Genomic DNA, 202,719 nt, shown 5'->3' with positions numbered 1-202,719 from the left:
TCAACAGAGATAAGAAAAAGCTAATGCTTGTGGTAGTGACAAGTACTAAGTACTGTAGTAAATAAAGTAGTAAAGAAGTACTAGTTTTGTAGTATCAGTAATAATGGTGGTTGTAATGGCATTAGTGCTCCTGTATGTAGAATCTTTTTTACTTAAACAGCGATGTTTGATTAACATGGTAAAGGTGGGGTTATATAACACGTTAGGGTCTGTAAAACCTGTATCAGCGTCAGCCTTCAGTACCTGCATGTAAACACCACAGTCATCTCAGTAAAATAGAAATAGCCATTATAAAACCTTTATTTAGGAGTCAAACAGGATATCAAAATGGTTCAGTGGATGATGTCAAACACAGAGAAGTGGTGACTCGTTTGTCTCCAAAATTAGCAATCCATCATTTGAAAGAGTGATTTGCAAAATTTGTAGGTCTGTGGTTAACTCGAGTTGTGTTTTGACTCTGTTGGAATTTGAAAGAAGCCTGTCACATGACTGCAGGGTCACAGGTTTGACCTCCACAGCAGCTGCAGTTTGTCCATCAACAACGGCCCCGTGTCCTGTCAGCGGGCTCAGAAATGAAAACCAAAGGTTTGGTTGCTCCCACTGATCATCCAGATTCTGAAATTTTCAACATTCTTCTTGAAAAACAAACCCTTAATAACTTTTGTAAATCCTCAAAATTAAGGCATTTAAGGGGACTAAATGAAATAGTAAAGCTTCCTCCCCATTTTGATAAATTTGACGTGGCAAAGAAAAATTCCCCCATGCACAGCAGCACTTCACGGGGTGCGTGTGATGTGAAGCAGCTGCATCCTTGAGGCCACAGGAAACGCTGAAATCTGCTGATCGACCCCCAAAACATTAGACAGTATGAGATGTGCTGCAGACATGCTGTTACTGTTACTTACTGTTACTTTTAATCTTACTTTTCATTGTGCCCGTTTGTCTATGTACACCTGTAGCCCTTTTCTGTCTGTGTTTTTCTGCTAATTCTTCGGTTTCAAAGTCAACATCTGTCTTTGCACAGGGAGCTCAGACCCGGCCTGATAGATTGTCCTTAAATCCGGCTTTTATGTATCTTTTTGGGGCTTTCCTTCTCGGTGGTGCCCTTCTTTGTCTCCATGCTCCTCCTTTCTTCTTCTGCGATCAAATCTGCTGACCCGGTCAAGGAAGCTGCAGCATGCAAAAGTTCTACGGTGGAAATTATGGTCATATAAACAACAAATTTCTCATCCACCTCTTTGCATACTTCAGGAAAGTAAAACTTCTCCGGCCACAGAATAGAACTTTAAGAGCATTAGAGACACTCCCAAATAGAAATGAGTGAAAACTCCATCTAAATATACCATTGTTGGATCTTTTGGTCACCCTTTTACTTCTTCTTTTGGTACAAAGCAATCTAAAAGTTTGTCTCACAAAGCAAGATCACTAATTATGTGTCCACACCAAACGCAAAGCTAGCGTTTCACATGGCAATATTGCATACAAACTCAACGCAAATAAAATTATATAGCCAAAATTCGCGCTGGTTGGTGCGAATGACACAAAGACACAAAATTGGCTCTATTTGCGTATTCCTGCAATAGAGCTATCTACCCAACTACCTATCAGCATTAAGATCCAGTTGAGATACTCCTGATGCTACTGAGAATCAGATACGGGGGAAAAACGTCTTGTTGTTGACTGTGGGAAACTGGACCTCCATGACTCAATGTCGGTACTCTCCAGAGACAGAAGAAATAAGGAGAGGGCTAAGAGATTAGTGCGGGAGGCCACAGGACTACATGGTAAATTCTGAAAATATGTAATTGTTGTTTTGTTAATTGTGTACGCTTTTTTGTTCAGTAGTTTTCTTTAGCAAAATGCTTTAAGTTGGCCTTTTATTGTGGCAGGTAAATAATAGGAGGAGAGAAGCAGTATTATGCTGCTGTGATGGTATGAAAAATAAAGGGTGTTGTCATCTTGGTTCACACTGGTCCAGAGCACAGGGCCTCCATGTTTACCGTGTTTACATCACTTGACTCCAGCTATTGGTTGTACTTTTACAACCAAGGGAGCCATTAGCTGCCTGCCTCGGTTAGTTAGCGCAACTGTTGGCACTGCTGTTGCAAAACACTCCAAAAAAACACTTCAGTGGTTGTATTTGTGCTGAAAATTTGCTTCACGTTCAGTGGGAATACACCATAAGTCATCATAAATTTTGATATATAAATTTAGAAAAGCTTTTTTTTTTTTCAACTTTAGTACTCCTGCTTGGTGGGACAGGTCAGTGTTTAGTCAACTCGGTTGAAAAAAGAAAAAAAAAAAGATGACAGTGTGCTTTAAATTAAGTCATATGGTCACTGTGCTCGCTGGTGAGTTCCCGATGAGGTCCCAGGAAGAATGGATTCTTAATTTGACAGTTTTATCTAGATGCTCCTACTGCAGCAAAGACAGTGACAGGTATTCGACCAAGTAAACTAAAAACTCGAGTTGTGCTTGGTTTTAATTCCCATATTCATAAACATCCTTTGAAACAGACACTTTCATTGCAAAAGATTACAATTCCGATCACATTCTCCAATATTTTTTCTGTCCAACTGGAGTCTTTAAAAGTTTGGGGATTTTAAGGTGCACTTGGTTTCACTCCTCTCAAAACTTCTCAACAGCTGCATACATACATACACACTTCAACCTCCAGATAAGTAAACCAGACATTTCTGATGTGTCTCTTCCTTTAGCAATGTTCTGATCCAGCACAGATCTTCAGTAAACCAGGATTTTAGACCCAACAGATCCGCACTTGATTTATTCTTATTCATGATAAACAGTGAAGAGGCGTCAAAAAGTCTTAAAAAACGTTCCATCCAGCTACAGCACCTTGACATGACGTGCTCATGCATCTTCACTCTGTCAGAGCAGCTCACTGTGCAGGTCTTTGAGGCTGTGAATGGGTGGCGGGGTTCGTGGAGGCTGAAAGGTCACAGGGACGGGGTTAGGGGTCAGGAGAAGGGGACTTCCCATCTCTGTGTGTACGCACTCAGTTCGCAGGGGCTAATGACGAGCATTCGAGAGGAGTCCATCCCGTCTAGAGCCATCTCCGAGTCCAGACAGAACCGAGAGACGAGGTGTTCCAGGTGAGTCCCCGACTTCTGCCACCGCTGGAGGCAAAAACAAAGAATGTGTTTAAAAATGAACAAATAATACTGTCAGCAAATTTAAAAAGGTTCAGAAAAAACCCCAAAGTAATTAAAATTGACAATTTGCAATGAAAATAAAAATCTAATGATCATATATCGTTGTTTGACAACCTGCAATGTTTTCTAAAGGTAAATATCTAGAACTGGTAATATTACTAATTCCATGGTAAATATATATATATATATATATATATATATATATATATATATATATATATATATATATATATATATATATATATATATATACAAGCATCATAGGTGGTCATGGTGTTTTATTTAGGTTTTTTTTTCTGTTTTACAAATACTATGAAGTAACATCGTTTGGTAGAGGCCTATTTAAAGAAACACAGGGTCTTAAAACATTTAAAAAAAATGTTATTATTGATATATATAGACATTTTCAAAAGTTTTAGTTCACTGCTCAGTTTGGGAAAACATCAAACCACCAACTGACCGTTAGTTTGATTTCTATGCTTGCTATTAATTATATTTTAATAGAAGGAGGCAATACTGCAGCATGCAAAGCAGTAATTAGCTGAAAAAATCAGCTGAGACCAACTCAGAAAAGATCTTCAGTTGTGCTCTGCAGGGCAGGTACAGTATTGTGCGACCAAGGTGCAAAATGAAAAAAAAAAAAAAAAACAACAACCATAAATCTGCCACAATTTGCAATGAGATTTGATGTCACACTCAGTTAGTCATAATGGTCATTTCAGAGGGCTTTTTTTCTGTGTTTTTGTTTGACTCAGAGACAAACGTTTGACATTCTGTAAAAAAACAGGTTTTAGTTTTTTTTGGAAAGCTATATGAACGATATACATTGTTTTATTTAAGTCCTCTTTTCCTCTAAGCTCTGCAATGAAGCGCAAAATTGAAACAACCTTTAGAGCCACAATGGCCAAATTAACTGTAAATACACTAGACTGAAAAAACAACCCGCATTTGGGTAACTGTGGTAGTGTCTAATATATAACACTCAAAGAGAATAGAGTGGGTATATTGCAGCATTAACATTTGCAACCACCACAGCTAAAAAAAAAAAAAAAATCAAACCCTCACAGAAATTACAAGAAAAAAGACACTGCAGGGTGCAGAAACACCACAGTAATCAGGGTAATCATGAAGGTTAATTACAGAGAACTTTGTCTAAATTGAATATGATTATAGATGAATAAAAACAGGCTTATTAAGGAAATGCCTTTTGATTTTTCTCAAAACCTCAAAATCAAACTGATAAACGTTAAAGGTTTAATCCATTGCACATTTACCTACCATTTACCTAACATTTCCAATAACCTACATGTCACTGCAGGTGTATAAAGTCTGCGATTGTTGACAAAAGATGAGATTTGAGACAGTGAAATGTTATTATGTAAGGGAAATTATTTTATAATGGGCTAATGAATTTCCAACAGCAGGTATATATGAATGCCATAGAGAGTTTAATTGTCAACATTCAACTTGGAAATTATGCTGAAAACATTGGAAATATGGACTGCAGAAGCATCAGGTTTGATACCAGCCAAGCACATTTTAAGATAGCTTTTATAATAAATCTTATTAAAAAACCTTTTAAAAAAAAACAATTTTAGTCTATGACGAGTAGTATTTCATTCATTCATTCATTCATTCATTCATTCATTCATATATGGTTTATTTGCTCATGTTAGTGTATAATTTCCAAAACAATAACAAAAACCCGTTACACCTTTTCTTATAACAATTCTACACATTCCCTGAACAAACAGCAGCAGGAAGAAGACAGTCTTGTAATACCTTCCTCTTCCTTACTAATAACAAAAACTGCTGTAAATAGAGGAACAAATAGCCATCCTTTCTATATTTACCAATCAAATCATATTTTTAAAAAGCTGATTTAAGTCCAAATTACAGTTTGTTTGGGTCAAAATTTATATTAATTTATTTTTTCATGACATTCATTGTCATTGACAAACACATCGGAAGCAATATTGAGTTTAATGTCTATAGCCAGTTACTGGGTCACCCGATCAGCTTGTTTTGAATTGTATGTCATACTTCTTGATAAAGTTGGTAACTTTTATGAAAATAACTTTGTGTCATATTTTCTGAAACTGTCACTATATTCTAAAAGAAGTAAACAAGACAAAAACCTCCTCCTCTTCCACCTGCTTCTACTGGCATTTGCTCAAATCAACCCTGGTACACCAACAACAATCAATCAGACCAGGGAAGTCACTAACGCAGCTCTCAATCATGTAAATCATGACTTGTAAACTGCGGTCAAACTGTCAAAATAGGCAGCGCTGATCAAAAATGAATCAAGATTCGGTCACTGCATTGCTTATTTCCCTCCTTAAATGTTTTCAGAAACAGTCATGGATCAACTTTCTCATTTTACAGCTAAACAGTGCACTAAAATAAGTTTCTGAAAACATCTGGGACAAAAAAAGTGCAACACAGTAACAGAATCTTGATTCAAATGTAATCAAGGCTGCCTAGTTTTACAGTTTGACCACAGGTCACGACTGTGACTGACGTGATTGACAGCTGCATTAGAGACTCCTGATTGGTTGTTTTTGTTTACGTGTCATAAGGCACTGGGAAGTACTAAAAGACAAAAGAGAGGGCAGAAGAATGCGATTTTTTTTCACAGATTATCTGTCTCATGTAGTGCTGTGTCACAATCGAGTCAGTTTCAGCAAATATGACAAAAGTTTTTTAAAATTTTTTTATAAACATTACCAACTGCAGCTTTATGAGGTCACATGGGAACTGGTGCTTGAACTAACTGTGATTTCTATCAGTCACCACTAGATGGAGGCCTCATCTGACTTTTTGCTTTGATCCAGAGGTTCTCTGACCAACCACAGTTGAGAGTGTGTGTTTGTGTGTGTGTGTGTGTGTGTGTGTGTGTGTGTGTGAGAGAGAGAGAGAAAGTGTGTGTGTCATTGTGTTTGTGTGTGTGTGCATTATTCATAGCTGGATTCTTTAGCTGGGAAACAAAGCGGCAGATATGATCAGACATGAAAAGAGGCTTTCATCCAGCTGTGGGTGTGAAACCCAGTCATCAGAGACACACGGAGAGAGAGAACGAGAGAGAGAGCTGAGATTGACAGACAAAGAGAGACAGAGAAAGCGAGGGAAAAAAGAGATGAGAGGAAAAGAGAGAATCTGGGTGTGAGCATGTAATATCTATAAGTGTATCTGTGTGTGTGTGTGTGTAATCTGAGCGTGCACATGGATTTATGTGTGTTTATACCCGTGCATAAGTGTGTGTATTGGCAAAGATCTGCCATGTGTTTGTTTGCTGGGCCTGTGAAGCGTTTTGCTGTCATGTATCTTGATCTTGTAAGACCTTGTAACAACATGCACACACACACACATACACACATAAGCTGGCTTTGTTCTGTAGAGTCGCATTGTGGATCCATTGCGGCGTTGTCAAGATGACACGCTCATCACAGTGTAGCGATGGGCCGAGGAGCTTTTTAATTGAAAAGAAAAAAAGACGAAGGGGATAATTAAAAGTAAATCAATTAGTATTCACCTCATTACTGAGTGCTGCAGCAATGCTGACGTCGGCCTGCGAGAATAACACTTTGCATCTGTCCCTCTCTACACATCACCATCCCTCTCTTATATACTGTACATACATAAAGCTTCTCAGTCTGTTTGTTCCTTTTCAGGGTGACAGGGGAGGAGACTGGATCCCAGAATGCACTGCGATCGGGTCATCGTAGGGTGAACACAGATAGACCTGAAATCCCCTCCTTTGAGGCTTTTGCGGGTATTAAAATTTCATGACTACTTGGCTTCCCTACTTCAGGGGAATTCCACGAGTTAGGGATTTGATGCATTGTTGTTTTGCATAAAATAATTTGATTACACTCCATTTAGTGCAGAAAAAAACAGTGAAAGTTACACAATCAGTCAGTTGTAAAATACACAGGGATGCACAATATATATCGAGGCTGATAATGTAAAATTGATATTATTATTAGGGATGTCCTGATCAGATGGGAAGGATCAGTATCGGACCAGAGCAGTTCATGTTGTATTTATCAGGATTGGTTATTTTGAGCACGAGCCCTGCTCAATCCTTTGTTAACGTCCGTTGTCACTCAGGTGTCTTAAACAGAGCACAATTTGCAGCAGATATTCAATTTTTTTGTAATGTTGCTACTCCAATAAGTAGGAACTGATTATTTTTTTCATTTTCAAATTAAGCTGCTACACCATTTTATGTAGAATTGAAATATTTGTTTTTTATTTTTAGTAAACTAGTTTTACTATAATGCTGTAATAAGCAGAACTGTGACCAATTTTTCTTTGTTGTGACTGGGAGTGTTGAAGTTCAGCTACAACATGACTTTGAAGTGGAACTGTGCTTATAAGACTCGCTTTTAGTGTTCTCTACTTTTATTGCAATGCTACATTAAATGGATTTGAGGGCAATTTCTGAAGACACATTTCACTTTGTTAACTTTGTTATTTTGCTGAAAAAACAAATGTTGCACTAAATGGAGCTGTTGTGAGAGCCATATCAAAAATAATTAGTTTGTTTACTTTGTTTTCATATACAGTGGATTGATCTGAATCACTTCAAAGTACTTGAACAGTGCGCTGGGCAGCTGTACAGTTCAGGTAAATAAAAGTATCAGATCGGGACTTAGCATTGGCAGATACCCCATGTCAAATAATTCGGATAGAGGTAGGGGGCAAAAAAAACTTGATCGGGACATCCCTAATTATTATGTATTATTCTGATGATGAAATCATAGCTGATAAATACTGTTGATAATACAAAGCCAGACCGCATTCATTGACAAAAGAAGGGCAGCATCTTTACACTTTTAAAGGTTATTTGGGAAACGCCTAAAAATACGGAAATATGAAGAAGAACAAGTGCAGCACGCTGACTTGAGAGCCAAATACGTTGTTGTCAGTGTGGACAGCTTTAACAGTTTCAGAGGAAGACAACAATGCTGATCCCCAACTGCCCAACTCCCCACCAGATCAGAAAACTTCCTGCTGCTATTAAACAGGTTAGGTACAGTGCTGAAGGGCCGTCTCCAGAGTGTTACTAGCAAACACAGCAGCAGCGGCTTATGTCCAACATCAAGCCTTTTAACAGCCCCAGAAAACTCACACCAAAAAGGCCAGACTCTGTCGTTAAACTGATGAATAACTGTTAGGTAACGCTAGCCGTGTGATGCTACAGTTAGCCCTGTCACTGTGTGTGTGTGCAGTTGATCTATCGCCCACTGTCCCTGGTGCAGCATTTATACATCTACAGCAGGAACATCGGTCTTCTAGTGTCTGTGTGGAGTAGCAGGGGACTTTTCTCTCTGTTTCAATACTGGTGTAAAACACATTGACATGTCTCTTTAACGGATTACGTTGAAGCGTTTAATTTAAATTCTTGGGCAAAATGCTCTATAAAAACCAAAGTATGTTTGGGAAGTATTTATATATATATATATATATATATATATATATATATATATATATATATATATATATATATACATATATATATATATATATATATATATATATATATATATATATATATATATATATATATTTTACTAGAAAACATAAATGTACATTTGAAGAGTCAGAGTCAGTTTTTGTTTTTGTTGTGTTAACAGTGGGGATGTAATTTAAATTAGGTTAGGTCAGGGCTATGGAATACTAAATCATCCAAATTTTCTCATTAAATCTTAACCTTCTTATCCTCATATGTGCTCAAGCTAAAGGCTATAAATACTTTTTTAAAATTAAGAAATGGGAAATAATTGGTCACCATATCTGTATCGGACACGAGAAGCAGGTAATCATCAGTTTCGGCTGAAAAAAACGTTTTTTTCCCCAAAATTACATCCTGATGAATTATTGTCATTATATTATGTTATTATATATTGTTACTATAAAATACCCTGATCCTCAATAACTGGAATACACTTCTCACAGGCCTTGAACTCTGTGGCAAACCTCATGAGGACATGATAGAGAGGCCAGCATGTCTGAATGTTTGCTACCAAGATGCTCTGTGATACTATGGCTGTTGACATTCTTGTACATCTGTCTCTGGCTCCCGCTTTTGCGATCATATCTGCATGTAACGAAGGTTGAGACGCACCACAAGGAATGATTGGACAGGGTTCAGCCAGTCTGACGTGTCTTTTGGCTTTGTCATGCCAGGAATTTAAGGCACCATGACAGCCTTACATAGTGACCATCTCAAAAGACGTGACTGTCATGCATGTCATCCTGGGCTCAGAAAATTGTGTTTGCTCGGCTTGGTGGTAATTTAACACAAAACTGGTGAGTTAGAGGGTCTATAGCACTGCATCATTTTGTTGGAGAAATTCTTCCTGTACTGTAGGTATCCCCAAGAGGTGGAGACAGGCGCCAACAGCCACAACAACGTGATAGAGATAGCTGTTCCTGATCCAGCTGAAGCTCTGTAATTACAGACTGCAGGCACTGAGACAAAGGTAACAGAGCAAAAAACAAGATACTCAGGACTTGAAGCCCTCACTTTATTTGACAGAAAACGTTATGACAGTAACTGTGTGGAACAGGAAGTTACGCCCATGCTACTTTTAAATTTGAATAACTGGCTGGAATCTCTATTTATGCAACACATCCTCATACAATTGTTTATATATCATAAGAATTAGTGCTATGATAGTTTTCAAATAATTGCAATAAACTGTAATTTCCCTTTGATTTACCAAAACTTGGCTAAATCCTGCACAACACCATTTAACCAGGCGCCTCCTTTTCTATATTATCATCTAGTGGAGCAGAGGACACTGGCAAGAAGAGAGGAGAAGTCTGACTTTAATAACGAATGGCAATTAATAACGAATGGTGTGTCGGAGGGAATGTGAGGTGATCCCGGTTCAGCTAACCGCCTTAACATTTCACTGTGCGGAGGCAACTGCGGTGCAGTGTTGCAGAGTTCAGGAATAGTGACCCTTCTGATTGTTTTGTCGAGGTCTGAAAACATGGACATTTAAATCAGTCTACAGCCAGAAACCACTGATTACCAGAACCATCCAGAAACATAGACAATTACAAAGCATCAACCAAAGATGTAAAAACACCAGCTCATTCTCATTCCAAAGTCATCAAATACCGCCGCTGTGACAGTGTTTTCGGCATATGATCAAACACCAAAAGCCACCTTTCGCGTCTGCATGATCTACCACTGGACAACATTAGCTAAGAAAGGGGCTAGACAGAACCGGTCACAGCATAATTAGATGCCACCAGAAGACAACTGCTGTAGCAGCCTGATACGCAGACAGGCGTTGTCACTTGAGAACATGGTCGAATGGAAGCTGTTGTGTCTGCATTATACACCACAATCGGCATCAAGAAACACTGCCAGTAACCCTGTCACATAAGGAGCGCGAAGGATGTGTCCAACAAACCCGGGACTTTCATGCGGGAGTCATGTGTTCGCCTCCCGTATGAATGTGATGTTTATTTTCTACACCTTGCCATGTGCCTCCTTTCCCTAATCCTACCCATCCATGGCAGCATGTGCGTTTGTTGATGTCCCAGAGTTGGACACCATGTGCAGCGTCATCCCACCATTTGCGTGTTTTGACATCACAGTAGTGGCATCCTGGAACATAAGAGCCCTTACCAGTCAGGTTAGGTTTAACAAAAGATTCATAGATGGGTGTTGTCGGAAGTTACATTGTTACTTAAAATAGCTCAGGGTTGACTTTGGTTTCACATGACACACAAACTGCAGTCATACTGAAAGTTTTCACCATGACTTTACTTCTTTCTATTTATACCCCCCCCCCCTCTCTCTCTTTCTCTCTCTTTCTGTTGTGGCTTGTGTAGTTCTACTGTCTCCACCACTGTCAGTTTTTTTGTCTTTCTCCATGTCTCTTGTCCCATCAGCCTCCCCATCTCTCTCTATCCTTAATTTAACCTCACTCTGAATATTCCCCTGTCTTTCTCTCTCTCTCAGCAGTGTGTGTCAGTGTCTCTACCAGTAAGCTCTGGGCTGTGTTTCTCCAGTGGATCTTCACTCTAATTAGCTATCATCGCTCTACTTCCTGCTTTCTGACACACGCACGCACACACACACACACACACACACACACACACACACACACACACACACACACACACCACTGGGACATTTGACAGCACTCTGTGCAAGTGTGCATGTTTGTGTGTGTGTTGGTACAAAGGTTTACTCATTTCAGTTACATGACAGCGATGTGCTTCAGTGGCTTAGCTCAAGTACAAACACAACACACACACACAAAACATACACAGGCTCTGGTATGCGAGAGGGTGTGCTATGTTTTACCAGCCTTGTATCCGATATATGTAACAGGCCCAAATTCCTCCAGCTATATATGATCTGCCTGAGTTGTACATACAGTATGTATGTGTGTTTGTGTTGTGAACACCTCTCTTATTTAATGGTCACCTCAGCTCTTTTCTTCACTTCCTTCCTTTGTTTTCTCCCCCTCTAGCTTTTTCTTTGTTTTAGGGCTGTCAGCGTTAACACGTCAATCGCGATGCGATTAAGGTTGGAACGTTTTTTTTATTTATTTATTCATTTTTTAAAAATTGCGTTCATCACTGACCAACATTCCTGTCTTCAAAAGACTTTTCCAGGCTGGGTTTTAAAGCGACAGTGATGATACTGGTTTCATATTAAACTAAAAGAAAATGTTATAATAGCTTGTCAGGAAGGGGGCTAAATAAAACTCCAAAGTTAGGCTAAATTTTGGTGATGGAACAGCATGGCTATTTCACTGGGATCACTTGACCTCTGACCTGATATCTGAATGAAATTGGGTTCTGTGGATACCCATGAGTCTCTTTTTTACAGATGTGCCCACTTTATGCCAGTTCCATGCAGGTTTTTTGCTGTCATTGGATTCTTAATCAAGACAACCTGTTAATAATTGCTTTACCTCATCAATGTGGACTTCATAAATACTTTGTAATGCAAAATAATGAAATTAAAAACATGCCATTTATTGTAGTTAACTACTGAAATTGTGTGATTAATTGCAATTTAAAAAATTTGACACATTTGACAGCCCCAGTTTTTTCTCCCTTCCTTTCCCTCTGTCTTTTAGTATTTCTTCCTCTCTTGCTGTCCAGCCTCCCTACATTTTTCTTTTTTGTTGCCTACCTTTGATCCTTCCTTCCTTCCTGTCATTATGCTTCCTTCCTTCCTGCCTACCTGCCTTCTCTCCTCCCTTTGCTTTCTTCTTTTTCTCCTCCTGCCCTTTCTGTCTGTCAGACACCTGCTCAGAAAGAACGAAATATACCACTGTTCTAATTTTCAGCTCTGACATCAGTGGACACATTTTTATTTTTATTCGCTCCCTCGACTGGCATGTCTACCGCACTTCGACTTCTTGTCTTGTGTGCTGATAGCACATCTTCTTTTGTGGTGCTGCTGCTGTCACAGGGGAACCAATTCTCGCGGTATAAAAATATCCAGACCTGTTGAGGCCACAGACTCACTATTGTGAAGCCAGAGCAGGAAGAACTGGTTAGAAAAACATACAAAAGACTCCTGAATTCAGAGTCCTGGGTCAAAATTCACTGTGTTTGATGTATTATGCTTCTGACTTTGCTTTGAGGTTCTGTTGACGCGCTGCTGTGTGTTCACTGTTCTCTATGTGTGTAAACTGATGTCTTATATGACGCACTGCTGACCAGTTTGTTGGACTGGACTCCTCCAGTTTTGCTTTTCAAATATTGCCACTTCCTTTCTTTTCTCCTCTTCCTTTATCCTTCTCTATAGTTCCAGATTTCTATCTCTTTCTCAGCTCCTGTGTTCACCACGTCATTCTTCCCGTCCTCCTTTTAGTTGCCTTGTCTTTTTGTTTGCAACCTTTCTCCTTCTCCTTTCTGCTCGCCTTTCTTTTCTCTCTTTACTTCCTTATCTTTGTTCATGTTTCTTCCTTCCTCTTCCTTCAATTTTCTCTTTTCATGTCTTTCTTTCGGCCCACATTCTTACCCGTCACCAATGCATCATAGATCAGAAAATTCATAAAAACTGCAGTGACAAACACAGTGACACACACACACACCTGATGATATCCAGTAGATTTGTTTCACATTGCAAGACTACAGATTCTCTCACACACACACACACACACGCACACACGCACACACACACACGCACACACGCACACATGCACAACCACACACACAACCTTCAGCACATTTTTCCATGCAGACTGAACAGTTGGTGAGGTGTAATGAGCTAATCTTCAGCTACCTCGCTCTCTCCCTTGACTCCCCTAGCTCCCTCCTTCTCCGTCCTCTCTCCCGTCTCTTTTTCTCCCCTACTTTCTCTCAACCCTCCCTCCCTTTCTCTTCTTCTCCTCCTTTGTCTGTCTTGCTTCACCTTTCCACCTGCACTTCTCCTCCTCCTCCTCTCTCCCTCTCCTCGCTCTCTCTCTCAGGTGATTTATTGGTTGTCAGGTTGTTCTCTGCTGCAAGGGCTTCTGGGACGCCGTCAAGGTGCCCAGTGGTCAGGCAATGACAAGTGTGTGTGTGTGTGTGTGTGTGTGTGTCTGTGTGTTCAGAGTATTTCAAGAAGCCTGTCCAAAAAAGTGTCAAGCATCTGCCCCTGCAGCATGAATGTGTGTGTGTAACGATCATCTTTGGACAAATTTAGCTTTAGATTAATTAACATTTAGATTAATTTATCAGCCTTATGATATATGGTAGTGGCTTGCCTGCAGCTACACACCACATTAAATGTACTTTTATTTGTGTGTGTCTGTGTGTGTGTGTGTGTGTGTGTGTGTGTGTGTGTGTGTGTGTGTGTGTGTGTGTGTGTGGGGCTACACAGACCTGCTTGCCATCAGCCATGTTGCAGGGCATCAGCAGGACCTGGGAGGCAGGGAAGGTGGTGGACAGAGACAGACAGTGCTGCTGCTGTCGGATCTGTTGCCCATGAGTGTACACCCACTCCTGGAGACAGACAGAGACAGAGAGAGTTATGATTTTTTTTTTTATCATTTTAGTGTTTCAAGTGTTGTTTATCAGCCAGGTTTCTCAAAATTGACATTTACAACTGCTCTGCTGGCTTTGTTTCTGATAAGCAGTCATGAGGATAAAGTCTGAGAGAGGGGAGCAAAGTGACATTTAGTTAAAAGGCAATTTAACTCTATTGGTACTTGTGCATTTCCATTGTGTGTTCCTACATTTAGACTACAGGTTTGCTGCTATAACAGCCTCCACACTGGTTTCAGTCTCTCCACCAGATGTTGAATTTGCTGCAGGTACTTTCTCCCCTTCAGACACAAGACCATTAGTGGGGGGTCAAAAACGGATGTGTGTGTCTGGCTCACAGTTGGAGTTTAAGGTCATACCAAAAGGTATTAGATCGGGTTGAGGCCAGAGCTCTGTGCAGGTCTTTCACATTTCTTTATGGTTTGGACTTTGTGGAGTGGGCACTGTCATATTGAAACAAAATAGAAAAAGTCCTTCCCAAACTGTTGTCACAAAGTTTGAAGGACACTATTACTAAAATGTCAATGTATGCTGAAGCACTGAGATTTTTAAGGGGCCTAACAGCGAAAAAACAACCCCAAATGAAAGGTAAACAAAAGTATGTACTTCTGTTATCATAGTGTATGATTAATACAGATTAAGCTACACTGGCTCCTTAAACTTGAGTACAATTTTGATTGAGGTACTTGTAATTGAGTTTTTTTTATAATGTGGTGCTGTAATTTTTTAATCAACTGAATGGACTGATTACTTTTTTTTTACACTGGATAGCAAGGCTCTATATTGTACTTCAAACTAAACCACTTTATTCGCCAACATTTTTTTGAGTTTTCCAATAAAAGCCCAAGATCAACGGCAAATCCCTATTGGCTCAGTGCTCACAAATCGGTGCTCGAGTGCCATGTGTGGACTGTTCAAAGCTGCGAGCCGAGAGGTTCTCCGATGCATTGCAGACGCTCCCCAAATATCTAGCGCACTGAATATTTGGACCTGTCTCGAACCTTGTTGGTGAACGACAGCCAATGAGAGTGCAAGACACAGGTTGTGGAAAGCAATGTTTTCTACGGCGTGTGTGTGAGAGAAAGGGAAAGGGAAAGAGAGTGACAGACAGAGGAGGAGAAGGTGGAAGGTGGACTATTGTGAGCAATGTTTCTGTAAGTTTTTAGCCTGATAATTTCTTTATTTTCTACTGAGTACCCCCAGACCCTGGGGTGCAGTATGTGCTGCGCATCACATTACACACTCATTGGGGATTCGTCATGGTGATTGGATCTTGTAGTGTGTGGCCCCTTTTCTCTAGTCAGTCATGTAGTTTGACAACCACAAAGACTTCAAGAAACAAGATTGCAGGACATCTAGTTGTTTAGTGTGAACAATACAGTGATCTGACGACTTTGATAGTTGCGTAGTGTGAACTTAGAGACCCACTAGAGACATACTTGGGACTAACAAAGGACAGACAGCATAGAGTATACTAATAAAGAGGTTAAGAGAGTGGAAAGAGCAATATTTAGAAGAGTAATGGGGAAAACAGATTTTCATTGCTGGGCTGTTGAAAATATAGTTTGCTATAATATATTAGTATATAATGCCTGTGATAGTGAAAAAATAAAACACAATATTCAAACACACACAGACAGAATTTGTGGTAGCAGTTGTATACTGATGTGTATTCATAACCACTCTGACAGTCTGACATCTCGCTCTTTCTCTCTCTCACACGTACACACAGACACTTTTGCACATTGTTACAGGCAACAAATACTAAAGAGGTCAAGGTTTAAAGTTACAGTGGCCTGATGTATTAATAATCATGTAGGAGAAAACGTGTTAGGAAAGAAAATAAGAGCTGAGAGGAGAAGCACACACACACACACACACACACACACAGAACGTATAACTAGGTCAGGGTTATTATAGTAGCAAACAGGATGGTAAATTGTCCAATGTTTGTGTGTGTGTGTGTGCGTTAAGGGCTTTCAACACCCTTGGGGGACAGACAGTGTAAAGGTCACATCAAAGTGAACCACATCTTGACACATCTAGAGCACAAAGTTGCACACACTTGCACCTCATATTTAAGTGATGTTTAAAAAATATCCAGTTAACGACTTTAATTATTGCCATTTTGTGGTTACAAGACATTAATGGACAGTATTATTACATTATTAATGATTAATAATGATAATGATAACTAATGATTAAATTAATTATTGTCTGTTTTATTTTGTCAGACTGAGAGCCAAACATATCTAATATGCAATACTATGAAACACATAATAGCAGAAATGTGTGCATGAGTGGTGCATGACTCATACTCATGTATTTAAGTGTAAATTTCAGGTCCAACTACGCATTTTTTACTCCATTACAATTTACTTGACAGCTTTAGTTACATATAACTTTAGAGATTTAGTAATGAGTTAGCAAAAAATGTGATGCTTTGTTATAGATTTATCGCCAACAACATATAAATTAGCTCCAATTTGATAAAGTACATTAATGAAGTACTGCTCAGACACAAAAGCGGCATCGATCTAATGGCAACAAAGGTGATCTGTTGCGTCACCTCACATAGTTGCATTGAAACGCAAAGCAAAGACCACAGCCAACGGCCCACTGGCATGTATGCTGTGTGTTAGAGGAAGTAACTCTCCATAGCAGCAGATAGTCTGTATTCTTCTTTCAAAAAGGGAAACCAGGAGACCGACATTACGGATTCAAGACACTAGTTAGCCAATTAGCACATTAACAACACAACTCAATGCTGAAAGATCAATGGATATTTACTATGTGTGAGCGAACAATAACAATCATTAAACCTTTCTGCTAAATGGCTAAAAACATTATCTGACCTATTTTCACTTTTTTGAAACATTTTGGTAATAATCATTGGGTAATGATACTTAAATGACATTGTGAAAGCAGGATTTGTAGTTTGTACTATATTTATATTATTACAGTATTGCTATTTTTACTTCACTTGAGTAAAGGATCTGAGTTTCTTCTTCAGCACTGAGTATCATTGGCAAATTGTTTGACTTGTTCACTTGAACAACTTCATCACAATAACAACCAGTGGATTATTTGTTGAGTTTATCAACTGTTTTCATCATGTGGAAATTATTAACAATTACTATATTTCTAATGATTTACCCTGGATTTTAGAGTGACATATCAATACATCTTTAAAAGTTATGGCCATAATCACACTACTATAAGGCTGCTCACTGGCCTGTACGAGGTAATGGAGGGTGAGGGTTGGCTGGAGTAGAGACAGTGACAGTGGGAGGTCTTTTCAAAGCAGCTCTATGATTTATGGAGTTTTGTCTCGAATTACTCAACGCCAAAGGGTTTATTTCACCGTATGATTGATTTATTGAACTGCAGCAAAGAGAATGACATTAGAGGTTAATTGGTGCTGTAGCTCAATATATCTTCTCCGCTGGAGCCTCCCGGGGAGTCACCTCACTACTGAAACTGTCATGTGAACACATTTTGTGAAACATAACCAGTTTGTTATGTTCAAACATAATGCGGACATCTTTGTATGGTTCCTATTTCAATTTTAAATTTACTGTTTTTTTTTAATTATTATTATCATTTATTGTAGGAGTAGAATGCAACAGAACTACACCATAATAACACCTTTCTTGTGGTATTATCTTAATATATTCACATCTCATATAGTCATAATCAATATAACATTCCTAAACTATATCATATTTTCAAAATTGTAATGTATTATATGTAATTATATACATGTTCAACAAAATGTATAATTAATTGTTTGTCATTATCATTATATTAACTCTTTTATATAAAGATCTATAACTATTTTGCATATCTTAAATGCATGATAAAGACTTAATTGCACTTTTTTTGCACACTTGTTGAGGGTTTTGCACTGAGCATGCCTTACTAACTCATTTTATTTTCTTTTTGTATATTTTTTCAGATTATGTGTATCCTGCTCCGACTTCCTATCTCCTCTCTTGTGCTGCTTTACTATTTAATATCCCAGGGGGTAAAAAAGATCTTACGTTATCTTATTCAAATACATCGAGCTTCAGTATTGTATTTCTAAACTAAGCAATACGTTAAAATGCAGCACAGTGATAATTAGCAGACCAAATGTTAAGTGAAAACATGATGTTAACAAGCCTGTTTTAGGCAGTTTTTTGAGCAGATCACTTAGTGTAATCAGAGTTGTTGGTTTGCAGATAACCATGCTCAGTGGTTGAAGCATGTCAGAGCTGAAACAGAGCCTATGTGCTCAGCAGAAATGCTCCCCGGATGAATGGAGGTTAAACACAAAGTGCACTTTGGCTGAAAATAATGTTGACACCTGCGGCCCTGTCTACAGAGATGTGAATAAGCATTATTTTTCTGACAAAGTTGACTGAGCTGCCTCGTATTCATGCTCACACTCACTTCCAGCAGTAGAAACGATACAGCACCATGCTTTTACACTCATTACATTTGGGCCAAATTGTGTTCAGAATGATGTTTTTGTGGCTCAGTGGGTCGCGTTTCACACCTGTCACTCTCCTCCTCCCTCACCTCTGTTATACACAGCTGTCACCTTTAAATTTTGCGAAACTTTTAGAAACTTGTAATGGAACAGTAGAATACATTTGACTCCTAGATGACTGGCATTACAAACTGTGGTATTTTTTCTGCTGGTGTGGATTTAGAAATTCAGTCTCTCTGCTTCTCTGCTATTGGTTTCTGTTAGTATGTCAAATGCTGCTGTAAAGAAATCCTGTCTTTGTTTCAGAAGGACTGAAACTATAATCTTAATGCATACAATGAATGGTTCATATTACTTTCACATTTCTGCTATTGGCTGCTAGAAATGTCTCAATAGGATCAATACGGTCTCTATAAAGCTGTAAAGTTTATTTAGCTGTTTTTACTCAAAAAGGCTATTGTTTTCATGGTTTGTATGCTTTGCTTCTACTATGATAACAATTTACTCATCAACTTTATTGTTAAAAAACTAGGATGCTTCAACCAAGCGGAAGCCTCTGAGGCTAAAAAACGAAAAATTTTTCATGCTATGAGGGATTCTATCCACCTTTTTGGGTGCAATAACTTTAGCTTTCACTTTCAAATAATAATAATAACTTGACATATTGATTTGTGTGCTGTGCATAATGACTCAATATGTCCTATTTTTACTTTTACCTTCAGCTCAGGTTAGCTTTAAAACTCATACACTCCATTCTTTGCTAGACATGGGAGGTTGAACTAGAGGCTTAGTAACTGGGATATATTTACTCTTAATGTCTGCAAATCACTGGCAGTTCATCAGATCTGATTTTCAAAAATCCAAACCATAAACTGATACAGTTCAAATTTCTGCAGAGGTTGTTTCCTGCTCCCAAAAAACTTCACCTAACTGCAAGCTCTGCCCTAATGGCGACATGAGGTCTTTTCTGCATATGCACTGAAAATGCCCAGGGGTAGTATATTTCTGGAAAATGGTATCTACAACCTGATCTGACCTACTTAATACTGAAGTGCCATATTTTCCAAAGCTGCTCCTATTGAATGATAGAGACTCTAGCATGCCTCTGATGGCACTTTGTTGGCAGCCTGCTCATTCTCTCTCCTGGAATCATTGGCTACAATATTTATTGGATCTAACATATATGGAGATGTCAGCAGCAAGGATACATAATGCCAAACAATCTGCCATCTGCATCTGGGCCCTCCTTACTAACAAAGTAAAAGATCTTCTGAGGACTCCCACAAGGTCACAGATCCCATATGATTATTATTACTTTTTAAAATATATTCATTTCTTCCATAGATTCTTCATTTTCCTGTAGATAAATTGTTATGTATTTGTGTGTGTATGCTGTTTGTTACCTATGTTAAATAATAAAAAAGTTGTTAAAATAAAAGATAATATGGCTTAAGACCCTCCCTTTGATGAGGAGGCTTAGTGCTATTGACATGTGAGTTGGCAGTTTAACATATCTGCAAATATACAGTAACTTTTAAGATAATAAACAATTAATACTTGAAAAATACATCAGGCTATTCCCTAAATTAATACATTGGCTATGCTTACATGCACAAATATCACATGTATTCTGAATATGACAAATATTCTGAATTTGATGCTGATTATGTAAACTACATATTCTGAATTAGGCCCTTTTCCCGATTTAGCATTTTCAAATAAAGACATGGGATATTCTGATATTATTCTGGCTTTAATATTATTTGGGCATGTATACCGCACATTTGGAATATGCATCTTAATTATTTTCTTTCATGTATGACTGGGAATGATTAAAAGAAGCTAACATTAACTGTAAGAAGGAGATGTGATTTGAACATCCTCTTCCTGTGTAAAAGTCAGACACTATGTACGTCCCACCAACACTGGCAAAATGGTTTGGCTTCAGAGATAGGATGGTCGATATTTGCATGACCGGAAGAAATAAACATAGATAATTTTACATTATGTATCTGACAGCACATGTTACTGCTCTGTTAGACTCTGTGTTTCGTTTTGTCACCAGTATTCAGCAATTAACTTGATGATTATCAGAACCTGATAGTAATGATCACCAAAACCGTAAAACACAAAGGATGTAAAAAAAAGAAAAAAACCTTGAATGTGGATTTTGTCTTAGAATTAGATTGGCTACGGATATTTGCAAACACAAGGGGAAAAATACCTCACTTTTTAAGGGAAAAACTGATAGAGGAGAAAAATTAATTTAATTCTTTAAGTTAAAAAAACATTCCCACCTGGGAGCTACTCAGTTCAAACTAGACTTCTAAAAATGAACAAACAGGGATTAAGAGCCTTCCTTCAGGGCTTCTCTACAGAAGCTGATAAAGGAGAGTTTCTCACTCATACACACAAACATCTCAGTGGTTTTCCCTGTCAGTTCAGGGATCTGAACCAGCAACCTTCCAGTGAGAGGCCAGCCTCTCCAGCCTTCAGGCATTTCAGCTGCTGACATATTCGCTCTCCGCAAGGCAGCTTGTTAGAGCGGATCACAGCCTCCACACTCGCTCTAAACACAGAATAATGAGAATCCTACGGGTATTAATTATGGCTTAGAGAAGGCAGAACGTGCGCGTGCGCACACGCACACGCACACGCACACACACACACACACAAAGTGTGCATGCACACGCACACACAAAAACAAATACACACACTCACACACACACATCTATATAACAGTGGTTATATAGCAACAACTACGGCTCCACAACGACCAAAAGTGGACCACTTTTTCTGGTCCTTTTGACAAAACAAAAGTGAAATATAAAATTTTCTTGAAAGGAATTTTTTTAGGATACAAGCAAAAACACATTTACATTTTTTTGTTTGTTTAAAAAACTTAATGGTCGAGAGAAGGGTTGCATTCCCTCATGATGTTTACCTGTTAAAGAGGGGACTGCCAGCCTGCATTGGAACACAAACTTCATATTTAATACCTTAGGTATATAAATAGGTATAACAACTTTCTCGATGTCTCTCAGAATGGATAGCTTAATTATATTATATATTTTCATATGTGTCACAAATCTTAACAAAATCTTCACAGCCACTTCAGAGTTTGAATAAACGTTTTACTATAAATCTTCAGTTACTTGGCTTCAAGCACTTTTATACTACACATACTAAGAAGTGTAATATCAATCAAATTTTTAAAATATACGTACCTCCCCAGTGACTTTTTAGTTTCTTTTAGGGGTAATAACATTTTTGTTGTTACTGTATGTGAATATCATGAACTCAGTGGAGTGCTGGAGTATGAATTGTAACTAGGATTACTTTTTTATCCTGGGGATCTTTTGTTTGATTTGAATATATGACCTCTCTGTGGAAAGAGAAAACATTTTCACAAATCTCAGGGTGTGCTCTGAATCATGCTCGGACAAGAGTTAGTTATGCTTGTTTGAGCATCTCCAGAGCATTTATTTCAAAGTCATCCATGAATCGATAGTTTGAGAAAACATCCGGAGTCAATCTTTCTTTAACAAAGACAAGTCATAATTCTGATTTGATCTTCTGTCTCTTTGCATCCATACTACAGTATGAATATTACTCCATGCTGTTAAAGAAGGAACCGGTATGACTTCTCACACACACACACAAACACACACACACACACGCACACACACACACACACACACACACACACTCTCTGCTGAAGCCTCATTATGTTTAAATTTGACCACTCTCTCTTAGAGGAATCTTGTTTACATCTACTAATGAAAGCGAAAGAGAGAAAGAGGGGGAGAGGTGAGCTGAGGTGAGCAACATTGCCTCATCCATCTTAACAGATAACTTATTTTTTAACATCAACCCCGCACAACACATTTCCTACTTCTCAATACAGCCAGAGTCGGGTAGAAGCCACTATGTGTAGAAACCTTAATGTGATTCTAATTGTGTACATTTAGTTGGAAAAAAGACAACTCCCTTCATCCTCCCAGGGGTGGGTAGAGTACTGAAAATCTATACTCCAAAGTACAATTAACCCCACGAAAATGACTCAAGTTAAAGTTTAAATGTCCATTTAGGAAATATTCTCATGTAAAACTCAAAATGTTCCTGGCAAATAAATTACCCCAGTTCAGGTTACCATCCATATTGTTGCACTTGTTGGTAAAACTGTATTTTGGGGTTTTTCTTTTACATTAAGCAGAGCAGGTAGGGTTAACAAATACATAAAGATAGCCTATACAATTGAGATATGAACAATCTACCTGTCTCTCTCCACCTCTTCCTATGTACCCCTCTTTTCCTTGTAAGATCAAATATGTTAGTAGCTAACTACATTTCACTTACAGTATTTGCAGCTTATTTCAATGCACTTGTGTGGGTTAGAAGAGGAGTTTTCTCAGGAGGAGAAATCTCAGTGTTTTCCATCGGCACAGCAAGCATCATTTAAGTAGCCAGATGTGGTCAGCAATTGTCACTTCCATCATAATTGCATCAAGCTCAAAAGACAGGTGGTACTTTTTGTTTTGTTTAGGCACCTGGAAATATGGAATCTGCAGTAGAGGTGATCCTTGCATGCTCTCCTCCACTACACTCAATCTTCTCTTTTAGTGCAAACTACATGAAACAAAGTTATAAATAGCAAATGTTGCAAAGTATATTTTTAGCTCAAATTTAGATTAGATTTATATACATATCGTAGGTGTACACTTAGATGTACATATCTCACACATTTTCTGGTTTCACTACAAGATTTGTATATGTTTGTATATCTGAAGTAATGCCAGACAACAATTTTGCAAAATGTGCAATTTCTTTTAACATTATTTCCCTTTTACAAATTCTTACAATTCCAGATGAGAAACAAGGCTAATTGAAGGATTTCTTTCAATGCTTTCATGGGTATTGGAAAAAAAGAACACAGCCGCAGACACCATTTAACACCAATATTTACAGAAATATCACTACAATATGTTTTATGCTATGATCACATGGAAATGGCAGTTGCTTTACATAACACATTCAGTGTAACTAGATTTCTAGATAGCTCCTGTGTTGTGGGGAATAAAAAAAGGAGCATCTATAATTTCACATCAGCTGATTTGATGGTTTGTAAACTGACTTGTTAACTGTATTTTGTAACCTCTCCTCGTGTTTTTACACATCATTGTCTTTCTAACTCATGGTTGACCCACCTGGTTGGGAGCAGGGACCCCCTCTTTTCCTATGCAGGGAGCCAGTGTGAGGACGGGCAGCTCCTGGCCCTCTAGCTTGCGAGACTCCAGGCAGTTCTGCCGCTGTCTGATCACCCCAGACTGAGAGTCAGAGTCATCTGGGACCCTGATGGAGGAAACGCAATGTTTAATTTATGCACTTAAGGGGTTGATTGTATTGAAGAGACATATTACAAATCCTAAATAGAACCAAAACTGCATAACTAGAAACCACTTGAGGTAAGTGAGAAAATATTTATTTTATTCTTAGTGGACTGACCCTTTAATCCCCAAAACCACATTTTTGTAAAGTGGAAGCAACAGGATTTAGAGGATATATCATCTTAATTTTGAGATACACGAACAGCCTCACTGAGATGAGACAGAAGACCCCAATCATCTCCACCATGGTCTCATTAACTACATCAAGATATCACAGTTAATTTGACAGTGATTTATCAGCATTTTTTCCAAAACGACGTGCTGCACCTTTAAAAATCCGCTGAAGGCCACGATTCTCTAAACTCATTACTTTGGAAAGTTTCTTTCCAATCTTCCTCTCTGATAAACTTCCTCAGTCTTTCTTGTTAAATTCTCGGCCACGCTATAAACTCGGGCTTAAGCCCTGTAGCATTAATTCAATCTGCTATCTCTCTCTCTGTTTTAATAACCCGTTAAAGGTTATTCTGCGTTTTAAGGGTCAGGTCTGTCCTCCCCTGAGAGCAAGCCTGTTAATTCCATTCTGAGGGATTAACACCAGCCTCCAGTGGATAAATGGGTATTTAAGTGTGTGTGAGTGTGTGTGTGTGTGTGTGTGTGTGTGTGTGTGTGTGTGTGTGTATTAAAATGTGTTTGAAAGAGAGAGAAAGTGTTTAAATGAGAGTGCTTATGTGTCTTAAAAGTTATTTGCAGTGGCATGTTTGTGTGAGTGTAGACAGTGTATGTGTGCACTGTGTGTATAAGGAAGAATCATTGCATTAAAGGCGTGCAATGTTATAAAGTGTTACTGTGTGTTTACATATGAGTGAGTGTGCTGTGTGCTGTGTACTGTGTGTGTGTGTGTGTGTGTGTGTGTGGACAGGGCAGTCAGTCTGAGGAACCAGGGCCCCTGGGAACTCAGCCAATCAGGATGGTGGGAGAGATTTAAGACACACTATGAGGTTTTCAAAAAGACATAAAGATGGACTGCATGCGCGCATGTGTGTGTGTGCTTAAAGGCTGGTGACTCACTGCAGGCATGAATTTCAACGACTAAAACCAGACGTGCATTCAGCATCACATTTGCAGACAACAGAAAACATTTGCACAGGTGTGTGCAGTTTTTGAAAAACATGATAAATTTACAACCATTTCCACCATAATACCCATCCTGTGGTCTTTTTGCCTCAAAATTTGACTACATTTTGCCAGAACAAAAAATCAAAAATGCTCTGACTGCATAATAATTACGCTCCCCTCTGCACCGCTATACCACAGAATCCTGCTTTAGGTCAGATACCTGTTGGGTGACCAGCAACAAATATGATTCAGAGCTGGCATTTTGTCTTAATTTTTTGGTTCTGGAAGAAAAAAGAACATTCAGGTCGGATCATGGGTGTTGGATGGTAAATAAGTTAAAATAAAATGAGAGTAATAATAACTTAATTGAATGTTTTCATCCTCTGACAGCTGACTTTATGTGTTGGCTCTGTTCTCTGTGCCAGCAGGGATATTACAGCTGCTTCAATCAGGTGCATTACTAACAAGCCTGTTAACTGTGGAGATGTGCTGCATATTATTATAAAATGTAGCCTAATCCCTTACTTTCCTTTGTTTTAAAGAATATTATCTTTTTCACATGTAAGGAATATGCCAAAATGATTACTTTAAATGTGCTGTCTAACGAGGATTTTCCGTTTTGGGTCGGGCTGTATATCTTGAGTCAGCGGGTCGGGTTGTGGAACTAATTGGTCATATGTGCTGGTGGCTGGGGCAGATGTGGTATTGCACATTACAGTTCCAGTTCAGCATGAAGTCTTGAAAATCCGATTCATATAGAACTCTCGCCTATTATCTTTTATTTAAGCTACTTTTCATTTGGGGTCCCTGGGAATGTTGGGGCTTAACTTGACAAAGCTCTTGCAGAGCCATAAGACATATCATATATACACCTGATTTTACAGGCTGATTAGTACTCCCCATGGTGAATAAACTGACCCGATGTATAAAGACAAAGGCATTTCCGTTTAAAAGTTAAAAAGACACAAAAACAAACCAAAAAAAGTAATAAAAGTGATCTCATCTTTAAAATGCCTCAGACAATAATAAAGCCAGTTTTGGTGTCAGTCTTGAAATGTATCTTCTCTCTCAGTTGTGTGCTCAGCAGAAGCTTTCTCTGGACAGATAGTTCAAAGACACACACACACACACACACACACACACACACACACACACACACACACACACACACACACACACACACACACACACACACACACACACACACACACACACACTTACTTGAGCTCTGGGTAGACATTGTCCAAGTACCACTTAAAGGATTTGCACTTGAGCTTCTTGCGGAGTTCCACTCTGCCTCGGATGCTGGTGACACACACAGATATACGCACAAGCACACAAAAGCAGACAGTCAGATAAAGAGAAAAGCAGCCAGATAAACAGTCAATCAGATAAGCAGAAGCCTTTTCACTAATGCTCAGACAAGAAGCATTCAAAGACAGAACAAAATTGTCACAGATATGGGAACATTAACGTACGGCCAGGACAAATAATGGAGTGTGTGATGTGAAAAGGCAGGTAAAAGTTTACAGCTGTGTTTAAATGTCAGTGTTTACCTGTGTCTGACAGATAAACACTGACATTTAAGCACAGCTGTGGGCTTTAATGTCTGGTCCTGCTGTGTTTGCATTAGTCTTGTATTAAATCACATTGTGGGGATTTGCCTCCCACTTGGGGACAAAACATTGGTCTGAGGTAAACCATTTATTTTAGGCTTAAGACTTTCTGTTTAGAAAGTAACACACCAGGCCGAACAGCAGTGTTTCAGTTAAACTTAAACCTCTGGATGTCAGCAAAAACATGATTTTCAGAGGGTGTTCAGTTACTCCTTAATGTCCAGGGATTGAATTATGGTTCCCTTTTCACTCCTGTTAGTATCTCTGGTCGTATTAGTCCATTGTGAGCAGTGTTGCAAATCAATATACAGGGCTACTTTATGACCCTATTTGAGTCACAGGATTTTTGCATTATTGTGATGGAGTACAGCTGCAGAAGCTGTTAAGAGCACTTAACTCCTTTTAAGAGTTTATATTTCTGTCACCTTCTGCAAGTAGCAACGATCTGTATAGCTGTGCCAGTCTATCCTTGTTTCCACTGAAATTGGCCATTTGTCTAAGTTTTTTTCTTCCATTATTTGGTAGTTTACAGCTGAGATTAAAAAAAAAAAAAAAACACTGAGAAAGAACGAAACGGGTGACATGCAAATAAAGAGAACCCATCTCAAGACATAATGTTGCAGTTAAATGGTATGCAACTTAATCTTATCTGTGTTTCTGGCAAAAGATCAATGCCATCAGTATTAGCAACAAAGCTCAGGGTTGACTGGAGATGCACGCCCAGTTCAGAGATCTGGAACCAGGCTCACCAGTACAAATATCAGGTGTGTTTCAGTTGTGTGTTTCTGTGTTCTTACTCTCCGTAGGATTTCCCGCGTGCTGCTGGGCGAGCAGAGTAGTAAAAGAGACGGAAGTCGTCCATCCACACCTCAGCTGTGCGACGTGTGTTCCTGTAAAAACACACACACACACACACACACACACACACACACACACACACACACAGCTTAGTCCATGATAGCTCGCAACGTAATTGCTTGCTGCAGTAAATTTGCTTTATGTAGATGGATAGATACTTTTATTTGTCTCCGTGGGGAAATTGGTTTGCAGTACATTACAAAGGTATTTTAGCGCACAATCACAAAGTCACCATAAACATATACATACCAATATCCTGAAAGTCACACCAGTAGACTTGCTTAGACATAACAGACATACTCATTCATATACTAAATAAAATATTATGAGGCAGGGAACAGACCAGACCAGCTGGACAACTTTTGAGACCAGGAACTAGTGGCCTCAATGCATATGGGAAAAGGTGCTAGAGAATTACCAATTTAAAAACTACATTATATCATGAAAGTCAATGATGGCAGCAGAGGCTGAGATGAACATTCTCCTTTTCTCTTGCAATCAAACTCTCAGTGACTGAACGCACCAACAACAGCAGTTTTGAAAAAAACAATCTCCGCTTGCAACTTCCAAATAACAATTATGTGACCTTGATCTAAAATGAAAGCAACTATTATTTATTTACTTGAATGGATTACTGAACTCCAAAATGTTTCAAGCCTGAGTAATTTTATTCTCAACAGAATAAAACATAATATGTGGTAAATGGATTAAAAAAAACTTAAAACTATTGGTACAGGCATTGAACAAGCTTCAGATTTTGCTTTGCTAAATTAAAATGTAAAATTTTACAGGTGTGGACATGAGACAAATTCAATTTGGGACAGAGGAGTGATTCATTAATCACACCAAAGGTCTCCACATAGTATGAAAACACATAAAACAGCTTTATCACTAATATAAAACCATAATTTCTGTTTCCTGTACATGTTTAGGGTTGATATTTGAGGCTTGGCAGTTAAATTACGGTATCATTGGGCAAAAATCCCCTTAATAACATTTCAGCATAATAATAAGCATAAAATTTGAAGTGGTCTGAGAGAAAAGTAGACTTATGCACTTCCTGTTGGCTCTTTTTTCAGGATTTTGAAAATCTAGCCTGTGATGGGAGACTTTTACATCCCGGAGAAAACCTGTTTCAATGGCAGAGAATCCTACAATAACAGATAATTTATTCTAATTATTCAATGCTATTTGACCATTGGCAACAACTGCCTACACTGCCAAGCAACCCAAAATAGGAATACTAACTTATCAAAGAGAAAATCTAAAAGAGAATCGGACAATTCACAAAATCAAACAATTGTCACTATCAGACGAGCATTTCAGTGATGGAGGAAAAATGTTCAAACCCTGCCTACAGGCTTACAGCTGTGGCTTCCAGTTTATGTAGTTAGTAAGTGCCTCAAAACACAGCATGTCCTGCACCTGGCTAGCTAATTCTTGTCCCATTTGTGGTCTGATAAACACAGAGAGAGGAGGGCTTGGAGGGGATTAGTAAATGCTGTGAATGTAATTCAGCAATTGAATAAGATTAAATAATTTAATGTATGTGAAACACCGAGTGCATGCATATTGCCGCGTTCCATTGTATGCAGAACTCTGGAAAAAACGACCGCAGACTCGGAAAACTGTGATGGAACGGCCATTCAAGTCGGTATTCAAATTGGGAAACTTAGGCAAGATCCATGTAGATCAAGTCAGTTGATGTCATAGCAATATGGCAGCGCACATGGTGAATGGTAAGCAGAATTACTTGTTCATCACTTTTTTTGTACTTTTTTGTAGTGCTGTAACAACTTTGTAGTAACATTTCCATTCTGTTGATTTGTGTTTGATAGAAATTTTTGCAAGCATGTAGTGGCCTCCTAGCCTACTCCTCCTGTCTCTGTTAGCTAGCTACATCAATGAATCTGCATCTAGCCTACTATGAGATCTAAAAATCAGCCAAAAGTTTTCTATGAGAGGTGGGGTGTCTGCGAATAGTGTCAACAGTCTACATGCTTCTGATGTTCAGAGGCTAGCCAAACAAACATGACTTTCCTGCAGGCAACCACGTTTTCTTGAACAGATGCACTGGAACGCATTTAGGTCGGAATTCAGAAAAAAAAACCCGACACAGAATTATAGACTTGCAGTGGAGTGCAGCATATACCCGCGGTCGTCTGGTGGGAGGGGCTTAGGAAAAGGAGGGGAGAGCTGCAGCAGGAAGGTGTATTTTCAAATTCTGATTTTTTTTTTTTTGTTGCCGTTTTATTTTGCATTTCAAAGAAAAGTGCATATCCAAGCTTCAAATGTTTAAATGAGAAACAAGTGATATATGCAACACTCCCTGAATGTGAGTCAAATCCGACCCCCCCTTCCATTGACTGCATGGACTCAGCTGATACTTTATCCACAGCGAAATAAAGGATAGGCTGCAGGAAGGAGGAGGGAAAGAAGCAAGTAAAAACAGACATCAGCAGTCGTCACCTGCTGCCTTTAAACATACAGCTCTGTTGAAGGGACATTAGCCCCCCTCAAGATGTGGTCTGGCCGATCCGTCCACATTCATTTACAACTCTTACCCTTCACTTGTGTTTTTCCTATCTCAAATACAAAAGCCAGATTCAGATTGCATGTTTATACCTGGTGTAAATCCTTCCAACTGCTGTATCTCTCATTTAGCTCAGTTCAGTTCAGTTCAACTCAGCGCGCTTTATTCACCCACACCAACAGCGGAGCACACTTTCTTTATCTCTCGCTCTTATTCAATCCTTTCTCCCTCATTCTCTTTTTCTCTCTCTGTAGTAATTAGCTATTAGCTGAGTTTCTCTGAGCTGTGAACTATCTCATTGAAATGACAGAAACCCTCCATTACAGGCATTACACACACTGGCTGTGGCGGTTTAATGAAAGGGGAAGAGAGAGAGGATATGAGATGCTTGTGGGCGTATAAACATAAATACGTGTCACACGCAGGCTTACAATTAAAAAATCACTCATCGCACACACATATATGCACACGCACGCACAAGAACAGATCAGCAGGCCTCGGTGAGGGAGGAAACGGCATAATCTTTGTAATCGAATTATTAAGCAGCTCTTTTTATTTAGCATATTCATAACCCAGACTGCCAGCACCGAGCCTCCAGCTAATTAACCGGCAGAGCACCACGCGAGCAGACAACTGCAGCTTTGTTTGGGAGATCGGCGTGTTGATCACAAACATCAGGCCATCGTGATACGAATAAAAGTCATCATCATCCACACTGAACAGATGTTGCCTCGGTAACAGCCAACAGGGAGCGCAATGACGGCCCGACTGAAAAAAGAAAAGTGTTAGTGTGGATTGGCTGGTTGGCACAAAACAATAAGTTTACATGAGGCGTTTGGCGGAAGCTTTGCTCCAAAGTGCCGTTCAGCAGCGGGGGTCCATCGTTTTGGGAGCTGAACCCCTCTGTCCTGGCAGCGTTAGTGTCTTGCTCCGCTTATTAAGCTACAAAGGGAATGAAACTTCCAACCACTGGCAGTGTTAATGCCTTGCTCACATGCTGATGTTCATGAGTTACTGAAGTGTTAAAGGAATAATCCGCCAGATGAATCATTGGCTTGTGGCGTTCAGTGGATCCCAGAAGTTATTTTGTGATTAAGTGCTGTAATTTCTGTGAACTCACTCTCTCAGTTTATCATTTACAGTGTTTCCCAAAATGCCTTTTAAATACATGCCTGATATTGGCTTTTCTGTGGATATTCACTAACGAAGGAAACAATCTATAAAACGCGTTTTAAATATTAAAGAATAAGTCTTTTTCTCGTGTAACCTCAGAAAGAAACAAGCATTGTTTTCCATACTATTCCTTTTTTTTCCCCCATACTATAAAACACTTTGATGAATACACCATGCAGGGATGTTGAAAATGCACTTGATTTTTGTAATCCGAATGGAAGCAGCATCCTTATTGTAGCCATGATTAATCTATTTATACGAGATCAATTCACATGCAGTCATGAGCACATTAGTCCTGTTAATGGATTATTGGACTGCCTGTAAACATCTTTCTGTTTGAACTGTTTGAAAGGGGCAGAGAACAGAATACAGCTTATGCTAATAGGATAATATTGTACTCGCAGCTCAAAGGCTCCCAGGCAGCTGTAAATCCACTTTAACAATGATGTGAACAGCTTTCGGTGGCTGTGACACACAGCTCAGAGTGCAAACGCTGCACATCTGTTTCCTGTGGGTTTTATTGGTCAAACAGTGAGTCAGTTGGCTGGAAAGTTAGTGGGATTATTGGTTAGGTCAGTAGGGTAGTGAGTAGGTGCACAACAGATGATATTAGGAATTGACAGACAAGTTCTACAAGTAATTTGTTAGTTTTAAACCAAAGTTAGACAATAAGGAGTTCTTTTAGGAATGGATCAGCTCATAGGTCAGTGATAGCTGTATGAGGACCTGGAAAGTCTTGAAATAAAAAAAATGGACACAAAAAGACTGATCTTTTCCACTATACATATGTAGAACATTTAGTCTTGACGGTAAGAAAAGCAGCACATGTTGAATGCAGATACAGAGAATAACACATTGTAAGAGTTACGTTGCCAATCAATCCTAGGGATCCTGCAAGAACACAACTTTTTGCAAAACCTAACCAAAACAGAAACTGACTTTAATCAGAAACACTAAAATGTATGCTCAGCTACAGACTTTCACCATTTTAACATTTGTTCTCAAGTTTTTTGCCATTTTTTTTATTATCTCTAATATCTATCTTTTTAATATCACTAATATCTCTTTTAATCACATTTTGTTGACGGTCCTGACAACAGTCGTACAAAATCAAGCACTTTGATGACTAAAACAAATCTAAATGCCATCAAGAAATAAAGACGTGTAATGCATTCACTTAACAAAAAACTGATGAGATTACTACTTTGTTAATTTAAAAAAAAACACAACCTTTTTTTTCCATGACAACTTTTCTCTAAATTCTGAGATATTAATCTTGCTAATTCAGAAAAACAGTGCATACTTGCTTTTTTTTCTCAAGTGAAGGCATTATGCTTCCACAGGAAGTGGCTAGATCAGAGGGTAAATAATCCTTGAGTCCTTAAATGGGAACTGCGCTCATTTTCAAAATTCATACATGTTATTCCTTAGATCCAAGACAGTCCAAAAACATGAACATAAAGAACACCCTCTCAAATTCAAAAGAGAGCATGCTAAAACAAATTTGTGGCGTCATCAAGTATAAAGTCTGGAGCAGACAGACACTAAATTTGGAATATGTACTAATGATGCTGACAGCAGCAAGAGGAATGTTCTGAGTATCTGGGAACATTTTCTGTTTTAGAAGTGAGAACATTCTGTGGATTATCAGGTGACTGAGCAGCTCAAAACTTTCGAGAGAGAATGAACTCTCCTTGGCAACGGGGGAAAATGGAATTCCTAAATTAGGTGGCATTCCCTTTTAATCACTACACATCCTATAAAATCATTTGCCAATTATACTCCTACACTAAACTATACTGTACTCAAAATGTTGCTGCCGTATTGACCTTTTTCTTCGTGCCTTAAATTGCCACAAATCAAGCAGCCCTCTAATATCTCCAACATATTAGATGAATTTAATCTGTGCAGCAAAAAAAAACAAAACAACAGAGAACAAAAAACAAACTGAAAATGGAAATTCTGACATCAATATGAGTCAAAGTTGTAAAGAGACTTACTTGATGTACGTGTTGGCATTACCCTCAGGGAATACATACGGGTGTTTCTTCCTAAAGACATGACCCACTCTGCTGCAGGGCAAGATTTCCAGACTGCCACCACACTGCCACACCCGGAATGAGATCTCTGCAATCAAGTATAAACCCAACTTTAAATGTATATATTGTCTGCTTGTTTTTATATATTACACATTTTCAACCAGCTTCATTCTTCTGAATATAAAAGACATTTTTCCTGCAACATGTTTTGGTTTCTTTTCTCAGGCCAACACAATACTCATCACTGATACCACAGCAAGAACAGATGTAACCCTCGTTATGTAACATTACCTGTGTTTTAATGCAGCTCCTCTTAAGTCTGAATTTGTGGTCTGTCTTACTGTTATTGTGCAGCACTTTGTGAGATTCTATTCTTACTACAGACACTTAATTAAGGTGGTAACTGGGTATCTTTACATGCTCTCTCTCTGTGTAACCAGGCTTGCTTGTTTGAATATCTTTTTCGTTCAGCGTCTCCCTGCTATCACGCCTAAGTGGGCCAAACTTCTCTGAATATTTGATGATGTGCTTACGAAGTCTGATTTGTTTGTCTGATTCTGATTTGTCTGTGTGTGTGTGTGTGTGTGTGTGTGAGAATGTATATGTGTTTCTGCTTCATGTGCAAGTGTGTGCATAAGTCAACATGCATGTGTGTTCATCTGACCTGCTTACATTGTGTTCATTTTCTGTGCATTGTATGCGTGTGTGTGTTGTTGGCATTTGTGTAATGTAATTGACAGAGCTGATGTCGGTCTGTGAGCTCTGAGGAGAGAAAGAGCAAAGTAAGAGTTTCCCCAAAAGAACGAGATGCTGAGAACTTTACAAAGTTGAACAGAGAGGGAGAGAGAAAGAACGGAGAGAGGAAGTGAAAATGAGAGCATGGACTGGGTTTGATGAGGAAGAGCAGAGATGGAAGTAAAGATGAAACACCAGAGAGTACAAAGGAGAACAAGAGAAGTCAGCGAGATACTGAGATACTGACACAGAGCCTGTGAGACTGACAGAAACATGACACAGAGCAAATTAATGTGTGTGAGTGTGTGTGTGTGTGTGTGTGTGTGTGTGTGTGTGTGTGTGTGTGTGTGGGCGTGTGTGCGTGAGCGTCAGAGAGAGAGAGAGAGAGGAAAAACAGGCTAACAGTCTTTCATTGATCTGAGAAAAGCAGCAGTACAGCAATCAGCAAACTGACTCCAACACTCTATTACTGCATGCGTGCGCACACACGCACACGCGCACGTGCGCTCACACACACACACACACGCAGTTCAGATGACTGCAGGCAGGCAGCAGCAGGAGAGCCAGATGTTGCTCTAGATGGATGTCAGACTGTTAAAACTTTTTTTTCTGCTGAATGAAAAGTTCACTTTCATTCAGCTGATATTAACAGACCTTCAAATTCCTATCAGCTATCTTATCTTTGTGGGGCACCTGTGTCTTAGGATGTAGAGAGGGTCATCCACTAATTGGAAGATTGCCGCTTTGAGCGGTCAGAAGACTAGGAGGCCCTATACAGATGCAGGTATATTTACCAATTAACCTACAAGCTTGATCATTCCTTCCTCTTAGCTTTCTAATGAGCCATTCAATGATAGCTGATCTAAAAGCCAGTCATCCATTTATTATCCGTGACCTGTTAAGGGCCAGACTATCACAGGGCTGACACATAGAGACAGACAACCTTTTTCACTCACATTCTCGCTCACATTCACTCCTAAGGCCAATTTCACCAATGAACCTAACCTGCATGTCTTTGGACTTGTTTTGACATCCTGTGTCTCATGTTGTGTTATGTTTAAGCCTAAACTAAGGCAAACATACTTAGCTTTAAAGAATAACTTAAAGATTTGAGTTATAGTTAATACTAAAAAGTCAACAGAACATGTTGCATAATCATGCCTGTAGAGTAGTAGATGTAAGAAGTCGGCAAATTAAATAATCTATATTTGCTGATTTAAAAAAAAACAAAAACAAAGTGGGTGACATCACATTTCTGACAACATCATTATTATTATTATATTAGCTGTTAATGAACAAAACGTTAAGAGGACAAACAAATGAGCATTTCTTATGGGTACTGCTGCCTCATTAAGGCTATGTGCAAGTATGAGCATGCTATTACATTATAATCATAATCAAATCCTTGAAAACATTTAAAGGAGCTGTAAACAACATGTGGAGCATATCAATGAGCCTGGAGTCAGATTGTCTGCGAATAGTTCTCAATATGGAGGTGGCTGAGCTGGCAGCTTGCACCTAACAGTACTAACTCCATAAACAGCATGAAACAACAGCAACAGTGCTGACAGAGCTAACAGTGCTAACCATGGGGGAAACCAGAGTGAGGCCACTCCAATCAATAACGACACTGTGTGGTTATCAGTGGTGACTGTCGTGTGAGTGCAGTAATTAGCTGGCAAGAGGGACACACACACACACACACACACACACACACACACACACACACACACACACACACGATGCACTAAGGCCTCATTTCCACCAAGTAGTTCAGTTCATTACACAAAAACAGTAAACCTGTCCAGTTGTTTTATCCACTGACAATATTGATACTATGATATTAAATTACAGATACCATGAAAAAAGTTTGTATTCCACTGTAAACCATTAATAACATTGTGAGAAGGAGGTAGTGGTGAACTCGAGCACTGTCTTTATCATATGAAACTCCAGAAAAAGGAAAAGGGTCAGCACAAATTGTTAGCTATCTTTTGAGGCTTTTTAACATAATTTACGTGCATTTGTTTCTGCTCCTCGCCGGAAATGTGTTTTTTCCTCCTATTAATATTACTATTCAAATTTATTTGGTAAAGATTTTTCAGTTGGTACATCCTGTAGTAAACTATTAGAACTAGTATAAATGATTAAAAATATGTTTTTGGATGAATTTTGTAGTGAGATTTTTATTTTTAGTATTTCTCCAGTAATATAAAGTAGTGTATTTTGTCTTTTACTTTTACCAGCTATCTCTGGCAGAATGATGATGAAAACAGACTGTCAGACTATCAGAGTTGCAGAAGCCAAAAAGGGATCAATTACAGCTCTTTGTATATTCAAACCTTTTGGATTCTGGCTTGGAAAACAGTTTGCATCACTATGGTTGCATTACAAATAATCGTAATTCTGATGTAATCACCCCACATCTGCAAAGTGAGACTTTGTTCTTTTATTTGTAAAAGAACCAATAGGAAAAAAAGAGAAAAAAGAAAAGGGAGAGGCTAGATCCGTTGATATTTTTTGTAAATAAAACTATAGTGCTGAAACAAGACGGACTAAAACTTGTTTCAATCGCAACATCTCAACCACTACATTTCCCTTCTTTCCTCTGTGATGATATGTCACAGTGGTCAGCAGTAACAGACACTACCGACGACTCACCAAAGTTCTCCCCACCCCAGATGTCCATAGCGGTGTCGTATTTGCCAAGGTGATTGAACCAGGATCTGTCAATTACAAAGAGGCCGCCGGCAATGATGGGAGTCCTGTCAGAGAGAAACAACAAGATAGAGTGTGTGTGGTTTCTCGTTGGATAAGACAGTAACAACGTATCAGTATGTCATTTTATTCATGACGTTTGTGCTTGAATTTCCCCAGAAACTGATCGAAAAGCAAAAAGACTAATTCAGTACTTTTGTTGCTCTCTGTGTTTTCCAGAATAGACAAGAGCAACTGGTTTGCTGCCACACACACACACACACACACACACACACAATCACAAACACACATCCAAAACTGAGGGTGAATCATGATGTGGACAATGTGACGAGTGTATAGCCGAGGGCCAGCATGTGTCATCAAATACCCTCTGTTTATCAACAATTATCCTGCCGTCACCACCTGCAAATAGCACTCTGTGTGTGTGTGTGTGTGTGTGTGTGTGTGTGTGTGTGTGAGATTGTGTTTTTGTATGTGGGTGGAAGCACATAAAACCTTTTTCAAGCTCAATTTGTCCTTGTGTGTTTAAAGGAAAAGGCTATGTGTGTACGTAAAATGTGCTTTGTGCGACTGAGGGAATTAAATAGCATAAAATAACTTGGCAAATAAATGAAATGAGACAAGACTGATGCATATTTGTGTGTATATGTGTGTGTGTGTGTGTGTGTGTGTGTGTGTGTGTATGTGCTCTTAGTACTGCCATCTTTGTTAGGACTGACGAAGGCCAGAAAACAAGTTTCAAGGCTTATCAGACACAAAAAGAAAGCACAGAGGGTATGAAACCATGAGACAGGATTTTACAACTCTGAATATTTGTATTTTATAGTACAGCTTGGCAATAGGGCCAAAAATATTTCCACTGTAAGATTCTCATATCAGCTGATATCGGCAATTATCAAAACAATTAATAAATTCCAGATGATTATTTCTTTCAATTTTAAAATCTGACCTTTGTTCTTGAGTGAAAGTTGAAAAAAACCTTATGGTTATTTTTTAATTAAACAATTCTTTACTGTCAGATAGTGGGAAAAACATTTAAGAAACTGCAGAATATTTGAGATAGATTCCAAATAAAATAATAAACACTGATAAAGGGTAATAATAAGGTTATAAATAAAACAAAATATGGGCAAATAAATCTCAATTTTCATTAGCAGCATGTCAAACTCTTTGTACAAACATTTTTAATTGTTTTAGCTGGCATAAGAAAAGGAATAAAAAAACAGAAGAATAATCTTGACTGTGGTCAGTATTTTCAGTACAAGCTTAAAATGCAGAGTAGGCAAGGTCTGTTGATTCTCAGTCAAAAAAATAACAAAACACAGGCTTTGATGATGTGGATGAGAAGGTTTGTGACCCAGCCGTGATGTTAGAAATAGTCAAGTGATGCACCAAGCACCATCTGGACCAACTTTCTGTTTTTTCTGGGCTGTTTAATTTGACCCAAGTTTAGGAGCAGCAATTAAAATGATTGACAGCTGTGTTAGAAGTTCTTTGCTTCTGATTGGTTGTTTTTGTTCATGAGCCATAAGGCCATGAGAAGTGCTACAGTAGGCGGAGGAGTATAATATTTTTCACAGATCTTTAGTGTCATGTAACTCTGGTGTAAATATAGTGACAGTTTCTGCAGACATGACAAACAGTGTTTTTTTTAAATAAAGGATACCAACTACAGCTTTAAGCACAATTTGTAAAAATATATTTAGGAAATAACGACATTAATAGATGCTACATGTCCTCACAAATGTGTGCGTGTTCCCAGATGAACATGGTGACTCAGTGCAGCCCCCGCAGGTTCACACTGCACAGACAGAAGCAGCACACTGACATCCAGGTCGAGACAGATCATCATACAAAACAAGCTACAACATCTCTCTCTCACACACTCACACACTCACACACACACACACACACACACACACACACACACACACACACACACGCACGCACACCACCACCACCACCACCACCCGTCCATCTGTAAGTGTTTAACACTCCATTGCCACAAAAAAAAACATGCACGAAGTCAGACAGTCACAAGTTGGCACAGCAGTAAATCTGGGCTCCTGCCACCAATCTGACTTATGAAGAAGGAACAGAGCCAAAGTTTATTATTTATAACTGTGTGTGTGTGTGTGTGTGTGTGTGTGTGTGTGTGTGTGTGTGTGTGTGTGTGTTGAGGCTGAGGCTCCTCTGCCTTCCCTTGCTTCTTCCTTGCCCAGCAGGGGGCGCTGCAGCAGTAACAGGGTGATATAGTATTTGTTTGTTAGTAATTGTTGCAAAAAGCATCTGCGTCATTTGTCATTGTAGCAGCGGTCGGTCGCCACAGCCCTGCAATTAACCACCTCAGCCACTGGAAATGAGATGTTGTTGATTTATTCATTATCTTTCCGTGTTCGTTTCTGTTTTCATGCTCTGTTGTAATAGCCTGTGATTGTGGGTTACTTCTACCACTTTTACATTATATTAAATTATTGTTTTTATACACCGCAATGTCTGGCGTACAGCAAATAAAATTTATGCATCAGATTTTTTTAATTTCAAAAACTTGATGCATTGGAAATATAATTTATAGCACAAACACTTGTTCTGAAGCATTGTGACAGTAACTGTCACATTTATGACGGTTTGACTTGCTGTGTATTTGCTGCTGCTCAGTTTCATTGTTGAGTGCAGCTCTTTGCTACATTTCAGACATTTAATGCTGATAAAGTCTGCTTCAAGTTTTCTGAAAGAATATTGTAGGATTTTTCGATATCAGCTAAAGAGAAATTTTATATTATATTTTAAATTTTAAAACCCTGTTATTTCGATATTTTGAGTTATATTTTTTCTTCCCTATGGAGACTTCTGAAAATGGCTTCTCTGTACAGAACAGATCGAAATCACACACACACACACACACACACACACACACACGATGTGCACACAGAAACACTCAGACCACATATAGCAGCAATTAAAACTCTCCACTCAAGCTTGAAAACTGGAAGTGAAGATCGGGGTTAAACGCCCACGTCAAACTTTGTGCAGCAACTTTTTCGACTGAACTTTCTGAACATGAGCATAACTTTCTCACTTTTTTGGTGAATAATTGGAGAAGGACAAACTCAACATGTTAGAGACTTGCTTGAGCTTTCAGGTTTTAAAAGAAAGCAACAGCAGTGGTCGTTAAATTTCTGTGTCAGCTTTTTTCAGCATTGAATTTTATCTCCTTTCTTTCTTAATTCCTCACTCCTTTACTTTCTCCTTTCTCTTCTCTTTCAGTTTTTCTACTTGGATTTACACACTCTCTGTTATTCACTTATATACATTATACTGTTTGTGTGTGTGTCAGGGTATTACTTGATTGGCTGGGTCGGGTCTGTCCGACTGGCTCTCTGTTCAGGTGACAGTTGCTCCCACTTGAAATGGAGACTCCAATCAAAACCTGAGACAGAAAAAGTACATTCATTATAGTCATCAGCGAGATAAGTCCAAGGGCCGGAATTTTTCTAGAAGACACTGTGTGGGCCGGACTTTCAAAATATAGAAATATGTAGCAATGGCTTTGTCCATATTCTTGCATGAAGATATGACCCAAGCGTTTTAGCTTCACTTATCCAATTTGCACCTCTCAACCAGAAAAAATGGGTTGATCAGCTGTAACCTGACCTGAACTACAAACCACAAATTGTATGCATTGTAGTAGCACAGTTGTTAGGACTGAAGACGAAGACACAGACAGACACAGACTGAATGCCAAAGCTAAGTGTGTGTGTGTGTGTGTGTGTGTGTGTGTGTGTGTGTGTGTGTGTGTGTGTGTGAGAGAGAGAGAGAAAGAATGGCAGAAAGAGGGGAAGAGAATATGGAAGTTGAACTACTGCGTGCAATGTTTCTGTAAGTTATTAATAACTTGCTCATAACCAGTGTTAGGAAGTAAACAGTTACATGTAACTAGTTACAGTAATTAAATTACAAAATAAATGTAATTGTAATCAGTTACTGAGAAAAAATTATGTATTTAAATTACAGTTACTAATGAAAATCTTGATGATTACAAAGGGTTTAAATATGAAAAAGAAATATTTTATTATGTTGCTTTACATCTTTTTGCCGTGCAGTAATGCCTTCTTTTGGCAGATTTTTGGACAATGCAGGTCAGCAAAGCCATCAAGAAATGTTTGAGCACAACATCTATGCACTCAGGTTTTTAGGTCTTTTCAGATTTATTGTCCTGTTTAAAATGTTTTTGGGAAAGTAATCAAATGTTATAAGTTGAATTACTTTGATGAAGTAATTAAAACAGTTATGGAACTTATTACGTTTTTAACAGGGTAACTAGTAATCTGTAACCTATTCAATTTTAAAAGTGCCCTTCCCAACACTGCTCATAACGATACTTTGAAACTCTTTGATATTTTGAATTTTTTCTAGTTAGCTTACTGGACCAGCAGCATCCCTACCACTAACAATAACTAACTTATGGATTTGCAATGTCTTTAGTTCTTGCGGGTAAAACATATTTGGGGATGGTAAATCATTCCTAATAAGAATTTTTCCATCTAGATAAAACACTAGATATCCCAAATACTGTTATGGATGTTTTTTCCTCTTCACATTGTCTGAATTTTTGAATATTTTGCGGGCCGGATAGAAAGCTATTGCAGCCCAGATGTGGCCCGTTGTTCACCAGCTGACAATTGCTGCATTGTACTGTGGATCATACTGTCCTGTATCAAGGCTTTAATTAAGATAAATGCTCTAAAAGCAGGGAAGCAGTAGTGAAATACCACAACAGACTGGAATTAAGTAAGAATTACAGGTGGGCAGATAATATATAATCTTGGTTTAATATGGTTTGGTTTAATATTCATATTACAGTAATAACAGTAACAACAGTAATAAATGAAAACACACATCCAGCCATATGGCCCTTTGCTGATATTGTGGGAAATACTCAAAATATGTTCAGAAACAAACATAGTGAGAAATTTATATGTTGGGATCAGTCAGTTAAATATACAAATTTCTTTGTGACATTTCTGTGTTCGATTTCTGTCTTTTGAATTATCATTTACTTCCTTTGTCAATAATCCATTTGTTTTAATGTGTGTGGACTTACAAGCAAGCAAACATGTGTGTGTTGGCCTGTGTATGTGTTTGCTGATTAGGCAGTCCAGCGAGCCAAGGAGTTGCTGCCACAGCACTCCCATCCCCCATCTGTGAGTGTGTTCGTGTGTGTGACTGTGTGTCTCGACATGTGCGTGCGTGTGCGTGTGTGCGTGTGTGTGAATGTGTGTCTGGATCAATGAAAGTCCATCTTATAACCATCTTTTTTATGTTATGAGCGACAGCTTCATCTATAATTAAAATGTCCTTTGTGAGCCCAACTATCACCATCGATTTCGACAACCCCTTTGTGTGTGTATGTGTGTGTGTGTGTATGAGATAGAGAAAGAAAGAGAAAGAGACTGAGCCATGGACAGGGCTATTATCAGCATTGATTGGCGGATTGCTGTTACCAGGAGGAGAAGATTGGAATAAGACAGGCTAATGGAAAGAGAGAGGGACGATGAGGCTCTCAGGAGAGATTGGCTTCAGAAAAAGTGAGGGATGACAGACGGGTGGAGAACACTGTTGTGTGTTGTTCTGATGCATTATCAGACCATTTGGTTTCAGCTCATCTGTAACTGCAGGATCTTGTCGAGCTTAAAAGGAAAAGGCCCTCCTCTGATTGTCTGTTCTGCATCATCAGTCAGTGATGCTCTGTGCATTAGAGGACTAGTTACTGATTCATCCACAACTGCATCCACCACTTTCACTGCTATTAGTGATTATTTGGTTTAAAGCTTTCAAGCCTGTATTTTAGCAACGCACAAATAATTATCCTTGAACTGGCGTTTTTAAATGGTAGACACTCTGGAATATAAGACTTCTTAAAAATTAGACACCACCTCTGATATGATAGACAAGCATAAACTGGCTGGACATCTAAATGCACTCGCTAAGAGATTTTACAGTTTGTGTTCATTGCTTGTTTAGGCAATGACATGGATGACAGTTGGGGCACTTCAACAAATCGATGGACATGTTTTCCTTTTTTTTCGGTGTGTTGTAAGCATTAAAATAAATTTATGAACTACATTATGTCAGACTTTTTCAGAGATAAAATGGATAGAATGGGATCATCTTATTTAAATTGTTATTCCTGATGTTTTTACAGCCTGGACAACCATATCAGAAATGTTTCTTTGATAAAAAATCAAAGCTATCAGACTCTGTGCATTAAAAAGGTGCAAAGTCACATATGATTTACAACAAGAGATATTCTAATATGAGGCATTTAATCGCTTAACTTATAACTCTTCATGTGCGGGAGCTAAAACTTCAGCATTGTAGAAACGTTAAGACAATCAGCAATATGTTTTGTGCATATAGTTTTGCACTTTCAATGATGTGGCTCAGATAGTTGCTTTATATTCTGTTTTTATTCTTGATGTGCATTGCCTTTGTAAAGCCCTCTGCGACTTATGTCTGTGAAAAGTGCGATATAAATAAATTTTACTTGCTTTTACTTAGTAACAAACTGACGGGGAAAAAAACATAATTTCTCATAATAAGTTTAAATAATTGGAACTAATAACATCCATAACACAAACTAATCATACTATTAAATTATACACAAATCCCTTGACTTGTTTCATTTTTTTATGGCAGGAAATCATTTTGAAAAATTAGCAGTGGCCTGAATGGAAAATCAGGGATTTGGGGGTGCTATAGGCTGTTGTTAAAAAAATTTAAAATGTATATATAGCAACATAAAGTACAGTGTGGATGTTTTCATCTATCTCTGCATCAAGCATTAATCAAATATTAAATATATATATTTAACTAAATGACTTCTCAAGGTCCCTCTGAGATTCAACTTGAGGATCTTTGCTAGAAGCAAACAAGTGTTTTTGTTTTAGGTTCACTGCAGAGAGAACACATCATGAAGGGCTCCTTCAGAAATCAGAAACCTTCAGGGGGTTCTTTCTGTCATCAAAACACACCCTGAAGATGCCTTGGAGTCATTTTTATTTCTGAGTGTAGACAGAGGAAAGCCTTTCCATACCTCCACGGAGATCAGCGGAGGCCGCCACGTAGGCAAAAGTGTCCATGTTAATGATGTCGATGACTGGGCTGACCACACAGGTTGGGTCCTGGACACAAGCACACAGAAATCACAAATGATTCGTGAGTTAGAGCCATAACGCAAATTAAAATAAAAAGAAAGAGTATCAAAGGAATAAGTCAAAAGGGGAAAAAGAGGTCACAAACTTTGAAAAACAAAAATAACAGAGAATGGCGGAGAAAAGAGAGAAAAAGACGAAGCGACTGAGAAGGTGAATGTGTTCCTGTGTGCAGGCCATCAAATTTCATTGCGATTAATTCATTTTACAGTCCAATGTGTGTGTCTGTGTGTGTATGTGAAACAGACTGTATATTCCAAGGTCGTGATATTACACCACATTAAAAGGAATTTCAGTCATTCAGCACCAATCATGCACACAGCACATTTAGTGAGGTGAAAGTGACCTCTACCTCTGTTCACTTCTATTCAGCTCTGTTTTATTCACTTTACTGGCATAACTGTCAGACTGTTGAGCTATATGAAAATAAGAAACACTGAAAATTCTTCTAAATGAAAAGAGACTTCATCAGGATGGAGCAAAAATGAATAACTCTGTGAATATAGTGCCAATGAATGTAAGCACACAAGAACATCAGCAAATTGGCTATACATTTTATCGGTGATAGGGATATGACAGAGCTGATATCTCAAGGATACTGATATCCTGACAGCCTATTGGTCTGATGGGAAACAACTGCAGTGTCCTTTAGATGTTCCATAGATTTTTAACTTGATTTTATTGAAAAATCAAGAAATGTTTAGAAGTACATGATCATCAGTTGATTGATTGATTTGTTTTTATTGTTGTATTATGCATTAATAATATGCCCAGCCCAAACAGGCTTACAAGACACCATTATTTAGAAAAGAGACAAAATTTAAGCATTAAATCAAACAACCATTCCATTCTGTCATCGTCAGTGCCCCAAACATTTTTTTGAGTTTGAACAAACATTTAATTAAATATCAATATTCTTAACCCATCATAATAAGGACAATACAGAAGAGGACGTGACACACTCACAACTTTCCAACAAAACCTCAATAACATGAGGTTTAGTGTCATAATTGTGCTTGATTTGTATATTCATAATTTTGGTTTTAACAACATGTCTTTTAACCATTTCTTAGCATCTAGCAAGTATTTTTCTTCTAAGTTTGCACTGCATGGTGAATAATTGTATTAAAATCACACCCATATCACCCTAAACAGCCAATATAGGAGCAAACCTATGAAAGACTAAAAATCATAATTATTTTGGCAGTTTCTACATTTAACCATAACTACACACAATACCCGACTGGGACTGGCAAGCTTTAAAGTTATAGGAACAGTCCAAAGTCTTCACCCTAAAGGCCTACTTTACCTCTAGATGTTAATGTTCCTACCAATGGGTTTAACATGCATTTAACTTACAAATACAGCCTATATACAGCCTAAATACAGCCTACACTGCGATTATTGCTAAAGTCATCACATCATGTCCCTGTGAAATGCAGATTGAGAATGCTGTGACACTGAGGCTTGCTTTTGGTATTCACCTAAAATTGTTTTCCACTTTGCAGATGATACACTTTTCTCAAGGAACTGACTCATGTGCCAGCATCTGCCTCACATAACAAGACCTTACAGTGGTGTGAATAATTGTTATGACACAACAGCACTTGGAAATACAATTTATGTTATTTTTCCCATTTCTGTTTATGTAAGAGTTAAACAAATAATATTTAGTGTAAATAATATATAATGTCTTAATTACTTTAAGTAAAATTTTAAACTTTGGGAACTTCAGGCTATAACTGTTTGTCTCAGCTTCCCGTTGTTATGAAAAGCGGTATAAGGTATGGTATATCTCCTTTCAATCTTGGAAAAAAGCAACTAGAAAATGCCTTGTTCAGACTGCCAAACCAAATTCCTTTTTTTGACATATCTAGATTGTATCCCGATTGATTTGAGAAAGTCTGGACAGCAAAAAAAAAAAAAAAAAAGTAAATTGCAATTTTTGGAAACTGACCAGACCAGATTGACCAACCATGTTGGCAGGGTGAAAAAGAGAGAGGCTGGTACTTTTTAGTGTGCACATTTAAGTAGCTTACCAAAGTAATGCTTAATAAGTTCACAGATTTACGATGGCTTACACACAGAATCTATACCAGTGAAAAAATATTAAATTGACAGCTATCACTGCCCATATCGCTCATAACACTTCTTAGTGTTTAACCATCCATAAGGCCATACAAGTCTTATGGATTTAGCTTAGTCATTGCCTCCTTAACCCTTAAACTGAGTCCCAAACCCTTGTAAAAGAAAGAACTGGAAAAATGTCTGCACTTGATTTCCCTCATATTTCTTTCTTTATGGCACCATTTGCTCTTTACAAGGATAAAAGTACAACACACACACACACACACACACACACACACACAGACACACACAGACACACACACACACACACACAGGGCCATGGCAGACTTCAGGTCCCTGTTAAATCATCGACTGTCCCTCTATTAGTTTGGTCAAACGGCTGGATGCATCTTTAGCCAGTGATATTACAGAGCAGGTGGAGCGGTTCTGGACCATTAGCTGCAGGGTCAGTGCAAGGGGACGCAGGCTGCATCCCTCTACGGCTCCAGCCACATTACAAAGCACTGCGTCTGCTTTAATAGCTGTTACGGTAATGACACTGTGCAGCACTCAGGGTGAAGCATTCGCAACATTACTGTTGTAATTGGATGAGTGTTATTCTCAAATCACTTGGGAGCAGTTTCTTAATTTCAGCCATTTCTTCTTTTTTTTCTGCTTGATTTGAAATGAGAACATTTGATAACCGAGCTGAGAGTAAAACTGACCCCCAAACATCCTGCATCATCATCCTTCATGCACGTCTCCTGCATTTGTTCTTTACTAAACATTATGCCCAATGACCACAGCAGATCATATAATGATAATTCAGGCGGGATGAACTTTCAGCTTTTATGTCCAAAATGAGACACAAGAATGCAGAAGTCAATCCAAACTTCACTTAACTAGTGTTAGACCACTTTAAGTTTGTCTTTAACATATATTAAGGTATTTGCAATTTGATATTGAAGAGCAGTTGAGCGAGAGAGACTGCTATCTGTTTTCTTTTGTTAGTCTGTAACTTGTTGTTGGCCAGGACTCTTGACAAAAATGTATTTAATGTCAGTGGGGCGTTCTATGAGGCTGGTTAAAATGTGATCAGCTGAAAGAAACACGTCAAGCATTCAAAAATGAAACTGATAATCTGCAAGTCTATCATCTCAATGTTGGCTTCTATGTTTTGCTTTCAGGACTGCAGCTAATATCAAAAAACTCAACCCATCATTTTTAAACATAAATAACTCCACACTGCACTATTGTGTAGGTTTCTCTTTGTGTGTGTTTTACCTAATCTTGACGAGGCAGTGCAAGTGTGCACTGTAGTTTCGATTCATAGACGCTCTTTGAGTACGCCTCCCTCTGTGCTGCTGAAATAACTCTCTTCATTTTGTAAATGAAGTTTGAGTTTCTGTGAGTGGCTTTAATTCCTCTGTTAATTAAACCTTCGCTGCTCAGGTATAGTATCAAATAAATGCTAAAACATAACCGTATCTGTTACTTACTCACTTACTTAAACTATCGAGGGAAACACCTAAAATCACTCACTATTATCAGTCAAGCACTGATTGAGACTATTTCTGCATTATGTAATTGAGTCAAATTATCTTTCAGTAAAACATCAAAATTAGTAACCAAGCAATGCCACTACACAAACTGTGGTTACCACCATCTCTTGAACATGACGTAAACTAACATTACTGCTCCATGGCTGCAGGCTTCAAAATTCAGTTCATCCCTATGTCTAACTTAAAGTGTGTGCCAAATTCTAGGAAACTCCCTCAAGGCCTTGTGACATTGCATTTACCTAAATGAGATGGAAGTGAGGTTACACTGACCTTGACCTTTGACCATCAAAATCACATCAGTTCATTGCTGAGTCCAAGTGAACATTTGTGTAAAATTTGACAAAATTCCCTTAAAGTGCTCTTGAGATATTGCGTTCACAGGAATGAGACAGGCGAGGTCACAGTGACCTTGACCTTTCACCTATGATCACCAAAATCTGTACATTAATCCTTGAGTCCAAGTGAATGTTTGTCTTAAATTTGAAGAAATTCCCTCAAGGTGTTAATGAGATATCGTATTCACGGGAATAGGACGGGCAGACAAACAGAAAACATAATGTCTTCGTCCACAGCTATCGCCAGCAAAAAGGCATAAAAATATGAAAATATACTTTTTTGACAAATGACCTTTACAATTCCACATATGCTACACTAAAAAAAACAACCAAATAACTACAGTTTTTCTTGATTGCTGAAACACGCTTAATAAAACTGGGATCCACATTTAACAAAGATCTTGTTGAAAGACCCGAAACTCTCTTGGATTAACTGTTAATGAAAAGGCAAAAGGAACACATCTATTCACATCTGATAGAAATTACTCACATAATTATGAATCTTTGATGTACCTGTGTGAAACTCCTTTGCACAACTCTTCAATCAGCAATCAGTCCTCATTCATGTATAAAAGATGCCACCTCTGTGTTGCTGTTTGCAAGCATTAAACAAAGAGGTCAAAGGCACATAGAAGGGTTTGTTATTTCTGGTAAAAATCATTTTTGGAAAGAACAATTCATGCTGTGATATGCTTGCTTGCCTTTTGTTGACACATAATTTACAATTTTTCATATTCAAAACAGTTCACACACAGGCCTAAACTGAAAGTCCCCCGCCAAAATGATCCATTTTGTCTGCAAAATATTCCAACACTCACAAATGATTAAAAACATGCAATAAAAGCAAATACTTCCATCAAAAAATCTTTTGATCAATTATTTCACAATAGGCAATAAAACACAAAATTAAGCTTACAGAATGATGACAAACAAACAAACAAACAAATCAGAGCAAGAATGGTATTCTTTTCTCCAAAGATGATTTTACTAAAATTAACAAACCATACTGCACTCTGCACCTTTCTCACTTTTTGAGATAACCTGCTGAAGTATTGTAGAAAAAAGGAAGAGACATTTTCTAAGAAAGTTTGTATTACAAACATTCTTTATTTGTATGTGCCTTTGATGTCTTTGTTCAATGCTTGAAAATGACAACACAGAGGCGACATCTTTTATATATGCATTAGGTCTGATTGCTGATTGAAGAGCTGTGCAAAGGAGTTTCACACAGGTGCATCAGAGATTCATACATATGCAAGTAATTTCTATCGTCTGTGAGTAGATTCTTTCCATTTAATCAAATAGAGTTTGGGGTCTTTCTATGAGATTGGTGTTTGCAAGAAACAACTTCTGCTGTGCTATGAGGGTGATGATGAAATTTAAGTGGATCCTAGTTTTATTATGTGTGTGATCACGATAACTGTAACTATGTAAAGTATCAATGAATGGCAGAGGCATATGGTATAAATTACAGTTAGACAGGTTTATATCGACAGCTGTACTCCATGTAGTCCATTGTGTTATAATCGATGAAAAGAATATATTCATTTGACCGCAAGTTTTGCTGTTTGATGGAAATATTTGCTTTTGTTGCATATTTTTTATATTTTGTGAGTGTTAGAACATTTTGCATACAAAATGTGCCATTTTGGCCAGAGACTTTCCAGTTTAGGCCTGTCTGTGAAGTGTTGTGAAAATGTAACTTCTGAATGGACAAATTTGTTCAAGCAAATGAAAACTTATTATGGATTAATTCAGCCAGGTTAAATTACCACTCCACTGGATCAATCAGCAGAAGAGAATATCTCTCTCGTTTGACCATAAAATAAACACAAAATTTTGCATGAATGATTAAACAATGACTAGCTACAAAAAATTGACAACATTGTGCTCAATTAGTCTTAGATATTTAAATGCTATTAAAGCATCTTAGGAAATGTAAAAAATGTTGTCTTCTTCCCTAAAATCTTGTTTGGTGGCAGACATATATAATATAGGCAGTGCAGTAATACTCGAATGAAAATATAAACTCCTTATGTGAGAACACAATGAAAGCAAGTGGAGCAGACGACCACCAGGAAGTTGGATGGGACTTAAACTCTCTATATCAACAAGACAGACCATTATTTTAAGGGGAATATAACTTTATGGCATGGCGCTCTGCCTGTGTGTGTGTGTGTGTGTGTGTTTACCTGGATCAATACCTCATACATTTAAATCTAAATATATGACTATAAAGTGAGTGGGCAGACAGTGATGGATGACTCTCCTGCACAGACAGACACACACACACACACACACACACACACACACACACACACACACACTTAAAGTGTGTGTATGAATATGGATGATGTCAGTGCAGCAGCAGAATCCGATCAGACTCTGTGGCTTACTTATCGATCGCTATTTTATGGATGGAGATCAAAGGTCATTAATATCAGCAAAAACAACTGTTGACTTGATGTATTGGAGGAGAAGGAGACAGGTGAGAGAATGAGGAGATGGGGAGAAATAAGAGGACAGATGGTGTGAGGGGGGAGAGGAGTCAGATAGGTGATAAAGGAGGAAATGGTGGAAGGAGAAGGAAAATGAAGGAAATGAGAGAGGATATATGGGAAAAGTGTGAAGGAAACAAAGGACACATGAGGGAAGGAGGAGAAAGATGAGATTAAGGAGAGAGGATGGAAGATTAGAGGAGACAAGTGGAGATAAAAAAAGACAATAAAAAGAGAAAAGAGAAAAAAGGCCCAGAGATGAGTAAAAGGAGGAGAGGAGGTGATGTGAGGACAGGGAACCAGAGAGGAGGAAATACAGGAAAAAAAAGAGAAGAAGTAAAAGATGAGAGAAAGATGATGAGAAGACAGGGGAGTTAAAAGGAAAAACACATCAAATGAGAGACAAAGAGTAAAGGAGACAAGAAAAAGGAGTTGGTGACGTAAGGAAAAGAGGACTAGAGAGGAGGAGATGGAGGCAAAAGGAGAGAGCAAGTGTAGGAAGGAAGATGACAGGAGACAAAGGGAGATAAGGAAAGAGGAGAAAAGAGGGGTAATGAAGTTGATGAGATGTTGTGTGGAAAGAGGACTACAGAGGAGGAGATAAAGGCAAAAGGAGGAGACAAAAAAGAGGGATAAGTGGTGGAACAGAGGAAAAAGGAAAGATGAGCAGCAATTAATAAAAACAAACCGAGATGAAAGGAGATGCGGGAAGAGTAGGTAGAAATAGAAAGGAGTGAAAGCATTGTGAGAGAGGTGCAAAGAGCACTAAAGGTTAGAGGAGGAGGATGGGAAAATGGAAAGAGCAAAGAGGAGAAGTGTCTAAATGAGAAGAGTCAAAAAAGGTGACAGATGGAAAGAAAAGGAGGCAGAAAGAGACAGTAGAAGAGAAGAAAAACTGATGTAAGGGAAGAGAAAATGGGAGGAGAGGTTTAGAGAAAGATAAAATGGATAAAGAAAGGAAGAGATGGAAGAAGGGGGAGTAAGAAGAAAGGCAATAATGTGACAGGAAATGATGTCAAGAAAGGAAAGAGAAGAGTCAAATAAGGCAAGTCAGTAAAAGTGAAGGAGATCAAAGAAGAAAAGAGAAGGGGGTGTGAGAAGAGGAAAGAAATGGAGAGACGGCAAAGGTGTGTAAGAGAAGAGGAAAAGGAGATGAGGTGTCTAGAAAACTAAACAAAAGGTTAGAGGAGAGACATGATGAGAACGATGACATGAGGTGGCGGGAAGCCCAAATAAGAGAGGAGAGAGAATTAGATGAGAGGAGAGATACAGAGAGGTAAGGGAGAGAAGAAGAGGAAAGAAGGAGGTGAAGAGAGAAACATGAGAAAAGAGGAGAGGAAACAGTTGAAGGACAAAAAGAAGGCAAGAGGAGAAGAGAGGGGAGGAAAGGACAGAGAAGGAGGCAAGGTGAGAAAAGGGAGGATGAGTTGACAAGTGGTAAAAAGTGAGGAGAAGAGAAGATGAGGAGGAGAAAGAGGAGACACAAACAGCGGCGAGCTGAGGGGAGGAGCAGGGTGAAGGAGAGAGTGCAGCACTTATTTCTTAATGAGAGGCAATCAGACCGACAGCTATTTTCTCCCATGGTGCTATTTCACCTCGAACACTGGAGTCATCTCACACACACACACACACACACACACACACACACACACACACACACACACACACACACACACAAAAAATTTCTGTAGTGTAGTGAAGTGCTCCATATTTTTGAAGTGGCCTAGCTGAAGTTATTGACACTCATGATCCTATTCACACACAGTACACACACACACACACACACTTCCTCAAGGTTAGGCACGAAAGTGAGCAGAATACGGATTTAACAGTTTGCAGACATCAGCGTGTGGTTGCAGTCTACCTGTTTGATCCTCTGCAGCAGCGGAGGCAGCCAGTCCTTGTTGACCTCACAGTGGCTGTCCAGGAAGGTGAGGACCCCGGCCCTCGCAGCATCGGCCCCTCGAACTCTGGATCTGATCAGACCTGTCACATAAAAAGAAATACAAGTATGGTGTTTAGGAGTGCTTCATAAGCCCCATTCATAAATAATGATCCCCTTTGTAATATTCAACTTCTCATTTTGGGAAGGAGCTCCATTTATTATCATATGTGTTGATGTTAACAATAAGTTTCAGTTCAGTAACCACCTGCTGATGTATTCAACTTCAACTTCATGTCATAAGAGACTCAATAGAAATGTCATATGAAAGAGTCACACTGTATATTATCATGAACTAATCAAGCAATAACCTAAATGTATAATTTGTTTGGGTGTACAGAAAAAAACATGGGGCATGTTTTGGCAGCAGCATCCTCCTTTGATAAGTGCATTATAATGAGGTAGTGTCATCCAGTACAGTCCGCTGCTTTGTGAAAAAAAAACAGCTTTGATTTTTTTTAAACTTTGTATTACACAGTGTTTTTCCTGTGAGGTTTGAAAAGGTTTCTACAAGCATCATTTTTTTTTATTTTGAGTTAAATATAGACTTTAAAGTTTTACTACTGTTTTAGCTTACTCCCACAGGATGATCAATGGTGTACTGAATACTGCCAAGAAACTGTACAGGGATTATGTTTTGTTGTTTGTAACGAACAAAAATGATAAATAAAGGTTTTCAAGTTTATCAGAACACCAACAGAAAGTAGGTAGTGACGCTATTGTGACAAGTTATCACATCAGTGAAGAAATTAGTTGTAATTTGCATTATTAGTTTTTGCTTTTCCGAATTGATTTTTTTGTAAGTAACAAATAGGAAAACTGAGAAAGAAGAACTATGCATGGGTGTCATTTTAGGACCTAAGATTATATTATAATTGCAATACTACATCTACATCTTCTACTACTACTACTACTAATAATAATAATAATTATAAAAATAGTAAAACGTTGTTCTGAATAGAAATAAGAATTGTAATAAATGTAATGGTGTTGTGAAATTATGATTTGTGTTTAAATTTCTATGCAGCCAGTGAAGGAAGAAGAATCACAGATAATTTATTTAAGTAAAATTAGCAATAAAACTGTGTTAAAATACTCCCTGAGAAGTTAATGTCCTGCATTCAAAACTGCACATAAGTACATTGGTTCTATCAGCTAAATTTACTTAAAGCATAAATGTAAAAGACCCCTGTTTTATATTATATCACTTGATAATAATTACTGCATTGCATTTTTATGTACACAGCATTTCCATGTGGTAAGGTGACTGAATTTGAAATGTTAAATAAATACGATTGAGTGAAAAGCACGATATTTCCCTTTAAGATAGTGGAATACAAGAAGAAATGAAAATAAAATCAATATGCTTAAGTAGAGCACCTCAGAATTGTACTTGGGAACAGTACTTGAGTAAATGTATTTAGTTACTCTAAACCACTGCATGGAGCAGGTTTTGTGGCAGCTAACTAGAGTTTCAGATTTGAAGCCCACTTCTGACAAGTGGTCTTGATTCTTGTTAACTGTCTCAGTGACTCATCATCTCTGATACACGGTATGAATGCATAAATTCATACATACTTTAACAGCAAACCATGCAGTCTCCACACAGTAGACATGCACTGTGATTACAGCTGATATCCAACATCCAGCCTCAGAGCGGTCAGAGCTGCTCTCCGCTGAATTGAAATGCTCCTCTTTGCCTGCTGAAATTGATTCTTTTCAGGGCGGCAGATCGGATAAGACAGTATATATTCAACTTTCACGCTCTCGAGCTGTGACTATCAGTTACACACACATCCACCATCCTCCTCCCACACTTGCAGACATACACAGAATACTTTTAGACATTGGAAGGGCATGGAACCCTTAACCTTGCTATTGTTAGTGCCTTGCTCTTCCTATTGACACCCCCTATCTCTCTCTCTCTCACTCACTCTCACTCTCGCTAGCTCTCTCTCTCAGTCAGTCAGCAAAAGGGAAAATCGATGCAGGGCTCTTAGAGGCCCTGTCAGACATGGACACAACCTTTTAACAGGCCCATCACACTCTGCATGTGTGTGTGTTAGAGGAAAGGTTTCTGCGTGTGTGTGAGAGAGAGGAAGAGAAAGGGAGTGAAGGTGAGTGTCAGGAAGAGAGCGTGTGTTGTAGGAGGACAGAGATAGACAGTGTGTGTGTGTGTTTGTGTGTGTGTTTAAATGAGCCTGTTAGGGAGGTCTCCCTGATGGGGGCCAGTGTTCTCCTCTATTTGGACTAAATGGTCTAATCAATACTCCCTGACATGGAGATGTACTCTCTGTGTGTGTGTGCTCCTTTGAATAAGTGTGTACACATGTGCACAAGGCTTGGCGTGCAATACTGCTTGTTCGTGTGTAACCGTGACTGTGCGCTGGGTCTGTCGTGAGTGTGTGTGTCGGTGACATTGTACGAGGGGCCGTGAAGTTTCACGCTGCGCTGTTAGGCCGAGGCTCAGCCAATTAAAAATCCCATTTCATCCTCAATAAGGCTTTATTTTCTGGATGGATGGACACACACACACATACACACACAAACACGCACACACACAGGACTCACATGCAAGCATGCACATACATACATAAGCACACACACACACTGGACATTATTTCAGATACACACACACACACACCGTATACAGTGCAGGACAGGCTGACTTTGTACAGGGGAGTGTGTTAATACACACTAATAACTCTTAACTGTATCTACCCATCACACCTGTCTGTGTGTTACTGTTTTATTGTGTGTTTGTAAAGTGAAAATTTGAGTTTTAGACCTACCCTACATGAGGTGGGTGTGTATTTTGGATTATTCATTGAGGAAAATAATACAAAATTTCACTACCAGTGCTGGAAAGGTGTTCAGCAATTAATCAAATACTTAGTTTGAATCACAGTAATCCCATTAAGTCTTGGGTTTTAGATTAAAGGAACGGTCCACCAAAAATCTTTTAATACTCACTGACTGAAGCACTGAAAGGTTTTGGTCCTTCATGGGGAACGGCGGTTATAATGGATTCTTGCGTTCACACTACAAGCAACACAGCAACAGGCTCAAGACATTTTCAGTGAAAGTCAGGGACTTGAAGCTACAAGCCGACGTCCGATACTTGAGGCAGCTTCAGCTATTTTCAGCGCTCCAATGACGCATTGAAGCATCTAACAATCACGTTTTTATTTCTAGCTGTGGTTCTGTGTTATTTAGAGAAGTTAAATGACACTATGCTAGCCTTCTGCGCATTGTGGTGCACATGGGGATACAATGGGGTGGCAAAATGTGATGTTAAAATGGAGCTCAGACACTGATGATGTTCAGTCAAGGTGCTTTGTGGCAAAGTCCATAAGCTACTCGTTAACACTCACTTGTCAATGTAGCCGGTTGTGCTGTTGTGTTGTTGCTGGTAGTAAATAAGAATGACCCAGACACACAACGACAAACCGTCAATCCTTTATGGTTAGTATGCTCCAACAAATCTTAACACAAAGACATACTCATACGTCATATATCTGGGTTTCTCAACAGCTTCCTCATAGCTTTAAAGATCTGCCAAAATGGCGCTTTTAGCTATTTATTGGCAAAGCAACGATTGTTTGGAACATACTGAATATGTGGATGAACAGCGAACAAACGACTGCTCTTGGGAGGTAAAGCGAGGGCAGCTTATATCTTCTTTTGAAAAAAGAAAAACAAAAAACATATCCATCCCAGAGCTTAAGGACTCCACTAAATGCATTTACAGGGACAAATAGCAACATGACAGGGTCTGGTGGGGGACAAAAGAGAAAGTCCTAAAGTTTCCAGAGTTGTCATACAAACACAAATACGCTCATGCCACACAAACACACATACACAGTGCATTTGTAAGACATCATTTGTACAGATGGTACATTGGCTTTTTGTGGCAAATAAGTATGGACTATAAAAAATCTCTAGTCAGGTTTGTCTGAAACATAGATGAAGTGGATGTAGCTAGGCAGTACCCGAGTTATGCTGGTAAAATCAGATTTGGCAGTGCAATACGAATATTTGACAAGCCATTTTGTTTTCCATCCAAAGTCTGAACGGGCGGCAAGGGAGGTTACGTGTGACAGCGGCATTCATGTCATGTGGATAACAAGCTAACGGATGGATCGCAAATGCGCAACATTATTTGTTTTGCTGATACTAGACATCAACAAAAGACTGTCAGAGACTGTGTCGTATTAACCTGCTGTGATCTGTAAATTCACCACCTTATGGTGCAGTCTCTCTCTCCCTCTGTGCTGCTGCCTGCAAAGAGTAGCGTCAAAGTCAAGAGTACTTACTCCTCAGCAAAATCTGGGGACCAAAGTGTCCCCAGAAGTACACTGCACAGAAAAAAAGACTGCTTGACTTGAAGCAGTCTCAATCAACTGGGGGTCTCTGACTGATGATTCAAGTCTCTGACTTTCAAAGGGCAGCCCTTAGCGGAATTACCCACTGGTTTTTGGACTCCTGATATAAAGCCTGACCATCTTAATTTTTTGGAGCCAGATATGACCGTGTTAAGTGAGAGGATGGAGCTGTGGAGGAGCGAAGGGTGGAACTAACTGAAAACCTGAGGCTGCCATTGTAGAAGTGACTAGGCAAGCACAAGGTAGCAGCGCCGTAAAGCATAAGCTGCCTTATCCTCTATGTTACTCTGAATGGGACCATAATTTACAAAATGAACATTATGATCTATTAAACAAGACTTACAAGACTTGAGACCATAAACTCATTACGTAGATGTTTACCGAGGTAATAAATCAAGTGAGAAGTAAGATCATTCTCTCGTAGACTTCTGTACAATTGGACTACTTTTGGCAACCAGTGGAGCCCCCCCCCCCTCTGCTAGCTATTAGAAAGAATGCAGGTTTATGGCACTTCTGCATTAACTTCACTTTTCTAAAACTAGATCATACTTAGGCTAATGTTAGGGAAAGCATTTTGCCTCAGACGGTCCTCACAAGTACAATAAGTAAGTAGTTATTGTGTGCTTGTGTGTGTGTCAGAGAAGACATATAGTATCAGCCTGGTGGGTTTTTATGGGCATTAAAAAGACAATCAAGTCACAAGGCCTGAAGCAATAAACTATTAACTAGCTGAACTGATGAACCCTGCCTGTGTGTGTGTGCGTGTGTGTTTGCCAGTGTGTGATCAGCATGACTGTGCTATAATGAAATCCTTCAGTGACAGCATGTAGGACAAGTGTTCCTGTTGTTAAAGAGAGAGAGAGGCAGGCGGCGAGGTGAGTGAGAGACGAAGGGAACAACTATAAAATACAAGAAACAGAAAAAAGGGGAAAATAAAAGAGAGAAAAAAGTGTGAGACGTGGAGGGGAAGAGAGAAAAGTACTTGCAAAAACAAGAGAAATAATGGTGAAGTGAGACTCTTATTTTGAGGTGTTTCTGTGCAGTAATCTGAGTTCAGATGGCACTGCTCTCACCAAGCCAACAACAAGCATGTTAAAAGTGGTTTCTGAGTGTCCTCCACTTTAGTTTGCCCCAGTGAGAACAGTGCTATTTGAACTCAGGTGTCACCAAAATAACAGCAATGAAAAGTCTGAAAATGTCTTTGCCTGTCATTTTGCAGAAGCACAGTGTGGAGGTTAGTCAGAGTCAGATGGTAATCTGAACCATCCAGAAAAGATGACGCTTAAATGTAACGATTACTGTGAAGGTTTAAGTGTAGGTTTGTTCACTCATACTTTGGACCCTGTTCACAATGGCAACTTTGAACTCTGAAAACCAAAGGTATTAGCTGAAATTACTTTAAAGGTCTGTGTTTCTATAGGATATGAATTACTGCTGGTGTGGTACTTATGTTCACTTGATTGAATGAGTTAGGCTCCGGTAATTACAGAGCTGTCAGAAAGTTTGGAACAGGGTGATGGTTATGTTTCAGGTATAGCATTCAGAGAGAAAGCTTTTAAAGAGGCATATATTGTATCAGACAGTTTTTCATGTTCTTTATATCCATGGCAAACATGATCGGAAAAAGAGTCATGCAGTCAGAAGTTGAGACTACAACCAGGTGCTGCTTCGGGCAGAGGTGAAACAGATTTGTTTTTATCTTAACACTAAATCTGCAGAGGGACTTTATGGGTCTTGTTTTTTTTTTGTTTTCTTCTTGATAGTGTCTTCATGGTCTGCATGCTCTTGTCTGCATTTTGCTTATCACTGCATCATTTAATATTATTATTATTTAGTTCTCCATCAGCTTCAGTCGTTGCTTGTCATCCTATTTATATACAGTGCTGTGAAAAAGTATTTGTCCCCTTACCGAATTCTTACTTTTTTTGCATCTTTGTCACTCAGCCATTTCAGATCAAGCAAACTTAAAGATAAGTTTATAAGATAACTCACAAATAAACACAAAATGCAGTTTTAAGTGCCGATTTTATTTATTAAGGGAAAAAAAGCCATCTGAACCTACATGGCCCATGTGAAAAAGTAATTGCCCCTTACACCTAATAACTGGTTGAACCACCCTTAGCAGCAACAACTGCAGTCAAGCATTTGCAATAACTGGCAATGAGTCTTTCACATCGCTGTGGAGGAATTTTGGCCCACTCTTCTTTGCAGAATTGTTTTAAATCAGCCACATTGGAGGGTTTCCGAGCATGAACCGCCTTTTTAAGGTCATGCCACAGCATCTCAATAGGGTTCAGGTTTGGACTTTGACTAGGCCACTCCTAAACCCTCATTTTGTTTTTTTAAGCCATTCAGAAGTGGACCTGCTGGTTTGCTTTGGATCATTGTCCTGCTGCAGAACCCAAGTGCGCTTCAGCTTGAGGTCACGAACTGATGGCCGGACATTCTCCTTCAGGGTTTGTTGGTAGAGAGCAGAGTTCATGGTTCCTTCAATCACAGCAAGTAGTCCAGGTCCTGAAGCAGCAAAGCAGCCCCAAACCATGACACAACCACCACCATGTTTCACTGTTGGCGTGATATTCTTTTTATCAAATGCTGTGTTCATTTTATGCAAGATGTAACGGGATGCACTCCTTCCAAAAAGTTCAACTTTTGTTTCATCAGTTCACAGAATATTTTCCCAAAAGCTTTGGGGATCATCACAATGTTTTTTGGCAAAAGTGAGACAAGACTTTATGTTCTTTTTTGTCAGCAGTGGCTTTCGCCTTGGAACTCTGCCATGCATGCCATTTTTGCCTCGTCTCTTTCTATGGTTGAGTCATGAACACTGACCTTGACTGAGGCAAGTGAGGCCTGCAGTTGTTTAGATGTTGTTCTGGGTTCCTTTGTGACCTCTTGGATCAGTCGCCACTGTGCTCTTGGGGTACTGTTTGTAGGCCAGCCACTCGTGGGAAGGTTCACCACTGTACCATGCTTTCTCCATTTGTGGATAATGGCTCTCACCGTGGTTCGCTGGAGTCCCAAAGATTTAGAAATGGCTTTGTAACCTTTTCCAGACTGAGACATGTCAATTTTTTTCTTCTGATTGGATCGCGGCATGATGTCTAGGGTTCAATATAGCCTACTTCACCCTGTCAGACAGGTTCTATTTAACTGATCTCTTGATTTGAAAGGTCTGGCAGCAATCAGGCCTGGGTGTGGCTATGAAATTAAACTCAGTTTTCCACAATAATATGATTAATCACAATTACCTCATTATTTGACAAGGAGGGGAATTACTTTTTCACACAGGATCATGTAGGTTTGGATAGTATTTTTCTCTTAACAAATAAAATCTTCACAGAAAAACTGCATTTTATGTTTACTTCGGTTATCTTTGTTTAATATTTAAATTTGTTTGATGATCTGAAACAGTTGAGTGTGACACATGCAAAAAAGCAAGAAATCAGGGAGGGGGCAAATACTTTTTCACAGCACTGTAGTTTTAAGGGAAATACCCAACAAGTTTTAGGTTTAATGATTCCAATGGATGATGTGGGGCAAAGAACCTCCAACAATGAAAAAAAAAAAAAAAAATGCCGTAAGTAATCAGATTAAAAATACCACTCATTTATTTATATAAACAACTGATTTCGACCTTGTGTTGCTGTTTTAAATATCATATAATATAAATCCAGAGTTGTTTATACCTACAGTTAAATACTGGGTACATGCAGCCAATTCTCATTCCAAAGTTGTTCGATAAACCTGCTTACAGATAAGATCCCGATGCCAACAGCTACGTTTCACATTTGTGTGATAGGCCACTGGACAGCCGGTTGATAACCTGGCTGGACAGAACCGGTTGCATCTGCATGATACACGGCAGTAAGGCGTCAGGTTGAACAGCACAGTTGAACAGAATGCGATGCAGGTTTTTTTGCACTACACCATGTGCCTCTTTCCTCTAATCCTAACTATTCATGCCAACATGTGCGTTTGATGATGTCCCAGCATTGGCTGCCATGTGCTTTTATTGCCTAAACATAACCACGCCCTGGCTGAATTATGCTACAATTGTGGTCTCTGGGCTACTGCCTGCTCTCCTCCTGGCAAAGTAAGGCCAAAATACACCGCTGATATGCTCGTGTCAAAACAGCCACCTCTGTTGATGAACTGAAGGGCATCTCTCTCATCTTCCAAACCAGCCTTCAATCAGCTGAAGCACCAAATTATTTAATGCTAATCTAACAGCTTGCCATGGACTGAAACCCACACAATGTGATTTCTCCATGCAGCAAAAAAACAAAAAAAAAACTGTCTACATTTATATGCCCCTGACAGCTTCTGGACCCCAGTGCACTGCGCAAGTTTCACTTTACACCATTGCACAAAATATGTCCATCAAAAAAACAGAAACATTGCGTGGTAAAATTTTAATGGACATCTTAAGTCCTCCACCTGACTGTTTCAAATAATAGTGAAACTTTCTGTGAGTCCTGAGCGTCAAACACCACTTTAAGCTCTCAGAAACATTCGCAGTGAAGTAACAGGAACCTTTTCTGGCTCCTAACCATGCATTTAGTTCCCAAAATGTTTGTGACCCCATCACATTGTCAGGCTGTCATGTTAATTCTCGTATTGCATTCATTTGTATTCTATATTTAAGAGCATGCAGGCTGCTCCAAATGGATTACATAGAAAAATGATGAGCATAGCCATGATGTACGACTGTGTTAAAAACTAAAAATGAGGAGCAACATCCATATTTAGTGTGATTGAGGCATTCACTCCCTCACTGGTTGTCATTTATGCATTTTGCTGCTTTTACGCAGCTTTTCTAGCATTTTAAAGTAAGAAGTCAAATCTTAGGTTGTGGTCTTTTGCTTTTGAATCCACGGTATATTTGGATTTCAGCTGATGGAAGACATTTTCTCTTCAGTAACATTTCTTTTATGATAGTCGGCGTCTCTCTGCCTCTATTTCAGTAGCAGCTCCTGTCACTTCAATTCACTTCAGGTCATTTCGGTTCTGCAGCTCCATATGTAGCCAAAGATGAATGAATCAATTTCACATCACTCACTGTCTGTCTGTCTGTCTGAGTGTGTGCATACACATGGAAATGTTTAATGAAGGGATGCAAAGGCCAATTCATTCATTGTGTACACACACACATGCATACACACAGTACACAGCTGATATGCAGAGACACACACAAATACCAAAGCAGTGCTGATAATTAAATAGGCAAATACAAACTTATTAAAAATGCTATTATGAATTATCACACACACATATGTAAACAAAATACACATGCACACACACACACCTCCTACCTTCTCTCTTGTTGTTGCGAAAACATTTGACTTTGGGCAGTTTGGTGAGAAGCTGACAGTCACTTTCTGAAACAAACACACACACAATAAATTCAAATAAACGGATTAATGATAATAATATAATAGAATTGAAAAGAATATTGTGTGCTGTGTAATATATTCTGATAATTTCTTGACTCTGGGGGGAAATTAGCAGCTTGTTGAAAAGCTCAGCAGCAGCAGGATGGCAATTCAAAGCTTTCAGTTTGACAACCCAGACATTTGTTTAGTTGCTGTTCAGGCGACTGTGTGCTCCCCGCTGAATTTTAAAGTTGAATTAATATATTATCTTAAATATAACTGTCTGCTGTAATACATGTTTAAAATAATGCTCTGGTGGAAAAGTGTCATAATGAAAAGAAGAAAAAGAAATAGGGGAAAAAATACAACAGCTGGGTTATGAGTCAAAAGTGGACTGAATATTTAATACATGTTTTTGAAACAACAATGGCTTTTGAAAATATTGCCCTAGCACAGGGCAATATTTTGTATTAAATTAGATTTAATACAATTCTATTATCTCTGAGAAAGGGCTACCTTCAACAATAGTGAGGTAAAAATGAGAAAAGTAGAGAATTCCTAAAACTGCAACAACTGAGAAGTCAAAATAAACACACGTTTATTTCCAAGAGTAGGGCTGTAGATAACAGTTATTTTCATTATTGATTATTCTGCCGATTGCTTTCTGAATTACACAATTAAAGCTGTAGTTGTTGACTTTAATTAAAAAAACAAAAAAATTGTCATAGTTGCTGAAACTGTCACTATATTCACAAAGCACTAAATGAGACAGATAATCTGTAAAAAAAAAAAAAGAAGCTTATATTCTTCTACCCACTCTGTTACCTACACTGTTTTGCAACATTTCTAATGGCCTTACCACACGTGAACAAAAACAACCAATCAGAGCCGAGGACCGTCTACTGCAGCTGCAACAGTCATGTCAATCACTGCTCGTGAACTGCCAACTAGGCAGCGCTAATGAATCAAGATTCTGTTACTGCTTTGTCACTCACTTCAAATGTTTTCAGCAACCTATTTTAGTTCCCTGTTTGGCTGTAAAATGAGAAGGTTTGCTTTTTCCAACATGGCGGTATAAAACATTCTCATTTTACAATTAAACAGTACACTAAAAGATCCTTCTGAAAACATTTGAGGTGAGAAATAGGCAATGCAGTAACAGAATCTTCGTTCATATTTGATCATTTCTGCCTAGTTTGACAATTTGACCGCACTTCACGAGCAGGGATTGATATCACTGACAGCTGCATTAGAGACTCCTCCGCTCTGATTGGTTGTTTTTGGTAAACTGCATTAGACTGCAGCAGATGCCATTAGAGGCAGTTTGAAGAGGATGGAAATGATTTTTTTCCCACAAACTATCTGTCTCATGTACTTCTTTCAAAATGTGGTGACAGTTTCAGCAAATATAATGAAAAGTCATTTTCATTATATTTCAGTTACTAACCGCAGCTTCAATTGTTACAGTGAAAATAACCCATCATGATGTTGTGTTTGTGGCATTTTTAAGTCGAATGTTTTGTCCATAAAACAGCCCAAAATCCAAATATACTTAGTTTACCATATTTTTTTATGATCTACAACAGAAAAAAAGCAGCAAATCATTAAAGAGTTTAAGGATTAAGCAATTAATTTTCTAATTGACCAATTTCTTAATTTCATATTTATCTGGTTCTGTCCTGAAACAATCAGTAGTATTATCTATTATATACTAGAAAACAACATTGTTACATCCTCATGTTGTCATTGGGCTTATCTTATATGGTGATGTGATCAATTTATTAAGTTTTCCTAAGCTGTATTATATGCCTTAATATATTAACAGGTGCAATCATAGTGCTGTATTAAATTACTAATTAATTCTGAATTATGACTTTTACTAAGTGCCTTATTCAATTCTATTCATTTTTAGTTAGCACTGAGACCACAGGAAGAGAATTAGTGAGGAAGTAGTTACAACTCTTTACTGCTGTTGCTCTCTCTTCTATTGTTATATGAAAAGAACAAATACCAAAGAAAAAAAACCCTCAGTCAAAAAGTGTCAAAGTTTAGTGGCCCTGAATGACTGAAAACCTCCATCAGAGCCCTTTGACCCAGAGGAGACGCCTGGTCGCTCTCCTCTCCACTGACCATCTCCTTTCAAGTGGGAACGTGTGAGATCTTTGTGAAAAACAGCAAGAAAGTAGTTTGACCCAAAAAGAAATATTTTCACCCATTATGAGGCTTGATTCTAAAAAATAGTATTTTTTTTTAACTTGGGTTCAAAACTACTTTTTTTTGGCCCTGCTCAAGCTCAACAACACAGAAGATGCACAGTATTTATTAAACATTAGCACACGTTAGGGAAGCAACAACTAAATGCTAAAACAGGAAGAGAAGACTGGAGCTTGAAAAGATACATTTCTGATTACTGGCAGCAGTTTAGTTACCAGAATACCTTGCACAACAGCTTCTGGCAATATCATGAGATCACGCAAGAATCGGGGGATCACAAGATCACTCAAAAACCATCTTGTCGGGCTTCAAGTGATGTGTCCATGTCCGAATCAAGTATTAGATGTGACTACAAAAAAAGTGTGCGTGCTAGCCTGAAAAACTAAGCGGTTCCATCGACAAAAAGTGACTCACTGTGATGACTAGAACAGCAACTCTCAGCCAGACGTAGGCCACATGTACACCAGGAGTGCTTCTGCAGTTACTGGATGTAATCTGGATGATTGTTGAGGAGCTCAGCTACTAAACAGAGACCTGAATCTTGACTATTAGGCTAATATCAACTTCCATATAATTAATAGTGTTAAAAACCTATTAAAAGATCAGTTTGAACACATTTAGGCCATGACAGGCTTTGTCAATAAAGTGGTACCTGAACTCATCTGACCAGACTGTGAGGATATATCAAATAACTGAAGGTTAGGAACGAGGGACGTCAACAGTTAACTGTCAATCAGTTAACCAGAGACAATATTCTGAACCAGTTATGCGTGTGCGTCTGCAGGTTAATTTTGCTTCTCTTCAGTTTACTGTGTCTACCTGCTAGTCTGACAGGAGATGCTAGCAGTACTGGTCATTCGGTGATTACCATTTGTAACACCGTCCTGACGCAACAGTGTTGCTGTGGAAACTCTGGATATCATCCCACATTACCCAGAGAGTAAGCAGCTCACTTTTGAGCTGTAAAACCATTTTATCCATTGTTTAGCTCTATTAGCACTGTTTGCAAATAAAACGACTTACTCCTTGGGGAAGCTGGGGCTAGATCTGGGCACAATGTTTGCACAGCACTGTGTTTTTGGGACCAGGACGACATTACCAGCCGTATCACCAATGCTGCTAGCTACCTAATGTTGGCTCCCACCAAACCCCAGTGGTGTGCAGTATGGGACCAGTGGGGACCGTAGGTTGGTTGGTTGGCATGTCTCCACAAAGCCAATGGAAAATAAAAAAGTGACATTTACATCACAAAATATTAAAATCACCAATGCTAAATAGATTGCACTTCGAAATGCAGTGCTAAAGCTCACTTAAACAACGGAGCACCAGACAAAAAGGGCAGAATTAACTGAAACTAACATCCCCATTAGCAACCACTTGTAAGGAAAATGTACATACATTTTTGCAATATTCATAATCATGATCAAGAGTTTTTCTGGTTGAGACAAAAACATTCTACAGCAGCAGGATATTAGAGGGGGAAAAAAATTCATACTAGGTCAAATATCCCAAAATAAATCACTGTAAGAAATTAGGATTGTAGCCAAAGGCAGGATATAAATGTTATCAAATGACACACTGCTGCGTGGGAGGAAATGAAGTTCTTGAACAGTTTTTGTTGCTCAGACTTTGCACTCAGTTGTAGGGTACCATGTTTAAAGTGTACATACAGTATCATTAACACTGTTTGTCATGCTGTCGCTCATTTGCACATATTCTATCTTTGGTTGTTTACTTGCATATATATCAGTCTCCACTGCTGATTGCATCTCTCCGCTGCTCCCCTCATCTGTTTTGATCATTTCTTCATAGTCTAAATCTGGGACTATTTTGCCTTCATCACTTGGATTTTCACTTCTGTACATGTGCGTACGACACCATCTGTCCTGATTGGCTGTCAGGTCGACTCAGCAGGTGTCTTTGATAATAGGCTATTGGAAAGGCTACGGAGAATAGTCAGCGGGTAGTACTGAGCCACCAGTATCACAGCACATGTTCTGCACAGTTGAGTTTTCTTTACCGAAATAATTGGCACTGAAGTTTTTGTTGCTTTCTCTGTAGTTTCCTTTTAAAACATTTAAACTGTAACTTTAAGTTACTTTGAAGAGGATGAATACACCAGCAATACTAGATCACCCTCGAACATGGATGAATAAACTTTGTGTCACTGAACTCAGATAAAGTTCCAGAGACAAATCAAATCTTGTTATCTGGGATTTGGTTCCACTTCTCCTGAAACTGCTGTTTCACTGTACTTGTACACACTGTCACTGACCTTTCTGATGCATGTTTTTCTTATCAGCGCTGCACTCCCTGGCCATAAAAAGCAAAGTGCAGACATATTGTTTTTGATCGTATCAAGGTCAGCTCAGCAGATATGGAGAAGAACTTATTTTCTAGCAAGAGTAGAAAGAAAATTGGAAATGACAGCAGATCAGGACAATTCCTGTAATTGCCCCTCTTGTAAAAATGTTTGAGGCTTTGAACTGTTGATATAGAAAAAAAACTTTAATCGACTGTCCCTGTTTATCAGTGATAGAAAGTAACTCAGTACATTTACTCAAGAACTGTTTTCAAATTCAGCTTCGAGGCACATGCACATTACTTCAGCTCTAGTTTTTCCACTCGTGATGTTTTAGTCTTGGTACCTTTGTGACTTTGCCTGTCTTGTCTGTGGTACTCAGCCGCAAAGCCCATTGGTTCCTACTGAAGACACAAATCTTCATATATCCACAAGTATATATGCTTATATAGTTTCGGGTTCAGTAACTTTCTAACACAGATGGACAATGTTGCAGTTCTTAGCAAATGTTACTCACAGTTGTTTGGGACGATTTTCAGCGATGGAATAATCCACATTTGTTTCTCTAGTGATTACTTGGGGCAGTATGAGGGTGAATATGGGACTGAATTAAGGTTAACTAGAGTGTGTGTGTTCTGCTTGTTAGATGCATACAGTCTTTTTTAATATAAACTTACATTGGTGAAACACTTTGTATTTATGTTTCCTTGTGCAGAACAAGCACATGGTTAGGTTAAGAAAGGGCAGAACCACCCCATAAGGACTTTCCAGCTCCTTATAAGGTATTACAGCATTACAAGCATAATTTCAAACTGATGCCATCTGGCGGCCTGTCACACTGCCGCGAAAGGTGCCATCCAGCTGCGTTTTAAACTGATGATGCCCATTAGCAGATAATATGGCCACCATGGCTTTTGGCGTTGGCTTCTGACACAAAAATCACTGACCAAGCTGTGGTATTTGATGAGTTCAGAATAAGTGTGGGCTTTAGTGTAATAAGAACTACATTTAATGACAGAAACCACCTTTAAAAAAAGATTTATCTGATGTGTACTTGTTTTTTTTTGTTTATATTTTATTGTGTAGCTCATGTCCCATCCCTTAACATGGAGGGGGCAGGGTTTAAGATCTATAATGCAGCCAGCCCCCAGGGGAGATCTAGATGTTTTGGCCTTAGTTTTGGAGTGTTGTTATGTACACATTATATACAGCCCATGGTTTTTATCTTTTAATAAGATTTGCAATGCAATAACAGAAACGAACAATATCTAATCTAAAAGTAATCTTAAGTTTTCAATCTTAACTTTTCTCTTTGGTCTGTTTGGATCATTTCACCTTGACTTTGTATCTCTCTGGAGACGAACAAGACACAGCTTTGGGCGAGACACTGTTCATACACAGCTCGTCTGTCTCTTTGACCCAGAACGGAGGTCTCTTTTCATCTTCATTGTACTGTAACTGTGGACCCAGCTGCTGTGGACACATTCCTCCCTCTGACCTGTTATGAAGGTCTCATCTCTGTTATCTCTGACCTGGAAGAGACCTGGAATGTGTGTGTTTGTATATGTGTGTGAGTGTGTAATGTGTGTGTCCAGCTGCAGCTCACCGTCGTCGCTGAAGTCATCCACCAGAATGATCTCGTGGATGAGATGAACTGGAGTTCTGTTCAAAACACTAGAGAGACAAAAGAAAAAAATTGTCTCACATATGCATGAACACGTGCATACAGTCGTAAAAAAGGCATGTGCAATACACTGAAAGCTGACAAGTAAATGCCAGCCTACACACACACACACACAAACACACACACAGGTACTCGTGAACTCATTATGTACGCAGTGCACGCCATATGAAACAACATATTGAAAATGTCAGCCCAAATTCCTGTTATGAAAATGTATGACGTGTCGCCTCTAAGAAACTATTTCATTAAAGAGGAAGATTGAAACATAAAAAATTCATAACTTTTACTGGAGGAAAATAAGAAAACGTGTTTTGTCCTGGGTGTTCTGCTCTATTTTATTTCATTATTTCTGCTATTCAATAACCTCTGTGTTCATCATCCCCTCGGGATAAGGCTGAAGAGGAGAGACAGAGGAGGGAGGAAAGGAGAAAGGAGCGAAGGAAGATAGAGGAAAAAGGAGGTAAATAGGAAGGAAAGGGACAAGAAAAAGGATGATGGAGTAGAAAAAATGAAAAGAAAGGAAAGACGGGGGCAAGGGGAAGTAAGGAAAGGAGAGATAAAAACTAATGAAAAGGGATTAGAAGGAAGGAGGGAAGAAGGATAAATGGATGCAGAGAAATTAAAGGGGGGGTGCAGGAAGTAAGAGAGGTGGGGAGAGAACAAGAAAAGGAAGGCAGAAGCAAAAAAGGAAAGAAGAAAGTAGGATGCCAAAGATAGCTGGATGCCATTAAAAAGAGAGGAAAGGATGGACGAGAAAAACAGGGATCAAAGAAGAGATTATGTTAAAAAAGAAAGGAAGGAAAGAAGGAAGGAAAGAGAGAAACAGAAAGAAAAAGAAAAATGAAAGTGTAAGAAGCAGACAAAGACAGGAAAAACAGGCAAACACGAAGGATGGAGGAAAGTTGAAGGGAAGAAAGAAAAGGAGGGAGAGAAGGGGAAGAAACTACCATATGTTATACTGTAGCATTATTTATTGATGTGTGTACTATTTTTTGCATATTTATGAATTCTGTAAGGTGTGCCATGTTTTGTTTTGTTTTAGTGCCTTCTAAACATGGCCAGGGACTGTTCTTTTTTCTGCTTTCTGTTGATAAATTCAGTGTCACTGTAAAATAAACTAATACAACTAAATTAAAAAGAACATGAACAAAGATGCAAAGCATCAATGTACAAAGTTTCAATATGCAGCAAAGATGGATGAAAACAAAGGAGCTAAGGAGAAAAGGAAGGGGGGGTACACACCTTTGGTTAATAGAGACAGATCAAGGGAAGGAAAGGTACATGCAGAACAATGGATGGAATTTGGTTTAGGTGAAAACGAAGGAGGGAGCAACAGAGGGATGCAAGGAGTTGAAGCTGAAAATGCAGGAGGAGGAGATGTGGAGCAAAACTATGAGTCTCTGAGGCACTGGACCCCATCAGGAGGAGTGATGGATGCAGGGAGGGGAGGAGAGGAAGGTGGAGTGAGATGAAAGAGTGAGGAATAATGAAGGAGGAGCGAGAGAGAGGAAGAGAGAAAGAGAGAGAGATGGCAGGCAAGTAAGGGAGACAAATAACCCTCTCTCTCTCTCTCTCTCTCTCTCTCTCTCTCTCTCTCTCTCTCTCTCTCTCTCTCTCTCTCTCTGTGTGTGTGTGTGTGTGTGTGTGTGTGTGTGTGTGTGTTGCTGATCAGGAAAGGTGGATGAATTGGACTGATGGATGGAGGGAAGCAGGAGAGGAGGAGGAATGGTGTAGGGCAAGCAAATAAGAAAGAAGGGTGGAATTAAGATAGAGGAAGGGATAAAGATGAAGAGATGAGGTGATCAAGTAGAAAGATAACAGTGTATTATTCTTATTTGATCACATTAAATCCTCCACCCAGTCTATCTATCCATCTGTCTATGTATCTATCTATCTATCTGCCAGTCTGTCCGTCTGTCGATCTGCAGTATGGTAGACAGACATGGACAGATGGACACAATCTCTTTATTCTTTTTCTTTCTCTCAACCTCCTCTTCCACCTTTCATCACCTTCCTACTTCTCTCTGTCTGTCTCTCTGTCTCTCTCTCTCTCACACACACACGCACATACAGGAGCTCCCATTCTCTGGTTCACAGGCCACTAGCTATGAGGCTTAACCTCCCCTCAGGCGTGCTGAGGGAGAAGCTATCTACAGCTCACAGAAAATATTATCACCGCTGACAATACCGCAGTCAGCTGCCACAGAATAGCAGCTCTGTATCTGCGCCGCTCATTTCCAACAGCCGTATATCAATTTAAGGGGGATTTTTTGAAAAATTTTCATTACCTACAGCTGCCATTTGGAGAGTGCTTTCATCCAGAGCGCCTTAAGAGCATGCATTTTTAGAGCTGCGTGTGTGTGTGCAGGCCCCAGTGGGTATTGAACCCCACTCTCTGGCAGCCGTAGCGCTGATGCTAAATGGGTGCTGCTGTGTGACTGCCAGGGTGAGGGGTTCAATTCCCTCGGGAGCCATCCATGCTCAGCACTTACCTCAGAGTAGGGGAATTTGGAAAGAAGTGGTTAAAGGTGATACCAAAATAGTTCCTCGAAGACCAGAGCAGTAACAACAGAGGTTATGTCACAACCTGGTTTTGGCCATGTTGCCCTCAGCTCTTTGGTCGCAGAGAGGAAATGTGGCTGCATCATCAAATGGACAACTGCACCACCTCTACAGAATTTAACAGTCATGGAGAATTACTTTTTGTTCAATGATATGTTTGATCAATTTTGTGTCTTATCAGTTGGCTAGTGCTTGCAAACTGTCCATTGTGCCCCAGCTTCTTGCCAAGTGCTTGCTGGGACAGGATCCAGCCCCTACACAAGCCCAAACAGGGTAAGCATTTCAGAGAAAGGACAGATGGATGGAAAGTCGATTAGCTCGCTAACTATAACATAAGGCTTGCTAAATGTGAAACACGTGCAGACTGAAGTAGCCAATTTTATAATTTGCAGACACTCAGACGAGTTCAAACTGTAGGCCAATGTAAAAGTCAGGAACATTTTCTGTGTGACTTTTTAAGAGTGACTGTAACTTCATTAGAAAGTAAGCCAGAAGTGTCAGCAGTAAGAGAGTTGTATACTGTGGGATGTGAGCTTACATGAAAAGACGATCGATTCTACTATTTTCTTTATCTGTTTTTTTCTTGGTGGCCCATGTGTAACGAAGTTAAATATGCACTTTATTCTCAATATATATTTTTAATCCATATTTGACAATTTGTAATTATTTTTATTTGAACATTTTATTGGGTGTTTGTGAATTTTATCTCAATTAGTTGTTTTTATTTGTTGTTATTGTAATTTTCCTGTAGAAACTGGCCCTTTTTGCCCTTCATGGCTCTTGTACCTCCTGAGCTTCCGTAGCTCCTCCTCTCTGCCCTCACAATGCTGCTTCGCATTGATGAGGGTAAGTTGTGTGAGAAAATGCTCCGACATTATTTTGCTATTTACATGTGAAAATGAGCTATATAATCCGTAACCCTTGGTGTGTGGTGTTAACAGTTGTTAATATAATGATATACAGCTGATTTGTACTGTTCAGAACAGTTTTATTAGCAGTTTGCACGATGTTTTCGTGTAACCGTTATTGCCGTTATAGTAACCGTTGCAACACTGTGTACCGCCAGAAGTCACATCCTAATGTAGAGCAGGAGATTTTCCACCTTATTCATTGTTAAAAATGTGTTGTTTAGGAGCTGAGGTGCAGACAGACCAACAGAGGGCAAATTGTGTGTTTTGTGTCTTCTGCAGGTATGTTTTTGTTTGATTTATGTTGTAATTTCCGTTGTTTCTGTTTAGTCCCCCCCTTCATCTGTGCATTTTTACCTTGTCCACGAGGTGTCACTGTTTGTTTCATGAATATACTCTTAAATGTTTTTGGGTGATTTGTTAAAATAATTAATTAGAAAATTCATGGTTTTCAGTCATATTTGGCCTGGCTTCGCAAATAATTTAATAAGCAATTTGTTTGTTACAATGATGACATATTTATATGTAATTTTATTGCATATGTATATATCGTTAATAGACCAGACAATGCTGCTTCGCATTGATGAGGACCAAATTAAATTCTGGAAACCAGTCCCCGTGTCAGCCTCCATATGTGCCTTAGCCACGTCTGTTACACATGCTTGTATTGTTTCATGTGAAGATGTTACAACTTTTAAAATAAATTTAACCACAGTGGCTGCTTGGCTCTAGGGATGGCAATGTTGCTCAATTAGTTGCACCATTTTGGTCCAAACTGAACAACTCAACAACTTCTGCATGGGTTGCCATGAAATTTCATACAGATATCCATAGTTCCTAAATGATGAAGCCTAATGACTTTGGCGGTCTCTTCACTTTTCCTGCAAAGCCACAAGGTCAAAATAAAAAATGGAGCCAATGCAAAAGTGCCAAAAGCTGCAGTTCCTTGAATGGCCACTTGAAATTTAATCCAAGCACAACCCAATGATAAAATGGCCGGCTTTACAGCAGAAATACAAGTTTACAGCCTGTAAAAAAATGTTCTTATAGGGAAATTTCAATGTTCATGAGAACTGTAAGTGGAATTAATTTTTGTATAACTCACTTATTTATATTTTATTAAGACTTAAAGTTATGCATCATTAAGGGTTTGGCCACTCTGCATGACAGGTGGGTGCCATCTGTTGACAAGTCGCCACCATGGCAACATTGGTCAGGTTGTGTAACCATGTCATATCCAAAGATTTCAAAGAGTATAGGCATGATGTCACTTGCTGTAATAACTGTCACTAGTTCAGTGGTTTTCATTTCATGAAAGTCCATTGTAACGTTTTGGTCACTTAAAAAAATCTTGTTCAGCATTTTGTTCTACCAAAAGACTCACTATGGATTTGGATATTCATTTTTTTTTTTAAGTATGTTTCGTTTTTCACTAGAAAAAATTAGCACAAATCAGCATTAGTATTATCACAGTTAGTTAGAAGTACATGCAACTCACTGACCAAGATAGCAGCAAGCATTATGGTCACCTCCACCCTCTCGTCCAAATTTGGTCAACTCTGGGTCCAAAAAAGGCAATACGCAAACCACTGGGTGACGTCACAGTGGCTTCACCAATTATTACGGTCTAAGGAAATATCTCAAGACATATACTTGATGGATCGACATAATATTTGGTGCAGAATTCATGTTTCCTTTAGGATAAAATGTTAGATTTTGAGGATCCGTTGACTGTTCATTGAGCATCGTAAAAATCTAATTTGTCAAGTACTTTGCTATATAACCAAATCCCTGAAAATGAATTCCATTTACAAATTTGTAAAAAGAAATGATGAAAAATAAAAGGAAAGATTATGGCTTGTTAGAAATTGTAAGTGTGGGAGTTTGATTTAGCCCCTCTCATTCTTGGGATGTTGATCTTAAATCTTAACTAGACAATGATTTAGAAACGTAATGATCCCACTTTCGACAGTGTCACTGGGATGTTGTGAAGATATGCTTGCTAGAAAACGCATCTAGATGTAGCTATTAGTTTGTATTGTATGTTAACAGCTTATTTGCTTTAGTACCTCGCTAACTACTGTAGCAAATAACAGTTAACAGTTAACAGTTCTCAGGCTGACTGACCTGATTTATCTCAAAACAACAACTCAGATAAGTAGCTCCAGTTGTTAAACCATTTTTTTCACTTTTGATTGGGTATCAACAATGCTCCGTGGGTCCTCCACTAAGGCAGTAGGTCTGCTGAGCATGTGACACAACTACAAAGTCTCTATTACAGGTTTCAGATTGTCTTGCCACTCTGCTGCCCTGGATTTATGGATTTATTTACACCTGAGAAGTGATGCTTTCAAGTGTTGTGAGCAAGATATCTTCTGCTCTGTTGATTTCTGTAAAAACACATCGAGACTCTCCTTCATGCATATTTGTTATTTTGTTCGACTTCGATTGTAAATCAGCTGCAGAATTGTTTTCCACTAACGCCGTTCTCTACAGGTGAGGAGTCAAATTAGTTTCCACTGTTCATGCAATATTTGCTTGAGGCACAATTTTCTTTCTTTTTTTCCTCTCTAAAGCTTTCTCCCTTTCCATATTTCTCTATTTTGCACCTCAGCTCGGTTCTCTCCCTCTTTTTTCCTCTCTTGCTCTCTCTCTCTGCCTGATTGGTTAGCTGACAGCCAGTTCTTCCATCCTCCACCTTGCTAGAGTAATTCATCACTCTTTTCTCATCACCTCTGCATCCACCACTCTTTCCATTTCTCCGCATCCCACCATCTTTCGGCACCCAAATTAAATATCAAGACCTCTGACAGTAATGGAAGAATTTTACTGCAAAAATTAAATGTCCACTTTTTGGAAAAAAACCCCTATTTATTCCTAAATGGTACTAAAGACAAGATTATTATTAAAAGTCAGGACATTTTAAAAATGTGTAGCAATGAACATTATGCCTTACAAAACAGATTTTCACTGCTTGTTAAATCTTTCTTGGTCTGACAGAAAGTCTCTCCCAGCAAATCTGCAGAAACCGTTCTAGGAAAGAAATCCTGATTCAGCCACTCAATACGTTCTCTTCTGTCTAACCACCAGTGATGCATTATGCTATAGATCTGCAGCCAGTAAATACTGTCTCATCACTACTGATCTACAGTCCTGTACATCTACATTTATCAGCCCCAGTCTGGCGTCAAACGGTTAGTTTGTCCATGTTAAATACAGTCTTGTCACTGCTAATTAACAATGATCTGTATCTATATTCACTAATTGCTCTCTGATGATGTTTATTTAGAGGATGCTGTATGTGGGAGCTCATTGGTGATAATCTGATGCCTCAAACATGCACTGATGGTATCTAGATGGGTTACGAAATCTCATCACTGATGATCTGTGATGCTACACATTAGCATCCTGTAAACACTGTCAAGTTTTGTCATATGCCAAATATATATATGTATTTGGTGAATGCTAAGGGGACTATATATGTTTTTATGCCTCTGCAATAGCCGAGGATAGAGGCATTACGTTCTTTGGGTTGACTGTCCATCTGTCTGTCCGTCTCTTCATCCCATCCGTGTGAATGTGATAGCTCAAGAATGCCTTGAAGGAATTTTGTCAAATTTGGCAAAACATCCACTTGGACTCAATAATGAACTTATTAGATCTTGGTGGTCAAAGGTTGAGGTTGCTGCGAGCTTGTGTCCGCCCTATTCTCATAAACACAATATCAAGAAAGTCTTAACTTTTTTTTTTCAGTTTTAGCAAAAATGTCCACTTAGATTCAATGATGAACTGATTAAGATTTTGGAGGTCATACATCAATCAAGGTCACAGTGACGTAGTCTGTCTCCCTCTTATGAGAGCGATATCTCAAGAACACCGCAAGGATTTTTTTTTGTCAAATTTGGAACAAGTAGTTACTTGGATTAACAACGCACTGATTAGCTTTGGTAGTCATAGGTCAAGGTCACAATTACCTTGCATCCATCTCATTCTTGTGAATTCAGTTTCTCAAAAAGGCCCTCAGGGAGTTTCTTCAAATTTGGCACAAAGGTCCACTTGGACTTAAGAATTATCTGATTAGAATTTGGTCATTGAAAGTCAAAGGTCAAGGTCACTGTGACCTCACGAAACATACTTTGGCTATAACTCAAGATTTTATACGTTAATTAAGACAGGATTTCACATAAAAGGTGACATCATAATACTCTACAAAAGACTTGTGGCCATTACTCAAAGTCATAATTCAAGAACAGAAGGGGAGACATTTGTTCAGATTTTTAATTGGTGACACAAATCTTGACACTAATCTTGAGTGTAGAGGCCAAAATCTGTAAAGACTTGGTGTAAATAAATGTTTCAGTTATACAATATGTTTGCTCCAATTGTGTGCAAGAAATGATTAAAGATAGAGATAGAAGTGAAAAGGGGGAAGGGTACAATAGAGAAGCACTAAATCCCCAAGAAATCAGTAAAACTTGCCGGAGAAAGCAAAAGCTGTAAATCTACCTAACGACCTCCCCCTAATAAATCCTGAGTGATCAGTTGAAGAGGAAGCGATCCGGATTCTTTACTGTGCGGTTTTAGGACCACTGAATCAGAAAGTGCTGAGCTGGTGCTGATCGAGAGCTCTCCCTCTTTCTCTTTTTTTCCCCCATGATGCTCTTGTGGCTCCTCCATAATTATGGAACCTCTGCAGCTGAGGAAGATGTGTTACACACACACACACACACACACACACACACACACAAATATGCAGCGCCAAAACAAACTAAACCCATTAAAACCAAACCAAACATGTCGTCAAAAGCTCCAGATCTCTTTTCTCTCCCTCTTCGCCTGCTTATCTCTCGCCCAGCGGAGACGGAGAAGATGAGATCAATTTTCGGATCCAAGCTTGATTAAATATCGACAAGGCCCGGTTCCCCCTCAGAAAGCAGCTCTTTGATCACGAGATGAAAAGCTTTCAAAGTGCCCATCATTGTCTTAGAAATCAAACTTATTAGTTTCGCCCTGCATATCGCCAAGCCCCTAAGGGCACAAAAACTCTAAAATTATACTCTTTTATAATGTAATTGTAGGCAATACGCTTTCAGTGTTTTCAGAGTCCCCGGAGCAAAGCATGATTGCAGATAGTAAAAAGAAAACTTATCTGGCTATTATCTGGCTATTCATTTTTTTTTCTCTGCTTGAAAACTGACGGTTAAAATCAGATTTCAATTTTTTTTGCTGTCTTTGACTAAATATGTTTCGAAGCCTCTTAGAAGAAGTTTCATAACACTGAACATCTTTTGTAAACTTTTCAGCTATGATCCAATAACGATTGGAGAATAAGCAGATTGATATTTTTCAGAAGAATTCACCCATAAAGATTGATGATGGAGGCTTTTTCTCAGCTCAGTACTTCACATTATTATAGTTTCTAACATTCAAATTTGGGAGTGACCAACATCCACTGATCTTGAAGGGCATAGCAGTAACATCTATGAGAACAGTAACATTTGTACTATATAATAACTTTCTCAAGCTTGCACCAACCCTTATTTTCTTCCTTAATTCCTTTATATCCTTTTTTATTTCTAACTTTATTTTTTTGTAGCATTTTTGTGCTTGTGGAAAACTACAGCATACAATGTCTGTGAGTGTGAGCTACAGGAACTACACTGGAATATATTACACTGCCTCACAGGACCTTAAGGTTTATCTATGAATATTACTACTTAACATTAAATCTCACTACACACAACACTATATACACTATAAAAGCAAAAACATTGATATAAGGTCATTTTCACATCAAAGTTTTAAGCCCATGCAGAACTTTAGAGCAACTGTTTTTGCTGCCTGCACCTAATTTCACTTTCCAGAATTTGAGCCACCAAAACGAAAAGTGTTCTTCATTGACCTTTTGCAGTGTTTTCTAGCGGGTTTTGAGATACACAGATAGCAGGTGTTTTAAACAACACTCCACAGCATTTCTCAGTGGCATTGAGCCACCAAATGGGGTTGTTTTTTCTGACCCCATCCCTGCTTTTCAAGTAGCTTTTGTGCCAACAAACACAGATGTTAAAGACAAGACTTAATCTTTAACTAACCATAACCAGTGTTTTTTGTGTTTAAAGCTAACCACACATTGACTATAATACTGTTAAAAAAACATTTAATGTCAAACTATCAACAATAAGATGATGTACAAATGTAATGTATCTGTGGTTTACAAAAAAACACAATGCAAACATGTTTCCCTAGCTGTTGGGTCATCTTACTTCAAAAGCAATGTGCTGTGGTTTCTGGGATCATCAGCTGTCAGAGAAATGGGTTTTCAGTCCAATAGTACATTTATTTGGACTAAAGGGGCTTTAGAATTTTGGGCCATTGGAAAAATGGCCAGTCCCCATTTTTAAATACCCCAAAACAGTTTTAAAATCTTCTTGCTCACAAATACAGCGCCAAGAGACAATAATGTAACTGTGACAAACGATAAAGGTGCAGTGTTCACTGTAATGGATTACATATCTTAAATCATTTCACGTCTCTACAAGTTTTACTGAAATAAACTGAAACAATAGGTGCAAAATCAATCTAAAAATTGATGGTTTGCTTTGGCTCAGCAGTAATGTAAATTACACACAATCTGTAGTTAATGGGCCAAAACCGGCAAAACCACATGATGGTCCATTAAATATCCGTAAGGGAGGCACTAACACTCCTAAGTCCAGTCGACCTCTCTGTGGAGTCAGCAAGGAAAAAGGGACTTTGAGAGGTACAAAATAAGAAGAATCACTGTCTAAAATACATGCAGATTCTTAGAAGGCACCTTTTTTAAAAACTTTGTTTCCATATCAACCAAACACCTCTCTACAAAGAAAAAGTTGCATGTTCAGCTTTTTGTCCATTTAAACTTTAAAACAAACCAGTTGCTCCACACTTATTGTATCTTAACTCATTACATAACCATTTTCTGTTGGCTGATGCCTTTGTGTGATTCACTGACTCATGAAAAAAACTGTAAATGTCAAGTGATCTTTTGTAGTACTATTAACTTTTTTTTCCAGCAACTTCACCAAAGTACTTCAGTCTGCCTGTGAAGACACCAGGAAAAGCACGGCTCTAAAAGTGGACACTGTCTGTAAACCTGCTGCTCCTTCCGTCTAAAGTACACCAGAAAATGGCAACTTGAAAAGTATAAAATGTCAAGATAACAGAGACTATCTAGCCATTATTAGTATTTGTACAATGAATGACATTTTGCTCCATTTCTTTGAAAGCAGGTCTTTCAACCCACCTTTGAGTGTTGTCAATCACTGCAGCTAAAAACAATTAGCCTTTAGGCGTTGCTGAGTGACGTTTTTTATGAACTAGTCTGCTAGTTTCAGATGGGTTCCTGCGCATCTTCCATTTTGAAACATTTTTTTCTAGGCTCAAATTACTAGACTTCTTGGTAGATTTTTTTAGATCATATTTTACACAAATAGCCAGCCGTTCAGTCCACACACTGACCCAGAAAGTTGGACAATGTTTCACTGCCAAATATCTCTGCCTCAAGAGGAAGTAAACCTGTGGATGTTCATATTATCATAATAATGCTATTTAAGTAAAACTAGTTTAAAATGTTAAGACACTGCCGCATTTCCTTTCAAACTAATTTGGTTGTGGATGTCCAGATTTGGTCGGTTATGAGGCACTTGGGGGCAGAGCTGTTTTGCAGACTCTGACGTACAGGCATAGAGGCAGCTCTGCACACCACACTTCTTGCCTCGCTTTCAGCGACATCAAGCTCGCTCTGACCGGCACTCCCACACACACTGGTAATTATTTTGGCTGCACCCGCCTGCTCCAGACGCCATGAAAAGCAGTCTGTACGATCAATATACTTCTAGAATTTCCAAATTTTATATTTTCAAAAGCAGAGCAAAAGTGTGGATATGCAAGTATGTTCTATATGTTCTATGTTCTAAGGCAAACCTTACCTTTAGTCCTGCTGCTTAATTTTCCCAGAACTGCAACACAAAAATCCACCGCAGCCAAAAATCCTGTCCTTCACAATATTGTCATAATAAATGACATGCATGAAAAACTGTTGGCAAATCGCATAAATTAGCAAGCAAGGCCAACTATTACTCTTTACATTAATTTTTAATTTTAGCAAGATTTAATAAAGGTTTATCAGGGCCAGGGTTACATGCACATGAATATTCCTTGATTATTGCAAATATGATAATATTCTGAATTTCATGAGAGTCATAAAAACAGCATATTCCATTTATATATTCTAAATGAGGCTTTTTCCAACGTAAGCATTTTCTGAATAAGACGTGAGATTTGCCAGTATTTGTAGTATTATTTGGACACGTATGTAACCAGTTTAGAATGAGTATCTCAGCTGGGGTTCATACTGCAGTTTGCGACACAGCCTCTCGTCGGCTCTGTGCGTTGTCATGGATACTCTGTACAAAAACACACTTGCCATCAGTTTGCAGGGCTCTGGTAAAAATGCATAAAGCAAATCCCACATTTATGGTTGGAAAACACACCTAATTTAAAATATTATAAAAGCCATGGATATCAACAGGATTTTATATATGAGAAAATATAACACCAAGCTTTTCAAGAAGGGGGTTAAAGGAATGAAAGAAGGAGTCTGAGCTTGCATGGTCTAACAAGTCCTCATGCGTTAGGAAACCAACAAAAAACAACTTCGATGCAAAGAAGCAAAATGACAAGCGGCTCTCACTGTTTTACTTTTCCATATTTTTACATAATAAATGACATGTTAGAGCACGTTAGTCGAAGTACGCACAGCTGCATGTAAATGGGATTGTTAGTGGAATATTTATATTCATTAGCCATGTAAACCGCTTATTAGGAATATTGTCTTTTTCGTCATGTAAACATACTCGCCGCTAACAACTATGTAATTCCACTGTTTGTTACAAACAATGTGCGATTTTAACATTTAGAGCATCAAGTCCTCAGAACTGCATATGGAAATATCTTGTTTTCATTTACTATTTTGATATATCTATCTGCACTTGAGGGCGTATAAAAACATAAAACATAAAATTTCTAAATCATAATGGATTATCACTGCCATAAATATCTTTTAAACAAAAGATTTGTTCATCTCGAAATGTTCCCATGTCAAATACAAGCTGCTTGCAGCAGCAAAGACGCTTCAGAAGATACCGTGCATTCTGGTGAGCGAAAATGTTCCAAATTCACAAACTAAAAATAAAAGGCAGCGAAACTACTTCCAGCTCCAAGTCACCACCGGCAAACACACACACACACACACACAAACACACACACACACACACAGACTTACATACGGAGTGCCAGAGCCAAAGGGAGCAGAGGGGCCCAGGGAGACAGATTGTCTTTTAATTGGTTGAAAACTGCAGAGCTTTGAGAAGGGCTGAAGGGGAGAATACACACACACACTCATAGAAAACACACATGCACACTTGCACAAGAAACACACAATGTCCTCTGTGATAGTAAGGAGACGTAGCCGGTCCCTGCTGACTGACTGGTATAATGAGCTGAACCATGGCCAAAACCTGGAGGTGTATGCGTGTGTGTGTGTGTATCTGTTTGTATTGTATATGTGAGCGGCAACCTGCTGATATCATCAAACTAAAACACAGAATGAAGGTTCAGAGATTGAGGGTCAGCAAAGAAAATGTGTGTGTGTGTGTGTGTGTGTGTGTGTGTATGTGTGTGTAAAGGTTTGTTTTGCTGTAGCATCACTGTATCTCTACTGTAACTTCTGGCAGCTCAGTGTTCTTTAATCATCAGCCAACATTTACACTGGCAGGTTTCTGAAAACTGAATTTCATGAAAGTAATTTCAAAGTGAAGATGCTGATATCTAATTTTCGACCAGAATTTAATGTCATTTTGCAGTTTGCAATGCCAACTGCATCAGTTCCTTAAATACAAGTTGTACATGCAAATACAAACACAGATACATATACAATATATACATACATGTATATATTGTATATGTATATTAACACAATTACACTTTACACCTCTTCAGGTGTTAGAAAATAATCAAACCCCACCTCTTTAAATATACAATCGCGATGGAACTTTTTTTTTATGATTTCCAAAATAAAACTTGAATGTATTCCCAAATTCAAGTTTTCCAGCTGAATGAGCAAAGAAAATTTCACATTGGAAGATGCTGCAGGGACAGCTGCCTTGTCCAGAGCTTCTTCTCAAATTTGCTTTTTTGGTTCCTTTTTTGTTGTATTTGTTCCCTATATTTTAACTTCTGCATTATTCATGTCTTGGAGTCTCCATTTTTGCTTACATTATTTTCTTTTTTTATACGTATTTAATAAGAATTGTTGGGGAGAGCCTGACATCTGACATTTTCATTGCCAAGTTCTGCTTCTCTGTAATTGTTTTGTCTTTGACAATAGGTAACTTGAACCTGGTGTGTGTGTGTGTGTGTGTGTGTGTGTGTGTGTGTGTGTGTGTGTGTGTGTGTGTGTGTGTGTGTGTGTGTGTGTGTGTGTGTTACCTCCTGATGGTGCGCAGAAGGGTGGATCTGGCCTCATTGTGGAAGGTGATGATGATAGATGTTGGAGAAAGATCAGAGTCATAATGAAGAGTGGTGCACCTACAGAGAGAGAGAAAGAGAATGATTGAACATGATATTTGATCCATCGAAAGGCATGTCCCATATTTAGGCAAAACTACTGCTATAAGCGCATCTCAATGCCATCCTTTAAAAAAGAAATAAAATAAAATAGCATGTGAATGTAACAGTTAAGTTCACAACTTAAGTTGATGTTCTCTTTTAAAGAATCTGTTTTTTTTTCTAATTGAATATAATGAAAGTTCTGGAATTAGGAATCTAAGATATAGAATGAAAATAAACAGTTTTGGCATGTGTGTCCAAAATGTTAAATGAGCTGTGGTGATCAGACAAGACCTGTTGAAGATGAATTACTGATAACCAGCCAGAGCTCATTAAAATACACCACACAACAATGTAAGAGTGTGTGTGGTGTGTGCTGCCTTCGCTGGGTCAGCAGCCTGTTCTTCTGAAAGAGCAGAGGCACACACACACACACACACAGTATAATGAGAAGACTGGCCTTTACCTATCAGATTGATGGATTGGTGACATTTTCAAACAGAAACAGTCTGCTCGCTCTCTTCTAGCCTTCATTTTTAAAAACCTCACCTTTCACAAGTGTGTGTGTGTGTGTGTGCGTGTGTGTAAATTGTCCATGTAAAAGTTAACGCAACACACTGCACCATTGCCCAGTTTGACGCGTGGCTCTCTGCTGCCTAAATCCACACTTATACGGTGTGTTTCATTATTTTTGTATTGAAGGTGTTGAGGGTGAAATATTCAATTGAAAACAAAAAAAAAGTTTGATTGGTTTTTGCATTTTTTTTTACACTTAGAAACATTTGGGTATCATGGTGGGGTGAAACGCCTGGAATGAAAAGTAGGATTTGCCCTTTCATTTATTTCTAAGTAATTAGTGCCATACCTAAATTAAAACTGGCCGAATGAACTGGCTGAAAGACTGAACTTTCTGTAAAAAAAATAATGAAAGCTCTCTGATTGCCCTCTCATCCCTTAAAGGCGCAAAATGGTTTAGTCCACCCCTGCACTATGATAAGTCTCTAACACTGCTGGAACTAAGTGGGGGACAGCTTAAGCTGCTGGAGCACCACCATACTTTGTCACTGTTTCTGTAGGAAAGGGACAGAAATGGGTTCTGGAGAGGAGAGGAGAGGAGAAGAAAAGTTTCAAAAGCTATGTGGGAGAGACACAGATCAAGAGAGGAAGAGTGTGCATCGCAGGGCCCAGACTTTGGTTCTATGGCCCTGACTGTACAGACAGAAAAGATTAAAAATATCAGTTGCCTGTTTACAGATCATGAGAAAACATGGCATATGAGGCATTATTCAGAAGGTACATGATCTAACAATAGCAATATCTGCCCTTCAAAAACATTAATAAATTATAAAACAACTGTGATCTTATGACATACAAACTGAGAGACATACATATTACAATTTAGAAGTTTAAACTTGATTTGCTGTCTGGCACAAAAAAAGTTATAATTACTTACAGAAAAAGTTGTAACATAAGTAATTCTATTTCTGCAGAGACAGAACTGTATTGTTAATATTTCCCATTTAATCATTTAAACTTGGTTTTGGCTTTAAACTCATAGGGTATCATTTTTTGGGATCATAACATCAAACTCTAAGTGTTGTAACTAACCGTAAACATTTTCTACATTCATTAAACACAAAAAGTGACAGCAATACAACACAACTACAAAGCCACATTTATTATAACTGCCACACATATCTCTCACACATAACCCTAGCCCTTGCCAACAAAAAAAAATGTTAGGAAGATTTTCTCTGCGGCTGCCTCACTTTGTAGTTTAAAAAGATAAGATATATATTTTTTACAGAAAGATTTTAGCTTGTGTAGCTCAGAGGAAAGAAATCTGTCAAAGGGCATCAACAAAATGTTTGAACTGGCCAAACTTTGTAGAGATTCTAGCTTTTTATCTGTTTATCTGTCCAACCAAAATTCACACATGCAACTCTTTCCCCTTTTTTTTGTTGTTCGGTTATGTCTAAAGAATTCTGCATTATATTCCCCAACAAATACTGCTTAATATGGACTCTCGCAGACTTGTGTGTGAATTATTGGTTCCAAATATCCAACATATTGTGGCTCAGTTCCTACAAAAAACCCAGCATGTGCCGTCGAAGTGTCCTTGAGCCAAACATTGAACCACCTCCTGTGATTTGCTGTGGGGTTAGAACACAAGCTCAGCTCCTAATTTGTTGTATTAACAGGTCGGCACGCAGGATCAGTCAGTGCACTCGAGCACCCGGCTGTGAAATAATACAATCAGCACCTCATTAACTCGCAATTTGATTTTTTTTTTTTTTAGTTTAGAGGCATGATGATTAAGTGGGGAAACAATATCGGCAAAGCAGATTACAGAATGTGGAGAAAAAAACCATCAGAAATAAGTGTATGATTCATGCTCTTACAGCTGTAAAATGTTCATGTAGCGATGCAAGGAGAGGGTTCAGCGTCCTGCTCGAGGGCACGTTGGCCAGTTTAAATCGATGTTTGTTAGCCTCTCTTTCTTACTTTCTATACTGTCCTCCTCCATACCTATCTTTCTTCTCTATGCTTTCCTCTCCTCTTTTATTGCATCCTACTACCACTGTCGTCTTTTTTCCTCTTCGTGTTAATTTTCATTTGTTCTGTTTTGCTTTACTCCAAACATTTCCTTCTTCTTGCTTTTTCTTCCCTTCTGTTTTTCCTCTCTCTTTATATTTTCTTCTATCTTAATGCTTTCATCCAAAACTCATTCTAGTCCTCCCTCGTCTCTCTCTTCCGCCGTTTTCTTGTCTTTTTGTTTTTCTTTGCTCGCCTCCCTTCTTTAGTTTTCATTATTGTCATTCATCCTCTCTTTTCAATGTGTATCCATCTATCTATCATTACTGACGTCCTTTATCTACTGCGTACCTTTCTTGTCCTTTACTATTTCCAACCATCCTTCTGTTTTTCTTGTTATTGTTTCCTTCTTTTTATCAGTCTTTTATTTTTTCAGTTCCTGCACTTGTGGCTTTTTCAGTTCTTTCTTTTCCTGTTTACTTTGTTTTTCCACTTTCTTAACTGCATTATCAGCTGCATTTTCTATCATCAAATCATTAGATTTATGAATGAAATTAAACATGATTTAAGGACTGAAAGACATATAACAGAAAAGAATAAAAGTTGAACCAACTGCACTTTTTGTGAGTTGCAGACACATACATACTTTGGGAACAAGAGATTTTTGAATTGGAGGCCAGAACACGCTGCAAGCAGGCTGTTGTCACTTTGCATTCAGATTTCTTTCTGTCTTTCTTTGCTCCCCCTCCCTTCTTCCGTTCCTCTTTGCTCTGCCATTGTTTCCATCAATCTCCTAGTGAGAATAGGAATATGCACTGTATATATTTGTCATATCATATCCCATCATGCCCCTCTCTGCCTCCTCCATCCCTCTATCGCCTCGTCTCCATCTCCGGTTTTTCTGCAGTTGATTTATTCAGCAGCTCTACCAGAGAGGAACGATGAGAAGATAAAGACGAGCCACTACTGCGTGTGTGTATGTGTGTGCGAATGAGAAAGAAAAAGAGGGAGAGAGAGAGAGAGAGAGGGAGAGACAGAGAGAGAGAGAGACACAATGACAGACAGGCAGAGAGAGAGACAGACAGAGATGTACAGATAAAAGTTGTGCTGACAGATGACTGATGTTGAAGCTGATATGAACAAGCTTCCATACTCCCAGAGCGCATGTATGTGTGTGTGCGTGTGCGTGTGTGTGTGTGTGTGCACTAACTTCCTGACGCATCAAAGCTCAAGAGAGCACACACACACACACATACACACGCACTGGGATGAAAACAGGAGGAAATGCAGGAGAAAAAAAGTGATGAGGAAGAGAAGAGGGACAGGAGGAAATGGAGAAGGGGGTAAATAATGTGTAAGGAAAGAGAGGAAAGTAGGATGAAAGGAGGTATAAAGAATGAATAAAGGAGAGAATAGGAGGTGAGAAGAAGAATAGCGAGAAGATAAAATCGAGGTGAGAGGGTATGAGCAAATATGAGAAAGGGGAAGAGAGGAGAGATTAGGAGAGGACGTATGGAGGGAAAAGATGAGGAAAACAGAGAGGGAAGGATGAAGAGTGAGGAGAGAGCCTCGATGAGACAAGGGAGAGGACAGGGGAAGAGAGAATAGGAGGAGAGAAGAGACATAATAAGGACATAAAAAACAGAGAAGATGGAAGAGGACAGGAGACAAGAACGGGAGAGAAAATAAAGGAGAGGAGAGAGGACAGGAAAAGAGGAGGAGAATGTAAGATCAGAGAGAGGCGAGCGATGGGGATGAAGAAGAGAAGCAATGTGCGAAAGCAAATGAAAACAAGGTAAAAGGAGAGGAGGACATACACTATGGATGGAAGAAGAGAAGTGAAAAACAGCTGAAAAACGAGTAAAAGAAAAAAAATAGTGGAGAAATTGTTGGAATAGTGGAGAAACTGTTAATGAAGAGAGGGGTGACAGCACTGTCACAAGAATAAAATGTTGGCATTGTAAGTTTTTGCAAACCATAGATACTTTGCATTTAACATTTCATTTCATTTCAGTATCATAGTTGAGATTATGTATATTAGCTAATGTAGGGGACAACTGTTCAGGACTAACAAAGCCTGGTATTTTTTACACGAGAGTTCAGGACATTTTCAAACGGTCTGTGGTGACAAAAGCATTATGAAACTGAAAATTGAAATAAACATCGCAGCATATCCGCTCCATATGAAGTATACAAATGGTACATATCTGTGGTTTTTAGAAACATACAGTGCCAACAATTATTCTGGCAATTGGGCTGAGGGTGAGAAGAGAAAATGACACTAGAGGAAACAAAAGGAGAAAAAGTTTCCAAATAAATGAAAAAGAGAGTAGCTAAGAAGGGACAGAAATTTTAAGAATGACTTAAAAAGTACCAAAAATCATAGAGAAATCTATGAAGTCCACTGAAGATAAAAACAAGAAGCAAACACAAAAAGACCACCAGAGGGGAAACTGTTATGTCTAATTCTTGGTGGAAAAGCTTGTGCTGAGCCACAGAGATGAGTTGCGGGGCTTAGAGAGACACAGCAGATACCAGCCTTTTATATACTGCTGTACTGGCGTCTCTCTTTCATTAAGTATAGAGGTACTGAGGTTTATAATGGAGCTCTGTCAATCTCAGTTACACAAACTTCAATAGCAAGTTTTGTGCTGTTGTTGTGACATGATGCTTGCAATCTGCTCCATTTTTTACGCTGTATATGCCTGGCATGCGCAAAATGCAAAGGTATTGTAGAACTCCGGGGGGTCTCCACAGGTCAGAAGAGTTTCAAATATGACTTGAAATAGCTTGTTACGGTCACACTGCACATTTAATGTTTGCAGGGAAGCTCAGACATCCCTCACAGGTCATATTTTTGTAAAAGTAGAAACAAATGTCATGTTTAGAGTCCCAGCTTGTAGCAAAAGCAACGTGTCGATCCAAGCGGTGACTCCTGTCTGACCCTGATGTGTCCAGGTTACGTCCTCACGTCAGTGTGCGTTACCATGGTTACCAAAAGCATTTAAAGAAGCAGTCCACAGAGAGGCAGTAAAACATAGACTAAATCTTTCACTACCCAATGCAATCACAAATCTAGAGCTTCATTGTCTTCCAAACAAAGCTAACCATTTTAAAGCTGCATGTCCCCACACTGTCCACAGGTTGATCACAGGCAAGAGATGAAAACAAAATAGGAGGTGTAAACGTGGAGGAGACAAGGAAAGCAAAGACAAAGAAGAAAAAAGGGAGAAAGGGGAAAAGAAAACAAAATGAAGAAAAGTTTAAAAAGAGTACAGAAGGTAAAAGAAAGGATGACCATAAAGAATACTAGGAGAGGAGAAAAAAGGAAAATAAGAGTGGAGCGATGAGCAGAGTGTTTACTGTATTTCTGTCCAGATGGTGCGAAAATCATTCATATTTGATGAGCGGCACCATTTGAGGAGGGGATGTTGTTTGTCTGTGCGTGCGTCTGTGCGTCTGTGTGTGTGTGTGTGATTGTGTGTGAATTATGGTTCATCAAAGTTCATTTGGAGGTGAGATAAAAAAATGAAAGGAGGTCAACACACACACACACTAAGACACACACACACACACATAGTCCCTCTCTGCGGGCGGTGCAGCAGACCTGTCAAAGTGTGTGTTCGTGCTAAAAAATACTAATGGCCACTGATGTAGCCCTGAGATACTGCCAGACTTTTTCACATACACACACACACACGCATGCACGCACGCACGCACGCACACACACGCACACACACCTCCCTACCTGCAGCCTCTGATTAACACCTCTAAAGCTCTCCTGCCTCTCCGTCCTTCACTTGTTCTGCCTCTCAGCTTTTTTCTGTTCTCTTTTTTCAAAGTTTCTTTCATTTTTTCTGCACCCTGTCTAGCCCTCTTTGTTTCTCAGTCTCCTGTGTTTTTGTCTCACTTGCGGCTGAAAAGAAGGAAACACAAAAACACAAAGACTTGGAGTTAATGTAAGAAAGTAGTGAGTTAGAACAGCGGATTGGGGGTAAATTCTGCCACAAAAGAGCTAAATGCTTCACCGCTATATTAAACCTCTGCAAAGTCGACCCTGACTGACACTGAGCCAAGTCCTCCAACCTGAACAACAGCAAATGTTTGCCATTGCTTTTCAAAATGACCCATAAGAGCAATTCCTGATCTGGAATGTAGGTTGCATCAGTGGCAGTTCTAGACCAGTTTTACTGGGGGGGCCAGGCTGGGGCCAAGGGTTTTGTCAAAGGGACACATTAAACCCGGGCAAAAGACACAAAGACAAGCGTTCAAGCATTCAAAATCTTTAGTTTATAAAATAATATTGTACAACAGTATTCCAGTTGCAGTTAAGCTTTGTTTGAATATGTTAGTTACAATTTTCTACAATATTGCAAACCAAATAAAACATTCTTGTTGGCTTCAGCAACAAAGCAGTGTTTAAGCCTTCAACATTTTTAGTTCAGTATAAAGTACAATAACATCAAAAATACCATTATTGGTATTTGTTTCAGAAACAATACGGAAAATGAAAATGAAATAAATCAATAAGAGCTTCAGCTAAAGCCTTTATAAGGCTAGTCTAGAGGGTCTCTGCATCCCAGTCTATTTACCTTTATAGGATTTCACATTACAGCAACTGTATTCTGCGGTTTTGGTGATTTCTGGCAAACCGATCAATTCTTTATTCTTGCTTCTGCCTCTCGTCAAGTGATCAGTGTAGTAGCCTATTTTTCGAGTCATCTGTGCATCATCCAGCCAGGGATCCGACTGGAAGCAAATGCCACATGCATTTGTTCCGCATTTCGCGTCAGAGCTAATCGCAATTTTTATTATTTATATTTTTGCTCGGAGTGGGGGGGCCACAGGGGGGTCCAGGTTCAGTGTTACAGGGGCACTGGCCCCTGTTGGCCCCTCCCCAGAACTGCCATTGGATTGCATCACTTTTTATTGCTTTCTAAAACTGCCTGTACTAACCAATCAGAGGAAGAGTAGGGTGAGTCATATCTTTGTTTTATGTCATCTTGGGGGTCACAAAGACTTGACATCATTTTGGAGCACAGTTCTATCTCTTCAATCAATTGATTCCTCTGTGAAGTTTAAGCTGTTTTTCTGTGACCTGCAATAATTTTGGCAGCTGCAAAAAAATTATTGATATTTTACATTATAACTGAGGAAAAGAGTCCAATCTTAAATGTGATAATGCTGGTCTGAGTTGCAGGCTTTTAGCAAAGCTGTAGACTCAAGATTAAACTGAATTTGATCCACAACAATTAACAAAAAATTGATTTCACTTGATTGCCTGAAAATGTGATTTGGCAGGAAAGGCCATGTGGAGTCTGAAGCAGCGAGACTTAACTTACTAATGACTTAGAAAACGGCTCAGGCCATTAGCACATGGTTAACAGGACATTGATTTCTTCTCTTTGTAGTCAATATTCTTAATTTCCTCAGTTCCTGTGTCATCCTTTGTATATTTGCAAACTATGCAGAAGCAGTGAACTCCACATGCAAAAACAGAAAAGTGCTTACAGTGTGCAAATACAGCACTCTCTGAGGAGATAATATAAGACGACTAGGAAGAGTATGAAATATATTTTTTCAATGAGAAAATCTTAAGAATAAACATGTGGAATGGTAAGTGAAATATCATTTTGTTTTTACTTGGGCAGCCTGATATGAAACAATGTCAGTTTAATCTGAGCAAAGTCACAGAACGCCTGCTGGAGTAAGATATTTTGGTAAGCTTTTCACCTCTGCCCTTTCTTTCTTTCTCTTCCTACTATCTCTGTCTCGCTCCTATTCAGGTGTTCACAGAGGAGAAGATGGCCTAGTTTTGGCTGGTTAGGCAACAGCCATTTACATATTTACACACACACACACACACACACGTAGCTGGTGAATGAGGGAGCAAGGGATTTCTCTCCTCTTGATTGAGAGAAAGAAAAGAAAAGAGAAAAGAGACAGCGAGGGACAGTTGATAATACCTCATTTCTTCTTTTACTGGAAAATTCCATTAGGAAAATTTCCGAGCCAATGACTCCAATGAATGAATAGCTCAAATGAATAGTTCAGTGGATTCAACTATTTTAATTGAAGCAGGTTAAATCCCCAAAAGGAGAGTGGGAGAGGGAGTGTACGTACTCTGCAAAAGGAAAACTGACTTAGCTGTGGCCTCATATTCACTGTTTTCTGCTGCCAAAGTTGAGATTTGAGTTTATTCAGTTTCTAACAATAACGTCATTCACAATGTTGTTTACTCCCAAACGCACACACAGACCCATATAAACACATCAAGGTTGGATGAAACTTTAATTCATATTGTATTACATCTCAGTAGACTAAGAACTCCAGGATCAACACAATAAACTACTTACTAAACAACTCTTTGGTACAAGATGAATTGACTCGATCTTTCTCTTACTAATAGACAGTTGAATTATGAGCAAGAAAATGCAATTATTCAGTTAATCAATTAATTCAATGCACCAATTAGTCTTACTATGACAGTCTTGGTTGATCTGGTACAAGGGGTTATCTTAGGGTCTAGAGAGTGAAACTAAACCCGGCTTTCTTTTTCATTTTGCACTCATACATGCGCTCACACACACACTCACACTCAAGCCCTTTTTCATTCACTGGTCACCTCTGATGCTCACACATGCAGTGATTTGGACACTGCTGTGATGCTACTGGATATTAATACTGCTGCTATCTGCCAACATTCATATACCCTGTGGTTACCTTGTGACTAAAAAGTCACTACTTCAACTCCTCCTACCCTAACTCCTTCACAGCTCCACCCTCTCATCCAAGTATTGTCATTTTTGTCACTAGAAGCGAAGATAATTAAAATGCCAAACCTGACACTTCAAAATGGGAGTACGCAATGTCTTGGGTGTGGTGTAACCATTAGAGTATGATGGCTAATGTCAGCAAACAAATATTGCTGTGTTTCTGCCATTACTTTGTCTCTTCACTATTTGTGCTGCTGTTGCAGTACACTTTAGCGTGTACCCTGATCATGTTATTGTCACTTGATCCCCTTTGCCCCCTAAAGATAGTAAGGAAGGGTAGAGCAGAAGAGGCTAAGTTCGAGTCAAAATATCATCAAAATGACATTTCTGCAAACTGTATTTTGAGAGTCAAGAACAACCTGAGCCACAGATTAGTCATTTTAACCCAGCCATGACATTGGGACAATGAGGCTACTACAAACAATGAATGCAAGGAAGCTATTTTATTCAAAATCAAAATACAGCACTTTTTTTGTAAACCGATGGAATCTTCCTTGTTGACAGTCGCACGTCAGTATTTAGAGACAGATGGTGAAGTTGTCACAGTCATCAAAAGAGTCACGGCTTTAAAAGGGAGATCTGATTTTGGATGCTTCATTATCATCACTCAATAACTGTCCTAGTGCATTATCATAAGATAAATATTCCTTCTGATCTGAGCTAAATTGGGCCAAGTAAACAGATTTAACTGCAGACTCTGATCTGATCCATTTAAAGGGATTTCACTAACAGACACTGTGAAAGTGCCATCATTTAATGCTATTGTTTAAATAATAGTGTACAACTTAAAATGAATGAATGTGCAGTAACGACTAACGTGTAATCAAGTTCAGTAATAAAGAAGTTCAGTATTTCTTTTACTGTCATTATGATCTTTTTTTAACTTTTGTTTCGTTTTGAAAGAGCGCCATAAAGCAACTAAATTTAGCGGAAGAGGAGGAGGAGGAGGCGAGATTGTCACACATACTGCAAATCCTGGCGAAAAATACAGAGGGAGAGCATCTTCCAAACTAACTCAAACACCCACTGTCAGATTAAAAAGAGAATCCTGTCACCCAGGAGGGCTTGTTTAGGCCTCTCCGACAGGCAAACCTGAGAAACATGACGATCCCCACGGCGAGAACGCTAAAAGCGGCTTATAAAGTAGATGCATGATGGTTTCAGAGCGAAGCAAAACTTAAGGACTAGTTGTTATTAGTGAAGTTAAGAAATGGGAAGATGGTGTCAGAGATGAACAAAGGCAGAGATTTTCACGTACGACAGAAGATAGGATGCTTTTTTAATTTTAACAACTCCCGGGGCTCCTCTGGTTCCTTGTTAGTGCTGCTGCGATCCCCCAGCGGAGCGAGAGAGGCTCGTGTTTTCCAGAGTTTTCTGACTGTTTAAAAAACATGAGGCGGGAACTGCTGGGAGAGATGCTTCACCCCTGTGCTGCTTATATATTCATGCTTTACAGTTCCACAACTCCAACTGCTTCTGACTCTGTGTGTGTGTGTGTGTGTGCAGCATGTGTGTTTATGCATAGGTATTTATACTTGTGCACATACATTTTGCATGAATTTGAGTTTGCGTATTGTCATGTACACATATTCAAAGTGTTTTTGTGGGTGTAGAATGTGTATGTGTAGGTGTGTAATTAATATAATTGATGCATACAGTGCTGAAAGACCAGAGGATGTTTTAATTAACCAAACAGGGAAGCACATGAAATTACCTATTGTATCATGTAATAATGCATGTAAAACCTCCACCAACTCTTACACAACAGGTGTTTTCAGCCATTTAATTGGTCAAAGATACAAAGACATTGACCGGTCTCTCTACGATCTCTTGTTTTTCTTTTCCACCTCTTGTGGGATCTAGTTAGCTGCCTTTCTTTTCTTTCATTTCATATTGTTATATAAGTAAACCTCTTTGAAGAAACTTTGCAGTCAGACAGCACACATGAGTGGGTATCTGTGCCGTTAAAGGAATCCCACGAGGAAGTTCTTCACTGGGATTTTAGCAATTGGTCCAAAGCCGAGCCGAGCTGCTTTATCAAAGGAAAACCTGTGATAATAATATGAAGATATGCAGTTTATTTGTGTACTAGATGATTTTACTGTGTACAGTGTTATATCTTTACTACATTATGTTTGTACTTGCTTCTTTGATGCTTCAATTACCCCATGTGGAGTACATAAAGTGCATCTTAAAAAGTCTATCTTGCTACTACAACAATGGTACTACTACAGCAAATGCAACTACAGTTTCAGTAATCAGTTTCACTTTCAGTCTACTGCTTTCTCCTCTACAACTGATAATCCTGTTACCTATTAAAAGTACTGTAATCACTTTGCTACTACTACTACTACTACTATTTTTACTAATTCCATAATCACCACATGTACAACGACTGCCTCTAGGAACAGTTCTACTACTAATTGATTGATTGATTTGTGTATTTAAGTTTCATGTACTTAGTTGTGCCCAGCCCACAATGGCTTATAAGACACTGACGATAACGATGCAAGAATACAAAGATGGTCACATAGCCTATTCTAATACATCCACAAATTTATACAAGTGGCATTTCAAAACATACAAATCAATAAGCATTTGAAAATATACAAATCAATAATAGACAATTGTACTATTATAGTGGATACAGTGTTTTCTGTCGTAATATCCATGCATTTTCACTGAATCTGACGAAGGTATAAATCTCCTCCACACAGAACCATCTCAACATATCACACTCAGCCAACCAAAATAAGTCAGGGCTCTTCGCCTGAACTTTTCCAAACAAATGCTTTCTCAGGTCACTATACATAGGGCAGTAGAACAAAAAATGAAATTCATCCTTGACAGCTTCAAGATCACACAAAACACACAAATGCTGCCCTTCAGGAATACCTTTATACCGACTTCTATTGCCAGAGGCAAGGTACCAGATCTTAACTGAGCACACAGGGACCCCCGTCCCCTTCTTAAGTTTTATGTTAAATAAGGTTTTGTGTAGTAATCTTCTTTAATTTCAACATCATTTCTGAGTTTTGGCTGATTCCCAATCTCTCCCTGCCAACGTTTCCTATGAAGGTGTAGTCTTTTTTGTTTGACTGCATTTATTTTACACTTTGATTATTAATGAAAATATAATGTAACTGTATAAAAGAAAGTATTGCAGGAATGTCTATTCATGGAGGGTAATTGTGTGCTCGATCCCACTTTCATCTGGCAACTGAGCAAAAAGGTTCCAAAGCCAAAACATTTCACATCTTCGCTTTGGCAGACAGAATTCCCATCCCTGCTAAAGCTACTTTCATTACTTCCACATCCAGTAGTATTTCTTTTTGGGGTTTTTTTGGAAACGTATGACAGACACAGCTACTGCTACTGCCTTCAGCACTCTTACCACTGCTGCTACAACAACCACTACTTACTTGTGAACACTACTGCTATTACTATGACTGTGACTACCACTTCTGCTACTACCACTCATACTATCAACGGTTCATTACAACTGCTGCTACTTTTATCACTACTCATAAAGCTTTTGTACACTCACCAGCCTACCGCCACTATCACTACAACTACTCAATTAGAAAAAACAGTGCCACTGGGGATGTAAGACAATGTCTATACACTCGAGTATTGAGATATGTTTTGAGAAACTGTATCGATTGTTTTTAACTTTTTACAATTTACATTTTCTTAATTTGTTTACCTAAAGACTTATGCAAGTACTTTTAAAACGATTTTTAACTGATATAGTCAAATGTTAATTCCTTTGAAAAGTAGTGCTGTGATGTTGGATGTAACAGAGGTGTGATAAATGCAAATGCACATCCCACTACACTGATTGAATAAAACAGTAAACTTTTTTTGTGTTCTTTGAACTAAGACATTTTTATTCAGGTAGTAGCCTATCGTATAACCAGATTCTTGCCAATACACAGCCCTAACTACCACTACAACTACAACCACCACTTTCAAAAACACAAAAACACAAAAGGTCCTATCCAGAGCTAATATTTGGTTTGTCCATTCTGGGCTGTAGAATCCATTCTAAGATAAGAAAAATACACTTTTTACTTATTTTCGGTTAATTATAAACTAATGCACACATAGTTATGATTATTATATTTCATTCCTGCCAATAGATGCCCCTAAATCCTACACATGGGACCTTAATAACTGATACTACACTACTAACACTACCACTGCTGCTAATGCTCCTTCTGCTGCCTCAATTGATCCCAGCTCAACTAGTACAACCAACACTACAACTATTACCTCTACTAAATATACAAAACAATGCATACAATATGGTATTGCTACAACTGCTACAGCGTATACGTCCACAGTAGTACTACAATCTAGCAATATTACTGCAGAGAGGTTGCTCAAGTATTACGAGTTCTGGTGACAAAGTCTTTCTTTATTCATGACAGGAACAAATGTAATTGGAAATTTTCACAGTACATGATCCTGTTTGTTAATGATAGAGCATGATTGATTGTTTGCTTTTGTTTTTTGTGTGCATTTGAGAGAGAGCGAGCAGCAAAGAGAAACAGAGCGAGAACAAGGCTCAAAGAGAGATAGGAAGTGACTGAACGAGTCAGTGCACAATACTAATACCAACGGTACTATCACTAATAACAACAATAATACCATAATGTCCTCGTTCACACACCCACTCTGTCCTTCTCTCTGTCTTTCTTGCTCCTAATTCTTCCTCCCTTCCTTCTCTCTGTAGCTGCACCTCCCCTGTCCTTATACCCTTGTCTCTGTCTATCTCCTTTCATCCTGTCATGTCAGAGCAAAGAGAAAGCAGGATCCAAACTCAGGGCTTTGAACAATAAAGCAGATGAGAGATCTGTCACTAAGAACGGCAGAGAGAGAGAGAAAGAAAGGGAGGGAGTCTGTTCTTTCTCTCTCTGTGTCATACCATTGTCTCTATTTCTATCTCTATCAGCTGGACTTCAGAGAGAGAGAGACGATTTTGAGAGTTGGACAAAGAAAAAGAGAGTGGGGATGAAGGCAAAGGGGGATGAGAAAACGACAGGATGAAAAAGAGGAAGAGGAGGAAACTGATAAATAAACACTGTGAAGTGGAGTGACTCAGTAGAAGTGATAGAACAGCAGAAAGAAAGAGAGAGAAGAGACAGGCAATGAAACAAAAGGGGAAACGACTGAGCTCTCCTTATGATATCATTTTGTAATCACAGCTTAGATACCTCCACAGGACAGGGATAATTGCAGGATGTTTGGCTTGTTTGTCATTTCAGTGCTTTATTTGAAAAAATCCACTATTTGCTGAATAGTAACCAGTACTGAAATCTTTATTTGCTGTCCTCAAATGTCTGAAAATCTTTAGTGTCGTCATTCTGGGAGTGGTAGTCAATTCAGTGATTATACAAGTACATGCATAACCCTTTAAAACACTTATCATGTGTTGCTTTCAGAAACAAGGGGAAAAGACAATGAGCAATTTGGTGAGAAATTTTCTACAAACTGCAATAAATACATAGTACATTTAAGGAATTATAAAAATAAAATAAAGCTAGGGAAAGTTGTAAAGGGATAGAAGAAAAACAAAGCAGGGAAACACTGTGTTTATGATCATTATAATTTTCAAGCACATTTTCCGGGTCATTTCCCTTTTTTTGTTTTGTTTTGTTTTTTACATTTATATATATATTTACTAATTTTCATGCAATTTTCTGTACTTTTTTTCAGAATTTCTTGCAATTTTTTGGACAGTTTCTTCATTGCGTTCTTCCCATGTTTTGAAAGAAATTTAGCCGATTTGCTTAGGTTTCAAACAGTAAAGCATATAAACTATGTGTCAGCATGTATTTTACACTGAAAAAGACTGAGATCCATGAAGCTTATACTTTACAGTCAGATATTACCATACTCAGTGGATCTCATTAAACAACATTAAAAATGGTTAGTTTCTTGTTTTACCAATGTATTCCTGAGTTGTTAAAACAATATGGTTCAGACTCCGGTCACAAGACATCTCCGCAGTCTACTTTCTTGCAAAAAGCAAATGTGAAAGGTGACAGTTTTTCAGGTAATATCAGCTTGCCAGGTGGAGCTTGACGTGAAGCACCAGCCTGCCATTTTTGTAGCCTGTGCACTCTTTTGTGCAGAGGAGTGAGGAAAAAAGTTCCAGAAACTGAATTTGGAGAAGACAGCTTGAGAGGTTCAGACATTACAGGTTGTGTTTTCAGCAGCGAGGGCTGGAAGAAAAGTTTAAAGCCCCACCTGTTCTATGTCTGTTGGTTATTGTTTATACCGCATATGGTAATGCACACATGCGGATACAGCAGGAGACTCAGATTTGTCTTGTTAGTGCTGAGTTGAGCACATTTATGAGCAAACATGCATTAGCATTCAGTCAAACTGTGATAAACTCAGTCCCTACTTTCAGTGTCAGGAGTCAGAGGTGCTACTTCATATTTACAGCACGTAATGAAAGTAAAGTTTCTTATTTTGCAAAAAAATGCGGCAAACCATAACGACAGAAAGTTACATATTCAGTGCGACGAGTCAGATTCATCTGTATGGTAAACTTGAACTTTTCTTGTCCTGCATAGACAGCTTCTGACACCTGTCTCCCTGACTTTTTGCTGCTGTTGCTGCGTCAACATGAGCTCCAGATACAATTCTGACAGGATGACTCACTGAACCTCAGCAGCCTAGAGACAAGGCTTCAGTATTAGGAATTGGTCCTGAAATGTAATCAATTTCGAACACAGACAATTAATATAAACTGTGGTTTCATTCATTTTGGATCTGTGGATGCCTCGGCATACAAGTAAATAGGTAAATGCCTATCAAAGACCCATATATGAGAAAGGATTTTCCCTGCAGCATGTTAGGAAAACGCAGCAGACTGAGAAAAGAGTCATTACTGTTTCCATATTTTTTTCTCTGTCTTCATCGCATCATTTTTTTTAAAAAGCTGAATAATATTCTTGTGTTTTTCTGCCCATATTCTGCTCTAAATGTGTATCTTACACTGTGCTGGACAGTAAAAGTTTAACACCTGACATTCAACAGCTACAGCTCCCATGAGTCTTTAACATTGTGCCAACAGCACTGGGATAATTGGACTAGCAGGACATGTAGTTGTTAAATACTTATGATGTGTTTTTTCTTACCATATTGGCCCAAAAATGTGTAAAAGTATGTTTTCCCAAATGTTCCTCAACTCCCAACTCATCAAATACAGCAGTTTGGTCTGTGTCAGTGACCCTTATGCTTCAAACTGACACTCTATAGGTACCCCTATAGTGTCAATTTTGGACGCGTCACTTTCCGTCTCAATTTTTGCTTATTTAATGTTATGTGTCTTTCAAAATAAACCACAACTACTTTAGGTTTAGGCAGCAAAACTACTTGGTTAGGTTTAGAAAACAAGAATTTGTGTTAAAATAACTACATGTGTTACAGTAACTTAAGGAGCGTGTCACTTGATGATTATGTCATGTAATGTACACCAGTAACTACAATTTGTGGTTTAAAAAACTTTATCTGACTTTTCGTTTATGCGGAAAATGAAATCCATCCATTTCCGGTGTGAGTACCCCTACCTCCCACTCTACTTGAACTTTCTCAGTCCTTCTGCTACATAATTGCTGTGGATTGCACTACATCTGAGTTAACTGGAAGTCTTGTGCAGCGCATACAGCTGCAGTAATGCGCCTTGTGCGTCAAAAACAGAGGCCAAGGGCCACTGGCCAGGCTGCAGTATTTGATGCTCTAGTAGTAAGAACAGGCTGGTTTCTGTGTTTGCCTTTCCTGATGTGCAGCGGTGGCTAAGGAAATACAGCAGATAGTCACAAGGTTGGCAGTTCAATCCCTAGCTCCTCCTGTACGCAAGTCAAATTTTCTTTGAGCAAGACAGTGAACCCCAAGTTGCTCCTAACGGACAGGCTAGGGCCGTGCATGACATCTGGCCAATATTGGTGTAAAACTACGTGTGTGAATGGATGAACGAGAGGCAAACTGTAAAGCACTTTGTACGGTAAAGTAGAAAGGCACTATATAAATGAAGTACATTTAAAATTTCCCATGTCTTAACTGCATACACAGACAATGGGCCACATCATCTGACCCAAGAACTACCACCATATAACAAGGAACCAAAAAAGACAATCTGAAGCAGAACATCATTCAAACACCATGTAAGAGACAGAAATAAGAGAGCATGTGACTGCTCATGACTGGTCTTCAAAACATACCTGGATACGCTAGACAAGTTAAGTTCAAATTAGACTTCAGTATAAATATTTCTTGTTTCACTTTGTCAAGAGAAAAGGCTTCAAGGATGAGGACTACCCTATTCTAGGAAAAACAAAATCTAAGGGAAACTTTCCAGAAATGACCAGTCTGACCTGTGTTTTATCCTTTAACATATATGGTTGGAAAAGATGGTGTGTGCATCTTAAAATCGGAAAGAATCAGACAGAAGTCTCACAAACTGTATTAAATACTCCCACTAATTTTATTTATGCTGGAGCTGCAAGTTTTGACCTAACAGAGATCTTTGTCATATCTGTTTTGAAAATGCCTGAAAAGATCTCTGTTAGTTCGAAACTACAGGGAGCTTTTAATACAGTGTGCAAATCTCCTGTCTGATTCTTGCCTTAGTTTGATTTTTTAATCCAGCAACTGTAAAAGTTTTTTGAATGTTTGTAGCCTCCAACCTGCTTGTTCCATCTTAAAACTGGACAAATACATTTATTTTTGTATAAATACAAGATGTTCAAGTTTTACTATTCAGCATAGCAGCAGACAATATCCGTTTATCATAGAGCATGAAGAGAAACCCTCAGCAATGTGTTTTAAAATTTCAGAGAGAAACGTAAACCCACTGAGTCAAGGAAAGCTAGTGAAATAAAGGCTTTCACTTTAATTTTTATGACTTCATACATATAGATGGAGTAATAAAAACCATTACATATTTCAAATTTTTGCCCCATATGTTTGCAGATGTCTTCGCCGCCAGCAGCCTGACAATCTTCTCCTCTCAACTCCACTCACATTACAGTATACGGAAGAGAGACTCTGTCAGCATCCATATATTCTATTACTCTGTGTGTGTGTGTGTGTGTGTGTGTGTGTGTGTGTGTGTGTGTGTGCGTGCGTGCATGTGTGTGTGTGTGTGTCAGTCCTAACATAGCTGCAACTCTTAAGTCAGTTTGCTTCACATAGGCAGGAAACCATCACTCACTTTGCAGCCCCAGGATGCATACACACACACCAATACCCATACCCACACTTACATACATACAGTAGTAGATGAATGTTTGGAGGCAGGCAATGGGAGAGTTTTCCACATGGAGGATTCTGTACAATGGATCTGTGGTCACTCTCCATCACACAAACACACAAAATGCATGAGGAGGCACACACAGAATATATTGATGCAAAAAAGTACACACACACACACACATGGCAATGACAGTATGTGTGTGTTCTGCTGGGTGATGAATGAAGCAATATTTCAGTCTAAACCAGCACTCCCTCACAGATGGTGGTATAGAAAAATGCTTATACATTACACACACATGCTGGCATATACACACTCATTGCTTCTCTTTCTCTCTTTCTCTCTCTCTCTCTCTCTCACTCACACACACACACACACATACACAAACACAAACACACACACACAATGCTGTGAAAACCCCATCTGTCACAGTGCGACAGGGTCTGGAGCAGAGAACAAGAATCACCTGTCTTACTACTATACACACATACTCACTTGTGAATATGCACATTAATGTAAATCTATATACAAACATAAATACACAGAAAACATGGTCACACACACAGGCAAACAGACAGACACACTCATTAAACTCTGCAGAGAGTGTTGTGTTGTTTCATTGTGTTAGACAAAAGCCCAGAGGGCAAGAATCTCAGTGCCAAGCAAGTATTAGCAGTACCTCACACACACACACACACACAGACACACACACACACACACACACACACACACACACACACACACACACACACACAGACACAGACTGACACACTCACATATACAGCAAGTGTATTCTCCCACACACATGCAAAGACAGACACACAGTGTCGGGGCTTAACAGTCTGTGTGATGCCAGGTTGCCTGCAGGTCTAGTAGCAAGGGCCTCTGCTGTCCTAGTTGTTTCCCATCCAAACCTCTTGCTCTTGCTCTTGCTCTTTCTCTCTCTCTCTCTCTCTCTCTCACTCACACACACACACACACACACACACACAGATAATAGAGGGGTGAGATGTGCAGAAGCAGAGGCACAGGCAGCTATTTTAAAATACCAGCATGTTTCATTAATAATTTTGGTAAATGAATCTCAGTAAAATTGATATTTGATAACACACCCAGCAGCTGCAGAACCAAGGAACTAACATTGACCCTCCTGAGATGTCCCTAAGCAAGATGCCAAAATTCCAAAGGAAGCCTTAACTTGAACTCTTAACATCTGACCTCCCTTTGGAAGAATACAGAAAACAGACTTTCCTTACATGTAGAAGAAAGCTGAGGACCTCATCATAAACAAGCTTAGATCAGCGCAAGGCAGAAAGTCTATGTCACTATTTAAGCCAGTCATCAGCCATCAGTTTATTCAGAAGACTTCACAGCCTTTTTAACATGCAGGTGACGAATCAAACCAAACTAAATGCATATCAGCAGTAGGTGAATGCTTTGTCCAACAGTTACATCTGTCAAAACAGTGCCATGGGTTAAGAAGCAGTCAGAGGATTAGACATATTGTAAAGATAAACCAGTATTATACTATTTGGATGAGAAAACAAAATCATTAAGTGAAATTATTACTTAAACTGTGTTAGAAATTGCTTTTAGACCAACTATGACTGACGACTTGCCATATTCTCCCCATTACAAAAAGCAATTATTAATAACAATTCGGGGTACAATCACTTTTGGTTTCATTTACAGAGATTTGGATAAAGAATTCCCAACTTTTTTCTTTTTTTTTTGTATGTGCATTGTATCAGCCTTCTTTGGTTTAATATAATCAACAGTTGATGGGGATAGGATATGGACTGATGAGAAAAGATGAAGCATAGACAGCAAATTGAAGGTTATTAGCAGGTGGGACAAAGTCATTGCTTAAGTAAGTCTAAACTCTTTGCACTCAAGTCCTAAGTCAAGACAGGCGAGTCCCGAATCAAGTCCAAAACTTTGAGTTTCAAGTCCTAATGTGCTCTTCAACAAATGTAATGCCAATGATAAATTTACAAATTCTATATGTTAAAATAAGTAATACAAGCTAAGCTTTACCCCATTAACTAAGCTCAAATTAGCCTCAACTTAACTGTCCTTTGTGCAACTTAAATGTCAAAAGACGTTCATAGTTTTTTGCATCTTTGTAGTTTTAGATCCTCATATTTACCACACTGCAATTCAGTTTTTGTACACGAACAGTACAAAATGATGTTTTTTTGTTTTTTTTTTCCAACTGGTGCTCAGTTACTTAAATTCTCTATGGTTCAAATTGGTTCAAACAAAGAGGATCTGTGGAATTAAATATCAGGTTGCTAGGAATAATGTTATTGTTAGTTGATTCAGGAAGTGAAGGAAATTAATTGATTACTGGCAGACTTTTAAAATACTATACTTTTTAGTCTTCTCGCTTGGGGGAAGGTACTACATATTTTCAAGTAAAAAAGGTCCAAGTCCAAGTGACGTCACAAGTCATTGGCTTTAAAGTTATTTTGAATTTTGTCAAGTTGAGTCTAACATCATTAAATTTGTGACTCAAGTCTGGCACAAGTCCAAGTCATGTGTCTCTACTCACCTGGTTTACATTACTGCAAAATGTCCATCAAATGTTATGATTATATTCTGATTTCTTTTGTCAAATTATATTGTTTTCCTGCAGCCCTTGATTGCATTGGATGGGTGTTTCTGACTCTGATCTTTGCTGGCATTACAAACAGGATAAAGGTATTTTTATCATATGGTATGGACATGCACTAAGGTAAAAACCTTCTGGGAAAATTTTACACAGTCAGTAAGGAAACCTATGCTATACTCCTACAATACAATTCACTGTGATCCAGCAATGTGTCTTTTGAATTATACTGTGAAAGGACATTGGTAAAACAAAACCAATACATTTTAACAACTGGGTGCATGACAGCTAAAAGACGCAATGTGAGATAAGTATTCCCCTTACAAATGTGGCCCTGCAGGAAACACTGGATTAATTAATATGGCTTGGCTGGTTTATTTAAGACCTGTCTAATTGTCTGACTGGTGGCCCCTCTTAATATGTTTAACTTTGTTGGAACAAGGTGTACCTTAGCAATTACTTCAGTTCTCACAACCAATCAGAAATTCCACAAAAACAAGAACCAGAGCTGTGATAAACTTTAACGAGTTAAAATCACAAACTTTTAAATTCTAATGCACCCATAAATGCTGGCAAAGTCAACCATAAAGACCGCTGGTAAAGAAAATATAATCAGCGCTGTTCTGTGTGCTTTTACAAACAGGTTAGGTGTTTTTTCATTCTCGTTTCATTGCAGCAATTTTTCTTCTTTTGAAATTCATTTCAATAGCACATTTTTTGCCATTATTTATGCATTTGTTGTTGAACCATTTTCCTCCTAGATGAGCTTTTATGTCATTTGGATCTGTGTTTCATTTTGATCTTTTGCAGCAAGATGCTTCTATAAAACCCTTGGGAATGCTTTTTGTCATATCTGCAATGTTTGTACATGATATCCTTTTCATCTGTCTCCTTTCCAGCAGGGATGCACATCATTAGCCATATTTTATAGCAATAATGGCCATGACTGGTATAAAAAACTTGTCCAAGAAATTGTTTACGTGCTTTCGTTTGGTTCCCTTCCTGTATTTACTGGCCTGTTTGTGCAGTAAGACATGCAAGGTGGAAAATTTAAACCAACCATCCAGCTACTGTAAAATTTGGTCCAACTGCTTTGGCAGGCAACCAACCAGGCTGTTCTCTGCTTGATTCAGCACTTTGTCTGCTGAAATACTGAAAGTTGTGGGTGGAATTCAGAAACTATTAACTTGACTGGTGGAAAAAACAAGTCAAGGCTAAGAAAGTTGAGCAAAAGTAAACACAAAGAAACATTCTGTGGTGGGAATGAGCTCAAGCTGCCAGGTATACAAAAAAAAATGACTTTTTTTCTCTACCAATTACTATTGTTGGAGACTTATCAGAAAATCTGAATGTGACCGGTTTACTGTCCTGGCAACACAAAAAATAATATGAATGCAGCACTCTTGTTGAGTCTCAGATGTGTATTTACTGTTTATGCAATGTCAGAATAAAATACACTGTTGTTACATCCCCACACCCCTTACATTAGATTGGTCCACGAGGTTTAGCAGGAAATAAGTGAAATCCAGACAGAGAGAGTGGAGTATAAAATGACAATACAAATTTCATGGATAAAAGAGCTAAAAAAAAACCCAAAAAGGTGGAGAAGAAAAAGTTAGAGTCAAAAAGAAAGCGTACTCAAGCAGCACGCTGATACCAGGGGAATAACGTTACAGGTCAAAGAACAAAAAGAGGAGGTCACTGCTGAGGATGTGCAGCATGACAACTTCTCAGCAGGTGACACTGTTACAGCTTAGCTAGCTCATATAGTGACACTTAGGCTAAGTGATTGGTAGCATTGGGGCTGGTCAAGAAGAAAACTGCCACGTCCAAATTTTGTTCCCAGTCCGGCCTTGGTTGGGTGCCATGACAATTGTTAGGTAATGTAACTATGGCAAGACCCCATATTCATACAGTACAGGTATAGCTGCAGCTGTTGGCTATGGAAGTTAACTGTGAAATTTTGGTCGCCTAATTAAGTCTCATTCAGCTTTGGGTGTAATAAAGGACTCTCTGAGGAGACAGTTTTTCCAATGAATGCATTTTGTTTTAATGGTTTAAGCCCGTTTTTCACTAGGAAAACATAGCAAAAGGTTAATCATTATGACAGATAAGCATAGCTGTAAATGCAGTGTGCTAGCCATGTAGCAGCAAGTGTTAGGGTTAGCTTCAAACACTCATCCAAATATGGTCACTTCTGGCTCAAACCCAAAATAGTGACAAACAAAATGCCAAACTCACTGTGGCTACATCGATTATTTTCTTCAGTCTATGCTAGCCACTCTTTTTTTTTTTATTTCAGTCCAAACTGACAGGTGTTTTCAGAAAAGAAAATCAAAAATGACAACTCATAGGGTAGTTTGTAATCTCTGTTTTAAGTTTTTGAAATTTTTTGAGTCAGTTTAACCTCAAGGTTGTGAAATAATTTCGGTGATGAACTAGTTCACATTATCCAATTTATAGAAATGCCAACCAATCATCCTTCTCCTCCTCCTCTCTTGTCAATACTAAAGTGACTGGGGCCTGTTTAAAACCTCATCTAACAGGTTTTTATATAAGTTTTCCTATCAAGTGCCGTGCCATAATAACTACTTTTTATTCAGTTTTGGCTTGATTTGGTAAGTGAACTTGAGTCTTTAATTAGCATCACGTTGCTTGACATTCACACAGTTTTGCACATTGAACCCCAGGAGCACAAGCAGTCTATTAATGATGCTGGTTGAGTGCCTTGCTCAAGGTTACTGCAGGAAAGGACGTGTTCATTTTTTTCCTTCCCAGTGTGTCACATCCAATAAAACGGGAGATGCCCTGACAATAACTTGTGCAAAATAAAACGACAGGGCTGGTGAGTTATTTTTTAGGAGGAGCGAGGGAGGGCACAGCTCACAAGGGGGTCTGAGGTACCTGAGTGCCACCGCTGGTGTTTGAAGTCAAACTAATTTCACCTCCTGGGACGCTCAAGTTAATCTGACCCAGTTTGGTTGAAACATGCCAGTGAGCGATGATACCTTCTAAAAACCAATTAAAATGCATGGATTCAAAACCAATTTTCACTTCAAATGCTCATGAGTGTCACATTGTGATAATGATTTAGAAATAATATTTAGCTTTAATTTGTCCAGGGAACATCCACTGAGCCACAACCTTTATCAGAAAACACTAATTCATTTCTCAGTAAGACATTCTTTACTCCTGAGAGTTGCTACTGTTGACATGAATACATGAAGCCAAGCTGCAGAAGCTGCAAGAAAAAAACACTCTGAAGCATTTCAAAGTACCAGAAAAAGCTAGTCAGTGAACCTTGAGTTACAGGGACAATACATATTTTTCTTGTTACCTAAAGTGCTATATATCAATCTAGATTTTTTTTGGTGTGAGTTGCTGAGTGTTGGTGATATCTGTCATGGAGATGTCTGCCATCTCTCCAATATAATGGAGCTAGATGGCACTTGGCTTGTGGTGCTCAAAGTGCCAAAAAGAGAGAGAGAGAGAGAGAGAGAGAGAAACCACTAAAAAACAACAATGTCTCTTTGTAGAAATTATGACCCAGATGCTCAAGGTTATCCACAGACCTTGTTGTTAGCAGTTTCCTGGAGGAACTATTTTCTTTCTACTGTACTACCCCCTCACCTTGCAGACGGAAGTGTGCATCTACTCATAGACAAGAGGCTCGTGTTCATGACAGACTAAGATGTAAACATTAATGCCAAGGAGAGCTAGCGGTAGATGCATGCTTCCTTCTGTTTTATCTTTATCCAAACTACACCCACAAATAGTATTGTTGCACAGAAGCCTGCATCTACTGCTAGCTCACCAAGCACCACTAAGCTAGCTAACATAACAGCTCAGCCGAGGAGGATGGCATTAATGTTTACATCCCGCACTGTCACAAGCACAAGCAATACCATTACAGGTAAGAGTCAGAGTATCTGATTTTAGGCTGAACTATCATTTGAAGATTTTTTGCTCAAGCTACTGTTTTTCAAGAAAGAACTATTGTGCAAAATTGAGGGCATCTTACTATTTTTTATCCATTTGCAGAAAACTTTGAGATTCAAATCATTGACTAACATTGTCCCTATTTCCAACTATTCATTAAAGTGATGCTTGGTCTGCAAAAATGTTCAACAACAGGACTATAAAGAACAAAAAAATCAAACCTTAATGTTAACATTTGCTACTTCAGTTACAAATGTTATCCCTGATTTAAACACTATTTCAGGAAAATTTAAGAGTATTTTGAAACAACATTATTTTGGAGAGGCGAATCCCATATTATCACCGCAATTAGACACACGTACACACACACACACACACACACACACACACACACTACAGTCTAAAACTGTGCTTTCTAATATTTCTTGGATCTCCCATCTGTGATTCAGGTCTCGTCTAGTGATGCCTTGCGGCTGAATGTTGCAGGAAGTGATGCTGAAAAAGAGTTGTGTTTCTCCCTCTGGCCTTCTTCTCCTCTCATCTGTCTCACACACACACACACACACACGCACGCACACACACACACACACACAGACACGGACACACACACACACCCTTTTATGCCATACTTATGAGAACAGTATTGACTGCAACTGAGTACACCCAGTTGGCAGGCGAGTCCTGACAATGTGATACACATAAGCACACACATTTACAAGAAAAAAAACAGAAAATATAAATCCAAAACTAAACTGGAATTTCCATAAGGACAAACAATTTCACATAATCAACAAAGAAATGTAGGGATAGGAAGTGTAACACACACACACACATACACACACAGGCTCACGGATGGCTGCAGGCTGAGAGTTTTGTACTTCGATGAGACTCGCAGTGTGACCAGGCCACAGAGCTAAAAGTGGAACACCGCTGACGCTGATCTATGGCTAAACTCTGCGGTGCGTCCAGGAAGACCTTGTAATGACATTAATGATGAAGTGGTTTTGTTTTGTTTAGCTTTAGTGCAATCTCTGTTATTTTCTGCATCTTAAATTCTTATTAAAAGTGAATTCTTCTCATAATTTTAATTTGGCAGATGTTTTGTTTTTTGTAAACCAACTTTGTATTTTTTTTTTTTTTATTCCCGAAAACATGCAGGTGAATTTTAGGATTCAGTCTTTTGCTCATAGACATTTCAGCATGTGGAGAGGAGGAGCCACAAACCCACTCCACTACCTAAACTACACCTTTTTCTATATCGCCAACCTCACATAACCAACAATGACAAAAACTAAAATATCTTGTATGATACTCTTTTTACCACATTCAGTGCTTTATTTGAGCTGGACTTAGATTCCCCTGTGTGTTTGAAGAATGTATTTCATGTCTGATTGTTTTATTTCTGTGCTGTCTCAGGTGTCCTTCTGAAAAACATTTCTATATCAAGGCTTTCATGGTTAAATAAGGGTTAAATTAACAAAAAAAAATCATTTAAGATGTTAAAATAAATAGATAAGATATTCAAATAAATTTTTTAAAAATAATTTAAGATATTCAAATAAATAAATAAAACTCAGCAATTATTTGTCCAGCTGCTCATTTTCCAGCTCATGTTTTGTGGTTTCAAACATGTGATGTTAAGCATCCTAACATGCTCACAATTAGCGCTAGCGTGGCTCAGCTGTACCGTGAGTTTAATGCTAACATAGCATGTTAGCATGCAAACCGTAAGCATATTTACATGGTAGGCTGGGTTTAGGCTGAAAGCACAGCTGAGCCTACAGCTGAGTCGCACAAAAATAGTTCAAAGCTAAGCTTATGTTGTGGTTCTGCATTCTGAAAAATATAAAATGTCATTGATTTAAATTTGGCTTAATTCTTTTAAGATGAAATGTTGATAAAAAAGAAAATAGATATGAATAAACGTTGTGGCACCTCTGGTCAGTCTGTACTGTGCAGCAGGAACCCAATCTGTGAGGAACTGCCTCTTTTGATCGCAAAAAAAATGAACACCACTTTCAAACACTTTGGGTTGATCACCGCAGGCCTTTCAAAGCATTCCCACAACAACTGTCCCAATTTGAAGTGAGTACTTTGAACTCGGAGTTCATACTGGTGATAATGGTTTCAGTGGGCGCACTTGTTATTCTCAATATGTGTGTTTTTGTGTTTGTAACTATTCTGAATGTCTGTGTTTGGTACCTGTGTGCACCTGCGAATGCACATGTGTGCTATTTGTATTGTAAATATTCATGTGTTGTACTGAATTTCATACTATTGTGGCCGTGACGCTTCTTCACACAGCCAGCCACACACACATACACACACACACACATACACACGCACAGAGCTCCTCAGTTCTCTTGCAGCCAGCAGGCAGATGACCTTCTCTTCAAAGTGCTGATGTCCTGTTTCCTCCAAACCCCTCAACACTTAGCCAGCAGAGCTCTGCAGAGAAGCCTCCGTCGCTCCTGCTGTTGCTATGAGACAAATGGAAATCTGTCGGGTGAGCAATGCTCCTTTTCCCTTTCTGAAGGTCCAGCAATATTAAATAGTAGTGTGTTGTAAAATAAAGAATCTTCATCCAGAAGGAAAATCTTAAACAGCAGATAAAAAATCATTTAATTTAAATTCAGCTAATATTTGTTGACATTTATATTTTCAATTAATTACAACTACTGATATCAGGACTATATTTACCAACCCTATTTTAAGGTTTTGATAATTCAAATTCGTATTTTTTTTTAAACTTAATTATGGCAATATGTATAATGTCCTGTCGAGCTTTGAGAGCTCATGCCAGGACCACTGGTTGAAAATGTTTTCGTAAACAAAACGGTGCTACATGATTCTGGGAAACTTCTGTCATTACTAAAATGTGCCAGTGTCAGTGTTCAGTTGGGGAATACTTGACACGCCTGCTTAAATTATAGATGCAGTGAGTAGGATTTAGTGAAATCTAGTGTTAAGGTAGCAGAGTTAAAACTTCTCCTGTGTGTTGGAGAGCTGCAATGAGCAAAGCAAAAATGCGAAACCATGAAAAACGAAAAATGGCCCCGTCTAGAATCAGTGTTTGATTTATCTGTTCAGGGCTACTGTACAAACAACATGGCGAATTCTGCGAAAGAGGACTCACTCTGTATGCAGATATAAACGTCTCATTCTAAGTCACCAAAAACACAACAATTTTAATATTCAGATGTTAATAAACTAATGAAAACATAGCTATGAATATTATATTCCATTTCTGCCAATGGACGCCCCTAATCCTACTTTACCATGATACGTATCAGGCAGAGAAGAGTCAGCAAAACAGATATCATTTTAGTGGTTGAGAGCAGGACGGTAAAATTAGGTGAGGTTGACTGAGAATAGTGACAAATATTTAACCCATCGATCAAGAGTTCTAATTCAAGCTATCGTGCACACAAACAGCTAGAGGGTTGAGGGTCTTGCTCAAGGATATTTGAGCTGGGTAAAGGACTGTTGAACCCATCACCTTCAAGGTTCAGGACAATTTCAGCCAGCACATGGCCATCTGGCTGCCGTTTCATAGAGCAGCGTGAAGCTATTAGAACCTCCACCTCAGTGTCATCCAAAGATCGTCTAATCAAATCTGATGGCGGGGTAAAGTGAGTGACAGTGTGTGAGTGTGTGTTAATGTGTGTGTGTGTGTGTGTGTGTGTGTGTGTGTGTGTGTGTGTGTGTGTGTGTGTGTGTGTGTGTGTGTGTGTGTGGTCCTCCAAATTTAGTGGCAGCTATCTGAGGTAAACAGCTGGTGATTGGAGGGGGTACGTCCTATTTTGGAGAGCTTCCCAGACACTCATTCACTCACAAACACACGCGCACACACACACACACACACGTGCACACACACACACACACACACACACACACACTCAGAGAGTGACAGTGAGAACAGAAAAAAAACTGTCCTCACTCTAATATACTACATGCCTCATCACTTCCCTAAACACACACATACACACTAAATCACACTCTAAACTGTGGACACACACTTCAGCACAAGCACGTGAATAAACAAAGACAGACACAATAACAGGCCACCAGAGTCCACTTTGGCCGCACGCACGCGCGCACACACACAACACACACACACACACACACACAGCCATTACAAAAGATTGTCATGTTCCCAAAAACAATATTTATCCATCAAGGCTTTCACTGAGCCTCACAATAACTATCATATGATACAAAACATGTCAAAACACAAGATAACACTGCAGTTATTTCCAGGCTGATACCAAAGGTAAAAGTTAGAAGCTGCACAAAGACAAAATCTCTCCAGAGTAACGTTCACTTTAAGATTTAAAGTCATACTTACACCAAAATGATGTTAAAGAGTTAAAAACAAAGACACAGACACTTAAAGTAAGTGTTGTGCTGCTGAGTCATTGTATAAATTGAGTGTTGAAACTTTAAAAACACTTTTTATGCAGCCCAATAGACCAGCAGTTCCCAACCTGGGGCTGCATATGATTTATTGAATCCAAAAACGTACATTTCTAATATGCAAATGTCTCACCATGTTGTTAATCTTGGTGATAAATGCCCTTTTCCTGTGAAATAATAAATGCTTGCAGCCTCTTGCTTCCTGCTTTTATTATTTGGATTAAAAAAAAGCAAACGGCAGCATTTGGTTTCTGAACAATGTTTTGTGCAGTCGATCAGTTCAGTCATACAGTTGGTCCACCAACTGTATGACAAAATTAGTCATATACAAACTCAGTGGGCTCATTTCCAAAACAGAAAATAAAACATGCTTATAACCTCATAGATTTCTATTCTGATACTGTTGCTATGCACAAAAACACTGCCATGCCATTACATGAAATCATCAGTCTAATTTGCCCAATTTTCTTCAGATGCTGTGGAAAAACAAACAAGACCAGGCAGAAGGATCTCGTTCATGGGGTCAAACGGGCCGACAAGCCTGATGGCTGTGTGATGGCTAGTCAAACCTGTCTTACAATTTTGACTAAGACAGGCTACAAATTTTGGGGGTAACTTGTTTTGTTCAGAGAATTCTTGGTGTCAACCAATTTGAAATAGTGTCATGCTATATTGACATACACAATATCCCTACTCCCGATAAACTCATTGCCTAAATTATGGGTGTAACTTGCAGTAATATATTTCAATGAACTTGCATCTGACATAATTAGTGGTATGCTACATGTTCTCAGAGATTTTTGAAAATAAATCATAACACAACATGCCAAATGTTAAACAGAATAGTGCAGCAACAACCTTAGGTCAGCGACAAGTAGCATTATTCAAGGCTGAACCAGCAGTCAAGCTAAACTCAACATGTGGTTAGACATACTATACAGTATGTATAATAATAACTTGACACTGGATGACAAGATGGCATCTATTCATTCCAATGGAGTTGCTCGTCTGGCGCAAATGCCAAAAGAGTTTCTAGTTTTAGGCATAAAATAAAGGGCAACATTTTATTACTAGGGTATAAAAAAATTATTAAGTAATGCATAACTGTACATGACACATGCATTAGTTCAGGATGTATTATGAATTAATATTTACAATTAAGGGAGCTGCATATATATGATTCAGAGGTTGTCTGCACACGGCTGTAAACATGGAGGTGGCTGGGATGGCGGCTAGCAGCACTAACAGTGCTAACAATAACAACAGTGCTGACAGAAATAACATTGTTAACCTGGGGGAACCAGAGTATAGGCTTCCACTACAAAGCTGTCCCAACCTACAGTGGAAGAATGGCGCTGTCGGTAACTGGGCTAAGCGCAGTATGAGCAAGTGGCTCGCCAGTAGATACACGCACAGGGACTCACATGCACCAACTTGCAGGCACAGCCAAACCGTCTACCACAACAACAAACAGAGAAGGATTACAACACACACACAGAGGGGTGTGACTTCATCCTCTGCTCAGGACGCCCTTACTCCACTGTATCTTCACATAGCACATAGTTGTTTGCTACTATATTCATGCTCTGAAGGCTGTTAACAGCTTAATAAATATTCAGATGCTTGGTTAATGCTAAATGGATCATCAATAAACGAATGTTAACTCATAGTTACTTCATACATTAATTTATATGCCACCAAATGAGCTGGAATCCAGTTTCACAGACAGAAAAAAAGCAGACCCATGCACTTGATCAGACTCTGAATGCAAAACAGTTCTTGTTCTCAAAGAAACACAAAGCTGTTTTAATCAGCAGCAGCATGTAAATGATTGCATCTGACTGTCATCTACATCTGATCTGACTGACTGAGTCCAACATTCCCTTTTCAAATTACATAAACTAACAGTGATTTGATCTTATTATGATTCTGAGCTAAAGAAATGTATGTAATACCCTGCTTTAGTTCCTATATTAAATAGTTATGCATATCTTAAGCCTGTGCTCTGCACTCTCATTATAAAGTCATACCAATAAGGTAAGTAAAGTTGTCTTTGTGTGAAAAAAATGCAGTGGGGAGTTTTATTTATCTACCATAATATGTATAATTAAAATTAAAATGAAAAAGGGTTGGCAGTGGTAACCAACAATTTTAAATCAAAGCCATGATTATACAGTTTCTGTATTTTAATGACGTAAAGCTTAGTAATCGTGTTTGAATATAATTCAAACCTGATGTCTTTTAGTTTAGAGAGGTCTAGAGTATGATTTAAAATTTAGTTTTTATAGGTATTCTTCTTATGATCTACTCAACATCTTCCTCTATCAGAGTGTTGGTTCATTTTGTAATAAGATGAAAAAAAGAAAAGAAATCCTGATTAAAAAGCTAAACATTAGACACCAGAGTATGGTTTGCATTTTGTATCATTTATTTTGTATCATCATTCATAGGTGTGTTCATCTTTTCAAGTGTTTCTAATAAAAAAATGTGATCAGATTAGCTTGCTGTGACTCGTGCGCTCTCTATCTCACACTGTTGCTGCTAAAACATCATGGTTGGAGCCAGGAGGGGAGGACCACATCTACCTCTTACATCTTTTGGCAGAAAGCATTTTGAAAACTGATGCGGACTTCTTTTTTTATAGAGGGATTCCATTCCTTGGGTTTCAAACCCTTGCATCCTCTCTTGCATCCTTGCTCCTTTGTACTCCTCCTGTATGCCTTAATGGTACTGAGACAAAACTTTGTCATGGAACATTTGCCTATATTGTGAAATTTCTTTTGAGATGGTCATGTGAATAGGGAGTCATTGTCAGATTACATTTAGACCACTACATATCAGAAATTACATTCTTTTACAAGCTGCATGATGGTCGATCTTGTTCCCAGGGCTTCAGGATACGCTACTTGGGCATCCTTTAGTGTCTATGTGAGGTGCTTCAGGCGTTTCACCAACTCAAATATAACCCTATCTGTGTCATTATTAGTGGCTCAGAGCTATGGACATAGTTTGAAGAGGTTATAAGTCTGATCAGGGTGGCAGGGAGATGGTTCCAGCAAACACTAGACTTTGACCCAGGTGACCAGTATCTAGTACAAGAACGGTTTCAGTGTTTGTGCCACTCAAAGCCCAGTCTTTTTTGGCAACACATCGCTGCCTTTCAAGCCATGTTTGCGCCACTCAGGCCAGATCTCTCTTTAGCGTCACACCGCTGCCTTTCCAGGTAAGTTTGTGCCTCTTAAAGCTGTATTATTCTTGGTCATATCCACAATATTTTCCTAACCACAACCAAGTACTTTTGTTAACTAAACCTACACACTGACCCCTTCTAACTACTGCTTTAGTGCCACTCAAAGCCAAATGTTTGTTTGGGGGTTTTTGGGGTTTTTTTTTTTTTTTTAGCAATACACTGCTTCCTTTGCATTTGTGCCACTCAAAGCTGGGTCTTTTTTTAGTGTCACACAGCTGCTCTTGCCAGTTTTTTGCCACCCAAAGCCTGCTCTTTTTTTTTCTTTTTTTTTTTTTTTATAATTTTGGGGTTTTCATCTTTAATTAATAGGACAGTTTTAAACATGAAAGTAGGAGAGAGAGGGAATGACATGCAACAAAGAGCCGACAAGGACACAGTCTTTTTACATAGGGCACCCCAGAGCTAGATATTTTTTAAATGACACACTGCTGACTTTCCAGCCATCTTTGTGCCACCTAAAGCTGGGTCTTTTTAAAGCATCACACAGCTGCCTTTTTCTATTTGCATTTTTGCTGCTCAAAGCTGGGTCTTTTTTTCCTTTCTAGCCATGCAAAGCCAGCTGTTTTATAACATCCATGATCTTCTCCTTACCATGAAGTTTTGTTGCTTAAACCTAACTGCCGACACCTTTCCACTACCGACCACTTTTGTGTGAAGATACAACACAAAAAGCTGCAACTGCGTCACCTCAGTAATGGGCTTCTGCCCAACTGGCAAGATATGATGAGTAGGGATGACATTTTGTTGTGCATGACATGCTGAAGGGTCCAGAGATAGATTTCTGGGATCAGGAATGTCAGCAAACATGACAACCCAAAATGTGATGAAACACGTAATGTCCTATTTGTTTTCCACAGCCCTCATGTTAATTAGGAAAATATGAGCAGCCAGTAAGTCAGTGCACCAGTCAGCGAATCAGTTCATTAATCAGGCAGTCTGTAGAATCGCTGTCACAGACGGCCTGGTTGGGAAGAAATGGTTGTTCTGTTGTTAAGGAGCATGCTCGTTAGGCATAAAACACACACTTACTCACTCACAACCACACACAAACAGAGAACACACATGCACACACTCACAAAAAGAAGCTGCAGTCCCCGTGGACCCATTAGTGCATCCCCCTGTCATCTATCTGGGCTTAAGTTCTCTATTGTTTGTGACAGACCAGACAGAGACACACACAGACAGACAGACACACACGCGCACACACACACACACACACACACACACTTACATATGCTGAGATACAACTTTGCAACCGCCCCCTTGACACACACATGCACACACACACACACCCGCACAGAGAGAGAGAGAGGGAGAGAAAACACTGCGGCACCTGTCAGTGCCCCCAGGGAGTTATATTGGTGTTTAGAAGCAGCCGTTACAGAGGCATATAGGCTAATTAAAACACACTCCTTCCTTGACAGGCTCCACACACATACCAACACACACTAAAATCAGGAGAAGGTGTCTGTGAGAGAGAAGGGGAGCTAGAGAGTGTGAAACAACAACAAAAAAAGACTGACACTGCTTGTATAGTGGTGTGTGTGTTTCCGTGTATGTGTGTGAGAGAGAGGTAAACCAAGAGAGACAGCAGTAGGTAGCTGAGGGCCACGCCAGGTGGTGGATGTGCCTGTTTGCTTATATCACAACATGTTGATGTGTGTGTGTGTGTGTGTGTGTGTGTTTGTGTGTTAGTGTGTGTGCACGGCAGATGGTGCGTGACGACTGTATTGCTCCAAGCAGCACAGCTGTCCGAGGCAATACAGCTTGGACACACACCTCTTCATCAAGTTAAATAACAGCTACACACACGCACACACACACACACACACGCACGCACGCACACACACACACACACACTAACACACAAAACAAACACACTACAGCCTTTCAATAAACTTATATTTAGAGGTTTCAGCTCCAAAAATGGAAAAATTAGATACATTTTACACGCAAGTGTAATGGAAGTGTAAATACAAGTTGTCGGTACCAGGAGTTTTGGAACAAGCACACAGATAAACATCAGAAATGTGGCTGACAGTTACAGAGACACAACAGCCGACAGTGACTGAATTCATCTGATGAAGTGAGAGGCACACAGTGCTGCTGCTAACACTATTAAGTAGGATTGTTTACTTGCAGTGTGACTCTCTGTGAATCGCTTAACAGGCGTAGAGAGAGGAAAATGCTCCAGACATGCTCAATAACACACATTAAACATCTCACATCGACACATGAAAAATAAAAACATCACCAGATATTAAACAATCCAACAGCCCTGCTGCCACACAGAGGAGGAGGAGGGAGCGAGGAAGAGCCAGCTGGAAGAACAACAGTGATTATGATAATAATAAGAGGGTGTATTAGTTCATTCGGTGCTGCCCACCTGCTCTCCTTTGACCACAGCTGGTGAGGAAGTATGATTTATTCTATTTTTAATTGTAACATTACACCGGAGCTGTGTGGGAGGGCTGCGGCCTAACCTGCATTGTCCTGCCATAAACTGCTGCTAAATCCACCTATAATTCAGGATCCCGAGGATAATGTCAAAGTGTCATCATGGCACTTTGAAACTAAAACTGTCTTTAACCATCTGCAGCTGGCCTCATCAACAAGGTCCAAGGCCTCCACTGACACTGACTTCCAGCCCGCCCCCCAACCACACCACACCTTACATTCATGTCAAGTTTTACCATCTTCAGCTCATTTAGCTCCCACCTGACCCAGGTAGTGTACAGAGCAGAACAGCCATGGTTTATTGTCAGCTATGTGGAAACCAGAAGCTGGAAAGGGGGTGCTATGTTTTTTGGCATGAGCTGCTTCCAGACACCATTCACAAGTATTTAAACCTTTAAACCCTGAGTATTAAAAGTTTACAAAATCATATACATGCAGATGACAAAAAGACTATGTGCTGGACAAAAGACAGTACAAGAGAAGGAAAAACACAGTCCACACACTAGATTATGCTCCCATGAATATTTCATAAAATTATAATTGGTTGATTTCTTCCAAATACAATGGAAAAAAGGCAATGAGCAACTTGGTAAGAAATGTTTTGTTTTGTTTTTTTTTTTTTTTTAAAAAAACTATACTTAAAACCCCATTTTCAGATAATTTCCTTGTTGTTGTTTTTTTTTTTACTTTTTTTTTCCCCCCTGATTTTCAAATGATCTTCTTGTACTTTTTGTATTTTCTCCCTAAGTTGCTCATTGCCTTTTTCCAATGTTTTTAGAAGCCAATGTGCTCAGGTTTTAGAGGGTTAAGATGCTCACCAGCTGTCTGTCTCATACCAGAACCTGATTAACAGTTAACTGTTGACATCGCTAGTTAAAGCTGACTGTTGTATGCAAACTTGTGCATAACAGTGGCATGACCTTTGAACGGACCACAACTTAACTGCCATTGGTGCACTCTGGTGCTTAAACAAGCACCACTGAATAGAGACTAAACAAAAGCATTTGATGTCTTCAGCAACAGTTAGTATGCTAATAAGAATTCCAGATGTAGTTTTATAGGCACCCTGTCATGAACTTGAGTTTTAGTTGTTTGTAGTTCATACAGAGAAGAAGTACGCTTTGTAGTTGTAATATTTTTGTTTTCTTACTTTTGCCTATATTATACAGAGTAAATGAAAAGTGGATGGATGTGTCACTCAAGTCAACAAATGCACAAATAATAATTAAAAGGAAGAAAAAATGCATGCTAATCACAAGCTACAACAACATATAAATACTGGCATCCAAAAAATATAAAAAATAGTTGCACACATTAATAAAAAAAAAAAACATCTATGAAGAATTAAGCAGACAGATGAGAAACTGCCCTATTTAAAAAAGAAAACAAAACATGTTTATTCCAAAAAGAAAAGCTTCTCCTTCATTATTATAGCTGTTTCATGTCCACCTTTTAAGCTTGGTGTATTCCTTTTGAGTTAGAAAACATGCAGCTTCAGCAGAGGGATTCTCCAATATATTCACTCTTTAACTGAGTCTTTTGCTCAGAGTTTAAACAAGACAGCAGAGCATTTATTTCAACATGAAGCAAACAGACTTAAACTGATGCAATTAACAGGGAGCAGAAAAGAACAAGTGGAGACAGCAAATGTTGCTGAACCGGGGTTGAGATATTGTTCTAATGCACCTCCTATCGTGAAAATTTAATTTTCATTTGAACACGAATAGAGTCAAAACTAATCTAATTTAATCTGCACTCTTCTCTCATTTCCCTCGCTGTCTCTTCTCGTTGCCACCGCTGTCTCCTGAGCTCCTCTCCATCGTTTCACATCCTCCTCTCCTCTCCTTTTATCTTCTTTCAACTCTTCACCTCTCTCCTCTGCTTTCATCTCCATCCCCTTTCCCCTATTCCTTTGCTCTCCTTCTTTCCATTTTCTCCCCTTTCCCATCCTTTCCTCTCCTATTTTTACCTCAACGAGGCCTTTATTAATGAAGCAGAGATTTATAAATAGAGAGAGAGAAAGTGAGGCAGAGATATAGATAAAACCAAAGCGAGTGAGAGCGATGAGAGAGAGGTGGAGATTGGGACAGGGAGGGTGAGAGAGGCTGGAAATAAGTGAGGCAGATAGAGAGAAAGAGGGAGAGGTGGCCGTTGGGTTTTTATAATTGGCTGTCTGTGACTCAGAGAGGGTGACTACAGTATCCCTCTGCCTCCACACACACACACACACACACACACACACACACACACACACACACACACACACACACACACACACACACACACACACACACACACACACACACACACACACACACACACTCTCTCAAAGAGATCACATTTCCTCCTCTCGCCTCCCCTAACATGACATGAAACCAGCTTCAGAAGCCTCGGGGCTCTGAACATTTAAATTATCTCCTATCTCCTCGACTCACTGTGGGCTAAAGATCACAGATTCAGCTTCACAGCAGCAGCACACGCTGTCATTTCCTTCAGATTCGCCTAATTAGCGTCGCTAACGACTTCTCCGTACAATGTCCCCATTCTAACCTGCGTATTAATCCGTACGGCAATATTGTGAGTAGCTTATTGATGGAGGGATATCACCACTGTTGGCTGTACATAGTGTTTTAATCTGTGTGTTTTTACTGTCAGCTTTTGAAAAGTACTGCAAGAAGTGTGGTATTGTATTAGAGTAATGATACAGTGCAGGTGTTTAGTGAAAACTGACATGGTAAATAGAGTGCACTTGTAAAGCACTTTTCTAGTCACTTTTGAACACTCAAACCGCATTCACAGTGCAAGTCACATTCACCCATTCACACACACATTCATACACTGATGGCCGAGGCTACTGTACAAGGTGTCACCTGTTTCTCAGTTCTTTGACCATTCACACACACCAAAGGAACAGCCATCAGGGGCAATTTGGGGTTCAGTACCTTGCCCAAGGATACAACACATTGACTGGAGGAGCTGCGAATCAAACCGCCAACCCTCTAATTACAGTACAACCCTCTCTACCTCTGAACTTTATTAACGAGAGTTAAATAGAATTCAACGGTCAGTGGTAGGATTTATTTAGGTACATTTACTCCAGTGCTGTACTCAATTCAAAGGTACTTTTCACTTGAGTGAGTACCTCACTTGAGTACTTCGTGTTTTTACTCAACCACATCAATTTATATCCTCCAGTAATTCATTATTCAAGTTTTGAAATGGCTGTTTTGCTTGATGAGCAATTATACTTTTGGGACTTTTAGGATATTTTCATGCTTATACTTTGGTTATATTAAAAAAAACAAAAGAAAACAAATGTAGCAAACTAAAAGTAGGTATTATTATTTTATATTATTTGACACGGACGATGCAATTTAACAACACAGAGTATAATACTGATCTATTGCACATAGAGTTTATAGCTATTGATCATTTTCAATGATAAAGGGTTTACTGTGCATATACACGTACATAGCAAAAGAAGTGCACAAAATTTAATATTAAATTAAATTAGTGCAGTTACAGGTCAGATAATTTAAAGGGGATGGCAGCTGTAGGAGTGCAGGTCGAAAATGTTTATCTCAGTCAGTAGTCTGTCCTGTTCTGATGGGGAATGGTTGTAAAGGGTAATAGCAGCTGGCAGGAAGGACCTCCGAGCGATCCTTGTCACATTTGAGCTGGATCAGTCTCTTACTGAGTGTGCCGCTGTTTGACTGGGCAGTCGTAAAGAGGATGTTAGATGTTGTCACCCTCTTTTCCACCACCACCTCTAACAGCTCTGGGGTAGTTCTCAGAACAGAGCTGGCCTTTCTGATGAGTTTGTTCAATCTTTTTTGGTCACCAGCTCTGACACAACTGCCCCAGCACATTGCAGCCCAAAATACTGCACTTGCAACAAAGACTGGTCAAAGATTGTCAACATATTTCTGCAACCATTAAAAAAACTGAGTTTCCTCAGGAAGGCTGCTCTGTCCTTTCCTCTATACAGCCTTAAGGACTTTGTGCACTTAGTCCTTTTTTTCATCTGACAATATTGCATGCTTAAAAATAAATACAAATCACACCCTGTCAATAACATTTGCACATTTTCTCAGAAACTTACAACTGTCATTCAACATTTTGGGACAGGTTCAATTTTTGCATCTGTCTATGAAAAGCCATATCCATTTCAACTGGCATAAATCTGATTTGGGTACAGCCCTACCCTCATGAAATGCAATGTCAGGGCAACTGATGCATAGTCATTGGGATTGTGGAGAGATACTCTTTTATTTTTATTTTTAGCACTGGCACCCTCTCCTGGGTCAGGCTAAGGTTAAAAAGGTGCTTGAAAATCCCACACAGCTGGAAAGCACAGACTCTGATGACCCGAGGGCTGCTGCCTTCTGGGCCTGCAGCCTTGTGCTCCCATTCACAAAGTAAAGGTTATATGTAATGTACATATGTTTTTCCTGGTAAGATAAAAAAAAAAAATGCATTATTTTTGGTATCACATTATTATTAAGAAATGTCATCAATTTTAAAAAGTAGAATTGAATTAAAATGTAAAATTTGCTTCCTATGATATTCCTATACATTGATGACACAAAAGGCCTTCTTTTTGTGGCAATGTAATGACCAGTACAAGCAGCCAAAGCGCAAAGAATATTGGATGATTTTCAAAGTGTTATGTAATGTAATCATCTGGATAAAAAACACAGGGAGTCTGGCTTAAATTTGAAATATGGGGGAAAATGCAACCTTTTACTTAGCCTTTCATCATACTTTTTGAGTTATTTAAATGTGTCAGTCAGAGGTACAACCTATGATGTACAAGTCAGGTCTATAGCACCTAAAAGAGAGTGATACTGAGTAAGAGGGAGCAGAAGACAAACTCGTGCTGCACTTTAATGAAACATCCTACATACATCAGACTCGGTCTGCTAGGTAGCTGCTTCTTAATATTCCCATGGTTTTCACAGATGTAAGTAAAACTGGCTTTTCTTGTAATGGACCCTGGGTGATGGTAGGAAACATCTACAAGGCCTAATTAAACAAGACACACTACCTTCTGTTCAGGACTTTAGAAACCACATTAAAGTCACTTTCACAGGAAGTTTGTGTCCTCGTTTCTGATTCTACCAGACAAAACTCTCCTCCTTTTTTATGTTCAGTTGGGATTGCTATTGTTACTGCGGTCCTCATTTTGTCTGGATCTCGCGGGACTTTTTTGTGAAATAAAGGTGAAATAAAAGTGATCAATAAAACAGAGAGAGGGAAAGCAAACAGTAACAACTTAAAGCTCCCCAGGCAGTGAAAGGGAGGATGTATATTATGACTGAAAGTTGGGTGGAGCTGCTCTGTGGTCAGACAGAAATGTAGAGATACGGTATAGACATTTAGCCCAGCTGTCTCTGTGGGTGGAGCGCATACCGTGGTTGATGTGAGCTATAATAAAACTGACCAACACAGCATGCCTGCTTCATGACAATCCAAACTGCACCTCTCACATCTGTTGAAATTATCTATTTTGATTGAGATTGAAGGGGACATATCATGCTTATTTTCAGGTTCATAGTAGTTTTTTCTTTTCGTTTCTAGGCTTTTCTTAGTTTGACATGTTTACAAAAGCACTTTATTTTCCCCATACAGTCTGTGCTAGAATGTCTGTTCACTGTGACGGCCTCACTAATCTGTGCCTCTCTCCTCAGCTTCTTCCTTTGCTGCAGCCCCAGAGTAGTTGGGCCGTCTAAATGGCTGGCCACACCTATAGGCGGGGCCTACCTCTATAAAAGGGCTGCTGGAGTCACTCTGCTCTCTCTCTCTGGTGGTTGAGCAGCTGACGCCTCATAGCCGACATGGTTTAGTTTAGTTTGGTTTGTTCTTTGTTTGTTGTGCACACACACACATACCTCATTCCACCTCACACACTGATCTACTGATATGCACCTTATTTTCCTTTTAATTATGTTTAGTTAAATAAACATCTCCTTATTCCCTGGCAAACTTTGTGTGGACTCTCTCTTTGTTGCAAACCAGTGAGCCAGGTTTGTATCATCACCCTCTGACTGAAACACTTAATTTAAGCACCTGTTGCTTCAAAAGCCTCTCCTGAAAAAGCCCAGTCTGCTCTGTTGGGTCAATATCAGCAATGTTTTTCACATCTTGGCCTCGATGGCCTCTTGGCCCAATAGAAGCCCCAAACACAACACATGTTTCAGCAGGAATGTGATCCAAAAAGGAGGAGAAATTAACAACAAGGGCAAAATTGCTCCATGTAGCAGTGTACTTTCAACCCTGTAATGACTGTATACAGGCATTTTATCTGGTTGAAAATTACCAGTAGAGGTTCTAAACACAACTGGACATGCTCCAGCAAGAATAGGATCTGAAATCATGAAGAAATTACAATCATCATCAACCGTCATCTGCGATCAAGATTCATGTTGCCTTACCATGTTGCTTAATGTGGCAGTGTAGGCTACAGTGTAGGCTGCAGCGTGCCTAAAGCAGATAACCATAAAAAGAATTCTGTCACGAGCAGACATCAGCTTGTCTCAAAAGAAGAAAAAATGTTTGAAACAGAGTATAGAGTGCCCTAGGGATGACATTTTTCTGTAGGGAGAAGTCGAAGTTAGTGTCGACCTGGTTTATTGTTCAAAAAGCCCATGGGATTTTTCCATTGCATTTTGGATTGTTGCAAAAATAAGCTCTGTGGTGAAAAAGCATTTATGATACTTAGATCATGATCTGATACCTCAGCAAGATAATCTTCACAAATGAACATCGCCTCATAGGATTTAAAAGCATAAAAGAAAGATTGCCTGGCATTCTGGCATAAATCCCAGAAGTTAAAGGTTAATGTTTGTAATGGTCTACACTACAATTGCATGACTTCAAACGCACCACCACAACAAGACCTTAAAGCTGTGATTGGCGTGGTTCAGCATGATGACATTCTGTATTCTCTTTTAGCCACTTAGCCAATGCCTTTTTTTAAGACACATGCAAGCCTTAAAGTTCACAAGCGGGATATTTATGGTCTTATTTTATGTGGTAGAACAAAACATAAAAGTCTCTGAAGCTGGTGTTAACCACAGACCTTATTTTAGGCTTCTAACCGAAAAACGCATTCAAAAAACCCATCGACTTCGAGACAGAGGAACCAGGAGTGCTGAAATGCTAGCTCATTTCGAGGTTTTAGGAGTCATTCCTGCGGCACTCAAAATGGTCTGAAGCCTGAGGTTTTTGCTCACAACGATTACTTTTACTTGCATTTACCTTATTATTATTATTCAAACCATTTAACATTTAACATAAGCATTTGACATTATCAAATTATGACCGAATAAAATGGAAAAGCATAAGTCCCCATAAAAATTTGATTGAAACCTTAGAAGAAAGAAAATAGTTTCAGCTTTCATCCTTATGTAGCAATTTCCGGAAGAACTCGAACCAGTGGTGCACATCAAAAAGCACAGGTAATGGCCCACAGTGCCACTTTCATAATTCAAGTCTTTTCTGTCCACATTAGACTTACTAGAGTAACTTGGTGGACCCCATGTGACGAAGGGGTGTGTTGCATTCACAGCGAAAAAAAGTCTGTATTTCACCCAAATGCACTGTCCAAATTCCAATGGTTATCAGTAGATCAGTTGAAACATAATGACTCACCACGCTGTGAAGCCAGATGAATCTCTGAACTGGCTTCCGAAATACTATCAGAGGCCTCATTAATAATTTACACTGCAGCTTTCATAATTCTCAACCCAGAGGAGGAAGAAAAAGAAGAAACTATACAGATACTAAGATACACACGGGACTTACATTATGAGAAGACTGCTATGTTTGGGGAAATAATTTGTGGTGGAATTTTTAATTCACAGATTAAGGCCATGGCAGATTTGCATTACATTAAAAACAAAACCTCTGCAGTTATTAGATATCACTGAAGGACTCCAAGACTAGTCCCATATAAATAAGGCTTTCTTTAGGGGAAGATAATACATTTTCTTCCCTTGTTGCTGTTATTATAGAGAAGTGGGTCGTGAATAAATCAGTGTATGATCTCCAGGTGAAGAGGCAGAACCACCCTGAGCAGTTTTGCTGTAGTCTGAAAACTATCAGGTAATCCTTGACACTAAAACTGCATGTCAAGCTTTTTTTACTGAGAGAGCCATGACTGCACAACTCCCCTACATCAAGTCACAATTGCAAACTGTGAAATGGCATTTCATTGGGTGCACAGCTTTTCTTTTTCAGAGTCACGCCTTTCAACATGCTCCGTCACAAAATCTGAGCCTTTTTCCTTTTTCCTTTTTATTTCATTCTACTGCAGCTTGGTAAATTCAGTTATTTGGTGAAAATGTTGACAAGGAGATGCTATAAATGGATTGCAGCAGAGCCAGCAGGCATCAGCCAGCTCTGTCCTGTATGACTGTTTTTTGGTGAATCGATTTCAAGATACAGTAACTGCATCTCATGGTTCAACAGGTGAACAAAGCTGTCCCGGAAATCAAAGACTGAGGAAAAGCTCAGAGCCAGAATACATCACACTCTGTTTTCACAGTGTTCACTTGTAATGTGTTTGGAGTGTGTTTCGATTTATGTTATGTTGTATAGTTTAGAGATGTTTTATTTGGTTGTGCTATTGCGTTTCTGTGCAGGGCTGTGTCCACATGTCTTTCAACAAGAGAGGTGTTAGTATGTTAATGAACTGGAGCTAAATGCTAAAATAATATATCAAGGGACATACCTAAAAATAGAGGTGTTGATCCAATAATAACTGGCTGTAGGGAAATACAAACTTTAATTTGGTGTTTGTTTATTTTTTTTATTGGAAATCACCTGTTCTCTTGGGGATACAAAAATGACAGATTTCATTGGTCAAATCTCTGTGAGGAATGGCCATTGCATTACTTTGCATTGCACTACTTTGCGTTGTGTTGCTTTGTGTTACATTACTTTGCGTTACATGACTTTGTATTCAGAATTGCGTTAATACTAATATTACAAAGTGCTTCACATTTAGATAAAATATACACATGAAAATTCAAGTACAAGCACATGTAAATACAAACAGGACTGGTTTTAGAAAAAGGCCAACCTACAGAAATTAGTTTTCAGGAGTTGCTTAAACCAAGGCTCATATTCAGCACTTCTGATTACAAAGGGTAGGCTGTTCCAGAGTTAGGGAGCTACGACTGCAAAAAGCTCTGTCACTTCTGTATTTAAAATAGAAATTGGCAATACATAGGAGGCCTCGATCTGATGATAGGTGGCCAACCAGTAGAATAGGGGCTCAACATCTCTGCTATATGTTGCATTACTTTGCATTGCATTACTTTACATTGAGTTACTTTGCTTTGCATTATATGCGGTGCATACATAGTATTTGCACTGAAGGTGTACAGAAGGGAAGTGAACAAAACAATCAAACAAATACTAACTTAAGGTAACCATGGCAGAGCTTTACACACTGCAAACCTTCTTTGTATGGCTATCATGAACCCAACAAAAAGCTATCTATGAACTCTATCCTGAAACATAAAATACACAGTTCCTGCATGCAACACCACAGTTTTCAATCTCCACCATGTCCTTGCTCTGCATCTGCCTGCAGCTGGACCAAAAAGCTGGCTGGCAGCGATCTCAGTAATTGATCCCCACACCAGAATACATGACAGTGATTTGTCCTTTTCACATGTACATCATATTCATCCCTGGCATCTGGCATAATGTGCTCACTCACACACACATACACATAAACATACACACTGAGCCAAGAAATAATATCTTCCTGTCCTGAGGAAGAGATATTGATTGTAGCGCGCTGAGCACATTGTTTCGATTTACACATTTAGAGTTTGACGGCAGCCGTGTCGGCCATTTGGCTGTCGTTAGCAGCGAAATGCTCATAACTTACAGCATAAATGGCTCAACAGGAAATATAAACCACTAAACACTTGAGAGAGAGGAAAGGCGAGGGAGAGACAGTGAGAAAGGGGAGATGATTGTTTGCTTGAGTGCACATTTATGCAATTAAAACATGTTTACTATCACTGAGCAACACTGTTATGAGTAGGAATAGTTTTCTAGTTTTGTTTTTTTCTCACTCTGTCTCACATTCATGGCTGTTTAGAAGCAGGAATAATACAAGAGGGTCATCTGTGCGTGTGTGGGCTGTTTGTTTTCGCTGTTGTCAGCTGTGCAGCCGTTGCAGGTGAGTGTATGTGGGAGCTGACGAATTGTTTTTATTTACAGTTTTATTCTGTTTGGTTGTGAGATGTCTTAATAAAAACCATCAAAAGTCCCTCTCACTAACTGCCTTCTTGTGCCTAAGAGTTGAGCCTCGAAAAAAATTAAGTAATGAATTCTTGGGACGATTGCCTTAATGACATCCATCAAGCCTGAATTCATTATAAGGTGCTTTTTAAATGGTTTTAACACACACACACACACACTCATAAGTCACACACACAGAACAGAAGAAGGCAGTTAATAGTAAAGTAATGAAGAGTTACAGCATAAACTCTTTATAAGCCTCTCATCGCTCATAAATCACTTAGAAACCAATTTCATACCAAAGCAGGGAAAAAGAGAGAGGAGGAGGAGGTCTGCATTGAAGAAAAGACTTTGCAAGAAAAAGGGAAAAAGAGATGAGAGAAAGAAGTACCGAGTGATGCAGAGGGTAGGAGGAACGGGAATGAGGACTTAGTTTGAGAAGGAGTACGTTTAGAGAGGAAAAGAGGAAGAGAGAGGGTTAAGTTAAAAAAGGGAGGGGGGGGGGGGGTTGGGATAAGAAGACAGATCAGAAAGAGGGATAATAAGGAGGGAAGGTTGGATGAAAGGGAAGGAGTGAGTCAGGGATTATGAGAGTACTAGAGCAACAGAGGAAAGCATGGAGAGGAAAAGAAGTGAGTACGAGTTTGGGGAAGGATGGGAGCGGTGGAGGGAGGCTGATGGACCGAAGGAGAAAACAAGGGAGTCGAAGAGAAGATGTGCAAGGAGGTGAGGGCATCTCTGTGATTGAGAATTAAAGTAGAGGTACCCTTGAGGAAAGCATTCAACCCTCAGCTGCTTATGTCCAAACAGAAGACAGCTAGTAAAGATTATAGAAAACATGATCTCCACTTTTCTTCTGGTTTTTTTCAGAATATTTGTTCAATTTCAATGTATTATATTTTCTTTTTCTTATGTTTTTAAATATAATTTTAACACATTTCTTCACTTTTATGTGACTTAGCCATAATCTGTAAAGAATAATCAACACCTCTGTGGCTTGTGGACTCCCATGTAAGGCCTAATGTTTGACATTTTGGCGTCGCCATCTTGGTTTATTTGGAGTAAGAAGTGACCATATTTGGGTGAGAGGTGGATCTAAGTGAGAAATCAAGGCAACAGTAGCACTCAAAGTAGCCCTTAAATTGTGTCTAATTTTAAGCCTTTACAAAATGTGAACCAGTGAGTTTTACAGTATATAAATTCACCCCTTTTTCAGTTGTCATGAATGAGGAAATTATTCAGGCATTTTAATATAGGGGTCTACGGGGATGGACTCTGCTCTGGAGCCGGCCTCAAGTGGCCATTAAATGAACCGACTTTTTTTTTTCGCATTTTGACTGCCATCAGATGCCTTTTAAGCACTATTTTTTTTCTATTTTCCATGATGGCAGCTATACAGAAAGTCTATCTTTCAAAGTTTTCTGGATATTAAAAAGATTATAGTTGTCTTTACCTGGAGGTTGTGGCAGTAAACCTAGAAGAAAACAACCACATATGCCTCATGTTGAGAATTAATCATCTGATATTTTAAAAGAAAACTACATGCAGTATCCACAGCTTGTATGACACCAATGTGAGCACCTGTGCTGACAGCTTCAGGGAAATAAAGTGGATCCACAGCTTAAATTTTTTATCTTAATTTCAAAAAATTAATCTCACAGGGTCTTCAGTTTAGTATAATACAGAGCAATTATTTTATCCACTGCTACCTCTATGATATTAAGGAGAGAGTACAGTCATTTGAATGGGTACGTAAAATGACCAGTGCCCTGTGTCAGAAATTATGTCTTAATTTTTACCAGGTTCAGGGAACTAGCTCAGTCTGAGTTAGACTTTATTCAGTTAAACAAGTGTTTTCTAGACACTCAGGTGGATGCAGAGGTGGGAGTGTGGTGCTGTGGGAGCACGGTGTTGCAGAAACCGAGAGCACTGCTGAACAAATTCATGTTTAATTCATGGATAGATTTAGTCTCTGCAGTTGGAAAATCCATCACAGGTGGGAGGATGTGCAGCTAAGTGTGAGTTTGATGCTTGTTTGATTTCTGTTGTGCAGCTACTAGGGGTTGAAGGGGCTTTGTGCTGCCTCAACAGTGCAGTTACAAAACTACAGCAGCAACAAAACACAGTGCAGCTCCAATAAACATATGTAGTCTTGAATGTGCATGCTGTAATTTTACTAGTATGCTGGTCTCTTTTGTACACAAGACGAACTGCATGTGTGTTGGTCCAGGGAGAGGGGTCCCTACTCAGTTGCTCCTCTTTCCCCTTTTAAGGGTTTTTTTGGTGGCGAGTTTTTCCTGGTCTGAATCAAGGGTCAAAGGAAAGATGGCGTCAATGGCATTATAAATAAAACTGACCTCACTTCACTGAATAGCGTCATTTTACACAAACCAACACATAGCTTTCAGCTCCAGGTAGTAGATAAAATCTTATAAGGTTGTTTTCTTCACTCCCCAGGAAGAGTATTACATGGAAGTTCTTTGTTATAATTGTGGAGGTTGTTTGTGATTATTCCTGTGCAAATCTGCCATGCCTGTAATTTGTCAGGTATTCCATCATATGATATCAATATTTGACCAAACACAGAGGTCATGTGATAATAGTAGTCCCTTGCAAATCTGCATCTCAGTGATTGGGGTCATATTTAATTTTTGTTTTCTGCACGCCTCTTTGCCTGCCAAGTATGACTGAGGCTGCATTGGCAATTATAAATGAAAAGTTTGACAGCATTTTGACAGTGATTTCTAAATCACATGTGGTCCCCAGGTAATACTAGTCCCATGTGAATAACGGTTTAGAACGCTAGATTGGTCGAAGTTGATTTGTATACATTTCTAAACACTAAGGCATCACTGGCATATTGTCACATTGCTACATATTGACTCTGAACAAACAGTTAAGGTAATTTAAAAGTCTTATCAGAATATCAGAAATATCAGCAACAAAATGTGTAAAACAAAAGGGGATGCAACATTGTCGTAACGGTACATGCGTGACCTCAGGAGAAATTTAACCATGGAGGAAATCTTTAAAAAATGCTGCACTTTGACTTGATATGTGTATTATGTATTGTTACATTGAGTAATATGTTTTCTTTTTTTATCACATGCAAATAATTACCCCATTCATAACACTGCCAGTATTCACGAACTTTCTACTTCAGCATTACTTTCCTGATATTAACACATAGAGTAGCAACTTCAAAAAAGACTTTCCCGGTTGATTCAGGGTTAAAAACATAACAAAGACAGAGCGAGATATAGCTGAGCAGGCCAGAAGAAAATTTTACTCACACTTATACACACACACAGACAGAAAGTCACAGACTGGAAACGGCTTGGAATAGACCTTGTATTAATCTGCAGGCAGAGCCAATGGAGAAGCTCCTGGGAGGCTATTAGCTTTAGGACTATTCAGCGCTCCATTTGGATTAGGCTGCACTGGGACAGGGATTAAACGAACTCTGCTGCCACATTACAATAGATCCAGCAACCCTTGCTGTACCACTGTGTCACCTTTGCTGCTGCTGTCTTTTGAAAACAGAACAAAGAGCTTCAGATGCATAAGATATATCCTGCAATTTTTAATGTCATAATTCTGTTTTCCAGTGTCATGGATTTGTTTTTCAGTCGTGTTTGTGTTGAACGGTCCACCCCTGTTTGTTATCTATCATGTTTGATCCCTACTTTTTAATGTTTATACCATGTGTCTATCACCTGTTTAAGTCTTGAATAAAACTTGGTTTAATCTGATTTAAAACAAAAATGGAAGCCTTGGCAGCTCATGGTCATTTAACTAGTTATTCACATATGGACCAAGGAGAAATATGTGTTTGAGGTTGTACTTCGAGGTTGCATTTTACTTTCTCATTGTCACTTTGACAGACAGAGTCATAATCCATCTTTACCTGTAATTTCAATTTTGCGTTGTTTTAACTTAACAGCACACGGCTAACATAATTTAAAGGTTAGGTATGGCGTAAACAACAAAGTCGAGACTTTTCAGTGTTTGTTGGAACCATAGACTTTTTTGTTAAAGGCTCTGTGTTGAATGTTAACTCATGCCACTGTGTCAGCTCGTGCTATCTGGGCAGATATTGAAATCACATCATCTACTACTTTTTTCACCTTGTTTGTCAAAGCCATCAGAATCATTGGGCTTTTAAAAGAAACTTGTGACATTTAGTTTCTGAGTTATTTTGCAATGATATGTAGCAATATAGCCTACATATGTGATGGCCATTGCCAAAAAGAATTCAAACATGCTGGACTTTCTACCGGGATGTTGTGAGTTGTCTAAGATACAGCGTCAGTTGTCTTCAACTATTACAAATTACAATGAAATGATTAATTATCATGCACAACACTCATTGTCATTCACAATCCAAACTGACACTGTACTTTGCTCAGGCTATAATGGGGCTGATATTGTGCAGTGTGAAACTGGCATGAAGCAAAGAGGTAACCCATGGTAACCTCCTGGGCTAAAGCCAGCTAGACAATGAGGTATGTATGTGAGATCAAAGACAAAAGTAGACATGGCTAATTAAAACGTTCATGCTGTCAAGTGGACAGGGGTATGAGTTACTGTAGATCACGCTGATTCTGCTCTAATCTTCAGATTTTTCCTTCATTGTCAATGATAGAAAATTAATGTGACCTGTAGTTATAGTATTTGTGCTGTTTGCAAGACAAAAGAAACATCTGACTTTCCAACCGAACTAACAGTACGTGTTGAGTCCACTGGTAGCGTTTTGTCAATTCAAGTATATTGTGTTATTTTTGTAAAATGGCATTTAAAATCTTCTAAATTTACATAATTATTGAAGAGCGTTTTGAGTAAGTTTAAAATCATATACAGTATGTTGTTCTAACGAAACTTATAAACAGCTGGTGCAAGTGCTTTTTTTTCATCCATGCTCAAAGGCACCTCAGATGGGACAGATGCTTGAAGAGAAGGTAAAAGCAGTCACTTTGTCAGTTAATATTCAGGACAATAAAAAAATAACAACACCAGCTGCTTGATGATAGCCTACCTTTTACAATGATAACACGCAACAATGCCTGTAAGAAAACTAATACCTGAGGCAGTAAAACCATTCTGTTGGAGTCCTAACCCTGCTGAGGACGTCCCTAACTGTGATTAGAGGTCCAGCAATGCGGCTGGTCTGCAGCACCAGAGTGCCCATAATCACAGTTAAGGACATCCCGAGGAGTATTATGGTTTTTTATTCAGCGGTCACCCATGCATGTGTGCTGACTGAACTATTTTCTTTAAAGAAGTGCGCATACATTATAGTGGGGGCATTCGGAGCAGCTCACACTTGAGAAGGTTATTTATTCACGCAATACAGTAGAGCTTCAGATGGGCATTTACATTTAGAGTATTTCAAGGTCCAGATGAGTTTATTTGTCTTGCCTGAAAGTGTTGCAGCATATGACCTTAAACAAGAGTGTGCTATTTTACATCTCAAGGACGGAAGGCAGAGATAAAAAATGTTTTTGATAGAAACATAAAGAAAAAAAAGGAACTTCTGTTTTCCACTTGTGTCATTAACACTTTAAAGACGACACCGAACAGATGTCTAAAGGAAAGATTCAGCGAGAACTGCGTCATCAATGCGCTGCACAGCTGTGAACAGAAGGTAACTGCAGTGTGAAACTGAAGTGGGTTTGTAACCAAAAAACCCTCATTGACAGTAAGAAAATGAGAATGGGTCCTTCATGCTGCCTTTGAGTTAAGCATTTAAACTGACAATGATCCAAGTCATCACAGGTCAAACAATGCAATCGTAAAGACCACCAAAACTCCAACAAACAAGCACTAAATCCTGAACATAACCAACTGCATGGGGCATACGAGGCCTAGGACAGGGGGGCTCTGCAGCTGATAATTCAAATCACCCAAGGACATTATTGGTACCCAATTAAGCAGCATTAATGAGGCGATATGCCTGTGCAGTGATCAAAGGAGCCCGTTCACACTGTTGCCGAGTCACCAGACAACACTGAAGCTTCTTTCCTTAAGCCGCGAGTCTCCTTAACTCATCCTTCACATTTAACAATAATAATTTAAACAGCTTTCTGTATTTAACACCTTTAAAAGAGAAACAGGATACTCAGAAAGCAATACAGCAAGAGAGAACCAAAACAAAACATAAGCGAAACAAAGCTATGGTAGAGATTAAGATAAAGATAAAACAAGAGGACAAAAAATGCAGAATGCAAGACATAAATGTCAATAAATACAAATAAGGATTTTTAATTCCATGTGTGGAGTCTGTGCAGACCGAGAATCTGGTGTATATGGGAAAAATGAGTCATTTCGTGGCAGATTTTGGTTTGTGGACGGGCAGGCAGCCCCTGGAGCAGGCAGCACTGAAACTGTTGATCTGTATACACTCCTCACATTACAGTGACACAGACCTGGTTGAAAACCGTCAAAGTATCCCGTTAAATATAAAGTTAAGTACAACTAACTCCTGCCTTGAAATTAAGGATTAGAGAATAGATTGGTAACCAAAAACCTTATAAGGCAGGCTACGCTACAAGCAGTAAAGAAGCCGTGGATATTTTCCCCAGTTTGTTCAGGTTCCTTTAAGCAAGACATGAAGCGCTCAGGAGGCCTAGAAGCAGCTTACTGTGGTAGGCTGCAAATCCCATAAATTGTAAAAAAGAAATCCTCCACGAGTATACCTCAACTACAGATATTTTCCAAGTGCTGGAACACATTTTTAGCAGGTCTTTCCACAGACCATACTGTGAGAGATATTTTTTCAGTTATTTGGCACAACATGCATTTAATTAACATAGTTTTGTAAATTCTTCAATTCATTCCTCACTCATGTTCATCTGCCAGCAAAACGAAATACTTCTACAGCCAAATTTGCAACTGCAATTTCTGAAATTTGATGAAAGCACAAACGCATTTCAGCCTCAAAAGAGGCACATAACATTATCAAACCCTGGAGCAGTGATTATGTGAATAATACTGGGAGTAAAAGTGTCAATGCAAAGCAAGTCATCTCTAAAATTCTGAGGCATTTCATGCTCTTTTGCAAAGGTTTCAAAATGAGAACAAATGTAATGAATTCAGTGTGACACATCAGAATATATTGTTCTGTTTATATGTGCCATGACATCTTTGGTTTATTGCATTATTTCGTGTTATTTTGTGTATTTGGAGTTTTGTGTCCCATGAAAAACTGAATATTTCAAAAGATTTTACAATGTGACAGTAATAGTGGGACAACAGATATTTTGTACAGATGCTTGGGTTTTTAGCAGAAGTACATGCTCCTCTGTGGATTGCAATGATTTTCAAAACTACTGGGGCAAGTACAGCCTTTTCATCACCAGAAACTTTTTAAAAAATTAATAGTGCTCAGGCTGAAAACAAGTTTTTCCTAAAGACTGGAAGGAGGCTAAAAAGAGACTTAAAGGGATAGTTCAGAAATTTTGTATTACGGGGATGTCAGTCGGCATGCCTTTAGTTTGGGAAAGCAGACTGGAGTTTCACATGGAAGCAGGGCAACGTAATGCTGTGGAGGGGTCAGCTGCAAAACATATTTTAGCCTCCTAAAACAAAGTCCCACATGAAAAATTAAATATCAGTTAAAGTATATGCCATATTGAGAGCAGTTTCACTGCTTTATTTTTTCAGACGGACCAAAGTAAACAAAAAACAAGTAATTTTTGCTTGCTGAATACAGAAACCTCTGATCTACCGCTACTTCGATCACTTAGTTTGTGTAATTGTGTGACATTGGTAAATCAGAACCCTTTTTAAACACCAAAGTCACATAATACAATAAACAAAATAACTATTATAGACAGAAGTAGACCAAGAGCTTCTGTGTTTAGCGATGTTAAATCACAGTTTTTCTAAAGAGACTCTCGCTGTGAGGAGAGCAATATAACAGCTTCAAATTCATAGCAGGATACAACTGTGAAAATATTGCATACACTTAAACTGATATCGATTTTTTTAGGTGGATCATTTTTTGGGTGGCTAAAAAACATTTTGTTGTGGACTCAATCCACAGCAGTACCTTGCTTAGCTTCCGTGTTGCACTACCAGCCTCCTTCTCCAAACTGGGGTTATGCCGACTGACACCCACTGTATTTATTACACTACCTATGAATGAGTACCATATACAACCTCACTTCAAAAAATCAAACCTATCCCTTTAATCCTGCTACAGTAATATGTATATAATTTAGAGTATTGTCCGACAAATATTCTACTTTTTATCGTGTCTCTCTCTCTCTTCTCAATCCCACTCGCTTTATTACAGTAGTGGACTTGATTAGAGGGAATTAGCGCTCTGCAGCCCTCAGCTAGCAGAGGTTGAAGCTTCTGTCACTTGAGGGCAGATCGATGTTCAGTTAGCTACTGTCAATGCAGCATGTTAACTCTGCACTGCCACACAAAAGCACACAACCCTGCACTACTGTGTAGTTTAAAGGTCAAAGGCCATGATCAGGGATTAACTGTCATATTAAATATAATATATTCATTACTAATGATGAATTACGAGCTGCTGAGGTCTTTTGTCGAGGAAGGAAATGAAATGTTAATCATTGGATCCTCTAGCGCAGTGAAAGGTCATGAGGAGTATTTATTGTATTGACGTTATTTCATATGACCGCAAATGATGCTCAAAGGACTTTACTTTTAATCAGACTCAGTTCATAATTAATGTCTTGTTTTTTTACTGTAATGTAGCACCAAGTGTTAATGGCAAATGCATCTGGAAAAAAAACACTCACCACACCAGTACTGTCTGAGAAAGCTTTACAATGGTCTGATTTACAATTACAATTACTCCAAAGAGTTATGAATAATTTGGCCGAGAAATTAATGTTTAAAACACAGAGCACCTGCTGAATCCTGAGTGCAGCTGCCAGTCAGTCTGTCTGTGTCCTGCACGGAGCTACAGTCGTCTACTGGCTGTCTAGACCCACCAGGCTGACGGCTATTTTAAGATGCATCACGCTTTCTGTTGTGTGTTGGTTCTATATTGGGGGGAGTGACAGTATGTCTTGTGGTAAGACGAGAAGCTGTTTTCTCTGCCAGCAGAACGTGACCCAGTCGGTCTCTTCATTTAACAACGTGTCCTCTCTGTCTCTCTCACCCTATTCAATTTTAATACACTTTGGCTGGCATGAGGTAATTTGTAGCTAGACACAGCTAATAAGTCTGTCCCAGTGTGATTTAATTTGGTTAATCTGCTATCTGGAGTTAATGTTATTCACCTCAAAACAACAACTGACTTTACTTGATGTCAATATATGGTGTAAGTTATTTTATGTGAGTAATTTAGGAATCAATAGAGGTTGATTTTGAAACAGTTTGTACAATTATTAATAGTAAATTTACACAAACAATTAGCAACCTTAGCTCCAATAGTTGAAAGGATTCATTTCCTTTTCTAAAGGTCTAGAAGAGCCAAACTGTAAGCAAGGTTAAGAGAAAAAAATGAGAGTAAAGAGAAAAAAAAAGTATTTTTGTTTTGGGGATGGACTGTCCCTTGAAAAAAGAAAGAAAAAAAATATTTATATTAGCTACATTATCTGAACAAAATTGCAACTTGTTGCTTGTCCTTTACATAATAGTACAGGTGAGGCTAATGGAAATATCATTAGTTTAAAAAGTTTAAGGAAAGTATTTCCAGTGCATTCTCTGGGGACCTTGAACGTGGGTACAGCATTTAATTTGCAATCCATCCAATAGGTGTTGAAGTATTTCAAGAAAATATAAAAATGCCAAACTGATATTGGTTCATGAGAAAAAGTCAGGGGACCACCAAAGTCTTTGGCATAAATCCTCTGAGGAACATGAATGTCTGTACAAAATTTCATGTGAATACACCCAACCATAAAACAAGCAGGATTATTTTGTTGTGCAGATGTTCATTTAAGATTATGTCTAGCTGAATTCATGTGCTTATAAGGGATACGTCTGCATTTATTCCCTTAAAAGTTTGATGACTCAGAAATCTGGGACTCCCAATGATACATATGCTTTTAATAACCCCTTACTGATTTTTTTTTGTAGGCTCCTGCTTATATTTAGAATAAAGCCAACTTGGCATTACAACAGCAGCAGCAGTGTAACATCCTGGTGATGGGAGGAGCTGAGGAGAGATGCTGGATGCTGGTGTTCTCTCTCCTCCTCCTCCTCCTCCTCCTCCTCCCCTCTCTCCTGTCCCTCGCTCTATTAACCCGAGCTATTTGCATGGACTGTTCCATTAGACGGCTGGACAGCAGAGCAGATGAGACCAGAGAGAGAGGGAGAGAGAGAGAGAAGAAGAGGACAGACAGCAGCAGAGAGCATTGCAGGATAATGATACAACACCCAGGGATCCTGACAGAACAATTTCCTCTCTCTCTTTGTCTCTTTTTTATCTCTCTCTCTCCCCGCACACACACACACACACACACACACACACCGTTGTCTGATGAGGCTGTCATGTTGGGAGATCGGCTGATCCATCTCTCCTCCTCTATCTTTCTTTTTCTTTCTGTCTGTCTTTCTCTCTGTCTCTCCTCCCTCCATTAAACTTTTATTAGTCCCTCTCTCTCTTTTCGCATCTCTCCCAGGCACTCAGTTCCCTTTCAGTCTAATTCAGAAAATTACAATCCATGAATTTATAGAAGAATGTAATGTGGAGGGAATGGTATTATCACCTCCGGTCAGTGATCCCGGCTGAATAGCTTTTATTTCTTTTTTCGTTTAATCCCCCCCTGAATTATGAACATCCATCCACCATCTCCAGAAACTAATGGGTATTATTTGAAGATGTGTCCAGACTGCATGCTGATAAGCAATAATCAAGCCTAATCTTTTCATTAGTCTGGGGTCAAAGGTCAGGTCACCATCAGAGGTCACAGTGATCTATAATTTTACTGCATCAAACTTATTTAGAAAAAAATCTATATTTTAAACCACTCTCCGGACTTCAATGTTATTCAGTATTTTGGGTGTTACTTAAGCACATCAATAATTTGTATTTAAAAAAATGTTAAAAATAAAAATTAAACATAAAAAACAAAGATTTAGACACAAATAGTATAATTCTCTTACCATTTATACTTAATTGAGTGTGTGCACTGTTGCACAATATCATTTTTGCAGCTGCAACCTAATTTTCCCACAGAGAGCGCTGAGGTTGAATCAAATCAACATTAATCTGATCTAATTAAATGTAATCTAAATAAGGTTGCAGTTCTATACCAACACTGAATTTCTCTGGGTCTTGTAATCCAGACGGACTTCACTAATTGTGTTAATCACCATGTCGAACCAAATGGGATTAAATGATGCTGCAGTTCTGTGTGGATGGGATTAGTGTTACATAAAGACATTTCCAAACTGTGCACTTAGCACATCAGTCTTTTAAACTAGAAATATAAATGTCATTTATGAGTTACTTAAACTCAACTATATATGCCTGAGCTCAAGGGTTAGGGTGAGAGGGTCATGATCTCCAAATTAGTAATTTAGTGTACTAATATTTTAGATTACTTTAATCAGATTTAAAATAAATAAATAAATAAATAAAAATGGCTATGGCATTAATTGCAGGAACATGAGAACTACAATTATCAAAAATAATTTTCTTGATGCTAAATTTAATTTTTTTAATTTATTCAGTGTAATTGGTGCATGGGACATAATTTTCGTTGGTCCTGAGGTAAAAACTGAGGAAAGTAGCTTCTCTGTAATGTACCTGTAACCCCTGTATTTTGCTTTGCTGAGGCTGATGCATCTGTGTGAAGCTTCTCTTTAAGCAACAAGTGTCCCATCATCAAAGTAGTGTATACTGGTTGGACGTTGCTGTGGTTAAACCCTGCATCATGATCTCAGAGGTTCTGAATAGATCAAACACGAGGCAGACTGACAGACAGACAGACAGACGGGCATGTGCCAAGGACAGTTTGAGCCAAATCTCCTCTCCGCCTGCCAAAAAGCCCTGACCTGCGTGCGTGTGACTGAAACTGAACAGCGTCTGAGTGGGTGCCAGTCGTCATCTGAAAGCCCCTCAGAGCTGATTAGAGTAAAACTGCTCGGGCCTCAAATTTCAGCCTGTGCTCCAAGTGGCTCGATTCATTCCAGACCAAGCCCAATACAAAACATTTTATCGCAACCTAAACCAAATACAAATCCAGTGACGCAAACTGATCACCACTGGTATGTGGGCTTTGAAAAATAACACCTTATGGCCTCTAGAACTGATAGGAAATCTCTGTGCCCCTATTGTCACCTCTCAGTGTGGTCTAACTTGTAATCTGTTTTGGTAAATACAAGCTGAAATGCATATATATTTCTTGGCTATTATTTAAAATAACCTCTTATGGAAATAAAGTAGATATCCTATTGTCGAAACAGGAGCACTTTGATATATGGCTTCAACTGTATGTGTGTATCTGTCCTCTTGTTTTTGTGACCTCTGACCCCTGAACTACTCTCTTTTAGTGTCTTAATATGATGCAGATCTGGGATGAAGCTTTCTCTGCTGTTACACTTTGTTGATTTGAAAAACTGCACTGGCTAAACACCTTCACTTAAAAAAAGTAACAAAACCACTGGGAGCCTGGGTGAGTTTGTTTCGACATCCTTGTGTGGGTGTTAACTTGTGCTTGACAAAGTCTTCACACCCGAGCGTGCCACTTAAAAGCCAGTCAGCTAAATGTAATGTAATGCGAGGCGATGTTTCACTCGGCTAGAACATCTATATATTTCACCACGCTCGATTTGAGCTGATGAACGGTCGACATCCGACGTTAGTCGCCACTATGATCCATCTGCATTCTGTGTATTTCTCAGCTGTCATTATAGATCACTTCAAACAAGGAAAACACTTTCTGAACTTTCTCCCTCTGTGTGTGTGTGTGTGTGTGTGTGTGTGTGTGTGTGTGTGTGTGTAAGACTGCATGTGTGTGTGTAAGGGAGGTATTCGAGCACAATAATGTATGCACGTATTTGTTTGTGCCTTACATACTTTATATATGTGGTGCAAATGTCCATGAAATATAGGTTTGTGTATGTCTATATGTGTGGATGTGTGTGCAACAGCATGAATGCATGTGTGTGTGTGTGTGTGTGTGTGTGTGTGTCTGTGTGTTTGTGTGCCTGTGTGAAGAGCCAGCCTGAAGTGGCGGCTTTGGGCCCTGAACCAAAAGGGACCCGCATATGATTTAAAAATGTGATTTTTGTTTGTGTTCCTCTTTCCATATGTTTGTCATAATTGAGCTGACACCTGGCTGTTGGGAGGCAAAAACTGCTTTTAAATCCCTAAAAAGTTGTAAAAAGTTGGGAACTGTCAACACAGGTTTATCATTCAAACCCAGACTCACACCTGTCTCACATAATATCCTGAGATTATAAAACATATATTTAAGGGGCACTACATCAACGTTGTGGATTGGAAAGTGATAAAACTAAGTTTAAGAGAGTGACATACTGTATAACACATTTGTAGAAATGCTACATTTTAGGAACATAACAAAGATACAGTTGTAACAAATGCATTTTGAAAAGATCTTAAAGAATAAATAACACATTTTGAGACTGCTAAACCAAACATGGGTATGAATGATGCACAAGTCAACCCTGACCTAAGGGTCAGGCCACAGGTTTTGGGGGCCTGATCATTGAGTGATAAAGCAGCATTCTGAATAAGCTGTTAATAATTGACAGATACATTGTGCAATAGTCCACCCTCCACGTTCTCTTCCCCTCTCTCATTCTCTCTGTCTGCCTCTCTCTCAAACACAAGCAAGCAGCTTTATCATCAGCGTTGCTGCGCTCAGGGTTTCTGTTATCCAGTTTTTGAACAAGATAATCTTTTGAAGTCTGACATTTAAATCTCTCCAGTCATAATGTCCAGTAAAATATTTCCCTCTGAGAATAAGCAGCCCTAACACTGTCGTAACAGCATGCAAGCGTCTCTCTCTGTCCACACTGAATCCTGAAGTCCCATGAATAGGCTTATATGTGTACACTGTGGGTATGTGTCTGCATGGTTGTCTGTCTGTCAGTAAAGTGTGTGTGTATGTGTCTTACACAGTAATAGGAGGAGAATGGCTTTATGAAAGGACTTGCTGGTTTCAGCAGCCCTGGTTTCAATCGGCTGCTTTATTTATTGCTACATGGCGATGGCTAAGCTGACCTTGACAATCTGCAGGTAAAGACTACAGGCATGAAAATCCTATCATGTGTCTACGTTTAGAGTCAAAGTTTGGATCCAAAGATTGCTGGTTTGCACACTGAGACTAGTAACCTGACAAAACAATACAAACAATGATCCCCTTTCTCACTGACTATGCAAAAGCGGCATTAAATAAAACCACATGGTGAAAGTATGCCTAAAAACAAAAGAAGACAAATAAACCAAGAAGAACTAGCTGAACATCTAGATTGTTCTGTCATGGCCATGAATCAACTCAGCTCCAATACAGTTACAATGTGAGAGAAGCTTTATCGGGGAACCCGTGGTTCATTTTCTTTTTTTCTGACAGACGATGACATGTGACTCATTTAGAGCATTTCTACAACTTGGATCGCCACAAAACTCTCTTGGTTGTATCATGATTCCAGAAGATTAACTCCTAAATTAGAAAATATCTTTGACAAAATCAAGAGTACAAGTCAGGAAAAAAACACCTCTGGCTACAGTATCCCTTCCATTTCGCAACTGCCTGAACATCTTTATGGACAACACTCCAATTATTTATTGAATCTATTCATGCACAGATGTGCGGGGCAGAAGCTAGGCCATCTCTGCCCATATCACTAAACAGGTTTGTGCTCATTGACAGCTGTTTGCCTTTGTTCCACAGCTCTGTAGGTCATCCGATAATAACGGAGATAAAATCACGATAAGCATTTTCATTTCCTTTGAGATGAAAGGCTTCAGCAGTCTGTGATGTTGTCTTGGTTGTTGACTTCATCTCTGTGAGGATCTGATTAGTTTGTCGTTACGTGCACCTGGGCATCCGCTCTGTCACCTGCGTTCATTGCCTCCTTTGTTCCTCCTACTTCCTCGCTCATGTGTTCATTTGTTAATTATCCATCTGATCTGGTTAATCAGTTCATTAACTGTTTACTAACACATTAATTAGTTTATACGTCTGTTTTAGGTTCTCATGCATCTGTTTAATCTGTCGATCAATGTTTGCATTTTTTTCTGAGCTTTATCAGCTGAAAGTTATTAGCGAACTCTGCATGCTGCATAGAGAACAGAAGCCCAGCAGGTCCAAACTGCAGTAAACTCCACACTCAACTCAACTTATGTGTGTGTGTGAGAAAAACGAGAGAGAGAGAGAGAGAGAGAGAGAGAGAGAGAGAGAGAGAGAGAGAGACAGAGAGTAGGTGGGTGTTTACTGCAGTGTTTTACTTGTAATTATCAACAACTCAGCAGGGGAGTCTGGTGTGCTTTTGTTTGCAATTGTGCACAGGTTTTGGATTGTGTGTGTGTGTGTGTGTGTGTGTGTGTGTGTGTGTGTGTGTGTGTGTGTGTCTGTGTGTGTCTGTATGTGTGCATGAACAGGATGTTGGAGTGCTTCAGCATGAAGTAACATCCAGCTGTTTGCAGGATCATCAACAGTAACCCTGCCCTGCACATGTTCAGACAAGCACAACATGTCTCTCTTTCAACTAAAGACACTTTATGGACAAAGTGAGATAATACATGCAGTAACTATCATTATAACAATAATAATAATAATAATAATAATAACAATAACAAAAATGTCAAACAGTGACATGACAAAAAAGAAAGAACAACCTGTTCACTTGCTCTTCATAGTGATATAGAAGTTTTTCTCTTAATATATCCAACATTATATAACTTTGAGTTTATTTATATGTATGGTATTTATAACGAACATCAAATTTGGGGGCACAATATCAAATGTTAGAATTTGAAGCTGATGTATTATTAAAAGCTTGTAATATACAAAATGCATCTTTTGTACTTGAGAAAATTGTATTCAAGAAATTAACATGAGCTGCTTTTGCAGAATGACTTGTGTTGTTTTGCTGTTTGAATAAGGCAACGTGGACATACCCCATGATAGCACTTTATAACCTCGTCTTGTGCTTGAACTGACGCACTGAACAAGCTCTTAGCTGTTTGTTCCGAAGGGATGCACGTAAAGTTGAAGCACTTAACTGCAGCTTTGGACAAAAAGCTTTTGTTTATTGAATTAGGGATGCACCAATCTGAACTGCATCAAGACATTATTAAAATGATCAGGTAGGTGTATGTCAGATAATCTATGTAGTGTCGTTATAAAACTCAGTATTTCTGCTATCAGTTAAATTCATTCAGTCATGATGAAAATGATCTCCATGCAGTGTGGTAGATTTATTATTTAATACCACTGGACTGGGAATCAGTACGAGCACATAACCTGAGTTTAGGTAGCAGAATCGCAAATAAAGTTGAATCTGTGTATCCCTAAAAATTAATGTAATGTAATAAATTCTATAAAAGAAAATTCCTTGACTCATAAATTAAATACAACTAAAAATGCTGTAACACATTAACATAATAAAAACTGGATTTGCAATATTGACTCATTTGGATCAGTGTTGCTCTGACTGTCTGTCTCTCTCTCTCTCACTCTCTTTTTTCTATCCGTCTTACTTTCACATTTTTAAAAATGCTAGTGCGCGCGCGCGCGCGCGCACACACACACACACACACACACACACACACACACACACACACACACACACACACCTGCAGGGATCAGGCAGTATTGACTGTTCCCTGGCTCCAGCTCAATTTAAATATGGCCTAAAGGATTGAAGATGGAGGATGAAGAGAAACAGAAGGAAATGAGGAGGAAGTAGAAGAGCAAGAGAGAAAGAACACACCAGGAAAGTAAAGAGCGAGAATGGAGGACGGAGGAGGGGAAGGGTGACTGTAACTGTCTGGGCATGAAGGGGATCAGCGCTGCTCAATACAAGACTAACACACACACACACACATACACACACACACACACACACACACAGAGCAGATGTGGAAGTAACAGCAATCGTTCTTGTGAGGAGTGGCGGTGACAGGGTGGTTGACAGGCACTTACACCAGCCAATCAATGAAGACGGATCAATATGTGACTGGGCCAACTGAAGGCTGCCACAGCCTCTGTAAGACACACACACACACACACACACACACACACACACACACACACACACACACACACACACACACACACCCATACACACACACATCCATATATACTGCCATTACACAGCCCCATTTGAAGCCATGTCACGGTAAACGGTACATAAATTTCTCATTAAAGTGTGAAATAAGTGCAGTGTGATAATAATTATCATATTTCACAGCATGTAATTGAATTCATTTATTTTTAATACTGATGTGTTACACCGTTTACTATGTGGGCGAAAAGGAAGCCATGTTGGGAAACATCATACACATTTATTGACTGTGACATGCACAGATCCTGCACACTGACAAAGGCCTCAGTCCTCATAAGGATATATTTTTCATTGCATACCTTCATCACGACTGCAGAATCTTTTTTAAATGTTTTACAAACAAATTTAATTTTTTTTCTCAATTCCAATATGTGTCGAAATACTTACAGTATAAGTAATTGTATGCCATGACCCTCACAGTCACCTAATTTAACAGCAATGGATGAGTTTTTAACTTGAAATCCCCAAACAAAAATTAGTCTGGAACCTCAAGTTTAATGTCAGCTGCAGCCATCTTGATTGTTTCCAAATATGCCTCGATGGCAGGCCTCTTTATAAGATTTATGCTCAACTTCATGTCCTTGATGTGAGGGTGCGCAAGCAAAAAATGACATCACCATGCATTTTGTGTAAAGCACAAAGGCTCGACCAGTTGTTAGTCATCGGATCAAACCCAAAACTTATTATATAAACAGCTGTGATTGGCCCAACATAAGCCTTTTCGGGTGGAAATCTGTCAGAGTTCAAATCTGAAGTCTGAGGGGGACCAACGAGGAAGACAGTACTTTCCACAACAATTAATATCTAAACACCAAATGAGGAAATATGTGAGAGGTACAGTGTTCATTCACCATTCCAGAGACTCCTTTGCCTGGGTCCAGACCTTTGAATCTGCCCACGTCACTGAGTTCGAGTTGACTGATTCTGGTCTGGCATCTTGACATGAAACAGTAGTTTCTCAGTTAAAATAAAAACAACCAATGAGCACCACACGGGGACTAACAAATCAGCACCATGTATTGACGTAAACACTGCCCATGCAGCTGAAATTTAGCGGTGGGTGTGACGTATCCATCGGCTCTGATAACTCAAAGTGGACTAAAAATTACCTTAGATTCAGGCGGATACGTTGGACTCTAGTGACTGGTTAGGCAAAGTTGTATCTCCCTCCCCCATAAAAATCAGATGGAGTGGAGGCAATGTCAGACTGAAGATGGAAATGCTGTTTAACAAAGTTGACAATTCTGTATGATATCAGGCAAGAGCAGTGACGCACCTAAATTCTCCACTTGTCTGTGTATTGTGACACTTTATGTTTGCATTTCTTTTCAATAATCAGAAATCTGTACTTTGAAACTGTCACTTTGGTGCAATAGTTGGCACTTTGATAGGTTTTATGACATACTCAGTATATTCTGGGTTAGTAGTTTCCAACTATTTTGGTTTGTCCTCACCCAAAACAAAACAAAGCAACTCCTCCTTTCCATATTGCTTGATTTGAGAAATATTTGAAGAAAGAAAAAAGCAAAGTATGAAAAATTTAAATAATAAATGGACTGTACTTGTATAGCGCTTTTTCGACCACTCAAAGCGCTTTCACAGGAAATGTCACATTCACCCATTCACACATCACACAGTGGTGGCAGAGGCTACCATACTACCTACTAGGTGGTAACCATTCAGACGCATGCACATGCTGATGATGTGGCATCAGGAGCAATTTGGGGTTCAGTATCTTGCCCAAAGACACTTCTGTTGCCTGGAGGAGCTGGGGATCGAACCGCTGACCTTCCGATTAGAAGACAACCCACTCACCTCTGAGCCACAGCCACGCCAAAATTTAAAATAGTTGTGAGTAATAAAACCCTGTTATTTATACTTTATGTTAATAACTCATGAGCCCCTAAAATTGATTTTGAAGTTCCTGTAGGGCTGGACCCCCAGGCTATATCGATCTAAATGCTAGAAATAATCAACACTATCATCAGTGTCTATCTTTTTTTGTTATTTTTTGATGAAGTTTGTACTTTACTTTTGTGGTGAAACCTTTTTTATCTAAGCTGCTTTAGCAACTTCTATTGGGAGAAATAAAATGCCAAACTACACAATGGGCCCAGCGGTGCAAAACACAACACCGATAGCTGTGTTAGTGTTTCAGGCTGGACTGTTTCTTTAAATTTCACTATCCATGACTGAATATATATGAGGGCTTAAAAATTCAGTCTTTAATCTGCCTCCTCCCCTTCTTCTCCATCTCGCCTCCACAACTGAAGTGGATTTAAGAGGTGAAATCAATGAGACATCAGAGCTTCACACAGATCCACCGTCTCAGTCTATTTCCAGGACCGGCTCTGCCTCATTTTTCAAACACTCTGTGTGTTTTCTCACATTGTCATTTTCTGTAATTCTCTGCACTCATCAACAAAGCACATTGTACAAAAGAAAAGTAGGAATTTGGAGAAAAGCACTGCAGAAAAGCTGCAAAAAAGGACAGAATCCAAAAGCACTGAGGCGAAATAAGAGCCAAACAAATCTAATCAGGTATCAGAGCAGATACAGTTGTAACGCCGTCTGCTCGGTGATTGTTTCGACATGCAGTCGTCTCAGAGGCAGAGCAGGACGGTTAGCTGAGGCACTAGCTACGGTAAAGCTGCTTAGCGTCACTGTCACTCTGTGCTGTTGTAGAGCACCGGGGTGCTTCAGAGCTCAGGTTCCACATCAGCAGATTACCCACAATACACCAAGGGGATTTCCTCGCCTCACAGAGAGCTTTCTGCCATGGTTTGTGCTGTTTGTTAAATTCAGTGTAAACAGCCGTTAAACATAACAGGAGTCATCATGTTGTTGTTTTTTTCTGATAGAGAAACTTCTTGGACAGGTGAACCAGAGTTCAGACTCAGACAGTAGACTGTATATTGTGTCTTAAAGGAGTCCATTATGATCCATACAATGGTAAAATCTGAATGAATCTGTTTGACTCAAGTTTCTCAAGTCTCAAGTTTCTGAGTATTGAAGTATGCATATGTCTGTTTAAGACAAAGCATCACAGCTGGATTTAATCAATCAATCCATTTTCATTTCTTTCACACCATTTTTACACTTTTTCAGGTGTGCAGATTCCATTTTGACACTTTTAACCCGATCTATAAAATGTCTGTGTAGGGATTTCAACCTTGAACCTTCTAGTCACAGATTCATTTTCACATCATTAATTCATGCCACAGATAGATTGCTCTGAAGGTATACATTAATCTTGCAGCATTGTCATTTAAACTTCACCAAGTAAAATGTGCTGAAAGGTTTCTAAAAATTATTTAAGTAAACAGTTCCGAGGTTGCTTGTTTTACTCTGCCTCTTTTTCAACAGTCCTAAAATTTTCAGCAATTCATATGGCCTGGTGCTAATTGACAGCCGTTTCCACAGCTGTAGAATAAAAAGGGACAATCATAGCTTGGTGGGTAGGATTAAAAATACAGACATTATCATCCTATTCCAGTTTCACATAAATAGTGACACAAAAACTGCAATAAAAATGGGCTGAAGAGTTTGACTAAGCTGGACTGGTCGCTGTCGGTCGACTTAAAGCAATAACAATGCTTGAATCTGCATTTCCTGCTACTGCAGCCTCCGTGTTAACTTAAAATTAAGCTAATTTGTTGGATACATCACTCAGTTGCTAGTGTCAGGGAAAAATAACAACCTTTCCAATGAAGAGAACAGATCAAATGAACAAGAAGTCAGACTGAATTATTCAGTGAAAATAAATTGGCAGTTCAGTCTGATTACAAAGCTAGTTTTATGCTAAAAACATAATTTGAGTGATGGGAGTTTAAGAGAGATCTCAATATTTCTAAGCTAAACCCAGATCTCTTCTGGTTTAGATGGATGCTTGTTAAACTTGTAGATTGTATGTAACCATTTATGGAACAAGCACAAGTGTGTGCAGATGAACGGTATTAAGGTGCCCCTCGGGCCACCAGCTCTCAACGCCCTCTGCCCGAACCATGAGCAAAAATCTGCCAAATTTTAGCTTTTGATTCAAAATCCTATTCAATTCGAAGTACAAGTAGCAAAATGTACTTAAAGTATCAAAGTGAAAGTACTCAAAATGTGGCAGAATGTCATATTTTTGTATAATTACTACGTAATATGCACGTTAATTTAACTAATTTTTATACAGTTGAGTAGTCTGTCGCAGTTAATCTATAATGAATCTATAATGCATATTTTATAAACTGAGCACAAATTGTGCAGGTTTGCACCTTTCATTATTTCTATTGTCGATTGTTCTGTTTATTTACTTGATAAATCAATAACTTTTGATGTAAAATGTCAGAAAAACGTGACAAAAGTCGATCAGTGTTACCAAAGATTTGATGTTTTTAAATGTGTTGCTTTGTCCAAAACCTGAAGATATTCAGTTTACTGTCACAGAGGAGTAAACGAACCAGAAAACCGGAAAACATTCATATTTAAGAAGCTAGAATCTGAGAATTTTGACCTTTTGTTCTTAAAAAAAGAACATTTAAAACAATGAAATTAGTTGGAGAATAATTTAATAGTTGAGAACTAACTAATGGACTAATCATTGCAGCCCTAGTGCTGTATGTATGTGTAACTAGCAGCTGTAAGGGTCCTGTAGTGGAGTGAAAAGTACAACATTGTTCTCTGAATTGTAGTGGGGTAGAAGTATAAAGAGGCATAAAATGGAAATACTTAAGTAAAGTATAAGTACCTTAAAACTATACTTGAGTGCAGTCTTTGAGTCAATGCGCTATGGTACATTCCACCACTGCATTTCAGTATTGTTTCAACAGCACCTCAATTATTACATTTCAGCATGTAGTTAGAATCTGCCAAACACTAAAAAATGTGATCATTATCAACAAATCGTGATAATCAGACTGAACTTCTGTCTTGTTTCCACTTCATTATTTCGTCTGACACCATGTTCATCTTTGCACTGTTTTTGTGTTTGGGAGTTTGTTTTTCCAAACGAGAAAACAGCCGACAATGAGACCTGTTTAAATCAGTACGAAAGTCAGAGATGATGTGGGCGGTTTTTAACTTTTAACTTTAATTGGTTGAGGCAACAATTTAATGTAATCTAGACATCTAAAAACTTTCACTGTTTTTAACCATGCTTAGCCTCTAATCTAATCCAAACAGCAAGATGCAAATCACCACATCAGTGTTTACCGGAAGAAAGTGGATAAAGAATTGCAGTGAATGATGTTTCAAGTTTTTAGAGGTCAAATCTGTTTTCAGATCCTTTTTGGAGAACATCAGTTCACAGCAAATCAGAGCCTCGAGGGTGTTTTATGTTTCCTCCATCTGCTTTTGATACCAGACTCTTTGATCATCCATCACCGGAGCAGGTAATCGAATAAACGAGCATGACGAGGGAAAATAAAACTCATCCAGTGTCAGAGTTCAGAGGTTTGTTTTTTTTTCCTTGTGTTTTTTTCGGGACTCGTGATCTGAGGAGGCTGTGGAGCGTCTCAGCGTGGGAGGCACCAAAGCTAATACAGTGATTAATGTTTAGCTGCATGTTGTGATTCATGGTAACATGACTAAGTGGTTGACTGAGTGTGAAAGACGCTGATGCTACTCCACACACACACACACACGCACACACACGCACACACAGGCACACACAGGCACACACAGGCACACACAGGCACACACTGCAGACACAAACACACACATGGATGGGGTTACTGAATGACTGCAGGATCTGGTTGCTGATAAGTGTTCAAGGATCACTGGGTCAAAATGCAACGAAATAATTAGTAACCAACTCGGTGGACCGTCGATGTTTTTCCCCTACAGCGCAGGCCTGTCTGGTTGCTGATGGTTACGAGGAGGATGCCTCCATTTTGGAGCAGTGACAACAAAGCACTGGAGCGTTATCACATCTCCCGCCCTGGCAAAAACAAAGAAGATGACAAATGTGTGCAGGGTGGTGTTTTGTTCAGTTGTGCCTCAGAGGAGAGAGAGGTGATAATTTTACACCCTTTTAATGTCACTGCTTCAAACATGGTGACATTTCTCTCGTGACCAGTGAACGCCTCTGTTGTTTTAGTAAAAAGGTGCTTTTTTGTGCTATCCAAGAATTTCTATGATGGTTTGGTTTGTTTTGCTATTGTCTTTTAGTCAGACATCCCTTCATTTGATTGACATCTTTATCTTTGAAACCTTTTTTTCTAAATTTGATTGAGTGGAATGTAACAACGTACATAGAAATTGAAGATACTTGCACTTTACTTGAGTATTTCAATTTTGTGCAACTTTCTGCTTTTACTCAACTATCCCTCTGAGACAAATATTGTACCTTTTACTCCATATATTTATATGACAGCTTTAGTTACTTCTCAGATTAAAATGTTTCTGTCTGAAAGTCAAGTATCTCCAAATGTGGTGGTTTCGACTGTTTTATCTGCGACACCTCAGGAAATGCCAGGTATCCCCTAAAATACTGAGGAATTTCTAGGGTGCGTTTTCTTTTTACTTTTAGTAGGTACTACCGATGCCTTCACAAAGTATGTACTGTTGCATACTGCATGCACACAATCACAACATACTACTTTCTCACAACACTGCACCCTGAACTTTACTACTACTATTATTATTATTTTATTATTATTAGTTACAATAACATTTTTTTTGTTTGGTTAAACTAAGGTTGTATTACTATAATTAAAAACTGAATAAATTTTCTTTAATGGAAGTATGTGTGAAAAGTCTCCCTTTTGAAAATAAATAAATAACAGGAAGAGTTCACTTTTTGTTTAAAATAACATTAATAAACAAATGATATCCATTAATTTCATGTATCTTGAAATTAATATACCGCTGCAAAACTACAACTAAAGTTGGTCAAAGGTGAAAAAGTTTAACAGCCAACAAACTGCTAACTTACTGAAACCAACTAAAAGATGTTAATTATATTCTTTCAAAAATATAAGTGAGATGACGTATATTCATGTTATAATGGGAAAACTTTAAACCTACAGACTGATATTTGACAGCCACACAGGTTTTCATCGGAGATAAATTCTTGACATCTATTTTGAATATAACGATAATAAAACAATAAGCTCAGGGACAAAATATGTTTTTTCCTATCATGAAAACTTCACAGTTATCTTACTCTGTATTCTATATAACAGTTTTGTTACCATTTACCTTATTGTACACACTTTTCCTCTCGATTTGCCTTTGTCTTACATTGGAACAGTTTTCTTACGCAGTTCTTGTTGCCATATCAACCCATCGTGTAGTACTGTAGGACACGTTTCCTCTCTGTACTGTATCAGCCCATTGTCTTCACGCTTGGATCTAATCCCTGCGGTGGAGCGGCTGTTGGGCTTATAGACTGCCTGTCTGTTGCAGAGCAGACGGAGGGAGGTTCCCCTGTTCACCAAGATAATAGCAGAGCACTGGAGTGGTTTATACACACACACAGCCTCTCAAGCTCTGCATGTGGCAATTATCTCTCTTCTCAGCAGCTTGTGGCATCTCCCCCATCTCCTCCTCTTCTCCTCCACCTCTCCTTCTCTCCTCTTCCTAATCTCTACTTGACTTTTCTTCTTCTTCCTCCTCCTCCTCCTCCTCTTCCCTCCTGCAACTACCTTCTCATCCCTATCTCCCCATCTTTTCCTAAGCCGTCTATTGCTCTCCTCACATCTCCTCTCTGCTCTCCCTACCCTGAACTTGAGATAGTGACAGAGCACTCCTCTAATACACAATAACGACCCAAACAATCAGCCTCCCCTTCCCCCCAAAAAAGAAAAAGTTTCCCGTTTCCCACCAATAACACCACTGTTTTTTTGCTTGTTTTTCTTTTCACTGCTTAACACACATACCAGCAACACAAGCGATGCGTGAGTGAACAGACACTTTGAGGATAACTGTCAAACTCAGAGAGCAAAAATTTAAGACTGCACAAAAAGGTTTCTGACAGAACAGTTTGTAACTTTGTTCACTTTCTTTTGACTTTGTAGGTTACTGGAGCAAATCCTAATTTCTATTTGACAAATAAACATCATGAGTTTGCATTATGATAGAGAAGTTTGGGTCTCTCCATTTACTTCAATATTGTAGTACTAACTTCCTGTGGTCAAACTGCAGGCAGAGTTCCTCGGTTCCTTAAAATGTTCTCACACATTCATTTATTTGTAGTGGGCTGCCACTGACAAAACAGCTAGCACCACACATAGATTTTCTATTTTTTGGAACTGGATTGTTCATTAGGAGCACTCTTGCATTATATAAACCTTTCGGTTATTGATTGCACCACACTCTCTGAGCACAGAGTGTACTCTGGGCACAGATGGAGCAGTAGAATGTCAGGCACATTGAAAGTGAAACTTAACTGTTCATTCTAGAAGTTTGCATTCCCTCACAAACAGCTGGTCCTCTCATCCAGTGATCTGACCTGATCAGCTCTGAATGGGTTTACAGATCAATTATCCACCCCGCAAGATGCAAATTGCTGCAGAGGAAGAAAAGAACTCAGAGAGATCCAACTGTGCTGCATTCACAGACCCACAACACCTCAAAATTAATAAAGGGGACACAGAATGACACAAAGGGACAAACAGGCATTTAAAAGGAAAGGAAAACATGTTGTTGTTATGTCGTTGAAGTTTAAGTTTAGTAGACCTTTTAACTACACGTAAAAGTTATAAATGTTGTATAGAACGCTCCTGGATATTCCTTCTCCCACCTCTCAAGATAATCAAGATGCAAATTGTGTCCACAGTTACAAAGAAATCACACCTGCATTACACTAATCCCAATGGAAACTGGTGAGTGCACCCATAGTCACTATTATTCCAGATTTCTTGCAGGCTGCAGGCTCTGCTTAGACCAGCCGCGCATCTTCAGGTCAAAAGCTTGTTTCTCTAATCTTTAGGTTATCATTGCCCCGCTGGGAAAATAACAGATGTGGAGCCTCCTCCTCAAACCTGCTGTGCTTTCTCTACATGAGTTGTGCTTTAGAGTAGTAATCTACCAGGTTCTCTTGTTTTTGTGTCTTTATATTCAGTTTTTAAGGCTCGTTGCTGAAGCGTGTCTGCAACTATATTACCCAGAAATCACCTGACAATCAAACAGCGTCTTTCCTTGAATTTTCCAGCGGCGTGGTTTGAGTTTCTGCTGTCTATTGCTGCTAATGCAAACAAAATGGTTTGTAATGCATTAAGAAAAAGGAGATATTTGTGTATTTCACAGTGCTAATGTTAATTTTAAGACCAAATCTTTGATCTTAGATACACTGCATTCCCTTAGTACCTTAGTCTGCCACCAACACAGATTCTTCAGTGGCATTACAGGGGTCATAGATGTAACACTGTGAATGATTTGGTAACATAACTTTATTTTTCCTAATAGGACAGTAATGGTTATTTGAAACTCTGTTATTATCCTGCTATTACTAAGATAAAAAAAACATTAGGTAATGTCTTAGCACTATGATATATATATTTCATTTTATCTTCAGTTGAATAATTTAAATCAGCACTTATGCCAGTATTAGCAATATGACTGCATGGGGGAATAGGGAGTGACAGGAGAGGGTCTAAAACAACTGTGTTTTGAGATCAGTGTGTCTGAGCTGTCACACAGAATGGGTATGAGGAAACATCCTTACTGTCATTCGACCAAAGAGACTGAAAAACAACTCCAGCTCCAAATTCACTTCACGTTTTAACCTAAATGCAGCTTCCTCGAAAAGATGGACTTCATTTTGGAGTGAAGAACACAAACAGTCTGACTTTGAAAAATGCTGCTCATATTTGGCAGTCAAATGTTTGCTGAGACAAGGACAGAGAACAGGGACTGAGTGCCGTGGCATATGTGTGCGCGAGAATGTGTGTTTTCAGAGAGAGTGACAGAGAGAGGCAAGGAGAAGGTGTACTGCACAGACATGTTTCTGTAAGTTATTAATAACTAACTCTGGATGCTGCTTTGTTATTTTGCTGCAACAAAAAAATGACTAAAATGATTTCATTAAGTAAAACAGATGTTAACAAAATGTATCTTTGGAGACATAATTTGCATTTGAACAAAGGTAATAAATTGCGATATATGTTATTAAGGCTGTCGCAATATTGCAATAATGATGAGACACACATGGATGGCAAGGAACTGCTGCTATGATTACTTTTGTTTGCTTGTTTGTTTGTTTGTTTGTTTGTTTGTTTTTTCATGGGAGCACCATGTAAATGCCAGCAGCGTGATAAGGTGTTGAGCATGTATTCTGCACCGTGCTGCACACTGGGCTTTATTTTTTTTTTTATTATTGGTTACCGAAAGTAAAAAAAAAAATCAGCCATGGGTAAAATACTGCAGCCGCTTGACATCACTTTTAACCCCGTGGTCCAATCACAGTGGAGAAGGGGCAGGATAAAAACTCTATTACAAAGACCGACCATCACATCGCTGAATGACAACAGCAATGGAGAAGAAAGAATACTGAACTCATACAGACTAATTTCATCCAGAGCAAGTATTTGACCTTGTGCAAGTATTTTCACTTCCACAGATATTCTGTATCATAGCAAACACACGCAACTAAAGCATCTGAGGTAAAAAAAAAAATTTTTTAAAAAAACACTACGCACCTTATTCTTCCTCATTGCACCATTATATTCAAGAACAAGTATTTAATTTGTTTTAAAACAGTGTCATTGTTGTCAGCTTATGTAAAATACACTAAATTCAGGAAAAATTAAGTCATTTGCAAAAACAACAAAAAATGGCGATAAAACTGCATATCGCACTGGTGAGCAACCCTTAATCACCACAAGGAAAATTCCTTCACTGTGACAGTCCTATATGTTATGGCCATACCCCGTTACTTCTACTAATTGCAAAAATATTGCATTGTGGGGCCTCTGGTGAGTCGCACCAAAAATGGAAAGTAAGTTTAAACTTGTTGGCAATAGAATTTAACTGCCATCACCAGAAGTAAAATAAATCCTCATCAACAACACCATAAATTTAAACTGCTCCATTTCCAAAGCTCCTCCAACCAGTCCTTTCCCTCACTTTTTTGTGCCCTTTCTACAAATTTCACACCACCTTGAATTCTCACCAAAAGCTCGCCTTTGGGAACGCAGCCAAAATGTAGGAAGCGCCTCAGTGAGTCTGCAGAAGAAGAGAAGGTGTTTCTAAGAATACAAAACCTCAGAGGCTTCATCTGAGGATTTCACTGCAGTTTTTTCTTTCCATCCTAACAGGAGTATAGGGTGCTATCATTTCCCCTGCCAAGCACTCCTGAGATGTACAGCTACACGGTAACTGAGTTAACAGATAATCACATAACAGCAAACCCCCACCCGTCCACACACACACACACACACACACACACACACACACACACACACACACACACACACACACACACACACACACACACACACACCCTTCATTGCTGTCCTATACGAGATAAATGAGCACTATCAGCCCCCTACCTCCCTGCTAGCAGATTAATGTGTAAGCGTATCCCTGGTTTCCCGCCTCCTACACACACTTCTCACTTTCTCTGTCAAACACACACACACACACTTCTCAGCCGCCTTATGTCAGCTCAACAGTGAATTTCCCTCCTCCTCGGAAACACAGCAGATGATGCAGGCGGTCGACACATTTAGGCACATTAGCGTACACATGTGGACATGTGGAAACACTCACACACATACTTGTGCACGCACACACACACACACACACACACACACACACACACACACACACACACAGTTTGACACACACACTGTCAGGAGCTATGATTGAGTCAGCCATCATACATCCCATCATCTGCGGGTACATCTTGAAAATGTCGCACACATTCACACACAGAGTGATGTACGTGCCAGTTATGCTAACAGATTTTAGCTTCCTACGTGAGTCGTGGAGCCGTACCCTGCTGTGCTCACCACCGCCAGCCGCAGCAGCAGCAACCTTCTAGGGCTTAGTCATGTTCAGTGTAAGTGCCAAAACAAACAGCCACCCAATTAACGCCCACATGCAGCTTCCTCTTAGAGAGCTGGGTCACTGCAAGCTGCCTGGTAACCTTTAATCACAAAACCACTATCGGCTGAAAGCCACGCCGTCACAGCGGGCAGAACGGATGTTCCAGCTGGATTTGTTTGTCTTTTGCATTAACTTTTTTGTACTTTTTGCAGGTCCAAAAATACTGTCAGACACATTCAGGTCATTAAAGACTGAACAAACAGTGCCAATGGCACCTCTAAACTAAAGTGTGGCTGTTTCAGGACAGACAAAAGAAAAAAGTAACCCCAGCACCTTAAAAAATACATTAACTTTCTTTTAGGAAAAGGATGGTATTTTTGTAATTGTCAACAAGTCCCATTAATAGACAATAACCAGGAGTTTGTTAGTCTGTCTCTCATTACTTGCTGATTTTCCCATTTTTTCAGTGGCATTCAGCCCACTGCCTCTTGCTGAACTTTAAAAAAACTTAAAAACTCTTAAAAAAAGTTTTCAAATATGTCAGGGTAAATTTGATGGGAAATCTATATAAATGCATGCACCACTAATCTAGAATATGTCCATATGATGTAAAAAACAAAATGCCTGGAGCATTAATATTTCAATCAGTGAAGATTTAAACTACATATGGTAACTTGAAGAAAATAAGGGGAGATTCTTAAGATTTAAGAGATTTAAAAAAGAAACCCAAAATGAACATCCCCTTGTAAACCTATTAAATCATTAATCATGCTGAGAGCTGATAGTCACACAGTATTTTTTCCATATAACCATATGTCAAAAATGATATTAATGAAAGTCATGTTATTAAAAGCATAATGAAAGATCAAAGTACTTAAATGCTGTGATTGCTGACTGAGAGAATCATGGAAACAGTAGTTCAGGAAGAGTGTGTGAGTGAGTGTGAGTGTGTGTGTGTGTGTGTGTGTGTGTGTGTGTGTGTGTGTGTGCGCTGCACTGGACCTCTTCACGCTTTCCACAAGTGCCTGGAAGTTTTTATCTGCTGAAATGTGTAAGAAGGCAGCTGCTGTCAAAGCAGACGAGCTCCTTATCTTCCTGCTGAGCGTCTTTCCAACAGATGAGGACGGGCGCTCCACTAAGAGGATTTCTATTTTGGTGTTTAATTTAATTTCTTAGCAGCTGGATTGTAATTTGGTGATTTTTATGTGAAAATGTGTTTGGTTCCATAATCTAAATTTGTTTTAGTGCAGATAGGAGATTAATTATGAGCTCAGAGAGCGGCTGCTGTGTTACTGTTTGACCCTGTGTGTGTGTGCGTGTGTTTGTGCATGTGTTTGTGTGAGTGTGTGTACATACCTGTAATATAGTGACATGTGTACTGATGTGTTTGTTTGTGCTATTGGAGTTCAGGTTTGTACGTGCACTGATAAGCTTTATTCCTAAGCAGCAGAGCTGCGATTGCTTCATATATCATATTGTAGAGAGTGTGTGATAAACGTGTTCTTCCAGAGGATGGATTAAATACACTGCGCCGTGTTTCTCAGATTGTAGAGATAAAGTTCACCACACAGTGTACATATTTTTTCAAACACATCTGGCATCTTAAATGCTGATTCAAACAAAAGCACAAAGACAAGTGTGTATGTGTTTGTGTGTACCTGTAGTGTCGTGTGTCTCTCAGGGCTCGGTTGCTGGGGATGCGTTCACTCTCTCTCTGGTTGAAGGCATACAGGGTGTACGGGTCATCGCCGGGCTTCCAGCGTCGAGCACTCAGGTAACCACGCTCATCAAAACCCTCCAACATGTCCTCCCACTCTGCATCTGAGATCTTTTTTTTTAAAAAAAAAAAAAATCTGTCAGTTTGTGCACAATATTTTCATGTCATCTCAGCAATTTTATTAACTACTGTGTTTTATTTGGCTTGTTTTGTCTGACCAACAGTCCAGAACCTAAAGAGATGTAATTTGATGTAAGTTGATGCAAAACAAAGGAAAGCAGCTAATCCACATATTTAAGAAGCTGGAACCTGCAAATGGAATTTTATTTGATTATTCGATTAACCAAATTTAATCAGGGGCTGCGCAGGTAGATCTATTTGTATGGGCACCAGAGCTTTTACTTGCAGCTCATTTTCATTTTAAAAACAGAAATACACACTATTGTTCTCCATATGCCAACACACCGTGCTGTTAATTGATGCACATGCTTGGAGGATCACACATACCACTACATTGGGATACACCACTGATCTTTTTCCCCAGCAGCGATTCCCCAATGAAACAGCAGTTTTGTCCTATTCACTCCTAAACTCTGCCCATCCTACCTACTAACAATAATAATAACAACAATTAATAATAGACTATTATATAGCAATTTTCTAAACAAAGAACTACAATGAAGCAAAAAATTAGACAGTCACAAAAATACAAAATTAATATGGAAATAAAATGCAAAAAATCATGTAAAAATAGGGAGCAAAAACTAAAAGAGATGAGACATAAAATAAAATGGTGTGCTCTCATTATTCAGAGGGCACACAGACTATCTTTGCGGGTCTTAAGGAAGCGTTATCTGTACAATAAAACAAGTATTTTGTCAGTTAATCTATGAATTTTTTCAGCTTTTGTCTATCAATATTTCAGTCTGTCAACCAAAAGATCAATCACATTAACACTGTAATTTATCAATCAATCAGAGACTCTGCACATAGTTGTGTGTTAAAGGCAAATGAAACACCTCAGAGCAGAGAGTGTGTTTCTAGGCTTGAAGCAGCCAGTATCAGGTTTTGTTGACTGACATTTTCTTTGTAACAGTCATCAGACTGGATGACAACTGAATGTGAGATTTAGTCATAAATGTCACAGTCTGAGTCTTTGGATTGTAACCTGTGATTATCCACCAAAGATATGCTGAAAGAGTGTGTGCATGTGTGTGTACAGCTGTCTGCGGCGAGGGGCTCTTTAAAAGCATCAGGAGAGCTTTTAGAGGTCATTTTACTAAAAAGAAGATTGAGAAGGGTTTTTAACTTTCTGCTGTTTGGTATTTAACAAGATGTATGTTGGACTTCAGCTTTTCATCGCAGTTGTTCTCTCCTTGTTTTGTGACTAAATGCTGCACTTTGTCGCTCTGCAGCTTTGCTCTACTGATCTGAGTGCTGCTGGAGGCTTTATGTTGGTTTGTGCTTAAAAGGCCTGATTCTTTATTTCTTGATCATAGAAATTTGACCTAAATAAATACACCAAAAAAAATTCAGAAGACATTATCACGGTACAGATTATATAGGCCTATTTTCCTTCCTTGTTTATAGACATTAAAAGCGCACACGCACGCGCACACACACGCGCACGTGCGCGCACACACACACACACACACACACACACACACACACACACACACACAACAACAAGTAAATAACTTAAATCAATCCATCAATCAATCCAATCAATCCTTAAACCAAATCAATTAGTTTCAATGCCATATTTCGATATTTTGCTGGTGTTTTTAATTGGGATCACAAATGTAACTTTAAATGTTAGTGTCTGAATATTATTGGGCTCTTTCACAGCTGCTCATGCTTTAAAGGCAGAGTCATTCAGTTAGCCAATTAATAATTTGATCAGTCCTCAAACCTAATATGTAGCTGGTTCAAATTCATACTGCCGACCCCCCCCCCCCTTCCTTCCTTCCATTCAATGTGAGCAGTGGGGCGAATAAAAAGAAAAAGCTAATTTGCATCTTTGCATTGCATGGAGCTCAACTTTGGTAAACTTTGATCGATAAAGTCACAACCTCAACCAATAGCAATAGAGTACATGTGGAGGAGACATAAATTGTTGCTGTGTTTATCCAGCCAATATAATAATAAGAACTTTATTTATATGGCACCTTTAAAAACAGCATTTACAAAGTGCTTTGACAAACAAAGCAAAGCAGAGGCAAGAAACCCCAGAGACAATAACAATAAAAGCCAAACAATAATGTTGAACAAAGGCCAGACAACAATTAAGGTAGAATTAAACGAGAGCAGAGGCAGAAAAATGTTTCAGAAAATTATTGTGAGATATTGGTGACAAAAAATACTAACTGCCCCACATGACACATGCTGCCAGCTTGTAGCGAGTCGGGAGACAGGCAAATAAGGCAAGAAAGTGGTTAATGTACCAAAAACATATTTTTTCTTCATATTTAATTAGTAAGTAAGCTAACATTAGCTTAGTGTTTGTGTCATACTGCATTGCCTACGTTATAACCTTGGCAGGTGATGGTTACTCGCCTACAGTCGCTCATGTGAGACTGTGCCTTGATAGTGATTTGTACATTAATCAAGTGCTGGTCAACATACACATTCTAGCTTATTAATTACAAATCCCATAGACTTTATACTGCTGAACACTTTTTTAAAGCTCAAAATTGTTTTTACCCATATACTTAGGTTAATTTGGTCCAAAACAAACAAACAAACAAAAAAAAAAATCATCTTCCGTAGCCTCATTTACATCGCATTGAACAAATAAAATGCCTGAAAAAGGCGTACATCACTTTCCACACAAAAATTGTGATTTATATAAACAAACTTGACAGGAGAATCTGCACACAAACTCTGCCTCATGTGTACGACTTTTTATGCTTGTGCTCGTCAGCTTTCACTATTCCATAAGCACCTTTAAATTGTAAAAGATATAAACCAACTAAAATCTCAAAACACATTGGGTTTGATATTTCATCAACGCTGTCTCATCACGTTCCCCCCCTGGAGCACAAAAGAGAGTGCCAGACTGTACTGACACTCGTGCTCAGTTGTGGAGCACGCTGTCCGCAGCTGTAGAAATGCTGGATGACGCCAGGATGTAACAGGTGGCAGGATACAGGAAAGTCTGGCTTCCTTTTCCCAGATATTAAGCATGAATATTGAATCCAAGATAACATCAAGTAGCATTAAAGTCCTGAGGAACACAGCGTCAATAGTTTCCAATAATATCTTCTGATACTGTGCGTTTATCACCCAGTAGGATTTCATAAAGGTACATTGTCAGCACCTGCATATTGGGTCTGAAGATAAAGCCAGTCTCAACTTTTACACTCCATGTCCTCATAATAAGTCCAAATCATTATGATCAGCAGCATTGATCAGAGAGTTCAATCCTATGTATCAACATTGATAAGGTGCTTTGACCATGAATGGCTGAATGTGAGCATGTAAAGGGCAGGACATGATCTTCATTGCACACATTTCGAGCTGGACTGTGAATTTTAAAGGGAACATTGCCTGATGGTTTGCATGCACAGAGTTTTTTTTGTTGTTTCTTTTATTTAATGCCATTTCTGGCTTTTGCGCACATGTACACTTTTAGTATGGCTCCTACACACTGTTTTATAAATGAGTCCCCTGGTCTTGTTTGGAGTTAACTCTCATGTATCACACTTAGGAAATCCCTGCCTTGACACTTCCCACTATCAGCAGATGGACCCAGTACTAGTTTCGCTTGGCACCAGCATAAACAAACCCAACCAAACGGGCAAACACACTGTTTGAAAAACCTTACTGGGTACCCTGACATAAGGTTTTGGATTCATTGGTTTCAGCTCTTTCTGTAATGCATGAAAATCACATGCAGACACTTAAAAACATGCTTGAGATACAGAAGGTAATCCATCTTGCCTTAAGCTTTTTGTCACTTATCACTTAGTGGTAATGAACGTGCATTCAATTCATTATGACGTGAGAATTAATGGCTGGCTGCTGAACTGCACTGCATTCATGGTTTTTGCTGTTGGAAAATCAACCCCATAAGACAAATGATGAGCACGCGTGAATGTTGTGAAAAGAGTAAGGAGAGCTTGTTTGTTTCCTGCCTTTTAAATGAACTTACTCTTAGATGTCTGGGTTTCAATGAAACATTAACCAGGAAAGACTATTAACTGCAGTATTTCACCGATATGAAGAGGGTCACATAAAACTAGGCTGTCTATGCAGTAGAAATTCTTTTGAAATCATTGCTACATGACCAGAGAAAAAGAGAAAAAGGACTAGTGCTGCACGATTTGGTAAAAATGTGCGATTGCGATTATACTGAACAATAGTGCGATTTGCAATTGCGATTATGATAAAATAAATAAATAAATGATATCACGAGTCTATCTTCTTGGTTATCAAGGAAAATGCAGAGAATAGTTATGGTTTTGAAGTGTGTATTTCTCAACTCAAAACATACAAATATTAAGTAGAATAACAAAAATACAAAACCTTATGTTTTTACAGTACTGTTTTAAAAATAAATTTTCCAAAAAAAGTAATTTTTTTTAACTTAACTGGCTAAAGTTTTCTTCTTGGCTTTGGCTGCAAGTGGACTTCCCACATCCGTCGTCCTCCATTAACACGCAAATCATAGCCTTTTATGCGGTTACATAATCGCACAGCCTGAAATTGCGATTTCAATAAAAAGGACTGCCACTCACTTCAGAGTGCATTGCACCAAACCAGACCAATAAATGCTCCCACTGGTGGGTGACGCAATGCAAACTCATTCATTTGACACAATGGCAGAAGGCTGGTCACAAATTACCTTGTATTACAGGTAAACAGTAATAGAAATGGAGAAACTGGCAACTCTATAACAGAATCTGGGTTTATATTTGATCAACACTGCTTAGTTTGACTGATCTCTGTTTGTTTTGTTTTTTTTCCCATTTTTACTGTGCAAAAACAGTATAGTGCCCACTTCCTGTTCACTAAATCATGCCATTACAGCTAAAGAGTGCACTAAAATATGCTTTTCAAAAAACAGTTTTGACAAGAAATAGTCAGCACAGTTCTATAATCCTGATTTATATTCACTCAGCACTGGCAACATGAAAATGCAGTACAGTTTGTAGTTCAAGCAACAGCCGGCAAAAGCCAGTGAAACTCTGCCAAATGATGTAAATACACCATCCGCAGGACTTTTTCCTGGGGAAGAAGGATATCTAGGCAGTGTTTACACATACTGCCCACACTGTTTTGATTAAAAGCTGGTTGAAAATCGACAAAGTATCCCATTAACTTTAGCAATAAACTTAAGGTAACGAAAATGTTCACTGTGATGAATTTCTTAGCTCAGGCTAATTTTGACATTTCTGCAGGTTGCTACAGTGGATAAACAGAAGTCAACGACTGCCTGGAAGATAAGAAATCCTTAAAGCCCACAGGATGCTTTGGAAAACAGGCTGCAATAATGTAAAACATGTGCAATGTGCAGTTAATGAGCTGAAGCACGCAAAAGCAGCTGTATGGTCCTTTAATATGCTAATCACAGGCCAAGTTCTCAGTGTGAGCCGCAGTTAAAGTCACTCCTGCCTCATGTTATTCTCTGCAAGTACTGAAATGATTTTGTTTCCAGCGTAGCGCAGAGTGGAAACAACCAAGTCTGCAGAAACCTCCGCTTCTTCAGAAAATACAAATGTTATAAAGTAAGATGTAAAATGTTAATGTAGCACATAAATCCTGTTCAGCTCCAAACAGCTGGTGGAGGAAAACACAAGGTGGCAACTACTTGTTAAAAAAACAGAAAAGCTACAGCTGCACTTTCTGTCTGTCGAAGCTCTACTGTGAGTGTAGTTTAAAAGATAGTGTATATCATTTATGAGAGTACAGAAGCCTGTTTGCATGCAGGAAGAAGTGTGTGTCTGTGTGTGTGTGTGTGTGTGTGTGTGTGTGTGTGTGTGTGTGTGTGTGTGTGTGTGTGTGTGTGTGTGTGTGTGTTGAACGACTGAGGGAGTAAATGCATTTGTATCATTTATGAGCGTGTGTGCTTGTAGGTATTTTTTGAGAGGCTGAAGAGTGTGTGTTTCAGTTGATAGAGAGAGTGTGTGTTCCCGTGTGTGTTTGTGAAATGAATAAGAGAGAGGATGTGTCTTTGAGGGCGAGAGATGTGAAGAATGCACATTATCATTCTCTCTCTCTTTTGCCCCATCATAAACATAACACAGGAGCTTCAGCAAAAACCCCAGAGGCCATATTTCTACCCAACGACCACACACACTGACATATAGTGGAGATTAATGTTCACACACACACGCACACACACACACACAACGCAGGGTGACAGCACTGATGGTGTGTGTAAGAGAACAACATTTACGGTGGAGCAGCAGTCTGGATGGAGGGATGCGGAAAACGACTAACACTCCTCCTCCTCATCTTCTTCTCTTGTCCTCCTCCTCCGACTTCTCTCCTCATTATTCAGCCATACGACTTGCTGATGCGACACATTGTCTAAATGGGGCCATTAGAGGGCTGGGAGTCAGACTCTTTGTGTGCGTGTGTGTGTGTGTTAGTCTGTGTTGCTAGTTCTTCCCCTGGTGGCTGTAACAACGAAGCATGAAGAACAAGAGGGAGGAGAAAGAAAAAGAGAGAGATAGAATGGAAGAAGGATAGGGGGAGGGATGGATGGAAAGAGAGATGTAGAGAACAGAGAGGAGAACAAAAGAGAAGGGAGGGTAAGCGGGAGGCGAAGAAGTGAGAGAGGAAGAAGGAAATATGGAAGAAGAGAAAGGGTAAGGGGTGACGAGGATGAAAGAGGAAAAGGAAAGGAGGAAGGAAAAGAATAAAAACTGGGTGGAAAGAAAGGAGGAAACTGAGGAATTAATGAAAAGCGTAGGGGAGAACAAGGATTGGTAAGATACACCTATTCACCATTATTGAGTGTGATATCGTACATAAATTCACATAAAATTGTTCATATGATATCTAGTGAATTAGTGTCCCACAAATGACGTACATACGTAACGTAAAGCTACACAGGTTAGATTTCGGAAAAGAAACATGGTGACAATATTTCTTAAAATGATTCAAACTTCACTTGGTTTGACACAGTTGAACACAGGTCTCCTGGGTAAAGTCCTGTGTCTGTTTGATCCCTCCACCCATCCAACCAGCCTCCTAATGCAGACTTTCACTCTTTGTACTTCTTACATCTCTATTGCCATCAACATGTTGGTCATGTGATCACAACTTTCCTGATTACGCAGATTATGTACGAATTACTAGCTCATAATTACATGGCTTGTATATGTATTGTGGTGCCTTACTTTTCTTAGGTATATGTACAAACTTGAGGTTATGTACAAACTAGTGCATCAGAACAGCCTGAGCTAGCTGCTTATTAGCACGTTTATTGCTAGCATATTGGCTCTTCATCATTCATTATAAAACAGTGCTTCTCAACTAGGGGTCTGAGGACCCCCAGCGGTACATGAGGGAGTTTCAGGGGAGAACACTTTGTTTTCACTTTTCAATTCACTATAAGTGAGCCAAATGTGAGTTAGTCATATAAATGATTATTCTGATCAGTTTCATTTCCTCCATGGCTATCTTCTCCAGGTTGCTCCAGGTAGGTTAAGAGGCACTGTAAGATTAACACGATCTTATCATTTGTGTATTATTAACATGATGTCAAAATTTAGTTGTTAAGGGTCAGTAAGTATAGGAATTTGGTTGCATCTATTGGCAAAAATGGAATTTTATATTTAAAATTGTGTTGTCGTTCATTTATAATAATTTGAAACTAACTAACTTATGTGTGTTTTCATTACCTTAGAATGAGCCAATAAAATTTACATATAGAGCAGGTCCTCTTCTACAGAGTTTGTCATGTTTTTCTACATTTGCCCAGAGCAGACAAACTGAACACTGGCTTTAGATAGAGCCATTTGAATTTTTGCTTCAGCTAACATAGCTACAGGTTATGCACATGGGATCAGGTTATTGTCAATAATGGTATATTGCAACAACACTTCACATTTAGTAAATCCATTATGGCATTGCGCAGTTAGTAGACCCTATTGTTAAGTGACACCTTACGTCTTGAAAAAAACAGAGGTCTATTGAAAAGCTCTATTTGAACAAAGTCAGCACAAATAGAAATATCCCCTTTATTAATGGACCACTTCAGAGATTTCAGACATATCTATTAAAAATGTAAAGCCTTACCCCTCATACGGGGAAGGAGACAAAAAGGAAGAAACTGGATGTAGAGGAATGGAAGAAATAAGGAGAAAAAAAAGGACAAGAGGAAGAAATACAGAACTGAGCGGGGAGAGGAGTACGAGAGAAGAAGAGGGACAGAGAGAGGGAAAAAAAGGGACAAATATAAAAGAAACGGCAAAAATACAAAACAAAATGGAGATGAAAGATGAAAAAACAGAGGGACGTAGACAGAGAAAAAGAGAGAGAAATTAAAGAAACAGAAGAAAAAAGAGAAAAGATGAAAGAAAAACAGAAAAAAGAAAAGGCTCTCAGAGTCACAGTTAGAGGAGTAGGAAGATAAGAGCTGGGGAGGTAAGGTGATGAAGACAGGAGGAAAAAAGATGGTAAAAAGGGAAAGCACTAAGCAAAAAGAAGGTGAAAATTTAAGTGAGGATATTATGTGGAATAGAGGGGGAAAAAAGAAAAACAGGGAGAAGTGGAATGAAGAAAAAAAGAAAAGGATATGATTAAAACAAAGCAAAGAGATGAGAAGCATGTGAAAAGAATTAGGGAGGAGAGAGGAGCCAAGATGTCAGATTAGGAGAGCACAAAGTTAATAAAGGAGCAAAGATAGAGAGGAGGGGAAGAATGAAGGAGGAGAAGAAGAGGAGCAAGAAGAAGAAGAAGACAATAAAAAAAAGAGAGGAGAAAAAGTGTGAGGAGTGCAGTGGAGAGAGAAGACAGGATGAGAGAAGAAGCAAGACAAGGCTGGAGTGCGATTTAAGCTTGTCGGTGTTTCTCTTTCTCTCTCTCTCTCTCACACACACACACACACACACACACACACACACACACACACACACACACACACACACACACACACACAAACACACCTGCGGCCTTCTCTCCTCTCTGTAAGATTTGTTTGCGTCTCATCTCGCTAGGAGCTCAGGAGAGGCTGCGTTCAAGGTCCTCTGGACTCTATCCTATTTACAAGACACACTAACACACTAACACACACACACACACACACACACACATAGCTTGTCTTCCTAATGCACCGTGGCATCCTCTCAATGCCTCTCACGGCCTCTTACATGAACACAGACATTCAATTAACGAAACCTGAGGCACTAGGCGCTGGACAAACAGCATGTGTGTGTGTGTGTGTGATTTTGTGTGTGTGTGTGTGTGTGTGTGTGTGTGTGTGTGTGTGTGTGTCTGTGTGTGTGTGTCTGTGTGTGTGTGTCTGTGTGTTTGAGCGAGCCAAGCCACCAAGGAACCTATTAATTCATCCAGTCGAGACAGACTGATACATTTAGAATCATAATGAGAAAGCTGAAGCCTGCACTCACACACATACACAACCACGCACACACACACAACCACACACATGTCCACTGCGTACTTTTTGACAGCTCACATTGGAGAAAGACAGCAAAGGTAAAAATTGAAACAGAGACAGAGATAGAGAGTGAATACTGAATATTAAAACCTTTAGGTTGCTGGTTTGAGTCTCAGTTTGAAAAAGTCAAACACTCATGACCAACAGCTATTATTACTGCTTAGTTACTGTACTCATGGTGACAGTAGGATTACTGTAATTTAAGGTCGGGCCATTGTAAACATTTTCAAACCAGCCCGATATTTAGCCAGTCACTTGACGAGTATACCAAATTTGATCACAGGGTGTCACACTTGATTCAGTAGCAGCTGAGTGGAACCGAGTGAGACTTTTGGAGCCCATGAATGACAGTGTAGCAACTCCAGCCCACTTGATAGCGGTAGTCAACCTCTACGCTGGTTTTAAAACACTTAATCTGAGAGCGAAGCACATGATACAATCAGCAGGACAACTGACATTGCTTTGTCTTTGTCCCCTCACTTCATGCGCCAGCCTTTAAATCCAAAAGGTTGCCGTACTGGTGCACTTTTACTTTTCTTTGAGACTAACCCCGCCATGTCTCGTCTGGTCACTCCAAAAAACACATCAACTTTCTGGAAAACAAACACAACCTGCACTGCTCTTGTGCCTCACACCTCTACTGAAATTTCTCTTCATGTTGCCGACCTTTGCTGAGTAATAAACTGCGCAAGGCCTGTCAGACACCAGTGGCTCTGTTAGTCACTTATAAACAAACACAATCTTATGTTAATCACATTGTCATTGTCATTGTTGCTTTTTACAATTGCAGTACAAGTTGGGTTTAGCGCTGTGATGCCAAACCACATTTTGGAATAATGATGACAGACAGAAACATCTTGGAGTACACTTACAGAAGTAGAAATGGTAGCTATAGTTAAGTTTATTTTCATTTCTGGGCTATAGGTTAGGCCCTGTCACCATGCCATAGCTGCAGTGAGAAAAAAATGTAAATATGCTACACACTGGGGCTACAGCAGCGACAACAACACATAAAGGTGGTCTTAGACTCTCAGACTGTGACTGTGTAAAGTAAACTTCTCTTCCTTGCAAGGAAATGCCTACTATGTAATGTAATCCAAGATAAAATCCCATTGTTAACACAAAGGTATAAAGGAATTTTCAGAATACTTCCCACGAAAACATTCAGCGCCCAAAAAAAAGGAAATGAGAGTAGCTTCAGCCCAGTGACTGCCGACTTGGCCCATCTAAGGATCTTAATTCAAAAAGGAAGTACCATAAAGTACTGAAAAGCTAAGCCCCTCTGACAATCACTTTATGAATAATTTGAAAGTAAAAAATATTAAGAGCAGTGTGCTCTCAAAATATTGTTATTTCTCTCTTATTTTATTTGTTTTTATATGCTTTTATTTTTGTTGTTGTTTTTTTCTTCTTTTTTAGTATAGTACAGTATTACTATACTTGCAGTAATATACAGATCTGCATGATTTTTTTTTATCTAAGGCCTATTACAAAACAAAAATGTTATAATTGTGGAAAAAAATAATACAAATTTCATTATTTCATTATCCAAAAACAAAAAATTAGAATGGTTGAGAGTGAAGACATGTAGTTGAGTTGTCTCACCCTTCACAATAAAAGACATCTCGCAAAGTCATCCCCACTGTAACCCTCATGTTTACAGACACCCCCGCTCACTATCACAGTGAGTCACAGATCCACAGAATAGTCCCTCATATTAGAAATGAAATGAAGTGGATCATACTAGCGTCCCTCACAAAATGAATAACAGTGTGGAAACAGTCACTGTTGGGAGTAAAAGCACAATATGACCTGATCACATACATTAGGTCCTCTGCTGTACAGCAGCTGTCCTTTTAACTTCTTACATCAACCATAAATCTGGTATATGTCTATGTCTAAATGCAATACTGTAGTACTGATACTCAAAAAAGGAGAAATGGTGGTTATTGTAGTACTTGTAAGAGTAGTTAGCATTGGGGATGATACTGACTGTGTGTAGAAGCAGAAACACAGTGTATTGCAGTATGCATGTCATTACCTGTATTAGTAATCAGTGGCAACATTATTAGTGATCACATTTTCAGTGTGTTGCCTGATTCACACACAGAGAAGCAAAGAGCTAAAGAATTACAGAAGAGAGACATCAGGACTGCTGCTAATGAGGACGCTGCTCTTTGAAGACATGCACGTGTGTGTGAGAGCGTGTGTATTTGTGCTGGTGGGTGTGTTTGAGAACAAGTGTCAGGTTCAGCTATACTTGTGAGGACACAAGCAAATGTCTTTATTTACATCGTCACTGTCCTTGTGCTTTACAATTGGCCTCTCATTTACACACACAGACACAGACACACACACACACACACACACACACACACACACACACACACACAATTGGCAGCAAGACACCATGCAGGACACAGGCCTAACCATCAGAGGCATTTGGGGTTTAGTTCCTTGCTCAACGGCACTACAGCTCAGTCTGAGACTGATACTCAACCAGCTTTAACTGATCAAATATGTCATCTGAAATGTGGATGTTTATTCAGACTTATTTTTTCATCTGTTCCCACCTTTTTAAAAAAAATGTTGGCCTATAGTCATGCTTTGTTTTTTTGTGTATGTGTTTAGGTGTGTTTGTGTGTAACGTGACAAAGAGATGGAAGATACAGTGAGAACAGTGTGTAGTTTTAGAAAAACAGACATTACAAATCAAATTTTCAATTTAATGCTGCTGTTGTTTCTGATAAACCTGCACACCGCTAAGCGCTCACTCTCCTGCTTTCTCAGTGTCTCTTAACCTTAATATGTGCCCCAGTCAGATGATGAATTACCCATTACATCCAGGGCATAAATCATGAATGAAGCGTGTGTGTGTGTGCGCCCTCTTTATTATCCCCCGTTCATGTGCACCATATGAGCAATGACCTCTCTTTCTCTCACACACACATAAACACACACATCAACCCCTCTATTATATTGTGATGTATCACCTCTGTAGCAACTGTAACAAAGCTGTGAAACAAATGTGATATCTCCATTATTTTAGATTCCTTCTTAAATTATCTATTTGCTTTTTCAGAGGCCGATTAAAGCCTGAGAGTTGGCAGTTATCATATTACGTAAGTAATCCATCTCCTCCAGTTTTAAAATTATCTGGCTCAGGTTGCTGAGGTGGGATTATTGTAGAAAGGAGATTATAATTTTTCCTCTTCTTTTGTGTTTTATATGTGGTTCTTAGTTTTCCTCTTTTTCTTACTTTATTCTTCCTTTAGTGAATTTTGGTTCTGTGACATGTTGACATCATTCAGCTGCCATTTTGGTCTAAAAAAGACATTTAGATCTCAAGAGTATCCCTTGTAGTTGAACAACGCTCACATATGACAAAGTAAATAAATAAAATGTGGAATACAAAAACTGAACAATGCTGAGCTTTTTTTCCCCCAAGCTTTGGTCATGCAAAAGAGGCAAAAAGTCCTCTGCATCAGTATGACAGACATATGAATATGCATCTTCAGTTCCCCATTAAGAAGCACAGACTGACGGTGAAATCCTTTGTTCAAATTATCCAACAAAAACAGACAAGAGACATTCAGACAAGATTATACAGGATACAGAAACAAAACAAAAAAAGAAAGAAAACAGGAAAAGGTAGATCAGTTGCTGGTCAGACACGGCACAAAACATCCATGTTTAAAAAAAAAAAAGAAGACTTTTTCTTCTTTAAATCCCTCACAGCAAGACAGACCTGATTTACATAGACTCTGTTCTAATCCTGTTATCTACAGCTTGCCAATTAGTTTTTGTGCCACAACGAGGTTTCAAACTTTTGTTATCTTCGGGTCACGACTAACTATCTTGTTATCCTGTGAAACTGAAAACTGTTTTGTCAGATCAAGACTTTAGATCTTCAGATCGACATCAGAGCGGCTCGGGGTGGTGTCGCCCTTTATAGTCCGTCTCATTGAAGAGAAACCAAAGCAGCAGAGGCACAGTCAGAGGAAACGATTGATCAACTCCTCTCATTCTGCTTTAATCAGGGTGGAACTGCACCCAGCGTTTCTATTATAGATAAAATTCAAAGTTCAGTTGAACTGATGGCTTTTATATTTTGCTGTCTTGAGATAATGAGATCACTAAAGCTTGATCTTGAGAATATGAAGTTTGATGTGTTTTGGTAATGATGATTAATTTGTGAAAATTTATGCAAATACCAGTAAGAGAGTGAGTTCAAGGGTAGACATGTCTGAAAACAAAAGTTTGATCCTTAAACTTAGCATCTATTTTTCATTATGCTTTCTAAAGGAATAAACCAGACTTTCTTTGTTAGATGTTTTTTAAAAAATGTTAAACTTTTTTTTTTAACAATTCCCTGGAAGAGCAAAAAGGGTGAGAAGTTCTACTAGAAGTCAGTTTTACTTGCCCCTGTACACATTGTTTTATTTATTAGATGTCATCAAATGACATCAAAAACCAAAGTTAAATGTCATGTTTAATCTCACTGAAGGAAATGAAACGCAACCTGACTTGCCTCCGAATTCTTGTTTCGTGAAAGCGCCAGCGAAGCCCTGGAGGAAGGATTGTTGGCAGCCCTCTCAGCTGCCATGCAAGCGAGATGCTGTTGGCTCTTGTTATGGCACTCCAGCAACATTTTTTGGAAACTCATGCCTTTGTAAAACTACACTGTTTTATCACACACAAACTTGCTGCAACCTGTTGAATGCATAGTTGGAGTTTTGCTTGCACCCTTTAATACCAACCAACTAAAACTGTGTCTCCAGGATAATTAAAATGTTTGCTTGTGTTTAAGCTTAAAAACTTTGCCTTTATCAGCCACTATTTTCTTGGGAGTGCCCAATCTGTACTGTGCATTTATGGAGGACTGAAAGTGACAAAATCAAAAATAAATAAATGTGTCAATAAATACATTAAAATGAAATGAATAAAAATCTTAACATAACCTAATACTAACAGCTGTGTAAAACGGGCAACATGCTTTCAGTGAGGGTTGCTGGATTTCAGTAAGTCTTTCTAATGCGCATGAAAGAAGGCTTTTTCGTGTGGGTTCAAGTAGGGTGGGGCCAAATTTTTCGGGCTAAATCAGAGCTCTACAGGAGAATAGTGTGAAAACACCTGCACGAATTTGTTTTGCGTGGAAGTGGGAATGAGACTTTATCTGAAAATATACAAACTTACAGAAGGTTGGTAACTGTAGTTCATAGGAGCACAAATTTCCAAAATCATAACAATGCATTTTGTGACCCAGCATGTCAAACAAAAGGATTGGTTGATACCTTTCTGGAGGCGTTAGCATTATACCAAAATCTGCAAAAGTAATAGCGAACAACTGTGAATGTTTGCTTACCCACAGACAAAGATGTATTGCTCAAAACAATGCTCCATAGCACTCCTTTAAGTGACACAAGTCCGAACCAAACACCTACAAAGCAAAACCAGATGGCTGAACTGTGTTTACATGCCTGGAATAATGCAAAACAAACAGAGTTTTGATCTGACTGATTTTCTCTGTAGTGACTTGTCAGTATGAGAGACTGAACACAGAAAAAAAAAAAAAAAAAAGAAGAAAAAAAAACATCTCAGTTCTGTGCTTGAATACATCGCTGCTCATCTGAGATTAAAAAACTAAAGTCGTGATCACATCAGCTACAAGAAGTACATTTTCTCCCTCCTCATTTCATCCTCTTTCTCTCCATTATTTTCTCTCCCCCGATCCTCTCTCCATCCTCACCTGCATTTCCTGTTCTTCCTTTTTCTCCCATCTGCCCCTCCTTCAACCCACATCACTGTTTTCTTGGTTACTACACAGCCTTACTCTTCCTGCTCTGCTATCTCCTCATTTATTTTTACCACCTCGTCTTTCCTTCCTCCTCTCCCCTCTTCTCCTCCTCCTGTGTGAAGTGGTTGCTGTTTGTTTGAAGTCAGGGCTTATTGAGCTCAGGTCTGGAGAGAGCGCTGCTACGTCAATACTACACACACACACACACACCGAGACAAACACCTTCTCTGCTCTGCCCCCCCCCCTTCAATGCCATCTCACACACAAGCACAGGGGAGAACGCACGTACACACACACACACAGCTCAGTCATCAATTAAGAGTGTGTATAGATCTCTCCCTGCAGCAGTGGTGCTTGTTTGGTTTCTACATTGTTTTCTGTTCCAGCTCATACATCTCTGTCGATGACACACACACACACACACACACACACACACACACACACACACACACACACGCACACACACAACCATCTAAACACACAGACATGCTTGCATACTGCTATGCGATCAGCCTTTTTTTTCCCCGAAATACAGACTTTTTTCTGGAACCTTTTTAGAAACTCTGGAACTTTATCTGCATTCTGACCGCAGGAGTGAAGTTCTAGTTTTGTTTTTGGGGCCCTACAAAGTTCCTGCTCCCAATAGATCAATGCTCCTGTGACACCTGATGGCACAGCATCTATCAGAGTGAAGTCTGCAGGGAAGAAAAATTTTAACATTGCATTTACACAAAGGTTTTCCACTGAGTTCCTGAATTGTCTAAAAACAAGCACAGTGAGCATATCATGCAGTTACTTAAAGCAGAAAAATACACAGAAAAAAAAACTATTCTAGTTCAAACATAAAGTCCAACTTCACACAGCTGCACAGTAGTGAGAATATGAAGAATCTGTGTTGTGAGTTTCAGACCAATAACGGATGAAAATGTGACAGCATGGTTTAATTTGTGCACAGCTCTTGAAAAGCTGTGCACATGGCAAAGATGATTGCACTAAAACACCTGAACACTGAGCATGCTTTTCCTTTTTCAAATTTTCGATAGATATGAAACAATGAATAGAATTAGTTGCTGAACAGAAAATCAATCTGCAACTATTTTGATTTTTCATCAGAGTGATTTTTTCAAACAAAAATACCAAAATCATGCAGCAGCCCCATTTCAATGTTAATCGTTCCACCTCTGAACGTCTCCTATTCAGCATCTACTCAAACAGCACAGTCACATAACAGGAAATTACAAAGATTGACAAGATGCCTCTTTGTTACCCTCTCATGGATGCAAAAATTATAAACCATGCTGCTGCTTTTTAATTTATTTTTAGTCTGATTTTGCTAATCTTTACATGGAAATCAAACACAAATTTGCTGAAGGAACTTTTCAGCTCCTGGCAGTCCTGGGAATCAGGGAAAAAAACCCAGAAATAATCTTTCTCCAAAAAGCACACACAGATATACACACACATAGCCATATCATATCTCATAGCCCAGACACAGAACTCTCCACTGAACCTGAAATCTACCAGCGGTGCAATGAATCATGGGAGCACAGGGACATGAGAGGAATTGGTCTGACAGCAATTGGGTGGTATGTAGTGTGTGTGTGTGTGTGTGTGTGTGTGTTCGTGTGTGTGTGTGTGTTCTCCATCTTTATATCAGTAGGATTAGGTCACGGGCTGAAAGCAGAAAACACTTGCCTTCCCCTTAAAAGCACAGAAATGGTTTCTGCATTGACCCAACATACATTATTGCACACAGATATTCACACAAATAATGGTACCCAGTCACCTACAGTGAATAGCATTTTGATTCAACTAAAACGAAAAACGAGCCAAAAAAGTGTTTTTGCTGAACATTATGATGTCACAGTGCAGTTGACTTTGACCTCTTGGATAAAAAAATGTGATCACTTCATTATTTTATTCTACTAGAGATTTGTGAAAGATTTTGTCATCTAGTACATAAATTCTTTAGATATGGCTAAAACGTGTTTTGTGAGCTTACACCTTGACCTTTGAACACCAAATTCTGATCAAAGTGGATGTTTGTGTTAAATCTGAGAAAGGCTTTCTTGAGAAAATTGCATTTATGAGAATGAATCAGACACAAGGTCAGCGGGACCTTGACCTATTGACTACCAAAATCTAATAAGCTCATCGTTGAGACCAAGTAATCGTTTGTGTCAAATTCGAAGAATGTCCCTAAAGGTGCTATTGTGCATATTGTGTTCACAAAAATGAGGTGGGGGGGTGGCTCAGTTGGTAGAGCTGGCACCCCATGAACAGAAGTTGTGTCCTCGCCGCAGCAACCATAGGTTCGATAACGGCCTCGCCCCTTTGCTGCATGTCATCCCCTCTCTCTCCCCCTTTCACGCTCGATCTGATCTATCCTATCAATAAAGGAAAAAGCCCATAGTAATAATCTTTAAAAAAAAAAAATGAGGTGAATGCAAGGTCATTGTGATCTTGACTTTTGACATTCAAAATCTAATCAGTTAATCTCTCAGTGCAAGTGGACATTTGAGCTAAATTTGAATAAATCCCTCGCATTATTTATGAGATTACGGCATTTACGAGAACAGGACAGACGGACAGATGGACAGGTGGAGAACGGACAGACAGACAACCTGAAAACATAATGCCTCAGCTATTACCAGAGGCATAATAAAATAATTTTAGTTCACTTGTGTATCAGTGTCCACTTTCATCACACAAAAAAACTAAAAGCAAATTTAAATGTGTTATCAATGCTTAGTTGGGTAACGGACGCTTCAATTGCTACTGCTCCATACAGCAGCAGAAGCAGAATTACAGAACAGAACACTGCCAGAAACAAGTCAAGACACCCAAATGTTGAGGGTTGGATGTTGAAGGAAGAAGCGTCCGTTCTCAGGAAGAGGGCGCATCCCGTGACAGAAGACTGAGATGAAGAGGAGGAGGTGGCAAGAACTGCCACACCTACTCATCATGTTCCCTTTTGTTCAAAGTAAGGGGGAGATCTAACGGTCTAACATTAAAAATCAAAGTAATGCTTTACACACATTGAGCATCACTGATGTAAATCTGTTCTTTTAAAATATCAGGTGCAAACGAGTTTGTTAACCAATGGGAAAATTTCCTCACAATAGCATCAACTGACATAACGTGAACCAACGTGACTAAATGTAACATGAATGAAATTCTTTACTTAATACATTTCCTCATCCATGAACAAGACTTCTGTCTGGGTCACATGAACACATCAACTCCCATGATCTACTTCATGAGATCATCAAAGTCCACATTTTGTTATTGTTTTGATTGAGTTACCACTAGTGGCAGAAATTGACATACTTTAATTAAACATTTTTTAAAAAGTCCCTGGAAAAAAACACACAAAAAAAAACACAAGACAAAAAACAAAACATGACAAATCTAGCCCCACCATCCCCTCTTAAACAGTAGACTCACAGTCCAGCTGAAGTGCTGTTAAGCAAGGCACTGAATGTGTATCAGTTCTAGGTAGTGGCTGCTTTGTAACAGAGCCCCGCCTCTGACCTCTGACCCCGCCAGTAGAGGCGGCAGGGCAGGGATGAGGTGGAGTTTCCCCACAGGGATCAAGAGAGGATCACATCGCATATTCATGGTAGAGCAAAGAGACGGGGATGAAAGCATCTACCAAAAAGCATATGGAGAGAGAGGGAGAGCGGTAGAGAGAGGGGGAGATAAACAGAGAGAAATAGAGAATGTGTTTGTAGGTGTTTACTTCTAAAAATTCTCCTTGAATTTAAAGTATTTTTCTTCGCAGCTCAGCAAGGCTTTCTGTCGCTGTTCAGCTGAGCTCAGAAGTGTAGCGAAAAACAACCAAGGCCGTTCGTCTTTCTGTGTGTTTGTGTGCATGTGTGTGTACATGCATATGTATGAGGTAACAGATGGGGTGTAATTTAAACGTTACCTTGTACAGATGCACATTTTACACTTGACGTACATGAGACACTCTCAGAATGAAAACTGATGCAAGAAATACTTTCACAGTCACTAAAACTGAGACGTGGTTAGATATTGCTGATATACTGCCAGTGAGTACTTACAAACTACACAAATGTGGTTATCCATACTACTGAAACAACATAGTTCACATTACTGAAATTCTATAAACGACACTGAAGCTAAACTACAAAAGACTGTGAGCACCATAATCAAATATTTATACCTATATTACTGGATGTCCTGATTTATCGTCCACACATCGGAATCAGTTGATATTTGCTTTATTGACTGCTATGTTCACCTATGTCAGTGGCCGATGTTTTCTGGTGTGTCACATCAATTTTGCGTTTGGGTTCGTGACTAAGAGCAACCCGTCATCCCAGGGACAACAGAAAGTGTGTTTGGGACAAACACAGATCTTCCCTTGAGTGGGACAAAAGGGTGCAGTAAACTCAGTATGTGAGGTCATGCATCCCATTGTCCCTCTGATAATGCTATATTGAGAACAAAAAAATTGTGCTGACACCAGCAGGAAGAGAGATAGCTAACATTAGCTGTAGGCAGCTAACTAACTGCTGTCAGAGGCTGCATTTTGTTATTCTATGATGCATTCCAGCTCTCTGGTAAAAACGAATACTGGTCAAAGCTTAATTATAACGTTCTCCAGATGTGTTCAATTATAATCTTGTTACATGTAGTTTTTGGCGTGAAACTTGAATAAATACAGTTTTTGTTTCCCTGGCACAAAAGGGTGAATAAATAACAAACAAAAAAACATCTGTATGTTATTTTAGATATCGGTATCTATATTGGCCCAGAATTTTGTGCATTCCTATTATTTTTGTTACCAAATTATGTTTGACAGGGAACATATCTGTGCAAAAATATTCACAATCACTCAGGCAGCATCATAAGATGGATAATTCATTCTAGTGTGAGCAGATATTGAAAAATAAGCAAAAAAGAAAAAATGCATGAAGCCTCTGCAATGGACATGATTTTTGGATGCATTTAGTATCCACGACAGGAACTTAAGTATAGTTAATGGTGTCATGGCGCCATGTTGGCATGTAATAACTCCAGTGACGACACATCTACTGCCTGTTGGTTAAGATTAGGAAAGGAACTCTGATCATAGTCGAGTGATAAAAATGATCCTGCAGTTTGTGCAACATTTATCTCTGCAACACCCTGCAGACTGTAAGTGAAAGCATCAATTCGCATTGATTTTTTTTTTAAACGAACAGCAAAAATGTGCAGCTTTGTGGTTAGAAAAAAAGAACTGTATTATATTTTTTTCTTTTGTGCCATGGTGCTATGACACAGCTTGTAAATCACAGGTGCTTGAAATAAAAACAGTGTTGTTTTTGAAATTCAAACAAAATTCATGCTCTGACTTGCAGTTTTTGGCGCTTTTATACCACAGTGACTACAGAAGGAGCATGTGTAGGAATGAAGACTGAGTACAAACACCGTGTCCTCCACACTTCTGTTTCTTCCCTGCTCTGAATTAACATCACATCACATCCTGTATTGCCATGGAAAACTGTGACCAATTTAATCAATGTTTTGAAACTGTTGCATTTGCTAATGCATGATACTGTACAAACATATCTGAAAACCAGTATGTTTTTTTGCTCCTCTACAAAATAAAATCACATCAACAATTCAGGTGCTGTTGTTGCCATAGAATATTACCGCTCTCCCTCTCCTTCCCTCTCTCTCTAATCCATACATATATCCCAGTGGACAGCAGGCTGGGAAACTGTTTATCCAATCACTTCTGTTCAAAATTCCTCACCTTCTCCCACAAAACCTACCTTCACTGGTGAATATGAATGCATAGGACTCTGTGTGTGTGTGTGTGTATGTGTGTGTGTGTGTGTGTGTGTGTGTGTGTTGTTGCGTGGTGCGGGATGCTTAGCAAACACTGCAGCGCAAGCAGTCTGGAAGCAGAGCAATAATTCACCCTCTGCAAAAGCCATGAATAAAAACAAACTTAAGAGAAGCGACAAAATACAAAATGTGCTCATTCTTCTCCTCTATTTCTCTCTGTCTCCTTCTCTCTCTCTCTTTGTCTCTCTCTCCATATCTCTCTCTCTCTCTCTCTCTCTCTCTCCCTCTCCCTTTCTCGCTCACACACACATGCACACACATCTTCTCCGCCTATCTTTCACCTTTTCTTGGTATGGAGCCTCCCTCAAAGAAAATACATTTTTGGAATTTCAATCCTAGTTACTTACAAATAATGAAATAAATATCATGTAAAAAACAGCAAAGTCAAACACACATAGACACACTCTCTCACATACACACACACACACACACACACACACACACACACACACACACACACACACACACACACACACTTGTTATAAAAGGACAAACTGGAGAAGTTATAAAAACTAATAACGACAGAGAAGTATGCCTGCTCTGTGAAAACACTCTCACATACACACTTAAGGATGTAATCACAACACACACACCATACACACACACACACACACACACAGATTCATTATTAAATGTCCTGACTGCAGCTGCGTATGTGTGTGTGTTAGAGGTGTGTGCAGAGTTTAGAGCTTTCAATCTAATCCCTTTCTTTATTGGCCTCAAGCAGCAGGGCCAGTCGGGGAATACACAATAGTGTGTGTGTGTGTGTGTGCGCGTGTGCGTGTGCGTGTAGGTGTGTGTGTGTGTGTGTCTTTGTTGCAGAGGAAGAATAAAAGATTTGAGTTTTCAGAGGGGAGTTGAGCAGGAGGAGGAAGAGGAGGAGGAGGAGGAGGAAGAAGAAGATAGGGGCAGCGCTCGTTTAAATCCTCCTGGTAATATTGCTTTCTTCACTCTCTTGGCAAAGAGATTAACTGCTAATGGAGAGGATATGTCTGCTATTAGCCCCAACAACAGCAGCAGCAGCAGTGACAACACCGACAGCAAGGGAGTGCGACAGTGACGATGACGACTGCAACGACAGCAATACACAGAGCAGGACAACACAATCTGTTCTCTGGATATGACAACATGAACCAATATGAGGTCCAAAAGGTGCAGCTATAGAACAAGCTTTGGCTCTGAGATTACAAAGGCAGAGCTACAAATTAAGTCAGATTTCAATCACAAAGATGAGGATGGAACCGTCCCATATTCTCAGAGCTCGTTTGGTCCTGGTAGCACGCATTTCAGTTATGGTGGACAGCAGACATCACTGTTCACACCTGTGCCGATCGTGCATCTCCAGTTGAGCACTCATGTTCAGATCTTGTTACTGCCCTGAGCACAATTATGTCCACTCTTTTGATAGCTTCTCATATTATGCTTGCTACTCATGTTAGCAGTTGTGTTGGCACAGCTGGAGATATTGCTGTCAGCAGAATCCAACGCGTCCTTTTCCATCGGGCTAAATGAGGGACAGTCACATACCACTTTGTCCAACTTGACATAAAATGGTTACGTTACAGAGCATTAGCGCACTGCCACCAAAACAACCACTGCATCCTGCATTGATGACATTGTTTACGTCGGAAACGCATCAGGACAGCATTTGCGTTTATTCTACAAAACATATGCGTCCCAGACCAACCCAGCAAGTGGCTTGAGTGATCGGATCGGAAATGCATCTCGGTAGCTGTTTGTAGCTATACTAAGCACTATCTAGTTGAGATCAGATCACTTGAGATGCATGTTGATGGCAGGTCTAAACAGGGTTTGAGATTTGACATGGGACTTTAAAGTGTTAGTTCACCCACTAACAATATGAATTGAAAATAGTACCTCTATAGGCTCTCTATGTTCCCAAGAAACATTTTCTATCGAAAAGTGAAAGTATATCAGTGTAAACTGATTTTGAAGGAGACCGAAAGAAGGCCAGCAAGAAGTAGGGCTGTCCACTGAACGTCAAAGATTCGAATCAGCAGTTGGAGACCCCTCAGTTGACTGAGATTCTTTAAATCCAGCAGTCATTTTTCTGGGCACATTTAGCTGTAGAGTGAGCGTTCTGCGGACCCAGATCCAGGGCGAGTCTGGGTGAGACAGTGGCAGCTGCCTGGATGAAGAAATGCTTTTTTTTGGTCAGGCTCTGAGAATATGTTATCTTGTGTTGTACATTTCCAATCCATCCTTAGTTTATTTACTATTTTACGTCACTGTCACCATGGACATCCCACTGAACCTCGTCAAACTCTATATGGAAAAAAGGAACAAATATTTGAATATTTGTCTTGAACAGCCAAATCAGGTACAGCCCAAGAAAAAATGATCTAAAATGTTTCATAAATACATACAAGTCATTTGGCTAATGCTGCACAGGAGTTTAGAAAATTCTTCAGACACTTTATTACCTTTCATTCGGACTCCATCAAAGTCTGTTTTTATTTTTCGGATGCTTCACTCTCATAAAAGCTATTTATTAGAACACATTTTTCTGGGATCATAGACAGCCCTATGGTGAGTCCCTTGCACAATTTGTATTGTTTTTGTGTTAAGGTTTCGACCTGGTAAAATACCAGAAAAGCAAAGACAAGTGCAGTAAGATGATTGAACAACACCTAAATCATTAAACCCATGTATGGAGAGAAGTCTCAGACGTATATACAATGAACACAGTTTTCACAGGGAACTGTTCATATGCTTTCTTAAAATTTTCCAATATCTGTGCCAACATGATAGTTAGTTTATAGTTTAGGTACAAATGAGAATCAGACTCAGAAATACTTCATTGATCCCAAGGGGGATATTGTGGTTCGTTATAGTCCCTCTGATGACAAGAATAGGGAATTATAGAAGGCGGAAATAATTAGCAGCCCAAAGTAAATAAAATTATTTTAGAAAATAGAAATACAGTGCTAATTATAGGAAAACACAGAGACCAACCTTTATTTATCAGTTATTATAATATTTTACTCGCCAAAGTTATTCTAGTTACTTGTTTAGTTATCCCATTGCTTTTCTAAGCAACAAGAGATTTCATCCAATATTTTGCACACTTTTTAAATCAATAATACATCTAATCTGTTTGATTATAACCTACAGTATGTGGTTTGACTACTGGTGTCCTTTGTTTTATGTTTGTGGCATCCTCATCCAGCACAAAAAGCTCAAAATGGGATAACAATGATAAAACACACCTAAAAGACTACATTATTGTAAGTTAAGAGAATCATGAAGAGTTGTCCTCCACTAACTGGCTTCTTGTATGTTTCACGTCAATACATAAACCCACCATGCGGTCCAGTAGCAGTATTGATACTAGCTTGTGCTAACACAGAGGCAGTGACAGGAGAATCTGGCTGTTACTGGCACTGAGCAGAGAAATGACACATGGAGCACAAATGACTGGCGACTGCGAAAAACAGCTTGTTCTCTGTCTGCTTTAAACCAGTTCATTTGCTCCCTGTCGTCTTACTGTTGTTGTTCTTGTTTTGTGTGTTGGCTTTTTCTGCCTCTCTTTTGTCTCTCTTTTCCTCACCCCCATCTATATTTTCCTATTTTTTTCTATATCTTATCCATTTCTTCTTTCTCATTTTGGTTCTCATCTTGCATCACGCTCTCCTATTCTTCATCTTTTCTATTCTCATCTCGTATTCACTTTGTCTCTTATTTTCTGTCCTCCCTTTTCTGTCACCGCTGTTGTCTCTCATTTCTCTCCCTTTATTTGGCCCTCTCTCTCCATGTTTTTCCATCTTGTTCTCTGCTTTGTGTGCCCTCTCTCTCGTCTCTCAGTTTTTGACTTTCCTCTTTCGTTCTCTCCCCTCTCTCTCTGTTATCTTTCTCCCTCACTCTCTTTATCCTCACTTTACCCTCCGCTCTCTATAAACTAGATTGATGGCTTAATCCTACATGCATCAAGGTGAGAATTACAATTTTCGCACCAGCACACACACACACACACACACACACACACACACACACACACACACACACACACAGTGACAGCCCTACTTACACACTCACTGCCTTTTACCTCCCACACACATAAAAACACACTATTCTTTCCTCTCTATGTCGACATTCACAAAGTAACCAGGTATTAGAGAGGGTGTTTACCTGAAACTTGCCAAAAGTCAGATATATTCACTCCAAACTCCCTTTTTTAGCCATGATAGACATACTGTTAGTGTCATAGCGTTAATTACCACTTGGTTAATAAAAATATCTGTTTCTGATAGGCTTGAAGATGTGCAAAAAGATCCTAATGACTGAAAGTTGTAAGTTTAAAAAAAATATCTATCAGAAAAGTGGTACAAAAGGTCAAATATTTGGCTGTATGATACAGACCAAAGATCCAACCAAATTCTACTATCAAAAATCCTTTTTTCAAAGTAACTCTGTCTCTGAATTGCATTGTACCGTATTGATCATTACAAATGTATCTGTATCATTTTTGCATCAGATTACGGAAGAAACAGACACAGCCCCACTTAGGTCACTGCAGACATTGCTCCGGTTGACAGTCAAAATACTGCAATAATTAGACCAGTTACAGTATATCCAATTGCAAGTAACTGTAGCAACAGTTCTGCATCCACTTCAACGACGCTTGCGGACCTTGGTGCAAATGCCTCAGTCCCAAAAGCACATCTCCTTGTGTAATATTGCTTAAATGTGACATAGTGTAAAAGTACCTTGAGATGGCAAACGACTAAAAAAAATCACTTTTTTTGATAGGACAGGTAAGTGCTGGTGGTTAGTGTAGTTAGCTTTTCCATTAGGACAGATAAAACATTCATACAAAATTACAGTTGCTTAAAGTAAACACAAGCAGTGTATGGAGGAGTAACATACAATTCCTTCATAAATCCGCCCATAACGTTTGAAAAAAGTAACACTTCATAGTTTTTAAAAAAGGTAAATATGACAAAAACTTCAACTCCACAGTCAGTCACATGCTTAGTTTATGTTGACCATCCATACTGACCTCTGTACACGAGATTGCAGTGAAAAACCACATCACACTACTTCCCCTGTTGTAATTAGAGAGCGCAGTCATTATTCAGATGTCCACAAGAGGTCACTTGTTGGGAAAACACACAGGTTGTTTCAAGCGTTTCAACAAACAACCAATGCTGATGTTTTTCTGGTGAGAACAGAAATTTGAAAACAACCTCTTTGCAGTGCAGTGCTGTGAAATAAAAGAGCAGACACTTTTTACTGTATGAATGTCTGATTCTTGCAATCTGTTTGGTCATTTAGATTTGGACTATTTATTTATCAATTTTCCCTTATATCTTTGTTTGAGTTTTAGATTAGCTTTGATTGTTTCTGATACAAGGACACAGCACTGCGATCTTTCTTTCTTTTCATGCATCTGTGTTGCGGCCACAGCATTACTTTCCCTGTCTAAGGTCATGCACATGTGCTCTGCTAAAACCTTGTTAGAGACCTATTTTTGTGTCTTCATTAGACAGAGGTGAGATTTCTGCAGCAGCTGTGTTAACCTGGCTTCTTTTCATCCCTAAAACACAACAAAGGAAACCAGATTTCTGAAACACGTCCGGCCACTGGTGTAAGTTGACAGTGAACTGGTCGCTTAAACCTAAAGTCATGGAAACATGGTCTTTCTTCAACCCGTTACTGCTGCCAATCTGCAGACCACTGCAAATTACTGTTCCAGACCAGCAAAAAACAGAAGTAGGTGTTTTTAGAGACATTGGCAGCATTTCCATCCATGATTGTGCCACCTAAACCACACATTTTAAGCCAAAACCTGATCTTTTCCTAACCATAACCAAGTGGTTTTTGTGCCTAAACATAACCACATGTTAACCATAGCGTTGTTGACACATAAAGTTTCAACGTATCAACTAGATATTAATGCACAAATGTTACATATTTGTGGCTTTCAGGAACATGCAATGCCAACATTTACAGTATGCTGATGTTTAGGTTGCTCTCTCCATCTCTCTCTCTTTCTCAAACACACACAAACTATAGCGCAAAGGCATGTGTACGTGCGTAGTCAAAGATGCTTGATTATGCCGCATCCTCAACTTTAAGAAATCCCATTTATGCTGATTCTCGCTGTTTTTTCATGAATCATCTGAATCATTTATAAAGGAGAGAGAGATGTGGAGGGGGAAAATGCAAAACACACTTTCTTGTGCTTTTGTGAGAAACATGCTTCTAAATGCTGGAACGGCACGGTGATTGCAAATTGCCCGTCTGTGTATAATATCAGAGCAACTGTTCATTTAGCTGAGAAGCTGCAGAGAAGCAAAACAAGGAATCACCGGAGTTAATGTCTGAAACTCCTCACTTACCTATCTGTCATCTCCTCAATGAACACCTCTCTACCATGACAACATTTAGCTCTACCTGCAGTCTGGTAACCTTGGACCTTCAGATTCGAGGGTATTTCTACATAATGCTGCATTGACAATTCAAAAGCCTAAACGGGGAAAGGAGCTGCAAATCACTTCGGCTGTGCCTCATATTCTGCACATTGCATCTGTTGTGCCTGGTTCTGTATGCAACGATGTTGCTCTCTCTGAAGTTTGAAAGTAAAGCACCTAAATCTTAATTTGCAAATAGTTTCTAAAGGTGCTGAGTGAAATTGAAAAAAGAGACACATAAGCTCCAATACCGCATTCAGGTGACGATCATGTGAGGGGACCCATTAAGCTTTTCTTTATTTTCTATCATAATGTTACAGTGTCAGATGTTAATATTAAACGTGGCCAGTTTCAAATATTGAGGATAACATATGTAAAAGTAATCCCTGGGAGCAAAAACTTCAGGCTTCAGACCTTTCTAAGCACTGTTTCCAACTTTTTTCTATATGGGTACAAGCTAACATCAGCTTGTGACAGATATATTTAAATGGTCACCTTCTCCAGGCACACCACTCAACATTACATAAAGCTACATGCTAATGTCAGGTAAATATGTAATCTTGGTTGCAGATTTTGTTAATTTCTCCATGATTTTGGATCATATTTCTACTGGGACATGTCTAGTTGTGTTTATTGAAGATTTGTCGTGTTGCTACTGCTGCTACTCTTTGTTAAAGTAATTCTCGCTGCTGCAATGGTGGTGCAGAGATGCAGAGATGCAGAGATGCTGAGTACTTGGAAACGCTGACCAATCAGAACAGACTAGGCTTTTTCGGGAGGGGGTCTTAACAGCACTAGAACAGAGCGTTTCAGACAGAGGGTGAATACAGGTGTTCCAGCACAGAACATAAATGTAAATACATATGTTCTAGCATAAACCCAAAATACCAGTATGAACCTGAAATTTAGCATAACAGGTCCTCTTTAAGTTGGTAAACAACTATTATTAATATTTACCAATTGGTAAAACAATGCAGGGTATAAATAAAAGAAAGCAGGTATACACCTGAGTTTCAGTTAGCAGAATAGATACACTCACAACATGAGTTTTAATGTAAGTAAATTCAACATTTACCTGGTACATTGTTTGGCATTTATCCAAAGTCACAAATGTCACCTCAAGTGTTATGTTTTTTTTCCAAGAGTTTACAAGTGGTGGCATTTTAATGAGCCTTTTAACTGAGTCCTTTAAATGAGCCATAGCAGGGAAAATACAGGTGTTAGTCATTTATCATTGTGTTTGTTCCAGGGCCCAGCTATTGATCATGGTGGCTCCCTGGCATGACTTACAGGTACCGGGCCATCATTATTGTAATTGTTATCACTTCTGTTTTTATGATAAAAAGTCTATTTATTCCAAAATAGTGGGTTCTGTTGCAGTGTGAAATGAACTGCCTCAACCATACCTGGATCCATTCGAATTTACTATGCTTTATCGGCAGTAAAAATACATGTTAGAAAAAAATTCTGAAAGTTTTACTGGACCCTTGGTAACAATTTCATGATAGTCAGTGCAGTCCTAACAGCAACATTGCCTTGTCTTTAGTCAGATTCCTATTTTAATTCTGGTGATATGGGTGCACAGCATTATGAATTTGTGCCATAAACACATTTTACACAGAATTGAGGGACTTGTGCACCAAAATACTGCAAAGACTTATACTGTGAAGCAGCTGCAGGAAGTGTTGACCTTGCATCAAATTTGGCTTTCAAGTTATGGCTACAGTTGATATGTTCTGCAAAAGGTTAACAGTCTATCGTCAAGACTCAAAAAGAAAACAAAATAGGTTAATAAGAGAGGGAAATGAATTCATGTTATTTCTTAGTGATGGACTGAAAATTTTACTAATCACAACACCCTTTAGTGACATTTGTAATCTATGGAAGCCCATGGTCCATTTAAATTTAATTTAACCTTTTCTATTGTTTTAAAACCCTGGACTGTCGCCATGTAAGCTCTCCTGTCCGACACAAATTATCACAAAAAAATAAACCCTTCACACTCAACATCTTGTAAAATTCATCTGTTAAATTAATGAATCTGGCAGGTGATTCTGATTTTACATTTTTCCACACTGATGTACTTTGGCAGCCTGAGGAGCAAACTGGCAGGTGACTTTTGTGATTTATCAGCCACTGTAGCTTTTGAACCACAGACAGGTTCATTTCCCCAGCGTGTTTCACAAATGAGGCCCTCTGTGCCAGAGGCCAGTCTAGTTAGCCAACCTGTGGGCCCTGCTGTACAGAGAGCCTCATATAAAACATTATTATTATTATTCCCTCCCTGGGAGCTGGTTATAGCCGCTCTGAAAACTCATTTCCCTCTCCTCTTGTCCATGTGAATACCTCCTGATAGGGAGAGGGAAGGAGAAAGGAACAATAACTGCATTTCATATGACGGGGAAATGAATAATTTCAACTGCGTGTGTGCGCGCAGTGTGTGTGTAAATGTGTGCGTAAATGTGCCGTGTAGGGTATTGTGTGTGTGTGATTGGGCGTTGTGATACACAAGGCGAGCACACAGATTGGAGCATCGATCTTGTTTCCTCGAGAAGTGAAAGAGAAAGAGAAACTGAGACAGAAACTAAAAAATGGAAAGAGAGATTCAGTTGCAAAGAAAGTTGCAATAAAGATTCAGTACATGAGTTTGGAAAATCGTCTGTCTGAATATTTTATTTTGCCAGTTCATACTGTAACTGTTTTTAATGTATGATCTCTCCAAAAGTCCAATTTAGTCATTCACACTGGCGCATGCTCTCTTACACAGTCTGGAAATCATGCAGCTAAGGAAATGCAAAAAAGAGATTGGACAGAGTGAGACAACAACATTAAACCTGTTATTCCCTTTACCACCCTGTCTCTCACACACATACACCATCTCCACACAGACACTGAAAACAATCAGGTCTGATGCTGGAAGTTCATCAGCTCATAATGAAGAATGACTGCAAATATTAAGATAAACTGTAATATTGTTGCATTAGAGCTTGGTTTTTCAAGCATTACAAACACAGAAATCACTCACTGATACAGAAAACACATCTATGGGACAACAACACTTCCTGTTATGGTCATTTCCAGGTTCATACTTTTATTTTGGTAGAGCATGCTTTAATGTTCAAAAAAAAAAAAACTTTACTTTCATCATACAGTCTGTGTTAAAACATCCGTATTTATCCTGTGCCACAAACGCTCCATTCTGGGTGCCCGAAAAAGCCCATTCTGCTCTGATGGGCCAGTGTTTCTGGGACTTTCTGGGACATCTCACACTTTTAACCCCCCACCCCTTGTGTTTCACATTAGTCCTGCCCTACTGTGCTGTGATTGGCTAGTACTCATTTAGTTCAGCAGTAAATACTAGCCAATCCCAGCACAGTGGGGCAGGAATAGGCAGAACACATATGGAAAATAAAATAATGCCAGTGTCTCTACACTGTCAATGTAACCGGTGAATGACTGTAACAGAATACAGAAGCGCTTTCTACCACAAAAAAAAAAAAAAAACACTTAGAAAAGTTGCTAAATCAAAATCTTCACATCTGGACATTTTCAAGCATGAATATGATAAGAGACAGTGGAGATATAAACATCAACAACCAAAATTGCATGTTTCCCTGACTTTAGTGTGTAGCTAAATGTAGCAGCATAGACTGCGTAACATGAACACTTGCAGAAGCGTGCATGAAGCAGATAACCATATTAAGAAATTTGTCACAAGCCTACATCAGCTTGTTTCAAAAGTGAAAAAAGACAGCTGGAAACAGAGTACTCAGAACAGTCTGGAGCCTGAGGTTTTCCATCACAGGGATTACTTTTACACACATTTACATCATTATTTGAAACTTTGGCCATGTTTACGATGAACAACCGACATTGTATGACTAAAAATAAGGAAAACCATAATAGGCTGCATTTAATTAACACAAACTCATTCATTTTGCCCTGATGTGAGAAGAACAGGATGACAAAATGAAAGTTTGAAAACATTCTGGCTGAACACACAAAGAGCCTTTAGAACCTGACAAACTGAGGACTGATACATTTTCTCACTTAGATTTTTTTACTCTTTATCTATCTCTTTAAGTAACCAGTAGCCAAACATAGCTGGCAAGACACAACAAGTCACTGTTATTCTGTTCTACATCTGTCTGTATATAGACATGAAGCAAGTCAAGGACAAAACCATCAGTGTGTTTTGAAGTCAGTGTTGTTCATGTCTCAGACTCCCACCCTCTGGTGTACATGAAATTAATAAACAAATATGGATTGTATAAATATGTACAGGCAAACACAGATAGCAGCATCGGGTAAAGTCCTACAGTGCAGTGTGAGTTCTCTCGTATGTGTATATATTGTACGGTAATTTATAGAGCAGATACCAACAAAATGCAACAATCCAACAGTCAGCTGAAGTTTGACTGCAGTCAGCTGTAGTGTCAAGTGTTAATGAAGCACCAGAGCTAACAATCTGCTGAGACAAATGGACGGTTTTGGTGACAAAGTTCTTATTACTTAAAAGGCAGGGTCTTCCATAAAATAAGTGTCATTTCTTGACTCGTGTGATATCTAATCATTACTGGTCCACTGCACAGCACATCCTGCTTGAATTCTGATCAAACACCTGCTCACCTGCCCTGGGACGTCTCACATCTGTCCATAACAGAAAGAGAGAAAAAAAGATTAAGCGAGGGAGAGAGCGAGAGAGAGAGAGCGGCACACACAAAGAGGCAGAGTGTCCTTCACTATTCAACGAACCAACAGATTGTTTCCTCTCATGTTTGGACTTCTGAAGGCAGAAACTCCATAAAGATCCCCTGCCAACCTGCCTGAGGACACAGGCACTCTCCAGCCACACTGCTTCAAAGGCTCTCCAAAGGCTCTCTCTGTGTGTGTGTGTGTGTGTGTGTGTGTGTGTGTGTGTGTGTGTGTGTGTGTGTGTGTGTGTGTGTGTGTGTGTGTGTGTGTGTGTGTGTGTGTGTGCGTGTGTGTGTGTGTGTGTGTTCTCCCCTCCATGCAAGAAATACCTTTTTTCTTATATGCAGATGAGGGTGTGATCCTGCATATAAGTGCTTCTGTGTGTGTGTGTGCACACACACATGTGCATGTGCAAACAGGAGAATCGTTTCTTGTACAGGAAGTAGTCGTCCTAGGTAAACAGGAGTGCAGGCTAATCCTGTGGGAAATGGGAACTCTACATTAGCATTTGAATAGCGCCACAGTGCCACAAGTACTGCTGACAAAACTAACACGCATCCTCAGTCATGGCTTAGATTCGCACACAAATACACTGCACACACCATACTCAGAGCTGAAAAGGAAGATTTTTTATATAGCGGTCAGAAATATGTAGCTTGTATGTAGGATTCTTCACAGAAAAAAAAAAATCACTATCTGCTGTTTGTTTTTGACACATTTGAGGTTTTCCATGGGAGGTTTCATATTTACACACCTCTGCACATGTTCACCTGCAAGCTGTCTGACACAGCTACAGGCCACATTTACATGCACATAAATAATGTGATTACACTGTAATTAGGCCAATAATGAGGGTAAGAGCCCATGTAAACAACATCTGATTACGCTGGTGTCTGGATGAAAACCTTGCTTTTCCAAATGTTATTTGTGTTACTGTGCAATTATGATTAACAGTTTATCGAAACTTCAAGGATAAAGGTCCACAAAGTGACAAGTTTCGGCATTCTACCAGTAACAGTTTGTAGAAACTCAGGGGTTTTAAATGCATTTTGGCTGAACTCTTTGATCAGTTTGGGATTTGGGGTCATAGATCCTTTTATCGAAAAGTCCCAGCTTTAAAAAAAAAAAAAAAAAAAGACAAGCATGCTTTGTTTTCATGTTTCATGTACCTTTGTATTAAAATATTCCATGTGTCCTTGTGAAATGTGCTCTGCTTTATGTAGAATATTGCTGGTCTGTTGGATTTCATGTGTCTTTTGTAGCTGTCATTACCCCTGCTCTTGACTGCATTTGAAAATTGGCAAAATGAATAAACTGGCACATTTACAGAAATGTCTTAATGTGCTCTATCCCTGTAACTTTTAAAATATACTATGTAGGATTAAATCTGAAAAATACAGAGGTAATCCCCTCAACCATCACTTATGACCCACTAGAAGTGTGTGAAGGTGTATTTTACTCCAGAGACTCCACTCTCCCTGGATTTTCTTCTTATTTTCTGTGTTCAGGACATTCATGGGTGTGTACTCCCACAGCACTCAGGTGAGGTCAAGGCTTTTTAAAAAGGTAGACTTTACCTCTCACTAGGCTAGTGTGTTTACCAACAGTAACTGACAACCCTGCAAACCAGTGTGTGGCGAGACTCGACTCGCCTCTGCTGCATGAGGAGAGCAAAGAGGAGGACGTTTGTAAAGTTTCTGTGTGTTCAGCTCTTTTGTAGCCTCTCACTGAATCTCTGTGGTTTGGAATTTAATCCCTCTTGCTTGTACTTCAGATATCTGCTTTATTTTAATGTTTTATGTTAATGTTCAGAAATCTGTTAAGTTGCAGCCACTAAACACAACATTTCCTTATTTTGCAACTTCACAATAAAAACATTTACATGACAAACTAACGAGGGACTTTTATTGTGAAGAATCTTTGGGAAATAAAATGTGTTTATCACCAGACTAGCAGAATTTTGTTAGCTGCTTACGAATACAACGGAGGAGAATGAAACAGCCTCAGTGAGATGACGAGCTACAGATAACAGGCTCTTACTGCATCTCTGCAGTAACACCAACAGGTGAACTTCTTTACCTGCCTGCTGTGTGATGGAAAAACATACACACACACACACAAAAACAACAGGGCAGTTTAGCACTCTACTTACACATTATCACCCGCAACAAGCCCTACTCAGTTAAAGACATGCCTTTGAGCAGGTAGCCCTTTTGTAATGGAAATGGAAATTTCTGCAGCGCTTGCCTGGCTGGGTCAGTCTTAAACCGAGTAATGCCAAACCACACCACTGATGGAAAGTCTCTCTTTCTGTGCGTGGGAGGCTTCCAGTAGCATGTAAACACTGGTGTGCAGAAACCGTGAGCTCTCATTGGTCTTGCACGAGTGTGCATGCGTGAACGCCCACTCTAGAGGCAAAGGCAACAGGCTACAACAAGTCAAGTCAAGTCAAGTCAGTTTTATTTATATAGCCCATTATCACAAAACAAGGTTTGCCTCAGAGGGCTTTACAGTGTACGACATCCCTCTGCCCTTAGACCCTCACATCACCCAAGGAAAAACTCCCCAAAAAGAACCCCTGTAACGGGGAAAAAAAAGAGGAAGAAACCTCAGGAAGAGCGGTAGAGGATAGTGAGGGATCCCTCTTCCAGGACGGACAGACGAGCAATAGATGTCGTAAATAGCAAGTGAAATACAATCATGGCAAAAAAGGAAAGAGAAAGAGAGGGGGGGGAGAGGGGGGGCACAGAACAATAGAAACAGATGCATGTCAAATTACAATAATGGTAGGTGTGAAATTAGTAATTGCTGTCTATGATGATGTTGATAGAGATGATAACAGTCCCATGCATATGTGAAAGGGAGTTGTCCAAAGGCAAGATCACAGCATCGGCGCAACCAGGACCAGACCACGATCAGGGCGAGCGGGGGGCACAGAATCAGTACAGCCACAGCACGAGCACAAGGCTAACAATATGACACTGGTGACATTTTTCAAAACAATCTGGCATGGCGGGGCTTCAGGACATTTGGATTACTGTGGGTAAGCAGTAAGGAGACATTTTGTGGTTTTATCATGTTTTTTATATATATTAAAATATATATTTGCATCCTGGTCACCATTTGCAACAGTTGTTTGGAGGATGAGTGCAACGCCGAAACTCCAGCAGTGTTTTGTGTACTATAAAACATCACCTGACTTTCCATTGGCATGAGGGTGCATAGATAATGAATGAATTTTCATTTTTGGGTGAACTATCCCTTTAAAGGGAACTATTAGTAGAGTGTACCATCAAATTTGGAAAAAGAACATCAGGTTTTTAAAATTGAGACCTGCTATATCTCAGAACATTAAAAATATAAAATTGAGCCCCCTATTTTTTGTAAAGTTTAGCTCAGCACACACACCTACCATGTGTTTTTAGAGAGCCTTGCTGTTTTGGTTGAAATTTTTTTCTAATTAGAACTGCATCATATCGCTGATCCTGTTCTAACTCATGTTTGAACAATGTACCAACTCACCAGAAGGGTCCAATTTAGGTGTCTTTTTTATGATAGGAACAGACTGTGTGCATGGTAATAATGATACAAGGCGGTCTGTGCCTGCTGACAGATCCTACAGTTTTACACTGGGTGTGAAAACTGTAGGATTAAGTTGGCATGTCTGTGTCTGGCATGGAAGATCATTAGCCGAGGTGTTTTACAGCATGTGTCCTGACTTGAAAATGATTCTCTCTCTCTCTCTCTCTCTCTCTCTCTCTCTCTCTCTCTCTCTCACTCACACACACACACACACACACACACACACACACACACACACACACACACACACACACACACACACACAGACTGTCTCGCTGAATGAACAGATATTCTCTTATAAGCTTGTAGGCTGAAATCGCACAGAACAAGTCTACACAAGACAAGACAGTTTTTTTCTTCCCTCTTCCTGCTCTCCTTCTGATCGGCTAAGTGGTTGCAGCTGTTTCAACCCCTTCTACTCAAGTACTTTAATTACATTTCAAATTTTATATTTGAGGCATTTATCTGGTCAACTTACAACAAGAGCAACAGCAGATTAAGCTTCAATGCCTGAATAATACACCATTAGAAAAAAAAGCACCTCCTACTCCCACAAAATTAAGGCAGGCCTCAAATTTAAGACAAAACAGTGGCTCATCTTAAAGAACTGTTCATGTCTTGAGAGCTTTGTTCCGACATAATTACTATACTCAACTGTTTTTTTCAACAAATACTAAATTGTGCTTATCTTTATTATAAACTTCTGTGCAGATCAAACAAATGGATGAGCTATTTCAGAGGATAAGTGTCAATTGTGACTTACTGCTAGTGCTACGTGTTCAGTCATGAGAACACCTAAGTCCAGGGGATTCGTCCTCGAGCACCATGAATATGTGTACTTAATGTCATGGCCATTCATCTGATAGTTGTTGGGATATACTGTGTGACCAACCAACTGACTGCCAGCATTGCCAGCCCTAGAAAAATTTGACCTCACCACATTTGCATCACGAGTTGGTATTTGAGTCCAACTTTCTGACTCAGTGTTCAGACTTGTTTCAGGACCAAGCTCTTTTCTTTTAAATAACTGGCTGCCACTGTTCAAGAGTTGGCTACATGTTTCGGAGCTCTGTGGCAGCAGAGAGTTGCTGGTCTGGTCCATTTTGATCCTTTTAAAAACACTGTAGCACTTAAACCTCTGAAATGTAATACATCACACATAAACTCAAACTGTTACACAGACACACACATGCTTCTGACTGCAGGCGATCCTACAGTAATGTGTTTTTATGCTGTTTACTCATACCTCTCTAAAAGCTTTCATTCAGCTTGCATTTGCATTTTACATTTCAGCTGTTTAAATCATCCTCATATTCAAAATGACTCACGTATTGAGAAACACCACCTGCATTACAAGCAACCACTAACAAGGAGCTCAGGGAGGTCAGAGGTCACAACATGCTGCTGATCAATAAAACTAAAAATCCTATATATTAGGAAACTACAAGAAACACAGAGAGCTAAGTGGAGAGCCATCCAATTTTCTTTGCAGTATTTATGTATTTCTGTTGTCTCTACATAAACACTTGTCACTGTGACACAGACTGCTGAATCTCAGTGTGTGGTGGAGCTGAATATGCAGCAACACTACACACACACAAATGCGTTGCACGCAAATTGATGAGCTTTCCATCGAAACATTCTCTGTCCTGATTCCTGTTGAATTCATGCTATTAATAAAATGCAATTAAGTGGGGGGATTGTGTACCTGTAGTGTGGAGGGACTCACAAATAAAGGCATAAATTCTGATTATGGTACAAGTGAATTTTATTATTTGAATGAGCACACTGCTTACCCTCACAGGTGAGACCTCATACTTGGCTTACAATATTTTTTATATTCATTATTTATACTACATCATCATTTTTTATCTCCTCTCATCTTACAAGCCTCCTATAGAAAAATCTCAAAAATGTGTGCTGTTACAGGATTTCTAGTGTGTGTGTGTGTGTGTGTGTGTGTGTGTGTGTGTGTGTGCTAGCAGTTCAATGAAACAAGGTAAGAGAGGCACGATCAATACAATTTATCCCACCAGCCACAGTTAACATGCTGGAGGTCTTTTGCATAACAGACGTCTTGCAGTGCACACCAGGCGCAGACACCAAGCCGGGTCGAAAATGAACCCAATTATCTTCAAAAGCAGCCACAGCAATCTGCTCATGATTTTATACTATGATAGGAGCCCCTATAGTGCATGTATGGGTATATTATAGAGCTAGCACTTAGAGTATATTCAGAGGAAATAAAAAGTTGAGTGAAACATCACAATCTATAGAGCCAGAAATAATGCAGGATTAAATATAAATGTCCTGCAGATTAATGCCCACTGATGCCAAAGATAAAACTAAAGAAAATAACATTTAAAGTTACAATGTAGCAGATTTACTTTAGTTTTGCAATGGGAGCAGACAGAGAAACACTGGAGGGGGGAAATAAGTAAATTTTCCCAACGTAAGTTCTTAGAGTTTGGCACCTTTGGTGTTTGAATTGAACTCCCCTGCATTTCACAAGGAGGTGTACTTTTCGCATCTCTGAATTACTTACAATGATTTAATCTTAAACACTCTAAAAAGTCTCAAAATATGAATCCCTGCGATTTAAACTACTCATCAGTGCCAATTAGCTGCACCTGAGCCAACTACAATTAAACACACATAGTAAATGAACTTCTCCATCATTTACTTTCCTCATTTACATTTTGCTGCTAATTTGCTCCATTTCAAATGTTGCTACATTTATTCAAGACCACTTTTTTCCAGCACTGACACTGACAAACTATCCTTGACGTCTGAAAGAAAACTGCATCGATATCACAGCCAAACTAGAAGTCTTTAAAGGGATGTAAACGCCAAAAAAAAAAAAAAAACCACAAACACTACTGCCACTATAAACTCATCATTGATGCACTTGCGGATGGGTTTACTACAGGAGATAACACCCTGCTCAGACTGCTGTTAACTCCACAGAAACACGGATATCAGGGCATTTTGTCTCTTTCGGACACACGCGCTCAGTTTATGTCGCGCACACACAGTGGGAGAGGTAGTAGTATTTCTACTTCACCTGTTTGTAGGCTGTCTCTCCGCCTCCTGCTACTCCTCCTCCTCCGCCCCCTGCTCCTGCTCCGGTACCGAGCTCCGGCAGCCTCCTCCGGCTCAGCACCAGCAGGTAAACCAGCGCCCCCAGCCACACCAGCACCGCCACGGCCACCGCCAGCCTCCGACAGAGACGCTTCATTTTCCGGTCAGGAGGAGCCGGCGGCGCCCGCAGCCCGGCTGCTGTCAGAAGCTCATTTTATAGAAGCGAGCAAACAAATAAAACAACCAGACTGAACCGGACAGCCTCCACAAACTAACACACACAAGTCTGCCCGGTCCCGCTGACGGTGGGTAAAACACTGACTACACAGCACGCGCTCTCTCGCACACACACTCTCTCTCTCTCTCTCTCCCTCTCTCAACTCAGAGAGGCTCGAGCGCTTCTCCGACACGCCTGACAGCCGTGTGCGCGTGCATGCGTGCATGTGTCTGTGTGTGTCTGTGTGACACTGTGTTTCGCTCAGGGAGTCCTGGACCCTCCTGAAGGTTTGAATGGAAGAGCATGGAGCTCCACCTGCCGACACCCACAACTACTCCAATTAAGTAGAATAGAATAGAAACAGACATGGGAAACGACACTAATAAATTAATCTGCAACAAATCTGACCATGAATTAATCATTCATCAAGTCTTTTTTTTTTAGCAAAGCTGCCAGTAATTCGATCATCTCTATGCACCCCGTCCACGAGAAAGGGAATGCTTATTAACGTGAGCCATAAATTGCCACTTCAAAAAAATAAATTCCCAAACAAGTGCCTCAAATAAAGTCATTTAACAATAAATGCAGAGGGATGGAAACGAAAAATGGAAAAAGAAGAAGATTTCACACTAAAAAATAATAATTGACCCTCAGTACAGGACAGATGTAATGGGTAAACCTTACTCCAGTGTTTTAATTTAAGTGTTATGTTCCTATTACTGTCAGGTTATTGTATCACAACATTGTCTGTTTGTTGGGGTGGTTAATGCCCACAGATACTTGGTAAGATTAACCCATCACTGCCAGTATCAACAGTGATTTGTGTAGACCAAGAGAAAAAAAGAATATGATAAAATGTAGAAATGCAAAAAAAAAATGTGCCAAGAAGAAAGGAGAGAAGGCAGATAAAAAAAGGGGGCAGAGGATGAAAAAAAAGGTGGGGTGGGAAGAAGAAAACATTTTTTTTTCTGTTGCAGTCACATAAGCAGACAACTTGACAAGAAGTTCTCGCACATTTTATCTCAATAAATTATCAGACACATCACGGGTTCCATCTTCGTGTTTTTAATTAAACACGGAACAAAATTGAAACAAAAATAAAAATTACCCTTTATCTAGTGTGAGAAGTGAACCCCAAGAAAAACACTTTACTGTCTTAGTGCGCCATCTAGTGTTTAAGAAAAGCAGCTGTCCTCTTTGTGAACAATATGTGAGTATTTTATACCTCAACAACAATGTATAATGTATCATTAATTATAATCCAATAAAGTAAATCCAGTATAATATAAATTATTCTGAAATAGGCCATTCTGCATGATGAGTACTTTTACTTAAGTAAAATGTGGAACCTTGGTGTTTTACTTGTAACAAAGTTTTTCCACAGTGTGGTCCTTACACTTTCACTTAAGTAAAATATGTGAATTCTTCTACGGTCTTTGATTCCATTTAAATAGATGTGTATTGAAACACAATTTCAAAAAAATATATCCACAGGGCATTAAAAAAAGTAACTCCAACTCAAATATACATATAACCAGTGTACAAGCTGCAATGTCAGGTTTGAGATGTACCTGCAGTGAAAATACAAAAAGTGTCTATTTTCTCTCAGTTTTAGAACGAACACTGAGATTACTTTTACAAATGGAGATTTTAAGACATATTGTTTTAGGTGCAAACTGAAAACCGTTGTGGCTCTGATGTACATCATCAGAGTCATATATATTGTGAGACCTTATAGACAGGTGTGTGCCTCTCCAAAACATGTCCACTAAAATGAATATATTGCAGATGGACTCCAAACAAGGTGTAGAAATGTGAGGTACATGAGCTAATGCTTATATCAGTGTGATACTTTAGTTCTGAATAAATTTTTCTTTGTTGTTGTGGGACACTGAGTGTAGATTGATGAAGGGGAAAGAATTTAAAATATTTTAGCATAAGGCTGCAATATAACAACATGAAAAAAACTGAAGGGGTCTGAATATTTTCTGAGTGCACTGTACTATCAAATGTCAAAGAGAGTACTTAGATATGGAGCATGCAACTTCAAATGCTCTGCACTGGACATCACATGTATACTTAATGTTGATTTGGAGAAATGTTTTACATACCTTTTAAAGTGACTTCTCAGTAGTTTCCTTTCTCAATCAGATCTTCTTCCTCTCTGCGTGTCTGAGTTCATTGGCGCTGAAGATTAGTGGAGAAATCCCCCAGCAGAACAGTGAGCGAGAAGATGGGAGATGTGGGATTTAATTCCTGCAGCAAAAAAGGGCAACCAACAGTCAAAATAAAATAAAAGCCAATAAATGGAGGGTCTAAGACAATATGACTCATTCTAACGCTAGAACTACACATATAGAAAATAAAACTGCAACAACTGTGGTTGGTTGTTTCTGCATTCAAAACTCCACAGAAACTATATTGTAGTGGAAAAAGTACTGTGATTCCACAATATGGGGGTACTCCTGTGCTACTAAAAGTAAAAGTCCTGCATTCAAAATCTTACTTAAGTAGGCTTATGTAAGTACTTTCAGCAAAATGTACATAAAAGAAGACTGACAGGTGAGCACTAAAAACTATTTGTAAATTACAACTGTGGTTTAGCTTATTTTCATGTATCTATTTTACTGAAATTCAAATCTTTCTTTACACTGCCTTCTTTCTTACATATCTTACATTACATTTTTATCTAATACATTTCCTTATCATAAAAGGTGCAATATAAAAAAACGAACCTTGCCTTAAGACAGCTATATCAGACGAACAGCCAGCTAACTAGCTGTTAGCTAAATGACTGAACTGGTCCAGCATTTGTAAATTTTAACTTTTCTTTTACGGTCTTAAGAACCTTCTGACGCTCTGTCCACCGTAATAACCCCGTGAAAAACGTTTACTTACACGCACGTACATGTTTTTATAAGAGGAAGCGTTTTTCTAGCAATTTAGTGAAATAGATTTTGTATGTTAGCTAACGTTAGCTGTTAACCTAGCCTCAGTCTAATTATGCTAAAGAGGATGCAGGTGAGTGGCCCCGCCCCTTTCAGTCAGCTCAGCCAATGAGAATCATTCTGCGTTTGAACCATTTATAGCAGAGCCATGGTTTGAACGTTCATTTACGGCCACAGAAACAGCAGCTGAGGAAATAATCACAACTCACTGTCCATTTACCAGTTTGCTCTGGAGGTTTTAACTGTGATACATGGTAATCATCCACAGATTGAGTTTGCATTTCTGTTGCATGCAAGATGTCAGTCTAGCAGCAGTTTATCATTTACATCAGGCTTTTCATTTTGTGCTACTTTCCTCTTCTGCCACAGTAAATATTTCATATTTTATGTACTTTTTACTCCACTGTATTAATCTAATTGCAATATTAACTGGTTTTAAGATTATGATTTTAGGTATTTTACACAAACTATGATGAGTTCATCAAATTATACTTGATGATGAAGGATGAAACAAATTAAGTTAAAATTTACCATATCGACCACCAACACCATTGTATAATGATTTGATGTTATTGGTACCTTTAATCTGATAATATATGATGTGGCAATAAAACACTTAATGCCTAATAAGTATCTACATGAAACATGAATTATGGTGAAGCTATTTTGTAGAAAACAGCAACATGTAGGTTAAACAATACCCTCATATCCCTTTTTGGGTTCTATATTTTTTAAAGACAGTGCTGCAAATTTCTTTAACACATTTTGGCAGAAACTAAATTAATTCCTAAACTACAAAAAAATGCTGAAATTTAAGCAATTAGAGCTCATCAAGCATTTTATGATATCTACTCAAGCTCCAAACTGTGGCCTTCCATTCTGGGTTACTAGATTTTAATAATTACCAGTATTACAGGCTAATCCTGCTACCTTCTTAGGCCAGTAATCTGGAAAAATGGGCAAATTTTCAAAACTTATCCTTGACTTTCGAAGGACCCATAATTGCCTGGAGTTTTCAAACACATCAGATTCACACTTAATTTAAACATAATAAGCTAATTGGCATACATTTCAGCAGAGGTGGAACACAGGGAGACATTTAAGAAATGTATGTGATAGTGTCCAAAATGTCACACATTGACACACATTAAGAGCTATGTTACATCAACAGAGCTACAGAAAATAAATTTGGTGTTGTGTTATGCAAAAATTAATATATTACACACAACAGAAAAATAACTCTTCCAAAACTTCATTTTTTTTTTTTTTTACTAATTTCATGTCTTTTCGAGGCCTAAAAAATGTGATAGTAAAATTTCATGACTTTTTCAAGTTTACAATGACCGTGGGAACCCTGGTTTTAATATCAAAATAAAAACAGCTTTTAAAAAATTACCGCAGGAAAAACAGAAATAAGGGTAGGTTTAAAATCATGATCCACAGTTTCAACTCTCCTTGACATTTAAGCTACAAACTCT

General features: G+C 39.0%; 1 protein-coding gene across 5 annotated transcripts; it reads right to left on the bottom strand.

Moving 5' to 3' along the window:
- Positions 1-2,464: 2,464 nt before the first annotated feature.
- Positions 2,465-201,337, bottom strand: galnt14 (UDP-N-acetyl-alpha-D-galactosamine:polypeptide N-acetylgalactosaminyltransferase 14 (GalNAc-T14)). 5 transcript variants are annotated; one of them, XM_088089131.1, is made up of 16 exons: positions 201,202-201,337; positions 200,405-200,549; positions 158,936-159,105; positions 82,420-82,518; positions 68,345-68,412; positions 62,163-62,228; positions 52,385-52,506; positions 43,941-44,028; positions 40,190-40,274; positions 36,788-36,891; positions 33,353-33,479; positions 27,586-27,678; positions 26,394-26,477; positions 23,877-24,021; positions 14,034-14,153; positions 2,465-3,137 (listed from the first exon to the last, which is right to left on the bottom strand). In XM_088089131.1, exons 3-16 carry the CDS (start codon positions 159,079-159,081, stop codon positions 2,979-2,981), a joined length of 1,506 nt encoding a protein of 501 aa, XP_087945257.1. In that variant the 5' UTR covers positions 159,082-159,105; positions 200,405-200,549; positions 201,202-201,337; the 3' UTR covers positions 2,465-2,978. The 5 variants fall into 5 exon arrangements, with proteins under 5 accessions (XP_087945257.1, XP_087945256.1, XP_087945254.1 ...); XM_088089130.1 differs by having other exon boundaries at positions 201,192-201,331; XM_088089128.1 differs by having other exon boundaries at positions 201,029-201,278.
- Between the last annotated feature and the right edge of the window lie 1,382 nt (positions 201,338-202,719).

This window comes from Plectropomus leopardus, chromosome 16 (genome assembly GCF_026936395.1).
Source record: "Plectropomus leopardus strain MGB_pleo_1.0 chromosome 16, ASM2693639v1, whole genome shotgun sequence".
NCBI lineage: Eukaryota > Metazoa > Chordata > Actinopteri > Perciformes > Serranidae > Plectropomus > Plectropomus leopardus.
The sequence above is the reverse complement of the archived record's forward strand: the minus strand, read 5'-3'. Positions and strand labels throughout refer to the sequence as shown.

What these genes read in the sequence shown, in the direction of transcription:
- galnt14 (XM_042503819.2), bottom strand. Translation starts at nt 198,233, where the DNA reads ATGAAGCGTCTCTGTCGGAGGCTGGCGGTGGCCGTGGCGGTGCTGGTG. An exon ending in GACCCGACCCAGCCAATCAA is followed by an intron (nt 36,892 to 40,189) that starts GTAATACCCTGA and finishes TCTCTCTGACAG; the next exon opens with GACTCCCATCATTGCCGGCG. An exon ending in CTGGGGTGGGGAGAACTTTG is followed by an intron (nt 33,480 to 36,787) that starts GTGAGTCGTCGG and finishes ACTTGATTGCAG; the next exon opens with AGATCTCATTCCGGGTGTGG.